The 288,358-nt window shown below is 42.0% G+C and overlaps 1 protein-coding gene and 1 pseudogene across 1 annotated transcript; one reads left to right on the forward strand and one right to left on the reverse strand.

Moving 5' to 3' along the window:
• The first annotated feature begins 14,848 nt into the window (after positions 1–14,848).
• On the forward strand, positions 14,849–189,286 carry LOC124795729 (hematopoietically-expressed homeobox protein hhex). Its single transcript, XM_047259812.1, has 4 exons — positions 14,849–15,299; positions 136,742–136,977; positions 152,124–152,174; positions 188,597–189,286. Exons 1-4 carry the CDS (start codon positions 14,849–14,851, stop codon positions 188,717–188,719), a joined length of 861 nt encoding a protein of 286 aa, XP_047115768.1. The 3' UTR covers positions 188,720–189,286.
• LOC124797028 lies at positions 138,829–138,946 on the reverse strand (annotated as a pseudogene).
• Positions 189,287–288,358: the final 99,072 nt, after the last annotated feature.

The following is a 288,358-nucleotide window of genomic DNA, read 5'->3' on the forward strand; positions in this document are numbered from 1 at the left end:
CGTAAGGAGGCAAATAGGTCATAAACGGTTTTGCTTACTGAGTTAACACAAAAGCAAATACAAACACAGAAGGACGGTACAAGTATTCACAGGTTAAGCTACGAATCTATAGCAGAGTACTTTTTGCAAGAAAAGGAAGTCGTAGCGCCCACGATTAAACAACCTATATTAAAGGTAAATATTGCTGAAATTACGACACAAGCAATTATAGATGGTGGGAGCCAAGTGACTGCCATTTCAGAAAGCCTATTTGAGAGGTGCAATACAGAGAGAGAATTAACGATTTTAAGGCCAAAAAAGATAAGAATTTTTGGAGCCTTAGAAAAAAATGCAATGAGGTGAAGTACGAAGCACGTCTTTCATTCAATTGCCAGGGTTACGAGTTCTAAAACAATTTTGGAATCGTCCCAGAACTAACAGCTGATATGATAATCGGTGTAGATTTCATTAATGAGCGTAAGGTTCACATTTGCGTACCCCAAGGCTTTGTAACACTTTGAGTGACGAAAACAAACAGGGAAAAGTAACACAACTGCATTTAAGTCAGGAAGGGGGTGAAGTAAAAGAGGAGAGACACCCTAAATATAATATCGAGGAAAACTCTGACCCACTCCCACCAGAAATGATGGATGAAATTGATCAAGAGATCAGTAATAAGATAGAGGAAGTAGATGATTTTTCGCTCCAGGAGAGGAAAAAATTGGAAGGTATATTGAGATCACATGTTGAGACATTTGCATCAAAGATGGGTAACATTAAAGATTTTCAATACAAATTTGAGTTCAAGGACCATAAATCCTTTTGTTTTCCACTTTATTCCATACCATATAGTTATCGAGGGCAAGTTTTTCTTGAGATCAGAAAGAAGTTGGATGATGACATAATTGAACCAGCCAAGGCAAAATATAATTCAGCCTTACACATTGTGAGTAAGAAAGATGGGAGCATACGTTTGGTACTCGATTTGAGACAAATAAATACATTTATAATTTCAGAAACAAATAGACCAGAGAAATTGGAGGAGCTGATTCAGAAGTTTCATGGAGTATAGATCGTTTCATCCATAGATTTGCGTTCAAGTTTTTGCCAAATAGAATTGGAGCCCTCATATTGAAAATACACCGCCTTTATTGTCTTTGGTCGTTGCTACCAATTCAAACGTTTACCATTTGGTTTGAAAATTTCATCATCTGCCTTTATTCGCAGTCTGAACTCTATACTGAATCTCGACATACCTCAAAAAATTACTTCCTATGTGGACGGTGTTTTTATAGTGGAAACAACTTGGGCAGAACATAATTATGTACTGGATAATTTTCTACAAATTAAGAAAAAACATGGGGTCACTGTTAACATTATCACATGGCATTTTGGAAAGTCAAAAATTAAATTTTTCGGACATAACATATCTGGTGAAGGTATTACGCCAGACGAGAAAAAGATGGACTCTATTTGCAATATTTCTACTCCCTACAACAAGAAAAGTTTAAGGGGATTTTTGGGGTTAATAAATTTTTACAAAAGGTTTATATGGATAGACACTCTTGCAGCACCTAGACTATGTGCGCTGACAGGAAAAAACACACCTTCGATATGGGATAAACAGGCAGATGAGGAATTTCATAAGTTGAAGGAGGCATCCAGGATTTTGTAACATCCAGATTTAAGTCAGAAGTTCTGTCTAGTTACAGATAGTGCAAAGACCGGACTAGGTGCAGTACTATTTCAACAAATTGGAGTCTTTGCAAGCAGAGTATTATCGAAAGCAGAAAAGAAATATTCTATAACACAGTTAGAAGCCCTAGCCATAGTATGGGCATTTCAAAAATTCCGACATTTTCAATTTGGTAGAAAAACACGAGTATACACAGACCATAAAGCATTAGAGTCTTTAATCTCTTCTAAATTAATGTACAGACATTTGGCAAGATGGATGCAAGTTCTGCAGGAGTATGACTTTTCAATCACATACATACCAGGAGTATGACTTTTCAGTCACATACATACCAGGACCTGAAAATATTCTGGCCGATGCATTGTCTCGTTTACCTCAGGGAAACTCAGACGACCAGAAAATCAACACTGAAGAAGAAGAACGAACTATCCATTATCTAAAAAATGTACCATTTGAAAATTATATCGCAAATGGCTTAAAAAATTTATCTGTCGAGCAAAACAAAGATCAGGCCCTCCTCAAGATTAAACACAAATTTACTGACAGAACAAACACAGAAATTAGAAAAAATTATGTAGTAAAAGACAATATTCTATTTTTAAACGTAATGGTGATACTGCACAGTGGATAGCATGCATCCCAGAAGAACTTGTTAATAAATACATTTGGTATACCCACTTCAGCAATGTACATTTTGGTACCAAGTGAAACAAACACTACACTTCCCAGACATGGGGCTACGTATTCGACACGTTCTTAAAAGTTGTAAAAAATGCATACAGTCAAAACATGTAACATATCAGACCAGATCAGCAATGTATCCAATTATTCCTGATAAATTAAGGCAGATTGCAGGAACCGATATCTATGGTCCATTTCCACATACAAGGAAAGGCTTCACCTATATATTTGTTGTAATTGAACTAGCATCAAAGTACACTACACTTACAACCTTAAAGAAAGCAACTGGATTTACAATTAGTAAAGCATTTGAAAAGTATTTCATATAACAGGTTGCGAGAGTGAAAAGAATCATTTCAGATAATGGACCTCAATATAGATCAGTGTATCAGAAAAACACATTAGACAGATTAAAAATCAAATCTACCTTTATTTCCAAATACAAACGAAGTGGGATTCCTGCTGCACGTACCATGAAAGATTTGGGAAAACTCTGTAGACTATTTTGTAGAAAGAACAATTGTATTTGGGAGACTTTCAAGATGTAATTTATGAGACACCACATAGTACCCAAACATATCCACCAATTACAGTACTAAAAAATATAGATCCACCAGAAAAAATAAAAGAAATCATTAAATTTCCAATGATTCCCCAAAAGGAAAAGCAACACAGACAAATCGTCGCTTCTGCATTACGGAACATTCGCTCAGGAGCAATGAGATGTAAGATCACCCAAGACAAGTCTCCCTCAAAGAAACGCTTCACCTTGGGCCCGAAAGTATTCGTAAAGACGTATTACCTTTGGCACAAGAGCCAAAACAAATGCCATAATTTTTTGCAGTCTATGAAGGACCAATGACAATTTCCAGAATCGCTCACAGAAATGCCGTAGAGCTAACGATCTCAAAAACAGGTAAGTGTATTAGCATCTATCACGTGAGTCATTAAAAAGCATGTGAATGAAAAGAACAGTAAAAAAAAGAACAGACAACAAGGGGCAAAAGATACCTCATATCTTATACTAATCACTAAATAAAACGTAATTAAATAATCAACAAATTAACACAAAAAGAAAGAGAGATAAAAACAGACTAACAATTTTCTTATATCATTGAGCACACTGCAACATACACACAAACTATAAATGATACACAACTAATAAAACAATGAAGGAGTGGTAGGCTATAAAAAATACACACACACACACACACACACACACACATATATATATATATATATATATATATATATATATATATATATATATATATATGCTTTAATTAGATTATCTTTTTGCAGGTTTCAATATGTAGAGTCATAATATGTTGCAAATATCAATAATAAACGCCTGTAAGACCAAGGAAAAAAATATATGCATCAGAGGGACATTGCCAGATGCTTCGAGATAGCGACGGAAAGGGTACAGACATGTTGAGAAAGCACTTAGAGCAACGATAACAACATGAAGACCAACGCAATACTGGAAATGCAGGCAACCAGGTTGGAATTCAGGAGGACAATGCGCAGCCTGGACATTCCATATGACATGAAACTGATACTCAATGAACGAGCATGAGGAGAATTATGACACAACGAGACTACAATGAAGGTTCAAGAAATACTAAGATAACAAACTCATCAAGTAATATTTGGGAAAGGCAGACAAATCCTTCAAATCCTATATCTCTCCTGCATTAAAATTCACATATTCCTATCCCAAGAAGAACAGAAGAATGCAAGAAAGAAGAAAAGACCAGAAAACGCAAGAATAATAAGGGTAGAAGAGAGCAAGATACCTTTCTCTCCTATCCTAAAAATTATTACAAATGTCCTTCCATGAACTTTGAGGCATGGTAACCAATACAGCCATCTCTCAAAATATAAATCTTGCGTAGTCAAAAGAATGTGAACGAACGTCAAACAGCATATTAATCTTGTACCAACGAACATTATCAAGAAATGGATTAAGCTAAATGAATATCATTCTCCATACCACATCACCGAACTGCCATACCGAACCAGGTGTGGAATACCAAGACGTCACTGCACATATAATGGGTGACACTCTTCGGCAATCATAAACTTACTACAATCATCGAATTGCCATACTGCACCAAGTGTGACAGTAAAGGAGTACAAGGAGATCACTGTACGTTCAGTAAACCACAGTCATCAACAACCATTGGTTAGAAGTGCCACTTCATGATGACAACATAAACAAATATGACGTGGCATCGCATGCTATAGTGCTTCTCACATTATTTGTGATGCCCATATAAATGAGTCGACGCCTTCCAGTACTTCTTTGGGGATCGTCGAGCACAGAAATTTACAGAACAACACAAAACGAAAAGACTATTTTGAAAAATAAATAAATAAATAAATAAATTCTCTCTACACTAAAACAAGCGTAGATTAATGAAAATTATATACATTTGAAATACGATATCTTTCTCCCCTTCCTTTGTAAAAGTAATTTTTTATATATCTGTATAGTCCATAATTTATAGATACCTTAAAACCTTTTGTAAAGAAACTTATTTAGTATAGTTATATAATCTCAAGAAATCATGGAAAGTCTATTTATTTCTTTTATATGTAAGATTAGAAAAGGATTTATGCAGGATTTTTCGCCTTCAAGTAACATTCAAAACCGCCTTTTTTGTGTAATAACAATAATAACGAAGATAGAATTAAGAGGAAATGCTTCTTCAATCTTACACAAAAAAAACAATAACACATAAAAGAAGAGATAGTGCCTCAATGAATAATACAAAGTAACACAACAGAGCTTTTGTGAACATTTACGCAAAGCCTAACTAAAGAAAAGAGATAACAACACCAAGACGTAATACACTGTACACTAACGAGTTTAGATAAAGAGAGGATTGTAAAACAACTTTTGAAAATGAAAAAGAAAATCAGAGAGACATAATGACAACAGCACAGAAAACTAATTTTTGTAAAGTCCATTTCTCCCTAGCTACAAAACACAAAATGTATAGTTAGAAACTAGAAACAATAGCTATAAATAAATAATTATAAAAATTGTTAAGAATGGCTGAGAAAGTTAATTGGAAAAACCTGATTTTGTCAATGTTTTCCTCGGCATTGACAAACTCCAGACAGAACTTTTGTCACAAGCGGGGGGAGGGATATTAAGGTGGCATGATCTCCTGACCTTCATTTTTTACCTATTCCGACCCCACCATCGTATTCTGCGTATCAAGACGTTTCGTTCGAGCCCAACCTCGATAGGGTAGAGTCAATTTTACATATTTCCATTTAACCAATACGCAAATGTAATAAATAAATCGCAAGTGTGCACCGAGATTAAAAAGTCAAGGCTGGCTTACACAAACATTCAAGACACGACAGCCACAGGAGTTTTTGTTCGGCAGAGGCAGCCAGCCCACTGGAATGTCCGTAGGAGGATGGGTTAGCACGCAGCGGTGCCAGCCGGCCAACCGCCCATGGACCAAAACAGTTTTTGCCAGAGAAAAGGCATAATGGCCTGCATGTTTGACTTAAAAGCAAAACCGGCTGTATTGTTTGGGAGAGCCCCAACATACGCACTTTTTTGATGGACTTAGTGCACAGTTTCAGAGTACTCACAACTGGACAGTTAATTTCTAATGCAGATGCTATATATTTCCGGATTGGTCGACTTAGCCATTTCCCCCATTACGCTGACAGGTGGACTATTTCTGACGCGGTGAGCCAGAGGAGTAAGGAAAAGGCAGCGGATGATATACCCTTTCACTTTTTGCGTGGAGGGAAGGCGTTCCGGTGACGGTCTTGTAGCAGGAACAAGTAACAGGAGGGAGTGCGCTTGTGCGTGTACATAGAGGAACAAAGTCTCTACACAGTACTGCACTGAGGTTGGTTGGTTGGTTTGTGGGATTAAAGGGACCAGACTGCGATGGTCATCGGTCCCTTTTTCCAAAAAATTAAAACCGCCCAAAGAGAATAAAAACGAACAGCAGGAGAGACGTCAGACGACACAGGACGAGAAAGACTCCGACAGAGATCAGACAAAACACTGCTCTGAGAAAGCACCTCTGTCGCTAGCAAATCGGAGTGATTCTCTATACTGAATTGCTCGTTATTAAGCGTTTGTACACTGTGTTAGCCATAACACTTAATGTGTGGTGTGAACACAGACAGAGTATTAGTTAGCGCCTTTGCGAGAACATTAAATGTCATCGCAGTGGACTGGTTATCTGACCGGTGTACCACGCCAATAGTTAAGACTAGGGGCAGATAGGAGTCCTTGATTTCATTAGTGCATATTGAGAGTTCGACTGGCGAAGGTCAATCCAGATAGAAAGAGAGAGTTTTTTTTATTTTTCAGCAGCGAACGACGCAGGCAGTAGTCGTCGTAGCTGATGGTATCGTGCGCTGCAGCGTAGGCGAGCGCCATCTTTCCTCCATTAGAAATAACATACTTCATTTACGTCACTCCATTACATTTCTCACGCGACAGCCTCGACCGTACTTAGAAAAATTCAATCGGATAGTTATTCGAGTAGGTGCGGCTCTCAGCCAATCTGCCGAGTAAATAACGTTCTTAAAGAAAAGGGATAAAAGAACTTTCCCACACTTTGTATATAAATGTTATTAACAGGATTCCTAACCGTAAGAGGTGACCTCCTATTCTGAAAAGAACCCAGGGATTTGTGTATCAGTTTATAAGTAAGAGTTCCATTTGATTTTTATTAAATTTTGGAATAAATAATATTTTCCGTTCGTTTACTGTTTTTCTTACACTAACTAGCAATACTACAATACCCTAGTATCCCACTAGTTACGTAAGAAAATAGAATATTTTTGTGTCTTTTCCTTACAGTGGGGCTGGCCGCGGTGGCCGTGCGGTTCTAGGCGCTGCAGTCTCGAACCGCAGGACTGCTATGGTCCCAGGTTCGAATCCTGCCTCAGGCATGGATGTGTGTTATGTCCTTAGGTTAGTTAGGTTTAAGTAGTTCTAAGTTCTAGGGCACTGATGACCTAAGATTTTAAGGCCCATAGTGCTCAGAGCCATTTGAACCATTTTCAACCTTACAGCGGACAACTCCAGAAGATATTTAATGCTGAAAGTTTTTCAGGCATTTGGTTTTGGTACGTTAGGAGCGTCTGTCTGACTTCTGTAGCAGTGTGGGGTGGAAATTGCCTCTTGCAGGAGCCAAAGGGTACTTGTCAGATCAATCTGTGGCGCAACTCGTGAACATAAGATCCACACACTGACACCGGTAACCAAACTGCTTCTTGCAGAGAAACCGCGGAAATAAAAATAAGGGGAGATGGTGTTACATACTTACGCTGTACGTTATTTTGAAGCCGTCACCGCCATGACAGACGCTACAAAACATTAGCAGACTACTGTTTACATGGAGATGATCTACGGTTGCTTTTTGTTCGTAATTTCTGTCGTGTGCCTGTGACAGTTATGTTAAATAGTAAATATTACAGTGTTTCGCTGATTAGTTAGTGTCAGGAAGGAATTTCCAAATGTTTTTTTCTGGTGTTAAATGTGTATTTGATGCAATAATATAAAGCACTTTCCCTCGTAAATGTGCTAACTTGCATTTTGTTTATGTATTTCAAGATGAGAAGCATGTGACGTGAAAAGGATGCTTTCGTAGTACATTTAAATCCTCTTTTACTGTATTTGCGTCCATGGATGATGCTAAAACCCCCAAAAAATGCTTGTTTGCTTATGGCACTGATTCGTTTCCGTTAAATTCTCAGTTTTCAAATCGTATGCATAAGTTTAATGCTCACGTTTGCAGAGAAACATATCTACTTTTTCCGTGTTAGCCCATAAATGCGTACAATGACGAAAGAATTGAGTAAGTTATGCCATCATGACTTGTGGATGCCATCAAAGTGATAAATTCTCGAAATATCGAAGGAATAGAACAGCAAGAAGGTATACCTCCATGCAGAACTGAGTTCTTGTGTTCTTAGACTCTCAGCGCAGCAGTGTCATTATGGTTTACACACCTTTTCGCTTTAAAATCATACTTGTGAAGTGTCATTCAATGTGCGGCCAAGTAATAGAAAAAAAGTATAAATTAATTTTTGAATGCATGTTGCAGCAATTTGCAATTCATAAAAGTCATCAGTAGACAGTTCAGATGATATTAATGAGCATTCAAACTATTACTTCCTGTAAATTAGTTAGTGAAAACGGCTACATTGTCAATGAAGGGATAGTCTCAGTAGGCTGGACCCTGTGAATGAATACTTCGCCTCAACAAATATGTAACTCATATTCTAGTAATGCTAAAACAACCTCTGTAACAAGTAAATGCTTCTTAAGTAGGTGTTTCATATATATTTTAATTAACATTTCATTCATAGCATGTAGTTTCACTCTTGGTTTTCACACTAAATTATTGCCTCGTTTTAACAGTAGCCTATCTGCGTCATTTCCCAGAATATTTCTTATGAAGACCTGTCTTTGCCAGTTTTTCAGGAACAACCTGCCTGATTATGCTTCTGAATTTCGCCTTTATAGTTTCAAAATACATAGGCCTTAAGCCTGCATCAGGCTTTGTGATAAACCAATAATGACACTAAAATGCCATGTAATTATTGCTTTTCTTTATTAATTCATCTATCATATAGGAGCTCACATTATCTACAATGTACTTGTCAGGTACAATCATGAACATGTGTGAATAATAAGAAATAGTACGTATATATCAAGCATACATGCGAGTAACGATCAGAATCCATAAAAATTTAACATTTCGTTCAAAATGCCATCTTACAAGAGAAATGGAGGAACTATGATGCGGCAAGATTAGGTTTTTGTAAAAACAACCAAGAAGCTCGAAAATCTGTGCTAAACTCTGATGTACTAGAGACAAACGATCAAAGTCCACTCGATGCTGAGAAAGGGTGATCAAGTGTCTTTTTCTTCTTAGAGCTTTCTTCTTCTCCTTTTATGCTGTAGCTTCATTTACTGGCCTGTTACTCACACATTGTAAACAAAGTCGCAACTGTTAAATTGTTTAGTAATAAAGGAAAGACCGATATAAAAATGCGTCACATTGTGCACCCAAGCTAAGCTGTAAAAGAAGTTTTTCTCTGTAATCTGACCAGAAAACTCTTGTGTTATTGTTAGCGAGATTGTACGGAAAGTTATTACTTAAGTGAAATGAGGGCATCACAGATGTCAGTGCAGATGAACTTTGCAGTCCTGTACAAAACAGAAGTACAAGGAACAGAAAAGTTTCGGGACGTATTTCTGGTTCTTCAGAAAGATTACAGACCATGAGTCACGTTGCAAGTGACGACTGTACTAAGTACTTACGACTGAGATGTTTTCAGAATGTTCCATGTATAGAAAGGAATAGATTAATGAAGGAATTCAATCAGGTGGCTTCCTACGATATATGGAACTCACCTAACTGGAATTACCAGGCTAAAATCTGTGATACGAAGAAGAGCAAAGGACAACTCGAGATGAAGTGCAAATCACGATTTTTCCTATCCATATGATGTGCGTCTTAATAGAGACAAACAAATACAGCATGTTCGGATATCACATGACAACCAACACTTTTGATTTGCATTACATCACCAGCAGACGTCTTATTACTCTTAAAAAATGCATTACCTACTACAGGGAAAGCACATGTCAAGATCAGAGGAAAATATAATACCAGACCAAACGAACTTAAAGGAGAAACCATATCCAAAGTGCATCAACTTAAACGGTCGCTGAGAGGCCGTAAAACACGTTATAGCATTCATGACAGCAGACGGTTATGTTTACCAGAAGAACTTAATATTTGAAAGTTGTACTTATTATAATCAGAGAAAAATCCTCCATTTCCGTATCATAAGAGCAATATCGATTGATTATTGTGATTAACTACAACATTAAGTTCTGGGTACTCCAGAACTGACACATGTTGAGTGTGTGACCAATTTAGACTGGTCTAAATTTGATGTACAGACAAACGACGAGATAAATTCAACTCAGTTACAAACTCTGAACAAGCAAAAACAACATCCAAGGGCTTAAAATGGACTACATAAGAGGAAAGCAGACAAGTTTTACCCGACAAAGCATTCTGTATGGGCTACCAGAAGAATCTTCCGCTTCCTTATATTTCACCAACTAAGTATATTGCCGAGCCATCATTTTATTATCCAATATTCGTTAGCTTTCTCCTACGACATTTGTATTTTACACATACGACGAAACACTTTAGACTACGATCAGAACGAGCACCACACCCGTGAACTACGCAAGCTGGCATTTTTAATCAAACAGCTTCGATGATTCGAAACAGTCAAAACAACTGAATGTAATGTTTTGGGGCAATTAAGATGCCACACGTTGGCTTCAAACTTTTGACGTCGTGATAACTACTCTTATATTTATGTCTGTGGTAGAAATGAAATGAAATCATTAAAATCTCGAATTCTCATTGGTTACCATATATTGTCATCCGATTGGCTCCTAGCAAGGGAAATAGAAACGAAATAAATTGTCAACTTCATAACTCATTCGTAAAATCTAGGTACACCGTAACCGCACCAAGCACTTTGTGTACCCTTATCTGCGTTCGACTTCGCACTCACATCGTGTATGGCCTCCTCTGTTCACTGTCGACTATCAAATAGCTCCCTTGCGTACCATCAGATGTTAGTACCATTCAGATTATATCTTTGGAAGCTATATAGTTCAAAGTCCGTGAAATTACCAGCGTTGCCTACTTTGTAACATTTACTAAACTGCTTTCTGGCAGATTGCTATAATATCATTTCACATTATTTCAGTTAATCAGCCCTTACAAGAAAACATTGACCACATAAATTTATGACCAAGGAATAACATAGAAAAATGCAAAAACAAATACTGTGCTAAGCGTGAATTACAGGGCTGTAACTCATCTCCCATGCTATTCAGTTTATAGGCCCTAGATTGCATAATCGGCAAATAAAACTAACGAAAACAGTGGAAAGAGGTTAAAGTTCAGAGAGAAACAAACAAAAGCTTTAAAATTTGCCAATGACAATCGGTAACATGGTAATTCTGTCAGAGACGGCAGAGAGGTTCGAAACTGAATAAACTTCGGGTAGGACGTCTTGCAGGTAGTTATTTCTACATTGAAACCAGTTTATATGGGCCACGTTGATTAGCGATGTCCATTGTCTTCCCTCTAGATCTGTGCATTATCTTTTTGTTAAAAGCATTTAGATGACTTTTTAAAGAATGATAGGTTTCCTCGGCGTACATCGCTGTCCACAGTGTATGCATACATCGACTGTCATAAATACAAACCAAAAGTTAAACTTGTTTTACCACATTTCTCAACTGTGGTTTAATTATGGTCATTCCTGAGCTACTATTGAGGATAATTTTAAGTGCCAACGAAAATAAAGAAAGTGATTAACAATACTCAATGCAACAGAATTCACAGTAGTAATAATATCAGTATTTGGTTTAGGTTTCTCAGGCTATATAAAAGCTCTATTCGGAATGAACTCTCATATGAAAGTCCTTGTAGGATACTCTTACCATAACCTGGAATTGGGAGTACAAGTGATTCTAGGCGTTTCTTTTTAAGCTCAAGAAAAAATACTTTGCTTGTCTTTCTTTAGTACATGAAGAGACGCTGACGTCCTATTACAGTATGTTTACAGTTGTGTTTCAGTGGAATCATGGTACAGCGTCATCCCAAAGATACGTGAGGAGGAGGGAATAGTTATTTCTCTACCGTTCAGGATTAGCGGTGGAAGAAACTTTCAGAACGCTCCCTTCCGTAGCATGTAACTCGTCAAAGCTGGTCCGCTATTTTTATGATTTGGCAAATTTATTTTCTTTTAGCTTTGTGCCTCGATGTCCTTTCTTTCACCACAGTTGTCAGTAAACTTCAGCAAGCGAATTCGTGTGCACCATTTGATTGCGAATCCTGTAAATGTTCTTCTGGCGTAATGGTGTTTTTGTATCATATTTTCTGAGTCAGACGAAAATTTTGAGAAACTGAGTTAACAAAAAACAGACGAAAGTTCGTATTCGCACTATCTTAGGTTCTGGTGGACCATCATAAATCAGTTCTCCATTTTGCCGTTTTGTGATCAAATTTTCCAGAAAATAATTGTCCGCGTTTTTTATTTCAATGAAGTGGCGGCAGGGTGATGCATGCCGTTGTTTTTGTCGGATGTCAAGGTTTGCGGGACAAATTTTGCACACAATTCCTTCTTCTTGGAAACATTATAGAGAATGTCTTGGACACCTGATCTAGAGATGTTGCTTCGTTGCTATTTGTTACACAACAACAGCCGCACGCCCACTTCTTAACACTGGCTTTTCACAGCTGGTTAGTCGAATACGCATCTGTTGTTTACACATGTTAGTTGAAGCTGTCACATTAGTTACTGCAGTGATGGCACTTATACTTCAGGATTAGAAATGTTTGGACGTCTGGTGTCGTCCGAAGAGTGGTGTGCCAACGCGAGGTTTACACCTCAGGTGTTTTACCGGATTCCTGATAATCACGGTACACTCGTGAAATCGTCGTACGGGAAAATCCCTGCCTCATCACTACCTTGGAGATGCTGTGCCTCATCGCTCGTGCACCGACTATAACACCACGTTCAAACTCACATAAATCTTGATAACCTGCCATTGTAGGAACAGTAACCGATCTAGCAAATGCGCCAGACACTTGTTGTCTTATATAGGCGTTGCCGACCACAGCGCCGTATTCGGCCAGTTTACATATCTCTGTATTTGAATACGCATGCCTGTACCAGTGTCTTTGGCGCTTCAGTGTAGATATGAAGATTTAATTGGAAGGACTGTGTATGACTAAACGACCGTGGAAAACCGACTACAAAGCACGCTCAGGCTACCAACGGTCGTTGATGCACCGCTCGGATTCCACCCGGTTCTGGTTCTGCTAACTGTCATGGATGGTTGCGCAGTGCGCGTTAAGACACTCGTCCCTTCAACGATTTTAATCGTACTTAACACAAATAAAAAACACGTTTCGACAGACTGCTCTCATCACCAGGTTGTGAACCTTCAACACAAATGTTACCGTATTTAGTGCTTTAACCACATATGTTGACCGCTCATAGCCTTACGGTGTGAGCATTGTCTCTCGAAACACGTTGTGGAACTGTATTAAGTATTATTCAAGTCATCGGAAGCTACCAGGATAAAATATAAGAACTGGTGCTTCACAATGACATTCTAAGAGTGGATAACACTCAGAGATAGTCTGAGAGGTAATAAATCATATGTGGACGCTTAAAATTACTTGCATTTTAGACTGATTAAGTTCCATGCTACGTATATTTCGTGACCGTTACTATGGGGCAAGTAAATCAGTGATTACGTACTGGATGGATAATTCATCAGTTTTTTGGAACTGCACTTAATGATAATTGAAGGTCGTCACCTTATCGAGGAGCAGTCATAAAATTATATTTATAACTCTCGAAAAAAGTTACGTAATTAATTTTTTGTTTGAAACTTCCTGGCACATTAAAACTGTGTGCCGGACCGAGATTCGAACTCGGGTCCTTTGCCTTCCGCGGGCAAGTGCTCTACCAACTGAGCTACTCAAGCACGACTCACGGCCCGTCCTCACAGCCTTACTTCTGCCAGTACACGTCTCCTACCTTCCAAACTTAACAGAAGCTCTCCCGCGAACCTTGCAGAACTAGCACTCCTGAAAGAAAGGATATTGCGGAGACATGGGTTAGCCACAGCCTAGGGGATGTTTCCAGAATGAGATTTTCACTCTGCATCGGAGTGTGCGCTGATATAGGCAAAGGACCCGAGTTCGAGTTTCGGCCCGGCACACACAGTTTTAATCTGCCAGGAAGTTTCATATCAGCGCACACTCCGCTGCAGAGTGAAAATCTCATTCTGGAATTTTTTGTTTGTTTACAAATACATTTTGCAGTCTTGTACACATCGGAAGACTCTAGCACACCGCTACCGGAGTCACAGTAAAATGGCCCATTGGTCGACTGTAGGCAGGCTACTCTACTGTTTTGACTTCTCCAACCGTATGTGACAGTTAATTCCTTATGACTACCCCTCGTAGCTGATAACTGCTACGAGAGAGCACAGTTGGCACGTATATTAACATGTAATATTGTACCCCTGTACGTTATGGGATTTCTTTTGGTTTGGAAAAGGCGTATTCCGCCTGTCACTAGCTGGTTAGATCGCTGACGAACACCTGTTGCGTCCGCGTTCCGGCAGCACGGCGGCGGGAGGAGCGAGTAGCGGCAGCTGCGGCTGCGGTACCGGCCGGGCAGCAGCAGCTCGCAGCCGCGGGACTTCCCCCACCACGGCGGCGGGGAGGCGGTCCGCATCTCCGCGAGGAATGCGCTATCAAAAGGCGGCGATGATGTTTTGGCGTATCTTATCGGCCAGCCGGCCGGTCTGCGCCGCGGCGGGGAAACGCCGCACCACGCCACGCCGCGTCCTCATCTCGCAGTGCGACGATGGCGGGCGGCGTGTGCAGCGGCCCGCGGGCCAAGGCCTCCTTCCTCATCGACGACATCCTGCAGACGCGCTCGCCCGCCGCCGACTCCTGCGGCGACGACGACTCCGCGGACGCCGACGGCGAGCGCCTCGACGTCGTCTCCGTCGACTCGGCGGCGTCCGCGTCGGCGTCGGCGTCGCCGTCCTCGTCGCCGTGCGACCTGCGGCAGGCGCCGCCCCCTCCCGTCCCCGCCTCCGCGCTGCAGAGGTACGGCAGCTGCTGGCCGGAAAGGCCGCTGCCGCTCTACCACCATCCCCAGCCGCCGCCGGCCGCCGGGGCGCCGCCCCCGCACGTGTACGCCCCCGTGCACAGCTACTGCCTCCCGTACGCCGCCGCCGCCACCGCCCACCTTTTGGACCCAACGGCTGCCGCTGCCGCAGCTGCTGCAGCGGCCGCTGCTGTCTATAAAGGTATGTTCAACTGCTGTGCGGCCACTCTTCACCAGTACCGCATCGATAACTATTTCACACCCGTATCTCGAAAACACGATCTACACTCAAAGGTAAAGATTGCCCTTACCAGCATCTCTAGTCTGTACGGGGAGGAAGAGTCGCGACAGCTAAAATGGACTTGAGCGTCTGCTTCGGGCGTCTAACGTAGTAGTCAGGGAACCCAATTTAGTATACTTCTCTATGGCAACACTTCACTGTTTCCAGCTCTGTCTACAACTAAAGAGTGGAAATGTCAAATGTTCTAACGAGGAGACCGTACAACCCCCCCCCCCCCCTCCCCCTCGGATTTGATTCATATTGACTGGATCTGCAGGGCACGACTGCAACTTTTACTGGAAGACACAGCTCTCGAGCGTTTCCGGGGAAATACATTTCGAAATATATACAGGGTGAGTCACCTAACATTATTATTTTGTAAGCCACATCAAATACTGACGAATCGATTCCACAGACCGAATGTGAGGAGAGGGGCTAGTGTAATTGGTTAATACAAACCATAAAAAAATTCACGGAAGTATGTTTTTTAACACAAACCTACGTTTTTTTAAATGGAACCCCGTTAGTTTTGTTAGCACATCTGAACATATAAACAAATACGTAATCAGTGCCGTTTGTTGCATTGTAAAAAGTTAATTACATCCGGAGATATTGTAACCTAAGTTGACGCTTGAGTACCACTCCTCCGCTGTTCGATCGTGTGTATCGGAGAGCACCGAATTACGGGATCCAAAGGGAACGGTGATGGACCTTAGGTACAGAAGAGAGTGGAACAGCACATTACGTCCACATGCTAACACCTTTTTATTGGTCTTTTTCACTCACGCACATGTACATTACCATTACGGTTAGGTACACGTACACACGTGGTTTCCGTTTTCAATTACGGAGTGGAATAGAGTGTGTCCCGACATGTCAGGCCAATAGTTGTTCAATGTGGTGGCCATCATTTGCTGCACACAATTGCAATCTCTGGCGTAATGAATGTCGTACACGCCGCAGTACATCTGGTATAATGTCGCCGCAGGCTGCCACAATACGTTGTTTCATATCCTCTGGGATTGTAGGCACATCACGGTACACATTCCCCTTTAACGTACCCCACAGAAAGAAGTCCAGAGGTGTAAGATCAGGAAAACGGGCTGGCCAATTTATGCGTCCTCCACGTCCTATGGTGATGTACATGTGCGTCAGTGAAAAAGACCAATAAAAAGGTGTTAGCATGTGGACGTAATGTGCTGTTCCAGTCTCTTCTGTACCTAAGGTCCATCACCGTTCCCTTTGGATCCCTACGTAATTCGGTGCTTTCCGATACACACGATCGAACAGCGGAGGAGTGGTACTCAAGCGTCAACTTTAGGTTACAATATCTCCGGATGTAATTAACATTTTACAATGCAACAAACGGCACTGATTACGTATTTGTATATATGTTCAGATGTGCTAACAAAACTAACGGGGTTCTATTAAAGAAAACGTAGGTTTGTGTTAAAAAACATTCTTCCGTGCATTTTTGTATGGTTGTATTGAACAATTACACCAGCCCCTCTCCTCACGTTCGGTCTGTGGAATCGGTTCGTCAGTATTTGATGTGGTTTACGAAATATATCCAGCGGTAACATTAGGTGACTCGCCCTGTATATATGGATCACGGGGCCCCACGTTCGATTCCCGGCCGGGGTGGGGATTTTCTCTGCCCAGGGACTCGGTATTGGTGTTGTCCTCATCATTTCATCATCATTCGTTACAGTGGATGGACTAGACTGAGTGCAAATTGGACTGTGTAAAAATTGGGACTTTGTACGGGCGCTGATGGCCGCGCAGTTAAGCGCCCCACAAACCAGACATCATCACAGTCCAGCGTGTTAACGGTTGGCTACAGGAGCGCAACTTTTACGGATCTAATATCCTTGCCTTACAAGCTGTCATTACAGAATGATTTATTTACTATTTTCATAGGCTTTATCCTGAAAAAAGAGAAAACAGTTTTCGTAATGAGACTGCAAAAAAATTATTACACACGTACCTTCAATCAAATCGGAATAGTTATTTTATTTATATCATTTTGTCTACGTATGTGGCAAGTATAATGCGTAACCTATGTAATACTGTACGATGAACGATGATATTGATCATAGAAATATGGGAAGCAATAATTACTGCGACACACAACGCTTGTAATAAACGCCGAACCTATGCAGGTGCATGAATTTTTCAGTGTGTCTATTACAAAACAAACTTGGGTTACATTCATAAGCGACACTCGGTTATCACAAGATTTCGCAGCGTACCACGCACATCTGTTGTTAGAGATACGTGGGAATGAAGTTAAAAAAAATGGTTTTGGAAGCGTGTTTCGAGCCACAGACCTTGCGCTTATGAAACTAAGCACTTACTCGGTTGGCTGCGGAATCCTTGATTAAAGCGAAATACGAAGTATACTAAACACGTGTAAAATGTTCAAATTTTATTTTCCCGAAAACGTTTGAGAGTTGTGTCTTCCTACTTACAAACCTGTCGAAGTCCTAGCAGTGCCCAACGCAGCCTGTCAATACGAATCCGATCGGTGGCGGGAATCTCGTATGGTCCCCTTGTAAGTGCCAAATCTTACCTGAGTTAGGAGAATCAACCTCTCTTTGCACGTAACTTATTTCTATCCACATATTTAGAAGGTGTTCTGATACCACAGTATTCTGTTACTCATCCCATTGCTGCAGAAATGTAACACAAATTAGAAAATAAATAATTTATTAAGAACGTTCTCAGTGCCACTCCAGGAAACTGACTGTTTCTAAGCACCAATTAGCAAGTTTGTCTTTCAAGAGTAATTAATACTGAGGCACTACGTTTCATTTTTGGTAATGCAATTATCCTAATACAGCAGTAACATTTTAAGCAACAGAACTCCAGTCAACAAAAGCCATTACTCATATATTTTTAAACTTTTAAGAGAAAATAACAGAATTAAATTCAAGGGGAAAATCTTTCAATATTGACTTCTGTTCCTCCCACAACTCCATACTTGAGATAAGAAGTAGCAAAATTGTAGAATTCGCTGTAACGTTGAGGCAAAAATGACAGCATCATCAAGGAGTCTTTCTGTTTTGAAACTGATAAACATGACAGCTCTTCAGATTAAGTTAGCCGTTGCATATGTCAGCTATGATTTTTCTTCTTTTTACAATATTTATCTTTTTCCATTTTCCTGAATCTTTAATAGCTATTTGAGATAAATGAGTATGAAACATTTTGATCATATCGTTTTTTACTTTTTTCTGCTTTTGATACCCAAATTATGTCCTTCCATTACAAAGATGTTTTATTTACACAAACAAAAGTTTACATACACTCTGCTTACTACATAAACTGCTCACCATTTAAATGTAGGGGACCTTGACGCATGGCGCTTGGAACTCCAACGGGAAACGTTGCTTAGCACAAACACCACGCGCCATCTACCAATGACGCCGTGAAACATTTTTTGCGTGATACAGCACCTGTAACAGGCGAGGGAGTTACAACAGACTGCCGAATACACAATAGCACTGAAAACTCGTTTTGTCAAACATGGCATTTAATACGTTTGGGGTTATCACTTTTCAGTTGTTTTAAATCAAGCTGTTTCGGTACCGCCAGTAACGTTTTGCTCTGCCACCTGTTGGGCCCCGTTTTCACCGTACGGAGTGTAGAGCCTGATATGTGATTTGTGATGAAAGTGGACTTATCGCCCTAAATAACTGGTAATAGCAAAGTGTTTATATCAGGGTAGACTCAGAAATCGCATTTTGTTTTTCTGGTGTTTTATTCAGTGATAATTTCGCCATCATCAGTGGATTTCTCTTGATTCCAGAGAAAAGACGAGACGTAGTTTATTACACAGCGCAATTCCGTAAATTTTAAATGTTATTGCGATTAGTTGTATCCTTATGTTCCAGTTAGATACCTTTTCTGTTTCCCTTCCTTACGTTTCGGATCGTTATTAGCCTGCTTTTTCTCCTCGTGCAGTATGTCGTGTGCAACACGAGCTCTTATTGTAGGCGTTATTTTATTTTTAACCTAAAATAAAATTTGTGTTATGAAACAGCGAGTTCAAGAGGTAGTCGTAGCATAACGTCGTAAATTCACTCAGTATTATGACATGTAAGATGAAGGAACAGCGAAAGGTATACTACTGAAACATCAGCATACAATTAATCACAACAGCGGATACCCATATTTTATGTACTTACAAGATTAAGAAAAAAAGTCGCTGATGAAAGCGGACTTACCACCATAAGTACCAGTAAAACGAAGTGTTTAGATCAGAGTAGACTCACGAATGCATTTTGTTTTTGTGCTGAGGCATGCTAAAATTGGAAAGTGCTTAAGAAATATACAATGATTATCCAGTGCCCATACAACACGTTTTAGAACAGTACATTCCATCTGATGATGATGAAACAAATTATGTCTAATCTCGACAGATGTTTTGGCAGTAGCTGTAACTAACGTGATTAAAAGATTTAACGCAGATACTTTTGAGTTCGAAGACGTGAGTCACGTATCTCGCAGTGCAAGCAGGAAAGCAATCCCCGGCGAACCGTCTTAGTGAACACGACTGATGGCCCCCTTTTAAAGTCACTGAATTTAGCGACGGAGAAAAGGAAAACAGAGCGTCAGTACCGACGGAGGAAGAAATGGGACTCACTTAAGTCCGTGATTGTACATGCTTGTAGACTTTCGGCGCAGGTTCGAGTCCCCCCTTGGACATGAGTGTGTGTGTTTAGGATAATTTAGGTTAAGTAGTGTGTAAGCTTAGGGACTGATGACCTTAGCAGTTAAGTCCCATAAGATTTCACACACATTTGCACATTTGAAAAAGCTTGTAGATTGTGAAGTTCACCAGTATAAGCTACTCATTGAACAACAACTAATACTGCTACCAGTTTCATCTGTCACAAACTGTGAATGAGTTCCAGCGTGCATAACATGTGACCTGGGCCATTGACTTTTTTTGTTGCCACTGTAATAAAATCGTACATATAATATTTTAAAATTTGAACTCGGTATTTTTGTTGTTATTATCTTCAGTTCTAAGACTGGTTTGATGTAGCTCTTCACTTTAGTCTCTTCTGTGGCAGTATGGGGATGGTTTTCTATCGACTGACATCTGACACCTTACGATTTTCTGTGTGATCGACACTGTTAGTACTTTTTTGCACTCAATTGGCAGCTTATCTTGGTCAATATGGTGACCTAACTTACAAGACTTGATAATTATGAAATAAAGAGGATTGGAATATTTAGCACTAATTATGTAGAAGTAAACTGTCCTCAATCAGTTTTTCGTTGACGATATGTACAAATCTGTTACTAGTTGACAATTAATACTTTACTATGAAGGAAAAAAGGTTCTGCCAAAACTTAATAGCTTTCGTGTTCCCAAGATTCAGACTTCTAGACGGACAAAGCGATTCTCACGAAATTTATTGTGTCTAGGGAACTTCGTCTGGATTATGATGAAAATGACGATGATGAAGGTGATGACGACGATAATGATGTTGATGATGATGACGAAGATGAGTGCTGGTGATGGGTTTTAGACGTTCAACAGTGCGGTTGTCAGTGCTCCCGCTTAATTAATCTAAGAAGGGTGCTGTAAAAATGTTGAAATGGAGTTGTGTCGCTGAGACGCAAGGTGGGGTCTGCGCCGCGAGCAGTGAACCACAGCTGCGGTGTAAGCAGAGAGCGGTAAGCCCACCCGCTATCCACGTTTTACGGCGAACGCCCAATGAAGCGTGCGTCATCCCAGCGAGCAGTCGCTCTGACTCACAGCACAGCTTTCTGCTTCCACGAACATACGAGGAGCCGATTAATCGCATTAAATTCTGAACGCAGTGACGCCTTTTTCTGCAGCGAGCGAATTTGTTTCTGCTGGTTATCCATTATACAACGGTTGTCAGAAAGTCTTTAGCACACCGCATATAAGATTAGTTCTCATTGAGAACAAACATTGTTATCGAAAACACTTTGGTTATTTTTTCTCACAATTACTTCTCATTTGTAAGCAATCCTCACTTTCTGTTTTACTTACAGTGACAAGCAATAAAATTAGACACGAGTATTGACTATCGTGAACCACACCCTGTCGTCCAGATAACAACGATGACGACGCGTCACATGGATTCCAGGAGACACTTGAAACATCGTAGAGCCACTTAACAGGCACAATTCACAGAGTCTCTCCTGAGTCCAAGACGCGCAGGCGTCACTCGATGGCGTACCAGGTAAATTTAGTGAAATGCTAATCCCATCCACTTCCCCGAATAAAATGAGGAAAGTCATAATCTCTCTCAAAAATATAAGCTGATGCGGACTCAGTAGTACTTTGAGCAAAATTCTAAAGAGCTGTTGTCACGTAGGAAGTGTATTCCTATCTGAAAAATGTAGTGTATCACGAGACTTTTTCCTGAGAGATTAAATGAAAGCACTGTATAACAAAGGTGATGAGAGTGATATCAATAATTAATGACGTGTTTCACTGCTGACGTCATGTTCAAAAACTGGGTGTTGGGGTTTTAATGGCCAGAAGAGTACAATGGCACACAATTCATCTGAACAGTATAAAACTGCATCAAAAGCAGCTCCTCCTTATGTGTAAGTGCAACGTCATATCTCATAACGGTAGTGATAGCACGAAAGGCATAGGTGTAAACCAGAGTAGTTGTGACACGGCTCCACTTTGTCATCTTGTTTGAGGTTATCCCTATCAGGTACGTGAATGCCATATCCGGTGTTACCGGTGAGACCAAGATCCGTCAAGCTGTAACATTTTCCCCTACTGCGGTTCCGCAAACGGCGTTTCCTCAGACCGGAATTGTGCTGTTTTCCGCTCTGGCGCAATCAGCAGTATTCAGATCATCTAGTGAAAAAAAAAGAATAATAATACTTCTCACAATCAATAACAATGCTCACATACTACACTCCTGGAAATGGAAAAAAGAACACATTGACACCGGTGTGTCAGACCCACCATACTTGCTCCGGACACTGCGAGAGGGCTGTACAAGCAATGATCACAAGCACGGCACAGCGGACACACCAGGAACCGCGGTGTTGGCCGTCGAATGGCGCTAGCTGTGCAGCATTTGTGCACCGCCGCCGTCAGTGTCAGCCAGTTTGCCGTGGCATACGGAGCTCCATCGCAGTCTTTAACACTGGTAGCATGCCGCGACAGCGTGGACGTGAACTGTATGTGCAGTTGACGTACGTTGAGCGAGGGCGTATAGTGGGCATGCGGGAGGCCGGGTGGACGTACCGCCGAATTACTCAACACGTGGGGCGTGAGGTCTCCACAGTACATCGATGTTGTCGCCAGTGGTCGGCGGAAGGTGCACGTGCCCGTCGACCTGGGACCGGACCGCAGCGACGCACGGATGCACGCCAAGACCGTAGGATCCTACGCAGTGCCGTAGGGGACCGCACCGCCACTTCCCAGCAAATTAGGGACACTGTTGCTCCTGGGGTATCGGCGAGGACCATTCGCAACCGTCTCCATGAAGCTGGGCTACGGTCCCGCACACCGTTAGGCCGTCTTCCGCTCACGCCCCAACATCGTGCAGCCCGCCTCCAGTGGTGTCGCGACAGGCATGAATGGAGGGACGAATGGAGACGTGTCGTCTTCAGCGATGAGAGTCGCTTCTGCCTTGGTGCCAATTATGGTCGTATGCGTGTTTGGCGCCGTGCAGGTGAGCGCCACAATCAGGACTGCATACGACCGAGGCACACAGGGCCAACACCCGGCATCATGGTGTGGGGAGCGATCTCCTACACTGGCCGTACACCACTGGTGATCGTCGAGGGGACACTGAATAGTGCACGGTACATCCAAACCGTCATCGAACCCATCGTTCTACCATTCCTAGACCGGCAAGGGAACTTGCTGTTCCAACAGGACAATGCACGTCCGCATGTATCCCGTGCCACCCAACGTGCTCTAGAAGGTGTAAGTCAACTACCCTGGCCAGCAAGATCTCCGGATCTGTCCCCCATTGAGCATGTTTGGGACTGGATGAAGCGTCGTCTCACGCGGTCTGCACGTCCAGCACGAACGCTGGTCCAACTGAGGCGCCAGGTGGAAATGGCATGGCAAGCCGTTCCACAGGACTACATCCAGCATCTCTACGATCGTCTCCATGGGAGAATAGCAGCCTGCATTGCTGCGAAAGGTGGATATACACTGTACTAGTGCCGACATTGTGCATGCTCTGTTGCCTGTGTCTATGTGCCTGTGGTTCTGTCAGTGTGATCATGTGATGTATCTGACCCCAGGAATGTGTCAATAAAGTTTCCCCTTCCTGGGACAATGAATTCACGGTGTTCTTATTTCAATTTCCAGGAGTGTACTAGCGATGGAAACCTAGCTGAAGCCAGATGTTAATCTCAGTGAAATCACCTTGCTATCCAGGGTGTGCCAACGGGTACCGTAGACGCGGAATGAAGGAAGATTTGTGAGTTGTGTTCAGTGAACGATGACGTCATTGGAGATCTTGCACAACCTCAGAGACAACAAAGATAGGAGTGGTATCAGCCGTGTTCTTTTAAGGAAACTGTACCTATACTTGCATTAATAGATCTACTGAGAAAGGTAACCCAAAAACTGAACATCGGGATGGAGATCTGTATCACGCTCCTCCCAAACGCGAACCCAGTGACTTAATCAGTTCGACAGCTCGCTCGGCTGAACAAACGGCCAATCTTGTTGAATGTATAGGGTCGCCATCAGGGTGAAAAATAGATGTTCAAATGTGTGTGAAATCTTATGGGACTTAACTGCTAAGGTCATCAGTCCCTGAGCTTACACACTACTTAACCTAAATCATCCTAAGGACAAACACACACACCCATGCCCGAGGGAGGATTCGAACCTCCGCCGGGACCAGCCGCAAAGTCCATGACTGCAGCGCCTAGACCGCTCGGCTAATCCCGCGAGGCGTGAAAAATAGAGCAATGACGATGAAGCCGCTACTAGTCCATGGGTGTTGGGCATACCTACCTCGTATTTTCTTTTCTTTGCTGCCACATAAAGTGACAAACCTTATTTAACAAAGTCGGGATCCATTGGATGCCTGTGAACGCAGTGAACGTTAAACATCAAAACTGAAGGAAGGACAGCGGTGAGTCACAAAATGCATAATTTATTGCAATCTAGATTTCGACATGAACATGATCATGTTCGGAGCTAAAATACAAAACAGATAGAATCAAAATGAGGTACAAAATATATATGTTCCACAGTTACAGAAATCCGTAAGAATGGGAACATACCAATAACGTACCATTACCAAAGAGTCATATAGGTCCCAATGTGTCAGACCGTAACACATAATAAAATGACACTAGAGTGATTAGGACATTGTCACACTAGCACATTCTTCTTCAAATATTCTTAAGGAAACAAAAAAGTTATTAAAACGTTTATAATGGTGTCTTTTGTGACAGACAGGAATGTGAGTGGCTATAGTGTATATTTGTCACAATATTTTGGGTTCTCTAGTATGAAGCTCTTCAGATAATCTCCGCGCTTAAGTGCTAACCCAGAGAAGCCACTTCATGACCTCTATGACCCGATTTTAATGCTGTTTTACTTCACCCTACGTTTTTTATGTCTAACAATGTTTTGTTACTTTCGACATACATTAAGTCAAACATGTTGTAAGAAGCCTTTGTAACCGGGTTTTAATCCAAAGGTCTTATTGTTAAATTTTCTGTGCTTTTGTCGCAATATAACCCTGTATGTCCTTTACGACCTTGTATTGTATTGAACTGGGGACCTAGAAACGACGGAGTGGCTTCGTCCGCGCCGTAGCCCCACAACAGGCTACAGCAGTCCACTCACACCACCGCCGCCCCACACCGAACCCAGGGTTATTGTGAGGTTCGGCCCCCAGTGGACCCCCCTCCCCACCCACCTCCGTCGGGAACGTCTCACACCAGACGATGGTACACTAAATGTTGGCGTGGCAGAGTAATTATGGTGTACGCGTGCGTGGAGACAGTGTTTGCGCAGCAATCACCGACATAATGTAACTGAGCCGGAATAAGGGGCAGCCGCCCGCATTCGCCGAGGCAGATGGAAAACCGCCTTAAAAACCATCCACAGACTGGTCGGCACACCGGACCTCAACACTAATCCTCCGGGCGGATTCGTGCCGGGGACCGGGACGCCTTCCCGCCGGGAAAGCAGTGCGTTAGATCGCACGGCTAACCGGGCGGGCCCCACTTTACGACCTTACATACATATAAATTCTGTTACTAGTTTTTATGAAACTACATAGTCTCTGCGTAATTTCCATATCCCAGATACACCGTATTATAACTTCCCTTTACCGATTAACGTACTACTAAAAATATTTTTTTATTGTATACTCCAACAGAGGACACTGTAGGTCTTAGATAACGTATATTCATGCCGTCTGCGCTGTAATTAAGGAACGGCATCAGTTTTGTGTCTGCCATCCAAAGGCTATGCATATGTTATGCTTTCACACGTTGGCACCTATATGACTCTTTCGTAATGGTATGTTATTGCTGTGTTCCCAGTTATATAGATTCCAGTAACTGTGTTATATACATGTTTTGTACCCTGTTCTTGTTTCTACCTGTTTTGTATTTTAGCACCGATGATGACTATGCTACAGCAGAAATATAGATCTGCAGTAAATTCTGGATTTTGCAATTAATTGCTGTTCCTCCTTCAGTTTAAATCTTATTTAGTTCACTTGTCAACTCAGAATACATACGGCTCACGATGTTAGAGATTGACCATATAGACTTCTTGTTACACATGTCCACCAATGTACGTGTGCGTGAGATGGCTGTTGATACCAGAATGAAAACCTGGTCATGCAGAAATGTTGGTGAGGCACATCTATATTCTCCTACCACATGACAATAGCTTAAAAGCCGATAAAGGTCTGTACTCGATGTTAATAATTTTTTTAAGTTTGGCAAACAGTTAATTGTCACTCTGGGACACCTTCAACAAATTCGTAGAGCCTGTGGAATCCAACGTAGAGAAAACTATTCATAATGTCGCAAATGCCATACTAAATGGTAAAGCTCGAAATCTGTCCTTTAAAAAGCAGAAGGAAGTTACTAGAACAACACTAATTGTCTAATCGAAGTAAAAAAATGGTTCAAATTACTCTGAGAACTATGGGACTTAACATCTGTGGTCATCAGTCCCCTAGAAATTAGAACTACTTAAACCTAACTAACCTAAGGACATCACACACATCCATGCCCGAGGCAGGATTCGAACCTGCGACCGTAGCAGTCGTCGAAGTAAAAGGCACGAATTAATACAAACTCCACATATTTTTGCATATAATAAGAAATGAAACAGAGTCAGTCGTGTTACCATGAGATGCTCTATAATGGTTTTGAATTAAAATTATTTCTTCTTCTGAAAAAAATCTGCGTTATTTAGAGTCATATGATACGACACTATTTTCATTTCTCATTTGGACTGTTTTCGTTTTACGTCCTTCGCCATTTTTCTCGTTCAGAGCTCTGTGTTTCGGATATGATTGTCAGTGTTTGCATGTCCTCTACAGCTCTTTGGACAGATTGTTCCTATGTTCTCCATGTCTTCCTTTTAGCCTTTCCATGTATTACCAGTTCCATGTATTAACGATAGTATTTCGTCATTCAAAATTTTAAGATTGCCAAAATGGTCACCCTGTCTATTTCTGTGTCACTTTCAAAAATACCCATCTTTTTCCTCTTCTAAACATGTTGAGTATGTGTTCTAATTTCGCTACTCTGCCAAGTCTTCTTACCACCCCTCTCTCTAAAACTATTTTTTTCCAGTTATCCACGCAAATTTTAGTGTCATACAGCACAACTCCCTTAATTATCATGTGATCTATGCTTATCGTTATCTCTACGTAATTTGCTGTAGCAAACACTCTTTAATAGTTGTGCTGCACTTCGTCCTTGATTAACTCGACGTCTTACATTTTTGTTATACACCTTTCATTTATTAAATATACATCCTAGACTCTTTAATTTCGCAAAGATATTCACTTAAGAAACCATAGTTTTCCCTTCATCTTCTGCAAATAAATGTACTTTGATCTCAAGGCCGAACTTCAGTTTCTTTTCTATTCTTCCACTTTTCTCGCCCCCCAGGGGGCTCATGGTTCTTTCATGAGTTTGTGCGTGGCGCACACGTGGCCCCGATCTATTGCAGCCCCTTCTTTCTTATCTGGCAGCATTTCCTTCACCCTGTCCCCTACTTCCCTCTTCTCGCTCTATCTGTGTTGCCCTCTCCTTTCCCTCGCTTGGTGTTCTGATTTATATTGCTTACAGTGTTGTTCCATCTTCCTATTCTTTTTCATCCTTTTTGGGGTTTAAGTCCCTGTTTGAGGTTTGAACTCCACTTCCAAATTTTCTGTTTTTAGTGTGAGCCATTTGCGGAAGAATTCCCTCACTAGCGTCTAAGGCGTGGATTCCTATCCCCCCTTCCCCCCTTCCTTCCTGTCTTCCTTCCCCACTGTAGCCCCACTCCACCCTACTAGGTCACCAGCACGTGTAGCCATTCCTGTGGTGGGGCTGTTACGTGTCCATCTGGCTGAGCCCCTGACAACACAGGGATCACACTACTGATACCTGAACTGTTCACTCCCTATGTATGCCGAGGATTTGGTTTGTCGTCTTGGTTGGTTGTCTTCCTGGAGAAATGGAACTCCCAGCAACAGCCGCTGTGCCAGGTGGCCCTCACTGTGCCTAGTGGCACCATGGGAAGAGCCCCTGATAGGACTGGGTGGTATCAGGACGAATGCTTGGAGCATGAAGCGTATCAAACAGAAGAAATCTGGCCGTTCTCAGCGATGGGAGGAGGGCCAGGCTCGCCAACTTGGGATGAAACACTTTTCCCACTAGCTCATCTGTAATAGGACGGAAGGGGACACATTCACCGCCACAAATCCGTTTTTGTGGAGAATATCGAGGACAAGTTTGGTGAAGTGAAGTATCTCAGTAAATATGCGGCCAAGCTCCCTGTTGAGCAAAGTTTCTCCTGCCGCCCAATGTGCAGCTCTTTGTTCTTTTGATCGTCTTGGCAATGTCCAAGTGTCTGTTACCCCTCACCAATGAACATGGTCCAGGAAGTAATCTTTCATAGGGGCCTCATGCTGCAAACTGATGAGAAACTCCAGGCTAATCTGGAGCGACGCAGCATTCATTTTTTCGACACGTGCAGAAGGGTCGCAAAGACAACCGCACCAATACTGGCGCCTACATTCTGGCTTTTGAGGAGGATACCATCACAGAGGCCAAGGTTGTGTGCTACAGATGTGACATGAAGCCATACGTCCCACCACCCATGAGGTGCTTTCGATGCTTGCGTTTCGAGCATATGTCTTCTCGTTGTATGGCAGACCTCTGTGTGGTGACTGTGGACCCCACTTCATGAGGGAAGCCCCTGTGTTCTGCCACCTGTTTGTGTCAGTTGTCATGACTGTCACTCCCCTCACTCGTCGGATTGCCCAGCTCACAAGAGAGAAGATCCAAGAGTACAAGTCTCTGGATCGCCTGTCTTATGCTTAGGCTCCCCATAAATATGAGAGACTCCATCTAGTGTTATTTTCTTCAACTTTGGCCTCTGTTACATCCTTCCCCCTCGTACCTCTTTCCTTACTCCTGCCCCATCCCCCCTCCCCTCCCCCTCCCCTTCAACTCCCATGACCTCCTCTCCAAGAGCCGCCCCCCCCTTATTTGGCACTTGCCACCCTGATGGTTCTCCCCTCCCCTCCGACTGGGACCCGTTTCCCTGGCGTCCCCAGACCGGAAGCCTGCTACCACAACTCAGCCACCAGATGCATCATCTGTGCACCTGAGGTCGCCCTCTCTCTTTCGGTTCGAGATCTTGCAGGTGCCTGTACTACAACTGTGCCCTGCCCTCATCCAACTTCAAAAGAGAAGAAGAAGAAACTCAAGTCCCAAGAAAAGGCGACCCTGCAGTGCCCCCAGAGGTGTCATCCCCCCCCCCCCCTCACAATCCTGAGCCTGACATCTTATTTACGGATGTCACCCCATCTTTGTCGCTGACAAGCACTGACTGAGTAACATGACCTCCTCTCAACTCCTTTATGTCTTATCTGGACTCTTGCCACAGGATCATCCAGTGGACTTGCAACGGATACTATCGTCACCTACCGGAAATACGTCCTGTTTCTTTCTATTCCGCGTTCTGCCTTACTCTTCAAGAAACGCACTTGTGTGACGACCACTCTCCAAGGGTTCCGTGGTTATCAGGCGTTCTGTCAGAACCGTGCAAGCAGTGGTGTAGCATCTGGCGGGGTCTGCACTTTGGTTCGCTTCAGTGTCTCGTTAGTAGCTGGATCTCCCTGCGTTCCAACCTGGAAGCAATAGTGGTTAGAGTGCCAAACGAATCTGGCAATGTCTACGTCCCTCCAGGTAGGCCACTTCCTTATGTTGAACTGTCTACCTTAATACAGCAACTCCCGCCTCCGTTTCCCCTCCTCGGAGCCTTCAACGCCCACCACCAACTGTGAGGGGAATGCCATTTCAGCAGGTGGTGCTCTCCAAATTGACCAACTTTTACAGACTTCTATCTGTGTCTCATGAATGACAGTTTCCCTACCCATTTCAGCCCCGCTCATGGCACCTTTACTGCTATCTGTCTCACAGCCCCTTCTCCTGATCTCGTGGCTTCCCTACATTGGTCATCACACGACGATCTTTGCACTTTCCGGTGATTATATCGCTTCCCTGCTGCTGCCAGGCAGACAGGCCCCCAAGTTGAGCATTCTGCAGGACAATTGGCCTTTATATACATCTCCTGTGTACTTCGACACCTCCTCTCCAATTGCACTAATGCGGCCATGCAACTCTACCACTATTCTTCACGCTACTGGCATTGCTGTGTCCCCTATCCACAGGTTCCCTTCGCCGTTGACTGGTACTGTGGTGAAGCAAAGGTGTAGCATTCGATTTTATCCATACTGGATAAAATGTCGTGTTTGGCTATGTGGTGTGTGGTATCAACGAAGACGCACGGGCGGTTTATGACGATAGAGGAGAGAGCCATGTGGTTAGATGTTGAACACCATAGGTGACACCATTTTAGAGTTTTTTTATATTTTGACGACTATGTGGAGATGCACCTTGGAAGACACGGCAGCAACAAGGGAAGTAGCCACGATGTTTTAATTTTATTATCAATTTTATTGTGTCTGGTACATGTTCCATTTTAGCGAGTTTTAACAGGTTCTTTTACTTTTTATTATTCTGATGACGGAAGCTTGACTTCTGAAACGCGTCAATCTTAGTGTTTTACATTATAAACAAGTGGTTGAGGCGATATATTTTTTAACATTAACAAGGATATAGCAGTCGCTATCCAGGACCACCAACAGGCGCTGCAGTGATTTAAACGACACCCTTCACAGACCAACCTCCTAACTTTATAAGCTTCTCCTTGTTAAGGCTCGTTACCATATTAGGTAGAGTAAAAATGAATGCTGGGAGCGCTATGTTTCTCCCTGGGGACGTATGCCTCTCCATCACAGGTTTCTCCCTGCCTCTGTAGCCTTCTGGGCCGCCAGCGACAGTTAACTGTTCAGAGTCTTAACCTCCAAGATGCTCTGTGCACTGATCCATTGGTCCTAGCAGAACACCTCGTGACACACTTTTCGATGGCATCATAGTCCTCTTCCTGTCCCGCAACCTTCCCCCAGCAGAAAAGCTGAGTTGAACAGACCTCCCTTCTGTTTCAACCCACACCACGCTGAATCCTATAATGAACCCTTCACTGAATGGGTATTCTTGCAGGCTCTTACCTCTTCATGTGACACATCCCCAGGCCCAGATTCTATCCACAAGCATATGATCCAACACTTGGACATTACCCAGAGGCAATATCTCCTCAGGGTCTTTACCATATCTGGTTCACAGGTGCTTTCCCGATGCATTGGCGGGACAGTATACTTATCCCTGTCCTTGAGCCTGGGAAGACCCCAACGTCTCTCCACAGCTGCAACCCGATTAGCCTGACGAATGTAATTTGTAAACAGCTCGAGAGGATGGTTTGCTCCAGAGTTACGTTGGGTACTCGAATCTTGGGGCCTTTTGTCCCCATATCGGTGTGGCTTCTGGGAAGGACAACCTCCAATTGACCCTTAACTCAGATTGGAGACAGCAATCTGATAAGGTTTTACTACCTGCCAGCAGCTTATCGTGGTCGTCTTTGACCAATGTAAAGCATATATCACGGCTTGGCGCCATCAAATTTTAGTTACCCTCCATGACCGGGACTTCAGTGGCCCCCTTATGACTTTTATCTGCGAGTTTTTATCTCACCGGCTCTTTTGGGTTGTATTTGCCACTTCACTCAGCGCCCTCAGATCAGGAGAACGGTATCCCACAGTATTCTGCGTTAAGCGTCACACTCTTTCTCATAGCCATCAATGGGCTTGTAAACTCTGTTGTACGTCGACGATTTTTGCATCCAGTGCAGCTACCACTCGATAGCATCTGCTGAGCGCCAACTCCAAGGCGCCATCCATTAGGCCTCTGAGTGGGTCATCTCCCATGGCTTCTAGTTTTCTCCCTCCAAAACGCGGGTTGTTCATCTTTGTCATCGACTCACAGTACAGCGTGATCCAGAACTTTATTTAGGTGACCAGCTCCTCGATGTTGTAGAACAATCCCATTCCTTGGGACTTATTTTTTGTAAAAAGCTGATGTGGCTACCCCATATCCACCACATAAAGACTACATGCATACAGAAGCTTAATACTGTCCGCCTCATGGCCCACACATCTTGGGGTGCACACCATGCCAATCTTCTCTATCTCTGCCGAGCTCTGGTCTTGTCCAGTCTAGATCATGGTAGTCAGGCTTATGGCTCAGTGGCTCCCTGTTCACCGTTCTGGGGTGAATATGGCTATTGGTGCCTGTCCCATTGACCATCTCCTCGTGGGGATTCGCCCTCTACAAATACGGCGGAGCAAACTCCTGGTTTCTTACGCAATCGCCATTCGCCAATTCCCCGATCGTCCCTTGTACCCTGTTATGTGTGAAATGAGGGATGTCTTCATCCTAATAACCGCCCACAGGTGGGATTGCCAGTTGGAATGCATCTCACTTCCTCCTGTTAGGATTTACATTTCCACTCACACTCACTGGAATGCACCCCGTGTATTTCCCCCCCCCCCCCCCCCCCAATTGGATGGAGACTAGGCCATTGATTAGAACCGACCTATTCCATAGTCTTAAGGTCTCTGTCGGTCGCCCCTATGGTTTTTCGGTGTCTTGTACGTGCCATCCTCGCACAGTTCCAGGGTACCGCCATCTTCTACACTGATGTTTCTAAGATGACAGATAAGCCGCGATATGCTTTCATGTCTCCTACTGGCTCAGAACACCATTTATTCCCAGGATCATGTGGTGTGTTCACAGCAGAGCTCCTGTCCATTCACAGAATTCTCTAATTTGTTTCAGAGGCCTCCTTCCACAGTGTTTTAATTTGTACCGACTCAATGAGCAGTCTGCAGGCTATAGACCAGTGCTACTCTCGTCACCATTTGGTCTTTGCTACACACGACCTCTACTCTGCCCTTGGAATTGCCACCTGCTCAGTTATCTTTCTGTAGATCCCAATAATGTGGGTATCCCAGGGAATGTACTGGCTGACCAAGTGACCATGTGGCTAGAGAAACAGATACTTACTCCCATTCCCTTTCATGATTCCAGCTGCAGATATGCGGATATACGCAAAATCTCTCTTTGCCCAAATATAGAATGACATTGGTGTACTGCTGCTTGCAGTAATAAACTCCGCACAATCAAGGAGTCTACTCACGTCTTATGCTGTCTCCGCATTAGTCATACCAGGCTCACTCATTGTTTCCTTTTGAGTAACGAACCATCCCCAGAATGTGGTTGAGGAACCACGCCGATGGTATTCTCTTCTTTTGGTCCTTCGTCCTAAGTATCGTCTTCCAGATCCCTTAAATTTAATATTGACAGATGATGCATGGATGGTTGAACTGGTCCTCAGTTTCCTCCGTGAAAGTGGTTTTTATTTTCAGACATAAGGTTTTGCTTTACTCCTGTAGCCGCGGCAGGGTGGTTGTGGTTGTGGCCTGTCTTCATGTTTTCTCGGTCTGATCACTCCCCCTTTCAAAGGCCATTCTTTCATGCCTCTGTTTACACAATTTTTAGATTTGGACTACCCTTTTATACCTTTTACGGTGTGTGTTTTAAATTCCTCGTTTTATAATTTGACTCCTCTCCACTTTTAGCAGACCCTCTCTCTACCGTGTGTAACTCTGCAATCGCGAGACTGATGACCTCGCCGTTTAGTCCCACACTCCCTCGATCAATAAATCGTTCAATCATGATGGTGTCATTTGCGATTGTGACTACTCAGCTATGCTTTCTTTGGTTTTTTCCTTAAAGAAAAGAAAAATTTTAGAAGTACGAATACAATCGATCAAATTCCATTTAATTGTCAAAACCAGTTTCTAATGGTGGCAAAGATTTTATTTGAAACGAATTGAAGAAACTTCTTTTCATTCGGCAATCTTTCTCAACATTCCTCCTCCATATTTCAGAGGAGACTGTAAGTTGATATAAAACACAAAAAAAGCGACGTACCACAAAGGAATTATCCGACTGGGAGAGAAATCAGTAGATGTGATGAAAATGTACAGACCAGCAAACGATTACAATGTCAGAAAAATTGGAAGATTTATTCAAGAGAAAGAGAGCTTCACACGGTGAGTAAGTCAATAACGAGTTGGTCCGCCTCTGGCCCTTATGCAAGCCGTTATTAGCTTAGCAGTGATAGACAGAGTTGATGGATGTCCTTCCGAGGGAAACGAACTAAGGCCCCCTGCATGGTAGTCAGCCCCGCTGACCACTCAACTACAGAGTCTTGGGGACAGATCCGTGACCTCGTTGGCCAAGGTAATGTTTGGAAAGCACGAAGACGAGCCATAAAAACTTTCACCTTGTGCGGGCAGGCAATATCTTCCTGAAATATACACCCAGGATGGCTCGCCATGAAGTGCAATAAAAACGGGGCATAGAATATCATCAACGTACTGAAGTGCTGCAAGGGTGCCGCGGATGATACCCAAAATGGCCCTGCTATGAAGTGAAACGGCGTCCTGGATCACCATCGTATGATGGGCGACAGTCAGTTTGGTATCCCACCACTGTCCAGGGCGTCTCCACACACGCCTCCGCTAGTCATCAGTGCATGGAATCTCATTGAATGGAGTATAATTGTCTTCAGTGATGAGTCCTGTATCGAACTGATCCTTGATGACCAGCGGAGACACGTCTGGAGACGCCCTGGACAGTGGTGGGATACCAAACTCACTGTCAACCGCCATACGACCCGACAACTAGGAGTTATGGTCTAGGGTGCCTTTCCATTTCACAGCAGGGACCCCTTTGATTGTCACACGCGACACCGTTAGAGTGGTAAGTCGGCGATATTCCATGCACCATTTCGTTGCCCTTCGTAACAACCCGTCCTGGGCTTGCATTTCAGCATAATGGCCGCTCACACACGGCGACAGTTACTACTGCTTGTCTTCGCGCTTGCCAAATCCTGATTTTGCCAGCCAGGTCACCGGATCTCTCCCCAACTGAGAACGTTTGGAGCACTGCGGAAAGTGCCCTCGAACGCACCAACTGCGCATAATTTGGCATTAAATACCTCAGGAGGATATCCAGCAATATCGACCAATGCTTGCATAGGTGCCAGAGGTAGACCAACGCATTATTGACTTGATCCTTCTTTTTTAAGGGAACTTAGAAAAGTCTGAATTAGGTTTCTCAGTCTGGCCAATCACTCGACTCGATCACCAGAACGGACACTTCGCCCCCAATTCCGTGACCGGTTCCTCCTCCATCCGCATCCACTTGCGAGTGGGAGATGGTGCCGTTCACTAAGCTTTTTTTTCCCACACAAGGCGATACTCAGTAATGACCTCACATCTGGCCAGGCTGATTACCGGCAGGTAGCTTGACACACAGCCATTCCTGGCTTCACTGCCTCATCTGCACAATATCAACACAATTCAGCACGTTGACGAGTGGAAAGATGCTTGTATGACACAATGGGGGACAGAGCATGAAAAGTAGGAAGCGAGGAGCTAGGAGCGGAAGTTGGGAGGCCAAAAAGAAACGTCATTCCCCAAAAGAGACCAAATTTTTATTTTCTCGGACCAGCACTGAATTAACCAAATAAGAATAATTAGCAGTTACAAAGAGACATCAAATACTTTTACAACAGGTTGAATAATCCACACAAGACGAGCCGACCCCATTCGTCAGGTACTGGATGTGCACTCTGCCCGACTCCCTGGCTAAGTCCCCACAGAAGATGGACGTACTGTGACATCAGAATAATAAAAAACCTTAAAACCTAGAGGTAATAGTTTAACAAAAAACAAATAGTGCGACCTCCTTCATAACTCTAAAGACAATGAAGTATTTAAAAATTAATGAAACATCAATAAACATAAATGAAAGTGCTTTATCTTAATTAATGTAATCTATAGAGTGATTAACCCACAGGAAATACCCGGCAAAACAAATGAGATTACAGTTTCTGTTTTAGGAAAACACAAATTATGATCAATCGGTTTGTGAAGCTGAAAAACACGCAGCAAAATTAATGAAGTAATAATTTTAAACCCTAGGAAAACACAAGATAAAGTTAATTCGTTTCTCAAGCTTCAAATCATAGAATAGATCTCAATTAACCCAAATTCACAGGCTTGTGCTATAACCACAAGCACGACAGTGCCAGGCACCTAATACAATATCATAAACAGTCATTGTGCCTATTGACGAAGCTTGACATCCTAAACCAGACTGGCGAGGATGTAAACAGGCACAGTTTGAAAAAAGCAGCAACGTCGGAAGTAAATGTTCAGAAACGTGCTCACCAATTTTACCTGCCCTGGTGTCGGCGGTCGAAGCTTGAGTGGCAGCAGAAGGTTCCTCATTCCCTTCAGGCTCTGCAGGTTACTAATCGATGCCCTCGGAGTACCACATATTTTCGTAGAATACAATCCAGCCGGCACGTCCATTTCCTCGGAAATCTGCACAGCGCTGGCGCTCTCTTGCCCGTCCACTCCAGTACGAACGCCAAAAGAAATTGAATCCTAGCCTGCGCGATGAGGTCTGAAGGACACTTGCAGGCGCACAGTTGGCTCCCTCTCATGGGAGGCGGCGATCCCGTTGCTGGGTAATTACCACAGATGGTAGTCGACTACTACTATCAATACGGCTCAAGCGGAAAGAAAGAGCTTTCTAACAAGGTGTCGGGAGAGAAGATAGAGCTGAATATGGGGGTAATCTGGAAGTGCGCGCACCATTTGGCACAAAAGTGGAAACTTCGCTCACAGACATCCAGACAGGTGTAGAAGAGCTACATTTGGATTTACCTAAATTATGAGACGATGGAGGAAGAGAACTCTGGAATTAAGGCTTGTTCCTTGTGCGTTTCAAAATACACTCCTGGAAATGGAAAAAAAGAACACATTGACACCGGTGTGTCAGACCCACCATACTTGCTCCGGACACTGCGAGAGGGCTGTACAAGCAATGATCACAAGCACGGCACAGCGGACACACCAGGAACCGCGGTGTTGGCCGTCGAATGGCGCTAGCTGCGCAGCATTTGTGCACCGCCGCCGTCAGTGTCAGCCAGTTTGCCGTGGCATACGGAGCTCCATCGCAGTCTTTAACACTGGTAGCATGCCGCGACAGCGTGGACGTGAACCGTATGTGCAGTTGACGGACTTTGAGCGAGGGCGTATAGTGGGCATGCGGGAGGCCGGGTGGACGTACCGCCGAATTGCTCAACACGTGGGGCGTGAGGTCTCCACAGTACATCGATGTTGTCGCCAGTGGTCGGCGGAAGGTGCACGTGCCCGTCGACCTGGGACCGGACCGCAGCGACGCACGAATGCACGCCAAGACCGTAGGATCCTACGCAGTGCCGTAGGGGACCGCACCGCCACTTCCCAGCAAATTAGGGACACTGTTGCTCCTGGGGTATCGGCGAGGACCATTCGCAACCATCTCCATGAAGCTGGGCTACGGTCCCGCACACCGTTAGGCCGTCTTCCGCTCACGCCCCAACATCGTGCAGCCCGCCTCAAGTGGTGTCGCGACAGCGCCGAATGGAGGGACGAATGGAGACGTGTCGTCTTCAGCGATGAGAGTCGCTTCTGCCTTGGTGCAAATGATGGTCGTATGCGTGTTTGGCGCCGTGCAGGTGAGCGCCACAATCAGGACTGCATACGACCGAGGCACACAGGGCCAACACCCGGCATCATGGTGTGGGGAGCGATCTCCTACACTGGCCGTACACCACTGGTGATCGTCGAGGGGATACTGAATAGTGCACGGTACATCCAAACCGTCATCGAACCCTTCGTTCTACCATTCCTAGACCGGCAAGGGAACTTGCTGTTCAAACAGGACAATGCACGTCCGCATGTATCCCGTGCCACCCAACGTGCTCTAGAAGGTGTAAGTCAACTACCCTGGCCAGCAAGATCTCCGGATCTGTCCCCCATTGAGCATGTTTGGGACTGGATGAAGCGTCGTCTCACGCGGTCTGCACGTCCAGCACGAACGCTGGTCCAACTGAGGCGCCAGGTGGAAATGGCATGGCAAGCCGTTCCACAGGACTACATCCAGCATCTCTACGATCGTCTCCATGGGAGAATAGCAGCCTGCATTGCTGCGAAAGGTGGATATACACTGTACTAGTGCCGACATTGTGCATGCTCTGTTGCCTGCGTCTATGTGCCTGTGGTTCTGTCAGTGTGATCATGTGATGTATCTGACCCCAGGAATGTGTCAATAAAGTTTCCCCTTCCTGGGACAATGAATTCACGGTGTTCTTATTTCAATTTCCAGGAGTGTATATACAACAGACATAGGTTTTTCTTTTTCATTTGAGTCCTCACTCTTCTGACTGATTTGATGCGGCCTGCCACGAATTCCACACCTGTGCCAATCTCTTCATCTCAGAGCAGCACTTGCAACCCACGTCCTCAGTTGTTTGCTGGATGTATTCCAGTCTCTGTCTTCCTCTATAGGTTGTACCCGCTACAGTTCCCTTGGGTACCATGGAAGTCATTCCCTCATGTCTTAACAGATGTCTTATCGTCTTGTCAGTTCTTCTTATCAGTGTTTTCCATATATTATTTTCCTCGCCGATTCTCTGAAGAACCTGCTCATTCCTTATCTTACCAGTCCACCTAATTTTCAACGTTCTTCTCCAGTGCCACATCTCAAATGCTTCGATTCTCTTCTGTCCCACTTCGCTCACAGTCCATGTACCACTACCATAGAATGCTGTACTCCAAACGAATATTCACAGAAATTACTTCATCTAACTAAGTTTATATAGACTTCTGTTGGTCAGGAATTCCCTCTTTGCCAGTGCTAGTCTGCTTTTCATGTCCTCCTTACACCGTCCGTCATTGGTTATTTTGCTCCATAGCTAGCAGAATCCCCCAACTACATCTACTTCGTGATCACCAATCCTAATGTTAAATTTCTCATTTTTCTCATTTCTGCTATTTCTCATTACTTTGTTCTTTCTTCAGTTTATTCTCAATCCATACCATGTACTCGATAGACAGTTCATTCCATTCAGCAGATCCTGTAATTCTTCTTCACCTTCACTGAGGATAGCAATGTCATCACTGAAAATTATCACTGATATCCTTTCACCCTGAGTTTTAATTCCACTAATGATCCCTTCCTTTTATATCCGCCGTTGGTTTTCTCGATGTATAAACTGAACTAAGGGGCAAAGGATAACATTCTTGTCTTACACCCTGTTAATCCAAACACTTCGTTCTTAGTCTTCCTCTTTTATCGTTCCTTCTTGGTTCTTGTACATATTGTATATTACTAGTCTTTTTACGTTAGGTTAGGTTAGCTTTGGTTATGTTTGCTTGCGTCCACTTTTCTCAGAATTCCGAACATCTTGCACCATATGACATGGTCGAACGCATTTTCCAGATCGAAAAATCCTATGAAGGGCCTTAATTTTTCTTTAGTCTTGCTTCCATTATCAACCGCAATGTCAGAACTGTCTCTCTGGTGCTTTAGCCTTTCCTAAAGCCAAACTGAACGTCATCCGACACACTCTCAATTTTCTTTTCAATTCATCTGCATATTATTCTTGTCAGAACTTAGAATACGGAGCTGTTAAGCTGATCGTGCACTTCTAGCACTTGTCGGCTCATGCAGTCTTCGGAACTGTGTCGGTAACGTTTTTCCGGTAGGAAAATGGTACATCGCCGGACTCATATATTCTACAGACAAACCTAAATAGTCTTGGTTTTTTTTCTTTTCTTTCTTTTCCACTTCCCCTAATGATTTTATAAAATATGGAGTGTTATTTATACCTTCTGCCTTATGTGATCTTAAACCCCCCAAAGCTTTCTTGAGTTCTGATTCTAATACTGGTTCTCCAATCTCTTCTAAATCGAGTCCTCTTTCTTCTTCTATGGCATCAGACAAATCTTCCCCCTCATAGAGGCCTTCAATGTACTCATTCCAGCTATCGGCTCTTTCCTCTGCATTTAACTGTGGAATTCCTGTTGCACTCTTAATGTTACCTTCTTTTAATTTTACCGAAGGCTGTTTTGACTTTTCTATGTGCTGAGTCAGTCCTTCCGACAATCATTTCTTTTTCGATTCCTTCACATTGTTCATGCAACCATTTCGCCTTAGCTTCCCAGTACTTCCTACTTATTTCATGCTTAAGTGACTTGTATTTCTGTATTCCATGAATTTCCCTGAATATTTTTGTACTTCCTTCATTTATCGATCAACTGAAGTATTTCTTCTCTTACCCGCAGTTTCTCCGCAGTTACCTTCTTTGTAACTATGTTTTTCTTTCCAACTTCTGCGACTGCCCTTTTCAGAAATGTCCATAACTCTTCAATTGAACTGCTATTCCTTATCGTAGTATCTATAGCTTCAGAGAACTTCAAGCACATCTCTTCATTCCTTAACTCTTCCATATCTCATTTCTTTGGACATTGATTCTTTCTGATTAGTCTGTTAAACTTCAACCTACTCCTTATCATTGTTAAATTGTGACCAGAGTTTATATCTGCTGCTGGGTACGCCTTACAATCCAGAATCTGATTCCGGAATCTCTGCCTGACCACGATGTAACATAACTCAATCTTCCCATATCTCTCGGCCGTCTCCAATATACCTTCACCTCCTGTGATTCATGAACAGTGTATTCGCTATTACTTGCTTAAATTTACTGTAAAACTCAATTAGTCTTTCTCCCTTTTCATTTATATTACCCAGCCCTTATTGTCCCGTTACCATTTCTTCTATTGCTTCCCATAGAGCCGCAGTTCCAGTCTGCCATGATTATTAGATTTTCATCTTCCCTCATGTACTGAGTTACCCATTCAATATCTTCATATATTTTCTCTATGTCTTCATCTTGCTGTCGATTCTGACAAGAACAACCTTATCACTGAACTATTCACTGTAACACATTCTCTGCCTTACCTTCCCATTCATAATAAATCCTACACTCGTTATAACATTTTCTGCTGCTGTTGATGTTACCCTATACTCATCTTACCACAAATCCTTGTCTTTCAAAATGGTTCAAATGGCTCTGAGCACTATGGGACTTAACTTCTGAGGTCATCAGCCCCCTAGAACTTAGAACTACTTAAACGTAACTAACCTAAAGACATCACACACATCCATGTCAGAGGCAGGATTCGAACCTGCGACCGTAGCGGTCGCGCGGTTCCAGACTGCAGCGCCTAGAACCGCTCGGCCACTTCGGCCGGCCCTTGTCTTTCCATTTAACATCACTGACACCTACTGTTTCTAGATTGAGTCTTTGTATTTCCCTTTTCAGAGTTTCTAGCTTCCTACCACATTCAAGCTTCTGAATTTCCACGCCCCGACTCGTAGAACATTATGCTCTTGGTGATTATTCAATCATTTTCTCACGTTCACCTCCCCCTTGGGAGTTCCTTCCCGGAGATCCGAATGGGGGACTATTCCGGAATCTTTTGCCAATGGAGAAATTATCATGACACTTTTTCAGTTACAGGCCACATGTCTTGTAAATACATGTTCTGTGTCCTTAATGCAGTGGTTTCCATTGCCTTCTGCATCCTCGTCCTGTTGATCATTGCTGATTATTCTTTCCTTAGGGGGCAGTTTCCCACCCCAAGGACAAGAGAGAATCATGAACTTCTGTCTGCTCCTCCGTCCTCTTTGACAATGGCGTTGACAAAATGATGGTGACTTCTTATGCCGGATGTCTTCGGTCGGCTTTACTGATGATTTTTATTGAAAATTTAAGGGGTGGCGCTGTTCGAACCCGGAACCGAGGACGTTTTTATTACTAATCAAAGGTACTATCCCTACACCACGTGTGCACGAGAGTCCGTTACGAAAGGACTATGTGGAAAACACTGCAAGAAGAAGGGCTGGCGAGAGAGACGTGTTAAGAAATCATGAAATAGCTTCCATGGTACTGGAGGGAGCTGTAGAAGCTACAAACCGTAGGGGAACACAGAGATTCGAATGTCTCCAAGAAACCATTAAGGACGTTTGGCCTAACTACTATTCTGAGCTGAAGGGAGGGGAAATCAAGGTGGGCCGCGTAAACCAGTCAGAAAACTGTTCTTCCCAACAAAATAAGTTCTCAGTTACACAAAAAAGCGAATATGTACATTGTCCCATAGACAGACCTTGACTAATAAAAGCACTATCAATAAAGGATGTCATTCTCCTCCTTCACAATCCTGTCAATCAATCCAAATTCGACTTCTATAACGTTCATGATAACTAATGTAGGGACTGTATGAAATATCACCGCTGAAGTGTCACTGCTAACCTGATAAATGTCACGTCACTTGTAAATAGATAACCGTTGGCCTGTACAGGAAACCGAGCGAGGTGGCGCAGTGGCTAGCACACTGGACTCGCATTCGGGAGGACGAAGGTCCAATCCCGCGTCCGGCCATCCTGATTTAGGTTTTCCGTGATTTCCCTAAATCGCTCCAGGCACATGCCGGGATGGTTCCTTTGAAAGGGCACGGCCGACTTCCTTCCCCGTCCTTCCCTAATCCGATGAGACCGATGACCTCGCTGTCTGGTCTTCCCCAAACAACCCCCCCCCCCCCCCCCCCCCCCTGTACAGGATGAGTCACTTAAGACAGGACACCTCGTATGTATCAATAATATAAAAATACTGTGATGCGATTCTCGCGAAATTCAGCGGACAATATAAAGAATATTCTGACGTTCTCAAGTAATTTTTACCGTTTCTAGTCTCTGAATGACGTCACCGACTTTGTTTCTTCCTGCTAGAACTATATACTTTTTCCTATGGCATCTGAAATAAATTTTTAAGAGAACTTTAACTATGTAATATGTATGAGACTTGATCAAATAGTGTCAAGATAACAGCGCCGCAAAACACGAGCCCACCGTTAGCCACATGTAAGCAAACACTTTACTCGGGTGTGGCACTTGTGTTTACCTGAGCACTTATCGTCTATCAGTCAGTGTTCTGCTTTTGTAATCACATTACTTGCTCGTGAAGCTATTTAAACTTTCATCATGTATACGACAGTCGAAAAAGTGAATATCGTGTATGGCGAACGTCTCCAAACTGTTAGAGCAGCGGTGTAGTTCTATATTGAAGAGTATCCATATCGCGCCAAGCACTCACAATCTGTCTTCGCAAACACCAAAATAAAAAAAAAAGTTCTACACCCTGGAAGTGTAGAGAATAAAATACGCCAAGGACAAACGAGAAAAACTGATGAAAGAAGTGAAACTAACATCTTAGGAGCAGTAGCATACAATGTAGGTGTCATTAACTGTAAGATTCATCTCGGAAGCATTACAGCGATCAACCAAACAAGTGTTCTGCGAACACTACAATCTATCGCATTTCAACCTCTTCACGTTTCGCTGCATCTATAGCTTCACGGCAATGACTTCCAAATTGGTTACAGTTCTCCGAATGTTGTCTACGAAAAGTGCAAAGTGACTCGGCGTACCTCTGCAAAAAAATTTTAAGGAAGAAGCATCGTTTATATAACTATGGGGAAGTCAACCTTCGCAATACGCACTAATCGCCAACTGAAAATCCGCGCTGACTCAAAGAAGTGCATAAAAACAACGCTCTTGGGCTATCAACGTTTGGTGCGTGGTTTTGAAGACCCGGATCATTGGTCTCTGTTTTATTGATGAGAACCTGAATACACTCAAATATCTCGAATTCCCAAGACGCTGCCGCAGTTATTGGAAGACCTCACTGGATATAAGGCAGTCAGTGTGGTACCAACAAGAAGGATATTCCTGCCACTCCGCATAAATAATGCCAGATTTTCTTAAGAGAATATTTGGAGAGCATCGGAACGGTCGTATAGAAAATGCAAAACGGTCTGCCGATTCGCTAAACTTGAGACTTCTGTCCTTTCACCTGTGTCGAAAATTAAAACAAGAAGGCTGATAGGAAACACTGGCGACTCCCGAAGGCATTAAATGTCTTTTAAGACGAGTCTGTGTTGCCGTTAGCTCAATATGAAATTCGACATGAGGTATTGCATCTCCAGAATCACTTTATAGCGTGTAGCAATGCTCAAGGTCAACATTTTGGGCGCGTTGTATGACAGCCGTGATAATAAACACGCAAACCGCACCTGAGTTTCATGTCTTCTTGCGTTTGGTATAATAGGACGGACGCTTGTGTATCCTCTTCTCCTGACGGCGGGACAGTGGTTTGCTGGGCTGTTATTTTCATACTATTTGATCAAGTCCCGTGCCTGTTATGTCACTGAAGTTCCCTTAGAAGCTTTTATCAAATCCCACAGAAATAATATATAATTCCTCTACAAAAAAAAATGAAGTCGGTGTCGTAACTCGCCGACTATAAAGGATAAAAGTTACCTGGGAAAGACAGGAAATACGCCACATTGTCCGCTGTAACTTGGCGAAAACCGCACCTCGGTATGCTTATTCATGCTGGATATATTTGGGGTGGTCTTTCTTGGGCGCTTCAACCTGTAGAAAAACATGACGACGCGATCACATATACTGAAAGTTTTAATGGTTCTGAGCACGCCAGCAGAAGCTTGCACTTGCAAAAGATTACCTCTTTTACGGTCGCTTGTTTGCAAGACATTTAGTAGTCTGGATGTATATGAAATAATGAAATACTTCCTCTTGTCATATTTTTAGTCAACCTTCAGGACACGAAGCACTTAAGTTGATGGGGCCTGGACTACAATGGCCCATCACTGAAAACACAGGTTTCGTGAAATTATCAGTTTTTATCAAAACTTTATATTGATCTGAAATGTCAGTCTTTTAATTGATTGATTTATCATTGTTCGCAAATAAAACTAGTTGGTCGCTCATGGCTTATTTCATCACGCAGCCCAGAAAATAAAGTTAATGCTGTACACAAATCGATAAAGGTACGAAGCCACTGACAGCCACTCTCTTTGTTTAAAAATCATTTTTTTTCTGCAGCAGTGACAAAGATTCTGTGAAAAACTCTGTGGATCACACAGCGCAGTATCGCAAGGAGCTCTAAATCTGACTTACGAGATAGTTGTGTTTTATGACTATTGAATCACACTGGTTGTTAGCAACTAGTGATGAGATAGAACTGGTATTGTTAAATCAAACGAACATATGCCAGAGAAAAACCTGGCAAAGTAATTTATTGTGTACTTCAACAAGAGGTTAAACAAAAATGGACGTGCTCCGGTCTTTGTATACTCAATCCAGTACTCAAAAGAGGTCAAATGAATTAGTAAACTTAGTTAAATATCCACAGATAATTTGCAATATTTTTTTAGGTGAGGTTCGCTGTCGAATAGACGTCATAGCCGCACCTGAAGTAAAAAATTACATATTTTTAAAATTCAGTACCGCAATTTCGGGCTTTAGCCACTTCCAAGAAGAACACAACGAAAATATCATGCTTTAGGAAATGTTAAAGTTTGAAGATATCAGGTACGCACATGTGTCAACATCAGATGGCTATCTCTGTTGGCTGAGTGTGTATCTTTTCGGCATAATTTTTTATATAAAAAGAAATTAAACTCTTGCTCGCGTGCCGCTCTTCTTTGCAACTGATGTATTTAATCTATTGTTAGTTTCCTGTAAGGGTCCCAGACTGACAAGCAATACTCAAGAATCGGTCAAACGAGGGCTTTCTAAGCTGCTCCTACTTCCAATGAATTCCAGTTTGGCATTTACTCCACATGTAACTAGTTTTAATTGATAATCCCATTTTTAGGTACCTTCATATGCACATTCCTAGAAAGCCTGCGGTTGCTTATGTTTCCAGTAACTGATTGGAATTGTGTAGTTGAACAGTAATGGGTATCTCCGCAAATTTATTCGTAAAATGATACTCTTCTTTATATTGAGAGTCAACTGCAACCGAGTGAAGAAGCGTCCATCGTGTACAGCTCTTTCTGCATTCGTCTCTAACTTACTGCCGTTGCAAGTTGTCTACATACACGAATGAATCTGTATTGAAGACCTAATAACATTTTTATCCATTACTGCATATATCCTACAACTTCCTTATTAAAAATTCGTTTGCACAGTAAGACGAGTTTGCAAGGGACAAATACATTCATTATAGATTAAACGACAGTTCTACAACTTTTTAAATAATTTTCATCGCGCTGAAAGGTTTCTAAATCTTATCAAACTTGCTTTTTCATCCAGTCAGTACTACGTTGAACATTAATCACCCGATCCCTGCCGACCTATTACAGCCGGCCGCGGTGGTCTCGCGGTTGAGGCGCTCAGTCCGGAACCGCGCGACTGCTACGGTCGCAGGTTCGAATCCTGCCTCGGGCATGGATGTGTGTGATGTCCTTAGGTTAGTTAGGTTTAAGTAGTTCTAAGTTCTAGGGGACTGATGACCTCAGATGTTAAGTCCCATAGTGCTCAGAGCCATTTGAACCATTTGAAACTATTACAATACCGCACAGATCAACAGCTCAGCGATAGCCAACCGAGGATTAGGAAAGCTACCTCCGACGTGGGAAGGTACTGTATAATCGCAGAAGACACACGTCTTGAATGCCATTCCCTGTTATCGCGAGTATTAATTGGAAGCACGTAGAATTAATGGGACAGTGATAAAACTACAGATTACTTCTATCTTTTCCTGCAAACAGCTCGGGAAACGGCTTCTACCATTTCATCCTCCAATCTTTCGATGTTTTTTGAATATGTAATGCAAGCACAATGCATAAATTTTTTTTAATTCCTCTGTCCTAGCCAGACAATAACATTAACATTTTCCTGATTGTGAAATAACCAAATTAAAAGGAGCGAGAGAGAAACCATCAAAAATGACATCGACGCCAGCGATGTATTTTCTGTAGTTCTGTTCAATCACTTCTTGTTAACTGCAATGAACTGCTTCTCTTCACAGTTACATGGTATCCTCCCATACTACAGAGAGCTTTTGTACAACGCTAACTTGTAAGACAGTCTAATGAATATAAGAGCTGATAGATGCACCGTGAGGATTGTTGGATTTGCCGTTGTCGAATGACTTGAAAGGAATTTAAACTCTTCATACACTCATACACTATCCACCCTGTTTATTATTATCGTTTCTGTAACAAAATTAACAGTTGTGAATTCTCCTACAGTTTTATTCAGCGATAGATTTCAGAATTTCAACCCACATTTGCTTTCTTTGCTTCTGTACTGTTAATAAATTGTTGCACAGATTATTTCAAATAAAGTAAATGATTTTATGTAAGATTTGGACTTGATTGTCCTTTTTGAAGATTCAGTACATAAAACGTTGCCCATCATCCACTTTCCGTTTCGTTTCTCAAAGGCAAAATGCGTCACACCTACAGTCACTGTCACCTGTCAAAAGTCTGTATATCCTTTTGAAGCGCGGACGCTCAGGAAGAGAATCAGTGATGTTCTCGAAGGTATCGACAGGGATTTCGAGCCATGCTGACTCAGCGTCATGGCCAGGTGCGCTAGGTTTCTCGGTTGGGGATCCATGACGCGGGATACCTCGATCGAAGTGGTCCCACAGATTCTCGATTGGTTTAGTTTCAGGGGGACTGGTGGCCAGGGGAGTACGCTAAATGCATCCTTCTGCTCTTCGAACCACGCAAGGAAACTGCGTTGCATTTTCCTGCTGGTAGATGCCACAGTGCCCAGGAAAATAAACTGCATACAGGGGGGGACAGACTGCCCCAAAATAGATGCATGCTTGTCTTGATCAATTGTATCACTGAGGATGAGATCACCCAGGAGATGCCAAGGAAACATTTCCCACACCATTACGCTCCCTATTTCGGTATGGACTCTTCAGACGGTTGTTGCAGGACTGAACACGCCAAAGCATTTTACCATACACCTTGTACTTTAAACTCTGCGGCACGCGAGCAGTCTACAAACTTAGCCGTTTCGAAAATGCTTCCACCCACGGCCCGAAAGTTGATGATGATGTCCTTTTCGACGTCAGATAAATCGTCGTACATTCATATTTAAATTGGATGATGGTTGGACATCAGCTGGTATAATTTTTATTAAAACTAGTAGCCAAATAAATATGAAATCTTAAATACAGCTGGAGGAGTTTCATTTTTAATAAAAATCAGATAAATCGCTCCGTTTCCATATTACGACAACTACTGAACTGTTTTTCGTATCCGCCGACGCTGTGTACGTACCTTCCACCAGTACTGCTGCCACCTGCCGTCTGTGAGTGGTTACTGCTCGTCGACGTAGAACATAGGCGGTGGTGACGTTAACGAGACTGGACCATGTAGGTGTTCTTCGTACAATGTGAAATACAAACCTCAGCTGCGTAGAACTTCCTGTACCGAACAACCCTCATTATTTTTCATAAAAATGGCGACAAAGTGTCCTGGGAGATAAAAAATGACAATCTGCTCTCCAGTAGATGAGTTTTGGTGGAGGATTCTAAATTTTCGTGTTTTACAGTCCCCTCGGAAATCTCATGGGTGAGGTGACGCTCCTATCATGATGCCATTCCTGCCTGAGGAATTTCGCCAGATATTAACTACAGAAGCTGTTTGCGACAACAGCCAACTTTTCTGTAGATTAACCTAATGGATTTACCCATACATCCGCTCAAAGTACCTATCAGTCGTATAGGTGTTTAATTTTCTCCCGAGGAGGTGCTCGCAGATGGACGAGTTTTCGCGACAGTGCAGCGTGATACCGACAGTGATCATCGGACAGTTGATACCAGCAGATGAATACGTACGAACTTCTGTCAGTTTGTCGTTGTTAGTTAAAATCACAAATTAATAAGGAGGGAAGAACAAGGTATACCGTCATCGACGATTGGAGCAGAAAAGTATGGGAGAAGAACGGGAAAAGAAATCAGACGTAATGCTCCGAAGGAATCATCCTAGCATTCCGCATAATCGATTGAGGCTAAAGATATAAAACTTAAATCTGGATTTCCGGACGAGGGTTTGAACCACATTCCTCCCGAAAATGTGCCAGACATCGCATACCGTACTGTGATGACAGTGTTACGTAATGTTCAAGTATGGAAATATTGATTGGACTGGCAGCCACTTCCGACGAAAAGGGGGAGAAATTTTAAAAAGGAAAAAGAAATAGTAAAGCGAAGATAATATCATCGTCTCGGTTTCAACGGTTTGTTCCACAACGATTATAGTAGTATGCGAATTACCGCTGCCAAACAATGCAGAGAGATGGTTGTGGTCCGTTTCTCGAAACATTCACATGCAGAACCCACTGCAGCGCGGAAATTAATCAAAACATCGCATCAAAACAAAGCTGCCGTTAACTTTGTTTACCGAAAGCTCCACTAGACTCATTGTCTGTCTGAAATTCAATTCCGCGATCGTCCCTCTGGCACTTGCGCAATATTAACTAGCCTGTTCCATTATTGCTGCGAGCAGACAGGAAAAAGGAAAGAAAAATAGGAAACAGTCATCTGATCTCCAACAAAATAAACACTGTGTAAAGGAGCTTAGAGAGGAATGAATAAACTATCGGCTGGCGGATGCCGACCAAACGACGAGCACAATGCAATTTTAAGCATCCATAGTTTATTATCGCACCTCATAGTGTTTCTGTTTTCGTAGCTCGCCTGTTGAATCAATTTACGAAGAATACTGTACTTGTAAAATACACTATATGATAAGAAATGTGAATCACCCAGAAGGTGCAGAGAGAACCAAATGAAATTTTACTGGCTGAGAGGGTACGTAATGTTATTTCAGTCATTACAAAATCGAGTAAAATTTACAAACATCTTGGCAGTATGCACCTCTGGCCTGGATGGCTGCACTGATTTGGTTGGGAAGGGTGTCATAAAGACCTTTGATCCCTGTTCCACAGCTCATCAGACTGGTCCTTGATATCTTGGACACTGACACTAGGGCGAAGTTGACGTCTGAGCTGGCCGCAGACTTGTTCTGTCTGGGTCATATACGTGGATCCCTTTGGCCACGAGAATACCTCAATATCACACAGCCAGTTCGTAGAGACATAATCATTGTCCTGTTGTAAAATTGCACCATGATGCTGTCGCAAGTGAGGTAATGCACGAGGAGGCGAAACATCTGTGACGTACCAGTCTGGCTTTAGATTTCTTTGAGTCAGTACAAAGTCTGACCTGAAGTCATACCCATTGGTTCCCCACACCATGATACTAGAAGTAACAGCGCCAAGCCTCTGTAAAACATCGGAAGAGTGGGACCTCTCCCCAGGTCGCAGCCCTACTCGCCGACGATGATAATCCAGGATGGTGTAGAGCCGTGATGCATCACTGAACTCAGTGTGACGTCATTCGTCAACAGTCCGTGCATCCTGGTCACGGCACCACTTCAAATGCAGCCGTCTGTGTTGCGGTGTTGACGGCAACCTACTCATGGGGCCCCCTAGTCCGTCTTCTCTTAGTCTGCGACCAGTGGTGTGGGACAGCACAGAATGTTCCAGGGAGTCAGTTACCTGTTCCCGGATGGCAGCTGCCGATACGAAGGGACTACAGTGGTCTTGGTGCGTACTGCGGCGATCATCACGTATGGTGGCAAGACGTGTTCACCCAGAACCTTCGTGGTTCAAGTTCCTCTGGAGTCTAGAATCGGACCTCAGTCATATCCAAATGCCCCACAAATCTGGATATTGCACCAGTCAATCAGCTGGCCAAATGGGGACTCACAATGAGGTCCTTTTAAAATACTGTCGCGTGCAGATAACGCTGTCTGACACGAGTAGATGGCAGTCTTTCACTCAACATCCCACGCTTTTCACGTCCCTTATATACCCTACCAGGCCTGGTCACAACTTTAAACGCGAACAACACTAATGAACTCAGGTGGCCATTCTACCATTCACAGATAATTGCATCTCTACTCGTATACGTATCTATTGATGGTGTGTACATAATCGAACTCACATTGATATCCATCCATGTCTTCTGAGTGTTTCACATTTTTGTAAGACAGTGTATGTATTTGAGAAATAAATCATCTGCACCTACGTGGATCAAGCGAACCAACCAACGAACACTGATAGTAATGCTTACAACCTTCCCTTTTCAGCCTCATTGGAAGCTTTGTTTGTAAAGCGCTATTTAGTTAGAAAGTACACCGTTACTTCTAAAGGAAGCCTGTCGACATCCACGTCTCTGGGGATAAACCATTAATTCTACGGCACATGTCATCATAACATTAGTAGCAGGTGCCATATGACATTCTTTCTTCTATAAAGGCCTCATCGAGACTCTTCTTTGAATTTGTTTCTCAGCTATCCGATTCTTAATTCCCCTGAAGGTTTTCCAATGACGTCTACATTCCATTAGGTCATCTTCTGAATTTTATCTCTCAGAATCCAGCAAAGAACTTCCGAGGCTCATCTATCATCGATTCGCCTGGCTACACGACTCAGCCACTTCCATTTTTTCCATTAAATTCGCAGGTACGTCTTCCAACCCAGTCTGGTACTTTATTCATTTGTTTGTTTCCCTGTCTCTCGCCGTACTTCCCAACTTGTATCTCTCCATTACACGCTGGCAAAACCTCATTTATGAACAATTTTCGCGTTTCAAATTTGTGTCTGCCGTAAGTCAAACTTGATCATAACCGAGCGAGGTGGCGCAGTGGTTGCCACACTGGACTTCCATTGGGGAATTAGACGGTTCAAACTCGCGTCCGGTTATCCTGATTTAGGTCTCCGTGATTTTCCTAAATCGCTTCAGGTAAATATCGGAATGGTTCCTTTGAAAGGGCTCAGCCGACTTCCTTCTTCTTCCTTCCCTAATTCGATGGGACCGATGATCTCGCTGGTTGGTCCCCTACCCCAAATCAACCAACCAACACTGATTATAATGGTTTCAACCTTCCCTTTTCAGCCTCATTGGAAGCTTTGTTTGCAAAACGCTATTTAGTGTACCGAAAGCACTGTAGCTCATTAGGACTCTTGTTAATCTCTTCTTCTGTTAACCCAGTCGTTGTCTTCAACTGCAATTAATACAGAAACTCATCAAGAAGCTCTGTCACTCCGTTTTTAATTTAATACTATTTTCTTGTCGCTGTCTTCCCTGTACAGAGTGAAACCGAACTCCACTGATACAGTTTGCTAAGAATTTTTGTATAAGCTCCTCAGTCCCCATATACAGTATGTCATTCCATATGTCATCGCAGCTAACGTATGGCATAACCGTAATAGCAGTAAATACATTCGAAAGCTCGTACCAAACATTACCAAAATCAACCGACAGATTGTGACCGCATGCATTGATGGCTCGTTAACAGCGCCTGGAACATTCAGTATGAGGTTGGATGTGCCACAAGATGGATCCTTCTCCGTCCATGTACTCACAAGACCTAGTCTATGTGACTTCGACCTCATTCCACAACTGAGGAAATCGCTGCGTGGGTGGCGCTTTGCAAACAGGGCGAAGGTCCTTACAGCGTTTCGATGACAGGTGGCACACGTTGATGGTAGTGCCTTCCCAAACGTTGGCAACGCTATGTGTATGCACTGGGGGACTATTCTGAAGCATAGTAGTTGAGTCTGACTCATTTCTGTTCCATATTTACTCGTGCACAATAACTTTACACGGAGCTGCAACGCTAGTGATTCATTTCAACCTTTCCCGTACCATCCTATTATGGACCTCTACTTTATGTTGGCAGTCAGATACAAACTGCCGTGCTGTTCAATGCGGATCGTGGTATTCTCATGCTGTCGCGTTATAGCAAGATATAGCATAGTTTCCATGACTTATGGAATGACCCTCGTAGTATGCAAGGTGCAATGGCTATACGAGCAGATATTTTTATATGTGGTACCGTAATACGTACACAGATCAATGTGTTGGCCGTTTTCTCCGTGCCTCTAACAGTCTTCCCACAAACACGTTACAAATTTTTAGACCTAATGTTTTCTCTACGGTCGTAACTGTACCTCTGAGGGGACTACGCCTGTCAATATAGACTAACCGTTTGCGTCCATGTGTCCTTACTTCAAGATCTGACCTGCTGCCCAGGAGAAAATGAAGTAATAACGGCTTACTCTTGCGACGTACTTGGAGCTACTCTCCAACCTAAAAACTAACGATTTGTAATAGCTAAAAATGACGTAAATGCTGATGTAATATTGTTCAGTACACTGCCCTCAGTCACAAATAAAAATATCAGTTCTTATACCCCAAACATCCAGTGTGTGGCCGGTGAACTTCAAATACACTCCGCTATCGGATAAGTGATTGTTCATTTCATCGAAACAATAAGCAACGTATTTGTTTCGATGTAGCACTTGGTCTGCTGTCCCGCAATTTTCACATTCCAGTGGCATTGTATCCATAATTTTTAAGTGTTCGACGTCGAGTTTTCTGAGCATTGCACATTTGAGAACTGAGAGCGACAGGGAACTGTTGGCATCCGGTGGCTCGTTACAGAGAAATTGCGTTTCGTTTGATATCTTACCCCCATTCATTTTTGTGTCTGTATTGCACTGAAAATATTGAAACATCAGTGCAAATGTTGCCGGTATGTTGTGTGTTTTGTTTGTAAGAAACATCTTGCATTATATTACAGAACCTGCGCTCAGTACTGCTCAGTTCTCTCAAGGGCCTGTTTTTCCGACAGTGTCGATTGTTCGTTGACAATGACTGATTAAGAATTTGGCCGATATGAACATTGTGTCTCGCTTTACTGAAAACACCAAAAAGGCGCTACAACGACGCAATGTGGTGCTGCTGCCACAGCGACACCAACTACATCACATCACATTGTTCTTGCATACTAGGGCTGCTACATTATTATATGTTTTATGTCGTAGGCTCTCTCACTCCTTCCACGGTATTTTCGCAGAATCAAAAGTGACCGGGATAGCAAACCGAATAAATCGTAATTATATTATTACTAATGAAGGAGCCGCCGTATACCACAGGTCCCTTATTCCAAAACACTCAGAAACGACCCGTGAAGAACCTCCAAAATTTGCTGTTAGGTTTCTGGGTCATACTGTGCGTTATTTTAGTCTTACTGTAATTGATTTTCAAGCATACTTTCGATCTATCCCTAAGGTGCTCCACTGGTTGTTGAGCCCGCATCTCGTGGTCGTGCGGTAGCGTTCTCGCTTCCCACGTCCGGGTTCCCGGGTTCGATTCCCGGCGGGGTCAGGGATTTTCTCTGCCTCGTGATGGCTGGGTGTTGTGTGATGTCCTTAGGTTAGTTAGGTTTAAGTAGTTCTAAGTTCTAGCGGACTGATGACCATAGATGTTAGTGCTCAGAGCCATCTGAACTGGTTGTTGAAATGTCTCTGCAGTAGAGGCAAACAGTACAGTTCTACCAGAAAACGGGATGCGTCTTAGTTATGTGTCACTAATATGTAGTTCTTCTGAGATTTTCCAGTGCAAAGGTCCTCTAGAAATGCTGAGAATAGATTTCTCACATTAAATCTCCCTGATTCCTCTTTTAATTCTAAGTTTCTAACTTACTGATGAGCAATGGAAGCTGCAGCTTTAACTCATATACTCTTCTGCACATTAACGTAATTCGCTGTAATGTTACTTTCATCACACTGGAGGGCACAGTGGTCAAAACTGGCTTTGGTTGCAGCCTCGTTCTTTTCAGTCTTTGCTATCATCATCTGGTAATAAATAAAACATAAAAAATACAGAAAAGATAGGCACCCTCAGCAGATGTAATAACACAATTATAATAAATTAACATAATCGACCATCAGCGTACTGTCAGGGTGACCTTACACTACGGATCGATTATATTTGCTATAGTTACATTACGTCATTACACCTATTGAGTGAGCCTATCTTCGTTATAAGATTTTTATGTTTCATATACTGGTTTAGAACGACAGACATATCTGATATGTATCTAAAATGTTAATACAAAACGGTTTCAACCTAGTGGTAATTCATACTCATTGCTCCGTTCTGAGCGTTCCTTCGAAACTTGCACGGATCCTTTGAATTATATCCGCTTCTAAAGGCAGGCCCTTCCATCGACGAAAATACAGTGTTCCTTCCCTGTATACCTGCAAGTAGGGAGACCGGACTGTGAATTTACTGAAGAAACCATCCATGTCATTGCCTCAAGTATTTTCGAGTGACAATGAAAATCCATGCGTACTTCTTTGTGGAACGTTTACACAACAACTTGCACTACATACAATTCACTGTTTCTCCCGTGGCTCGGTGTGGACTGTTATTATTCGTGTACACAATATTCGTTGTGAAATTCGGGAGAATTCTCTGATCTTCATTATTATAAACTGTAATCCACTCAACATCGAATGTCAAATATGCATGACAAATCTGAAGCAAAGTTAAGTGAAAAAAAATTTATTGGACCGATTACAGAAAACACAACGTAAATAGGGATAATTCTCTACGTTAATACCCGGATTGAATATAGGATCACAAAGTTTGTAATAATACGGCGATGAGTGTATATGCTACCCTTTTAAATCTATAAATTCGTGAAGAGGATTACATGGTAAGAGAAAGCTAGACACGCTCCGATACTCGCAGAGCTGCGTCGCACGTTCCGCTACACCCCATTTGTGCTCGAGGACCAAAGAGTGACCTCGTCACAAGCGGACGACCGTATTGTGCATCAAAAGCTCCGCCGATCCTTTGTTTCCGTGGCTCGCCTCTCAAAACGCGTTGATGCAACGGCAGCTCTAATGAATAGGAGAATGGTGACAGAGATCGATTCAAAGCCTGACTTAAGCTCACAACTGGCATTTCCTCGTACAGCAGAATTATTCAGATTATGACAAGTGACACCATCCGAGGCTTCCAGAAATATAGATGAAGTGGAAACGTGTACCGTCTTATCATCACCTGATCTCATCGATGTCTTCGGACCAAAGAAGCGTTAGTCATGAGAGAATAACAATTGGCCAAGTGTTTCTTAGAAGTATGTCACACTGGCGACATCTACAGTAGTGGATGGAGATAAATGGCACGTCTCTCTCGCCTTTATAAAACACACATTATCCCTCAACACCCACCACCTATGAAAAATATTTACGAGCCGCACATTAATTATTTCTAATGATACGTTGGAATCACCCAGTTCTGAATGGTGTAAGAAAGATTACCGTTTAACATTCCGTCGACAAAGAGATCATCATGGACAAAGCCAAACTCGGACTAGGGAACAATAGCGAAGGAAATCGGGCGTGTCTTTGTCAAAGCAATCATCCCAGATCACCTCAGCATTTACCTCAAGCGATTTAGGGAAGCCACGGAAACCCTAACGCTGGATGACCAGATGGAGATACGATCTGCTGTCTTCGCGAATCAGCGTCCAGACTCGTACAAATGCATTGTCTTGTACTGTAAGGACAGTCCGTCCACATGTTACCTAAAATGATAATAAAGCAGCTTTGATCTCTTAAGCACGCATCAGCAGGGAGTTGTAAATCCATAGCATAGCCTAACTGCTATACAAATAAAATAACTATACAGTTAGTACATAATCCCTTCACAACACTTTAAAAAAATCCATTTGGCTATGGCCAGCTTCATATTATACGACTATCCCGACTTCTATGCGCAGTAGCTCCATATGTAATTATTTGTTTCGGCGTAGTTCACATCACAATTATTAGTTTTAAACGTTGCGCTATGATGTTCCGTGCAGCTTTGGTTAAATGGTGATCTGTCTAAGCCAGAAACTGTCCTACAATCAAGAAAAAGAAATACTCCAAAGCCAGAATATAACATAACTCGAAACTTCTGTTATGGATAATTTTGACAGGAAAAGCTACCTACAAGTCCTCTGTTGTTCATACTCACACGAAATCACACCAAACGGTAGCTAATACGAGAAAAGCTAAAGTTTCCCAAGTACTGTGACTGATTTGGAGCAGCCTTTTGTATATTTTTCCATTTCATTTAACATTAAGACATTTAATACGCAGATTGTTTACAGCGAGTATTCCACTAAAGTTATGAAATACCTTTATTAGCCACTGTAATTGCGTAGAAATCCAATAGAGATCACATATTACTCATCTACAATCTAGAAGATATCGTACGCAGAGCAAAACCGCCTACACAGTGTCCTAAACTAGAGAGTAAGATAGGCATTGCAAATAGGGCCATTGTATCAGTGTACGGTTAAGTTGCAAATCCCTGGACTGCCAAAAATCAAAAATAAGGACGGTGAGGGACTGTAGGCTAAGCTGTACAACAATCGTAACAGAAAACGTCTACGGCATATAAATCGGATAATAGGCGAAGACCGTACTTGTCCGGATCAAAGTTAATGTAGATGGTGGGGGGGGGGGGGGGAGGGTGGGAAGAGGCGGCTGAAGCTAGTTTCGTGAAAGGAAAAGAAATGGAGGAAACATCCGGAAAACTGTGCTAAACCGCCATTTTATAACAGGTATGTAAAATATATTTAACACAGAGAGTATAATTTGTATGAGATTTATATATTTTCATGTCAGTCATGGGAATACTACACTCGCACATAGTTTTTGGCATCGATATATACTACCAAGAAAAAAAAAGAACCATTACGAGTTGAAGATACAACTTTACTTGAAGCTTTTAGGTCCTAGAATCACCTGGGATTTTCAGTTGAAAGAAGACTAGCACCTAAAGACGACATTCGCAACAAATGGCTCTAAAAAACGCCAGAACATATAACCGATATCGACTAGTAGTGTTTCCAAACAGATAGTGAACTGTGCTGTCTGCCGGTTTGTGAAGATCCTAATTTATCTCCTGGGATGGGAGGGGGAGGGGGGGGGGGCAGAAGGAAAGATCGCCTCCTCTACCATTTCTTGGGTACACCCTTGAAATAAACTAATTCGTGCATGAAGAAGGAAGAAGGCTGCAAGGAATTCTCAGCCGCTACTGAAAGCAAAGCAAAAACTTACAGTTTACAAGATCAGAAAAACAGAAATGGCAAGTCCAAGAAAGTAAGGACGAATCAGGGTGCCTTATCTCAGGTAATGAGTTTTATACATTTTACCCGCCTGCTGTTCCTCGCCGAGTTGTGGCTTTATATCACTCAAAGAGAAGAGTTAATTATACAGATAAAGGTCCTATGACGCGAACATTTTCAACAAAAAGGAAATATATAAGAAAATCTAACAGCAGAAAATTTCACTCGTGCTCAATCTCAGAACAGTTAATAGAGTATTTACAACCAAGTTCTGAGAGATCACGAATACAACAGGGATATCCTCATAACTAGTATTCTGAAGGCTCTGTTACATCAGTCAGTCATGTAATGAAAAGCAAATACGAACAGAAACTATTTTGGAATGCATTAACGTGGGCATAGGGTAAATATGTCCTACATTATCAGTTTTGCTATGTTGTTCGTTTTACAGTCATAACAACGACAGCAATTTTCGGCTGGACCATTCCTGTAACGAGGTTTTTCTCAAATAGACAAGAAAATCGACTAATAAAATTTCGAGATTTCGCTGAAGGAAATGCAATCCATGGAATACAGCTGCTGGTCTCCAATTAGATCAAAGTTGCTCGTGATCAGTTAATGCATTAAACAGCTTAAAATATTTGGCCCCTTGATTGCTCACCTAGCACTCAGAAAATTACTATTAAACATCTAAACAAAGAAAGAAATTATAAAAACATACAGTATAGTAAGTAGAGTTCAAAGAAATATATAAGGAACATAAAGTATTCTGAACCTGCAGCACTGAGATAACGAAGTACTGAGAAATGATTCTGTGCGTTTAACTCACCCGTGGCTGTGGAGACTGCAATAGTGAATGTAACAGCAAATTCTTCAGTTTAAGAGCCGAGTGGACATCTCTAAAAAAATCCTTTCATACAAGTTGGACAGACCAATATAGGTACAAAGAAGATAGCGGGGAAAAAAATTGGATAAAAATATTTCAGATAATCGGGAAACGAAGAAAACACAAAACTTTTCAGGAAAAGAAAGCAATATAGCAATACAAGTCAAAGTAATGACGTCAGTGGGAAGCGCAAGCAAGTCAAAACGAAATGGCTGCAGGAAAAGTGTGAACGGTCGTCAGAAGAACAGATTCAGCACACAGGAAACGAAAATTACTTTCTATGAAATTAAAAGCGAAAGCAATTCCTTTGTTAAATGCAAATGAGAGAATGGGTAGGTGGAAAAAGTACTTGAAGGCCTCTACGAGGGGGAGGAACTCTCTAATAACGTGAGAGAAGAAAAATTAAGAGTTTTTATGGAAGACGTAGAGGATCCAATACTAAGAGATTAACAGAGCTTTGGAAGACTTGCAGTCAAATGTGGCAGAATGGAAAGACAACATTTCTTCGGAAGTTCTAACATCACTGAGGAAAATATCAAACTAAAGATGATACAGGTAAATGTTTAAGATCTATGACACTGCATACAACACTGTCGGAACCGGAAGAACACCATTCACAAAATCCCAATTACAGGAAAGGCATGAAGAACTACCCAACAATTAGCTCATGCATCCAAGTTGGTGACAAGAAAAATCCGACAGATGAATGGAAAAGAATAACTGAGGATCTACTAGATGACAATTTTATTTTAGGAAACGCATTTCTGAAGTTGTGCTTGATAATTGAGGCAAATCTCAAGAAAAATCAATACAGCTTCATAGGATTGGGTAATCTAAATTTGATAAAGCAATACTGTTCAAGACATTCTAAATTATCGTAAAAATTAGTATCAGCTGTAGGGAAAGATGAATATTATATAACATGCATAGTAGTCAAGTGAGATCACTAAGAATGGATAGCAGTAGATAGGTGCTTGGATAGAACAGAATGTAAGACAGTCTTCCTCCACTACCGAGCGACCTGTATATCGAAAACGACATGTGGGAAATATAAGAAACGCTCAGAAGTCTACTATAGGGAGCCGTCCACGACAGAAACGGGAATACTTCCTACATGTAACTGAGGACATTGTGTGTGCTACTCCGAAATGAAGAGGCTGGCACCGCAGAGGAAGTTGCGGCGGGCTGCGTAAGTGGAAAAGGTACTGTGGCATTAGAATGAGGCATAAATGGGTTTTAATCATCGATGCTTTTGCGTAAGGAATAAAGTAGGATGTATCTGTAGTTCTCGGAAACACTGTTTCGTCGGTCAGCTTTAAATACGACTAAGGGGGACGTAAGTGGAAACGAAGATCCTTGTGTAGAGGCCTGTGCATGACGTCCCATCAGTGGGAAGGAAAGTTAAGGCAAAATGCACCGTCGACGACAAGGTCATTACAGACGGAAATCGAAGTTAGACAATACAAGTAGGGGGGGAAAAATTTCTGTTCCCAGTTTCAGCGGAAATGAGGCAGCTGTTTCCTTAAGCGCTTCAGCAAAATCGTGGAAAAATTAAATATGAATGACTGCAGGAACGTTTGAACACTTATTCTTCTTAATGCTACCAGCAGCAGGTTAGCTGTAGGTAAGTTCGTAAAGGGTTGAACATTGAACGATGTAGATGGTGACGATAATGGTGGTGACGATAATTTCATAGCTGTGATCATCGCAGCTCCAGAGCTCCACGGTAGTAGGTGATGACACTTATTAGTCGGAGTGCCATTTTTGTTAATTCGGTTATTTACCGTAAGCGCGTTATAGTTTTCAAATGGTTCAAATGTCTCTGAGCACTATGAGACTTAACTTCTGAGGTCATCAATCCCATAGAACTTAGAACTACTTATACCTAACTTACCTAAGGACATCACACACATCCATGCCCGAGGCAGGATTCGAACCTGCGACCGTAGCGGTAGCGCGGTTCCAGACTGTAGCGCCTAGAACCCCTCGGTCACCCCGGCCGGCTATAGTTTTCAACTTCTATGCTATATCCAACTGCACCTTTTGTACATGCCGTACATGGTCTACACCTTCTTAAAAACTAGTGATGCTCTACAGGCAGTGCGTGTTTTTGGATAACAACTGTGTAAAATGTATTTTGCTGTACGCCGAGATGTACAGGCCTTGCACATGCCAATAATTTTTTTCCACTTAAGGAGTTATTGTATATTTCATTACTTAATTTTCATAATCTGCAGTGGCATTCTTGAGGAAACGATGCCAAAGTTACTCAAGAAGTGTCTGAATTGAATGGAACGCTTCTACATGTACATAAGCACTCGGTAATTAACACGTAAGCGCCTGGCAGAAGCTTCATCCGCCTACTTTCACTCTATTTTTCTACCGTTCCACTCTCGAACAGCGTGCGGGAAAAATGAACACTTAAATCTTCCGATGGTCTGTTCTGCCTATGTAGGTGGTCCCCAAAAAAATATTTTCACTTTCTCTGGAGAAATTTGTACAACGAAATTTAGTGAATGTATCTCGCCACGGCGAAAAATGCCTTTGTTTTAACGATCGCACACCAGTTCACTTATCCGTAACGCTGTCTGCCCTACTTCGCGATAACACGAAACGAGCCGAACTACTTTGAACTTATCAATTGATTTACCAGGGGATGGACAAGCACAATGTAGGCAGTCTCTTTAATGGATTTGTTGCATTTTCAACGTGTCCAGCCATAAAACTCAGTTTTTGGTTCGCCTTCCCTCACAACATTTTCTGTGTAATAGTTCCAATTAAAGTTGTTCATAATCGTTATCCCTAGGTACTTAGTTGTTTTGAAAGCATTTATATTTGTGTGATTCATTGTGTAACCCAAATTTGGCGCACTCCTTGTAGTACTGAGGTGGATTACCTCAAACTTTTCATAATTTATGTTCAATCACCACTTTTCACACACTACAGATATTTTGTCTAAATCATTTTGCAATTTCCTCTGATCTTGTGATGACTTTACTAGATTGTAAATGACAGCATCTTCATCATCTAAAATGGCTGATCAGCTTGTCTCTAAATCGTTTACATAGATTAGAAACAGCAGAGGGCTTATAACATTTTTGTCGGGGAACGTCTCCGGCCGGGGTGGCCGAGCGGTTCTAGGCGCTACAGCCTGGAACGGTCGCAGGTTCGAATCCTGCCGCGGGCATGGATGTGTGTGATGTCCTTAGGTTAGTTAGGTTTAAGTAGTTCTAAGTTCTAGAGGGGTGATGACCTCAGCAGTTAAGTCCCATAGTGCTCAGAGCCATTTTATTGGGGGAACGTCAGATAAGACATCTCTTTTACTCAATGACTTCCTGTCAGTTATTATGAACTGTAATATTTCTGACAGGACATCTCGAATCCAGTTGCATAACTGAGACGATACTCCACAGGCACGGAATTTTATTAGATGCCGCTTGTGATGAGTGGTATCAAAATCCGTCTCGAAATCTAGAAATATGGAATCAGTTTGAGATCTCCTGTCGATAGCACTCGTTACTTCATGAGAGTGAAGATTCAGTTGTGTTGCACAAGAATGATATTTTCTGAATCCGAGCTATGTTCAATAGATCGAGTTCACCCAAGTACCTCATAATGGACAATACGTGTTCCAAACTACTTCTGCCAGTCTGCTTCAGTTACATGGGCTAATTCAGCGGATTACTCCGATTTCTTTTCTTGAGTATTAGTGTAACCTGTGCAGCTTTCCAGTCTTCAGGTACGGATCTTTCGTCTAGCGAACGGGATTGTATAAGATCTGTGGAGCTATTATTTCAGCATAGTCCGAAAGGAATCTAATTGGTATAATTATTTATATGAATTCCATGTATATGAAGATGTAGCTGAGTTAAAGTCTAATTTGATGCCTGCTGCATCTCATACTGTTGTTTTTCGTGATGTAAGAACGTATGAATATACACTATTGGCCATTAACATTGCTACAACGAGAAGAAATGCAGATGATAAACGGGTATTCATCGGACAAATATATTATACTAGAACTGACATGTGATTACATTTTCACGCAATTTAGGTGCATAAATCCTGAGAAGTCAGTACCGAGAACAACCGCCTCTGGCCGTAATAACGGCCTTGATATGCCTGGGCATTGAGTCAAACAGAGCTTGGATGACGTGTACAGGTACAGCTGCCTATGCAGCTTCAACACGATACCACAGTTCATCAAGAGTAGTGACTGGCGTATTGTGACGAGCCAGTTGCTCGGCCACCATTCACCAGACGTTTTCAATTGATGAGAGATCTGGAGAATGTGCTGGCCAGGGCAGCAGTCGAACGTTTTCTGTATCCAGAAAGGCCCGTACAGGACCTGCAACATGTGGTCGTGCATTATCCTGCTGAAATGTAGGGCTTCACAGGGATCGAATGAAGGGTAGAGCCAATGGTCGTAACACATCTGAAATGTAATGTCCACAGCTCAAAGTGCCGTCAATGCGAACAAGAGGTGACCGAGACGTGTAACCAGTGACACCCCATACCATCACGCCAGGTGATACGCCAGTATGGGGATGACGAAGACACGCTTCCAATGTGCGTTCACCGCGATGTCGCCAAACACGGATGCGACCATCATGATGCTGTAAACAGAACCTGGATTTACCCGAAAAAATGACGTTTTGCCATTCGTGCACCCTGGTTCGTCGTTGAGTACACCAGTGCAGGCGCTCCTGTCTGTGATGCAGTGTCAAAGGTAACCGCAGCCGTGGTCTCCGAGCTGATAGTCCATGCTGCTGCAAACGTCGTCGAACTGTTCGTGCAGATGGTTGGTGTCTTGCAAACGTCCCCATCTGTTGACTCAGGGATCGAGACGTGGCTGCACGATCCGTTACAGCCACGCGGATGCCTGCCATCTCGACTGCTAGTGATACGAGGCCGTTGGGATCCAGCACGAAGTTCCATGTTACCCTCTTGAACCCACCGATTCCATATTCTGCTAACAGTCATTGGATCTCGACCAACGCCAGCAGCAATGTCGCGATACGATAAATCGCAATCGCATTAGGCTACAATCTGACATTTATCAAAGTCGGAAACGTGATGGTACGCATTTCTCCTCCTTACACGAGGCATCAAAACAATGTTTCACCAGGCAACGCCGGTCAACTGCTGTTTGTGTATGAGAAATCGGTTTGAAACTTTCCTCATGTCAGCGCACTGTAGGTGTCGCCACCGGCGCTAACCTTGTGTGAATGCTCTGAAAAGCTAATCATTTGCATTTCATAGCATCTTCTTCCTGTCGGTTAAATTTCGCGTCTGTAGCACGTCATCTTCATGGTGTAGCAATTTTAATGGCCAGTAGTGTAATTAAATGCACTAAGTGACAACATATCAGTATAAATTTCCCGATTGAACTGTCAGTGTTCTAATCATGTGGTACAGTAGAACTGTCACATTTCTTTCCACTAAATGCGCTGTAGTAGAGTCGTGTGGATGGAGGCGCGGAAAGTATTTTCTCCAGCATTTTATTTTCTTGCGTAACTGCAGTTCGCTGCAGCTAAGTACGACAGTTTTTGGCAGCACACTCTGGCACGTGCAGCTCGACATCGAGTTTAGGTGTAGACGACAGGTTCGTGTGTAACAGGAGGTGACGCATTAACCTTTCGGCATGCTGAAACTGAGTTTTCGAACCAGGTTGTTGTCTACGTAATCCTTGATCGCAACAGACACATTCATACTTGTCCCGGCCATAGAGAGCTTTGTGTTCACCCACATAAACCTTCTCAACGTCGGACGAGAGAATGGCGAACGAGCTCTTTTCAGCGGAGGCCGTGAAATAACAGACAAGTAACAAGGGTCGCCTGTGCTCTGCTGCTCCTACTTCACTTTCTTAAGCAAAGCGGAGAGCGCCCTCTGCCAGCCACGGAGATCGCTCTTTATAACGGTCATTAAGTTGAGAACAAGCACGCCAATCGGCTGTTGGGCCGGCTTTACGGCGGCAGTAAAGCGTTGCTCGGGACAGAGCAGCATGGCCAATTCCTGCCCCAACTGCGGCGCGCGATCTGCACTCTTCATGTCCCCACGTATCTAAGGAGAGCAGTTCTCTGGCCGCACGGCGACAGCACCTGCGCTTCCAAGTGCTCTTCACGACATACTTGGCGGTATAGTGCCACGGGTGTGACATTAACAGACAGAGCGGTAACCCAGGGCTGTATGATACCACCACAGTCTTCGCTCGGCATTCACTGGAAACTCCTCTGTGTGTGTGTGTGTGTGTGTGTGTGTCTGTGTGTGTGTGTGTGTCGGCTCGTGGTCTCGCGGGAGCGTTCTCGCTTCCAGAGCACGGGGTCCCGGGTTCGATTCCCGGCGGGGTCAGGGATTTTCACTTGCCTCGAGATGACTGGGTGTTGTTGTGTCGTCTTCATCACCATCGTTCATCCCCCATTGCGGTCGGTGGAAGGCAATGGCAAACTATCTCCGCTGGGACCTTGCCTAGTACAGTGGTGCATGTCTCCCGCATCGTTCAAAAAATGGTTCAAATGGCTCTGAGCACTATGGGACTTAACTCCTGAGGTCATCAGTCCCCTAGAACTTAGAACTACTTAATCCTAACTGTGGACATCACGCACATCCATGTCCGAGGCAGGATTCGAACCTGCGACCGTAGCGGTCGCGCGGTTCCAGACTGTAGTGCCTAGAACCGCACGGCCACTCCGGCCGGCTCCCGCATCGTTGCCCTACGCTCTGTCAAGGAGTATGGGACTTCATCATCACCCTGCGTGTGTGTGTGTGTGTGTGTGATCTGGTAAGACGAGTGAGTGCAATTCTCGCTATAAAACAAATATCTTTGATCACACAAGACAAGCGAGTGGAATGCTCGATCTTTTCCATGAGTTTTTAATATCACTGACCGTTGAGTTCGGCCAGTAAACACAACGAAAAAACTACCACAATGAGAAAAATAACTTGGGTGTACAACAGGTTATATTTGTTATTTGTATGTCGCCTAACCACGGAAAAGCTGTTGGGTAGCGAGTGCTCTAGAAATCTAAGTCAAGACTGATACTAACAGATATTTTTGCACTTAAAGATTGACAAAATTGACGATGTTTTCGAAAGCCTCAAATGAAATTACGAAATGACGCTAAAACTGTGAAGAGGTACCAAACTGTACGTAAGACTACATGGAGAAAACACAACAAGATCTCACCTGGGCAGCTCGCGAATTCACAGAAAACGTCTCAAGAAGAGGCCACCAATCGTAACTGATTAAGCAACACAAGTTGTGTGGTAAAGCAAGGGGAACTAACGAGCTGCTCAAGGTACGGATCGCGCTACAGCAATTTGCGACGCTTACGTTTCCCCAAATCATCTAGTGTGCGCCAATCAGCACCAGACAGCTGCTCGGAGATGAATCACCCTGAACCTGTGTCCACAGCTCTCAACCATCCACTATACATGGATAGGACGAATCAATGTCCTCGTTGTTCTGCTGAATGATAATATCGCTTATTTCACGAAAAAAAATAGGGGAACACAGCAGAAACACCGCACTCTTGGGTACAAAACACGCATTAACAAACGCAAGGTTCAAATGGCTCTGAGCAGTATGGGACTTAACTTCTGAGGTCATCATTCCCCTAGAACTTAGAACTACTTAAACCTATCTAACCTAAGGACATCACACACACCCATGCCCGAGGCAGGATTCGAACCGGCGACCGTAGCGGTTGTGCGGTTCCAGACTGTAGCGCCTAGAACCGCTCGGGCACCCCGGCCGGCCAAACGCAAGGTTGGCACCGTCCTTGAGCAGTGTCTCTTCCTGTGATTGGGATCTCTGAGTCAAGCGTAGTGGTGGGTTCGCTTATTTAGATGGAATAACCGAAGTCTTCCAACAAACGCAACCGTTTCCAGGATTAGATTTTCACTCTGTAGCGGAGTGTGCGCTGATATGAAACTTCCTGGCGGATTAAAACTGTGTGCTGGGCCGATACTCGAACTCGGGGCCTTTGCCTTTCGCGGGCAAGTGCTTGGGTAGCTCAGTTGACAGAGAGCTTGCCCGCCTAAGGCAAAGGTCCCGAGTTCGAGTCTCGGCCCGGCACACAGTTTTAATCTGCCAAGAAGTTTCAAACGCAACCGTCTTTCTTATGCTGGCCGGATAGTGCCCTGGCACCTCGGGCTTTGATATTTATTCAGAAATGACAAGCACTCAGTTATTCTGTAAGGGTGGCAGTGGTGGCTAGTCGCCCCCTACCCTCAGCTAGCCAGGCGCCTGTGCCGTCATAACAAGCACGAAAGAAGCAGCAGTTTCACTTCCACGAAAACTGCCTGCGCCCATGGGAAGACTTGCTTTTCCTGATGAGATTTACTGACTGCCTGACCCTGAGAACACACTGGAAGTGCACATTCCAGGTCGAAAACTACTTTTCTCCCGAGCAAAATGGCTCTGAGCACTATGGGACTTAACATCTGTGGTCATCAGTCCCCTAGAACTTAGAATCTCCCGAGCACAGATCAAGTTCTCACAGTAGGTATAATAACTACGCAGTAGTGGGAGAAAATGAAATCGCTCACTGACTGTGATCCGTTTGGAGCAGAGAATTGGTAATTGGTGTAAATCTATGTAAAACAGATAATTTACACCTACATCTATACTGTGCAAACCATTTTATTTTACGTCCCACTATCAAATGTCTCCTTTAATTTTTCATTCATGACTGGTGAGGGGGGAGAACAGACGTCCATATGAATTTAAATTTCTCTGATTTTATAACCACACTCATTTCGCGAGATGTATGTGGGGAAAAATATATGGTCCTTGAGTATTCTTGGAATTTTAGAAGTAAACCACTCCGTGATATCCAGCGCCTCTCTCGAAACACCAGGCAGAAGAGTTCGATGATCAACTCCATGATCATCTTCTCTAGTCCCTCTCTTAATCAATACTGTAAACTAGCTAAAGTTTAACAGTAGTATCAATTCACTTCTTTTGTGTCCATATTACACTGATGTCCATCATAATTACAAATCCAGGAAGGATAGTAAATAACGTAATCTTACTTATTGTGCAGCTGTAGTATAATGGGAAGAGAACATGGTTAAACTTGTGGGTGTTTTGGGTGTGTACAGTATGCGAAACTTACTACACAAAGCTGCCACTTCCTGCAAAAAACTTGGCTCTAACTCGGGTGAATATCGAGCCGAATGAACCTTCAGTAACAGGTGCGCGTACATCATTCTATGGTGCTTCAATTCTGTGAGAGAGTTAATGACTCGTAGCAGCTGGCAAGTCGTAGCGTGCTATTCTCTCAGTAAGCCATAACCAGCTGCTTTCACTGTGTGTGACATCTGGAGGACACTCCAGCCAGAGCCATAGCTGGACACGCTCTTTGTAGAGGAAGGACAGGACGCTACGGGCAACAAGCGGTCTTGCGTTATTTTGTTGAAGTATGCTGACACAGAAACGTCAAAGATACGACACAGCCACTGAAATTTACACGTTAGCAACGTAACGCATGCTGTAAAAATTGCCAGCTATGAGCTCCAGAGAGTAAAGAGTTGTGTACCCAATGACACCCCATACGATAACGCCCGTTGCTAAGTCCGTATGACGATGACGAGTGCAGTACGACAACATTCGTCCGCCTCGACGTCTACACAGGCGAATCTTCCATTGTGATGGTGTTCGCAGAACCGGAAATCTTCTTAAAATACGACGCGCCCATGTTTACAGCGTCGTGGAGAGCACCACAGTCGGTGCGCCTGACTCTACTGCATAGTCGCGAATTGGCGCTCTAGACGCAGTCGCAATGTCCGCGTGGATACTTATCTCTCTACAAACAAGCTCGTTTACTGATTAGAGGCCATGCGATCCTGCGTGGCAGAAGGAATAAAATGTCTGTCCTCTAGGTCGCTAATTGTAGGGAGCCAATCAGATCCTGCAAGTCAGTGTATACGGCCCTCCTGAACCCATCGATTCCATATTCACATGGCGGCCGTGGAATCCCGACCAATGCTAACAGCAGTACTGCGGGGCAATAGATTGCATTATTTACGTATTTCCAATACGAAGTCAGTACTGGACCACCAACTTGGGTAACATAAGTTATAGTAATTCCGTTATAGTTGCGTTTCATTGTGCTGGCGACTAGTTTCGAGCTACAGAATTCATTTCCAAGCAAGGTCTATTAAAGCTGCACTAATACTGCTTGATAAGGTGGCAATCAATACACAAATAGTTAATATACACTTAATAGACGGTCGCATGGAAAGTCAGACCAATTTCGTAATGTACATGTATTCATGTAGTGCAGTTAAACTAGGTGTATTTCAACGTCTGTGGGGTCACTCTTCTTATTTGTCTAGGGAGCTTCTGTCATGCATTACGTAAGTGACTAAGGGTATTGCATGTTACTGGCTCAAAAGTTTTTAGTATTTTGTTGGAGCTATCATCCATTTCATTTGCTCTTTTACTTTTTAGAGTCACGGTAACGTTTGTTATTTCACATAGATATGTGAGATTAGTTATTACCTCACTAAATACCTTCTGCAATGCTTCTTTGGTATAACGTTTCGCTCTCTCTTCTGAACTAATTGCACCAATTTTCCTCCCTTTTTTTAAACCGCAAATATTAAAAATATCTGCTACAAATGAACCGTCTTTTTATGCCTTCGTTCTCTATAACAAAATGGCTTCTTTCCCTGTCTCTGTTTTAACGACGTCCCATTTTGATTTTATTTTATTGTCTGAGGTGTAAATTTCAGAGAAGATGTGCATATTCTTGCATTTTTTTAAATATGTTTTAGTAAGTTTGTAATATGCAATATGTGTGGATTATTACTTGCTGTAGTTTTTACATGCCATTTTCCTTTCTGAAGAATGTCTGAGACCAGTAGTTAGATTTCTTTAATTCCTTTCCATTTAATTAACTTTTTTGGAGAATTATTTTCGAAAATGGATACAAATTCATAAATCATTAGGCTCATTTTAAATTTCACACCACTCATCACTTTTCAGCTTCCTTTAAAATCTTCAGCAGTATTGTCATTAACAAGCCTCACTGTTTCTTAGAATGTTTCTGAAAGGTAAGTGGAGCTATATTAATTAATGTGATGAACCGTTCATGCTTCTCTCCATCTTCCGCTATTTGTATGAATACATAATCTATAACGGAAATTTATGATATACTAGATTATACGTGGCTAACAGTACCTATTGATCACTTTTCCTGTCAAATTCCTCTAAGAAATTTGCACTGAAATCGCCACAAATTAATAATGTCTCCCATTTCTCTGTCTGATAACACAAACAGCAAACAAAATTTTTCATGAAAATTTCGCAATTACATTGTTGAGACCTGTGCACTGTAACAATCATAAATATTAATTTCCCAATACTAACTTACAAGCACATCATTTGTATTTTGATCTATACAGAATTTATTTACCTCTATATTTTTGTACGCTAAGGAAAAGAACGCAATACTAAAAAATAATGTAGAGTAATGAAATTTCGGGAATACATTTGTCTAAGTAACAAACTGACCAACATTACAAGATCACAGGTTAATCCAAGCGCGAGATAAACCATTTTAAATGTGGTTCAAAAATGGCTCTGAGCACTATGGGACTTAACTGCTGAGGTCATCTGTCCCATAGAACTTAGAACTACTTAAACATAACTAACCTAAGGACATCACACACATCCATGCCCGAGGCAGGATTCGAACCTGCAACCGTAGCGGTCGCGCGGTTCCAGGCAGAAGCGCCTAGAACCGCTCGGCCACACCGGCCGGCTTTAAATGTGGAATGTGGGTACATTAAAAACCAGTGTGACCGTCGAAATGTTCAACGCAAGCATGTAAACGTGCATGCATTGTGTTGCACAGGTGCCAGGTATCAGTTTGCGGGGTGGAGTTTCATGCCTGTTGCACTTGGTCGGTCAATACAGGGACTGTTAATGTCGTATGTGTAAGAAACTGGAGTTGTCGTCCGATTATGTCCCATATGAGCTCGACTGAAGACAGATCTGGTGATACAGCAGGCCAAGGCAAAATGCCGACACTCTGCAGAGCATGTTGGCTTACAACAGCGATATGTAGGCGAAAGTTGCGCAGTTGGAAAACACCCCTGGAATGCCGTTCATGAATATCAGCTCAACAGCTCGAATCACCTGACTGCCTTATTACTTCGTTGTCATGGTGCGTGGAATAACCACGAGTTGTTGTTGTTGTGGTCTTCAGTCATAAGACTGGTTTGGTGCAGCTCTCCATGCTACTCTATCCTGTGCAAGCTTCGTCATTTCCCAGTACGTGCTGCAATCTACATCCTTCTGAATCTGTTTAGTGTATTCATCTCTTGGTCTCCCTCTACAATTTTTACACTCCACGCTGCCCTCCAACACTAAATTGGTGACCCCTTGATGTCTCAGAACTTGTGCCACCAACCGATCCCTTCTTCTAGTCAAGTTGTGCCTCAAATTTCTCTTCTCACCAATTCTATTCAGTACCTCCTCATTAGTTATGTGATCTACCCATCCAAACTTCAGCATTCTTCTGTAGCACCACATTTCGAAAGCTTCTATTCTCTTCTTGTCCAAACTATTTATCGTCCATGTTTCACTTCCATACACGGCTACACTCCATACAAATACTCTCAGAAACGACTTCCTGACACTTATATCTATACTCGAAGTTAACAAATTTCTCTTCTTCAGTAATGCTTTCCTTGCCATTGCCAGTCTACATTTTATATCCTCTCTACTTCGACCATCATCTGTTATTTTGCTCCCCAAATAGCAAACCACCTTTACTACTTTAAGTGTCTCATTTCCTAATCTAATTCCCTCAGCATCACCCGACTTAATTCGACTACATTCCATTATCCTCGTTTTGCTTTTGTTGATGTTCATCTTATATCCTCCGTTCAAGACACTGGCCATTCCGTTCAACTGCTCTTCTAAGTCCTTGGATTTCTCTGACAGAATTACAATGTCGTCTGTGAAACTCAAAGTTTTTATTTCTTTTCCATGGATTTTAATACCTACTCTGAATTATTCTTCTGTTTCCTTTACTGCTTGCTCAATATACAGATTGAATAACATCGGAGAGAGGCTACGACTCTGTCTCACTACCTTCCCAAACACTGCTTCCTTTTCATGTCCCTCTACTCTTATAACTGCCATCTAGTTTCTGTACAAATTGTAAATAGCCTTTAGCTCCGTGTATTTTACCCCTGCCACCTTTAGAATTTGAAAGAGGGTATTGCAGTCAACGTTGTCAAAAGCTTTCTCTAAGTCTACAAATGCTAGAAAAGTAGGTTTGCCTTTCCTTAATCTTTCTTCTAAGATAAGTCGTAGGGTCAGTATTGGCTCACGTGTTCCAGTATTTCTACGGAATCTAAACTGATCTTCCTCGAGGTGGGCTTCTACCAGTTTTTCCATTCGTCTGTATAGAATTCGCGTTAGTATTTTGCAGCTATGGCTTATTAAACTGATAGCTCGATAATTTTCACATCTGTCAACACCTGCTTTCTTTGTGATTGGAATTATTATATTGTTCTTGAACGAGAGTGCTCCTTGACTCCAGGCGTACGTCCAGTGCGTCCAGCACACAAACTGATCGAGTCTGCAATCAACTGGCCTCCTTCTAACCAATACACACCCATCACTGGCACGAAGCACAACCAGCTTTCACCATAAAACACAACAGACCACCACTTGACTTCCAGTGAGCTCTCGCTTCACCACTGAATTGGCTCATGAAGATGCTTTGAGATCAGCGGAATGCACGTTATATGATGTCTGCCTCGGAACTGTCCTCAGAGTAACAGATTTGTAACAGTTCGTTGAGTCACTGTGGTCCCAAATGCTGCTCTAGCTACTGTTGCAGGAGCAGTACGATGCGCCTGAGCCATTCCCCGAACACGACGGTCTTCCCTCTTGGGGCCGCCGCATGGCTGTCCCGAGCCCGGTCTTCTTGCGACCTTACATTCCCGTGCCCTACGCTGCCTCTTGTATACGGACTATATTCCTGCCAAGTCTTTCCCGAAATATCGTATATGGAACATTCAGCTTATTGTACTCCTGTTACACGACCTTGTTCAAATCAAATGACTCTGAGCACTGTGGGACTTAACATCTGAGGTCATCAGTCCCCTAGTCTTAGAACTACTTAGGGGAACCCGGAACCTAAAAATGATGGAATTTTGGGTTTTCAGTTTATTGTGAAATAAAATACTACAGATCTTCCTCTTTAAAATGACATATTAATCTTACCTGTAGCTCAACTCCAAGTATTGAAAACATTATTCTCAATAATGTGCTGTAGAGGGCATGTCGCGACATTGAATTTCCATGGATACATGTTCATTGAAAACATCGTTTTTCAAAACTTCCGGCCTTTCCAAAGACTTTATATTATGTTGGCAACACGATTTGATAGGCAATTGTTTTGTCTGCGTATTGTAGTCTTTGGATACTGTTATTTACATTGAGCATTTGGTGGTTATTGCACAATTTGTGTTGTATTTCTATTGCGTAACTGGAACTTATCAGTTATGCCTCGCATTAGTAACAGAGTTTACAAGAGGAAGAAGCCTCCTCCGAGGTACGCTAATGGAACTGTGACAATTTCTCCGACCTTGGAAAATGATTCTGAAAATAGTGAGGTTATTCATTTAGTGAAATCTACTCCTGTCTCTAGGACAAGCAAGAAGTTGCATGGATCAACTGAAAAATACTGCAGTTTATTGGAGAAGTGTAGTGAGGATAATGTGAACGAAATAATTAACATTTCATTGCTCTCAAAGGTGACTGAGAGTTCAGTACTGCGTAAGGAATGTTGCAAATTGAGTAAGTCAGTAAATATCATGTGACACATAGGACTTGCTTCAGGAATCTGTCTTCATTGTACTAGTTGACATTACAGTGTTTCATTTTGGAACGCAGAATATGTAGAAATAGGCCAAGGTGAAACTGATAGTGAGAAAAGCAAGTACTATGGTGTAAATATTAGATGTGTTTATGCTCTAAGGTCAATCGGTAAGGAATACTCTTCTGGTCAAATGTTTTGTGGTGCAATGAATCTACAACCACCACCAACGAAATCCTCAAAATATAACTCGGTTGTTGGATCCTGTGTTGAAGATATTGCCAAGAATCCATGAAAGAAGCAGTGGAGGAGGCTGTGGCGGTGAATGAAGAAATTCCAGATGTTCAGAATCCTCGGGACCTGACTGTCGCATTAGATGGTACGTGGCAGAAGAGCGGGCACACTTCACATAATGGGGTATTAACGGCAACAAGTGCTGATACTACAAAAGTTATAGATGTTGTAATTAAATCCAAGCACTGTAGGTGTCCTAAAAGAGTGAAGGATGAGCATGCAGAAAACTGTCGAAGGAATTACAATGGGTCTAGTAGGGCCATGGAAGTTTCCGGTGTGAAAGACATTTTCAGTAACTCTCTTCTGTGGTACAAGGTCAGATACCTACAGTTCCTGGGTGATGGTGATTCGAAGTCTTTTGCTGCTGTATCTGAGCTTAAACCTTATGGAGATGATGTTACCATTACGAAACAGGAGTGCATAGGTCACGTTCAGAAACGGATGGGAACAAGGCTGAGTCGACTGAAGACCACAATGAAAGGCCAAGTACTCAGTGATGGAAAACCTTTGGGTGGAGCTAAAAGATTGACAGACGAGGTAATCAACAGATTGCAGAGGGACTATGGACTGGCAATAAGACAAAATACGCACAGTGTTGATGCAATGGAAAAGGCTGTAATGGCACTTTACTACCACACCTTATCGACTGACGAAGAACCACTACATGGACTATGCCCATAGGGACCCAATTCCTGGTGCAAGTACAACAAATATCAGGGATCTCAACCTGTATACAAGCATCATCACAGTCTACCCGAAACTGTCATGAAGGCTATAAAACCAATTTTCAGAGATCTTTCTGCAACTGAACGTTTGGAGAAATGTCTCCATGGACGTACACAAAATCAAAATGAGAGTGTGAATAATGTAATTTGGACCAGAATCCCAAAAAATGTGTTTGTGGAAATTCATACTCTTCATTTTGGAGTATATGATGCCATTGCTACATACAACAAAGGTAACATTATAAAGTGCATAAAGTGCAATGTGCTGCAGAAGTTGGATGTGATGTCCGGAAAGTACATGGTCAGTGCAATGATGCCGATAGACAATGAGAGGAAACTGGATGCTGAAAGAAAAGAAAAGGAGTGTGAGAGGCAAGTCAGACAAAGAATGAAAGGTGTAAAAAGAAGGCTAGATGGGGAGATGTCTAGTGACAGTGAAAACCCCTCTTATGGTGCTGGACTCCACTAAAATGTTAGTGAAACTTTGAAACTCGTTTTCCACAAGTTCACTTTTTTGCCATATAAGGAACATTTTCTGCTAAAATATTAGAGATAAAGACTTAAAAGTTTCAAGGAATGTAAAAAGTGCCAATATACACCTTGTATCATAGCCTATTTGTGATACATAATTGATAACAGATTTTATTTCAAAGAGACTATGCCAAAAAATGTGTCAATTATTTTCAGTAACAAAAAATTAATATCTTCCAAAAAAACACCAATAAATTAAAATCAATATGGCACATGGTATAAAATATATGTAATATTATACTGTGAAAATTTCATAATTCTGGTGTTAATAGTTCATAAGAAAATGTTCCTTACATTTAACATTGGAGGTATAGGACGTTCCGGGTCCCCTTGAACCTAACTAACCTAAGGACATCACACACATCCATGCCCGAGGCAGGATTCGAACCTGCGACCGTAGCAGCAGCTCCGTTCCGGACTGATGCGCCTAGAACCGCTCTGCCACAGCGCCCAGACGACCTCGTCCAAACTGAGTTATTGATAATGGTGTCCTTGCCGCTTTAAAGGCATTATTGACTAACATCAAGTCACCACGTCCAACAAAAGGTAACGAACGCTCACGACCGTTACAGGATGTATTTAAAGCAAACCTGATTTCCTCCTTCACAGTGGCGCTACTAGTGCCACTCATAAGCGACTGGCGCGAAATTTGAATATACATCATCTTTTAGACGCTAGAACACGCCTACGAACTTTCGTTTACGTCGCACAACTCCTCCTTGGTGCTGCGATTTTTTTTGTTACTGTATTTATATATCTTTCTTATGAATGTGACAACTCCTTATTTGTCCATATTGGATCTACAGGAATATGCATGTAATTTATTATCAATTACTTTAAAATTTTCTATCCCTTGATTACATCAACAACTCGAATTTCTTTCTATCTCCTAAGATCTGAGAGACTACAACTCACGTAATTTATTTATAGCCCCTCAACTATTCTGAGTTTAGCATCCGTTGTTCCTACATTTAGTTTCATGTGGTTAGTCCACCGTTCTGGACGCCTTTCCTGAAACAGGCTGACGTTAGGGATATAGACTTATCGTTATATGCCTCTGTCCGACAGTTCTGTTTGAGACTTATCATGTTAACGCAGAACGAGATACAGAATTCTGGCTGAAACCAGAAGCGAATGTTGACGAGATCTTAGATACCGATTGTAATACGTATGTCGAAAGACTAGGAAATTCGATAATACCTAGCGAGCATGTTACATGATGATGTTTTAGTTTTTCACAATCCAATCTACCCTCTGTCACGAATGATGATGATCAAATGATGAGAACATCACAAACATCCAGTCACTAGGCAGAGAAAGTCCCCAACCTGGCCGGGTATTGAACCCGGGAGCATGTTACAGATTCTGAATGTAAAAATAGTCCGGATGAAATGGAAAGTCGAAGGTGTGTCGGTAATCGAACGCTTATATAGGCTACGTACGTCAGGGGTTGAGGTGACAGAATGCATCAGAAAATTTGGAAATTTGTGGTAAGTTCCTATGGTACCAAACTGCTGAGGTCATCGGTGCCTAGGCTTACAAACTACTTAATCTAACTTTAACTAACTTACGTTAAGGACAACACACCTACCCATGCCCGAGGGAGGACTCGAACCTCCGACGGGGAGAGCCGCACGAACCGTGGCAAGACAAGACCGTGCGGCTATCCCGCGCGGCAATGCTTCAGAAAAATTGTACATTTCTGTTAAATTTCCTTGTTGTGCTCCAAATTTCACTTCGACGACTATAAACTAAAATTGTATTTAGTAACAAGTGCAGAGGACAGGGCCTTCTGTAGAGGTGAGCGTTTTTTCTTGAAATTACCTCGAACAGTTGGACAATGGACTAGAGTACCACTGCTTTTGCGAGAACTCTAGTTTCTCTTATGCTGTCCTTTATCCAGTACATATGTTTGCCATTCTTCTGGCCGCTTTGGTCTGAGATTTTGTTTCATGTGTACCACAAAGCCAAATTTCTTCTCTACCTTCAGACAAAAAAAAAAAAAAAATGGATCTAAGCACTATGGGACTTAACATCTGAGGTCATAAGTTCCCTAGACTTAGAACTAATTAAACCTAACCAACCTAAAGACATCACACACATATATGCCCGAGGCAGGATTCGAACCTGCGACCGTAGCAACAGCAAGGTTCCGGACTGAAGCGCCTAGAACCGCTCGGGCACAGCGGCCGGCTGCCTTCAGAAAGAACCTGTATTTATGCTACGGTCACAGATTTGATGTCTTTCCCCTTTAGAACTATACTTAAGTTACACTCTAAAGAAGCTCTCTGCTTGATTTTTCGATGCAAAAATCAAACAGCAGTGGCTATAAACTACAAATATATCATTCTTACAATTTAACTCGACCTTGTCTTCCTTGTCTTTTTTATCTTCAGTAATTCTTCTGAATTGTGCTACATACTGAGGGCTATTAGTTTACATGTCTGTCTGAAAAAATTTTCAGATGTGTGTGACATCTTATGGGACTTAGCTGCTAAGGTCTTCAGTCCATAAGCTTACACACTACTTAACCTAAATTATCCTAAGGACAAACACACACACCCATGCCCGAGGGAGGACTCGAACCTCCGCCGGGACCAGCTGCACAGTCCATGACTGCAGCGCCTTAGACCGCTCGCCTAATCCCACGCGGCTGTCTGTCTGATTCCTGCTCATTTCAAGCTTTCGTACATGTTACATCAAATTTCGTTATTGACAGTTAGTTTCGGACCTTCCATTTATTAGTAAACACATGCTTCGAAATGTTTCTCCTGTTTCTTTATCTTCTTTGAAGCTGAAATTATCATCGTCCGGTAGTCCTCCAAATTTTCCTTATACGACATGTACCATGACTTCTGAGACTGGGTCGAATAAATAATGGGTTAATAGTTTTTGGTGAAAATATTGCTGATGACGACGATGACAAATAATTTCTGTTTGCAAAGGGAATAGTTCTGCTTGTCATACTTGTGAACGTTCCAGTTAATTGAAAAGAGAACAGAATACATTTCGGGCGTATGGGTAAGCATCCTCTTTGAATGAAAATTACAAGGCAGACGGACGAGTGTGCAGCGGCGACTAACTGCGCCCGTGTTGTGCCATCAAACCGTCACTCACGCACAATCGTAAATGTTTATCTCGTTTATATCTAGCTATTACTGTAGCGCGCGGGTTGAACGAACTGCAGGTACAAACCTCGTATCGTGGCGAGTATCAGACACGGCTGTAGGCGCAGGCTAAACACAATTACCGCCGCGCACTACGGAAGTTAAACATTCCGGTTCTCTTCTGGCGCCACAAGATGCGCTGAAATTAAGGACGCAATCAACGGAGCTTTGCATAGAGGCACTGCGGCCATCCAGCTTCGTACGCTCACTGTGCACTCCCCAGACAGAAATGAACATACTTTATTGTACCGATAATTTTAATGACATCGATAGCGAGACGTAGGACTGGTTTAAGATTCTGAAGTGATATAACGCTTTCTCTGTGTCCAAACTCGCTTAGTCACATGGTGACCCAGAGGCCATCGATGCGGAAGATTTTTATGGTGATCTTTGAATGATGACTGAAAGAAGAAATGCCTACATAGAATTTCTGATCCCCACTCTACACACAAATAACCTGGGTTAAACACGAACCTCTCAGCAATGGACAAAATCCCAGCTTACCCAGAATCGGACCCTATTATGACAGGATTCAGGACGTCACTTGGGGCAGAACTCAACACGTTGTTCTCTACGGGACGAAATCGACACATATAAAGGTAATACAAAGTGAATCAGAATACCGAAAAACTTTCGGAATCGGTAGCGTGGACCAAAACAAGAAAAAAACATCGAGTAAACATGGGCTCTAGAGTGCATACCTTAAGAGGTAGGAGCACTTGTTCATTTTCGCTACTGTGAAACGTATCTCCTACTGCATAAGTGTTCATGATTCTCAAGGTATGCATTTCGTAGTCCATGTTTGCTGCACATTTTTTTTCTTGTTTAGCTCCATGTTACCTCTTACGAAAGCACCGAAAGTGAAGAGCTTGCAGGTAGCTCCATGTTACCTCCTACGAAAGCACCGAAAGTGAAGAGCTTGCAGATAAACAAGTACTCATAGTTCTTAAGGTATGCGTTTTAGAGCCCATAGTTTTTAGATTTTTTCCTTGTAATTTATTCATCAAAGCTTGCATCCCAGTTGCATTAAATTTTGAACATGTTCACTCATACTCGAACCAGTACGTACATTAGAAGGTACAATGTTATAACAAAACGGGAAATAGAAAATTTTCAAATATATTGTGTGCACAAATTACGGCAGTGCAATGAATTTTTTATAATACACCTGCATTTGTAATGTATGAAAGAACATAACAGATTTGTTTTTACATCATTTTTTTTCTTGCCTCGGTCAGCACTACCCTCTCTAAAAGCTATCCGGTGAATTTCTGGTACACCCTGTTTATACAAATGGTCTAGTACGTAATGTCGGTATCTCAGTGATGCGTTCGTTGAAGATGCTGTTACGTATAGGAAGGTTGCCAGGCCATAAAGCTTTAAAGAAACGTTCGAAAACCTACAGGTGATCGACATATGATAGAGACGCTTAAAATTGACCCTGATCTTAAATAAATGTAAGGTACTGCGTGTAAACAGGATAAGGGATCCATTACTGTTCAATTATGCCAGTGGCAAAAAATTGTTGGAAATAGTCGTAAAATACTTAACAGTAATTTCCGGATCGGTCTGTAATTGAATGACCACACAAAACTAACTACAGGAAAAGCACCTGCAAGGCTGAAAGTCTTTCGAAGAATGTTAAGAAAATTTAATTCATCCACGAATTAAGTGTTTTAAAAAAAAACCTCGTTCGTCCGATTCTTGAATAATGCTGTGAATCGGAACATCGATCCATAGTCATCATCATCAACCACTCGACGTCCACTACTGGATGAAGATGTCTTCTAGACAGTCCCAGTCGTTACAGTTCTCCGCTACGCGTATTCTTATTGCTCCTGTATGTTTACTAATGTCCCCTACCGACATTTCATTAGGTCATCGTGTCGGTGTTTTCTTATCTTTTGAAAACCAGCAGAGAGCTAACTTCGTCCATGTAGCATCCATTTACCTTGTTATATGGCCATTTCATTTTCATTATAGTCGTAACTACGTCTTCCACTCGCGTCTGCTGCCTGGACCACTTACTTTTTTTCCCGTCTCCCCCAGCAATTGCTTGAATACATTTTTCCACTGATTGATGAGCATTCCTCAGTTTTCGATTGGGTTACCCATTAAAATTTCTTATTGCACTGCCACAGGTCGAAACTGGCCACTTTTCATTTCAGTCACGTCAAACACGTTTTGGAAACAATGTAGATTTGACTAACGAATAGACCTGCTATTTAATATTTGAACGTTATGTTAAAGCCAAAGAAATAGTGAGTATAGAATCTTCCCGTTATTTTGGACCGTTAGGCAATTGCCCTTGCATCCTCTAAATAGCAGATTTCTGCAGTGTTATGATAACGACTGGTTCAGCCCGGAACCGCGCGACCGCTACTGTCGCAGGTTCGAATCCTGCCTGGGGCATGGATGTGTGTGATGTACTTAGGTTAGTTAGGTTTAAGTAGTTCTAAGTACTAGGGAACTGATGACCTCAGATGTTAAGTCCCATAGTGCTCAGAGCCATTTGAACGATTTTTGATACTGACTGGTGCGAAAATACATATTATTCAGCTGTCACTTTCATGTGATTTGGGTGCCTCTAGTAGAAAATCTTTGTAATTGTTAAGACTTCAGGTACCGGGCAACTGAAGTCTGGCGGGTAAAAGCGGTCATGATATCCTTAGATCATATCTTTATAACAAAATATTTTATGACGAAATATTCTCTTGGTGTGAACAAAAGGAAATCGTCAGACGATGCAACGCTCGAAAAATTGCTGTCTTCTCAGATTGATCCGTATATTACAACCACTTGGAACCTGTACCATACAAAAGGAATTTGGTAACTGGAAATTGGTTTGTCTATTAAGCAGGTCATGTGATAACTTCAGAGCCTAGGTTACAGACAGCTGCGTATTCTTTTTGCAGGTATGTTCTCAAATCTTTCTACAGATGAAAGTCAGCAAGAAAGTCGCTAATAACTATCTTTCTGATCGCGTGCCTCGCAAAACTCAGATCTTTCTATACTAAATACCAAAAGATATGTTAAGGAAAGCTTCCCTTCAGGTTACGCAATCTCGTAAACTTATTGCCCATCAACATAAAACTGTTGGCGGACGTTAACGAAATTTTGCTGTTTCTTAGTCATTTACGCTCTTTTTCGGACTTTTCACAGTGGTAGAGCTGAATTATCAACCTTTTCATTTTTTATGTTCAAATAAGCACATATTAAATGTGCGGTTTTGAACATAATGGTGGGATAACTCTTCAGATGATAGGTTTTCAAAGATAATTCACTTATTATTGCACTATTAGCTGCCAATTAATCATCTTAAAAAGTAGTATAGAGCCTAAACTGGCAACTTTAACCTTCGCGTTTCCTGCGGATGGTCTCTGACAGATAGGCAAACCTAAAGCTAGACGACTGCATTTTACGCTCACTGAGTGCTACTGACAAGATGAATTTTTATATGTACTATTATTTATACACATTAGGACGTGCTTTTACAAAGCAGATCTGAAGATAGTCATTACAGACCGAAACCGGTAGTCTGATGACAAAAAATTTGTGACCATAGAAGTGAAGTAAAGGAAATTTATTCTGCATTCGGACCACTGTTCAATTCGCGACCATGTCGAAGATTGTGTTTCTTTTGGCATTATGCTCTTAGGTCAGTTTGGGTATGACTTGTGTTATAAAATAGAGCAGAACATTAAGCGTAATTTCACGCGATTTCACCTATATGTCAAAGTGTAATGGCAGAATACCGAACGTAGATGTACCTGCTTTCGAACATACGTCTCATGATCGAATTTGTGTTCTGAAATCGATCATGCATGTACTATGAATAATCAGCATCAATGAAGTTCAGGTTAAGGAAGTGTGTAATCGTTTACATAACAAAATACTTTCTTCCGCATTACTCCGAGAACCCATCATAAACTGCTATGGAGCTACTGAAGTGAATCAAGTGCCTTTTGATTGGTGGTAAACTTCTCTTACGTGGCTGGGAAACCTGGATTCCGCCTTTTCCATGAGGAAACGTTTGCCATTCCTGGAGGTCTTCCTCAACAGTTAACTGCTTGTATTAAGACACCTGGAAATATTTGAGTCGAAAACGGTTGTGTTAATAAAACTGCATCATAACTGGTGACTGGTGCGTCAATTTCAGTAAACACGTAAATTTCGTTCCTCTTTGCATGACACCATCATGTAATTTAGCCGGATGTTACTTACAAAACACCAGCACGGCGTCAGCGACGCCAATCCTCTCCTGAATACGACGTCGGAAGGAGCTCTCTAACACTTGAGACACCATTTAAACCTATCGCGCCAAGAAAACGCCGAGAATTTTGTTGAGGAATTTCGCCGCGAAAAGCTACAATCCTGCATTCCTCTACGCTAGGAGAGGCGTTGAGATTCGAGACGAATGCGTTGGAAAATGAAGTATGTCGTGACTCACTTGGCAAATTAAACTCGTCAGAAACATTTCATGAACCTTGTATCTTTATTCCTGAAATAGCTCGCTTGCATCAGTCGCACCGCTAGATATCGGCTGCTGCTCCACGTACAAATGATATCGAACTTTAACGGTTGTCAAACCACTTCAAAAGACACAGAGTGAAGTCATTATGATTTGATTGAAACATTGATATCTCTTATCGAAATATTGTTTTAATTTCTTGATTGCAACGTACATATTAGTCTCCTTTTAAATACCGTATTAATCTGTACAAAACTGTATACAAATCTTGCTTCCCACTTAGTAAGTCGTGAAGTATCTCTTAAGAGGCACGTGCATACCCAGCTCAAACAAGCAAGAAAAGAAACAAGGTAAAAATGATATACAATAAACCCCTTCTGTCGCAATCTTGAGCCGAAATGATGTAACATGTAGAGAAAGCTACTAAGCAGACGGGAAATCTCTTTATAAGTGTGTTATTTAGGAGTGTTAGCATAAAAAAATAAAAAGTAAAAAAAATACTTTACTGATGCCAGAGATCGACCATCAGGCAGAAACTAAATGAAACTCCGTGTGCGATATAGGAGGCATCAAATGCACACAGTAACTGAGTTAACCAAACAGCCTCGTTCTACTTACTTTGTGCTTAGAAATCTATGTCATTAGAAATCTATGTCATTATGTTGGCCCGCAAGTGGCATTCGTGACAAATTACTTATGCTTGTGCCCAATACCGTCCCAGAAGCCAGGACATAAGATTCGGGGACAATGCAGTTTAGAACAGATAGGTAAGCTCAACGGACGAAATATTATTCAGGCCATTTAAAACAGCACAGTTGTTGCCCTGCGGCGCTGTACGTCTACATCATACTCCACAAGCCACCTAACAGTGTGTGGCGCACGATTTTATGGCACCATTACTGATTCTCTCCCCCCGCCCCTCCTCTGTCCCACTCGCGAATAGCGCGTGGGAAGAATAACTGTCGGTTAGCCTCTGTGTTAGCTCTAATTTCTCTGATTCTCTCGTCTTGGTCTTTTCGCGAGATGTATGTGAAAGGAAGTAATATGTTCTTTGACTCTCCCCATTAAGCGTTCTCCCGAAATTTCAGCAGTAAAGCCCTCCGTGATGCACAACGACCCTCTTGGAACTCCTGCCACTAGAGGGTGTGTGTTTTGTTTGTGTGTGTTTGTGTGTGTGTGTGTGTGTGTGTGTGTGTGTGTGTGGGCGTGTGTGTGTGTGACCACCCTTCGTTAGATGTTCTCTATCTCTTCTATCAGTCCTGACTGATCAGGATCAAAGCTGATGAATAGCACTCATGAACGGTCTAACAGGCCCCTTGTAAGCCACTTCCTTCGTGAATGACTTCCATTTCGTTAGATTTTACCTACGAATCTTTCTCTCATCTGCTTTTCCTACATTTATGTGGTCAGTCCACTTAAGGTCGCTCTGGATATACACTCCTAGAAGTTTAAAGGTAGTTACGTGAGCCGTGCTGGCTTCGGCTTATGCGTTGGTTTAAAACTTGACTGTTACTCTGCGTTTGGTTTCCCGCTGCTATTGCGGTAATGCCGTCGTTCTTCCTCTTTATACGTGTGGCAGCAGCGTTGTGTATCGATATTCGCACCTTGTGCTATCTTTGGTGTGGTGCTTATTGTTCCCGGCTAGCCGGTGTGCGACAGTCGGTCGGTTGGTGTCGATCAGCCAGGAAATCTCCGCGCGGCGCAGTGGGCTGGGCCCGCTGGCGCTCTCTACGCATTGTCGGAGTTTGTAGGAGCTGTTCCGATTTCGACGAGGTCAGTGGCTCACCGACCCAGAACATCAAAGTTGAGTGGTGATTTAATTACCGAAGCCAGTCTGTTCACATTGTGCTGTTGGTTTTCATGGTTGGCTGTTGGGGGTATTACCGTAAGCAATAGCGAGTGTTCGAGTTGGCGAAAGTTTGGCTACCATACGGTGAAGTTTAACTGTGTTTTGGTTATTTGAAGTCCAAGTGCACCAGCGGAATTTTCTGCCTTCTGGCCGTTAGCGTTCCGGTTACCTGCCCTAGCCGCTGACGTAAAATTCAGGCAGTGTCCTTTCCTCACCATGTTGTCGCTGTCCCACACGTGTGTGTAGTTTTGACAGCTTATGCATACTTGGTTGTGGGCGGCTACGACTTTTACGTTTTGGCTTTAGAGTTCCTTGTGTACTGGTCGGGTGGAAAGCAAGTCGTCTTATCGGTGGGTCTGTTGACTGTCTCTTGGTTGGGTTGCCGGCGGATCGGACATTAGTGGGGCCGGCTACGTGTCTGCCCTAAGCGAACGTTAATATTTCAAGTGCAGACCGACCCCCGGAAACTTCTGAGCGCCGCTGGCTGTACTGCCTTTTCTTATTGGTGTTTGATTGTGTATTTTAATGGCACATAGCCGATGGTTTGAATTTGTATGCCTTTAGTTGGGTTTTAAATAATGGGCCTTCAGCAGCTTTAAAACTGAAAGTTCCGTACTTGTCAAGTCTTGCACTGTTTGCTTTTGAAAATTTATTGTAGTTGTGTTTTTCAATCATGGACCTTTAGCCGTCTAAAAATTTAAATTCCTTACTTGTTACATCTTAGATTGTTGGGCTTTCAGCCTCATTTAATAAATATATTTAAGGATAAAGCCTTGGGCATTCTGCCTTGTAAAAACTTACTGTAGTTGAGTTTTGAATCATGGACCTTCAGCTGTTTTAAAGTAAAATTCCTTATTGTTAAGTCTTAGACTGCTTGGACCTTCAGCCTCCTTTTTAAAATTATTTAAGGATAAAGCTTTGGGCCTTCTACCATTGAAAATTTCCTGTAGTTGTGTTTTTTTAAGTTATGGGCCTTCAACCGTTTAGAAATTAAAATTGCTTACTTGTCAAGTCTTGGATTGTTTGGGCCTTCAGCCTCATTTGACATATTATTTAAGGATAAAACCTCGCGTTTTCTGCCTTTTGAAAATTTATTGTAGTTGTGTTTTAAATCATAGACCTTCAGCTGTTTTAAAAATTAAAGAGGTTGTGCCATTAAGCCATAAGATTGTGTGACATATTCAGTCGATAATGAAGCTCGGAAATTTGCGCTGTAATGTTTGAGCAACTAAATAAAGTTATATGTGTTCGAAGGTAACTGACAGCCGCTCATTTTTGGCCCCTTTCCACAATTCCAACTACCTGTTCTGTCCTGCGGATTTAACCAGGCGTTTCATTACGTTTTCCAGCAATTTGTCACCAATAGCGTGAGTCAAATGCCCGAGCCTGCACCATTCATCAGTTCTCTGTAGCTCATTATGCAAAACGATACTGTCTTCTGGCATTGCTATTTTCTTATTCACAACCGCATCATTTGCAAACAGCCTTACACTGCTTCTGACACTTTCTACCAGATCATTATTTATAGGCACTGTAAACAGTAACGGTCCTACCACACTTCCTTGGGGTGTTCCCCATTTTACATTTACATCTGTCGATTTTGTTCCGTTAAGAGCGACAGAAGATGTGGAACTGCTGTCGGGCGGTTACATGACATAAGTCACGGTTGTGTATGTGCCAGTTGGTTATACTAAATCTGAATCAGAAGATGGGTCCATGTGGAGAAAATGGTTCAAATGGCTCTAAGTACTAATGGACTTAACATCTGAGGTCATCAGTCCCCTAGCTTTAGAACTACTTAAACCTAATGCAGGAGTAGGTTTAATAATGAATAAAAAATAGGAATGCGGGTAAGCTGCTACAAACAGCATAGTGAACGCATTATTGTGGCGAAGATAGACACAAAGCCCACGCCTACCACAGTAGTACAAGTTTATATGCCAACTAGCTTCGCAGACGACGAAGAGATTGAAGAAATGTATGATGAGATAAAAGAAATTATTCAGACAGTGAAGAGAGACGAAAATTTCATAGTTATACGGGACTGGAATAGGAAGAGAAGGAAAAGTTGTAGGTGAATACTGAATGGGGGTAAGGAATGAAAGAGGAAGGCGCCTGGTGGAAGTTTGCACAGAGCGTAACTTAATCATAGCTAACACTTGGTTTAAAAATCATGAAAGAAGGTTGTATACGTGGAAGAGGCCTGGAGATACAGACAGGTTTCAGATAGATTATGTAATGGTAAGACAGAGATTTAGGAACCAGGTTTTAAATTGTAAGACATTTCCAGGGGCAGATGTGGACTCTGACCACAATCTATTGGTTATGAAAATGTGGTGCCACAGAAGAATGCTGAAGATTAGATGGGTAGATCACATAACTAATGAGGAGGTATTGAATAGAACTGGGGATAAGAGAAATTTGTGGCACAACTTGACTGGAAGAATAGATCGGTTGGTAGGACATATTCTGAGGTATCGAGGGATCACCAATTTAGTATTGGAGGGCAGCGCGGGGGGTAAAAATTGAAGAGGGAGACCAAGAGATGAGTACACTAAACACATTTAGAAGGATTTAGGTTGCAGTAGGTACTGGGAGATGAGGAGGCTTGCACAGGATATAGTAGCATGGAGAGCTGCATCAAACCAGTCTTCGGACTGAAGCCCACAACAACAACAAACCTGACTAGCCTAAGGACATCACACACATCCATGCCCGAGGCAGGATTCGAATCTGCGTCCGTAGCAGCAGCGCGGATCCGGACTGAAGCACCTGGAATCGCTCGGCCACAGCGGCCAGTCATGTGGTGACTTATCAAAAAATGGGTCAAATGGCTCTGATCACTATGGGACTCAACTGCTGAGGTCATTAGTCCCCCAGAACTTAGAACTAGTTAAACCTAACTAACCTAAGGACATCACAAACATCCATGCCCGAGGCAGGATTCGAACCTGCGACCGTAGCGGTCTTGCGGTTCCAGACTGCAGCGCCTTTAACCGCACGGCCACTTCGGCCGGCGGAGACTTATCAGAAAGGGAGAAAGGAGACACCGCTTCTGGGTGTTCCAATGACCACACCATGAATGAAGATGCATAATTTTTGGTGTATCTACACGACTGTCCAATTTCTGTAGAGTGCGCTCAGAATAACGTGGCCGGTAGATGCGCAATCAACGGGACACGAGTGGGGAGAGCAGTAATGGTATAGGTTGCAGGCAGGTGCTGTAGGGGAAATGCCGAGCACTGGAGCGGAAGTACCGGTCTGAAGCCGTCATTCACATTTTCTGTAAATATTAAGTGGAGCCCCTCCAAGGCCAAGTGCCATGGTGACCATTCAAAATGATCTGCTGTCAGCTCTGCTTTAGTTAGTAACTAGGAAGAATTCCAATGTAAATGCAAGAAAATACTGTATGTGATTTATTTTTGCCTGGCTTTTTAATCATTTGTAAGTTTCAAAGAAGCGTCATAATTGGCGAATTTTGAGTAAAACCTACGTTTCCCTTGTTGCTATGTTAAAATTTGCTTCTTTTGGCAAAACACAATGTTGTTTACACAACGTCAAAAATGGCTCTGAGCACTATGGGACTCAACTGCTGTGGTCATAAGTCCCCTAGAACTACTTAAACCTAACTAACCTAAGGACAGCACACAACACCCAGCCATCACGAGGCAGAGAAAATCCCTGACCCCGCCGGGAATCGAACCCGGGAACCCGGGCGTGGGAAGCGAGAACGCTACCGCACGACCACGAGATGCGGGCTCACAACGTCACTTCACCAACATTTTGTGCAGACGCAGTTGTGAGAGGATTTTGAAACGGTGTTTTGTTAAGTTTATTAAGTGAGGAACTGAGGAAAGGCAAGGTCAATAGTTTAAAGAAAACACGTCCTCGGTACAAAAATAAACGTGTAATGTTTTAACTTATGCTGTTCCAAACCCCAAGCATTTCTCGTTTCATCACCTATCGACGGCCCTTAAAAATTACATTCTTTCATCGAAAAAGCCTGTAGTTACTAGAATAAACGGTAGATAATAAAGTTTTGCATGCCATACTGCAAAATACTCGTGCTGTCATTTGCCAAAATCTCATTTCAGTATTTCAAACCGTTTATGAAATATGAGGAATGTTGTGGGTATTTAATTCTGGCTTTATAGCTGACGAGCGCGGTCGCAAATGAGTCTGTTACATCAGAGCAATTTTCTCGAGGTGGGCAACAGATCGAGAACTCCACCGAAATCTAAAGAAAAATTCACTACCTTAGCCAAATTCTAAACGTAGTGTAATATTATGTAATATCCACCAAAGGCAAAATCATAGCGAAACCTATTTTTCGAATTTCGCTCAGTGCCTTACGTAAATGCCACTATCGCAATAACTACGACTATTGTCGACATAATAGGCTTGTCATTCATCAGGACGCTGCAATATAAACCTATGAGTAATGCAAAATGAAAAGTTTTACCCAGTAATTTCTGTAAAACCCTTTGAGAAATACTGCAAGCCATGCACCTCGTTTCTGTCATCGCAGCGAGTCGCCGACCGGTCGAAAGGGAGCAGACAATGTCGGCCACCTCTTCTCTACAAACGAATGAACTCGCCCAACACTTTGCACGAAAATTGATCACTGCGTATCGGCCAACGTATCCTGCGTGGCCTCTACAGGACGTTGCGTACCACTCATAGCGTTACAGCACGGCGTAAGAACAATGGTCTGAAAAATACCATAACCGACAGATACGGAAGACGAGTCTCACGCCTTGCCGGCGACAGTCTGTTTAAATCCGACAAGAATTGTTTCTCGGCGTAAGATCGTAATACTGTCCCTCGTTTCAATCATCACACAAACTTGAAAACGGGACATACTGAGATAACCGACCGCCGGACAGAAAAGCAACTACAAGTCGCTTAGTAGTGGAAAGGCAACAGGATCGGATGAAATACCCACAACATTCTACGAAGATTGTACGAAAGAACGTTCTTCCCTTATAGCAACAGTTTATAGCAGACCGCTGGAGCGAAGAAGTGTACCTAGCGAGTGGGAAAAGCACAGGTCCTCCCTGTTCTCAAGAAGGGTCGTCGAACAGATGCAGATAATTATATAGCCCTTTATCATTGACATCACTCTGTTGTATAATCATGAAAGATGTTTTATGCTCAAGAATTATACGTCTTTAAGTAACGAAAACCTCTTCTATGTGAATCAACATGGATTCGAAAACAGAGAGCTTGCAAAACTCAGCCCTTTCTGTTCCTCCATGGGATCTACAGCGCTGTAGACAACGCCGCTCAAGTTGATCCTCGACTTCAGGAAAGAGTCTGACACCTTCCCGCTCTGCCGTTTAGTGAGAAAAATGAGAGCTTATCGAGCATCGTAATCAGATTCGCGGCTGGATTCAAGACTTCTTTGCAGATAGAGCTCAACAACTCGTTTTTAACGGAATTAAACCGACAGATGTAAAGGTAATTTAGGGAGTATCCCAAGGGACTGTGATAGACCGTTACTGTTGACAATAATACACATGATCAGTAGGAAGTGTCGGAAACTCTTTAACGCTGTTCGCAGACGATGCGGTTGTCTAAAAGAAAGTAGCAATACCAGAAGACAGTACCGATGTACGGAACGACGTGCAGAGGACTCATGAATGGTGCAGGCTGTGGCAGTTGAACCTGAGCGTAAATAAATGTAACACTGCGCATACGTAGCAAAACAAATCCACTACTATACAACTGCGCTACTGATGACAAATTGCTGGAAACAGCATCTATCGTAAAATATGTAGACGTAACTATCCCGGGTGACCATAGGTGGAATAACCAAGTAAACCAAACAGAAGGAAAAGCAGATGCCAGACAGATTCATAGAAAGAATCTTAAGAAAATGTGTCTCATCCACGAGGGAAGTGGCTTAGAATGCGCTTGTTTGATCGCTTCTTGAATATTGTCCGTCAATCTGGGGCCCTTACCACGTGGGACTGATAGAACAAATAGAAAAGATCCAACGAAGAGCGACGCGACTCGTCACAGGACCATTTAGTCGGTGAGAGAGCATTACAAACTCCAGCGGCAAACGTTATAAGAGAAGCGTTGTGCATCACGGAGAGGTTTACTATAGAAATTTCGAGAAAGCACTTTCCGGGAAGCCTCTACAACGTATTACTTCCTGCCACATAGACCTCGCGAAAGGACCACGGTGAGAAAAATTCGAGAAACTAGAGCTTATACCGAGCTATACCGACAGTAATTCAATGAAAGTTCCCACGCGCCACCCACTGGTGAGGTAGAAAGGGGTAACAGTTAGTCCCAGCAGATGTACCGTTCGCTATATACCGTTAAGGGGAGTACGATGTAGATATAGAATTAATGCTGTCAACGAAGGTAGGCTAAGCTCAAACAGTTTCCAAGCGAACAGTGCAAAGGGTACAGCATGCGTGGGAACATTTATAGCCATGTATCTCTAAAAACGCCATTACTCCCAGCGGAACACAAAGCAGCTCGTCTTAAAAGGCAAAATAGCACAGGAATCGGACAGCAGTCGACTAGATGACTAGAGCAATGTAGTTGTGGCAAGAGAGTCGCGATTTTGCCACTTTTCAAGTGATTCAAGACGTCGGGTGCAGCGATGGCCCAATGACGCATTTAAGCGAGGACTTCATGAAATTGACCGAAACTTTCAATTTTTAGTTTATTTATTTATTTTGTTAGTTGAATTCATGGACAATAAGTTTCCAAAGTTTCAATGATTAAATCGCATGGCAAGTGCTTGAAAAATAATTAAATGTATGACGCCACCTCCCTGCCACGCCCACTTCTTGAAGAAACAATTCAGTACTATCTCGCTGAAGGGCGGTTCATTGGAATACTTTCAAGCAATCTTGAACGTGATACATCTAGAAGGTTGTTACATAAGCTTCTTGGTTTTGTAAATCATTTGCGACTATATTCCGTATCTTAGAAACAGTAACAAAGCAGCTATTTTGATTACGAAGCAGCAGTTCTTGTTTTGCATTGAGCTAGAACTATAACTGTGCACTTAGTGGAGAAAGCGAAGAAGAGGTAAAAAAAACCGTAACTGCAGTAAAACATTTTCTGGTTCTAGTGGCGGAATGGAGTGAGCTGATATGCAAATTATTTTTAAGATATCTGTCAGGAAAAGCGAGTCCCAGGGATTGAAACTGTCAATGAGAGCAAACCTCATGGAGAACATCAGTTGAGAAACTTGAATGCATTGGACACATCCAGAAGAGAATGTGCTATAGACTGAGGAAACTTGTCAGTGACATAAAGGGCAAAATGTTGGAAGATGGATAGGGCATTGGCTAACAAGACAAACTCCAAAAAGATGGTAACACATACTCTTCAAGTGTATTATGGCAAGACTGTCAGATAGAAACCACCCAGTGTAAGTGAAACGAAAAGTGCAGCATGAGCTACATATTTTTGCGTAGTATCAACAAATGAATATCCATTTTATCATCTGTACCATCTGTAGCTGGTGTAAATATCTACTGGTTCTGAGGGATAACAACCCCTAAATTCACAAGAAGTAGTTTTCAAATTGTATCCTGGATGTCGTCAAGCCCACTTACAGGTTTGTGGTCGATCCTGATCGTCTAAAATCATGTGTTCGTGGCAAAACCTTACATTTCAAATGCGTCTGAATTCACTCATATGGGAACGATGTCATAAAACATTTCCACCTGCTACAGTTGTCAGAATTGCAACTGATAATGCAATTCTTGCTTTTAATGATGGGAACGTAGGGAGAATGAAGGTATTACAGAGAACAGACTTTAAGATAGGAAATTTCACTTCGGACATCTTGAGAAAAATAGATTTATAGCGTCCCTCTGCAGTTGAAAAATCAACTGAAGACCTCGTAAAGGCAAGAAGGCAAAAAACAAAGAACTAGAAGATAGTCTTTGAAGTGGAAGAGGTCCCTGAATATAAATCTGGGGGCTTCTGAAAAGGTGGCTTAAGAACAAACGTTAGGTTGAAGTTTAAATTGCATTTACTGATAATTACATTTTTTCTTTTTTTAAGTTTATCTAACTTTTTCTTAGAATCTATGAAGGCTAGTATTATAAAATTGTGTACTCTTATTTCTATAATCCCAATAGATATTGTCTCAAAATAAATTTTGAAATTCTAATTGCAGGCTGACATATGGGGCAAAGTGCTTGGAACTTTTCATTACTTTTGTATACTCGTATTTGATATATTCAAAGAACTTCATGAGAGGAGCTTACTACCTGCAAAGGGAATGAATAGAATTTTTTGTAAAAGTCTCTTGAATAGTTTCTGAAAAAAAGATACATATATTATTTTTTTAATAAAAATTTTCAATTGCATAAAGAAGTTATATATATATATATAATACAGAACTCAATAGTAAGTGTGTTAACTCCATGTAAAGCATGGTACAAACTTTCATTGCCATGTCTTCAAAATTGTGGATTTTTGCATATTTTAAATAGTGTGCGTCTTTCATAAACGTCCCCCCTTAATACGCGTGGCGTTGACTGTAATGTTTTGAGGTTGTTTTGTACAAGAATCTGGGACCAATTACTCAGCGTAACGTAAACGTGAACCAGGATGTTTATTTCAACATTCTCAGCAAGCAGGTTTCGCCCTTTCTTGTACACTCTCATGATGAGTATGCTGTGGACGCACCCGTCTTCCAGGATGACAGCGCTGCGCGCAGCGCCGTACGCATACGGTCCAGGTTTGACAAAAACAATTCCACACCCTACCGCTGCTCGATTGATCCGCTGAATTACTGGATGTTAATCCTACGGAAAACGTCCAGGACTGGTTGGAGTAGCGGATGAAACGTAGCAGTCAACATTCCTGTAATCTGGTAGCTCCACTGAAGTGGCTTCAGATGGATATGACGTACCTGAAGATGCTTGTGGACCAGACGTTGCCGAATTTAGGTGATTATCAAGAATAGAGGCGGTATTAGAAGCTTTTAGTGTGACATCTCCTGGAGATGAATATTGTCCGCTGTGCGTAGTATCCCGTCCCTAACTGAGCGCACGCTGTTTTGCTTACCAAAAGTTTGAGCTTTACTAAGGGCCCTCCCATCTGATGCGCAAATATCACAAAATTCCGTTTGAGTAAGAGAAGATAACTGTACAGAATGACACACGGTAAATAAAAAAGCTGTAATCGTGACTGATGGCGGTATCTTATTGTGTTTTATGGCCGTGTTATATTGCAACAGCTATACTCTGTTATCACAACTCTGTCACTTAACAGATGTCTGAACAACGAAGCTATCTTTTCCCGAGTACTACGAAAGATAATGCAATCTTCTTGGAGCTGCTTATTTTTTCTGCCCTTTTAGCGCTGTCTACTTGTCTTGTGTCTTACATCTCGAAATTCACGTGAAAAAGAAAAGGGAGAAAGACATCGCCGTTATTACAGAGAGCACAAAACCCTGGACAGTAAGAGAGGGGCAAAATGAAGTAATCCGGGGATGGTCTTTACAAAGCCTCAATCCCCCTCGCCCCTTCTCCCATCCTCCAGCATCCCGGAATTTGGAAGATACTATTTTAGAGATTCGTAGTAAAACTAAACGTAGACGGCAACACTGAAATTTGAGCGTTTTCTTAGAGAAAGTCGTCCACTGTCCTAACCACAGTGCCACCTTGATCGTTTCATATGAAAAGATTTATTGTCGGGAGGATAAAACAAAACTGCAAGAAAAAGGCTCCCTGTGACGAGAATGTACGAGTGGCGTCGTATTTTTCTTATAGTTGTTATTTCGTCATTTGAATTTAATAAGGCTGCTGGAAGGGAGGAGCAGGAGGAGCAATGGTGATACATGTGGCATTTCTGATACCATAATTGATTCGTGACATGATATCGCCAAATGATCAGTGAATTTATTTGTATCTACAGGTGAAGCCTTGCAAGTCTTCTGATAAGATCGGCGTATCGAGTAGCGACACTTGTAATTCTAAAACTGAGGCAGATCACCGTTATCGATGTCGTACTGCTATCGCTGACTGTTTTACGCATCGTCGATTTCCACAGTGTCACTGACGACAATCGAGGCAGGATAACCTCCGATTACTTCCTTGAGACTCTCGTTTCGACCATCGCGTGATGTGATGTCGATTTCGGCCGTCGGGTGAAGTGATGCCGCCCATCTCTCTCGTCACATTGCATGGACGAATTACTGTCATGACTCATTCTCAAAAAGTAAACAGTTCGTTCAGGATTAAATGCTTGGTGCAGAAAAAGAGCTGAAACGAGATCTCTTCACCTCGTATGATCATTACGTCATGTATGTCACTGACACGTGTTAAAAAACTCTCTCACACACACACACACACACACAAAGATGTTCACGCACATTCGTTTTTATCTGGGATGATAATATCGTTCCGGAAACAAATGAAAAGTAGTTCCATTACTAGTCCTAACGAAGGTTTTCGAGAGGATTTTCTTGCTATTAGTCAAGTTCCAAAACTGTTTCTCCCTTCCCCAACGGGAAGCTCTCTTCTTCACTACCAGTTCGCCTAATAATTGACTGAAAACAACCGAGCAAGTACTGGGTACGGGAAGTCAAATCGAGCAAAAGTTTCCGAACAGCCACAGGTCGGAGGCTCACCGTTATGGAGATACTGTCATAAATCGACAACCAATCCGATAAAATCGAGCGGAAGTTTCTCTGCTAAGCGAACGTGTTTGAGTGAGACCAGTAATGTCGGTTTGTCTGACTAAGCTGCTGTTGTGTTACGCTGTGATTGTTGTCCTCTGCTGCATTACGCTACTTTTACCGTACTTTTTATTTTGCGTACTGTGATTTGCCGAAATCTTTGTTCTGATTTAGTGTACCATAAATGAAATAACGACGATGTTATAGTGAAGTGCCGCAGTCTCTGTATTTAAAAATAAAGATAGTGAGGATCGTTTAAGACTCAGTGTCATGTCGACGATAAGCTCATTAGTGATAGATCTTGAACTGTGATTGGGTGGAGATGGGGAAGACTGGGTGGTGTCTTTTTCAAAGGAAGAATCCTGGCGTTCATTTAGAGCGACTTCGGACGGCCACGAAAAAACTGGATTTGAATGGCCTGGCAGGGTCTTGCACTACGCTCCTACCGAATGTATGTCAACGTCGCAAACTTTGCATCACTTGGCACAACTTCGTATTTTAGTTTTGAAAATATCAGATGATTCTATAAAATAATAAATTTAAGGTCAAGTTTTTATGCAATTAAAGCGTAATTTTATCAACACCACAAAACTCACATAAAAGCCGGCATGAGTAAGCGCGTCCTAGTAATAGTTGTTTTACATTGTTTGTGCAATGAGGAAGTTGACTATGCTTTCAGGTATGTATAAGTTCTAGATCAGCCAAAATTTCAACCAGTTATTTTCATATTTACTTGTCAAAGAGGAATTTCAAGCTACTGGTGCCCTTACACAGGCGTCAGCATGGTGGAAAGAAATCCTATCGACTAAAGCAACAAGAACTTGTTTCCCTTTTGTTGGTAGGAAGATCTTGTTTGCAATCGTGAGAAATACGTCTTCCTGAAACATTTACGTTTCTTTGCAGTTGTCGCGGATTTAGTGGTCCGAATCTCTTGACTACCAAGAACTACAAAATAGGAATAGTATAACCGACTTCACTTTAATTTAGCCAATGGTTTTCTTTCTAGTATAAATAGCAAGATAGTGTTTTCCGTACTTCTCTAGGTGCGATCCGTTCCTAACTACTTCTGCTCTTCTTCAGAACTAGAGAAGTACGGAAAACACATCCTACCGTTTATGTATCGTGTTCGCAGAATAAAAGGTATACACTGGTGTTTGGATTGAAGAGTTCCTAGATAACAGAACGCAGCATGTCATTCTCAATGGAGAGAAGTCTTCCGAACTAAGAGTGAGTTCAGGTGTGCCGCAGGGGAGTGTCGTAGGACCGTTGCTATTCACAATATACATAAATGACCTTGTGGATAACATCGGAAGTTCACTGAGGCGTTTTGCGGATGATGCTGTGGTATATCGAGAGGTTGTAACAATGGAAAATTGCACTGAAATGCAGGAGGATCTGCAGCGAATTGACGCATGGTGCAGGGAATGGCAATTGAATCTCAATGTAGACAAGTGTAATGTGCTGCGAATACATAGAAAGAAAGATCCCTTATCATTTAGCTACAATGTAGCAGGTCAGCAACTGAAAGCAGTTAATTCCGTAATTTATCTGGGAGTACGCATTAGGAGTGATTTAAAATGGAATAATCATATAAAGTTGATCGTCGGTAAAGCAGATGCCAGACTGAGATTCATTGGAAGAATCCTAAGGAAATGCAATCCGAAAACAAATGAAGTAGGATACAGTACGCTTGTTCGCCCACTGCTTGATTATTGCTCAGCAGTGTGGGATCCGTACCAGATAGGGTTGATAGAAGAGATAGAGAAGATCCAACGGAGAGCAGCGCGCTCCGTTAAAGGATCATTTAGTAATCGCGAAAGCGCTACGGAGATAATAGATAAACTCCAGTGGAAGACTCTGCAGGAGAGACGCTCAGTAACTCGGTACAGCCTTTTGTTGAAGTTTCGAGAACATACCTTCACCAAAGAGTCAAGCAGTATATTGCTCCCTCCTACGTATATATCGCGAAGAGACCACGAGGATAAAATCAGAGAGGTTAGAGCCCACACAGAGGCACACCGACAATCCTTCATTCCACGAACAATACGAGACTGGAATAGAAAGGAGAACCGGTAGAGGTACTCAAGGTACCCCCCGCCACACACCGTCAGGTGACTTGCGGAGTATGGATGTAGATGTAGATGTTTAAGAGAAACAGCTATAACGTGGGTCACCTCTAACACTCCTAAACATTTCTTTGTAGCTTCTGTTTTACCTCACACAGTGTGTCTCATCCATTATTCAAGTGTTGTTTGATAACAACCTGCAGATATTCTTTCTAAATTCTTTCTTTCCTAAGTGCCTCAACGACGCAGATGCGGCATGTACAACGTGGACAAAATAAAACTGGACAGGAAAATGTTTACAGTAAGACTGAACTCATTTTTCTGGTGTGCTGTAAGAATGCCGCGGATGACAACCAAAAGGGTCCTGCTGTGAAAAGAAATTAGACGCCATAACATCACTCCCAATTGTCAGGGCGTATGGCGGACGACAGTCAGAGTGGTATCCCACCGCTGGGCAGAGCTTTTCCAGACACATCTTCGCTGGTCATCAGTATTCAGTTCGAAGCGAGACTCATCAGTGAAGACAGTTCCACTACAGTCAGTGGGCTTCCAGGCCGAAGACGAGCCTGGAGGTGCCCCATGCAGGAGTGGGATACCAACTTGACCATTGCCCGCTACACGGCCCAACGGCCGGGAGTGATGGTCTGAGGTACGATTTCTTTTCATTGCAAGACAGCTTTGGCTATGATCCGTGGCACCCTTACACTACAGCGACACGTCGGTGATATTCTACGTCCCATTTTGTTGATCGTGGTGACAATCCATCCTGGGCTTACATTTCAGCAAGATAATTTCCTCACGCACGTGGCGAGAGTTTCTACTGCTTGTCTTCGTGCTTGACAAACCCCACCTTCTCCAGAAAGGTTGCCAAATCTCTTCCCAACTGAGAACGTTTGGAACTTATGGGCATGGCCTTTCAACCAGCTCGGAATTTCGACGATGTAATTAGCCAGTTGAAGATAATTTGGCACGCCATCCCTCAGGAGGATATCAACTACCCTTGTAAGTAGGCTGTTTAGGATTTATGTTGGTAACGCCACGTAGCACTCTGTATGAAAATCACTGACTGCTGTGTGCAATAGAGTTGTGGCGATTCGTGAATGAGTCGTTCATTTGAACGACTCTAAATAAAGAATCGTAAGAATCGAATCGTGATACGGACGAATCGTCGTTCAAAATAATCGTAAGAACGATTGTGTGTTTCCGAGTCGTGACGATTCCAAGTTCCAACGATTCATCGATTCTTAGTACGCTATGCTTCGAAGGCAACTTCCGAATCATGCCGACTCGTGCCGAATGATTACGACCGCCAGATGGCAGTCAAGTGGAGGATGCGTGTGAACAAAGGAAGATCGCAACGAACAAACGAAAAATATTACTCGTGAAAACCAAGCTGACACATGGCGGTGTCGTCTTCTCACGTAAATAGCAGTGACAGCAGCAAGTTCTCAGACAAATTAAAAGCAAAATACCTATGCTTTCTATTTAGAAGAAATGAAAGTTAAGCTAAATTTGCCTTGTGGGAGGGCTGTCAGCTGCATTAAGAATTACAAGGGTGATGTGGACTTGGAAAGACATCTTAGCACAGAAAAACATAGGATGATATGAGCCAAACCACGTCTGCCTCACTGCTAGATTTTGTTACTATAAAACAGACGTCTGTAATTAGATACGTTCAAGCCACACAACCAAACTGGCATACCACGTAATTTTGCACCACCTTTCGCACAAATCGACTCCTCTTTCCTGGCATACTGAAATAAAACAATAGATGCAATCACATCAAACGTGACCTTTCATCAATTAAGGCATGACACGTATAAATCGAGAATCACACTTGTAACGTGATATGCATGTTTACTCATAAATAAACTATTTATGGCATATCTTACCATGACACAGTTCGATTCTAACCCCATTGACAATTTCAGACATGTCCTGCCATCTGTGAGTAAGATGTAGAACTTTTTGCATTCCGTAAGAATCGTGCCATCAAAGATTAGAATGAATCGTAAAAGAATCGTGAACGAATCGTAGGAATCGATTCGCAATGTGAGATTGAATCGTAGGAATCGATCGGGAGAAAGAATAGTGTTGCCCAACTCTAGTGTGCAATATGTGGCTGGTTTGCATTTTTGGAATATTTGCTATTGTAGTGTTGGGCAGTTGGCTGTTAACAGCGCGTAGCGTTGGGCAGTTGGAGGTGAGCCGCCAGCAGTGGTGGATGTGGGGAGTGAGATGGCGGAGTTTTGAGAGCGGATGATCTAGACGGGTGTCCATCAGAGACAGTAAATTTGTAAGACTGGATGTCATGAACTTTGAACATTGTTAAGCTGGCGGTACTGGCGCTCGCTGTATTGCAGTAGTTCGAGTATCGAAGATTTTTGTGAGGTAGGTGATTCATGAAAGTTGTCAGGGCCATTCTTTTGTAGGGACTTTTGAAAGTCAGATTGCGCTAAAAATATTGTGTGTCAGCTTAGTGTTGATCAGAACAAGTCAAGAGTACTGAGTACGTTCAGTTTTGCTCAGCTGTTTGAAAAACAAATGACGTAACAGGTTTTGCAGCACAGTAATTCATAAATTTTTTTAAGGGGACGTTTCATACCCTATCAATAAATGCCAAGTCGAATAACTGTTTGCCTAAGGGCCAGAGGAGGACCAACGCGTTATTGACTTGCTCAGTTTGTGCAGTCCTTTCCCTTGAATAAATCGTCCAATTTTTATGAAATTATAATAATTTGTTTGCTTGTGCATCACATGTACCGATTTGTGTCCCATTCGGATAATTTTTTCATGGTGAGTCGCCCCCCCCCCCCCCCACCCCTTAAGTTTATTTGTGCTTTATCACGCCGGAGGAAACGTTTCGCTACTGGCTGTGGGCACCACGAACAGCAGGGGAGCTGCGAGGGTTGCCTAAGCGGCGGGCGCCGTGCGTAGGTGTGTCTCCAGTCCCACGTCTCAGCGCGCGACCTCAAAGGAATCTCACGTATCAAACGCCTGAGCCCGCGTTATTAACTCGCCAACGATCAATCAAGTCTCGCATCGGCTCTTTGAGAGGTAAATAGATTACGGGCGGTTTAATTGCGGCCGATAGCGTGTGTTGTATAGATAAGATCTGTGTGCGGGAAGCCGTGTTCTAATCCGGGATCTACTGGCGGCGACGGCACAGCACAGTGCGGTGTACTTGAGTTGCAGCGCGGCCCGGCTGGCAGAAGGCGCCTCTCTAAAGACTTACAAGGAGAGGTCCCCGGCAGTGGGAACAATCTGTACGGTGATCTACGATAAGGTTCCAGGAATCACGCCCTGCAGCCATTCACCCTGGTGGGCCCTCTTTCGCGATAATCGACGAAAAAAAAAATTACGATTTTCACTTGACCCTTAATCGTCTTAAATGAAAACTACAGTGTAGGTTGCTTGCTTAGCGTAATAGCTAGGGTAATGACCCTAGATTCAGACGGTTGTGGGTTCGAAACTCACCCTATACATTACATTTCAATTCAATTAATTGAATTAAATGTAATTATTTATTTGTGTTCCTTTGTCACATCATTTCAATTATTGTGTCAACTTCTTTATTTTCTCTCATGTTTCTTCCTGTGTTTCTTATTCCAATTGGAATTTCTGTGAATGTGAATATAATTATATTTATTTATCTATTATGAAATTAAAACATATGAAAATGCCGAGATAAAGGTTAAAAAACAAAAGACGAAATAATCTACTTATATTGACTGTTTTTTCAATGGCGTCAAATATGTATTTTTCGTTATAGGATGTGCATTTTTTTGGATGGTAATCCTCAAATAAACATTTAAATCATAATTTACTGTTCCACTATGGACAAAATAATGCAGATGGAAAATTTAAACGAAAGAAAGGATTATAAGTAAAACGCAATTCGTGCAGAACGAGGAATAAAAATAATGAATTCAACAACATGGACGAAAATGTATGATGAAAAACGAAACAAATTAAATCGAAAGTAATACATAAAAGCAATTAAAATCACTTGAACTAAGCTTCCAAGTGGAAAAAGAACGATACGAAAAAATGATAAATAAAATCTTACATTTTGACCAATTAATTGGGCAATAATAATGAGCAAAGTACTTTCGACAAAGACTAAAAATTTTAAAAAATTCGAAGCACCCGTCGACGATCGTACCCACAATTTTCTGTATGTAATGCTTTTCCTTTTATCCTATCCATTACGCTATGCAACCGGCCAATTCTATACTCTTTCTCCAAGCTATTAATCGACACGCAAAATTTCAAACTTTTTTTTTTTAGAGTACTGGCAATCGAGGGTCAACCAAACTGAATGACTGCGGGGTGACATAAATGGAACTTGGTTACCGTATAAATGGTTTCAAAATGTCGATCCCAAAAAATGGTTCAAATGGCTCTGAGCACTATGGGACTTAACTGCTGAGGTCATCTGTCCCCTAGAACTTAGAACTACTTAAACATAACTAACCTAAGGACATCACACACATCCATGCCCGAGGCAGGATTCGAACCTGCGACCATAGCGGTCGCGCGGTTCCAAACTGTAGCGCCTAGAACCGCTCGGCCACTCTGGCCGGTGGTCGATCCTACCGCTGGTTACATCTCTTTTAACAAACGACTTTGATGGGAACGACTGCTTCGCTTCTGTAATTGAGGCGCACGTAGGCTACTTATAGTAGCTGTCACACATTCATCCACCTCAGACAGCATTATCCAGTGTCAAACGCTGTTTCTAGTATAAGAGTTAAATGAGTCAGTTACGAAACGAAGTGTTCTGTCCGACTGTTGTGAGACTGGGTTAGTACGAATCGAAGTCACTCTGGTTTCACTGAACTGTACTACCAAATTTTACTACATCCCAGGGAACATGTAAAAGTTTCAGTTTCCCAGTAGCTTTTGGGCTATATTAGCAGAGAACCGTGCCATCCCTGGCAGAAATAGCCATCGAAAGCTCGAGCTTCAAAACCGAAAAAAATTTATTCAGACACGCCGCCACGAAAGACTGCGAGGGCACAATACAATACTAATACTTCTTTACTTATTCGTACACTCTGTTTGGTGCTTGAAACCGAGCCATAATACTTCGTCTTACAGGGACCGCACTACGGAAATGTACAACACAACAGAGAAGCTCAAACTACTTCCCTGGTTTACCGATTCTTCGATTGTCCCAGCAGAAAATAAGCTTGTCATGTACACGGTGACGGTTATTTAACTATATGAAATAAAATCGTCATAACTTCTGGACGGTTTCAGTTAGAACGTTCAAACTGCATGGTTGGCAGCGAGGCGTGAGAAATTCGTATGCGCGTGCATCGTTTGATTTACCGATGAAGCCCATTTTCGTTTACGTGGGTTCAGCAATAAGCAAAATTGGCGCATTTGGGGGACAGGGAATCGCATTTCGCAGTCGAGAAATCTCTTCATCTTCAACGGGTTACTGTGTGATGTGCAATGTCCAGTCACGAAATAATCGGTGCGACGTTCCTTGACGATTCGGTGACTACCGAACGGTACGTGAAGATTTTGGAAGATGATTTGATTCACATTACTCAAAGTGACCCTGATTTCGATAAGATGTGGCTCAAGCAAGACGAAGTTCGACGCCATCGAAGCAGGAGTGTGTTTGATGTCCTGGAGGAGCACACTGGGGACCGTATTCTGGCTCTGGGGTACCCAGAGGTCACTGGCATGGACCTCGATTGGCCGCCATATTCTCAGAATCTGAACACATGCGACTCCTTTTTGTGGAGCTAAATTAAAGACAGGGTGTACAGAAATAACCTCAAAACCATTGCTGAGCTGAAAACAGCCATTCAGGAGGTCATCGACAGCATCGATGTTCCGATGTTCTGACACTTCGCTATTCGTCTGCGCCACATCACCGCCAATGATGGCAGGCATATCGAACATAACATAACCTAAACCTGAATATCTGTAGTGGCGTTTAAATGTTGAATAAAGTGTGAGCACGACGTAGCTTGTAACTAATTTACGTGTTTTTCCTTCTAGTTCAATAATTGTCGTCCTGTATCTGCTTTCATATAAGTTGAATCGTAGCAGGGACATTTCTCGTAAGGGAGGGTGCCTTGAATATTTTCTATTATCTTAAATATATAAGAATTAATGCAGGAACAGAAGAAAAAGTTTAGAATATGTCTAAAGATGAAAGACAATTACATAGCAACCAAGGGCAAAGAAGATCTGTTAACTGCTGATTAGTACAGAATTGTGTTTGAGGTTAAAAAGAAGACAAGATTAAGTGAACTAACATAAAGCAGAATAACATGCATCAAAATTGAAAAAGTAAAAGTAGAAAGAGTGGAAGATTTTTTTTTTACTTTATTGTATGAAACATTGTCTTTCAGCTGTACAACTTATCATATTTTTCACTGTAGAGCTGCAAATGTATCTAACTGGAGATAAATGACCCAATCATCAGGTATCTGTCACAGACGACTACTTCATAAATCTATGCAAAATCTCGACTTCCACCTCCGAAAGCATATACCAATAAGCCAGTAGTCTAACCTTAAAACTTCGGCTCACCTGGTAGTCTCGAATGGATTGAACAGTGATAGTTTGATGGGGCTTCGTCGAGGACAATTTCGCAATAGGGTGACTATGAATGAGGTCATATAACTCGTATATCGACTGAATTACCAAATGAACAGCAGAAAAGAAAAATCTTATTTATACAGTGAAGTCACTGTCAGATGACGCTGCTCCATCCACCAAGTAATGTACCGAGTTGATAGCTTTCTTAGCTTAGGGAACCATCACACAAGATCAGTGAACTGAGAAAAATGGCACCAGCATTTTGAAGGAAGCATTCTTCAACAGATATTGTTGTGTTAAATATTGCCGTAGCGTTATGGACGGAGTTTCTAAACTGATAATGGCTTCTGTTTCTTGGCAGCTGAATACATCCTCGCCATATGGACCACGAAACAAATTGATATAATCTTTAATGCAATATGCCGCATAATGATAGTGACTGGCTGCATGGAAGAAATACGTTTGGACAAGCTATCTACTGCTCCAATAATATGACGAGCAGCGCATGGACACAGAGAGAATATTTCTTTGGCAAAAGGAGTGTCTTGTATAGTGTTTTTCTTTTTTTTCGGGTCGTGCATATTCAGTCATCTCAGTAATGGAAAAACGATGCCATAACGCACTGGAGACGAGTTTCTTATCAATTACGATGTCACGAATGTAAGGACAGCAAAACACCCAGTCCTCGAGCGGAGAAAATCTCCGACTAGGCGGGAATCATACTCGGACCCCTCCGATTAGTAAACCGTCGCGCCGATCGTGCAGCTACCGGGGTGGACGTGGAGTGGATTCGGTGTACCATGACTACTAAAATCAAAGGGTACACTCATGAGTCAGCTTCGGGTGGACCCTCGAAGCTCATACGCACTTCTAGAGGGTCAGCCTATTAGCACTGAACTTACGTGTATCACGTGAAGAATTATCAGTCGGCTATGAACAGGTGTTATGCCGGTAAAGGGTACAGTGCAGCAAAGCAAGATGGTCTGTGACGGATGACGACACGAAAAGGAAAGAAAAGAAAGGAAATAGTTTGTAACCTAGCAATATGTACAATTGAAACTGGGATAAAGACAAAGCAGAGGAAACAAATTGCAGTATTTGAAGTACAATGTTACATGGGTATTAAGATTAGGGACACAAATTAAGAATGAGATGAACACGTGTACGGGAAAAAGAGAAGAAGTGAAAGACTGGTGAGATGTGTTCTAAGACAATGGACACAAAGATAATTTGTAAATAGGGGAACAATTTCTGGGTAGAGCAAATAATTAGTTCGTCGGTTTCAGTAAATATGTAGAGATGAAAGGGTCAGTACGCTAGGGAACAGACTAAACAGAAGGACAGGACCAGACGAATCAGGAGGTGTTCTCTTTGTTCTTGGTCTGAAAGCGTCGCGATTAAGAAGAATTTTACTGTCTGTTACAGCTACTGATACTCAGTTTACAGTTTACCGCGATTTCTTGTTCAGGAGGACAGTTGAAATTTTAATGTTTCAGTTAACGAGAGTCTTAAACATTTCGGTAGCACAGAAACGTGTGTACGCGGTATTTCCACTTCCCTCAAAGTACCGCAGAACGGCGAACCTCATCCGCCAGTGTTGGCCGCATCCTGCAGGAAGTAGTCCGCGAAAATAGCCCATCACGACTTCCCGCGTCCGAGCTGTGTACTTAGCACATCTACTAGATTCCGACCACGGGTTCCGTTAAGCAATTACTCAATATTTCTCTCAGAGTTAACAACTGTTGGATAATTTTCCTGTCGTTTGGTGAGTTAGGAATGGCTGGGGTTAGTAACGACCATACAAGACGTCCTGGACGACGGTGACTACAGTCCTAGCAGTAAAGTGTCATCGAGAAGTAATTTTGGTCTTATGGTTATTACGCAGAACCTGCATAATTTTAAACCTCTGTTCCTTTTCCACACGTTTCATCTTTTATCGTGACTTCACATTACGTACGTGTCAATTCAGGCTTACCTTTTACACCGCTGTCCATTAAATTAGCAACAACGTGAAGACAGGATTCGGCAAACGCCAAATTGACATGCGGAGTATTTCATGTAATTCTTGAATAAGTAATACCATCTCTCCGGCGGGGGTGGCCGAGCGGTTCTAGGCGCTACACTCTGGAGCCGCGCGACCGCTACGGTCGCAGGTTCGAATCCTGCCTCGGGCATGGATGTGTGTGATGTCCTTAGGTTAGTTAGGTTTAAGTAGTTCTAAGTTCTAGGGGACTGATGACCTCAGATGTTAAGTCCCATAGTGCTCAGAGCCATTAGAACCATTTAATACCATCTCGAATGCACACCTGAAAGATGATGGAATAGGTGTACTATATACTTGGATATGCGGATGCTTAGCGTTCAACTCAACGACACAAAATCGAGCAAAGCCATCTCACGCATGCTTGTACACATATCAGCCATAGACTATGAACACTTACCTAATGCACTTGGCACAGGATAACAGCAGCAATGAGTCGTGGCATGGAAGCAATGAGGCCTTGGTAGGTCGCTGGAGGCAGTTGGCACCACATCTGTACACACAAGCCACCCAATTCCCGCAAATTCCGTAGAGGGTGGCGATGACCTTTGACGCAACGTTTAATCACATCTCAGATGTGTGCGATGGGGTTCAGATGTGGCCAGCTGTAAATCGCCACTGTGTTCCTCGAACAACTCCATCAAACTCTTGGCTTTGTGACATGGCGCACTGTCTCGTTGAAAAATGCCACTGCCGTCGGAAAACATGATCGTCTCAGGCGTGTACGATACTCCTTGGCCGTCATGCTGCATTGTAAGAGCTCCATTGGGTACCGAATGCACACGTGAATGTTGCCCAGAGCATAATGAAGCCGCCACTGATTGTCTCCGTCCAACAGTACAGGTGCCAGGGAGCTGTTTCCCTGGAAGAAAACGGATTCGCGACCTCCAGTCGGAATGATTAAGGTATCGGATTTAATCAGACCGTGCAACGTTCTGCCACTACACCAACATCCAGTGCCGATGGTCACGTGTCCATTTCAGTCTTAGTTGCCGGTGTCGTGGTGTTAACATTGGCGAGTGCTTGGTTCGTCGGCTGCGGAGGTCCATCGTTAGGAGTGTTCGGTGCACCGTGTGTTCAGACATACTTGTACTCCACCCAGCATTAAAGTCTGATGTTAGTTAGGCGCAGCTCGCCACCTGTCCTGGCTTAATAATCTACCCAGGCTACGATGTCCGAATTTTGTAATGGACGTGGTTTCATCTTGGTTTGGCCACGTGTTGCAGACGCTCACCACAACACTCCTCGAGCACCCGACATTCCGTGCAGTTTTCAAAATGCTCGTGCCGAGCCTCTGGGGCATAACGATCTACTCTCAGTCAAACTCAGAGAGACCGCGGCTTTCCTCATTCTACACACGGACAGCACCTTCACTGATCCTATACGTATCGTGCGTGTGTCTGACTAGCAGTCAGTCCACAGCAGTCAGGTGACGGTGCTATCGCCTGGACGGGCTCAGATCAATCGTAGGTCGATGGTTATAATGTTCTGGCTGATCAATGTCTGTATGTCTATATGTATGCAGCTATTTTTCAATCTCCTCCAAACCCACAGGACCAATTTCAACCAAACTTGGTATACATATATCCTACCGTCTGGTAAGAATCACTGTGAAGGCGAGAATCACCTATCGAAAACCCATGTCTTATCCACCCTGTATATGAGAATGAGAGCACTTAGTGACTTGCAATAAACTTTACTCGTAATTTCAAGCTTTTGCGAAAAATCTCGCTGACAACGCCCACAAAATGATAAAAGGAAAACGTTTATCGCTTTCTACATTTTCGCTGATCATGCATTAAAACAACTGCATAAAGCATGACGTTTTAATTTATTACTTCTTTACTTCTAACTGAGTTCGTAACACTTTTTAAGACGGTATAGTCAAGTGCCACTGAACGTACCAGCAAAATTATATCACAATACGACACAAAGTTCAGGAGGTATGACTTCATACACACTGAGCTGCGTAAAAAACTGACGCTTAATTTTTGGCGTTTAAACTTGTCAGGTCTTTGCTTCTCGCTGTATTGGCGTCATATTTCGTAGACATTATCATATATGCCGCTGAAAGTACCCACAAAAATATATCATTGTATGAGAAAAATTCAGAGATATGACGTCATAAACAGTAAGATGAGTGAGAAACTACCGCATCATGCATGTCGAATCTAGATGCAGGAATGGCACCATGTCGTCTTCTCAGACGAGCCTCCATACTGGTAGAGCATCACGGTGGATGTACTCGAATACGTGTGTGGAGGCTCTGAGAAGAACGAACGTTACGCCACGTCAGCCCGATCAGCACCTAGTATGATGATATGGGTTGCCTTTGGGAACACAACGAAACGTTCACCTCCGATTCGCATAACCAGTATTTTGAGCATCATTTGCTACATCTCTGGCACGCTACGGTCGGTGGCTTTGTTCTGTCTTTGAGGTCTCAGTGGCGTTACCTTTCAACAACACAGTGCAAACCCGCACGTTGCCCTTGCCGTCCTGACCTACTTCAATACAGAGGATGTTAGACAGCTGCCGATGCCCAAAACACTATCTAGATCTACTACTGAAAACATCTGGTTATGAATTTCCGAGGGAATGGCACGCCAACATTTTCCTGCCACTACGACTCATGAACTTAGCCACAGAGTTGAAGCTGGAAAAAATGACATAACCGAATTTGTCGTCGAATCCCAGCAATGCTACAGCTATTGTTGATGTCAGAGGTGGTAGCGCCATGTACTAAATTTCGTATCTTGTGTACTCAAGACTCACGTAGAATTTAACCCTGCACTCTTCGTCCTAATCTTTTGTACACAACAAAATTCATTATTTGATGACCTACCTGATGTCGTAGTTTTAATAGCGAACAGTATAATTTAGGTTTTACGGATAATACAGAACCATTTTACAGTCACTGAGTAGGAAAATCAGAGAAAACAGGTCAATACTGATTACGTAGCAAAGCACAAGGCGACTTAGTTATGATAAGTGTTTAATAGTGGTTATTGCTCTTTGAGAGTACGACTTGGGTTTAACTAATGGTTCTAACTATTATAACTACTATCTTACGTACTTTCTCTGAAAGGGATCGGACAAAGGTGGATTGCTGCCAAGCTCTAACAATGTCTCGTTGTAAACGTCACTTCTTTAGCTATGTACAGGTTACGCTTGGAAGCTGTTTACAAGTTTACAGACGAAAGGAATAACACACATTGTGCAGGAATGGCACTCTCTGTGACTAACGGATCGCAGCTGTCGTACTGTATGTTAAAGATAATCTGAAAATTTTCCCAAACAAGGCTGGCTTCAAAGTGCAAGATCGTTCCACGAGCCCACTTTCCACTGATTTCTTCGATCCACAAACCGCCGACAATACGACTGAACACAGAATCATAGAGAATACTATGTCTAAATTACATTTTAACGTATTTGAGTTTTATCCTCATAGATCGGAAACACTTTACTGTACTCTGAGTAAAACATCAATACTCAATCTTATCCAAACCTCACACAAGAGCTTCACAATTAGAATATTGTTCTAATGACGTCTCTTAACAATACAAGTCATTTATCCAGGCCCCTCTCCAAACAGAATCTCCAAGAAGAGCCTTTTTGGCATTGCTCGTCACAGTCCATGGAACATCTATAACATTGTTTCTCACCGCCGACGGCCGCTAAATACAAAGCATGACTCGCAACTTGGGGTCACTCGCAAATTATTCAAACTGTGCATAATCTTTGCAATATTAGATATTAGACGTTATTTCCGCTTCTTCAAGCTCCAGTTTCTTATCGTGACGTTCACACTAGACAGATGTCAACTCAGTCCTACCTTCTATTTTGACTCACAGTCACGTAGATACACTTCGACAAAATGAACGTTGATGCTGACTCTTTACTATGGCACTATTCTGCCATCGTATTAGTGTTTACTGCAACGGTAATTTCGCTGTCGTGAGAGGGGTATGCCGCAGTGGGAAAGTAATCGACGCTACAAATCTGTGTCCTTAACAAAGACATTCAATTAGTGCGATGGCCTTCACAGTAAGACTCGTTTGTCTCCACAAACATCTGCATCCATCCCTGTAGCAGGCAGAAGACTGATTCATGTCGCTTTCCTTTGAACTGCGCTGTGGCTGCAAATTGTCTATCAGCAATTCCAAAACGGTGTTTCAAAATGAATATAAAGATTTTAAGGTTTTGTAGCGTTTACTACATTCAACTTACAATTACAAATAATACATAAAATGAACAGCTCAAACAGTTTTTGTTTACATATCTGTGCGGTAAGGGAAGAGCATGGAATGACCAAGAGTGACTGAAGGACGTATAGCCCCAAGAAATTATTCTCGAAGGCTGGTTTTGAATTGGCAATTCCTGTGACGTCTGTGTGGAGACTTTTAGAAAAAGGCTTACAGCTAAGTCGTAAAGCCTTTGATTACGTGTCAGATATGCAAACTAAATGTTGCTTCATGGCAATGAAGATTTTTCTGGATCGTATCGTTTTCAGTGATGAATCGACATTTCACATAAATGTAAATCCGAACACACACAATTTCCGCATCTGGGGGTCAGCAAATCCCCTCAGCATGGGGCAGCTGCAGTGAGACTCCCCTAAATTGAATGTTTTTTTGCCATATCCCACCGGAAAGTTTACGGGCCTTTTTTGGCGAGGCAACTGTAACTGGTGTTTCTTATCTCGATGCGCTAGAACTGTGGCTCTGTTCTGAATCGGAAGAAGCTGAACCACAGAACTTTTTTTGGCAGTAAACGGATGCGCCACCTCACTGGCATAATTCAGGATTCTATAGGTTAAACTACGATGTTTCCGACCGGTGTACTGGCCCAAGGGGCCAAATAACAAAGCTTGTTTTGGATAATCTCCACGTTAACTTTGGATATTTATAAAGGACCATGTACATGCACCTCCGTTACCAGCTGATCTACCCGACTCTAGAAACAATATTGTTGCAACAATTACTTCACAAATACTGATCAACGTTTGGGAAGACCTCAAAGTGGGCAAGCCTCCGACCACCACATTTTGTGAGGCAGCGTGGGCGTGCATCACATTGTCGCCCACTTGTGGTTTCACCGCCCATCCGCCACTTTTCAAAGATGGTGAGGAGAGCACAGGTGGACAGCAGACCAAGTCTCAGCATTTCGGGGACGTTCGTTCGCAGGCACCAAACCATAGCAATCTAACCTTTGTCAACGTCACATATGTCACTGGATTTTCCCATTAGTATCCCGTATTGTCGCTAGATTGATTCTCCATTCGTCTACGTCAAAAAGAAAAGAAAAAGAGAGAGGGATCCAATTCAAGGTCGTAAAACAGCCACACTATCAGTATTCTCGACAAATTGTTTCTGAGTAATAGGAGCAGCCTCTTTTGTTTTGTATCGAGAGATTAAATTCATCTTACTGACTTCCTTCCTTCTCTGCTTGCATCCTTAACCATAATACCGACACCCACATGTTTCCTTTACCAGTAAAATCACAATATCGTCTTCCTATGCCCTTCCTCTTTAACTTCGGTAAACACGGCACTGTATTTAATATATCTTCCATGATCATCTTATTCTTTGCACACTCTCGCCAACGCCAAGACAAGAATATTCCAATTTTATCCACATTTGCCATCCAGCAGCATCAGAAATGACGTACTTTTGTACCTCTTCGCCAAGTCCAACTGCAGCAGCACCATCGTCACTTGCGGCGCAACGAGAAACCACATGTCAACTAGATTTATTACTTACAAAACCAAAGCCAGTGAATATCTAAATTTGCGTCACACATCAACAACTTTCCTTCGTTTACAGCATACAACTAAATCTCTTTCGTTTGCGGGTAATGGATATATAACGTTTACAGACGAAATGTAAATGTCGTGCGACGAGGGTCTCCCGTAGGCTAGACCGTTCGCCGGGTGCAAGTCTTTCGATTTGATTCCACTTGGGCAACTTGCACTTCGATGGGGGTGAAATGATGACGATTAGAACAACACAACACCCAGTCTCTGAGCGGAGAAAATCTCCGACCCAGCCGGGAATCGAACCCATGCACTTAGGATTGACATTCTGTCGTGATGACCACTCGGCTACCGCGGGCGGACGTTCACAGACGGAGATCAAGAAATAATAATGTAGCAGAATGTGTCCTGCAGAGAAGCAACTCTTGATTGACATCTAATAAAGTGATTCTTGATTGCAGTGAATGACAGCACATCCATTTTCTGACTCTCGATCATTCCGATCTCATTGACATTCAACATTGGCACAATGGCCACGCGGTTACACAAGACAGAACGCATCACATTTGTGGGTGAGTATAGATAGTGACCTCTCGTAGATGGCACATATTCACAAACTCCTTGAGATGTACAGTACAACAGTGCCTGTATTTTCTAGTGTCTGGATTCAACACTGTCTCTACTTTATACAGTGTCTGTACTGTTCGATTCAATGTTGCTTCGGACACGCATGCGATTTTTCATATGTTACTAGCAAATTGTATAGCCGCTGTACACTCGCATTCGCAATTCGTGAATACATTTCATAACCCTTCAGAAAAGCTAAGGAATTGCCTTGATGATTAGCAAATTGTTCACAGTATATAACAATGATACCCTGAAATTTGTTCACTTCTTATGGTATACTTTATTTCCTTTATGTCACATGGGACACTATTTTGTGCGGCTCGATTTAGGAGGAAAAGGAGGAGGGAGGGAGGGAGGGAGGGAGGGAGGGGGGGAGGAGGGAGAAGAGATTAATGTTAATATTCCATCGACAACAACGTTCTTAGAGACGGAGAACAAGCTTGGATTAGGGAAGGATGGTGAAGGAAATCAGCCATGCCCTTTCAAAGGGACCATCGTGTCATTTGCCGTAAGCGATTTAGGGAAATCACGGAGGGCCGGAAACGGGTTTCAATCGTCGTCTTCCCGAGTGCCAGCCCAGTGTGCTAACCATTCCGCCGCCTCGCTTGGTCGGCTCAGTTCAGTCACAAAGAATGCTTTTAGCTCAGTAGCGATGTAACCGAAATATACGTGGCTGTATTCAATAAAGTTGAGTTTTCTACATCGGCACCGCAGTACAGTCACTCTCTTACGAGATCGTCCTCCGGAACATGAGTCCATTTTCTCCCACCTGCGACATCTCGATTCGTCAGATTGCTGAAAAGAACCACAGAAAGATTGTACTTTTTACTGCACTTGCCAGATCGTTATACAGGGTGTTCCAGAAATGTTGTTATAAACTTTGAGGAGTTGTAGAGGGTGTCCTGAGAAACAAACCGAGAATAAGAATCCGTGTCCGGAAACGCCATCCAACAGAGCATCACATTCATAGGGGACAGACCCTTTCTTTGTAACAACTAGCTCCATCACCTCCACTAGCGATCGTGACACTCAGTCGCAATCACTGAATAACAGTCAACATAGCCAGACATTCCACCTACGGTCCATCAGCGGGCGTAGTCTTTTCTACTGCCGAAGGGGTGACGTAGTGGCAGGCACCGACGCCAATAACTTCGGCGTTCTGTAGCGTCATTGGATGGCGTTTTCGGATAGGGGTTCCTTTCCTCGATTTGTTCCTCAAGACACCCTCTACCACCCCTCGAACTTCGTCGCAACAGTTCTAGAACGCCTGCAACCAGCTCCGCATACTGGCACTAACAGCCCAATTAGCACTGGCCGCCTGCATTGTCGTCCTCTGCCAACGGCGTCGTTGGAATTTGTCAAGGTGCCTCTCTCGTGGCAATGTCAGTTTCCCCGACCTTGCAGCCTCAACGTCTCACTCGCGTAGCTCCTCAGCTGACGTTGAGGCCGCGTGCACTCCGTTCTAGTCTTCCCACGAAGTTAAAATCCCTGGCAGTACTAATAATCGAACTCGCTCTTCCACACAGCTGTCAGACACGCCGGAGGAGGACTACATATCTATCAACAGCTCTAAATTTGTAATTTATAGTGATCACGTCAGATGCGATTGCCAGAAATTACGCTAAGATAGGGAAAGACATGTTTGCGAGCAATTACATCGAAATGTGGAAATACCACACTGTCCTGTCTATTACCCAGAAGATATGAGATGCTGAGGGTATTAGATTAGGAAATGAGACGCTTAAAGTAGTAAATTAGTTTTGATATTTGGGGAGCAAAATAACTAATGATGGTCGAAGTAGAGAGGATATAAAATGTAGACTCGCAACGGCAAGGAAAACGTTTCTGAAGAAGAGAAATTTGTTAACATCGAATATAGATTTAAGTGTCGGGAAGTCTTTTCTGAAAGTATTTGTATGGAGTGTAGCCATGTATGAAAGAGAAACGTGGACGATAAATAGCTTAGACAAAAAGAGAATAGAAGCTTTTGAAATGTGGTGCTACAGAAGGATGCTGAAGATTAGATGGGTAGATTACATAACTAATGAGGAGGTACTGAATAGAATTGGGGAGAAGAGAAATTTGTGGCACAACTTGACTAGAAGAAAGGATCGATTGGTAGGACATATTCTGAGGCGTCAAAGGATCACCAATTTAGTATTGGAGGGCAGCGCGGAGGGTAAAAATCGTAGAGGGAGACCAAGAGATGAATACACTAAACAGATTCAGAAAGATGTAGGTTGCAGTAGGTACTGGGAGATGAAGAAGCTTGCACAGGATAGAGTAGCATGGAGAGTTGCATCAACCCAGTCTCTGGGCTGAAGACCACAACAACAACAGTGAGATAATTGGACCACAGACAGTGTACAATTGAGACTCTTGAGTGCGGTGTAACGCATGAGTCACTTCGCCATCTCAAATTATGGAAACTTCCAAATTCGTACCCAAACGAAACGATTTCTATTTATCTTTTACAAATATTAAGTTATCAATACATGTGACTTTTAATATGTCCCTCTTTGTTAATCACACACTATAAACAAATACTGTAGGAATAAAAGTACAGCTCAATTATCAACTGTGAAATAGAGACAACGCAATATTCTAGGTGTGTCTCATAAGAGTCATCAGCAACATTTTGTCTCGTGTTTCGGCAGGAATCTGAAATTTTTATGAAAAAATGCAGTCAGAGTTGCGAATAAAATAGATGTCTATTCAGTAGCTGATCGGTTTTGGGTTAACAGCCATTTTCGAATCAACCAAGGCTTGTAAAATTAAAAGTACGTCCAAAACAACATTAGGTTACGCCGTTGCCTGTATTTCCAGTTCCAAGATTATTTAATTTTATCTCGGACGTACATTTAACTTTCCTGGCCTTGGTTGGTTCGAAAATAGGTATTAACCAGAACCCGGTCACCTACTGAATAAACATCTGTTTTATTACCAACTCTGAATGTGTCTACATATAAAGCTACGACAAGCGCTGGAGGACAAATTATTGAATCGAATATCGACTACACCTCCTATCGGAAGGGCACATAGAATTCGACTGTGAAAAGGAAACATTTTGTTTTTAACGAGAAACAAACCGACGTCTGTTGTTGACACTATAGGTCGCATGCAATTCATGATGACCAGCAGGAGGCAGTGTTGTATCTTGGTACACTTTTGAAACTTACGCCCGCAGCCAGCCTTGTAATAGAAGTTTGATTTATTTTCTTATTCGATTTTTAAATGATGGCATTCACTTTTTGTGTGGTGCAGGCTTTTTCAGGAATTATAAAAATTACGTCGGGAAACAGATTTTTTGCAAACATGAAAACATGTTCCAAGGTACAAAACGGTCACGAACCTAAAAAGTAATATTCGACTGAAATCTAAAGACGCTGCAATCGATAAAATCTTGGCATTATTTTATTCAACACTCCATTTGATACATTATACCTCTGCTCCACAACAATAATCGGGAAGTGAAATCAAATTAAACAGAAATACTATAATAAACCAATTATATGTTAAGTACTTTTTGAAGTAAACATTTCTGGAAGCTAACACAATTTTCTATTTTCGACACTGGTAAAATTGTTGAGCCATTAAAAAAACTCAGTTCATTTGAAAGTATTAGATGTTCCATGGTCAAAGACGTTCTTCTGTTGCAAGGCGCAAGGTGGCGCAAGACCGACGATGTATGGCTTAACTGTTCGCACCTTACATAAATAGTTTAAAAAAGTACAGCATTTTACTCACTATAAAGTACTGTACCCCAAGAGTTAAAACATATTACAAATAGCTTGATTATATTATACATCACCTAAATGTGTAGAAAGCCAAAGATTTACACATTCTGTGTAAGAAACAACCTCATGCCTAACAACAATAAAACTATAGATTATGGCATTAGACATTATGCCGGTCTTTAGCGTGCATTTCTTCCTGTGATCTTAAGAGCAGTCACTAGACTGAACTACCGACCAGAGGATATCGTGTGTTCCTAGCTACACTGTCCTTTAGGTGTAATACTCTCACCTAATTATAGGGGCTGACTACATCTACATACCCTAAAAAGTAAACTGCAAATACCTGCCGAAACACCACTTTCCTCTTGACCTCTATACTCAGTCACCTGAGGCACAGTTTCTTCAATAAAGGCGAGAATGGATTCTTACTTCTATTGGGACCCGATATTATAAGTACTTACATTCGTAATAAAAATTCTTCCTTCTACCTCTCCCACTCCTCACCGATGCACACGAGAGCACTTAAGGGTCGAAAACTCACCTTCACAGAACACCAATAATTCCTCCAGAATCCTGTTGTGAGTCTGCTACAGTCAAAATGTCCCCCCACCCCCACCCCACCCCAATACCTCTCGTGCCAAGTGTTAAAAAAACTCAACAGTCCAGTCTATTGTAAGTCCCATTAACACCTCCGAAGGCAACTGAATGTACTAAAATCTCAGTTTCCTAGCTACTGATAAATATCAACTGCAGAAACCGTAAACACCAATGACTGTGATACATTTGCTGTATTATCTACAATGCGCTTGTGTATACAGGGTGTTCCGAAACTATTCGGTCAAATTAATACAGGCGGTAGAGAACTTCAAAATAAATACATTTATTTAAGGGACATATGGTCTCTGACGGCAGTTTCTGCTGCTAGGGACGATTTACACAGAAAGTAGTTTTACATGCTAATTACAGCAATAGCATTCACAGGAACTGCTCGAATGCGCAACCTTTGGCCTGTAACTTATGCATGCACTACATCGTCGATTGAATGTTGTGTCCGTTCGAATATTTCTGGATGTCCGCAATGGTACAACCAACAGAGATGGCAGTTATAACGAAGAATCTTCTTCTGTTTCCACAACGGCTTCAGACACCAGTTTCATATGGGCCCAGAGGAAGAAACCCAGACACGAGAGGTCTGGTGATCGGGGTGGCCACGACATAGGGCCACCTCGGCCTATCCATCGATTCCAGAAGGCGGCTCTCAGATGATTCCTCACATCAATTCTGAAATGGACTGGGGCCCCATCGATCTGGAAGTACATGTTGTGTCCGGCATTTCGAGGTATCTCCACCCAGTACAGCCAGTAATCCATACACAGAGTAGTTTTGAATGTCAGGTACACATTCCCAGTCAGCGACACCGACGCATCAGCTTACGTCAGCACCACCAACAAAATGTTCCCTAACATTATAAACTGACTTCAGAGACCGTATGTTCCTTGTCTAAATATATTTATTTTGATGTTCTATACCTCCTGTATTAACTTGAACGAATAGTTTCGGAACACCTTGTATACGTACTCTGGGTGTACACGAGACTAATGCTTTGACACAGAAAATCTGTGGACTTTTGCAGAAGATACTAGTGGCATAATAAATCCCACTAGAGATAAGGTACTAGATGAGACGGTAGGTGATATTTTCCAAAGAATTATAAAATGATTCTCAGGAAATAGACTCTCCCCAAATTTTGAAGAAAAAAAAACACACTATATTCAGTTCTGTACAATAAACAGTCATACTAACTATTGATGTAGCACATGAGCACGTTTCAGTAAATGGGAATGCTCTAAAATTTTAGGTGTACATATTGATGAAAAGTTGAATAGGAAGTAGCACATCACTGAGCTTCTCAAGCCAATGCGTTCACATAATTTTGCTCTTCGTATAACTGCTGATCTTCGAAACTCGACTCAACTTCGTGGCATATTTCCATTCAATAAAATCTTCTGGAATAATTTTCTGGATAACTCATCACTTAAAAAGGAAGTACTGGCTGCACAAAAGCAAATAGTACGAGTAATATGTGGTGTTCGCCCACGGGAGTTATATCTCTTCGAGGCAGTATATACAGTATGTGAACAAATTTTGTGGTAACGAATGGTAGGTGATGCTAAGGAACATTCCTGATTGCATTTCTTATTTCAGCTGTCATTATTATTCCCCCGCCCCATTCCATACCGTTGAGAGGAAAACCGCAGACAACCAGATAGCGGTTGTAGAAGGTCTTACAAGATAAAATTTGACACATAATTATACGTTAGCAAAGATTCGTTTTCTCGTTACAAGGAAAACCGTATCGAGACACATCTTTATCTCTCATGCCAATGCTCATGAACCTCACCTAGTTTTCCTGTATGACGGGCTGTCTACACTGAAAGCTAGCTTGATACGATCACCTGATGCCACGTAATGTCCCCTCGCTTTGCACACGACGCCGTGCCTGATCGCTTTGCAATTTCCCTCCGGAAACACCTTGACGTCACTTTCGGGGCAATTGGATAGGTCGAGACACAACGCATGTTTGGCTGCCAAGGATTCTGTAGTTCACTCCTTAAGATTTCACGATGGAAATACATTTGATGCATGTGAGACGATAGTCAAATAACAACCAAAGGTATGCTCATCGAGACTATCTTCTCAAAGATGCGGTTGGCTTGATGGATTTTTGATATATGATTCACTTCGTAATTCTTTTGTGTGAAATTGTCTCGCTCAGTTTCAGTCGGAACCCAGTGCGTTATACTGGACGGCGGTTGTTCAACAGGAACCAAGTAGCATCAGGTTTGCCACAAAGAAGCGAACGTGATTTTCAGTATGGTCAATATACATGAACTATTTATTATACATATTGTCAGAAGCATCATGAGATAGCTCGTTGGCGATGCGGTTGCCTACAAGATTGTATCATCTTCGGACAATAGTAGAGAAATGCAGAAACAGGGGGAAGAAATTTCCACGTTGTGCAATGAGTGGCAGCTCTCTTTAAATGTGGATAAGGCAAAAAAAGTACGTAACAAATAGAAAGAATACAGAAGCATTCGATTACCAGATACTTCAAATCCTTACTTGTGGTTAATACTAAGAGACCATATGGAAGTGGACAGTAATAACAAATCAGTGTTGGGTAAGGCGAATTGAAGACAAATTTCTTGGAAGGCTTCTGCGAAGGTGAAGTGCTACTTTTAGCAAACTGCACGAAAGGCAGTAGTGCGACCAACTATTCAGCACTGTTCCAGCGTTTGGAGTCCAAATGAAGTAGGCAGGCCGGCCGGAGTGGCCGAGCGGTTCTAGGCGCTACAGTCTGGAACCGCGCGACCGCTACGGTCGCAGGTTCGAATCCTGCCTCGCTCATGGATGTGTGTGATGTCCTTAGGTTAGTTAGGTTTAAGTAGTTCTAAGTTCTAGGGGACTGATGACCTCAGATGTTAAGTCCCATAGTGCTCAGAGCCATTTGAACCATTTTTTTTAAGTAGGCAACAGAGACAGCATTCAGAGACGTGCCGCTAGTGAAACGTCCCCTTAGAAAAATTGTACATGACTGTGCTTAAACTGACACACAATATTTTTAGCACAACGGAATCTGACTTTCAACAATCCCTACAAAAGAATGGCGATGACTAACATTAAACTATACCTTTCACAAATCACTTACCTCACAAAAATCTTCGTTACTCAAACTACTGCAATACAGCGAGCGCCACTACTGCCAGCTAAATAAAAGATTCAAGCTACTGAAGGCACTAACTACTGATAGGCATAGTTAGCAAATGAAAGATTTTGATAGAGAAAAAACAATGTATTTACCTTAATATTGTTCAAAAGTCATATTATATATATCAGTTCATGACATCCAGTCTTACAGAGTTACTGTCTCTGTCCAGATCATCCGCTCTCACAACTCCGCCATCTCTCCCCACATACACCACTGCTGGCGGCTCACTTCCAACTGGGCAACGCTACGCGCTGTTAACAGCCAACTGCCCAATACTACAATGGCAGACAACAATGCAAACTAGCCACAGACTGCACACAGCACAGCCAGTGATTTTCATACAGAGCGCTACGTGCCGTTACCAATAAGAAAACCTAAACAGCCTACTTACACTAGGATTACTGTAGCAACACGGTGGAGCCTTCTGAAACTATAACAGTAATGCCTCGCAAACTTGAATGGGAATCTTTGGAGGAAAGAGACGTTGTTCTCGTCGGAAAATTCTGTTAGATAGATGAACTGGTATTCGGGGAATGTGAGATTGTTTCCCTGTCGTCGTCGTATGCCTCGCTTAGTGAGTTTGGGGATGTTAGTGGACGAACTGAGATCGTCATTTTTTTTCTGTCGCCCAGTATGCAAACACAGTGAAACAAAAATGGCTACATCGAGTCCCTCCGCAATTCCCTGATTAGTAACTGGTGAGCCAAAACATTAAGAACAGTCTCCACCACTGCACTTAAAGTCTCCTGCTGGCGTTGTGAGAACGTGTCACGATAAAGAAAGAGTACTGGCTGCAACGGATGTAAGTGCAGATATTTTTATATGTGGTACCTCAATATGTACACTTCTCAGTTGTTGTTTTTTTTTCGTCGAACAGTCTTCCTACGAGCAAGTCATGTAATTTACTCCTGAAGTTTTCTGCACGGTCGTAATTGCACCACTAGGTGGACTGCCTCTGCCAGTGTAGACTAATCGTTTTGCGTCCACATTTTACCACCTGATTTGCTGCCCAGGGGAAAATAAGCGTTAATGACTTGCTCTGGCTACATGTCCTTGGAGGCAGTTACGAACCTAAAAACGCACTACTCCTAAAAGATGTAGTTATTAGTCTGAAATAAGGTAAATACTGATGTAATGTTGTTTAGTACACCGTCCTCCGTTAACAACAGAAATATCCTCACCTATACCTGTTACACCATGTATAAGTGGAGGAGAGACCAATGAGGAAGTTCTAGCGATAATAAGGGTCGAAATGGAGGAATACATACACTATCGCAACCAATTTTGACAAAGGGCAAATTGTTACGGTAGGCGTCTGCGAACGACCATCTCCGAAACAGCGAAGGTCGTCTGTTGTTATCGTGCTACTGTCGAGAGCATCTATGGAATAAAAAGAATTTCTGCGCTCTTGGCTACCAGTTTATTGTTTTACAAGAAAAAGAAACACGAGTGTCTTTGTGGCCAATGGACAAAGTTAAAGATTTTTCATAAATATTACGTTATTCATTATCCATCAGAGTCACAGAGGGAATGAACTTAAACAGTTGTATCTACAAAAAGACAGAACGCTCACCTCAAATATTTTTTTCTCTTTCTTTTTCTTGCGTTAATCTTAATTATTCAGCGATTTCTCCATTTCAGAGTTGCTGTTCACTCCCTAAACAACCGCAGATCAGACTGATAGACGGTGTGTGGCTTTATGATTTTTACACTTGCAGTTGTCGTTTCTAAAACGTAATTTCAACTACGAACACCCTTAGTGATCGTGTGCGCCATACGTTAGCGGTAATTAAAATGTGCTTATGAACAGATGAATAGTTGTCGAAATAATAAAGGCTAGAAAGAAGTATATGGTTGTCGGAATAAAACAATCAGCAAGCATACGGGCCAAAGTACTGCAGTTTTATTGCATTGCTTGTGTAATTATTTCTGCACTTACAATTTAGTAGTTCACCAGAATACGGCAGCCTCCGTTCTGGCCAAGATTTGGGGTGGAAAAGTGTCCCAGAGTCTTAATAATCATCTATTGTCTTCTGCAATAATCATCTGTTGCCTTCAGTATGAAAATATAAAACATAACACAGCACATTTCAGGTAAATGTCAATTTCATAATCTTGTTCCTCGGAATACGTTACAGGGTTAAGCTGGTCCTACATCCACATGTTTTCTACTAGTGACGTTAAATTTTGTAAATACAAATTACCGTACTTACTTACAGACATTAAACGACCTGGGAGTGAAAAATTGGTTAAAATCAGGGTCAAATTAAATAAGGGGAAAAGATGTCTTTCGCTACACCACCGCAGTAATATTATGAAGGTAACTTTCATGTACAGAATGAAGTGATATGATCAGTACAGTAATCGTAAAATTCGCCTGAAAATAAGAGACAAATCAACGCCAAGCAAAAATGAGCAGATGTGTATGTCAAAACATGCGGATGTAGACCAAATAACTGTAGTGATAAATTTCAGTATATTGGTAACTAGTCAATGCCGTTGCATTAGTCGTAACCACACTAAAATACGATGTAGAATAGCACCAAATGGGGAGGTTGGTGTGAGGTGAACTAAGGCATCCCGCCCTAGGTCATGCGGTTAAACAGAGAGGCAAATTGTTTGAGAACTGTTAACGACAGAAATATGAAAGTCCCGAAGGAAACTGTTGTGAAATTAACAAAAGAAGTATGCATATAAAATGACACTTTCAAAATTAATTTGTAAAATCAGAAATACCCGGAGGAAAAGAGTAAGGATAAACGTGAGTCCAGAAGTCCTGTGTCAGCCTTCATTATCCGCAAATAGGCTGAATACAACGTGCTAAATATAGATCGAGTGCTTGCTCTGTGTGTACGTGACTTCTGCGCGCACGAAGCTCGTCCATCATGCGGATTTTGACGGAATGCAAGCAGATGCTTCATTTTATCGGGATTACACCGCTCAATCAATCTTGCACCGAGAGGGTAGGAATGCGCCTTATCACCACAGTATGTTTGACGCATACTTTCCGAAGAAAAGGTTATCCAGTTTTAAACCCTGCACTTGATGCCAGACTGATTTGTTTGTCGTTTCGATAGTGTATCTGCGACGAATCAAGTCCATGGCGGAAGCACCTGTGTTGACGCAGCAGACGTTAGCTACGGAACTACGCCACTTACAAGCTCTCTCGAGAGAATAAACCTACTTCTAATAACCAGACCAGAGACATAATCCATTTCATAGCTGATCCTGGTGCGTGATAAGAGAGAAACACGTTCGTAGGTCGAGCAGTCGATCTGCATTTTTAAATATTTCTCATTTTTGTCAACCACGTTATCATGTTTTATATATTACTGTCCACCGAATAACCGTTAATTTTCAAATGTAAACAATGGGTTCACGAAATAGCTAAAATGAAAAGCTCAGTCAAATAACACCAGTGCAGAATAGGATATACAGGGTGAGTCACTAACTATTGCCACCTAGAATAACTCCGAAAGTATGATAGTAGCTGAAAAGCTTGTGGGACAAATGTTGCATGGGACAACGGGGGCCATAATATGTCGTTGGTTTTCCGTTGCTGGGTGGGGTAGCGTCAGAGATATGAAGGTCAGTTTTTTTTTCTTTAGTGGGATGCTATAGTTTGGTACTTATTTTCTGATAGCGGCTATCGAGACGAATCTCATGATGGCCCTTAAGGCCCTTTGATGGTCAACGAAGGTCAAAAAGGTGGCATAAACGTCGATTTACAAAGGATGTTCTAAGTGATGATCACTGGTATCAATGCAGTGCTGCAATCTTCTTATCGTGTTGCGGCCCCCGATGTCCCATGCAACATTTGTCCCACAAACTTTTCAACTACTATCATAGTTTCGGAGTTATTCTAGGTGGCAATAGTTAGCGACTCACCCTGTAGAGGTAATAATGAATACATCAGCAACAGAACTTGTGAGTCAGCAGAAAGAAAGGTATTACTGCCGTATGTGCGCAACAGTGTTACAAACATATCTTGTAAATCTGTAATCTACCACTGATTAACCGTTCTTTCAACTAAGATAGACATCGTTATGTAAAGTCATCATCTTATCTAATTTTGGTTTAAGCATCTTTGCCTGTTCCAATTTTAGGTAGACTGCAGCTCATCTTTACACCTCTTCTTAGAAGCTCAACATTTCTTTGCCTTGGCTTGTATATCCTCAAGGTAATTTAGGTATTCTTGCATCTGACCTCCTTTGAATGTGTACATGCCATTTCTTTCTGTAGTCATCTAGTTTCTGAAGTATGTTATTGACGTCCAGTTCATTTATAATTTCACTGTTCTTTATCTGATTTAAGACACTGTAATCAGCGAATGGTCTTGTGAGTCTCCTCTCCACTGTTTCAATCCTTCTTCGTCGACTAGTGGTTAGAGTCTAAGTATCTGACTCATACGTTAGAACTGCTACTGCCATTACATAAAATCTTACTACTGTCTCTTTCCTAACTTTGAAGATAAAGTAATATACCCTGCCTACAAAATGTTAATTTTTTGCAATTTTTATTCTTAATCATTCAGTCTAGTATTACATCCCAGGTATTTAGAAGTATTCAATTCTTCCAACGATTTATCGTCAGTTATGATCTTTGCTCTTAAAGCCTTCTTCCCATGCAATGCCATTCGTAGGTCTATCGTTAGATAGTGTAACATTATAATTATATGCTACCTTTGCAAGGACGAAATTGCACTCTGTAATTTATCTTCAGAGTTCGCTAAGATTATTTGATAATCTGCAGACAAGAGTGTATTTATAACTTTATTCTTAAGCTATGATGGACTTCTTTTTCTGCCAAGTATTTGCGACGTCGTTTTTGCACATAGTACATAATGTAGGTGATTAAAAATACCTGTACCTCACTCCCTGAGGGGTGGTTCTCGCATACTGACTTCCTTGTTGTAGTAGGATTTTGTTGTTCCTGTATATTTTGAAATACACTTCATGGATACTGAGGTATACCATACTTTTCTAAAATTTCCCATAATTCAATTCTGTTAACTTTGTCAAAAGCTTTCTTATAGCAAATAAAGACTGTGTATGTGGGAGGATTGTATTCTCTGTGTTTTTAAATTATTTTATGGACTGAAAAAAACACTAAACTAAGCAAGATCTTCCCATCCAAAAACCATTCTGTTCTTCTGTAAGAAATATTTCTGAAAGTATCTTTAGTCTGTTTGTTATTACAAAGGATTAATATTTTGATAATTGTCACACATTCTGCGGTTCCCTTTAACAATTAATGGGATAAGAACTGTAGTTTGCCAATCTTCTGGCGTGGTACTGTATTTCTAAGGAGTATTCACAAAATTTAATAGGTTTAAGATTAATGAGCCCAAAGCATATTTAAATAATTCCACTGTGAGACTGTCTTTCCCTGTGCGTATTCTATTTCGAATGTCTTCAACACAACTTTTAAATCTTCCATTAATATAAGACCAACATTCTCATCACTAACTGCAGTTTCCAGATTTCAATCATCATCTTCAAATAAACATCGGAAATAATCTAACCAATCATTTTCATCTTTATTAAGTTGTTTGAACAAGTTGTAGGCTTTAGTTTGTTGCCCTTGTACATCATGCTCCATTATACTCAGAAGTTCCTCAGCTTGGTCTCTCCTCTGAGCGCTGCTGTGTGCCGCTTATATTCGCTGTAGTCTTATTGTTAGCTTGACTGCAGATGTTTCAGATATGTTTTTTTTCTTATATTTTATTTTTATATTTCATTATTTTCCTTAAAGGTACATCAGCGGCTTTTTGTATTATTCTTTTATTACATTCCACTCTCCATTAATGTTCTGTTTTAGTTGCACGTCTTTCAGTATTTCATCTAAAAGTTTCCTGTATAATCACCTAACGCTTGTATCTTGTAGCAGGTTTGTTCAATAAACTTCTACTTATGTTTGCTTTTTATTGTTTTTATTGATATACAGTGGGATTCTTGTTTTTCATGTAGACTCTGGTTTCCTCTGTAGACTCTGGTTTCTTCTATTAATGGAATGGCTTTCCCATTTGTAATAAAGTAATCGGCTATAGATCTAGTATCCCTAGTACTCCCTGTAAATTTATGATTATCTTTATGGGAAAAAAACGAATTTTTATTCGTAACAACTATTTCCCAGCACAGCCTACCTTGCAACACCCTTGCAAGATTTTCAGACTGTTTCTGACCACCCTGTAGACCCACTGCTGTTCGCATTCTACACAAATGATCCAGTGAACGTCCCAAGCTCTATTGGGCAATTCATGGATGATTCTGTTGTCATTTCTAAAATATCGTTGGACTCTGAAAGCAAATAAACAGAAAATAAGCGATTGTAGATAAGTTGCAAGACTAGAAAATTGTAATTAAAAGTAGAGTTTTACGTAAATATTAGGAATGTTAGTAATGCTGTGTCTTTTTTCTAATAGTCGGCATGCCCGTTTTATAGCTCAGAATTTATCTGTTTGTGGTATCGTACATGAAATATCAAGCAATAACAGTTGGAAGGGCGTTAGCTTGTATCCCATTGGCCGACTTCAGTAGAAATCTCGTCTTTTGCAGCTGATATTACCGTAATATTGGGTGGTCCTGAGTTTGATTTTAACACTAACATACTACGTGATTTACTTCAAGAAACTGATAGAGACACAGGCAATGGAGAATTGAATGAAGAGGGAAATTTTCATGTTGCGTCCAGAGATAGCAGTAATATCAACGAGTACGTTGAAGCAGCAAATGAAAAAAATTGTTCAAATGGCTCTGAGCACTATGGAACTTAACATCTGCGGTCATCAGTCCCCTAGAACTTAGAACTTAGAACTACTTAAACATAACTAACCTAAGGACATCACAACATCCATGCCCCATGCAGGATTCGAACCTGAGACCGTAGCGGTCGCGCGGTTCCAGACTAAAGAGCGTAGAACCACTCGGCCACACTGGCCGGCCTGCAGCAAATGAATCTGATCAACAATCTGAGGGTGATCGTGAAGAGAAGCAGAAAACTCTCCACTGATTTTTTGCGTGAAGTACTCTCGGAGTCACAATAATTATAATAATTTGTAACTGTTGCATAGCATAAATTATGAGTTGTTTTCCCACCGAATTTTAAGCTGTAAAATTGTCATTACAGGGAATAAAACAGGACATTTTATACTTATTTTATATGTAACGTACCGCTCAAATTCTAATAATAATTGTATTTTACTCGTGCGCAACCTATAAATTATGACTTCCTTTGATTAAACTTTTGAGTAGTGAAATTTACAATGGTTTGGATATCACATAACTCCCCCCCCCCTTTAGTGTTCTAGGGTCAATTTTAGTGAATCCATACTTGAGGTGAATATCAGCCAACTCATCACCAATAACCTAAAAAAAATGTTCAAATGTGTGTAAATTCCTAAGGGACCAAGCTGCTGAGGTCGTCGGTCCCTAGACTTACACAATACTTCAACTAACTTACTCTAAGAACAACACAGACACCCATGCCCGAGGGAGGACTCGACTCTCCGGCTGGACGGACAGCGCAATCCGTGACATGGCGTCTTAAACCATGCGGCCACTCCGCGCGGTCATATCCTTACTTCTGTGTATCATTGTTTATCATTGTTAATGTATAACTAACACTGCCGGAAAAACAAATCCAAGACAGAACCGTGGAGAACTGAATACCTGAACAAGGGTCAAGAATAAATTCTCCATTACTGTTTTCAGCAGCAAGCAGCATCCGTTGAAAGGAACAAGCCTGTTTCCAAATAAGACGCACGGCGCATACCGTCGACATTTGCCATGTTGCACTACTTCCGTCAGTGCAGTACAGATACAGTGAGAAAAAGAGGGTAAGAAATCAAACGAAATGCAGTTCCATTGTAACGAAGCACCGAAGACCACGGGTTCCTTTTATCATACTATTAGGAAAGTATCCCTGAACAATGTCCGAAATTTTATGGGTGGACTTTGGATTCTCACTGCTCACATGTAGATGCAAACTGTGCCATTCGCAGTCCTGTCACCGCTCACTCGCCTCCCATCCCCAGCCCGACAGCAGACTTGCGCAAACGGTGGCCGGCGGCCAGGAGCGGCGGACGCAGGAAGCAATTGCGGCGGCGCGAGCCTGCCGCTCTCGCTCACAAGCCGTGGACGCGTTTCCTGCCGGCCAGCTCTGCGCGCGCCCGTGTTTAAGCACACTCTCTCGAGACGCGCTCGCCTGTACGCGGCTACCAGCCTAGGGACCACCGCACGCACTGGCTTTGGGAGCCATTTACACGTGACATAGCACCTAATGACTAAGACAGGTTTCACTTTCACAATAATGAATTGCACTGTAAGGTGTCAGGCAAGTCCAACACCTTCCATGAAAACCCTGACATGATAGCAAATCCGACAGTATGTCACATAGCTCCGAATAAATCCTGACATTAAATTAACCAAAGTAATATGATCAACGAGTGAGCAAATGGAATACCACAGACTAAGACAAGAACGCCTAAATGCGTGTCATACCTTCCCGCCGTGAAACAGACGCAGTTCCGAGGGGAGAAACGAGAACAGAAGCCGAGAGCACAATTGTGTAGGCTAGGAGGCCCTACGATAAGGGACAGACAACCACGTCGCCAGCTGACCGCCAGAAAGATAGAGCCCTCTAGAAGAGCAGTATAGATCTTACGATAACACTAAAAGGGCCACACCAGCTGCAAGTTTTAGCGTGAGACTTTTTCGCGTCTCTGTTACGTTGCAAACGTTAAAAACATTGCCCCACCACGAAAAGTATAACGTTTCTCATTGGATAGACAGAATTTTTTAGGCGGAGCTTAAGGTTAACATTGAGACCCTGATTGGTCAGTTGAAAACACACCCAGATAGCTTTTTTTTAAACCAACTTCGGTAAATTGTAGTAAGGAGAAGTTAGGAAAGAGTTGCTTCCGAGACGGCGAGGTGAGCGGAGCAGTGCTGCCCGCCGTCCCCTGACGCTGCCTAACCAACGACAAGGTAATGAACGCACGCGATGCCGCATAACAGCGCATAAAGCTTCACTCAGAACTGCAGAAGTCTCATCTGTTACACCGCCGTTTTGCGTAATACTAGTGTCGATCGTCAATTAAAGCTCCTGGTATTCACATTTGCTACGTGAGGTTAAAATCTGAAACGCGATGATTTTTCTGTTATATAATTATTGAGAAGCCACATCAGCCACTGTAATTTACGACAAGTTAAATAAGTAATTAAAGATAATTGAGGGTCACTGTAGACCATTTTGATAGTTTTCTCTTTTTATGAAACTTAACTTAAACCTGGATTATAGATGTGATATGGCATAGGTCATCCTTCGATCCATTGTAGAACTTGGAAACCCATTCAGGGAATATTCGTTCACATTTTTGTTGAACGCTGTTGGTTTTTATCATCCTGTATTAAAATATTTCCTTTCATCAATAGTGCAATTTATAAACAATGTTTTGTGAGTAGAACAAAAATTCCAATGGTAAACTTAACTGCTTTTTCGACGTTATTTTACCAGCTAACTAAAAATAGGAAAGCCTTGAACCCCTTTCACTAAATTTAGTTAGTACTAAGATTCTTTTACACGGAGTGCAGTGGAGCTGACGCTGAAATCATTAAGTATTTGATTATATCATCACTAGTCTCACTGGACTCTTCTGAACTCTACATGTCATGTGTGGTCTGGCGTCTCCTTACCAGCAACAGGTCCCAGGTTCAAACTAGTCAATTCCCTAAAAAACACACTCAGAGCGTCGTTGCGCGAAAGTGGTAGGGAGACACGACTTAGAACAAACAGACACCACGCAGAATGTTAGAGCCCATAAAATTAAGCTTACTTGGTTTCACAATATTGTAACGAAGTCTTAACCAAGTTGACAGCTTTAAATGCAAAGAAACTCAAAAACAGTTAACTAACGGCTAAAATTAAAAAAATTATGTGTTAATAAGACCAGAAAATAGGGAGGTATAGCTTGCACATGACGCGGTGGTCGAAAAGCGACGACCAGTTTTCGTCCAAAGCGTTGGGCGAGTTCATTCGTTTGTTCGGAAGGGGAGGCCAAAATGCGTTTTCCACCTTGCGGCCGGACAGTGAGGACAGAATTGAGGCGCGCACTCTGCAATCTTTTTCAAACCGTTATACAATAACTATTCGGCAAAAAATTTCATTTTTGCTTTACTTATAGCTATATATGTCAGGTTCATGATGATGTGCCCATCATTTCATTAATTGTCATAGTTATTTACGTCAAAGTAAGACAATGAAAAATAGAGGTCGCTATGATTTTGCGTTTGGTGCATATTACATAATACACTACTGGCCATCAAAATTGCTACCCCAAGAAGAAATGCAGAAGATAAACGGGTATTCATTGGACAAATATATTAAACTACAACTGACATGTGATTACATTTTCACGCAATTTGGGTGCATTTATCCTGAGAAATCAGGACCCAGAACAACCACCTCTGGCCATAATAACGGCCTTGATACGCCTGGGCATTGAGTCAAACAGAGCTTGGATGCGTGTACAGGTACAGCTGCTCATGCAGCTTCAACACGATACCACAGTTCATCAAGAGTAGTGATTGGCGTATTGTGACGAGCCAGTTGCTCGGCCACCATTGACCAGACGTTTTCAGTTGGTGAGAAATCTGGAGAATGGGCTGGCCAGGGCAGCAGTCGAACATTTCCTGTATCCAGAAAGGCCCATACAGGACCTGCAACTTGCAGTCGTGCATTATCCTGCTGAAATGTAGGGTTTCGCAGGGATAGAATGGAGGGTGGAGCCACGGGTCATAACACATCTGAAATGTAACATCCAATGTTCAAAGTGCCGTCAATGCGAACAAGAGGTGACCGAGACGTGTAACCAATGGCACCCCATACCATCAAGCCGGGTGATGACGAATACATGCATCCAATGTGCGTTCAGCACGGTGTCGCCAAACACGGATGCGACCATCATGATGCTGTAAACAGAACGTGGAGTCATCCGAAAAAATGACGTTTTGCCATTTGTGCACCCAGCTTCGTCGTTGAGTACACCATCGCTGGCACTTCTGTCTGTTATGCAGCGTCAAGAGTAACCGCAGCCATGGTCTTCGAGCTGATAGTCCATGCTGCTGCAAACGTCGTCGAACTGTTCGTGCAGATGGTTGTTGTCTTGCAAACGTCCCCATCTGTTGACTCGTGGATCTAAACGTGGCTGCACGACCCGTTACAGCCATGCGGATAAGATGCCTGTCATCCCGACTGCTAGTGATACGAGGCCATTGGGATCCAGCACGGCGTTCCGTATTACCCTCCTGAACCCACCGATTCCATATTCTGCTAACAGTCATTGGATCTCGACCAAAGCGAGCAGCAATGTCGCGATACGACAAACCACAATCGCGATAGGCTAAAATCCGACCTTTATCAAAGTCGGAAACGTGATTGTACGCATTTCTCCTCCATACACGAGCCATCACAACAACGTTTCACCTGGCAACGCCGGTCAACTGTTGTTTGTGTATGAGAAATCGGTTGGAAACTTTCCTCAAGTCAGCAAGTTGTAGGTGTCGCCCCGGCGCCAACCTTGTGTGAATGCTCTGAAAAGCTAATCATTTGCGTATCACAGCAATTTCTTCCTGTCTGTCAAATTTCGCGTCTGTAGCACGTCATCTTCGTGGTGTAGCAATTTTAATGGCCAGTAGTGTATGTTGTCGTGTATGAAGTGTAGCTAACATATTGAATTTTTCTTTAGACTTGGGTAGAGTTATCTATCTTTCACCAATCTCGAGAAAATTGATCTGATATAGTACATTCATTTGCGATCACGTCGCTCCATCGATAAAGCCAGAGTAAAATACGTACGACATTCTTCATATTTCATAAACAGTTTCTGATATCGAAATGAGATTTTGGCAAATGATAGCACGCAAAGAGGAGAGTGTTTTACCATATCGTTATTATGTAAAACTTCTTTATCTACCGTGTTATTCCAATAACTACAAACTTTTTCGGCGAAAGAATGTAGTTTTTAAGGACCATCAATAGCTGGGGAAAGGAGAAATGCTATGGGTTTTGGAACAACAAACAAGTTTTTTGGCACCAAGTATGTGCTGTTTCATAAGCTACTGACTTCATATTTCCTCGGTTTCTCACTTAATAAACTTAATAAACCACTGTTTCAGAATTCTCCCGCAGCTGTGTCTGCACAACAATTAGTGAAGTGCAACAGTGTAAACTCCGCTGTATTTTGACAAAAGAAGCAAATTTTGACAAGGTAAACAGAGAAATGAGTAGGTTTTACTCAAAATTCGCCACTCATGATGCTTCTCTGACAGTTACAAATGGTTAACAGAGCAGGCGAAAATAAAAAACTGCATTTCTTGTTCGAATTCTTTTTTGGATACTAACGAAAGTAGATGTGACAGTAGGTCTTTTTGAATGGTCATCATGCAAGTATGGGCGTGGAGGGGTCCCATTTAATCTTTACAAAAAATATGAGCGTAGGCTTCAATTTAGAACGGCACTTTCCACTTCAGCGCCCGACGTTTCCCCTACAGCGCTCTGAGCGATCCCCCAACCACTGCCGCTCTGCCCACACTTCCTCAACCGACTGCGCACCCAGCAGCCACGGCATTCTGCGCGCACTGTGGGAACGGTTTCAGGCCCCCACCGATGTTGCCCAGGAGGGAGTATCTCGAAAGACATCAAATCCTCTTACTACTGGGCACCCACCGCCCCATCTTCTATATATATACACTGCTCTGCAAAACTTAGAGGACGGGCCAGATAAAATAACATAACACGTTAACTACTTAGTGGAAATAATGAAAGTGCCGGAGCACGTTGCCAGAGGTCTCCCAGTCCCGCATAGAGAGTTGGACGTCACGCCGAGTGACATCAGCGTGACTAGTGACAAATGGGACTGGCAACACGACTCGATGCGGTTGAAGGAACGGAAAAAAGACAGTGTGTGTCAGTCAGCGAGCAGTTACAGTGATCTGTGGAGGTGTTCTTCATCGCAACAAGATCCGCAGGCAACATGTGGATGACTTCACCTAAATCTGGATGGCGCAACGGGGTCTTGAGATCTGCTCCCTCCAATTGCATGTCCAGTGGCTGAAACACTGCGTCATCTTCCCTTCTAAAACTATTACAAGAGTGAAGAGCAGAAAATCACAATTTCTCTAAGAAATTTGTTAACATAGAATATGATATACATCTATCCATCCTCTGGGTGGGAGCGATACATTTTTGCCCCCAGTTGATGTTGAAGTTAAGGTGACTAGCCAAACCAGTCCTACTCTTCAAAACATCATTGGGATGTTCATTTTTTCATGGTTTGCAAAAAAAAAAAAATCATTTTGTAAAATCTTCACTTATTACCGTAGTTGCCGATATCATTAGCTTAATGATAGGTCGTCTACTCAGCATTGCCCCCAACCTGCACCTCCGGTAACCAGTGCCCCAGTACTGTGCACCACTTGCATCTCCGGGTAGTGATAACTAATTACACATTGTTGCTAGGCAGTGAGGATTTGTTTCCTTGCTGCTAATAGAAACTCACGAGGCAATGAGTTGGTTAACAGCCCTCGTCAGTTGTAGGAAGCTGGTCTTCTTGCATCTCGGGTGGAGACAGTGTCTCCAAGTGTGCTTTAGAAGTCGGTATTCAGTCATAGTTATTGATCAACCAAATCGGAATTCTGATCGAGGCTGTTCCGATTTTCTGGGCGAGTGGGGCGCTTTAGTGAGTGTGCACGACGGCCTTAGGCAGATAGAGGCCTTTTATCAGGTCATGCATCCAACAGCTAGCTGGAGATAGGTTCAAGCAACCAAGTGAACTTAGTGACGGACTAGAATTGCTTCAGTGGGAATTTGAGTGTGGTGTTTTTGTGTGTGACTATTTTCCTGTTTACGATGAACTGTTATCCTGCTTTTCTTTTCCGAAGGTTATTGGCAACTATCACTTTCTAATTTGATGTAAATTTCTTCCGAGCAGGCCAAAGTTTAAAACTAGGGAACAGTAAGAAGTCACTTGGTGAGTAGGGTGAACCAGGAACCAATTCAAAGCTTAATTCATGCAGTTCCGCCATTGTTGTCGCTGATGTGCGGCATGGTGCATTATCCTGGAGGAAGAGCACTTTTTTTCATGCCAACTTTGGCGTTTTTTCAGCCATCGCAAGTTTCAAATGATCCAACAATGAAGCATAGTAGGGTCTAGTTATGGTTCCGCGTTTTTCCAGATAATCTATGAGAAATTTCTGGGGCAATCCGAAGAAACAGTGGCCACCACCTTATTAGCTGACAAAATGATCGTTGCCTTCTCGGTGTATCTCACCAGCCTTTACCCATAGTTCTGAGTGCTCTTTGGACTCTGACGTGTAATGATGGATACAGTTTTCATCAACAGTCACAAATCGCCGCAGAAAGTCATGGGCTGCGATTAAACACGGCAGACATTGTATTGAAATGTTGTGCTGAGTGTGCTTTTGATCGACTGTAAGCAGTCTCGGCACACAGCTTATTCATAGGCTACTCTGCATGCAGGATGTTATGCACTCATTCAGCTGAGATGCCTACAGTCTCATCACTTCACGAATTTTTATTCGTCGATCTTGCATTACCGTATCATGGATATAGTCAGTAGTTTTCTTTGTGGTGACCACTGGCACAGGCGGAGCGCGCTTCGTCATCGGTACTTGCCCGACCATCTAAATCTACATCTACATGGATAATCTGTAAATCACATTTAAGAGCCTGGCAGAGGGTTCATCGCACCACCTTCACAATTATCTATTATTCCAATCTCGTATAGCACGCGGAAAGAATGAACACTTATATATCTTTCTGTACGAGCTCTGATTTCCCTTATTTTATCGTGGTGATCGTTCCGCCCTACGTAGGTCGGTGTCAACAAAATATTTTCGCATTCGGAGGAGAAAGTTGGTGATTGGAATTTCGTGAGAACATGCTGCCGCAACGAAAAACGCCTTTCTTTTAATGATTTCCAGCCCAAATCCTGTATCATTTCTGTGACACTCTCTCCCATACTTTGCGATAATACAAAACGTGCTGCCTTTCTTTGAACTTTCTCGATGTACTCCATCATTCCCATCTGGTAAGGATCGCACACCACGCAGCAGTATTCTAAAAGAGGACGGACAAGCGTAGTGTAGGCAGTCTCCTTTGTAGGTCTGTTACATTTTCTAAGTGCCCTGGCAATAAAACGCAGCCTTTCGTTAGCCTTCCCCACAACATTTTCTGTGTGTTCTTTCCAATTTAAGTTGTTCGTAACTGTAATACCTAAGTATTTAGTTGAATTTACGGATTTTAGATTAGACTGATTTATCGTGTAACCGAAGTTTAACGAGTTCCTTTTCGCACTCATTTGGATGACCTCACACTTTTTGTTATATAGGGTGAACTGCCACTTTTCGCACCATTCATATAGTTTTTTCTAAATCATTTAGCAGTTTGTTTTGATCCTCTGATGACTTTATTAGTCGATAAACTACAGCGTCATCTGCAAACAACCGAAGACGGCTGCTTAGATTGTCTCCCAAATCGTTTATTTAGATAAGGAACGGCAAAGGCCCTATAACACTACCTCGGGAAACGCCTGAAATCACTTCTGTTTTACTCGATGACTTTCCGTCAATTACTACGAACTGTGACCTCTCTGACAGGAAGTCGCAAATCCAGTAACATTTCTGAGACGATATTCCATAAGCACGCTATTTCAATACAAGCTGCTTGTGAGGTACACTGTCAAATGCCTTCCGGAAATCCAGGAATACGGAGTCGATCTGAAATCCCTTGTCAGTAGCACTCAGCAGTTCATGTGAATAAAGAGCTAGTTGTGTTTTACAGGAACGATGTTTTCTAAACCCATGTTGACTGTGTGTCAATAGACCGTTTCCTTCGAGGTAATTCATAATGTTCGAAAACAATATATGTTCTAAAATCCTGCTGCTTGTCGACGTTAACGATATGGGCCTGTAATTTAGTGGATTACTCCTACTACCTTTCTTGAATATTGGTGAGACCTGTCCAACTTTCCAGTGTTTGGGTACGGGTCTTTCGTCGAGCGAACGGTTTTATATGATTGTTAAGTATGGAGCTAATGCATCAGCATACTCGGAAAGGAACCTAATTGGTATACAGTCTGGAGCAGAAGAGTTACTTTTATTAAGTAATTTAAGTTGCTTCACTACTCCGAGGATATTTACTTCTACGTTACTCATGTTGGCAGCTGTTCTCGATTCGAATTCTGGAATATTTATTTCGTCTTCTTCTGTGAAGGCATTTCGGAAGGCTGTGTTTAGTAAATCTGCCTTGGCATCACAGTCTTCGATAGTATCTCCATTGTTATTGCGCAGAGAAGGCATTGATTGTTTCTTGCCGGTAACATACTTCACATTCGACTAGAATCTCTTTGGATTTTCTGCCAGGTTTCGAGACAAAGTTTCGTTGTGGAAACTGTTATAGACGTCTCGCATTGAACTCCGCGCTAAATTTCGAGCTTCTGTAAAGAAAATTTATTAATCCGGAAGTAAATGGTCTTCAGTGATAGTGCAGAGTCCGTGTGAACTTCATACAGTTGTGTTTGGATTTGGGTGGCAGGCCACCTCTACAAATAAAAATGTTTCACAACAGTAGGAAGCTCTGTTTTCTTAATTTGCAGTCGCAGTTGACACACAAATTCAGACGGCTGTCAACAACGAACTGCACGCAGTACATTGTTGAAATTCTTTATAGGAACAAGGCTACCAGCCATGAAGGTGGAACAAAAATTTTGCACTCTTTGGTGGAAATTATCAGACTTACCAAACCACCTTCGTAACTGTAGACGTAGTGATGCAGTGTAGTGCCTGAGTGTGGACGCCTGTTGCAGACGCCGGCGGCCGCTTCTGGAGCCCAGTGGGTGCCAGCTGCCACCTGGGCGGGCTGCTGTCCAGGCACCACCACCACCACCACCACCAGCACGTGCATGCCAAGCGCAAGGGCGGCCAGGTGCGCTTCACCACGGAGCAGACGGCGGCGCTGGAGCGCAGGTTCTGCGGACACAAGTACCTCAGCCCCGAGGAGCGGCGGGTGCTCGCGGCGCAGCTCAGCCTCTCCGACAGGCAGGTCAGCTCACCTGCACAGCTAGCAGCACCAGCAAGCAAGGGTGGCAGAGAAATTTTATTTATTGTGCGGATACGTTACAGTGGGAAACACTCAGTTAAATTTGTAAGTTATCTGGAGATATATAAGGGCAGAGTCGAACTGAGCTTGGATGATAGACACCGCTAAGCGATTCCATGCTACTGGGTGGTTATAATTAAAGTGCAGATACTCGCAGATGTCCAATGCGGGATGTACGAGGGCAGTTCAATAAGTAATGCAACACATTTTTTTTCTGAAACAGGGGTTGTTTTATTCAGCATTGAAATACACCAGGTTATTCCCCCATTCTTTTAGCTACACAACACTATTTTTCAACGTAATCTCCATTCAATGCTACGGCCTTACGCCACCTTGATGAAATGAGGGCCTGTATGCCTGCACGGTATCATTCCACTGGTCGATGTCGGAGCCAACGTCGTACTGCATCAATAACTTCTTCATCATCCGCCTAGTGCCTCCCACGGATTGCGTCCTTCATTGGGCCAAACATATGCAAATCCGACGGTGCGAGATCGGGGCTGTAGGGTGCATGAGGAAGAATAGTCCACTGAAGTTTTGTGAGCTCCTCTCGGGTGCGAAGACTTGTGTGAGGTCTTGCGTTGTCATGAAGAAGGAGAAGTTCGTTCAGATTTTTGTGCCTACAAACCCGCTGAAGTCGTTTCTTCAATTTCTGAAGAGTAGCATAATACACTTCAGAGTTGATCGTTTGACCATGGGGAAGGAAATCGAACAGAATAACCCCTTCAGAGTCCCAGAAGACTGTAACCATGACTTTATCGGCTGAGGGTATGGCTTTAAACTTTTTCTTGGTAGGGGAGTGGGTGTGGCGCCACTCCATTGATTGCCGTTTTGTTTCAGGTTCGAAGTGATGAACCCATGTTTCATCGCCTGTAACAATCTTTGACAAGAAATTGTCAGCCTCAGCCACATGACGAGCAAGCAATTCCGCACAGATGGTTCTCCTTTGCTCTTTATGGTGTTCGGTTAGACAACGAGGGACCCAGCGGGAACAAACCTTTGAATATCCCAACTGGTGAACAATTGTGACAGCACTACCAACAGAGATGTCAAGTTGATCACTGAGTTGTTTGATGGTGATCCGTCGAGCATCTCGAACGAGTGTGTTCGCGCGCTCCGCCATTGCAGGAGTCACAGCTGTGCACGGCCGGCCCGCACGCGGGAGATCAGACAGTCTTGCTTGACCTTGCGGCGATGATGACACACGCTTTGCCCAACGACTCACCGTGCTTTTGTCCACTGCCAGATCACCGTAGACATTCTGCAAGCGCCTATGAATATCTGAGATGCCCTGGTTTTCCGCCAAAAGAAACTCGATCACTGCCCGTTGTTTGCAACGCACATCCGTTACAGACGCCATTTTAACAGCTCCGTACAGCGCTGCCACCTGTCGGAAGTCAATGAAACTATACGAGACGAAGCGGGAATGTTTAAAAATATTCCACAAGAAATTTCCGGTTTTTTCAACCAAAATTGGCCGAGAAAAAAAATGTCTTGCATTACTTATTGAACTGCCCTCGTAGTTATATGGCGTCAAAAACAGGTAGTTACTCTAATGCGTTAATGCGGAACCGATTTCCTCTGGAAAAACCACAACTACGTTTACAGGCCACAAGTGGCCCATCGGGACCATCCGACCGCCGTGTCATCCTCCGAGGAAGATGCGGATAGGAGGGGTATGGGGTCAGCACACCGCTCTCCCGGTCGTTAAGATGGTATTCTGGACCCAAGCCGCTACTATTCGGTCGAGTAGCTCCTCGATTGGCATCACGAGACTGAGTGCACCCCGAAAAATGGCAACAGCTCATGGCGGCCTGGATGGTCACCCATCCAAGTGCCGACCACGCCCGACAGCGCTTAACTTCGGTGGTCTCACGGGAACCGGTGTAGCCACTGGGGCAAGGCCGTTGCCTACTTTTGAAAATAATTAGTTCCAATTTTGGTCACCACGAACAAATCTGGCGCTGTGAATGCAAGAAAGACGTATAGAAATATTTCCATATGTAATGGAAGAGGAACAGGACGTGAGCAGAAAAGCTCAAACAAGTGCGAAAGGCATATTGTTGATTTTATTATAAACCGCCGCTTACTATGAACACCGGAGGCCTCGACTAGATGCTGCATCCGTGAAAAGACGTGATCAACAGTTGCTCGCAGCAGCTCTGGTGGAGTCTGAGCGACATACTCCTGTGTAGTGGCCTTCAGATCTGGTAGAGAGAGACAGACTGTGTTCTTGGTAAACGCGTTCTTCTAGATATCCCCAGAACCAAAACTAACGGATTCAAATAAATTGATCCGACGAGGGTTGCCCAGAAGTTAATGCACCGCATTTTTTTCCGTCGAAAACAATGCTACGAATGCGAAACGTTGCGTATGTGTGATTTGAAGTCTCCTGAGCGAACGTGCCAAATTTCCGCCACTTTCGACAGATAGCGCAGCTGCAGGACAGTTTCAAAATGGCGTCTGTAGGTGATGTACGTTACAAGCAACGTGCCGTCATTGAATTTCTCACTGCAGAGAAAGAAACTGTGGAGAGTATTCACAATCGCTTATGTAAAGTCTACGGAGGAGCTCCACGGTTTGCAGCGGCCAGGGAGACTATCCACGGCTGTCACACTTTACATGTTGCAGCGAACTGAGGACAGACGCATTACGACTTGGCAATGGGTGCTGCAGCTATCAATCAGCAAAAAAAAATTCACACAGTGAATCACTGGCCACCAGGAAAGGGTTGGTACAGACAGAGTGTACACAGCCTGGCTTCACTCTGCAGGAAGGCCAAAGAACGGGATGGAGATTAAGTGGAAAAAAATGGTTCAAATGGCTCTGAGCACTATGGGACTGAACTACAGTGGTCATCAGTCCCCTAGAACTTAGAACTACTTAAACCTAACTAACCTTAGGACATCACACACATCCATGCCCGAGGCAGGATTCGAACCTGCGACCGTAGCAGTCGCGCGGTTCCGGACTGCGCGCCTAGAACCGCCAGACCACCGCGGCCGGCCCGATTAAGTGGCAAAATAGAGGGTGTAGATAAAATACCATTCTTTCGTGTGTGTAATTATCATTATGTTAAGTAAACAATTGTTAAAGAAAAAATTGCTTTCGGGGCAACTCTCGCACAAGCCATGCATCTAGAAAACCTCTGGAGGTAATGCGTCAGTGGAAGGTTGCATTGAGCAGATCTATCATTGGGCGAGAGACGTCAGGTATTTCCCCATTTTTTATGAAAACAGTGGTTTCCACACAGTTACGTTCTAATAGCAGGAATCCCATGCTGTACAGCGAGGTCTCGATAACGTGCAGACGTCATGGGTCACCTGTCAGGCCCTCTCGGTGTATTCTCTTCAAAGACGAACGAACAGAGAATAAAGGTGCTTGTGAATCCACGCCACACACTCACATACAGCGAGTGCATTGGCTCTTCGTGCACAGCACGCGATTCAGCACAACCCCAAATTCGGCAGTTCTGTGTATTCAGTGAACCCTGTAGCGTAAAATGTGTCTCATCACTCTATAGAATATTGACCAGACACATGTCGTCAAGATCGATCCACCGCAGACACCAAAGACCAAATATAGAACGTTGTTGCAGATTATGAGGTTTCAGTTGCTGCAGCTTTGGATCTTATAGAGGTACCAGTGTAAAATAGTCCGCAAAACTTCCCTTCGTGTTGACACTGGATGAGCACTAGCACTCCCCGGGGTACATGCTGTGTGGTCACTTACAACAACAGCAACCTCGTCAATAACTTTCATTGGGACAGGACGCCTTCCTCTTCCTGGTGCCACAACACGCTTACCTGTGTTTTCCAATTTCATAACCATCTTCTTTAAGCCATTTAATGATATCAGGTCTCGCCACAGACTTTCCAGTTAGCAATACTCTCTCAATGCAGAGCTGTAATTGCTGCTGTTCGCATAAAACAGTTTCACTGTAAGCACACGGTCTGTCTTCTGGATAGCCATAGTGTTCACTCACGCTACGGTTTGCCAGATGACACCGTGGATGTCACACCGTCATACAAAGGGTGCTCAGCGCCAGATTTGGACCTGGTGGCCATAATTGGTACTAATTCTTGTTTCAGTGTAAATCAGTTCAACGTTAACGCATTACAATATGTACCAAGTTTCGCTGTCATAAGATAATTACAGCCCACACTGGACCTCTATGAGTAACTGCATTTTCATTATAACCACCCGACACTTCACTTCTATGCCAGAGTTAATTAATTCTGGTGGCTGGCGAATGGTGGCAGCTAAAGTCTCGGAAAGCCATGACCAGATGTTTTCAAAACGTGAAACATCTAGAGAATGCTCTCGGCAGTCGAACACTCTCAGTATCGAGGTTCATAAGGGCAACAAGGGCAACACGTGTCCTTCCATTACTTATTGTTAGTTGAAACATAACATTGAGGGGACCTTGAAGGTAGCGTGCAACCACCGGCCTTAATCCATCATAAATGACGGGTGTACGAATCGTTGATGATTGTGTTGTGTGTCCGATACCACTCCTTATTATTACACCAGATGCTATGCCCATTGTGACGATGAAGACTGTAGTCTGGCAGCGTTCGTTCTCTTCGAAGCCTCCGCGCACTGCGATGATCGACTCGTCTCAAAAAACGACGTATTGCCACTCTTGTATCCAGTGTTGTTGTTTGGGCTCTCCATTGTAACGACGTATCTCTTTGCTGCCACGGTACTGGAATCCACACCAGTAATCGCCGATCCTAAAGCTCGTAGTAATCCAGACGCATTAGCCGTGTGCGGCCGCTGGAATCCTGCCTTCAGTTCAGTGTGGCCGACCTGAACTTGCCGATTCCATATTTGCATGGCAACCCAACCAACGCGAGCAACGATAAATCACAGTCTCTACACCCGACGATGTCGAATTCAGACACATGGGGGTAGGCGTTTCTCCTTCTTACTCTCAGCGTATTGTGATCTCCACAAAAAACAATGTAGATGGAGTTCCTCCAAGTCCTAAAGGTAACGGATGGCCAAATGAAAACCGAAAACCCGCTTCAACGGGACAATGGAATAAGTGAGCTGTGACACACCAAAAGTTAAAACACCCAGGAATGCCGTCCGACAGAATCATCCTCTTACACGATAATACCCACCTGCACACGGCCAACTGGATGAACGGTACGCTTCAGCGATTTGGCTGGGAAATATTGCAACACCCTCCGTACAGCCCGGGTCCTCCTCTGTGTGATTTTCACATTTTTGGTGACCTTTTCAATCGGACTAGGAAGTGCAAGCACGGATGCGGTTGTGAATCTCAGCAACCGATAGCGTTCTACGAAACAAGGAACTGATTGTCTCGTCTCCTAGTGGGATAAATACCGTAATGAGCGCGGTGATTACTTTTATTAGAACCGTTCCATGGTCCCGTTGTGGCGGGTGTTCAGCTTTCATTTGGCTGCCCCTCATATTTTGTGCTGTTCCGTCGAACTGCTAATGATTTGCATATCCAAACAGGTAGTACGCTTCATACGAATATGACGCTTACTTCATGCAGTTTTTATGGTTCTGCAATTCTAAAGGCTAGCAATGAATTATGTCCACATGGTTCTAACATCTGGCAGCAAACTGAAGAAAAATATGAAGCCATGAACAAGCATTACAGAAAACGTACTTCTAACATGCACAGGACTGCTTAGGTTAGTTGTTTATGAGATTCGTTTTCGAGAATACAACACTTGACAGTTAGCAGATGTACAGACACGTAAATGCAAATTGCCCTAGTATGCAGGAACGCGACTGGTACCTTAACTCTGCGAATTTTGTTCAACAAAACTTTTTTTACGTTACGAGAAGAATTTAAACTGTTTCTGGAAGATAATTCCCTCTCGAATAAAGGTATAATTTCAGAATTTCTGTACCTGACGTAGGTTTCATTGAATGACGATTTTCGTAAATGCTTACGCCAGCCTACGAATTACATGTATCTGGCAAAATGACATGCTCTTGAAACAGCCGGCAAAAAAAAAAAAAAAAAAAAAAAAAAAAAAAAAAAAAAAAAAAGCTATCAGGGTGTGCAAGAATCAAAGAAGTGAGTAACATAAGAGTAAATAAACATTTCCTTTGCGATTTCCTGCGATATTTTGATTCAGGAATGTCACTTTGTGAGGACCAACTACAGTCGGACAAGACTGCGGTACGCCTTTTCGTTTCATAACTCTCCTCAATTTCACAAATAACCAGAGGGAGTGATTGTCTTTGTTCGTCACTAACGGTGCCAGGGTTATGATGGAACAAGTCGAAGTGATCGTTCAAGAAATGTAGTTTAAGTGATATTTTGTCTCGCGTAAGGCGGTATGACGTCAGTAATTCTTGTCCTATAGCGTGATAGTTGCTTAAAATGCTCTTGAAGACAGTAATGAAAGTTAGTCATACAGTTCTTGCGACGTCGCTCAGCAAATCATTTCCATCACACATTAATTCCGTAATTTGCGGAGCTAAAACTACCCCTCGGTTTTAGTTCACTGATCGTTGGAAATTTCTGTCGCAAGTGCATGAATTATGACTTTCACAAAGTTTTTGACGAGAACCCAGTTTGATGTGCAGCGGAGATCGATACACATTTGTGTGCTCAGTAGACGTGGCGTTCCCCACAATATTCTGTCCAGGCTGTGGCGTTTTCTTCCGTCCCCACTGTTTTACTCTCACAGAAAGTAGGAGTGTTTCGTGTACCCGAGCTGCGTACCAGAAAAGCTGCAAGTACTCTGAGATTTCAACATCTACGCCATTTGTATTTTTCGTATTGTGTAAGTGTAAATAGCAATTTGAAATTCTTGTTGGCTTCCTTCAGATTAACTACGTTATCAAACAGAACAGAAGGAAATTTCTTCCAATTGCAGAGAAGTACTGCCCTCAGACTACTTTTGCTCGAACCTGTGAATACTGAAATAAAGGTCAAGAGTCTACATAATAGACTCGATTTCAGGACAAAAATACATGTCGCCCGCGTTGGAGAAATATTCAGAAAAAAATACCATGGTGGTCACGATGAACGGTCACTTTCGTGTCTCTTAGAAGAACTGTTTCATTCATTTAACTGCGAAGGCTTAAGTTCAGGCTGTTGTTTCGAGAAATTCGAATCACGAACCGAGTTGGTTGAGATCCACTAAAGACCAAAAGTATGGCTCATTTGATTCAGAATGTCAACGAAATGTTAGGACGGCATGAGTACCTGCTTCACTTGCTTTTCTGTGTTCGTCACTCCATTCGTTTTCACACATTGTCACAATCTCAAGAGGCACTGCCATGCGTAATTCTTCACTGTGACACGCAGGGCTTATAGGAGATGGTAAGGTTTACTCGTTTTCGACGTGATTTCAGTTATGTTTCTCAGACGAAAATAACTGTCTATTGACTGGTCCGGGATCACGGGAACGGGGAAGGTCATGAGACTTGATCCTTTTAACCGGTCCTTTTAGGAGTGTAGCACGGGACTTACAACATCTCTTGGGAGATAATTCTTCTCCTGTTCGCCAACTTACATCCAAAACAGTCCGTAGAGCTTCTTTACAACTATTTTTTCTTTTTTTAACGCTGATATGCAAGTGATACAACCACAACATTATTCTACGCATTCAAACAATGAGACGAGGTAGAGCAGTCAAACAACCTTCATTTCCTCGAGGTAGGTTTCTAAACTGCACACGATTCGATTATTTTCAACAATTAAATTTGCAGAATATTTAAGTTAAACCACATGAGAATCCATACAAATAGTGAAAATGGATTTATGTAGGTGTGTATGTTCCACATCTCCTGCTAAATCGGGCCGGCCGCGGTGGTCTAGCGGTTCTAGGCGCGCAGTCCGGAACCGCGCGACTGCTACGGTCGCAGGTTCGAATCCTGCCTCGGGCATGGATGTGTGTGATGTCCTTAGGTTAGTTAGGTTTAAGTAGTTCTAAGTTCTAGGGGACTGATGACCACAGTAGTTAAGTCCCGTAGTACTCAGAGTCAGTCCTGCTAAATCACTGGAAAGATTTCTACCAAGCGCAGCACACATCTCACTCTCAGACAACAATCGCTGAGGGGTAAGAACCATCTGTCTATCATAGTTCAGAAGATATGGGGTCAAAACCAACGAGATGCGTGAAGAACTAGGGCATTATGGATGGCATCAAAATTTATTACTTTCCTGCTACTAACTCTATTTGAAATAAATTTCTCAGACAATATCCATATATTCCGCTAAATGCAAACACGAAGACCACAACAACAACATCACATATAATTCAGGAGATATGACGCCATAAACACTGACATCCGTGAAAAACTTTCGCCTTGTGCATGACGTTTAAATTTATTACTTCTTTGTTACTAATTCCGTTCGCAACATATTTTGCACCCAGTATCCACATACGCCGCTGAATGTATCTACGAATTTATACCATTTTATGACATATATCGGAATATGACGTCATAAATACTGAGATGCATGTAAATCTGTCACATCATGTATGGCGTTTGAATTTATTACCGTCTTCAAAATATGTTGCGAATAGAGTTAGTAGCAAACAAGTAATAAATATAAATGCTATGCATGATGTGACAGATTTTCATGCATCTGAATATGCTTATATCATTGTACGACATTCATTTCAAAAGATATGACGTCATAAACAGTGAGGCGCGTGAAAAAATTCCTCATCGTGCATGAAGTTTTAATACATTTATTCTTTACTACTAAGACACTCCTACAGTCGCTACAGAGATGCTTGCAAAATCGTGTTGTAGACACGTGAAGCAGCTACGCCCTGCATACAGAAATAATCATTACAGAGAATTTGTATTTTGCATGCTGTGTTTCTTAATTTGGATACTGCACATTACGCCTATTTCTTGGTACGACTGTTTCATAAGTTCAGAGGTATTTTCACGAAGACGTGGAAATGAATTTTTTTCGATATTAAACTATATTCAAACGCAGTTCAGTTTTTGTTTTCGTTTCTAATAGAAAAATGGCAAAATGGATACCGGGGCTATGTCGTGTTTGTCGGCTAGTAAGCTGCGTGCAGCGTTCTCAAGGATTCTAATAGAGGCTAACGTGTTACAAAAACTGGTTTCATTTCAGAAATAAGCACCCATGACCTAGTAAAGAACAGCATTACATTCTTTGTAACAAAGATGTTCTAGGTCAGTATAATAAGAAATCAGGCTAGTAAGTGCCAAATGTTCGGAGAATCAAGAAAAACATTAATCGGGCATGGTCCATCCGTCATCGTTAGAGATATAATATTTTACTTTCTTCCTTTAATCACCAGCTGTTCCATCTACACCCACACCATCAACTCAGCAGTGTATGGTGCAGCATTGACTATTGCTTGAAGTATCGAATACGTGCAATAACCCAGTCATATTGCATCATACCTCCTCATACTTTGACATACAGTGTTTCCTGGTGAAGTATTTCAATATCACGTACACGTCAGATCACAAAAGTTGCGTATCGTGAGTATTGTCCGTACAATCGTTGACACTGCCATCCTTCCCGTTACTACGCGTTCTGAGAATCAGCTGTGTAGTCCGAATCACGCGACCGCAACACTCGCTGCGGCGGCGCCGCCGCTGAGACACCCTTCAGACCAGGGATTATGTTGACAAGCGCAATTAAGGCGATCTCTCTGGCTCTTTCGTCGTTGTGTTATTGCGGCGATGGCCGAGCAGATAACGTTGATCGGCAGCCTTTGTGAAGCCCCGGCCGTAAATCTTGGCGTCATTGTCAGAGACGTTATTCCCTCGTTCCGACCGTACCACGGATTAAGATAAACAGCCAGCGTGAAGCAATCAGGTTTTTTGGGCACGGCTTCCAAGCAGCGCCCGTCGATAAGACGCGTAGAAGGGGCACAGGGGCCTAAACAACCTTCACATACTCAGCTGATTCACAGGAATTAAACAACTGCCACCTTAAGTAATCCCGTTTAATGCGGTAGCTTAACAGCCGAACAAGTCATCTTCAGGCTCACTTGTGAAATACTTAAAAATTTGACTCGACAATATTCTCTTTGTACTGATGAGTAGGTAACCCAGCACTGGCTTTTTTAACATTCTGGACTTCCCTGAGGGTCATGATGCATCTGGGAGAGCCAGTTAATGAAGAGGACAGGTCACACATCCAGTACAATTTTGGCAATTTCAAAACATTCCTCATACCATGTAATTTATTCAAGTAATTGTGGCCTATGTCCCGAGGTAACCATTTGTTCCTCGAATTGCTGACAAAGAACCTATCGATCAAGTATTAGGTAAGCATAGCCCTTAGGAGAAGTAGGGGAGGAGTCTCGAGCGGCTTGCTTGTATGACGATGATGATATTTGGTTTTTGGGGCGCTCAACTGCGATGTTACCGGCGCCCCTACAGATTCCCAATCTTTTCACTGTCCCGTATTACCATCGTCCCAGATTATGATGAAATGATGAGGACAACACAAGCACCCAGTCACCGAGCAGAGAAAATCCCCGACCCGACCGGGAATCGAACACAGGACTTCGTGATCCAGAGGCAGCAACGCTAGCCACTAGACCCCTAGCTGCGGGCGGCTTGCTTGGAGATCCATACTTTTAGTTTACGTCCTTAAAATCTGTGCTATGGATTATTTCTATTTGTCGGTTATGTAACAGATCTACCACGTTACCTGTATTGACGAAATCTTAGAATTTCTGTGCTTAATGCACCAGACATAAAGTACAGCTACTCACGGAGGTCCAATATGGGTTGTTACTATCGTATGACATCGAAAATTGATAGTTACCCTAATGGATTAATGTGGGAACAATTTACACTGGAAAAAAATTGTTCCAATTTTGGCCACCTCGTGTAAATCTGGCATTGAGAATGAAGGAGGAACGTTTAGAAATGTTTCCATGTACAATGGATTAGGAGCGGGACGTGGACAGAAAAGGTCAGACAAGTGAGAAAGGCTTAATGTTGATTTTATTATTAACTGCCGCTCACACAAGTTGTTCAGCATCACCACCTGTGGCGCCGACGAGATGCTGCATCCATGTATGGATGTAACAGCTCTGGTGGAATCCGTGCAAGGCGTTCCTCTATACTGGCCTTCAGATCAGATAGAGACCGAACGTGTCCGTGGTGGATACGTTATTTAAGATATCCCAAAGAGCCAAAAGTCACGTGGATTCTGCTTAGGTGATCTTGCAGTCCACGCATTTAGAAAAATTACGGAGATAATACGTTCTTGGAAGGTAGCATTAAGCAGATCTTTCACTGGGCAGGTGACAAGACGTGTTGCCCATCTTAAATTTAAAAAATGGCTTCTACACTATTTCGCTCATCCAAAGCAGGAATCACATGGTGTACAAGGAGGTCGTGTCGATAGTACGCAGATGCCATGGTACACCTGACAGCACCCCTGTGTGCACTCTCTTCAAAGAGGAATGGACCGACAGTAAAGGTGCTTGTGAACCCACATCACAAAATCAGACTTGGCGAATACCCTCTTCGTGCACAACACACAGTTTAACAGTACCCTAGCCGGCCGCGGTGGTCTAGCGGTTCAGGCGCTCAGTCCGAAACCGCGCGACCGCTACGGTCGCAGGTTCGAATCCTGCGTCGGGCATGGATGTGTGTGATGTCGTTAGGTTTAAGTAGTTCTAAGTTCTAGGGGACTGATGACCACAGATGTTAAGTCCCACAGTGCTCAGAACCATTTGAACCATTTGAACAGTACCCTAAATTCGGTAGTTACGTGTATTCAGTGCACCCTGTAGCGAAAACTAACCTCGTCACTCCCCCATAAAGTACTGCCCGGCCACATTTCACCAATTTCGATACGAAGAGCAAATTTAGAACGCTTCTGGGGATCATAATATTTCTGTTGCTGCACCGCCTTTATCTTGTACAGACTGCAAAATTTTCCGTACTATTGACATGGGATGGACCATTCTCGTGACACTGCGCGAGCACCAGCACTGCCTGGAGTAGATGCATCATGGTCAGTTACAGCAACAGCAATCTCGTCAATAACATCCACCGGGCTAGGACGCCCCCCAAGTGCCACACCAAGCTCTCCCGTGTTTTCTAATTCCGGTATCATGTTTTTGAAACCATTTAATGACACTGGCCTTCTCATCCGACCTTCCAGTCGGCGATGTTCTCTCAATCCAGTACTGTAACTGTAACTGTTGCCGTTCACATAAAACAGTTTCACTAACAGCACATAGTCTCCCTTCTCGACAGCCATACTGTTTATTGACCTTATGGGTTGCCCCATGACAACGTGTATGTCATGATTTCATACGTATAGTGTACAACGCCAGATTTGCACCTCGTAGCCGAAATTGAAACTAATTTTTTCCAGCGTAAATCGGTTTCGCATTAACGCATTAGAATATCTACCATGTTTCGCTGTCATACGATGCTTACAGCCCACATTTGACCTCCGTGAATTACTGAACTTTAATTGTAACCAACCGTTACTTAGGTGTCCTTAATCCTGAGGAGGCTTTGCTGTGGCCTCGGGAACGTATGTACCACTTCGTTTGTTATCTCTCACAGATGTAGTGCTTATTGGGTGAAAACAGCTTTATTTGCATGTGGGGAACGAGATGAATATTATGGTGTAGTGCAGTACTTTTGAACAATAAGAAGGAATCTGTTAACTCATATATGTATATCGAGGCAGTCAAACCTGTTGTCATCTTGAATGCAATTCGTACAAACTCTCTTGTCTTCGCCTACTTCTAGATCTACACCTACATGGATACTCTGCAAATCACATTTAAGTGCTTGGCAGAGGGTTCATCGAACCACATTCACAATAATTCTCTGTTATTTCAATCTCGGAACAGTGCGCGAGAAACCCGCATGGGAGCTTTTATTTCCCTCATGTTATTATGATGTTCGTTTCTGCTTATCCCTGGGTGTTGCGTGATGTCCTTAGGTTAGTTAGGTTTAAGTAGTTCTAAGTTCTGGGGAACTGATGACCATAGATATTAAGTCCCATAGTGCTCAGAGCCAAGCCAATCTGCTTATCCAGATCGACGACAGAAAAATAATTTCATATTCGGAGGAGAAAGTTTGTGATTGAAATTTCGTGAGGAGATCCCGCCGCAACGAAAAACGCCTTTGTTTTATTGATTTCCACCCCGTTTCCTGTACCATGTATGTGAAACTCTCTCCCCTATTTCTCGATAGTACAAAACGTGCTGCAATTCTTTGAACTTTGTCGATGTACTCCGCTAACCCAATCTGGTAAGGATCCCATGCGGAACAGCAGTACTCCAAAAGGAGAAGGACCAGCGTAGTGAAGACAGTCTCTTTAGTAGACTTGTTGTATCTTATAAGTGTTCTGACAATAAAAAGCAGTTTTTGGTTCGCCTTCCCCACAACATTTGTCACTGGTTCAACGTGGAAAGCTCTTCATTTCAGAGCAGCAGTTATACCCAATGTTCTCAGTTACATCTTGGATGAATAGGGTGAAAAAAAGTATAAAAATTTGACTGTATTCAGAAGAGGAGTAGAGACATTGTTAAGGTGACAGATATGTGACAGGTGCACGGTTTCTCAGCTCCATGAAGGTCTCGACGCGATGTTCAGAGACGGTGTTTAAACTACGATGCGACGGATATTGTATTAGAGATGCTGCTGAACTCCAGTGGATTTCTTATGAAGGTGAACGTTTGTATACGAGATACCGAAGAACAGGTTGCCATTCTGGGTGAAGTTGCAGTCATTGTTGGTGAAACAGCTAGTTGTTCTGAGCGTCTTAGACAATAGCTAGCACGCAGATACTAGTTGTGCATTAATCCAAACACAGTTCCCACAGAATCTCTAAAGCAATATTCGTCAGAGGGCTGTTTGAACACCGCCTCTGAACATCATTAGCGCCACAATTTTCTTGAAACCTTAGCGGAGAAAGGGTGCTCCTCTGACATTTTTGTTACATAAAAATTGTTTCGTCTCATGTCCTATAAACATTCTACGATTTTAATTATACTTCGAATATCATGCAAAATATTCCTTGATAAGACACACAGTATTAGCCTGTCCAGTTTTCTTATCAATGTTATGCAAATGAGCCTCCCTCTCCTCACCAGTTCTGCGGAGAACCTCTTCATTTCTTACCACACCAGTTTACCTCATATTCTGCATCTCTCTGTAGCACCATATCCCAAACGCTTCGATTCCTTTCTTTCAATGTTTGCTACAGTCCATGGTACACTTCCATACATTGATGTGCTGCAAACGTACATTTTCAAAAATTCGTACCTCAGATTAAGGCCAATGTTTGATAGCAGTAGAATCCTTTTGGTCAGAAATTCTCTCTTCGCCTATACTAGTCTTCTTTTTATGTCGTTCTTGCTTCGTCCACCAAGTGTTATATTGTTTCCAAGATAGTAGAGTACCTATTCAGTTTGTCTAATTTTCGTCTACTATTTCGCCGTCTCCGTGGTTTAATATCGTTATCCAATTTTCTGTTCTGGCAGTCAAACAGAGAACACGTTCCACCAACCCGTTACTGGCTCCCAGCGATCATCTCATGCGGGATCACCGTACCCCATACCACGTTACTCCGCTACGATAGCATCTGTCTTTCTGTGTGAACGGCCACTTGCTGCGCCTCTCGGCTGCTCGTATCCGCTACACCTAAAGATTTCGCAACTTGCGTCTAAATTTAATATTTCTTATAATAAAAGCACTGAAAAACGTAGAATGCCTGACGCGTAGTGACGAGAACTGTCACACTAACAATCACGTCTTTCATCTTTTATTTCCTGGTTCTCTGTTCAATTTGCTGTTTTCGACCGCTGTGTTTAAATCTAGATCAATGAAGCAGCAACGACTGAGACTTCTTTATCCACAACTTTCCACGACACGGAAAAGAACATAACTATTGATCATAATCGAAGAAAAAAGCAAAGAATGGAGACTAAAATGTTTCACAAGTGATAAGGAGCCATATTCTGTTTCACACAGAAAAAGGATACAATTCATTTCTACATTGAGAGTAGCAAAATCGTATTGATATACTTGGGAAATCATAAGCTACTTCTGTCCGACAAGATCAATTCCATAGATTAACTGTGGTTATTTCGTTTCAGGTGAAGACCTGGTTCCAGAATAGGAGGGCGAAATGGAGGAGAGCAAGCCAAGTAAGTAAAGTCATTAGTCCAACATTTGCAACTACACAAATTGAGAAGCAAGGTACCCTAGTATTATTAACATTTAAAATTCCATTTTACTGCAACGTAAAATTAGAAATCACTGGAACGGATATACCAGCCTAATTTCTTGATTTTCTTTGAGTTATTGCTGATTTATAAAGGGACCCGTCAGGATAGCCGAGAGCGCTAACGCGCTGCTTCCTGGACTCAGGTAGGCGCGCCGGCCCCAGATCGAATCCGCCCGGCGGATTAACGACGACGGCCGGCGTCCCGACCAGCCTGGATGTCGTTTTTAGGCGGTTTTACACATCCTACTAGGTGAATAGCGGGCTGGTCCCAACGTCCCGACTCAGTTACACGACTCGCAGACATTTGAACCGCATTCACACTATTTCACGATTTACACTAGACGCAGACAGCTAGGGTACACTCCTTCTGTTCAAAAATGTTCAAATGTGTGTGAAATCTTATGGGACTTAACTGCTAAGGTCATCAGTCCCTAAGCTTACACACTACTTAACCTAAAGTATCCTAAGGACAAACACACACCCATGCCCGAGGGAGGACTCGAACCTCCGCCGGGACCAGCCGCACAGTCTATGACTGCAGCACCTTAGACCGCTCGGCTAATGCCACGCGGCCACTCCTTCCGTCCCGGGGGAGTATGGGGTGTCGGCAGAAAGGGCATCCGGCCACCCTGCGCAAAATGTGGGATAACGGTGGTAGCAAAATAAGAAGAAGAAAGATTGCTGATTTATAAATGACACTCACAACAAGACCATGAAACGGTTCCGGTTATAATCCCCACAGGTTGTACGACATTCAGCCCACTGTGAGACGAGACGATCAATACCTGTTGAGACCCACTCTTGCATTTCCTCGTCCTACTGAAACCAACGTCTGCGATGTCTTTCTTCAGGTCGTCAGAGGTGTGAAAATCACATGATGAAAGATCAGGGCTCTAAGGAGGATGTGTTTCGCAACCAAATGACTGAAGCAGTGATGGCACTGTGGAAGTGGATGTTACCGTGCAACAGGATGATTCTGTCCGACAGCACTCCTGAATCTTTTGACTTTATGGTGCGATGGAGTTTCTGCAACTTTTCTTTATAGCACTACACAATGATTGTTGTTCCACCCTCTAGGAACTTGACGAGAGAGGGTCCCTGCACTTTAAGGTGGTCATGACCTTGTCGGAACTTGTGTGAACAGTCTAACATTGCATCATCCGTAGTAATGCCTGGATCTTTCACCGTGTGATTATCACATCTTTGGCGACCTGCATAAGAACATGCATAGACATCGTATTCTGCTGGACGAGGAAATGCAAGAATGAGTTCGTCAGCGACCGAGCGCTTTCTGCGAAACGGGAATTGATCTGTCGTCTTCCAGTGGGATAAATATCCTAACCAATTTGATGATTACTTCTGAATGAACCATTCCATCGCTCCGTTGTGGCGGCTGTTCGATTTTCATGTGAATGCCCCTCATAGCTGACACATACCGTGCTGAAACTTCCTGGCAGATGCGAACGGTGTGCCCGATCGTGATACGAACCTGGAACCTTGCCGATCGGCTCGAGGTTGATCTCCCGGTTTGGCAAGAAGTTTTAATCCGACAGGAAGTCGCAAAACTGCGTGCACTCCGCTGCAGAGAGAAAAATTTGTTCGGGGAACAGCGGATTACTCCACAGCAAACCCGTGAATAGGTGGAACATGTACTAAGTTATTCCTCTAGGCTCTCTCTCATTTCTAAATATCAAGGTCACGAATCACACATATAGACAATAGCTTCCACCTTTCACACTGTGTTTTAGTATTAATACAGTCAGAGCAGTCATGTCAGAAAATCTTTCGACGGCCAGGTATTCATACAACTCCCATGTGTTGAAGAAGTGCCTAAGAAATTTTCTCAGGGAATTTTTCAGTCCCTCTCTGTCTTCCCTAGTGTTTTCCCGTCGAACGGGGCCCAATGTTAAGGTAATCTGGCGAATTTATTATTTTTATTTTGACTGTTGCCGGATGTATATCCTGCCATCACAGTAGCCATTCAAGTATGGCATATCGTGTGCTCCATCTGCCTGTGAATCGTATAAATTTTGTTGTGTTTGCTATAATATTGTAGGTGCATAGAGGTTTAGGATCAGCTTAAACGGACATGGATAACCCCCTAAACATCGCACTCAGGCTGGCCTTTGTATGAGGCAAATGGTAGTGAATTTGCCGCACTGATTCTATCTAGATCTAGTTCACCTTCCTGTCTCGCATGCTAGCACGCTGCAAGTTACCCAGTTACGCAGTTACGCAGATTGTTAGAACTAAACAAATTTCGATCCCGGATTGGTTTTAAGTATTTTTCTAACTAGTAATACGACGCTCGCCTGTGACAGTACTTACACACTTGACAAAGCATAGATACTCAATGATCTATATTATATACTACACTGTCAATACATTGCAAGTGTTGAAAGAGTCACATACACCGTCAAACGATTATTACTGTATGCTGGGTAGGTTGGCTTGTTTAGTGTTGTGCATTCCTGGGAGTATTTTCGGTGGGTTACGTGTTCTTCTTAAACAGGGCACTGTAGAATGCTTTCTGCAACGCGTAATAACGCTTCGGCCGTACGTGGTGTTACTTGCCATAGGCTGTCGTGGAACATCGTTTATCGTGTATGTGGGAGCAACGAAATGCATCGACCGACATATTTGTGAAATATTGTATTGAGTCATACTTTGGAATGAAGATTAATGCCTGAGTGTCCAGAAATGTAAATGATAGGAGCTATGAATGAAGGAAAGTAGTATGCCTGATAAACCGCACGTGTGAGCAGAACTAGCACATTTAATTCTTGGCCTAGGTTACAGACGATAAATAGTTATGTGTTAAGAGTCATGAGAGGGGGACTAGAACCTGACTTATAATTTGGAAATTATTATATAGTGGCGTGGCTTATACCAGAATGAAAGGAGAACTGTGATAAAAAATTAAACAGAGTGTTATAAACAACTGCTGTTGCAGAAAGGAAAAATGATTAAGATTTAATGTCCCATCAACGTTCAGGTCATTAGAGACGGTATTGCTATTGACTTTAACTGTGAATCCAATACATTCAGTATTCGTACAGACTGTTTTCACTTCGAGAAACATTTGTTAATCTGATCTGTCATCAGAAATATGCAGGATCCCGAGTATGACAATGATAATTATCTGATATACAATCAGTTAAGAACTGTCATCTAATAGTCCAATGCCAATATTGCGATACTACAGGATGTGTCAAATAAAGGTGGTCCGGACAGGTGGATACGATTGGACGTGAATGTATGCATATAACCACACCCCGTGACCCGCACACCATGTGTACGCCTGCCTTGTGATCCACACCTGTTCATTGCAGCACATTTGCAAAGTCTTCACGTCTGACAGAATTTTTAGTAGTCAGTCTGATCACGGCCCTGCTGGCCACCCAGGTCACTTGATCTGTCTGTTACTTTCTGTGGGCAGTCCTCAAGTCTAAAGTGTATCGCAAAAACCCTCACAGTCTGCAAGACCTGCAGCAGAACATTTCTGATGAGACTGCAGTAATTCCAGCAGTTATCCCCTCTCCACCTTCAATTTACATATAATTCCATCAGTCCAGCTTCGATCCACCTTCAGCAACTCACTGAACTGGACCCAAAAATGCCAAGAGATGAATGGTAGTCACTTTCAACATTTGCTACAGTCTGGTTAGAGCTACATTTCCTTCCCTCTTCTGTTTCTTTGTATCCCAGAACTCTGTTTTCAGGGTTACTTTTACACTACTGGCCGTTAAAATTGCTACACCACGAAGATGACGTGCTACAGACGCGAAATTTAAACGACAGGAAGACGACGCTGTGATATGCAAATGATTAGATTTTCAGAGCATTCACACAAGGTTGGCGCCGGTGGCGACACCTACAACGTGCTGACATGAGGAAAGTTTCCAACCGATTTCGCATACACAAACAGCAGTTGACCGGCGTTGCCTGGTGAAACGTTGTTGTGATGCCTCGTGTAAGGAGGAGAAATGCGTATCATCACGTTTCCGACTTTGATAAAGGTCGGATTGTAGCCTGTCGCGATTGCGGTTTATCGTATCACGACATTGCTGCTCGCGTTGGTCGATATCCAATGACTGTTAGCAGAATATGGAATCGGTGGGTTCAGGAGGGTTATACGGAACGCAGTGCTGGATCCCAAAGGCCTCGTATCACTAGCAGTCGAGATGACAGGCATCTTATCCGCATGGCTGTAACGGATCGTGCAGCCACGTCTCGATCCCTGAGTCAACAGATGGGGACGTTTGCAAGACAACAACCATCTGCACGAACAGTTCGACGACGTTTGCAGCAGCATGGACTATCAGCTCGGAGACCATGGCTGCGGTTACCCTTGACACAGCATCACAGACACGAGCACCCACGATGGTGTACTCAACGACGAACCTGGGTGCACGAATGGCAAAACGTCATTTTTTCGGGTGAATCCAGGTTCCCTTTACAGCATCATGATGGCCGCATCCGTGTTTGGCGAATCGCGGTGAACGCACATTGGAAGCGTGTATTCGTCATCGCCATACTGGCGTATCACCCGGCGTGATGATATGGGGTGCCATTGGTTACACGTCTCGGTCACCTCTTGTTCTCATTGACGGCACTTTGAACAGTGGACGTTACATTTCAGATGTGTTACGACCCGTGGCTCTACCCTTCTTTCGATCCCTGATAAACCCTACATTTCAGCAGGATAATACACGACCGCATGTTGCAGGTCCTGTTCGGGCCTGGCCAGCACATTCTCCAGATCTCTCACCAACTGAAAACGTCTGGTCAATGGTGGCCGAGCAACTGGCTCGTCACAATACGCCAGTCACTACTCTTGATGAACTGTGGTATCGTGTTGAAGCCGCATGGGCAGCTGTACCTGTACATGCCATCCAAGCTCTGTTTGACTCAATGCCCAGGCGTATCAAGGCCGTTATTAAGGCCAGAGGTGGTTGTTCTGGGTACTGATTTCTCAGGATCTATGCACCCAAACTGCGTGAAATTGTAACCACATGTCGGTTGTAGTATAATACATTTGTCCAGTGAATACCCGTTTATGATCTGCATTTCTTCTCGGTGTAGCAATTTTAATGGCCAGTAGTGTATTTACCCCACCTTGTACAATAAGTAAACCTTGTAGTAGGCTTATAGTCTCCAGTATCAGAGTGTTCAAAATAACTTCAGGTTGATCGATGATTTACATGTAAAGTGAAATAAGCTCGATAACGAATATTGTTAGGTTTGACAATACATCTGATCGCCATTCGGTGCACTTCACATGTCTGAATCTGTTAATTTGCTCGATCAGTTCTTCCGAGATGACATTTCGCTACTACATGCTAAGACTGTTTTTCTTATATTCAACTCCACATCCGCCAAACACAGATTAAAAGAAAATTTGGTTCCGCAGACGCTGTGTTACATGAAGGCGTGCTGAAAAGTAATGCCTGTGATTCTTTAAAGTGAAAAGTATTAAAATAAAACAAACCTTATTAACATTCTGCTTCCTTATTCTTCATTTCTATGTATTTCTATGTATTTCCCGCTGGAAGGGTCCGAATAGCAGTGTGTAACATGACAGTGTGTAAGGGAACTAGTCGCTGCGTGAGAAACAGTGTGCATATATCGAGTTTCGAATTCAAAGAGTTCACTGTCATGGATCAACCTCCATACATCCGATTTTCATTCCCGATTTGGCCCCATCTGATTTTCACCTACTTCGAAAACTTAAATGATACCTTCGAGAAATTCCCTTGGATAACGATGAAGCGATGCAAGCAGGTATGTTGCAGCTCCGTCAACAATGCGAAACATTCTGCAGTGACGGTATGAACAAACTGATCTCTCGTTAGGAGAAATGTGTTCATCACCAGAGTGAGCAAGTTGAGAAAAAATATGCAGACATTGAGATTAAAAATGTAGAATGTTAATAACGTATGTTTTATTTAAAAAGCTAAAGGATACCTTACATAAAAATTCGGAGGCATTACTTTTCAGCAGGCCTTCGTATTTTAATGAAATATTTTATTCATCACTATTACTCAATTTCAACCACTTGGTAAAGGTGATGAGATTAAAATTGCCAATTTGTAACGAAAAAAGTGTTTCACTCAAATGGAGCACAACGTCTGAGGACCCATGTCTTCTTTTTTATGCGTTAAGAGTTTAATTTATGCTCTCTAAAAACAAATACGCTCGCACTATTAACAATAACCTCCTAAACTTGGCCACACCTATATTTACGACAACTTAATCATAAACGAATACTACTGCTTATTATTTGTAGCTAGGAAACTACCTGCTAGAAGAGAATTAGATTACAGTAATTTAGTTTTCTTTCACCTATCTTTACGGAGGGTACTCATGAAGTTTTAATTATCAACTCAAAAAAATCGTATTGGCACCCGATAATGTTGTAATGTAGTGATGGTGTTAGCTCTCCCCTCATTTTCATTCTTCAGTACGACACATTTTCCCAATGGTGCATGATTTTTGACTACCTCAGCTGCAGAAGTCGTCTGCTCAGGAAATGTTCAACCGCAGAAACCACCTCGTCGTCAGTCCAAAAATGTGTGCCACGTAATGATATTTTCACCAGATAAAAAGGAAGACCAAACACCCTGTATTTAGGGCTCCAAGCGCTGGAGTATTCCGTGTTGAATAAAAAGGATCGCTGAGACTTAGAAATCTTTAGTCAAAGACACGACCGGTTTTTTAAACTATATTTGCACATATATTTGCCGTTTATCCGTATACAAATGTATAAACAAGCTTTTCAGAATTCTGGCAATGGTAGGTAATGCAATGTAAAGGCGATTAGGTTTGTGTCTTCTTACATTCATTTCATAGAAGCCCGGGGCCCTCCAGGGAGAAGTTGAGGCATTTCTTTCGTGATGCCGGCACCTGATAGCTTCCGGAACCACTTTGCCCACCATCATCACTATACCCGGCCCTCGGCTACCAGAATTACAGACGTGTACCTGCAAACAAAAAGAAAATATTTACGTAACTGAAATTTTTTGTTGTGACTATTTAATCCTTGTGACTGTCGCTCGTATGTTAGACTTTTTTAAGGTTTTATTGTTGTAGACGTCGTTTATAGTTAGTTAAGTCTTAGGAATTCCTTTCCACATTTCTCACCAATTTCCTGTAATGCGATGTTTCAGTAAAAAGAGAGAGGGAGAAACGAGAAGATGGGAGGGTTCAGGTCGCGCTTCGGAAATAGTTGGCGATTTTTAATGTGCTGTTATTGTGTGCGTCTCGTAAAAGTTTTAGAATGTACTAATATGCCAAATTCGTAATCTTTATTGTAGTATACGCTACGATAAACGTTTGTGAATAGTTTAAACCTCGTAATGGACCAGAATTCTCATCCCGTTCCATGATACGACGGATACTGTGCTATCAGCCACGCTGTCGCAGTACGCCTCATTGGCTGACTCAGAACTTCAGCTAGTCACTTCCTTCTTCCATGTGACTTTTTATTGCTATCAAAATTAGGTTAACCTTCGACACGATGCACTAACGACACTACTGATGACTTTATGGACAATTAGACACAGTCAATGAAGGGCTTTACTGTATGGTTAAATGATAAGGGCGTCCTCTTGGGTAAAATATTCTGGAGGTAAAATAGTCCCCCATTCGGATCTCCGGGCGGGGACTACGCAAGAGGACGCCGTTATCAGGAGAAAGAAAACTGGCATTCTACGGATCGGAGAGTGGAATGTCAGATCCCTTAATCGGGCAGGTAGGTTAAAAAATTTAAAACGGGAAACGGATAGGTTAAATTTAGATATAGTGGGAATTAGTGAAGTTCGGTGGTAGGAGGAACAAGACTTCTGGTCAGATGAATACAGGGTTATAAATACAAAATCAAATAGGGGTAATGCAGTAGTAGGTTTAATAATGAATAAAAAAGTAGGAGTGCGGGTAAGCTACTACAAACAGCATAGTGAACGCATTATAGTGGCCAAGATAGACACGAAGCCCATGCCTACTACAGTAGTACAAGTTGAGAGGCACCCACATGCCTTGCTCATACTGTGGCATCAAGCAGTCAGGCCTGCAAGATGAGTGGTCTGCCAAGCGAGTGGATTCATTTTTATTTATCAAGTAACATGAACTCTAGTACTCACACTTAAGTTACAAGTTATCCTCCTATATGATTATTACGCAACGGAAACACGCATCTGACTATCAGTAATTTACAGAACTCTGACTGTACACTACGCACTGGCAATACCACATTTCCTTTTTGTCTTTTATTTAACGGCTTTTGTCAACACCTGGCCACCGCACTGAATATGAATGGCGCACACATTATAAATTCGGGACATTATGACTACATACAATTCGAAGGAAAAGTCCACCAATCTTTTTCTTTTCACTATCTTATTTATTCCGATAAATTCTCTAACCTAAACACACAAATTCTGTAACCTACAACAATAACACATGAGAAATTCCGCCCAGTGGGCATGGCTTTACAATGGTGAACCTCTATATTATGGTCTCGTAATTATTTTCAACGCTAAAGTGCACTTTCTGGATAGGCTGGTGGATCTTTTATTATACCTCACACTTCGACTCTCACAATCATCATCACTAAACTTTCCTCCAGACCGAGCGGTACCGAAGGAACAAGCATAACCCACTAATCTTTTGAAACTACCTCGCTACTCTCCCATGCAAACCACACATACCCAAATTACATGACATACACCACACTACAACATGAAATACTACACAGAGAATAGTCACAACATTATCACTTTCGGCTTTCCCACTTCAATTAATATTTACCCCAATTTTACACGACACTGCCCCACTTCATAATTCCACTTTCCTACTCTGAACTCTGGAGATATATGCACGTCTTCCTGTGCAATGCAAGCCAAGTGGCGTTGCTGGATAGACGGCCGACTCACCTTGCTTCTCTCTCAGAGTTTGAATCTAGCGTCACACGGAATCATATCACGCAAAGTAATATCAAGAACGTATTCATCACACACGCGAGTCCTCAACTGATACCATGGACGAGTACTTCTCTTTATCTTTTGTCTCATACACAGTTTGAGACTCACACAGTACTCACCACGTGGAAGTACTCGTCTCTAATTTCAAGTCCTGCACACGCCATTTCTTAAATATTTCAACTTATGGTACACACGCTATTTCTTAAATATTTCAACTTATTGTACACACGCTAGTAATTCAGCTTAACTTAAGCACACGGAAGTATTTCAACTCATTGCTACACGTGGTTTCATTGTGACCGTTGGTCACTTCCGAAGATTACTACAATCCCATTAATATTACCTTCCTGACATTTAATTCTCCCCACAAAAGTTCCTGAAATAGAGAAATTAATATTTCAAACTACTCTTAAATATTCCACATGCATACCATGTCTCCACTCTTTCGTCATTACGGAGCACAACTAAAACAGGTCTTAACAGCACAAGATCCAGGGGCAGAGTGTTGAAACATGGCCGTTCTCTAGGTCATCTCGCACCTCTGTCGAGGTGGGGGAAGACCATGCTACCGTATTGGTCAGCCACATTTCAGGCGCTCAAAGCTCAGGTAAATTTCATCTCTTTGGTCCCACCAAAGGTGGCCAAAGGATCGACTCAAAGATGATCATATATTCACACTCACTATCTGCGGTTAGCAGACGACCATACATTCATTCATTTCACAGATCTCACCGAACTGGATGTAGGGATTTACTTTGTGGGAGTGCACATGTGATCAATTAAATAAACAGTCATTCTTTCCCACACTGGTATCCGGCTTCGTTGTATTAATTGAAATTGAGTTATTTTACAAAAAAAATGTGTTGTTCTGACAAAAATAATGAAGTATGTTGTACCTATTTTCAATGTCGGGCGGTACTGTACCGTTTCACCACCGGCTACCCATGCAGAAAAAAATGGCACGGTACTATCCTTGCAATGCGAGGGTAGTTGCGAACATGTTTTTTTTTAAGAAAACTGTATTAGAACAAACGTAGCAAGTCATCAAAATATCCAGGAGGAGACCTTAGCGCGTGGTGACCTCAAATAGACGACCAAATGCTATTACTTTACCAAATTATTGACACAGTTGTTGCATTATTGTACTCTCCACAATCCGGAGTAACGTACACATACATATTTACAACAATCCAAATGACAAATAAAACATCACATCATACAAATAAAAGATAACGGTGAGATAAAAATTGGCTTAGGTACCGCGATCTCCGTTATTTTTAGGAGTAATCCAGTCTTCAATAATTCTAAAACAAATAAAAAAATACTAATTGTACTGATGAAATTTTAAATAGCTCACCGTCCAAACACAGAACAAGTAATCTGACATTCATAAAATGCGTTGTAATAATCTTTACACTGCAATGTCTAAATACAAAACGATATCAACAAAAGAAAAAAAATTTCGTACACTAGTTACACGTAGAAGTCAGGCTCCATATCAATACACGCAATAAATAGTTAGCAATAAGTCCTTGAATCCACCAGTAGCTCTTGTGTCTTACTCTACTGCTCATTTCTTTGTTGTTACACATTTGGACGACAAGATCTTGCATTTCGACTAGCCTTCGTTACACTTTAATGTGAAATATCACCACTGTGATAATGAAAATAAGTGGCTTCAGTCAACACACCAACAAGATCATTACTGTCCATGACATCAAAATGCATCAGTTAATTCCGATATTTGTTGTGCAAGGCAAATCCTTGTCACCTGTGACAACCTTACTGATCAATGCTACAAGAGCCGCTACGTTAGTATTACGCCACTGGCTAATAATTAAAGCATCATTGTACCAAATATTCTAATAAACATGCTACGTGAACATGATAACCCAGAACAAACAAAAAACAAACACTAACTATTCTAAACACAAATGTTAATGAAATCCAATTACACTTGCTGTCCTTTCAGGAATGAAACATATAAAAAAATTTACACAATTACAAGTACAAATACATTATTCCCTATCTTGTGAGTCACACGGAATCATTTCATTCTGTGATTTTCTTGGGGTCTAAAAAGTTGCTGACAGGTTCCCTAGAAACACTGTCTCGGTGTCAAAGCTCTCCCATGGTTACCCGGACGAAAGTCTTTAAGTCACTCAAATCGGCATTTTGAACACGCACTGAACAGTAAACTGTATCTCACATTAAACACAAATGTCATAGTCACTCTCAGCGTACCATCCAGACGAATCTGGTCGTCCAGAAATGGCCCTACAACTACTATTACCCACGGTTCTGTCCTTTCAGTTCATGGTGTAATTAAAAGTCGTAAGTTCCAACAAACAGCACTTATTCCCGCACCAATTCAAGAAATGTATCCTACTACAGACGCAAATGTCAATGTCCCACTCTAGTTTCTTGCGTTCATACAATAATTAGTCACCAAACGACAACTGTCCTATTCAAGAATACCAAGCGTCCCACATGCAATTCACAAAGCACACTTAACAAGTCACTGCCAACGGTTTATGGATCCCACCATTCAGTGGTCAAGACAAAACAAAACAACAAAATCTTTTCCACCACTCACAACGTGGGAACACCAGTCTTTCACTTTCCACCTTATGGAGACATACGAGCAGTCATCTTGCTTCACGGCTCCACAGTCCAGTACTAGTTAATAGTTGCTGGTAACAAATGCCCGCCGGACTCTGCGTCGTGTCGTTCATTCTGCCGTGGCGCCGCCATGCGATCCGTTGAACAGAAGAAACCACCCGCTGTTGCCTCCGCGGGATACTTTCCCTAGTCGTAAGGGTGGCGGAACTTATGAATGGCCAGTGGAACGTGCGTGTCACCCCAGGTCGTTGATCTGCTGTAGCGGGCGCGTGGAGAGTACCCCGACCGGCAGTGGAGTGGGGAGCGCACCGGCTCTGTTGCTGACATCTGCTCAGCTTATGTGGTACGGGCGAGTTCGGTGTAGCCCTCAGCGCTACGACACCCCATCAGTCAGACCCTTCCGTGGATCTCGCAACATTACAGATAAAAGGATATTCTTACAGTATTTAAATACTCATAGATTACATGTATGATCTATTAGATACATTGTTAATAAAAGAATCTTTGTTCTAATAACATAAAATCATACCCCCTAGTTTTCTACACATACAATATCGTCATTTATCCCTTTTCTATATACAGGCCACACTTGTGCTATTCATTGTACCTGTCGTCCCTCATACAAAACATGAAAGTGTAAAAAAAACAAAAGGAGTAATAAGCAATCTATACTGCTAATAATTACAATATCAAATAGTAGGCTACTCTAACATCTTATCACAGTGAACATATTAGAAACTGTTGATTCTAAAACTACAATATAAAATGAATTTTTGTGCTCGTGACCGACTGAAATTAATACCCCTTTGAAAGTGTTCTAACAAAAAAATGAGAAATAATCTACACAGCTCACTATTACCTACCACATGTTATTAAATAGTAAACTACTTTAACATCCTAACACAATAAACATTTTAGAAACTGGTGACTCTACATCTACAACATACAATGCACCTTTGTGCCTGTGACAGGCTGAAATTAGTATATCTTTATACATTTTACATTTTATTATATATAACAACATTTCTAGGACACGTATGTACCATCCACATGTCAGATCCTGACCTGACATCGAGGTTCATCCCAACAAACAATAAAACACAATAATGTTTTAGTTATGGATCGGTAGCATCCCCTTTACAGGAGTGTGCGCATTGATCACACTACTCTACGACTCTCACTCACCAGACATCACATTTTCCTTCTCATTCAACCCATTAATACACTAACAGAATAGGTCTAGAAGTCAGCTAACCCTAACACCACCACACTCACGACAACATACCATACCTTTGCTCCCTTATACTCAACCACATAACACATGAAGCTGTTTCGGAGATAGCTTTCTAGTCTCCGAATTCGTCCTTTCACTCTGGCACCTCTCTCCATTGGCTTACCTCTGCATTCGCTTTACCGATTATTCATCCTGCTAAATATCAACTTAGAAATGCGACATTTCATCTAAGAACAAAAAATACACAAATTATTCATCCTGCAAAATAACTGTACACATTCTTGGTACCGTTTTGATTAGTTATACTGGTACCAGGCTTCAACAACAACAACAACAAAAATTATTTTTTTCACATAGCAACAGTTATGGTAAGAATTATATTACATCTTACGTCAGTATTCCACAACGTTCACCACCTGGATCTCATACTCCCTTTATGTCCTTTCACATTGTGCAGTTGTCCTCATCTCTTCATTCGTATTTCGGCTCTCCGTCCATCCATTACTCCATCATTTCCTGGTCTTCCTTCACCATTGGCATCAATCTCTATTGCAGCATACACAGGTCTCTCTGTAACATACATCTAAGACATCTCCACATTATTAATTCTACTCACCTTTATTTACCACTGTTTCATCACGTCGAATCTCTCTTTATTAATCACACTACTTCACGTCGCTTCTCTCCTTAAATATCACCTTTATCCACTACTATTTATCACGTCGCTTCTCTATCTACCATCTTTATCCACTCATTAATCATCAAGTCGTTTCTGCTTGATCCTTATTCATATGACAAAAAATACGTACATACACCACTCTGTCGACTCCTGTTCATGACTCATTCGACCAGTCTATTCCGTCATACATCCTGACATCCCGCCTGAAAATTGTTATGTTCGATTTGACCCTGCGCAACGTTACACACCACAAATAAATACACTGACTATCTACCATAAATTGCCTACTTTCGATCTATCCTTAACTTTTCCATAATTTGATGTTAGAAATGTGATGAAGCCCACGCGATTGTTTTCCCTTGATCGTCTCAATCAGTACAGCATTTTCATGGACAATCCGCCTCACTCTGAATGGTCCACTGTACACAGTAAAGGATTTGTTAGTTAGGAATATGTGCTTACATGAAAATTAAATGTGCGCAGAGAATATACAAGCTGGGAGAAATGGGCAGTCCAAGTGTTAGAAACTTAGGTGCTAGTGGCCTCTTTCCCTAACACCAGATTCTGAACAACCATACACAGCACTTCATTATAACTGTCACCACGACAATGATATCAGATGGCATCTAATTTAAAAAACTTCGATCACATTACAGATGTTACAGGTAACAGCAGTATAAACGTACCCTATTCCATACAGATCACAATGTTTACTTTTTTTTACATTACGTGTTAAGTACCTGCAATAGTCAAATCACACTAATTAAACTGGACTCATTGGCATTATTACATAACATTTTAGCAACTTGTTTCTTTGAGGAAACAGTCCTTTTACTTTACTGTTCGAAATAAAAATTTGCAAATTTTGCTCTGAGAGACCAGCCTAACAGATTCCATTACTGGTGTTTTATTCTCTTATCAGAAATATGGTACCTTATTTGCATTCCTACATGTCAGTAGAGTATGTCTGTTACATAGACAATTTTCAGTGCGAGCTGCATATGTTTTAAGGCAAGATACTAAGGGCTGATATGTTGGATTAGTTTCTCCTATCCATCAATCTATTACGACAAGAAAGAAATGCCAGGATTCCATGCTCTCCTGTCATTCTCATAGTTTCTGCCGTTCCTATCCTCGACACTGTCTGGCCTATGAGTCGTGCCTCCGTTCACAATGTTGCTCTCATTACCCAGTTCCTGAGACAATTGTTCAAATGACGCAGAATCGTCTCCGCCTCTGCCTGCTATTGCTATATCTCTGCGCAATCTCACTGGCAACTTCGTTATACAGATCCTAATGAGCTCCCCAGGTTGGTATGGCACATCCAAATACCTATTTCGTCTCAGCATTTCCTGACAGCATGCCACTGGATCTCTTATACTACCTTCGTTACAATTTGGCATCATCAATATGCTTTGCTTAACCTGGTCCTGCTTACTTTTCGGCAAGAAGTCATTTAAAAACTTGTCACAAAATATCTTGTAGCTACTACAGTCTTTAATAACTTCCTGCATTTTCGCTCTAGCCTCGTCCCTCAAATGGTTACACACAAACTTCATTTTGTGGAGCGGTCCCCACAATGAAGGTAATGAATCTTGAAATTGAGACAGCCTTGGACTATACCTAGTTGGGTTTGCCCCCTGTTTTATCCGACACAACCGTTCTTCTGACTCTGTGAGTTCGTCTTCCTCTTTCTGCCTATTTTCGTTTTTTGAATTTATCTCACTCTCCCTCTGCAGTCTACCTGGTGGTGTTTCACCTTCACTTCTGCACGCAAATTGCAACTGTGCAAATTCTTCCCTATGTTTCCTACTTATTTCTAATTGCGCCTCTTTAAGTTGTAATAGTGACTGTATCTCCCCCTGGTTGGCATGAAACTCTTGCTGCGTACTGTCAGAGCCTGTCTCGCCTCTTATACTGAGCTTTTCTACATCTGCACTAATCGTATTCATTCTGACCACTACCTCTTTGATTTGCTCATCCGGCAACACGTCCCTACGCTCAGTAGTATCACTCTCTATTGCAAATACTTGTACCTCCAAATTATTAGCTTTTTCTTTCACGGCGTCACATACTTCCTTCAGCGCACCCAGATTCTTCTCCCCCTCATCTAACCGATTATTAACTGCGGGCAGACACACATCGATAACCGTGTGTAGCTTCCTCATTGCCTCTTTATTTCCCTTATCCAATGCCTCCATACTTTCCTCACTATCTTTATCCATCGCTTCCCATCTTTCCTTATTACCTTTATCCATGGCTTCCAATCCTTCCTTATATGCTTCCCATCTTTCCTTATTATCTTTATCAATCGCTTCCAATCTTTCCTCATACTCCCTATCTCTTTCCTTATTATCTCTATCCATCCTCTGTAAAAACTGCAATAGCACATTGTAATCTGCTACTTTCGGTGTGCTCACATTGTTCGCCTGTGAAACGGTAGCTTCTCTAAGGATAGCTTCACTTTCACTGCATACCTGACCTAGTCCCGGCTCGCCCGCATCGTCGGGAAAAGCCCCCATTTGTGGACAAAGCCCGCCGCATAAAGGATCACCTAGCCGCGGTGCGCTGAACAATTCAGCCCCTTCCGAGTGTTTGTCGTCCTCGCTCATTAACCCATGGTCAACAGCTACTTCCTGCTGCACTGCTACTTTCACGCCAGAATCGCTATTCTCCATGGTGACTACACTTTTCGACTGCAACCTAGTTACTACGGACATTACGCAAAAAAAATTATACAACGATCTTCCAGCCTTGGACGATATAGCAATTAACTACATAAAAAACAATAAAAGATCCTCACCAATCCAGAAAGAAATTGCAAACAAAATAAAATTTTACTTCTTAGCGCTATCACAATATCTTCCATCAAAATAAAAAAAAATCTTAACAGCAAACCCTAACAGCAAAATATCCTGGCAGGGTCGAAATTATGAGAGGCACCCACATGCCTTGCTCATACTGTGGCATCAAGCAGTCAGGCCTGCAAGATGAGTGGTCTGCCAAGCGAGTGGATTCATTTTTATTTATCAAGTAACATGAACTCTAGTACTCACACTTAAGTTACAAGTTATCCTCCTATATGATTATTACGCAACAGAAACACGCATCTGACTATCAGTAATTTACAGAACTCTGACTGTACACTACGCACTGGCAATACCACATTTCCTTTTTGTCTTTTATTTAACGGCTTTTGTCAACACCTGGCCACCGCACTGAATATGAATGGCGCACACATTATAAATTCGGGACATTATGACTACATACAATTCGAAGGAAAAGTCCACCAATCTTTTTCTTTTCACTATCTTATTTATTCCGATAAATTCTCTAACCTAAACACACAAATTCTATAACCTACAACAATAATACATGAGAAATTCTGCCCAGTGGGCAAGGCTTTACAATGGTGAATCTTTATATTATGGTCTCGTAATTATTTTCAACGCTACAGTGCACTTTCTGCATAGGATGATGGATCTTTTATTATACCTCACACTTCGACTCTCACAATCATCATCACTAAACTTTCCTCCAGACCGAGCGGTACTGAAGGAACAAGCATAGCCCACTAATCATTTGAAACTACCTCGCTACTCTCCCATGCAAACCACACATACCCAAATTACATGACATACACCACACTACAACATGAAATACTACACAGAGAATAGTCACAACATTATCACTTTCAGCTTTCCCACTTCAATTAATATTTATCCCAGTTTTACACGACACTGCCCCACTTCATAATTCCACTTTCCTACTCTGAACTCTGGAGATATATGCACGTCTTTCTGTGCAATGCAAGCCAAGTGGCGTTGCTGGATAGACGGCCGACTCACCTTGCTTCTCTCTCAGAGTTTGAATCTAGCGTCACACGGAATCATATCACGCAAAGTAATATTAAGAACGTATTCATCACACATGCGAGTCCTCAACTGATACCATGGAAGAGTACTTCTCTTTATCTTTTGTCTCATAAACAGTTTGAGACTCACACAGTACTCACCACGTGGAAGTACTCGTCTCTAATTTCAAGTCCTGCACACGCCATTTCTTAAATATTTCAACTTATGGTACACACGCTATTTCTTAAATATTTCAACTTATTGTACACATGCTAGTAATTCAGCTTAACTTAAGCACACGGAAGTATTTCAACTCATTGCTACACGTGGTTTCATTGTGACCGTTGGTCACTTCCGAAGATTACTACAATCCCATTAATATTACCTTCCTGACATTTAATTCTCCCCACAAAAGTTCCTGAAATAGAGAAATTAATATTTCAAACTACTCTTAAATATTCCACATGCATACCATGTCTCCACTCTTTCGTCATTACGGAGCACAACTAAAACAGGTCTTAACAGCACAAGATCCAGGGGCAGAGTGTTGAAACATGGCCGTTCTCTAGGTCATCTCGCACCTCTGTCGAGGTGGGGGAAGACCATGCTACCGTATTGGTCAGCCACATTTCAGGCGCTCAAAGCTCAGGTAAATTTCATCTCTTTGGTCCCACCAAAGGTGGCCAAAGGATCGACTCAAAGATGATCATATATTCACATTCACTATCTGCGGTTAGCAGACGACCATACATTCATTCATTTCACAGATCTCACCAAACTGGATGTAGGGATTCACTTTGTGGGAGTGCACATGTGATCAATTAAATAAATAAATTGTCATTCTTTCCCACACTGGTATCCGGCTTCAGTGTATTAATTGAAATTGAGTTATTTTACAAAAAAAAAGTGTTGTTCTGACAATAATAATGAGGTATGTTGTACCTATTTTCAATGTCGGGCGGTACTGTACCCTTTCAAAGTTTATATGCCAACTAGCTCTGCAGATGACGAAGAAATTGAAGAAATGTATGGTGAGATAAAAGAAATTATCCAGGTAGTGAAGGGAGACGAAAATTTAATAGTCATTGGTGACTGGAATTCGACAGTAGGAAAAGGGACAGCAGGAAACATAGTAGGTGAATATGGCTTGGGGCCAAGAAATGAAAGAGGAAGCCGTCTGGTAGAATTTTGCACAGGCCATAACTTAATCATAGCTAACACTTGGTTCAAGATTCATAAAAGAAGGTTGTATACACGAAAGAATCCTGGAGACACTATAAGTTATGAGATAGATTATATAATGGTAAGACAGAGATTTAGGAACCAGGTATTAAATTGTAGGACATTTCAGGGGCAGATGTGGACTCTGACCACAATCTATTGGTTATGAATTGTAGATTAAAACTGAAGAAATTGCAAAAAGGTGGGAATTTAAGGAGATGGGACCTGGTTGAACTGACTAAACCAGAGGTTGTACAGAGTTTCAGGGACAGCATAAGGGAACAATTTACAGGAATGGGGGAAAGAAATACAGTAGAAGGTGAATTGGTAGCTCTGAGGGATGAAGTAGTGAAGGCAGCAGAGGGTCAAGTAGGTAAAAAGACTAGGGCTAGTAGAAATCCTTGGGTAATAGAACAAATATTGAATTTAATTGATGAAAGGAGAAAATATAAAAATGCAGTAAACGAAGCAGGCAAAAAGGAATACAAACGTCTCAAAAATGAGATCGACAGGAAGTGCAAAATGGCTAAGCAGGCATGGCTAGAGGACAAATGTAAGGATGTAGAGGCTTATCTCACTAGGGGTAAGATAGATACAGCCTACAGGAAAATTAAAGAGACCTTTGGAGAAAGGAGAACCACTTGCATGAACATCAAGAGCTCAGATGGAAACCCAGATCTAAGCAACGAGGGGTAAGCGGAAAGGTGGAAGGAGTATATAGAGGGTCTATACAAGGGCGATGTACTTGAGGACAATATTATGGAAATGGAAGAGGATGTAGATGAAGATGAATTGGGAGATACGATACTTCGTGAAGAGTTTGACAGAGCACTGAAAGACCTGAGTCGAAACAAGGCCCCGGGAGTAGACAACATTCCATTGGAACTACTGACGGCCTTGGGAGAGCCAGTTCTGACAAAACTCTACCATCTGGTGAGCAAGATGTATGAGAGAGGTGAAATACCCTCAGACTTCAAGAAGAATATAATAATTCAAATCCCAAAGAAATCAGGTGTTGACAGATGTGAAAATTACCGAGCTGTCAGTTTAATAAGCCACAGCTGCAAAATACTAACGCGAATTATTTCAGACGAATGGAAAAACTGGTGAAAGCCGACCTCGGGGAAGATCAGTTTGGATTCCGCAGAAATGTTGGAACACGTGAGGCAATACTGACCTTACGACTTATCTTAGAAGAAAGATTAAGGGAAGGCAAACCTACGTTGCTAGCATTTGTAGACTTAGAGAAAGCTTTTGAGAATGTTGACATTTGGAGTAGGTATTAAAATCCATGGAGAAGAAATAAAAACTTTGAGGTTCACCGATGACATTGTAATTCTGTAAGAGACAGCAAAGGACTTGGAAGAGCAGTTGAACGGAATGGACAGTGTGTTGAAAGGAGGATATAAGATTAACATCAACAAAAGTAAAACGAGGATAATGGAATGTAGTCGAATTAAGTCGGGTGATGCTGAGGGTATTAGATTAGGAAATGAGACACTTAAAGTAGTAAAGGAGTTTTGCTATTTGGGGAGCAAAATAACTGATGATGGACGAAGTAGAGAGGATATAAAATGTATACTGGCAATGACAAGGAAAGCGTTTCTGAAGAAGAGAAATTTGTTAACATTGAGTATAGATTTAAGTGTCAGGAAGTCGTTTCTGAAAGTATTTGTATGGAGTGTAGCCATGTATGGAAGTGAAATATGGACAATAAATAGTTTGGACAAGAAGAGAATAGAAGCTTTCGAAATGTGGTGCTGCAGAAGAATGTTGAAGATTAGGTGGGTAGATCACGTAACTAATGAGGTGTTGAATAGGATTAGGGAGAAGAGAAGTTTGTGGCACAACTTGACTAGAAGAAGAGATCGGTTGGTAGGACATGTCCAGAGGCATCAAGGGATCACAAATTTAGCGTAGAAGGGCAGCGTGGAGGGTAAAAACCGTAGAGGGAGACCAAGAGATGAATACACTAAACAGATTCAGAAGGATGTAGGTTGCAGTAGGTACTGGGAGATGAAGGAGCTTGCACAGGATAGATTAGCATGGAGAGCTGCATCAAACCAGTCTCAGGACTGAAGACCACAACAACAAACAAGGAAGGGAATTCAAAATTAAGCTTTCCGTGGCGGCATGACGGGGTGCAAATAGAGCTAGGACAAAAGGACAGACAGACTGTCGAAGTACTTTGAAAAAGACCAGATCCAAACACCTGAAAATTTACAAAAAATTATTTTAAATTTTTTGGGTGGAGCTTGAATTTCAGAGTCTAGGACAGTGCTTCGTATTCACTACCCAAATTGTTCGTCGTCTTGTAAAAGGCAGAGGAAGTAATAGGAGGAACTGCGCAGGAAGGCCGGTGCTTGCGACACGGCTGCAATTGACGGCTAAAGATCTTAGCGGGCAGTTATCGCAGCGAGCTCGGCTTCGTTTTCCGATGCCCCGTTTCGTAATCTCGAGGCCAGGAAGCCGCTGTATCCTCCGCCTGCTTGCCTGCCCACATCCTTGCACACCCATTGGCTAACGCGCCCGATCTCATTCACACTGCCATACCTATGCAATCTCAAAGCTTCCGAGAATATGAACCAGGCAGCCTGATAGCAGTGTGCTGGCTAAGTATGTATGGCCAAGAATGTGTATTTTCCCCGTACTAAAATTTGTTGTTCGTATGAATTCCTGTGCTACTGGGCCTGTCTTAAGTTAATTCGTAAGTAAATTTGTAACTAAGTTCAAAAATGGTTCAAATGTCTCTGAGCACTATGGGACTTAACATCTGAGGTCATCAGTCCCCTAGAACTTAGAACTACTTAAACCTAACTAACCTAAGGACATCACACATCCATGGCCGAGGCAAGATTCGAACCTGCGTCAGTAGCGGTCTCGCGGTTCCAGACTGAAGCGCCTAGAACCGCTCGGTCACACCGGCCGGCTGTAACTAACTCTGTCATGTGACGCTTCAGTGGTGCTACAACCCCTGTCGGCTGTTACTCGCCTATGGGAGCCACTTTAGTATTCCCCGGAGCAATGTTTGATCCATCCGCCGTGAGGTGTGACGGGAAAGCAACATACTGCTTTGGTAGGTGGTTTTAAGTTGTTTTTTTTAAGTTTCTGTATTTTCATGAATGAGTAGCAAACAAACAACGCGTTCCGTAGCACTTACTAAAATACAGACACTGCACACGGTGAAGTCATCTGTGGCGCATGACATCACGATACTCAGGGCAAATTCTCAAATTCTTCTTCTTGGCAGTATAAACGCAATTACTCCTCACTGATACTACGCGTCGCAAATGTCCTGTCTATTTACGTATGAAATTTACATACCGCCGCGAAAGATCTACCGAAATCAAACTTCTTAAAAATGTTATTTCTGTGCAACTGATGTTATGTTTTCACTTTATTTACCTGACGAACTGATTGATGAGACCATGTGACGACACAGAGTTGACGTGAGAGCTTATTTTTATCTCAGATTTTACACTGTTTATTTAACCAGTCGCGGCGATGGAATGGAAGAAATTTGATCTTATTTTTATATATTTCACCAGATGTTTAGTGACCATTCAAGCAATAAAGCAGTTTCACGTAACCGCATTTGGACGCTGCTAATTACATTTGATCGAAACACATGTCTCTCTGTGCTTAATGGGTGATGGGGTGGAACTGGAGATGTCATAAGGCGACAAAAGTTTTCAGCAATTGCTTCCTTTATCCATCACTATAAATACTAAATCAATCTACGTACAAAAATAGGAAACAAGTTTAGTCATTGCTACGCTTCACTTAATAGGTAAAATTGCGTTAACAGTTCACAGACAATAATTTTCTGGAAAGAATGTCATTGTAGAATCTGTAACATAACCTGCAACACATTTTCTTTTTGTATTTACATTTTTTTTACATTGCAACACACAACTATTTACAAAACATGCGAAACACTGGTAAATTTAGTGAGCTTGTGTGACTGATCTTATATTATAAATGATTGAAAAAACTGAATAAACTTAGTGCCCTGTCGCCTTTCAGTAATGGTTTATCTACTCCTGGTAGAGTCCTTTGCAAAATGATGGATACAAATGACATTACATTTCAACAGAGCCAAGTGTTCACTGCGGACAGTCTATTCATTTCTTGAGAAATTCTGGCGCCGCGACCTAGGAAATCTATAAATATTGTTCATTTATTTGTGTTTTCCGTCAATAACACAGCATGTACAAGTAAATTGTGCAACCGAACGCCGCTTCCTTCATCTATTCATTACTGCATCCGTTTGATACACCACCCTTGACCATTCGGTTTCAAGTACATGAGAAAGTGTCACTAGAAAGTCAGAAGCACTGCTGAAATCTCAGAAATACCCCTAACCGTCAGTTTTCCCGGCAGAGATACCTGTGAGCAATTCTTCCAGCTTAATATCGATCTTTTCATAAAATGCATTTTAACCGTCAGCTGTTTATTTGTACCATTACTCATGTACCGGTTTCGGTTATTAACCATTATCCAGGATGTGGGGTACAACAGATTAGTTAAAAGCATCGCACATTCTTTTCAATCTGACCAATCTCGAAAGTAATATGGGATGCTCTTAACTTTTCTGTTGAACCCCATGTCCTGGATGATGGCTGCTAACCTAAATCAGTAGATAACTAATGGGACAAATAAATAGCTGACTGTTAAAACGATTTCTACAAAACACTTTACGGCTTTTGAACCTCACCTTACGGAAACGTTAATATTGATCTCACTGAACTAAACACAGGTCATAGCCTAAACATAACATCGTGATGTACAACGATACGAGGAATCCGCTGTCAGCAATCTGCAAAATCTACTGCAGAACTGTTATTCACGGTCACTATGAGGACTGAAATTAAGTTACGAGTGACCTCGTGTGTCCCGTGCTGATTATAGGCCCGCAATATGCTTAATAGAGGTAATCCAAATTATGTCCTCGAAATTATCGTCTTTCACTCCTAATAAAAAGAACTAAATCGTTACCGCTATGCGGCTATGTCTGCTCGCTCCACCAGCACTTTATCGCCTGAAAGGTATTTGAAACTGAGATTCTTCAGAACGAGTCGCAATGGGCATACACTGCCCTAAAATAGTTTGGGTTCACACATAGTTGGTAGCGAAACAGATACGCAGTATGTTGTGTTGGCTACTGTGGGAGTCAGCACCGACACAAACAAGGAAGAAGGGAAGTTGCGATGGCCGGTGGCAGGAACTCAAAATGATCTCTACATTAAACTTTCTAATTAACAGGTCACTTTATTTCTGAAAAGAAAATGAATATAGCTTTGCTTGCTTCCACTATTACTACTCGCAGTGTGGTCTTCCTATTAACAATACTGATGCTCTCGAAGTGGACCGACCAACGATGGGCGGCTGGTTAATCAGCGTTAACAGGGGACGCTGAACTCTGTCTTCCTGGAAGTGTGTCGCCGCCATCTCTTTCCTTTGGCGAGCGGGTCGGTGCCTTCTTGGTGTTGTTTCGCTGCGCTGCGCGAGGCGGTGCACAGTCGATGCTTTAGGACTGCACGTAATACATAACCTCTCCCTCTCTTGGCTCGCCCCCCCCCCGCCCCCCCACCCCCCCACCACCACCACCACCACCACCACCACCACCACCACCCCGCGCACCAAGCAAAAGAAAAGAAAATAACCTTGGCAATTCAAACTCAAATTACGCCAAACACGTAGACGTCATCAATTCATTATCAGTTTGAAGAAAGCCAGAACACGTATTGAGGGCTAACTGGAGGAAATACACTGAGAATCACTTGTGATGTAATCTGAAAGCTCAGCATCGCATAATTACGTCAGCTGCTCCCCTCCTCATCCCCAAATCACACGCTGCGAACTGACCCTTTCTGCATCCACATACATACTCCGCAATCCACCATACGGTGCGTGGCGGAGGGTACCTCGTACCACAACTAGCATCTTCTCTCCCTGTTCCACTCCCAAACAGAACGAGGGAAAAATGACTACCTATATGCCTCTGTACGAGCCCTAATCTCTCTTATCTTTGTGGTCTTTCCGTGAAATGTTAGTTGGCGGCAGTAAAATTGTACTGCAGTCAGCCTCAAATGCTGGTTCTCTAAATTTCCTCAGTAGCGATTCACGAAAAGAACGCCTCCTTTCCTCTAGAATCTAGAGACTCCCACCCGAGTTCCCGAAGCATTCCCGTAACACTCGCGTGATAGTCAAACCTACCTGTAACAAATCTAGCAGCCCGCCTCTGAATTGCTTCTATGTCCTCCTTCAATCCGACCTGATAGGGATCCCAAACGCTCGAGCAGTACTCAAGAATAGGTCGTATTAGTGTTTTATAAATGGTCTCCTTTACAGATGAACCACATCTTCGCAAAATTCTACCAATGAACCGAAGACGACTATCCGCCTTCCCCACAACTGCCATTACATGCTTGTCCCACTTCATATCGCTCTGCAATGTTACGCCCAAATATTTAATCGACGAGACTGTGTCAAGCGCTACACTACTAATGGAGTATTCAAACATTACGGGATTCTTTTTCCTATTCATCTGCATTAATTTAAATTTATCTATGTTTATAGTTAGCTGCCCTTCTTTACACCAATTAAAAAGCCTGTCCAAGTCATCTTGTATCCTCCTACAGCCACTCAACGACGAGACCTTCCCGTACACCACAGCATCATCAGCAAACAGTCGCACATTGCTATCCACCCTATCCAAAAGATCATTTATGTAGATAAAAAACAACAGCTGACCTACCACACTTCCCTAGGGCACTCCAGATGATACCCTCACCTCCGATGAACACTCACCACCGAGGACAACGTACTGGGTTCTATTACTTAAGAAGTCTTCGAGCCACTCACATACTTGGGAACCAATCCCATATGCTCGTACCTTAGTTAGGAGTCTGCAGTGGGGCACTGAGTCAAACGCATTCCGGAAGTCATGGAATATGGCATCCACCTGATACCCTTCATCCATGTTTTGCAAGATATCATGTGAAAAAAGGTCGAGTTGCGTTTCGCAGGAGCGATGCTTTCTAAAGCCTTGCTGATGCATGGACAGCAACTTCTCTGTCTCAAGGAAATTCATTATATTCGAACTGAGAATATGTTCAAGATTGCTGCAACAAACCGATGTTCAGGATATTGGTCTGTAATTTTGAGGATCCGTCCTTCTACCCTTCTTATATACAGGCGTCATCTGCGCTTTTTTCCAGTAGCTCGGGACTTTACGTATGGCAAGAGATTCGCGATAAATGCAAGCTAAGTAAGGAGCCAATGCAGTAGAGTACTCTCTGTAAAACCGAATTGGAATCCCATCAAGACCTGGCGATTTATTTATTTTCAACCCATTCAGCTGCTTCACAACCACAGGGATGTCTATCACTATGTCCTCCATACGGGAATCCGTACGAGACTCAAACGGCGGTATGTTTGTACGATTCTCCTGCATGAAGGATTTCTCAAATGCTAAATTTAAAATTTCAGCTTTCGTTTTGCTGTCTTCCGTTGCCAGGCCTTTATCGTACCGTTGAGTGCTCAGACTGAAGGAAATCAGTTGCACGGCGCGAATTAAGCAACAGTGCTTACTACTGTACACGAAAGAAAAAAAAATTCTATTAACCACAGCACATCTGTTGGGTTTCGGCTCTAAGTTTTGTTTTAGTTTATTGGACAATCATCATCAATGATCCCACAGCAACATAATTTTACATTTCACATTTTCATTCATCTATTTTGGGCCAAGACGCTTTGTATTCTACCCACACAGTAGTAATTAATTCATATCTCCCTAACACCTTCCCTTACTTCATTGGTGTTTGTTACAATACAAGCTTCAAGAGAGATTTGTTCGATCAGTTGTTTTGTGCCGAAATCCAGATGTTCCTCGTCCTGCTTGGCACAAAGTTTTACCTTATATGTCATGTGAAAAGTGCCGTCTAAAAAAGATACTGTAAGCCATTACTCATACTGATATTGCTGTGTGCGTATGTGTGGGTGGGGAGTGGGGGCGGGGAATTGGGGGGGGGGACGGGGTTGGGGTGGGGGGGGGGGGGACTGGGAGCTCAGCATTGCATAATAAATGCCCTCTCTTAGTGTCTGAGAAAAAGTTGCCAACTTTAGGTAACATATTGTCGAAAACAGTCAAATGGTAGTCTATACTTCATAACAGATAGAGCACGCAACTCACGGGTCATCATTTGTTATATGTCGACAGAAATCAAGTTACATGACTGCCTTCCCTGTCAACCATTGTAAATAGACTGATGCATTTTTCAACACGCTAAAAAAATTCTTACAGTAGCATCACAATGCATTTCGTTTTACAGTCGATATACAGTCGTATCCTCTTTAAATAAAATGAATGGATGTATTTATGTGCTGCACAGACAACTCACATGCGACTGCTGATTTAAAATATTATGTTCAATTTTAGTCCACATATAATTCTGGCACTATTTGCCTTAGCCCTACAAGTGCATATATAAAGCACCCAACAGATTGAAAAAGCTGTGAAAAACGTCGGTGAGTATATTGGATAGCTAAAAAAAAAGGTAGTCGATGGAACTGAGGAGAAACGAAAGCGATGGGTCCCGCTGATTAATAAAGGTGATTTGATGACAGGACACACCCTGAGGCATCAGAAAATCGAGAATTTGGCAATTACTTGTAACTAACACCGAATGTGTCTATATAACGTGGTTAACAAGAAGAACAAGTGGAAGAAATAATTCAAAACAAATTCACGAATGTATACCGTAGGACAACCAAGACTGCTCTTTACAACCGTTTAAACAAAATTTAGTTCCCTCGAGGACTTTCAGTTACAGTGTTACTCTGAGGTAACCAATAGTGCTCTTTACAGTTGTCGTAAATAAGTTGCCGGCCGGTGTGGCCGTGCGGTCTAGGCGCTTCAGTCTGGAACCGCGTGACCGCTCCGGTCGCAGGTTCGAATCCTGCCTCGGGCATGGATGTGTGTGATGTCCTTAGGTTGGTTAGGTTTAAGTAGTTCTAAGTTCTAGGGGACTGATGACCACAGATGTTAAGTCCCATAGTGCTCAGAGCCAAGCCAATCGTAAATAAGTAGTTCTCTGGATTACTTCCAGTTTCAGCGATGGTAACTATAGTGTAAATCCCCAACAGACATCCCTCATGATAATTCAGAATTTATCGAAATTAATACGTCTTGAACTGAGGACAAGGAAAATCTGCTCATAATATTCTGGTTTGTGTTAGTGATTGTGCATTTCAGTTGCCTCAACTATTCGTGGAATGTTTACTGTTTCCTCTGGTCAAACGCGTAGCTCTGCGAACATGTTCGTATCGTCTCCACGCAAAAACATATTTTCCACGACATGTGAGGTAGGAAACAAGTCATTCGACTCTCTGCAGGAAAGATAAAACGTCCTTTTGCCACAAGAGATAAGATAGTTGCCCTGTCTGCTGCTTTGCAGTTGTCGAAAGCTATTACCTCCTATTAGAGAATACCACGCCCTTTCTATCAGTGGGCAGTCTCTTCCTTCCTCGCAGATGGCGCTGTGCACTTCATCTCGAATGAAATTTCCAAGTTAAAACCCCGAAATGTACAGACGACTTCTGTTGCCTACAATACACTTTCTAAGTTACGTAACACAAATGCTATCGGTATACCTTCTAAAACAGAACACAATGCCACATGTAACAATGAGTAGGAAAGGTTTCTAGCTGTTTTGAGCACTTCAGTACCTTAAAAAAATACATTTCACTGAGAAGGACGATAAAGTTGACCTAAGACAACAATGATAATACGTCTGAATTAGTATCTTTATTTTTGTTTCCGTTTTAGGTTTATTGAGTGTTACTGCGAAAATTTGGTAGAAATATAGAAACTCTGAGTTCAGCGTACAGTACGTGACGCAGATAGGCTCGCAAAGGAGCCTGCGACTATTGGTAGGTGCCACAGATTTTCCAAACCTCATACGTACACGACATCCATACCTTATTAATTCACATAAATTTACCTGATGATGGAGGTATAATCCTCAGAAATTGGTGTTGGAAAGAGTAATGTAATAAACGTGATTCGTTACAGTACTTTCAGATGATACTCTAACGGAAGTGTTGACATTTCAAGTGGAGAGCTGCACAAAACCAGTCTTCGGACTGAAGACAACAACAGCAATCTCATTTTCTAATTTCCTCAACTCTACCAACAAGTCGTTATATTGTATTGGAGATTTTGTTCTCTAGAGGCTACTACCATGAATTCATCTGAGGAAGTCAGTGTGTCAACTGAATGGGTTTCATGTGTTAATATCTTTGCCGCTACCTGTCTTTGTCGGATAAGTAGGGGACTGAAATTACGTGGAGTCAAACACATTGCCTTGTAACGAATGTACCAGTGCTTCGATGTTCTGTTTTCATGTAGTACCGGCAGCTTATACACATATACAGGGTGTTACAAAAAGGTACGGCCAAACTTTCAGGAAACATTCCTCACACACAAATAAAGAAAAGATGTTATGTGGACATGTGTCCGGAAACGCTTAATTTCCATGTTAGAGCTCATTTTAGTTTTGTCAGTATGTACTGTACTTCCTCGATTCACCGCCAGTTGGCCCAATTGAAGGAAGGTAATGTTGACTTCGGTGCTTGTGTTGACATGCGACTCATTGCTCTACAGTACTAGCATCAAGCACATCAGTACGTAGGATCAACAGGTTAGTGTTCATCACGAACGTGGTTTTGCAGTTAGTGCAATGTTTACAAATACGGAGTTGGCAGATGCCCATTTGATGTATGGATTAGCACGGGGCAATAGCCGTGGCGCGGTACGTTTGTATCGAGACAGATTTCCAGAACGAAGGTGTCCCAACAGGAAGACGTTCGAAGCAATTGATCGGGGTCTTAGGGAGCACGGAACATTCCAGCCTATGACTCGCGACTGGGGAATACCTAGAACGACGAGGACACCTGCAATGGACGAGGTAATTCTTCGTGCATTTGACGATAACCCTAATGTCAGCGTCAGAGAAGTTGCTGCTCTACAAGGTAACGTTGACCACGTCACTGTATGGAGAGTGCTACGGGAGAACCAGTTGTTTCCGTACCATGTACAGCGTGTGCAGGCACTATCAGGAGCTGATTGGCCTCCACGGGTACACTTCTGCAACTGGTCCATCCAACAATGTGTCAATCCTCATTTCAGTGCAAATGTTCTCTTTACGGATGAGGCTTCATTCCAACGTGATCAAATGAAGTGAAGTGTTCGTACGCTTCTCAACAACAGATTCGGTGACCGATGGATTGGTAGAGGTGGACCTATTCCATGGCCTCCAAGCTCCCTGACCTCAACCCTCTTGACTTTCATTTATGGGGGCATTTGAAAGCTCTTGTGTACGCAACCCCGGTACAAATGTAGAGACTCTTCGTGCTCGTATTGTGGACGGCCGTGATACAATACGCCATTCTCCAGGGCTGCATCAGCGCATCAGGGATTCCATGCGACGGAGGGTGGATGCATGTATCCTCGCTAACGGAGGACATTTTGAACATTTCCTGTAACAAATGTACGTTCTGCTGCTGTGTGTTTCCATTCCATGATTAATGTGATTTGAAGAGAAGTAATAAAATGAGCTCTAACATAGAAAGTAAGCATTTCCGGACTCATGTCCACATAACATATTTTCTTTCTTTGTGTGTGAGGAATGTTTCCTGAAAGTTTGGCCGTACCTTTTTGTAACACCCTGTATAAATGTTCCTCTATATGGTCCTAGTGTTCAGCTCTTCACGTCAAGTACCTGATTCACGGCCAAATATACAGCCTTATTTTTTTCCAGAAAGTACCATCGTATGGGGATATGAAAAAAAATTTCTGGCTAAATTAAGCATTTGTTGCTAGGCAGGAGGCAGCATGTTATCTCAGATGGAGAGTCAGTTACAGATGTAAAAGTAGCCTCAGGCGTACCTTAGGGAAGTGTGATGAGATTCTTACTGTTCACGTGTTACAGTACTGACCTCGAGGTATATCGTAACCTAAGGATTTTCACAGATAATATATTTATCTGTAAATAAGAGCTGTCTGAAAGAAAACTGCAGTGATATTCAGTCACCCATACATCCCCCCTCCCCCCCAACCTGATATTCAGTCAGATCTAGATAAGATGTAAATGTGTTGCAAAGGCCGACGCCTTGTTTTACATTAGGAGAGAAAGTAAAATTTTGCACTTCACAAAATAAGCTTACTTGTAGGTAAGGAAGGTCACAGATTTCGGTTTATTGGCAAGCTAGTGGTGATATTTAATCAGTTTTAAAAAAGGAGAGAGCTTACGAAACCCTCATGCTACTAATCCTAGAATACTGCTGTAGTTTATGAGAGCTATACCAGATGCAGCTAACAGTACATTGAATGTATACAGTGAGGACATCACAAATGGTCACAGGGCTTTTTGACCCACAGAAGGGCATCACGGAAATGCCTGAACTGGCAGACATTTCAAGATAGGTTCCATATGGGGTAAATGGCACCCCCTGTATTTATCCCACTTAATGGGATAAATGACACCTCCTTAAAAACTTTCCCATAGGTACCCAAAGACAAGATCAGATTAATTACAGCTGACACAGGCATTTTTGCTGTCATTCCTTCTATGGTACCTGTGCTGTCAGAACAGGAAGGAATCCTAACATGCGGAACAATGCTACAAACCCTCTGCCACGCATTTCACAATGGTTGCAGTGTACAAATGTAGAGCTTGTTAACTGATTCTAACATAGCCCATTGGCAGGGAACTGCAATTATAAATTAAAAGCATAATATTGTGTATATTCCAACGAATTAATTTATTTTGTTAACTGGTTTTAAAGCCATTCTAATTTCATATGAAGTAGTTTCTGCAACAGAATATAAAGAACTTAATAAAAAACAGTCTGAATTTAGTCACCAACCAGAAATTATTACAGTTTAAACACCAAATTTAGAAAACCATAGGAAGTAGAAACATAACATAAGAACACATACAAGTCAAGTAAGGAAAAATTATCCAAACAGCTAAAGAAATTATCGAGTAAAAAACAGGAGAAGCAAATAATTTGATAAAATGGGAATAGGTTGCTCCTTAGAAACTAATTCAACTGCATCATTAAAGTTTGAGGAATGCCAACAAAACCTTTGCTATTAGGAACCTTACAATTTGAATTTAACTTATGAGCTTTGATGCTAACAAATTTTAACTTATGAGCTTTGACACTAACAAATTTTAAAAAATTACAGTAGTTAAAATACAACTACGAAAATGTTAAATAAATGTAAGTAATGACAAAGAATCAATACAAGCTGCATAAAAATCTACATAAATTAATTCTAAATTCAAAATATTGCTCTGTCAGAATACTAATCACTTAATTCTAGTCAACAATGTAAAAATTATTTTATCAATGATGCTTTCCTACTGATGTCAGTGCATACAACGTAGGACAGAAACTGACTTCGCTCACTCTAGGCTGAACTCAGATCATGTAAGAATTTAAAAATCGAAAACAGTTACTGGACACTGGTGCCCAACATTTTTTAATTTAATATCGAAGTCACTGTCTGCTTTGTCAATATTTCGGAAAAATATTGAAGCTGTTATGCTTAGGATAACATACTTTTATGATCATAATTTATGGCTCATGATGAACAAAAAATCAATCATTCATTAATGGAGTTCATGTATTATTCATGCCACCCAACAAAACATTATCATTTATATACAGAAAGACTACCAAAAAACATAAAAATTAAATTTAAAGCTCTAACCATACTTTTAGTTAGCTTTGTGTCACATGGATTATTGGCATGATAAATTGTACTGATGTGGAATGAGTCTTTTATGTTCATATCACTTATGTAAATATGGCTACATGCTGAGCATTACAAATGTATTTTTTTAATATATGGATGTGAGTTATTAATTCATAGCTTTTACACAGTACAATAATAGAAATTGTTCTGGAGAATAGGAGATATCGAGGAGTAACTTTGTCACTTTGATTTCAAATTTACCTTTGCTGACTGCCACACATCTTACAGCACTGTGTAAGTGATCAAACGTTTTAGCTGCAACATTGTGCACCGCTTTTCATGCTAAAGACACCCTTAATGTGAAGTAATGAATCTCATTTTTTTCTTCCAGTATTGTAATCATGTACATCATTGTTCCCTTTGAATTTCAATAAATTATTTACTTCAAATTTCATGAGCGGATAAATATAATGAGAAGCAGTAATCAAAATGCCTAACTCCTTAAACAGATGTTTACAGGGTAACTGTTACTGAGCACCACATATTATGCTTATAGCATGTTTTTGAGCAATGAAGATTTTCATTTTTAAAGATGATTTATGCCAGAAAATTATTCCACATGACATTAATGAACATATTCAAAGCATTTCAACTTACTAATTACTCTTCCAAGATCTGAAGGGATTCTAACTGCAAAAGTGGCTAAAGTAAATTGTTTGGAAGTTCCAAAACATGATTTTCCCAGTTTAGATTCTCATTAATATGGTCACCTAAAATTTTTGAAGTTTCCACCCAATTCATTATTCCCCCACCATGTGTTGCACCTGTCACTGGTGATACAGATGTACAGAAGTGGATATGTTGTATCTTTTTGAAACTGAAAGTGAGGCCATTCACAGAAAACCTGTCAATGATTCAAGAACATTGTTATCATTTCTTCTGTAGCTGTATGTATGCTTAGACTAATTACTGTACTAGTGTTTCCAACAAAAGGAACTAATTCTGCATGTTGTACATTAGACAGAAAATAGTTACATTTATGAGAATACAAAACATACCTAAGATTGAGCCTCAGTGAGCCCATATGTCATTTCTCTCCAGTCAGAAGAATCTCCAGTGGTTACATTGGTTGACTCACTAAGTACAACTATCTGCATTCTTTTGGTTCGATATGACACTATACATTGTTGTCTATAACATCAATTCCATAAAAACAGCATTTTGTCTAGAAGAATCTTGTGATGTCGTTATTGAATACTTGTAAAATTTGTTGAGTGAACATGTAACTGGCATTCTGAATAGAGCAGCTGGTCAGAAATCGAAACTGTGATTTCTTAGGATACTGAGGACCCCTATTCTAGGGGACTGATGACCTCAGATCTTAAGTCCCATAGTGCTCAGAGCCATTTGATACTATTCTAGAATACACCACCTTATCAAAAATTTTCGAAAGTAATGTCAGTAGTGAAATAGGCTGGATATTATAGAGATCTTTCATATCACTTTTATTATAGTGGGATATCAGTCTCTCTGGAGAAATCCCATGAGTTAGAGATACGTTACATCTTTCAGATAAGACAAGACTTGTTACATGAGAAGAAATCTATGGAAAATACTATGAAATCCAGATAAGCTTCTATTTTTGAGAGAATAGATCATTTTCTTAATATCAGAGTGAGTGGTTGGTGAAACATTCATAAGCTACAATTTTATTAGAGTTTCTTTTTGAACATATTGTTGTGTTTTTATCTTAAAATTTTTTCCCTATATTTCCCTTCAATATTTAAATAATGATTACCAAACACCTTTGCTACCTATGGCTTATCATTTACACCCCTTCCATTCAATTCAATTGTGATGTTATCTTGTTCTTTGGCCAGCTGTCCTGTCATTTATTTCACTAAATTCCTTATAACCTTAAATCTTCCATTAGGATTACCAATTTCTAATTTAATAAGCATTTCCCTTGATATTATAATAGCTAATCATAGTAATTTTGAGTAGTTTTTGAGGTGTGCAGCTACTGCAGGATCTCTATTTCTTCTTGCCAACAGATACATTTCCCTCTCCCTTTCACAAAATACTTGAATTAGTCTAGACATCTGTGGTTTTTTTTTTTTACATGGCTAATTGATGACTTTTCTGATTAGCTAATTCAGAAAGATATTTTCAAGCAATGAAAAGATTTTGGTATGGAATAGATTAAATTTTATGTCAGCATTTGGTTCATTATAAATATTATCCTAGATAATACACTATTCTTGAAAACATTTGTTCTGGCATCATGAATTATTCTAAATGGTTTCCACTGAGGGGTATCAGTACTATAAGGCACTATCTTATTTATCCTAGCTAGCTGTGCATCATTATCAGAGAGCTCGTTTATTATTGAGTATGTAGTCATTTCCTTTCTTTAAGCTTCATCAAAGAAAACAATTAGGGTACACTGTCTTTATCCATTCATGTTGGAAAGTTAATTACTGAGATTAAATTGAAGGGTCCAAATAAGTTTTCCAGATCATTTTTCCTATCAGAATTATTTAGAAAATCTGCAATGAAATCACCACAGACTGTTTGCTGCTGTTTGGCATAATAAGGCATAGTAAGGAACTGAAATAAACACATCAAAATTTTTCATTGGGAATTTATATTACAAGTTAAATATTTTTCAGTATTAATTCACAAGCATGCACTTCTGTTTACTGATCACTTCTTTAGTATTGTCTCAATGTTTTTGAACTCGTTTTCTCTCTTAGCGTATGTAACAACTCCTTTTTTCATACTACTTCTAGAGAGTAAGATGGTACAGTTTTATCTTTTATATTTAACTTATCTAACCCTATAGTAATATGGTGCTCAGAATGGAACAAAATGTCCTTTTCAGAGCTTCTAAATTTTCCAAACAGACAAGAGGATCTTCTACCTTACTACTGAACCCTCTAATGTTCTGATGAAATAAGTTAACACTACTTCTCATGCATACTGTGGGGCTCTTAATTTAACAATAGGATTTATTGTCAATTTAACAATAGGATTTCCACCTCCTATAGAAAAATTTAAGCCTACTGATTCAAAAGTAAAACACTAGAATTTATGAATGGATAGCGGATTCGTCATTAAGTCATTCATTCCAGTCCATATTTAGTAGACTAATGATGATATCTTTTGGCATGCAAATTATTGTGACTCTTTAAAAGTCAGGGAATAGGCCAGACCTCATAAATTATGAAGAGGACATAGTTTTGACAAACAAGTGGAAATCAGATTTGCCTAATGCCTTGTAATGAGTCAAAACAAGTTAATAAACTAAATTAATTCTGCAGGACATACACGATATCGTGGTTTTCATTTATAAGTAGATGTAAAAAATAGAATAATAAACAAAATTGTAACAAAGTATTTTATTTGTGTACAGATACTGATATGCTATTTTTAATGTAAAATTATAAAGACTTTAGCAACCAGTCACAGAAACATAATTTATCTTGTTGCAAATCGATTTCGACTGATATCAGTCATCATCGGTGCATTTTTCTGACCAAAACATGCCATAAGTAGAAGTACTGTCCTTGGAAGATTTCTATCATCTGACTTCATGATACAAATCTGCCAAGCAGAATTTCGACATCACAGCTTTTCAGCTGCCAGTAACAACAGTTCACTTATTGTTAACACTTAATCTATTTACTCATTCTAGGACCGATGTTAAAACTGAAACTACTGGATACTGTACTCTGTATCAAGTTCATTTATCTGATATTCTAATGCCCAAAACACATAAACAAATAAAGTTTCAATAATAAGTGCACTGTTGTTATAGTGGCCATAGAGTGGCGATGAAGATGAGCTCAGTATTGTTAGAGTCGTTACGTTTTCCTAGACGACTTTGTGGCGCAAATTAAACTACTTTTCGTCACTGGTCCTGAACTTTCCGAAAGCTCATTTTGCATTATACTAAAGTCAGTTTTCTCTGGTTGCAGGCCTCTGACTGCAATGGAGCAGCAACAAGTGGAGCAAAGAGCAATACGTCACCTGGACTTCTAGAAGACTCAAAGCCGGCAACTGTGCCTGCTGGCAGCACCATGGCCAGCATCAGGACGTGAGTTCTCCTTCCAGCCTTGGTGATGAATGACTCCTCAATTTGGGTGTTCAGCTGGGGGCACAGCCATCTGCTTGTGGATGTGTTTGCAGCCACATGCTGTGTCTGTTATCCCACCCTGACTGAAGACTTCTAGGAGACCACACCAACTCGTCAGCTGAGATAAAGAAATTGCACGTGGACAGTGGATAATCTGTGCACAGACTTCCTCTGAATCGTTTGATGGAATACCATGACATTATTAAGTTCTTTTCCGTCCATGGAGTTAACCCTCCTAAATGTACATACACATACATCATACTACATTGAATTTTTGAGGATCCTCATGTGCCTTTGTGTGTGTTTGCTTTTTGTGTTTTGTATACCATGGAGACTACTGTTGCTGTCTTTCAGAAACTACTGTATTCTCCTAAACATAGATATTTCACAAAGTGAGAACTTGTCTTATATGATCTGGGACAGAGTAGTAGCATGCAAATTGTGTGCTGTTAAAGCCCCATGATCTGTTTATTATGTGCATTGTGGGAATACACTCATCAAATAAAATAAGATTGTTGTTTTCAAAGTGACATTAGAAAGACTGAAACTACTCGAACAATGTAAGTGAAAAATAAAATACAGTAATAAATGTTGTGTTATATGTTATTAATATTTTTGGTACTTCACTACAGATTGTTGGTTTATAACAGTTTATGTGTTATGATTAAGTTCCATGTAAGCCTCACATTTATATCTTCACCATTAGCAGTATGTTACCACCACATTGCTCTTATAACTACAGCATCTATAGGTTCACTACTAATTAAGACCAACTGAGCATACAATATGTATACATATGAGAGCTTAAATTTCAGTGTCTCATTCATTTGTAAATATAAAAAGTTTTAAGATAGTGTTTGTGAGTTGTTTATTTATTCTTCATTGGTTGCATGATTAAAGCTCTGTGATACCCCATCAGTGTCACTGGTGAGAACTAAATGGATATAGGTCAGATACTGAAAAAATAATGTGAGTAATAATCACTTAAACTTCTCTCTGTTTTAGTAAATTTTTAAATAAAGAATAAATGAACTATATATTGAATTTCAAACAATGTTGTACTATCACAAAGTAGCCAGAAAGTAACTGGCCTTCAATGAAAATTAATTGCTACTTTTTTACTTATACTTAACACCTCAACCTTGTGAAACAAGAAAAAATTATTTATTGAAAACATAAGAATTTATGCGACACTATTCTAATTATGAGTGACAGACTATGATTTAGCTGTAGCCTTGTACACCCTTCCTGAGCTAAGTAGTAGATTTATATGCCAGAGGAGTTGGGTACAGTACCTGTAACTTAACTATCTGAGCCATAAATGGAACACATGAAGCAAGTAATTTTGTGCAGTGAGTAATTTGTCTTCATATTACAGCTACATATTTCTATTAAACTGAAACCTACATGAATGCACTATGATAATTTCAGAATAAGGATATGACTCTCTATTCTTGCTCAGGAATGGAGCTCCCTACGAAAAACAATTTTAATTCGCACCAATATTCAGTTACATTGTGTTCTTGAGACGTTTTTCACTGAAACTTACATTCACTAGCTGACAGTGTAGATCATATTTCCTATTAGTGACATTACTGTTTCTTACATGACCTCTAACAACCAAGATATTCAACCATCTACATAATTATTTGATGTGTTTACAAACTACACAATTACTTTATATGTTTCCAATGCATTTTAAATACTTTGATCAACATAGAAGCTGAAGTAATGAATTAAAATTTATGCAAAGGCTTGGACTTGAACCCAGGTCTCCTGGTAACCAGGCAGATGTGCTGTCATCTACAACACCCTGGCACTGTGACTAACATAGCTGCATGGAACACTCTACTTCAATGTCCTCCCTAACATAAAATTTAGTTCACATCTCAACACATCTTTATTTTCTCCATCTTAAATAGTCAGTATTAGTGTCGCTCCCTGATGTTGGAGTAGCACCCTAGCTTCATACAAAAAGGGTAAATCTTGTCTGTACCATAGGCATAGTAAGCAGGAGACCTGGGTTCAAGTCCTGGCCTCTGTAAGTTTTAATTCATTGCTTCAGCTTCTCTATCTTCACTTAAGGCAAAATTGAGACTCAGTATGTCTCCAGAAAAATATAATTACACAATATGAATTTCAATAGTTCACTCTCAGTGACCTTACTGTTATACAATCTTTTTGTTATTTTTACAAGTGGAAACAACTGTCTTAAGCTGAGAATATATCTTCACTGACAATAAAATAGAACTCATGGCAAGTTATGTGTCATTCGGTAAAGGAGCTCTTGGTTTGAGGGTTAACAACTTGGGTCTTCTGACTTGCATATTGTATAATATGAGCAACTGATGATTTAGATCAATCAATTTTGAAGGATAATGTTCTCAACATAGTGAGCATTTCGAATATTATTAATAATATTGTCTATTAAATTGTCTATTAAATTTGAATTTTGATCTAGTACTATATTCGTAGAATTGACTACTATTCACAAACTGGAATGGACTGATGACAATAATTTTCATCAAATAATAAATTTATTCTGAGACTGATAACGTTGGCAACCATTGCAAGACTGACAAAACCTATGTATGCAAGCTCGAAAATAAAATTTCTATATTCTTTTTCAATAATATTTTCTTAAGTGAAGAATTTAACCCATACATGAGACTCAAAATCACTTAATGGAAATGAAGGCTAGAGCATTGCTTTTATGTATCTACATAGCTGTCAGTAATTCATCTGACAGCAATAGCCAATCCGAAACGTTTAGGCAGAACAAGAGCTATGCTCTGAACGTCAATAGTAATACTGTGCGACATGTTTGCGCAAGTAGGAACATTAAGGGATTACAGAAATGTTCAACAATGGTTCTCTTCACTTATGGAAAGTAGGAAACAGAGGATTGTCCTCCAGTGTCAACAAATATGAAAACATTGGAATTTTGAGGGGGTCATATGAAGTAGCGTTTGTAACAGGGTTCTGTTTCGGATCTATTTGTTCTGCTGATGTCTATCAATGGTATGCCAGCAAACGTTACAGATGAGTACAAAAATTTTCTGCTAACAGGCCATACAAGTGTTATTGTGTACATGCGTTATTTTGGTACTGTGAACTAGTTAATAGCATCAGCAAGTGGATAATGGATAACGTATTAGTGGACGTCCGGTAATCTACTACCAAATGGAGGTTTGAGTATGTAAACGTAGACGATAAGCTAATAACAATGAGGGATTCAAAACTAATAGCGAGGGAAAGAAAAGAGGAAAGAGTTACGGGAGAATATGGGCATAGTTGCAGGAATGAGAGAGGAAAAAGACTCATTGAGTTCTGCAATAAATTTCAACTATTAATAGCGAATATATTGTTCGAAAATCAGTATATGAGGAGGTACACTTGGAGAAGGAGTTCACAATTTAGTAATGAAGAAGAGCTGACTGAAGTTTAAGAAAATGATTCCGAAGAATCAAATTGCAAACAATGGAGGGTACTGAAGTACTGAGGAATGATGAGATGCGTTTGAAGCTATAAATATTGCAATAGTGATTACCGCAGTAGGCAGTTTAGTTGAAGAGAAATGGACATCTCTAAAAAGGGCTGTCACAGAAGCTGGACAGTCAAACATAGGTACAGGGAACTGCGAACAAACCGTGTGTAACAAAAGAAATGCTTCACGTGATCGACGAAAGAAAGAAGTAAAAAATTCCGGTATATTGATAATTTTTACTTTTGAACCATGTAACTACAACTGAATGAAACACAATAAACAACCATGACAAATACCTTACACAAATGCAAGAAAGCTTCCACATCCAGAAAACCATCTCTGAAAACAAGCATGTGAAAAATGAGCTAACACACGTTAGTACATATTCCCCACTACACTTAATAAAAGACACGATAAAATAATCATCCCTCTCTCACATGCAACCACAAAACAAAAATAAATAAGTACATACACATATTTCTCTCTCTATCTACCCCCCCCCCCCTCTCTCTCTCTCTCTCTCTCTCTCTCTCTTTGCCTTCTGGTCAAACACACACACACACACATACATAAACAGATCAAAGATATCTCAAAAAACGATCTTTGACGATAACATCTGACAGTCGGCAACACAAACCAAAACATTGCATCAGAACAAGTGTTCAGTTCCTAGTGCTGTGATATGTGGAAAACAAAACCGCAAGTAGCAAATATAAAAGAGTAACAGAACCAAAAATGGAACAGAAACATAACATGGGAGAATATCGTCCACGCAACCTTTAAGCAGAATTTAAAATATTACTACGTCATAGGAAAAAACGAACCACCAGAACTATTTATAACCTATAGGTAAATTGCCGCAAAATGTAAAATAAATAGTAAAATTATACATATTCCGGGCCACTGAACATTCCTTGCAGCGAATAAAGGCGAAACGCGTATCGCACGAAACTTTTGCTCCATTCTTTGTAATTAGACGGCCCAAAAGTAAAAATTATCAAATTACTGTAACATTACAAGCAACTGAGGAAGAAAAGACTACAAAAGTTGAATAAATGAAAGAGTTCAAGAAAATTCAGGACTACAGAACTGTCACTTAGGAACGATACCCGTCTTGTTGACTCGAAACAACTTGTTAGAGTACTGTCGCAGAACTCTGATATGTTGTTCTGAGTAGAAAAAAAGACAGGTTGCTGATGCAGTTACTCAGAACGGAAAATGATCCGGAGTGATCAAAACATTTAATCGAATTAAAAAAGTGTGCAGCTGAGGTGGAACAATAAATGAGAACTATCTTACATATCTATTCGTATACAAGACGCTTATTTCGACTATAGTGAGAATTCATTTAGTTTAAGAATACGAAAAGACCTATAACCGCAGAGCCTAGATCTTATTACCTGAAATACCTGGAAAATTGCCACTAAAATAACTTGAAAATATCGATAGAAAATTGTATGGAACATATATAAACTGAGTTAGGAATGAAGTAGTCTAGTGAAATATTTAATAGGAAGTTGGTACTGAGATTACCTAAACGATAGTTAACTGAAAAGAATTGTTTTTCTTTAAGTAATCTCATTCTTTGAAGACGTACGAAAATTATCTTATAAGCGTCTGTGAGCTACTGCAGTGTATCGGTCAGCATGCAGATGTTCTCGAAAATGAAAGTACGTCTGTTGTCAGGCAAATCGTGTTTATAATTACAAAATCTTTCTGCATTCCCTGAAAGAGTAGGGAGTGCACTTTGATATTTTCCTTTAGTTTCAAAAACTAATCTAAGAAATCAACGCAAGTATATCGATATTTCACAAATGGACATAATGTTTGATAAAACATCGATACAAAATATCGATACTTTTGGTTCAGTACAATTATAGGTAGAACACTGCAAGCTGAATGCACTGTGGCTAATGCGAGCGACCTTAAAGCATCTCCCATTTACTATCACTCCCACCAACCAACACACCGCGTGTCAGCTTGGAATGCGCGAATAATGTCAGGTAAGCGTTAGGAGTAGTAAATGACATGACAATTACAATAAGCAGATGAACTATCAAGTTATTTTTAGCATGGACGAACGCATTCTTGAGCAACGTTGTTGCATCTATTGTTCGTTCTTACCAACACTGAAAAAAAACGACTTGTTACCATGAGAGGTTTGAAGGTATGTTTCAGAAACACGGCCAGAGAATTTTGCATACCGTATCCACAAAATTAATTCCAATACACATGACCTCACTGATGATTATAATGCTACAAGGCCGAATTACAAGAAACTGAACAGAAACTGCGCTTGATGTGTTTGTACGGCGTTCGCCGCCAGAAATGTCACAAGGGTTTCGTGTGGCTTTACTAAAGGCTCTGAATGAAGCAGTTGACACAGAGGCAGCACTAGCTGTAATTGGTGTGGTCTCCGAGCCATGGAAAAAGAAATCGTTGTTTAATACAGATATTAAATGTGTTAGAGAGGACTGTATAGGTCATATGAAGCGTAATTGTAGGGAAGAACAGTATCAGATGTGAACGCTTAGAACGTTCTGAGCGGAGCTGTAAGAACAAAAATTCGCAGGCAGGGAAGGTGGTCACAGAATGGATCTCGAAAGCTGGCGGTGTACCTGTGATAGTGGAATTGGAAGTCTCAGGGAAAATATACCATCACTGGTGATAGTGCACCTTCACTGGCCCATTTAGTGATAGTGGGTTGCCGATTCCAGTTCTGTCAAACAATACACATTGACTAAGGATAGTAAACATCACTAGTGAATGTATACGTTCATGGCCAAGAGGTAAGGAATGTGAACCATGGCTGAAATAACGAAACAGTCGTACATCAAAAGATGCATTTATCACCTGTAGTTTGGAAACATAGTCATATTATAAGAAAGTCATTTACTGCAGCAAGCACTTGCACCATGCCACTTCGAGCTACACAACACATTTTTGTTTTTGCAAAAGCGCCTCAGAGTCTGACATTTTTGCTGGCAGTTGCGTTTGAAGAATCCCTGGCCGCTTCCCTTCGACTGTAACTTCCTCTCTGAGATTATTTCTTAGAGGGCAAGTACCGAACTGGGACCTGAAACAAAATGTTGCAGTTGTAGCCGCAGTGGCATATCGTATCGTCCCTTCCATAATTATTTAAAAACAAACAATTTATTACCGTGGATATAATTGGCTCAGCACACCATCTCTCGTCCTGATTCGGTAGAAGCCACCGGCCGTTGTCTCGTGGACGACACCCAAGATCGACCTAGTATCTCCTCTTTCTCTTTCGAAGTCGGGAACTGGAACTCTCACAGTACAGCCCCTTTCCACTGTTGGAAAGCAGCGATCTAAACTCTGACGAATTCTTTGCGCTTGTTCTTCTAAGCACTTGTACGCTTCAGTTCTGTGATTTTTAAAAGCACGAGTTGACTCGTTTAGATCAGTCAGGCAGTAGTCATTATTGTCAGGAATACTTTCTTTCTCTCTGGTCTTAACCTCTATTCCTGTTGGTATGTTATCCACTAGCAACGGATATTTACCGCAATCATTATATGCAACGTTTCAGTCCCTGTCTCACTGCCAACACTCACTTGATTAATTATATTTTCAAGGTCATCCTCAGAGTGGACGTTCATCAATGCTTCAGGAGGTAAACTTGTTAAAGACAAATCATGTTTAGGAGGGCAGCCAAACAGCGCTTCGTACGGAGATCATTTAATTCCAAAATGTACAGTGCTATTCTTCATTAACTGAACAGATCTTAATGCACGGCTCCACTCTAGGGTGTTGTGCTCCTGCATCCATGTAGTTAGCGTATATTCTGTGTCTGGATTTGCTCGCTCTACGCTGACTGGCTCTGACTGTGTCTAGCTTTATCGTGGACTATCTTAAAATTAGACCATAGTTCAGTTAAGCTTCTCATTGTTTTGCTAACGAACTCTCTACCATTGTCAGACTGCAAAACTTATGGAGCGCCTAACTACGTAAAAACGTCAATAACGCCGTCACATACCTCTTCAGCGGTTTTGAACTTCAGAGGCCTGAGAACAACGAATTTACTGAGGTGGTCCTGATAAACTATTACGAATTTACAATCTCCATCTGATTGTGATTGGAAGTCGATGAGATCAGCTTGACATCTGGAATTTACCTCCTTGAACAGCATTGGCTTCATTGCTATTCCTTTTTTCTGACGTTTTTCTTTTGTAAACAAGGCTCACACAAGCTAAGATAAATCTGGACATCTCTGTATGTTATATTACAGAGCTATGGCTTCAAGCATTTCATCATTCGGTGGCGTCCACCGTGGCCAGTCGTTACATGAGCATCATGCAGAATATCATACATTTCTTCATCATAAACATAGCATTTAATCTCTCACTGCGCATTTTAATGATGGTGTACATCAACTAAGGAAGGTTTACCTTCCATAATCCTCCACTTCCACTGTAACATATCCAATGTACAATGCTCACAGCGAAGGCTGAAATCTGACAGCTCTAAGTGAAATCAATGGTAGACTCAAGTATCTATAGCAAACAGAAATAAACTGTGTAAACTAGAAATGGATCTGCCATTCTGTAGATTAAGTGGCGTAGGTGGAGCTCATGTTGATTCATTCGGTTCAGCAGTGATAGGATTCTGAGTGGGGGAAGTAGTTTACGTGTTAGTGCGGAAGATCTCTCTATGCTTGGCAGTGGCTATAAACTCATACTCGGCTTAGATATGAATATTTATTGCTCCGTATGGACCATTTTCTTACAGCAAATAATTCGATGACAAGTGCGGGAATTGGTCAAAGCCTCCGCTTTCCATCTTCTGAAGCAGATAGCAGTCACTGCAACGCGCAGTCAATGCAACACGCTACACTAATTTCCGACTGCATCGTCCTGTGGTAAGCAACACGACTCCCAAGCGCATTGTGACATCAGGAGGGACTGGTTCAAGGAGCTGAAGGCAGTGGTGTGCATTTGACAGCTGGTAGAGTCGCAGCCCAGAAAGGTAAGAAAGCTAGGCAGGGCTGGCCAGAGCGAGGTGCGAAGATGAGCGAGGTCAGTGGTCATAAGCGGCGGATTCGTAGAAATTTCCCAGACGGCAGGAAAGAGTCTCTTCTCTCCTCCAGGACACAAGTGAGTAACATACCATGCAAACATGCCAAGAAAAAAACTAAATACAGCAGAGAAATCGCTGCGATGAGAGATAAAATGTTTTGAAAATTATAATTGTTTGAATTATAGTAGTTATTAAAATTTAAAACAAATGATACAATGAAGCATGCGCGTATGATGCATCGTGTGAAAGCTGACGACGTCAGTAATCAAAACAACGCCATACTCTTAGAATCAGACATTTATTAATAATTTGGTAAATTAATATGCAAACTATACAGGTACTACAAGTTCTTCACTTACATACGTAACATGAAAGCAGCATGAGTGTCTCAGATCATCATCTAATATTCAGTGCGGCTGAGCAGTCATAATATTGTTATTCGTGACGTAGTTGTATTTTTAAGTTGACTTTGCAGAAGACGTTTCAGTGCATGATGTAGTCATGTATTAATGAACTTTATTCATAATGTATTTAATACTAACAAGGGGACCACATGGCAATAGAATTTTTGTGATTGTTTATATTTATGGTACGTGACGTTCAGAACTCAAATATATCTCTCATAAAGAGGTTGATGCAACTCTCAAAAATTCTTGAGAAAATCGACTTTTAAGCTCAACATGTTTAGTATGCTAAAGTAAGCTTCATATTTCTCGACGAGCAGTGTGGCTCTGTGGTACAGTGCTCGCTTGCAGTGTGGAGCGCGTTGGTCCCATTGCATTAGGAATCAAATTTTTAAACTAAGATGCATGTTCCACAAGCATTTCCGTCTGGCGTAGAAGAGATAAAGTGCTAATTGCTGGATTGAGTCTAATTCGATTATTTTTTCGTTTTCCGTCTATTTCGAATATTTAGGTCATTTAAATATAAAATACATCAAATATATGGAGTTAACACATCTAATAATCATTTTTATGAAAAATGTGCGTCTTCTAATTTATAATTACGCATTTCATAAAAAGTCCGTTTTTCATTGTGTAATGAAATTGTTAACAAACGATCTTTTACATAGTATTGTTAATCAAGATTGCCTAGTTCTAAAAATTTACAAAATAATTTTTTTCTATCTTTCGTGTTTTGCGCTTCACGTAAATGCTTGTAAGACATGCCCCTTGTTTAAAACTTTGATTCCTCCAGAATTCGAACCCAGGCTCCCCGACTGTACACTCTATCACATGGTCACGCTACGTGTCGTAAAACAACGCCTTAGTTTAGCATATTAAAAATGGTCGGAAAACTTCAAAGTCAGTTTTCTCGAGTATTTTTGGAAGCTGCATCTAAGTGCTTTGGGAGAGGTGTATTTGAGTTATGAACTTCTCATACCACAAACATAAAAAGTTACAGCAGTCGGATCGCCGGGTTGTCCCCTTGTGAGTTAACATTTTAATAAGAGGCCGCATACTGTCCATAAAATTTTTCTTTGCGTTCCAGTGTATTGTGTTATGTGTACTTAACTGTAATAGTCAATGGTGAAGATTGTTTAAACACTGAACTTTGATAGGTGGATGGACTGTGCGGCCAAGTTGCGTCTTGGCTTAGATTAACGTTCGTTGGAGTTTCACGAGTGTGCAAGCTGAAAATTTTAAAATTTCACGGAACTTGGAATAATTTAGTGAGCGGTGGTTCCAGACATTCTTATGGAACTTATAATTTTTTGTGTGTGTTTCAGAGATTTTTTTGCATGGCGACTTGAGCTGTAAGTTGGTTTACGGGATTTGAGGCAGCTGTAAACCGTGATACTTCCCTGCAGTTTCGTTTAAATTCGTGTGTGAAGAACCTGTTGGATATTTTTGCTGTAGCTACTGAGATTAACGCACTTTAGATAGCGACTGTAAGATGGTAACAGTATTATTTCGAGATCTAATTTGCTGCTATATGAACTTTATTTGCGCCTGTTACAGTGTTCAACACTCTGGTCGCACTGCATAACTACATAATTTACACTGCATAATTTATTATTGTTTAAATGTTTTATTTTCATTTGAAATAGCAAATCAACCGCAGGACACCAACCCACATTTGTTCAAACTCTATTGAATAAACATTCCTTGTTTTGAGCTACAGTTGTCTAGTTTACTCTAAGGGATTTTACCCCCGCAAAAAAAAAAAAAAAAAAAAAAAAACAAAAAAACAAAAAAAAAAACCTAATACCAAGAAGGAGCTGTGCGATATAAACGAAAATTGGTACGTGTGTTTCTACATCTCAAAGATGATCTCTGGTCAAGCCACTCTAAGGATGAAAATCAGGTTTGCTTTGAATACACGCTGTAACGGACGTCAGTGTTGGTTACCTTTGAGATCGGACGTGGTGAGATGATGTTGATCAAGAATACTTTTAAGGCGACAAAGACGCCATTATCAACACATCCCTGAGTTTGAACGAGGTCGTGTAATAGGGCTACGAGAAGCTGGATGTTCCTTCTGCGATATCGCGGAAATACTTGGGAGGAATGTAGCCACTGTACGTGATTGCTGGCAGCGGTGATCACGAGAACGTACGCGCGCGAGAAGAGCGGGCTCTGGACAGCCACTTTGGCATTACCGAGAAGAAAGACCATAGCGTTTGGCGTATGACTGCATCTGGAACAGCAATCTGAGCAGCAGTTGGCACCGTAGTGGGACAACAAACTGTTAAAAATGGATTACTTTGAAACGGTACAGTAGTTTCCGCTCTATAAGCAGCAGGTTTCGCTGCTCGCTCGCACTGGGAAATACAAACAGAGGAGGCTCCGCCGCCAATTTTATTGCACGACACGGCCGGCACCGGGTGCAACAGAACCCATGTGGACAGGTTGGAAGAAATGTGTCAGGCTTCGTAATACATATTTATATTTGTCGTGTATTACGCATTTCTTGTACGTGAATGTGAATCTGCACATGAACTTTCCATAAAGCGTGGCCAAATCTTAGTTGGGAAGTAGTTCTGTAGTATAGTAGTGCCAACCTCACACCTGGGTAGGGGACCAGAGAGACAGCACAGGCAGGTAAAAGTCAAAGACGTTCCAGTGTCACAAGATTTGGGGTGGAGAGGTTGGTCACGGCAAAGTGGTTCGACCATCCCCTCCACCGGGGCCCAGGAAGATCTCTGGGTGCCCACCATATTTTGAATATTTGTACTAATTCTTTTATTTCCAGCTTTGGAATGTGTAAGGAAATGAATGGTCTCGTTGAATTTCGGAAATTTTACCCCCTGTGTTAATGTATCTGGTCCCCAGTTTGCCCGTTATCCTCCTCACATAGTGGATGTCCCATATAAAATATTGGGAGACTTTGGTGGTATACATTTGGCCAACGCAATTCCGTCTTGCCCGTAGAAATGTGCATGCAGATTCTGTAAAGTCGAGTGATAATGTTTAAATAATTAGGTAATCAATTGTCACTACTCTTTAACATACCTTAAAAATCACAAAGAAGTCAAGTTAAAGGAATTCATTTAAAATAAAAGATATAGAATGCACGGACCCACACATCAGCGTGTGAGTCCTCCAGCCCCTTGCCTAGTATCATACAGAAGGGGACGCTCTCTAGGTAGCGCTCTCAAGCTCCCCTCCCCAGGTATCCGTTGCGCAATTTTCATTCAGGGCTTGACGACATCAACTTTCATCTGGCGTCCCTAGACAAGGAGGTCTGACGGTAATCTTTCAACCTCGAGCCAGACGCACTATAGCGTGCATTCCACTGACCCCAGACCACCGCCATTTGCGACTTCAGTGGTGTCAAAGGGGAGCTCATTGGAGAGCAGGGTGGAGATGTGTTGTGTTTTCTGATGAACGTTGGATCTACGTCGGCGCCAGTGATGGCCGTGTGTTGGTTAGAAGGAAGCCAGTTGAGGGCCTGCAACCAGCCCACCAGTGTGCTAGACGCACTGGACCTATACGTGGAGTTATGGTCTGGGGTGTGATTTCGTATGACAGCAGGAGCACCCTCGTGGTTCTCCCACACACCCTGATTGCAAATTTATACGTCAATCTAGTGATTCGACCAGTTGTACAGTCATTTTTGAACAGCGTTCCAGGGTGTGTTTTCCAACAGGATAACGCTCGCCCACGTACCAGTACTATAAGCCAACATGCTCTACAGAGTGTCGATATGCTGCCTTGGCCTGCTCGATCACCAGATCAGTCTTCAGTCGACCACATACGGGATATCATTGGACGACAATTCCAGCGTCATCCACGAACAGAACTAACCGTCCCTGTATTGACGGACCAAGTGCAACAGGCACGGAACTCCATCCCACGAACTGACATCCGGCACCTATACAACACAGTGCATCCACGTCTCCATACTTGCATCTAACATTCTGGCGTTTACACCGATTATTAATGTAACAGCATTTCACATTTGCAATGGCTTATCTCGTACGTACATTAACCTGTGATCTTGCAATGTTGATCACTTAAATATGTTACCTAAGCAAATGTATTTCCGAAATTTCATTTCTCTGTACTAATTATTTTTTAGTGTTGTGACTTTTTGTCCGTCAGGCACCATATATATATATATATATATATATATATATATATTTTTGTCAGAGGGGTCGGTCCTGTATTGTCACTTTTGAGCCCAAGAATATTACAGAAATATTTCTCAACAACTTAAATAGTAGATACAAAAATTAATGAAAACTGAATATATATATATATATATATATATATATATATATATATATATATATATTCAGTTTTCATTAATTTTTGTATCTACTATTTAAGTTGTTGAGAAATATTTCTGTAATATTCTTGGGCTCAAAAGTGACAATACAGGACCGACCCCTCTGACAAAAAAGTGAGCCAAGCTAACAAAATTTAGATGGTGCATTGCGACACCGCCTGCGCATCTATGAAGCTGCTTGTGCGCTCGAAGCATCCCTCACAGATATGACACTCTGAGAGATTATTCTGCGGCCGACCCCGATTCGTAAAGTTATCGAGAAACACTCACCGCTATTCCACTTAATCTAGTCTCGTAAAACGAACCTTGACGGCAGACTAATAAAAAGCTTCCGCAAGCGTTGAGGAACGAGCGCGTACCTAGTCGCAGTATCTAGGAGATAGGAGGAGAGCGCGCAAGTATTGCAGCGGGGCAACACAAAGGGTGCAGGGAGAGGCCGACCTCTGCAGAGGTCGCTAAACTCATATCAGCAGAGACACTCGCCGGAGCCATCATGCGCGAGCTCCTCCGAGTACCGTGCTTCCCAGAAGTCAACAGCCGCCGCGGCGAGCGCTGAATGGCTTGCAGAACTGGCCGACAGGAAGCTCCTAAGACAATTGCCTTTCTTTGTGCACCCGATTAATTGTTTTCAGGGACGCAGGCCTCTTATGGAGCCGCTTTCAGACAGACGAGGGCGGTATTAAAGCTATTGTGTCTGCCCGACTATTCGGCAGGTGCCTCTGCTTATTAAAAAGCGGCGTCCTTTTTAAAGTCTGCTAAATCGGCGAATGGTCGCCTGTAGGGTCGAATCTACAAAACCTGTTTCGGCTACCCAGAAGTTCCCGAAATGTATTAATTAAAATTATTGCGTCTTACACAGGTCTTGTTCTGCACCATAACCATCAAAGTAGTCCCGTTGGGAGCGAATACATCGGTCCTGACCATTCTACCGCTTTTGAAATGCATCCACGAAGTCCTTCTTTGTTAGGATGCATAATCTCCTCCTCTTATAACGCGACCGTCAGGATTAACTATTTAATTATTCTGCTTTCTTAAGAAAAGTGACCGTGAATGCATAGGACTACCTAACGCAGCGTTATAACAAAAATTTAAGTAGGCACGGTAATAAAATATGACTTTTACGTCAAACTTACTGACAACTTGAAATTAGAAAGAAAGAAAACATTGACTATAGTTGGGAGCTTGACGTAGGTCTAATGATGTAATACACTGCAGCACTAAATCATATAATATTATGACATAATGATAATAATAGTAGTAGTAACAATGAAAAAAATCACTCATACCCATCATGTAACTACACTACTAATCCTACACCAAACACCACTGAAATTAATCCAAGTGATACTGTGGATGTTTCTGAAGCGATTTTACATTTTCATAAAAAGTTTCAAAAATGGTTGAAATGGCTCTGAGCACTATGGGACTTAACATCTATGGTCATCAGTCCCCTAGAACTTAGAACTACTTAAACCTAACTAACCTAAGGACAGCACACAACACCCAGTCATCACGAGGCAGAGAAAATCCCTGACCCCGCCGGGAATCGAACCCGGGAACCCGGACGTGGGAAGCGAGAATAAAAAGTTTCAACTGACGACCAGTGATGATGTGTTGTAACGTAGTCAATAACAGATGCAAGTCCTTTACACTGAATTTAGTTTACAAGTTCCAAAACACGAAGAAAAAAAGTCATCGAGAAGCTGCATTTTACAAAATAATGTCGCACTTAGCTAATGTGTTGCCGTGTCGATGCGGACGTTGCGTATTTTAATGGCATTTCCGTGACCTATTTACATATCGTCATGTAGGACAACAAATTTCTTCCTGCCTCTTTAATAAATCTCCTCTGTAATCCTAACAATCCATACTTTTCTTCCAGATAAAACGTTTTCATTCCACTGCACTTCAAGCAATGTACAGGATGCCCCAAAATGGACGCTACAACTTCAGTGTCACAAAATCAACTTGTAATTAACTCAGAGAAAAATGCAAAGTTTGTCCGATACATCAACTCAATTTTTTTGTATAAGATAGTGAGTAAATGTTTTGCGTTTCCAGGTGACAAAAGCAATGTAACTGAAATTTTTTTTTCTTCGTTGTTGCACGTTGCCCTGAGTACTATAAATGAATCGTAAAATGTAGTCTGCCCAGGAAAAGGCACAGTGTATGGCTTGGTTTATTAAAACCAAGTCATACAGTCAAGTTCAGAGAAACAGATGAAGACTCTCAGTACCCGGTGCTGTTGTACGAGGGATTCGTAGTGCTTTTGTCGACTTACGATCAGACTTTTGTGGTGAACGCTGGCAAACCTGCAGAATACTCTGCGTATTGTTGTTGCATGCCAACCTTGTATAGGTCAGTAAAACGGGTAAAATTTTCAAAGTGCCAGAGTGAAGCTAACTCTCTACCTTATGACAATGTCGACGCAAGGCGGCCGTAATGCAAACATTTCGCCACCGAGACTGGGTCAGGGCAAAAAACAACTTTGGCGCTTCTGGCGAACCAGGCAGCAGACTTCAGCAGAATGTAGTAGGTCAGATTAGCTAAACAGGGTCACGTCACCTCCGTTATGTGACGAAAAAAAGGCTAAGGCGAATGCAATAAACTGTACCAAGAGCTCTTACGAACCAGTTCTATGCTTCGTTAAGCAAGCGAAACAGGCGAGAAACCACTGACACCTTCGTAGTAGCAAGCTCTATGCATTCATGATGAATGACGTAAACATTAACCACTACTTCGCTCCATCAAAACCCTAGCAGTTTTGCTAGTAAGGCAGTCGGTCAGACGGATCGATGCTGTACATGAAGTTCGCACTCTATTCTCTGATTGCAGCGAAGTAACGTGTCGCTCTTGTAGATCACCTGCCCGCAACGGACAACAACGGCCGCTACTGGGAGGGATGGCTACCTCGCCATACTTGCCAGTAGCAGAGTTCAACACCAGTCTATCTGTCGCTGATGGGAGGATATGGAAGTCATTCCTTCCCACCATGATCAGGACACCAGCGTTCCTGGCATTCCGGCGGACCGAATAGGGGCTACCTGGACGGCAGGCCAATATCGTCGCACTGCACGGCTACACGGCAACCGTCATCGCAGTACGACGGATGACGAAGAACGGTGGTGAGCAGGAGGGAAGAGGGGGCAGAGAACCTGACAAGTCGATATGTGTTAAGTTCATCACGTGCACCGTCGTCACTCACTGCCGCAGCGTCGCGGTACAACAAGAGCTGGGCCACCGCAAGTGGCGAACGGCCAGTGCAGCGGGAGGCCCGAACGACCTGTGCGGTGTCACCTTCCTCGAGCGGGCTGAAGGTCACTTACGACGCGATTCCTTAGCATTGACAGACGATGCCATACACGAGTCAAGACGCCAACTTTTTTTATGGAAATAAAGAACTAATTCTGAATCGTGTTTCACTGGGCGTACCGGTGGGCACAGGTCACTGCCATCCTTCCGAGGAAAAATGGCAAGGAGCAAACGTGGAGAGTGCCTCCTGACACAGAACCAACTCTACCTACACCTTCCCAATAGTCGTCTTCCCAATAGTGGCCTCACTAAACCCAAATAAACTTTCATCAGATGTTACGAATGAAAAAAAGCACAAATTCTTATCTACGTTTTGACGTATGCTTCTACAAAGGACGATGCAGAAGTTCTAAACCAACTCAATACACGCATCACTACGTGAAGCAGATATCAGTGTTTACATCGTCTCTCTCTCTCTCTCTCTCTCTCTCTCTCTCTTCTTTGATATTTGTTTTGATTTTAATCTAAGATGTAGTCGGGATTGTTTGGAAAAAGTTAAGGCTATTTAGTATACTCTTTGCGTCGCGTATATCCGCCAGCTCATAAATACGGCTTCCATATAAGTTGCTACGCAGGCAAAAATATTAGTAAAAATGGGTACAGTTTTGTTTGCAATGGATTAATGGCGTTATCCAAACTCGCGGCTAGCTCAAAGATAATCAGAATGCCATGGAACTATTATTGTTATTGCCCAGTAAATTAATTGTTGCGTTGCGAAGAGAGAGGCGAGATAATTACCGACGCAGGGTAAGGATTTTTACTCACGATAAATAATTTCATTTATATTACTGACTTCAGTTTTGTTAAGGTTTACATAACAGAAATAAATTTAATTGCAAATTCAAAGATATCGCGAAGCAAGCCTCATTGCCTTGTTGTCCACTGCCTACTGCAATGCCGTAAAAATTCTGATAAAATGAACTTAGCGCCGGCCGAAGTGGCCGTGCGGTTAAAGGCGCTGCAGTCTGGAACCGCAAGACCGCTACGGTCGTAGGTTCGAATCCTGCCTCGGGCATGGATGTTTGTGATGTCCTTAGGTTAGTTAGGTTTAACTAGTTCTAAGTTCTAGGGGACTAATGACCTCAGCAGTTGAGTCCCATAGTGCTCAGAGCCATTTTTTTGAACTTAGCAGATGTTAATGCTTGAAAATTATTATCAGTATTCAAAGTATTTATTACGTTAACTTGAGGGTGAGGTCCAGTAATTAATATTTTAATTAAATTCCACGTATTGGCCACCTGTGCGGTATTACGACAAAAGAAAGCCAGATGGTCAATGTTCTAGTTCACTGGGCATATCCTACCGTCGTTGTAGCGTAACATGTTTACAGAGTTTGTAGAGGCGCCTTCACGTTTCTCCTTGACCATTGCCGGAAGGCATGGAGTGTTCGACTTTAGTTCCAAGGCTTGGACGATCCTGGTGGGCTTTCGTCCACAACCTCTCCTGTCATAACTCGATGCTGCTGCATCATACGGCTGTTTTGTTCCTGCACATTACTGTGTTCGGAATTACTTCTGTACTGAATGATTCCGTCAAGTGGCCCTCAATTCTGCGTCGGTTGAGCCGCCGATTTGTCAGTCCACCTGTCGGAATTAGATCGACTAGTTTTAGGTTGTTGGGACTAATGTGTCCCATAACCACTCTTACTATTATTTCCTTGCGGATTATTGACGTACCCGCTCCAATTTAAGTTCGTGTCCGCCGCTTTCTGTTATAGCTCCTTTTTCTGTTTCCGTTACCATTGCCATCTTTAGTACTGTTATTTCCGCCGTTCTGCGGAGAGGAGGTATCGTTACTCGAGCTAACCTTTCTTCTATCTTCGTGGATCAAATGTAGTGAATCCACGAGGGCTAGAAATATTTCCAAGTTATCTTCAGAGTCGTTAACTAACTGCTCTCTGACTGGAATAGTTATTTCGGTTTTAATATTGTTAACACCTCTCTCGTTGTCATGGGTTCGTACCAGTAATGACTATGTATTTTCTCATTCTGCCTAACTTCAGGAGGTAAGTGGTAGAATTGTACACCTCTTGTCTCTGACGTTCTTGGATACAAGTGCTCCAGTATTTTGCTAAGAAAGTTGTCTCGAATTCTTCGAGCGTTTGACAGCTATCCGCTGGCTCTATTGCTCATAGTGTGGTGTCACCTGTAATATGTGAAGTCACAAACTAAATTTTTTGTTGCTACGTCCTAACCTTGGGCAGAACTTTTAATGAAAATGACGAGATGCATGGTCTTCTTCTCTGCAGAAAATTTTTGGAAGTGCCTGTGTTTTATGAGGCTTTCTTGCAGTTTAATCTCAGCGTAGCTCGGCTTTAGTACGTCAGCCACCGCTGCTATCCTCTCTGGAGCAAGACTGTAAACATTTCCTTCAGGGAAAGTTGTTGAGCGATAACAACTTTCATTTCCGTGACGCCTACGATCTTGAATCAGATTCCACTCGGTATCTTGCACACTAGACTCACTAAGTTCTAGCAGTGCAATTATATCGTGCATTACTCTTTGCCGCTGTGGAAGTTCCCCCGCCAAGGTTTGTTGAATCTGGCTTAGTTCGTTTCGCAATTCATTTGCGGGATCGCCACTACCGAATGCGGCTTCGTTTGTTACTTTTTGTACCAAATTTTGTAGCTCAGTGGTCACATATTTCTTAATCTCTACATCCTTTTGCTCCACCCACTGATTTATTTCGGTTTCAGTATGTTACGATTGCGTCTTCAAGTGCTCTTCGACCTTCTCATTTAATTCTAATGAAAGCAGGTCTGTTATTTTTGTCATTTCTGTTACTTTGGTGTCCAGGGCGTTTTATGTATTCTGGCACTTCTTAAAACATTTATAATCTTAGATACTGCTTCAGATAAGCCACTACACGCTTCCTTCATAACAGGGATTCCGGCATTAACAGAAAGCACTGAACCTCAAATAGTTATAGGTACAGAACGCTGGCTAAGCCGGAAATAAGTTCATCCGAAATGTTTCCAAACGATCTAACAGTGTTCAGAAAGGATAGATTAAATACAGTTGGTGGTGGAGTATTTAGTGCTTTCATAAGTAGTTTACCTTGTAGTGAAATCGAAGTAGATAGTTCCTTCGAAATAGTATGGGGGAGGTTACACTTGACAATCGGACTAAACTATTAATTGGATCGTTTTACCGACCCCCCCCCCCCCCCACTCAGAAGATACAGTTGCTGAACAGTTCAAAGAAAACTTACGTCTCATTTCAGATAGGTACCTCATTCATGCAATTACAGTTGGTGGTGACTTCAATCTACCCTCGATATGCTGGAAAAATTATGCGTTTAAAACCGGCGGCAGGCTAAAACGTCATCCGAAATTGTACTGAATGATTTCTCAGAAAATTATCTTGAACAATTAGTTCATGAGACCACTCGAAGCGTAAATGGTTGCGAAAGCATACTTGACCTCTTAGCAACAAATGATGCAGGACAAATAGCGAATATCGTGACCAAAACAGGGATTAGCGACCACAAGGCAGTTGCTGCTGGTCTGAATACCGTAACACCTACAACCATCAAAAAGAAACGCAAAGTAAATCTATTTAAAAAAGCCGATAAAAACGTTCTTAACGCCTTCTTAAGAGACAGTGTTCACTTCTTCCGAACCGATCATGTGAGCGTAGAAAAGATGTGGAATGATTTCAAAGAGATAGTATCGACGGCAGTTGAGACATATATACCACATATATTAATATGTGATCGTACTGATCCCCCATGGTACACAGCATGGGTCAGATCGTTGTTGCAGAAGCAACGAAAAAAGCATGCCAAATTTAAAAGAACCCAAAATCCCCAAGACTGGCAAAATTTTGCAGAAGTTCGAAATATAACGCATACTTCAGTGCGAGATGCTTTTAATAATTTCGACAACGAAACTCTGTCTCGGAATCTGGCAGAAAACCCAAAGAAATTCTGGTCATACATCAAGCAGACCAGTGGCAGGACGCAATCAGTATCTTCACTGTGCGATAACAACGGTGAAGTCACTGATGACAGTGCCACTAAAGAAGAGTTATTAAACACTGTTTACAGAAACTCCTTCACCAAAGAAGACGAGGTAAATATTCCTGAATTCCAATCAAGAACAACTGCCAAGATGAGAAACATAGAAGTAGATATCCTCGGTGTAACTAAGCAGCTTAAATGACTTAATAAAGGCAAGGCTTCCGGTCCAGATTATATACCAGTCAGGTTCTTTTCAGAGTATATTGATGCAATAGCCCCATATTTTGCAAGTATATGTAACCGCTCGCTCACAGAAAGATTCGTACCTAAAGACTGGAAAATTGCTCAAGTCACACCAATACCCAAAAAGGGAAGTAGGTGTAATCCGCTGAATTATAGGCTCATACCACTAACGTCGATTTTCCGCAGGGTTTTGGAACATATACTGTGTTTGAACATTATGAATTACCTCGCAGAAAACGATTTATTGACGCACAGTCAGCATGGATTCAGAAAATATCGTTCTTGTGAAACACAACTAGCTCTTTATACTCACAAAGTAATGAGTGCCATCGGTAGGGGGTGTCAAATTGATTCCATATATTTAGGTTTCCAGAAGGCTTTCGACACCGTTGCTCACAAGCGTCTTCTAACCAAACTGCGTGCCTATGGAATATCGCCTCAGTGGTGCGACTGGATTCGTGATTTCCTGTCACAAAGGTCACAGTTCGTAGTAATAGATGGAAAATCATCGCGTAAAACAGAAGTAATATCCGGCGTTCCCCAAGTAAATGTTATAGGTCCTTTATTGTTACTGACCTGTTTGAACGACGTAGGAGACAATCTGAGTAGCCGTCTTAGACTTTTGCAGATGATGCTGTCATTTACCGTTTTGTAAAGTCATCAGATGAACAAAACGAATCGCAAAACGATTTGGATAAGATATCTGTATGGTACGAAAAGTGGTAATTGACCCTAAATAAAGGAAAGTGTGAAGTTATTCACATAAGTACTAAAAGAAATCAACTAAATTTCGATTACGCAAATCTGAAGGCTGCAAATCCAATTACATACTTAGGGATTACAATTACAAATAACCTAAATTGGAACCATCACATAGATAATGTTGGGGTTACAGCAAACCCAAGATTATGATTCGTTGGCAGAACACCTAGAAGGTGCAACATGTCTACTAAAGAGACTGCTTACACCATGCTTGTCCGCCCTGTTCTGGAGTATTGCTGTGCGGTGTGGGATCCGCGTCAGGTGGGACTGACGGATGACACCGAAAAAGTTCAATGAAGGGCAGCTCGTTTTGTATTATCGCTAAATAGGGGAGATAGTGCCACAGACATGATACGTGAATTGTAGTGGCAATCATTAAAACAAAGGCTTTTTTTCGTTGCCATGGGATCTTCTCATGAAATTTCAATCACCAGTTTTCTCCTCCGGTCGCGAAAACATTGTTGGCAATCACCTACATAGGAGAAATGATCATCACGATAAAATAAGACAAATCAGAGCTCGCACAAAAAAAATTAAGTGCTCGTTTTTCCCGAGAGCCGTTCGAGAGTGGAACGGTAGAGAGACAGCTTGAAGGTGGTTCATTGAACCCTCTGCCAGACGCTTTATTGCGAATAGCAGAGTAATCACATAGATGTAGATGTAGATAGTTTCTAGCTGCTCGTCTAGGTTTGTTAACAGAACTTCGTCACGCTTTGTAAGAATTTCATTTAATTGACGGGTGATGTTCTCATCCCGTTCTTTCTCTCAGGCGTCTTAATTCTCTTCATGTTCTTTTTCTTTGGAGGTACTCACTCCACCCATTGTTTTCTCTTTGAGACCTAACTGTTCGCGTTCTTTTTATTTACGGGCTAACTGTTTTTCGTGCTCTTTTTCTTAGGTCTCAAGTAGTTCACTAAACTGTTCGAGCATAGCTTTATCTCATTCTCTCTCTTTTTCTTATAACTGCTGAAAGAACATTAAAAAGAAATGATTACCGGGATTTCCTGTCGGTGATGGTTTCATTACTGTTAAGTTTGACCTTGCCTCTGCAGAGGTCGATACTGCTCATTTATTATCGTCAGCCAAAATATTCATATCGGATTCAGTGGGTATCAGTTGGTCCGATTCTGATCCTGTCATAGTTTCTTGTGACAGGGGTTCAGTTAACTGATTACTTGCACCGTGTGGTTCTTTATATTAATCAAGAGAATTGGAATGTGATTCCTTTCTCGATTGATGTCTACTTAGTTGTGGCACGATGCATAGTACAAATAACTGCAGTCCTTTTCGTAGCCGGCAGTGGTGGCCGACCGGTTGTAGGCGCTTCAGTCCAGAACCGCGCAATTGCTACGGTCACAGGTTCGAATCCTGTCTCGGCCATGGATGTGTGTGATGTCCTTAGGTTAGTTAGGTTTAAGTAGTTCTAAGTTCTAGAGGACTGATGACCGCAGATGTTATGTCCCATAGTGCTCAGAGCCATTTGAACCGTTTGCACACACATTAAGAAAATGTACCAAATGTACCATGGGGTATCAAAGAGCTTTCCTGACCTATCAGCACAGGAAAAAAAAATAATACATACATTAGAGTCCATACATTAGTTACATTCAGCGATAGATCCAGGTTGTATGTTATGTATCCTAGTTCAGGTGTATATTTCCTTGTCGTTATAATTTCCTCTCAGTGCAAGGAAGGTTTTGTGGTTTTAATTATTCAATGAAGCACAAGTGGTGAACATGCGGAAAGAAACATTCATCAGGTAATTACACATACAAGAAAAATACAATACAATTCAATAAAATAAAGGTTTCTATTAAACTTTGTATTTTGCTTAGAGTCGAGCCCACACTGGGCGCCACTTATAAATCATCTCTCTCTCTGTCTCTCTCTCTCTCTCTCTCTCTCTCTCTCTCTCTCTCTCCCATTATCTCTATCAATTCTTTGATATTACAGTGTTTTGATTTTAGTGTAAAATGTAGTCGTGATTGTTTGGAAAAAAGTTAAGGTTTTTTAGTATACTGTTGGCGTCGCGTATATCCTGCATGCTCGTAAATGCGGCTTACATTCAAGCTGGCAGTAATTAAAGTTGCTACGCATGCAAAAATATTAGTAAAAACGGGTACAGGTTTGCTTGCAATGTGTTAATGACGTTATCCGAACTCGCGGCTAGCTCAAAGATAATCAGAAGTAGCACGAAACTATTATTGTTATTGCCTGGTAAATTAATTGAAAAAATGGCTCTGAGTACTATGGGACTTAACTTCTGAGGTCATCAGTCCCCTAGAACTTTGAACTACTTAAACGTAACCAACCTAAGGACATCACACACACCCATGCCCGAGGCAGGATTCGAACCTGCGACCGTAGCGGTCGCGCGGTTCCAGACTGGAGCGCCTACAACCGCTCGGCCACCCCGGCCGGATGTAAATTAATTGTTACGTTGCGAAGAGCGAGGCGATATAACCAACTAAAGGTTTTGTATTCACGATAAATAATTTCATTTATATCACTGGCTTCAGTTTGATTAAGACTTACTTGACAGAAATAAATTTAATTGCAAACTCAAAGATATCGCAAAGCAAACCTAAGCCTCATTGCCTACTGCCTACTTCAATTCCGTAAAAATTCTGATAAAATTAATTTTGCAAATATCAATGCTTGAAAATTATTATCGACATTCAATATATATTTATTACGTTAACTTGACGGTGAAGCACAGTATTTAAACATTATAATTAACCTCCACGTAATTGCCACCTGTGCGCCATAACGACAAAAAAAAAACCAGGTGGGCAGTCCTCTATAAAACTCACTTTCAATATTTATTTTCACCTAAATATATTCACAGGGAAGCAGAGATTTTGAATAAGAGGAGGAGAAATTCACTTTTTTCCATATATTGTAAAATAAAATACATACATCAAATACTTAGTGCTGAAGAACAGCTAAGCGACATAATTATTAAAATGCATAGACAAAAGTAGTATTAGATCTTTGAATCAAGTGTTTTTAACGTTAATGAGATTGGATTTCCATGGTTACAAGGAATGTTTTTACATTGTATAGTTATTCTTTGATACTAAAATACATATTTTATTAACACTTTTAACACAAAAATTTCTTATTAACTAGTTGTAGGGTTTGTAATTATCTGTCGTATTAGCTATGGTTTTCATCGACAGAAATAAACTCAGTTCTGTACTTTCTTTACACGTCACACTTACACGTCTGGTATAGGTTTTGTTTCATTTTCATAATGGTTTGCTAGAAACGTCACATGTTGTATTGACAAACACAATCACACTGCTGTGCAGTTGACCTGTTTATTTTCACCTATAAGTATGCAGCTCTTCTTGACAGTTTGTAATACCCCGTGATGCTATCTTCCTACTTACGCTTGACTGACGTATTTTTGTCAATGAATGTGTCAATAGCTCCATTCCTATGTTTCCATTTTCGTAAAATGGTTCAAATGGCTCTGAGCACTTTGGGATTTAACTTCTGAGGCCACCGGTCCCCTAGAAATTAGAACTACTTAAACCTAACTAACCTAAGGACATCACACATATCCATGCCCGAGGCGGGATTCGAACCTGCGAGCGTAGCCGTCGCGCGGTTCCAGACTGTAGAGCCTAGATCTGCTCGGCCACCCCGGCCGGCCATTTTCGTAATACGTAGGGGTTTTTGTCCGAGTTTCGTAACAGATGATGGTTTGCACCGAACACGGTAGTACAATAAAAGAAATATACCTTTCTGTTATGAATTTTGGGCTGTTAACAACTCCCTCAAAAAAATTTCGAGATTCAATCACGTCAGATGTTACAGAGATTTTGCATCTGATTTCGCCCCCCCCCCCCCCCCCTTTGGAACCACAATATACATCAAATCACTGAGACAAAGACTGTTACAAGTGATAATGGGAGCACATTACACATCCATTTACAAGAAGGATACCTAATAGAACTGATCCACAAAATATCACTGCCGTATGATTAGATTATTGTGTGAATCTTTACAGCAAACGTCTTTGGCATGTGCTAAGAAATCATTATATTTGTCGCTGATGACGGGCTTGTGCTCCCTATACTAATCCAACAACAAATAAAATGCGCACGGTAATAAGCATCTTTGTGTCCCTCCGAAGACCATTCAGCCACATTTCCACTTGTGTATCTGGCAGATATTTACAATTTCGTTTTCGCAGTGTGTAGATGGAGTTATCAGAAACAAATATTGCTCCTCACATGTTTCATGCGACACACATTGTCAACGGAAAGCTTCGGTTTGTTTTCCATTGCAAACGAAGCGGAATTTTACGTTCGCATTCGACAGAGCGGTCCCAGTTTAGTCTAGTGCGGTATTCCTTTCACAGATTGTACTACCACGGACAGCAAGTTGCACTAGACTATCCCGGAACCACTCTATAGAATGGACACAGATTTCGCTTAGGAAATCTAACGGGGGACAAACCGACGCTTTCCGTTGGTACTGGGGGTCGTATGAAAGACCTGATAAGCTTTTGGCTGACTCCAGTCAAACATCACGAAAACGAAACTGATAATAACCACAGATAAAGTAATACACATGACGACTCTTAGGAGAGACACCCGCTATGTATATTTGGTGTTAAAAAAGTATTCCATATTTTGAAAGCTACTGTGAAATACATCTCTTTTACTGCAAGCTCTTTGCTGTAATGAACTACTTACAGATTGCAGTAAATAAATGACTGAACAAATAAGAAGATATTGTTCTGTTATTATGAACAGCAGAGCGTCTAATATAATCCGCTTGTTATTCCATACGACCTGCACTTGTGAGCTACTGCTAAAGAAGATGCACAATATGATGTCCATTCACAACGAGAGAGGTTTCTCTCCGACGTGTTAGTGTATCATGCGCACTCTGATGAACTCCAGGTTGGTCACAGATGACTCGGCAAGGACAGAAGATGCGTTGCTCTAGAGGGTGAACGAGTTGACCAAACCATTACCCATTAAATGTCTGTGTGAGGTGTTCTCGGACATTCAGAGAATGTGAGCTGCTGCACCACGCTGCACGAACCACATCTCCAGCCGTTGTCGGGACGGTACCTCCTCTAGCCGGACAGGCAAGCCGTTGGGCAGAAACTGTCGGTACCTTGCACCAGTCAACCTGTTTGGTAGTATGCAGGGTCCTGTTAGTCAATCGTCAATAATCCTTGCTCATACGTTAACTGAAAATCATCGGTTATGCCTTGCTAGTTCCACAAGCTGCGACATTGTTCGCGAATGAAACAGTGACGCGTGTATAGAATAAATTTCCTTTACTTTAGTGTCTATGGTAACAAATTTTTTTGTCATCAGACTACCGGTTTCGGTCTATAATGAACAACTTCAGATCTGTTTTATAAAAACACGTCGTAATGTACTGCAGCCATAGTGCCACTATGGCTCCAGCATACCAGGCCATATTTTTATAAAATAGATCTGAAGATGGTCATTACAGACCAAAACCGGTTGTCTGATGACAAAAAATTTGCGACCACAGAGGTAAAGTAAAGGAAATTTACCTTTGCTAGTCCAACTGGTGGATTTTCATAAGCCCATCTCGAGTGCAACCAACCTCACCTCGTTGTCAAAAGAGGATCTTCACCCCACCTTTGCAACAGGCATTGGCAGAATTGCATTCTGGCAGGATGATCTTGCGACCAAAGGGCTTTAACGCGCTGTATATGGTAGGGTATTGCAACTCTCCATGCACGATTGCTCATATTCGACGTTGGCTATCCTCAATAGATGCTAAAATTCTATGTACACTTCTTCGAGGGCCGTCTTCCATTCGTTGGAAACCCACTCCTCCACAACAAGAGAATGAATGGTGCAATGCTTGCTGCGATCTGCCTTTGATGGAACTAAAGAGCAACATTCTGTTAGTCCTGGAAAAGGCGGCTAAATAATTGTGCATTTGCTACCCTGCGTTCTGGTTGCAACCATTTCCCAGATCACAGCAAAAGATTTTGCTCGTCATTTTCCATTTGGACTAATAGGCTTCCCTTTCTGCTGATAAGTGCAAAGATAAAACTGCGATGTAAAAGCACTTCAAAAAACTTGTGATAACGCACACTAATTCCATTAGAACAAATAATTGCGCTGTCCTTGGGCAGAATTGTGAATACAGTTTAAAAAACTAGCACATTTTAACTGCATGCTGTGTCTGAGCAGTGCAGGCTCTCATATGGATACCTGTGCTTTCGGAATCTCTTTGGTTTCGTTGCTTAGCTGCGGTTTCTATGTCACATCGTCAGGTGACGCCTTGTGGCGCCTCGAGCAGGATTTAAGCGCGCGTGCATCTCACACTGGTCTGCCTGCTAGGGGCTGAGCAACTCGGGAGGAGCCTTGTTGGATCACAGGCGCTCCGTGTTAGCCGTAGAGGTTCACTTGTTGGATTTGCTTCGCGCTTTGTTTACCTTCGATAGCTTGTCTGCGTCTACGGGAGAGTTGCCGCATCCCTTAGTCTGCGCGGAACTGAAGTTCGATTAGCCCTGTTCCCTACTGCCTTGGTTGGTGAACGTGGCCACATTCATCGTCCTTTATTCTCCTGGTCCCGACTCAGGAACAACAGTGAGCACCATGCAGTTATATGTCTACCACGGTTCGTGAAACATCCTTAGCTTTGCTACTGAATTTCGTTTGATATTCTTGCCGTCTGCTGATTTGACTTGCACTGCCGGCCTTGTTTGGTCGACCCTTCAAGGCCTTTCTTTTAAGGGACCGAAGGCGTGATCATCGCATGGGGAGATATCAGGACTATAGGGCGGGTGGTCGAGTGGCTCCCACTTCAGCTGGCGTAAATTCTGCATTACGAAATTCGCGACATGGGGGTGTGCGTTATCACGAAGCATCAGCACTCCTTGTGGTAGTTTTCTCGGACTTTCCCCTTAACTGCACACATTCAGCATTCTCCGATTGATGTCCACCGTTGTTTGTGCCTCGGCAGCCAAGAAAAGAATAACAACACGCTGGTCGTGTTTGGACGCATTTGGTAGTAATACCCCCGTATTTCACGTTTCCGCCTTTACCGCAAGCAGGTCGGAATGACAAATGCCTCACTAATCCATTGCCTATATGTCAATGCTTATATTCCTGCATCGGTGTTGCGCTACTCTGCGTATACGCTTCTGCGACGTTCTCAACCGGAAACTTTTTGATCGTCCCTTATTTATTGTGCTCTGTTAACGACATGTACATGTGGGTAAAAGGACACAGCTGTCTGCCCTCATTTCCTTGGTGATGTTTGGGGCCCGTGTGATATTTGCCATACAAGTAATGTAAATTTAATGTATTTTTCTGTGCGTATGTTTTAGAACCTGTACTGAATCGAGCATCTGTCTGGGGCGCCAGCACAGCTCGAGCCAGTTACCGTGTTTTGCCTAACTCATGTGCTTCAGTCCCTTTACTTGCCTTGAATCTTGTTGCTCCTATAAGTAATTGGTAATTCCCGATGAATTGTCAATGTCCCGTTTCGTAATTTTAGAAATTATAAATTATATTATTTTCGGTCTCTTGTAAAACAGGTGCTTGATTCGGTAAATGTGTCTGGGGCAGTTTCACAATGTTCATAAAGTTTAAAGAATTTGTTTGGGTTTGATTTAAAAAAGGAATTCTGCTCTGTTATACAAACTGTCATGTAAACTTTTGCTAACTTATTTGGGGCATTCTCCTGAGTTTAGTGGTTCGTACTTGCCGTAGGGTTCTCGCTTCCGGCGCACGGGGTCCCGGGTTCGATTCCTCACGGAGTCAGAGATTTTCCTTGTCTCGAGATGACTGGGTGTTATTGTGTCGTCTTCATCATCATCATTATTCATCCCCATTACGGAAGAAGGCAATAGCAAACCACCTCCGGCAGGACCTTGCCTAGTACGGCGGTGCGGCTTTCCCGGATCGTCCCCTACGCTCCTCGAAGTATAGGACCTCATCATCATCATCACCTATTTCCTTTAACTTGACCTGTCTGGCGGATAAGTATTGCTTTTCGTTGTAATTTAAAGTTCGGCATCTGGTCAATAAATAAATAAATATGTTTAAAGATTCTATACTTTATGCTCTGCACCTTACCACTCCCATATCTTAGCTGCCTACCGTTTCAATATCCATGATCAGTATAAGAGGAAAGTTTCCTAATTTGTTTACTGCATTCTGTAGGTCGTTCGTAGTAGCAAAGAGCTTCCAGTAGAAGAGATGTCTTTCATTAACACAGATATGAAGAAGTGATCGTAGCTCTTAAGGTATGTATTTTAGAACCCATATATAATGGACATTTTTGTCTTTTTTGGTCCTCATTACTACCTCTTAAAAATGGTATACATTTTTTTTAACATCCTATGTTATAAGAGGGTTGCTTTTTAAAAACAGGAAAGGTTCGACTGGCCGCGTAATTAAAATCAGAATGAAAATTGGATCAGGGTTTGTGCAGATGTGCTGTGCACCGCCTTTAGTACGCAAGTCGATCGCGTCACGTCGCACTTTCCAGTTTGAGAGCTCATAGTTACTACGTTGAGATGACAAGAACAAAGTCTCACACCAAATACGAAGTCCTGCTGAAGGGTTCCACCTGATTTCGTGCTGCGCACATACCGTAATTGTCATGCGTTTCCTTCTTGATGACAATTCTCGGCTGCTCGGCTGAGCACTGCAGGGGCAACGACGACGGTTTTGCATCGTTTCCGACGGGAAGCGTTTGACTACCCACCATACAGCACGGACTTGGCTCCCTCTGTTTTTCATCTCTTTGGTCACATGAGGACAGCGTTTTGGCACAGATACTGAGCTGCAGACCAGCATAGGGAATTGGCGAAAATGCACAGGCGGCCGTCTTCTGTGAGGAGACTATCGTAAAGTTGGCACAACGCTACGACAAATGTCAAAGTGGAGCTGTGACTGAATAGAGAAGTAGCTGACATCTAGGTAAATGTTGCAAATATAACATTTTTGATTTTCACAGTGGTTTACGTCTGGACTTCGAAATTAATAGCCGTCTTATACACAGGGCGTAAAAGATGACTGTTTACAACGTACCACAGTGGTTTAGGGGTAATCGAGACAAACAGTTAAATTTAAGATACCTGTGATCATTCAAGCAAGGAAACAGCTTCAAACTCGTCTAAAAAGCCACGTAATATAAAACGCAAGCACGCCGTTCGATATTTTTGATGTTCTATCTCCTCCTTACGCAACCCGCTTGTTCGTTGACACAGAAATGCTAAAACTGATTTCTGTGAAATTTTACCTCACAGTTTTTTTATATTTAATAGCTTAAAATTAACTAATAAATCGTTTTATTTCTCTGGCCTTCTTACTACGAAACAAGTGTGCTTGTTAGGATTAAGTTTAGATCGAATTGAAAACGTAACAGGGTTTTGCGTAAGTTGTCCAATGTCTTTACACTCACAGGAAAGGTTAAATATAATGTTAACGAAAGTTGATGGTATAAGCTGATCCTTTACCTGTGATGTATCTTTCCTTAAAGTTTGTCATGGAGATCATGAAACGCTCCTTACCGAGTGAGGTGGCACAGTTGTTGGCACACTGGCCTCGTATTCGGAAGGAAGACTGTTCAGTTCGAATCACCATCGAGCCATTCAGATATAGGTTATTTGTGATTTCCGTAAATCACTTTAGGTAAATTCCGGGATGGTTCCTGTGACTCTGTTTTTCTCTAGTTCCAGCTTAGGCTCCGTCTTTGATGACCTCACGATCGACGGGACGATAAACACTGCTCTTCCTTCTTTCCTTTTCTTTCAAAACCACTCTATAAAGGCAGGCTACTGAAAGAATGATTGAAATATAATTTTAAAACTAATAAATCAGTGTGTCGAATTATTGTCTGTTTTGTGTTGCCCCTGTATGGCATGAGGAAGCAATTAACATTTTTCTGACACATACTAAGCTAAAATGGGAACAATAAAATGTCCATTGCATTAATAATTACCTTAGGGTCATTTTCCTGGGCATTAGTTATTACTCTAAACAGCCGGAACATTTGCAAGTAGTTTTCCATTGACCATGTTAAGTTGATGGCGCATTTGTGAAAGTAAGCCACTGACCAGTAAAAAGGAGAAAACAGAACGGATTGAAAACAAAATTTTTCTTAAACGGTACAACAATAAAAACACATTATTACAGTTCTAGGATGTCTGTGGGTGTGAAATTTGGTAGATGAAGCTGCGACTTCTTACAGCACTAATGACCTCAACTGGGCTTTAATGACATATACATAAATGCCATTATATGCGCCTTCAGTTCTGCCAGGTTTCATCAGTCGTAGTGGATGGTGCCAATCTCTCAGTAACCTACGATCAGGTCTTTTCAATCAGTGAGTGAGGAGAACATTCTGGTGAGGATACCACTTGAACACCAGCTGTATTGAAGTAGATCGTGACAAGAAAGGCCACACGCAGTCTTATCTTGTAAAATAACGTCACTGAAATCTCAAAGATAGGTCACAGCCACTGACCTTAATCAATCAGAAGTGCAATGCCTGCGTCCAAATTACAGGCTTCGCAAACCAGAGATGAGAGTGTCGTGTACCGAATCGTATCCTGTACCATTACGCCGGATCGGGACTCTTTACGACAAAGTCAAGTGCAACCTGTCAACGTTTGTTCTCCCCGGAGCCTCCAAAGCACAGTAAACGACCATCGTAAGGCTGTGCAGAGGGCTCGGACTCTTCTGAAAAGTCACCGTGGTGACACTTCCATGTCCATTGTTGGTTGGGCGCACCACTGTGACTGCCTCTCTATGGTGCCGCTTCAACGCAGCAGGGTGGCTGCGACAGTGGTTGCCACGCTGACAGTCTGTCTCTGTGGTGCTCCAGACCTCATTGCTCTGTCCGAGGGGCTCTCACCCCTGTGTGGCACACCTCATGACTGTAAGATACTAGCCTCTAGAGAAACCAGGGGACACACACTGTGTCACCGAGCAGATCCCTAGAAGGCTGATAGGGAAGGCCTTCCATAACAGGAACTGGTTGCCGAATAAAACTGAACAGACTCTTCCAGCCAACGAGGCCCCTTGTTATACAGAGCTGCTAGTTAATGTCCTGAGTAAGCGGGTTCGCCGTCCTTTTCAGGAGTCCCTCCGTAATAGTGTCGTCAAACCGACTGATTCCGTGCTAAGTGCCCCCACAATCGTGGGGCTGAGAAAATATATAGAATAAACATCGTGGCCTGGTACTTAGGTCCCCTTCTGATAGCGGGATGCTACTGAATGAGCAGACGCTACGTAAATATGTTCAAAAATCAGCTGATCGATGAAAGAATGGAAAGGAGGAAAAACAGCAATATAAATCACTTAGGAATGAAATAAATAGCATGTACAGAGCAGCCAAGGTGACAGTGTTGCAGGAAAGAAGTGGAGAAATCAAAAAGAAATGAAAGAAATGATCATTAGGAAAACTGACTCAGCATATAAAAAAGTCAAAACAACGTTGATGAACCTGAAAGCAGGGGTGGTACCATTAAGAGTGCGCTGGGAATGCAACTGTTAAACGCAGAAGAGAGAGCGGGTAGTTGGAAACAGTACTTTGAAGGCCTCTATGAGGGAGGGGATTTGTTTGGGATCTGATTGAGGAAGAAATTAGAGTCAGTAGGAATGATATAGGGGGTCCAGCATTAGTCATAATTTGGAGAAGGTCTTGAAGATTTGAGATCAAACAGGGCAGAAGGGATAGACACCATTCCATTGGAATTTCTAAAATCTTTGGGGGAAGTTGCAACCAAGCGAGTTTTCAAGTTGATGTGTCAAAACTAAGAGACTGGTGATGTGCCATCAGACTTTTGCAAAAATATCGTGCAAACATTTACGAAGATAGCAAGGCAGATAAGTGCCAAAATTGTCGTACAATCAGCAGAATAGCTCATGCATTCAACCTGCGGACAAGACTACTATATAGAAGAATGGAAAAGAAAACGGGGGGTCTGCTCGATGATGATCAGTTTAGTAATTTTGGAGAACATTTCTAGTGGAGAAACAGCGGCATGGTTAAAAGTGCTTTAAAAGTGAATAACAAACAGTCTCGATCGCAAAAACACTTATTTCGACGGTAACCGGTTTCGGTCGATATTTTACCATCTTTAGACCCTCGTACCATGGTGACAGGCGGTGGCGGAAAATGGAGAGTCTGCTGTGACTCCACTTAAGCAAGTGACATTCGTCGAGACAACACTCGCTCCATTCACATCCATCGTCTACTATCATCGTATGAGGGTCTGAGAATGGTTGCGAAAGAATCATTGGTGGTTAAAAGCACTGCTAAAAATCTAGCAAACACGAGTTGTATTACGACGCGACACAATACGAAAAGGAGGTGATATTGGGACAGTCTTTTGAGGCTCTAGATCTTACGATGGCTTAGAATCATTAATATCTATGACCGTTTTGGTCATCATGACGAATCCCTCGGTAGGTTTCATGTTGTTTACCCAGAAAACTGTCGAAAACTACCCGATCTCAGAGGTTTGGAGAAAAGTCATTCCCCGATACATAGCAAGAGGTGTGGTAAAGGCATGTGGAAGTATCCCTGACAGTGACCAGTAAAGGTGAAGAAACGAATCTTGCCAACGCGAAACCCTCCTCCTTGGAAAGGAAATATGGTACAGCTGCTGCCAAAGTCGTCCGAGGTGTTGCACCAAGCTTGGAAATAACTATTATTTGAGTTCTCTTTGAGGGATGAGATGTAGCAGCTCGGCAGACTACATGGTGATTACCCATAAAAGAGCCTGAAACTTCCCCATCACTAGTGTTTAGGGTAGCACGTGTTCTCAGAGAGTGTGAGATGAGTGTCAGAGGTTGCGGCTAAGCATCCTAGATGGTCAGTCTTCAAACATGGTGACTCCAAACACACTGACACAAGTAGTACGCATTTGAAGTATAGATAATCTAGGACTTAGTAAGTGGCTAAGAACCACGTGGTTAACTCAGGTGTAGATGGGCAAACTCTGGTGCGCATCGTGGGGCGGCGAGTGAGTTTGTAAAAATAAAATGATTGCTGTATAAATGCTTGCATGTTGAATCAGTTTCTGGCTTTTAGAATGTTGTCAATGCTGTCTTTCGCCGTTCTCAACACCGGCTCTCTATTTACTTTTTAGCACCCAGAAAGTGATTTAACAAAACGTGGAGCCAGTAATTAGAGATCCTAGTGCCCACTTCATCTGAGAATATCATTATAGCTGCAGCTTATAGCTCTGAGGAATTAGGAGATTGTCCGGGATTTCTAATCAAAAACCGGTTTTCCAAAATAGTTGAGTATATTCTGAAATTCACTGATAAAAAAACACAAGTATCCCTACAACCTAATTAACAGAGCAGTTCAGAGTCTAATGCGCTGATGCAACTATAAATGTCCGAATTAAAAGTTACAAAGAATGCTCGCCATAATTTGATGAAAATATTTCATCAAACGCCACGCTAAATATTTGGTAGAATGTCTGTCCCGCGACGGCACGTGAAAATACGACAATACGCAAACTGAAGCTAGTTAATGAAAATCATCCCAGAATTAACACTTCACTTGAAATGATTTCATGGTTCCGCGTATCTCTAGTAACTTAATACGGCACATGAGGCAGTTTGTAGCAGTGATACCGATGCAACGCGACTCCCGACACAGATGGCGTGTTATTCAGCGTCTGGAGAGAACTGGGGCCTTGTCTCCTCGCGCAGCGTTCTTATATATAAAGCCGCGGTGCGGACAGCTAAGGGAACGCCTGATCAAATCGGATCTCTCGACTAGCCGCTGGGCTAGTAACGCACCACTTCAATTTACATAATAAATTATAGCTTCTTTTGCTGATGGCCGATGAAGCTCTTAATTTAAATGTGCATTCAGCACGCCGGTAAGTATTGATAATAAAATTTTGACGTGGCTAAGTTAAATATTTTGGGCGAGAGAATTAATTTAATTACACTGCACGCAGTAGATGAGCTCTGAACTGGCCCTTTTGAGATCCGCTATCGCTATAATTTTATAGGTATTCAAAAGAAACTTTTCACATCTTCATAGTCATAGCGGACCTCCAACCTATTTAAATCTAAACATCCTAGCCTTATTTATTAGCCTACTTAATCTATCTTGCTTCCTTCAGTTTTGAGACGAAAACCAGAAAATCATGAATTTCCACTAAAATCTTAATTTGTGAAATCCAAAGTACTGTTTTTATTAACACATTATGAAAGATGAATCTAAATATAAATTTTGAAGTCTAGCTCTTTTCTGTTGCGCCAATGATTTTTATCAGAAAAACGTCCAAATTTCGAAAATGGCTGAAGTTATCGAACTGATATTTAACACATATTAATTTAGTATTACTTCTGACATGCTAGAAAAGTTTTAGGTCATTTGCTTGATTTTTAAGGTATTGCGCAACATTTATGACGTCAGAGCTAGTTACAGCAGACTGGCTGGTACACAATGGAAACTGATGTGAATTTACTATAGCGTGAGTAGGCTGCTTCCCTACATCACCCTCTACTTAAATTTTTTGTTTATGAATGTTAATGAATGAAAAAAATTTAATTACAAAAATGGAAGCAAGAGTACAGTTTAACTCCCTATGAAAAATCAAAATTGAAATATAAACATGTAGAAACATTAAAGAAAACTGATTACCTACATTAATTATTTAAATTGTGGGCATGTTCACTGCCTTTTAAACAATGTCATTACTCAAAATTTTAAGCAAAGTCAATGAAATATTTTGGCATACATATTGCCTTAGACAAACAAACACATACAAATTGAAAAATTATGAAAATCTTAGATCCACTAAATACATTTTTACATACACAAATGCAAAGAAAATAACATGATACATAAACAGATGATTATCTCTTAGCAGTCTTTTCTAAACCTGAAAGAAAAGTTCACAAATAATTTTTACACACGTGGTTGTAGCCGCTTTGGCTGGCGTCCTACACTTCCATTCACAAGGGTAGAGGAGGGGAAGTTGCTATGGTGTGCGTCCTTCACGTTCTCTCTAAATTACATGGGGGAAAGGGGAGGGGTCACTGTGAGTTGTGTCCAAGTCACTCCACGCTTTCACGCAGCTACCAGGCTGCCATTATCTGGTTTGTCCTGTAGAACAAACAAAAAGAGTGCCTCAGACTCTGTTCACTTAACATTTAAGGGTGGGTCACAATGAAATGGGGATATATACATTTTATCCTCCAATATTTTGCTGGAACAAAGTTAACAGAACTTTTTCAATTTTACTCTCGTGGTTACTTAATTGTCATAAAATCGGTAAACAAATGGCTCAAAACGCCTTTAGTCATGTACTAGAGAAAATTTATGCTCCTAAGGCATACAATCATAAATCATATTTAATCTGAATTTATTATTTCTGGGCCGGAACACTGAATCAATGCTCGGTACATTCCTGATACATTTGTATTTTATTTACATAGCTGACTCATCTTTGATTACCTTATTCTTAGATATAGTATGAGTATGATTAGTGGTTGTTTTCTCAGCTTCTTTGTACATGTGAGTAACGTTTGGTAATAGTACAGTTGTGAGTGTTCAAAACACACTACATTTAGTTGACTACTAAATCCACTTATTGGTCCTCTGCTGTTGTGTCATTTCCACATCTGCAATTATGTACTTACTTACTTTGAAGTGTATTTATGCTGAGCTAAAATAATGTTTCACGTCTGTCAGTATGTGATTTATTTATTTTGCTAGTGTATGTACTTATTTAACACTCACTCTATTAACATTTAAAGCATAGGATAGCACATTTATTTCATATTCATAGTGTATTGCAGCTGATTAGTTTGCTCACGTGGCAATCCATTTCCACTCGATCGGACGCTGAAACCTCAGGTAGTCTCTCTCAGACCTACCACTAAAATGCATCAAGTAATTATGGACGAGCGTAATGCTAAATTCCTTAAACCTATAGGACACCATGAGCTGCTCTGTCTCATCTAACATAAGGGTACCTATGGTCGCATTCACGCCTCCAACTCATAACCTCAATACGTGTAGGTGTATCCTGTCACACACTACACTAAAATAATGGCCAGCTCCAACCTTATAAATACTTCAGGGACGTGTCCTTCACGTCTCAACCACAAACACTGCTCAATTCTATTACACTGCCTTTCCTTGCTACACCAGGTGAGTTTAATCTTACAACTTATCTGCATATTTTTCCATAACACTAAGCAATCTCTTTTACTATTTCTTAGTTAGCTCTAATGCATACACTAGGTTTCACTACCACTTCAGATCCTGCTTGTACATGAATTCATATATCTTTTTAAATTACTGTTGGTGGACCATTTCCAATAAAACAACACTTTGTACTTATAATATTACCAGAGTTCTATACATACTTGTTACTCAAATACATTTGTATCTTAATTACGTCATACTTCTCTATTGTTTGTCACTATTAGGTTTGTCACATTAGGTATTTTTCTTCACTAATCGGTAGATAGAATGGTTACATAACTCATGGCTTGATAGCCATGACAGAAAATTTTCATCTCTGGAAAGAAGAGGTCGAAATTTTTGTGGAAAGGAAAGACGAAGAATGAGTGAGACCTGAAATGGAAAGAAGATCTCACACAGCTGGGACTGCACAGCTGCCACACTGTGTAGAGGTTACAGAACAACCTCTTCCCTACAGCATTCATTAGCTTAATGCTGGCTTGATAGTCATAACGGAAAATTTTAGTATTTGGAAAGAAAAAGTCGAAATTTTTGAGGACAGGAAAGAGGAAGAATGAGTGAGACCTGAAAGGGAAAGAAGATCTCACACAGCTGGGACTGCACAGCTGCCACACTGTGTAGAGGTTACAGAACAACCTCCTCCCTACAGCATTCATTCACTACCTATGAATTTCTTTAGGTCGATCACGTTCCTGAGACCTAATAGCTTCTTACTTTTAGGGTACTCCAGCCTATATGCATTGGCATGTGGTTTTCCTATTATCCTGAAAGGTCCTTGGTATACGAACATGAATTTCTTTGTTTCTGCATTTACTTTCTTTGATTTTTCTTTGGTTTTGACAAGGACTAATTGACCTATTTCAAAGCTAGTAGGTACAGCTTTTGCGTCATGACGCTTCTTCCTTTCCAACGCTCTTTTTCTCATATTAGCCCTAGCCTTTAGTTTCTTCTCGTCTGTGGATATTTGCGTTAGAATAGGGAATTCTACCATATCTGCAATCCCATTGTGCGGTTCTTGGCCAAACATCAATTCGAAAGGTGCAAAACCAGTTGCATCATGTCTTAAGTTGTTAATTACATTCTCAAAATACTTAATGTGCTCTGCCAAACTTGAGTGTTTCCGAGCACAATAAGTTCTGCAAAGCCTATTCAATTCCCTCATAATACGTTCACTCATATTTCCTTGGGGGAAATACGCAGATATTTTCAGATATTTGACGCCGGCCTTATCTAGACATTCCTTAAATCTATCAGAAGTAAATTGAGGCCCATTGTCTGACAGCAAATTCTTCGGAACGCCAACGTTCACGAAGAAATCCTTTTCCAACTTTTCAACCAATGTTTTTGCATTTGCTCTTTTAATTGGGTATAGCTTAACATATTTACTGAATCCATCCACAACAACAAAAACATGGGTACAACCACCTCTCGAAACAGGAAGAGGGCCAAACAAATCACAAGCCAGTAATTCTAGCGTTTCAGTTGGCTCTACTGCATGCATATCCCCTTGTATTCTGGTGTTAGCAGCACAGACTTTCTGACACACTACACAAGATGCTAGACGCTTGGCCACACGGCGGTACATGTTGTCAAACACAACCTTCTCTTTTAATTTTGCAATGCACTTATTTGCACCGTAGTGCCCATACCTCAGGTGTACATAGTCGATTAGTAAGTCTACATGTTGTGAGGGAAAGCACAGCTTCCACTCAGAAACATCTATCTTTTTCCTCCTAAACAGAATACCTTTATGCAAACAATAGTATTGCGAAACCTTAGGATAGTTCGCATTTCCTAAATAGCTCTTCACTATTTTCAGTTGGTCATCTGCATTCTGCTCACGTCTCAAGATCTTAATCACTCTCTTTAATGCACTTTCTTCCTTTACTTCGTGCAATGCAAACATTCGAACTTCATTTAGGTCAGTTGCTGTAATTCCCGCGTCATCACAGAGCTCCGCACTTCTAGATAACCCATCAGCTACCAGATTGTCTTTCCCTTGAATATATCTAACCTCAAGGTCAAACTGCTGTAGATACAATGACCATCTTACTAAACGAGGATTCCTCAACTTACAGGTCTTTAAAAAGGTCAACGCCTTATGGTCACTGTAAACAATTATCTTGTGACCTAATGAATACTGCTCAAACTTCTGTACCCCAAATACAATTGCTAATGCTTCCAGTTCTGAGATGCCATAATTTCTCTCAGCTGCCTGTAAAGATCGACTTGCGAAAGCTATAGTCTTGTGCACTTCTTGTTCGTTCTCTATTTCTACTAGGAATATCTCCACAGCTATACCATAGCCACTAGCATCAACAGACATGCAGAATGGTTTTTCAAAATCAGGATGATGTAAAATAGGACTATTAATTAAAGATTGTTTAAGCACCTCAAACGCCAGTTGACATTCTGCTGTCCAAACCCAAGGGGTATTCTTTTTCAGCAGCAGGTGAAGACAGGGAGCATTAAAAGCCTGATCACTAACAAAACGCCTATAGAAGCCGAAAAGACCGAACATCGATCTCAACTGCTTCTTGTTTCTGGGAGCCTCAAATTTTTCAATGACTGCTAGCTTGCCTGGGTCAGGCAGAATACCTTTTCCACTTATCCTATATCCCAAGAAACCTATTTCCTCTTTAACGCACTCTGTCTTTTCAATCTTTAGTTTCATGCCACCTCTCTCAATAGCTTCTAACACTTCCTCTAATAAAGCTATGTGTTCTTCCCAGGTAGGAGTTGCTATTAAAGATCATCGACGTAGACTGTTATTTTATTACTTAAAGCTGGTCCTAAGACATGGCACATCACACGTACGAAGGCACAAACAGAGATATTAAGTCCGAACGGTACCACACGGTATTGGTAACAAACTCCTTCGTACAAGAAAGCTGTGTACTTCCTTGAACTTTCCGCCAGTGGCAAATTCCAATATCCACACGTGATGTCCATAGAAGTTAAGAATTTTACTCCCCGGAATTTTTGCAATAACTCGTCCATGTTCTGCGGTCTATCACTTTCCCTAACTACTATTTCATTCAACCAACGAGCGTCCAAGACCAATCTGACACTCCCGTCTCTTTTTGGTACAACTACAAGAGGACTATTGTACTCACTGACCGCTTTTTCAATCACACCCCACTCCAGCATTCTCTGTATCTCCTTTCGAACCGCCTCCTTCCTAGCTACATGTATTTGGTATGGCTTCCTGAAAAACACTTGGCCGGGTTTCACCTTTAATTGACATTCATAACCTTTGACTATGCCAGGTCGATCTGAAAATACCTTATGATGCCTTTTTAGAACCTGTCTCAGTTCTTCCTTTTGATTGTCTGAAATCTTCTCGATTTCTTGCAATTTAGCTTCTATTTTGTCTAAAATAATTGCTTTTTCTTCTTCTTCTGTGTTTAGCTTACTGTTACTAAGATTAACACCTTCGTCCCAATACCTCCTATTTTTCAGAACTCGTATAGGCAGCTCCCAAGTTTCATGATCAGTCACTACATATTTATCACTAAAAGGTACTATAATTACTCCGGTTATTGGCGAGACCATTTTCAACTGGCTTCTTTCAAAGTCAACAACACTCTGATATTTTGACAAGAAATCTATGCCAATTAAAACCTCAATACTGAGATTGTTTACAATTAAACATGGATGATCAATTAAATTACCAATAATGTTAAAGGGTAGTAAAGCTTCTTGCTTTACCGTTTTTGAAGCCTTGTCAGTAGCACCAATTATTCTTAGTCCTGATACCCTCATTACTGTAAGCTTGTCTTTACCAGGTAATGCATCAAAGAAGGACTGAGATATTGCACTCACCTCACTTCCACTGTCTAAGAGACAACGTACATTGATACCCAACATATTCACTATTATTGTAGGGTGGCTTATTCTAGGTTGTACAGGTGGTTCCTCAAATTCATCTAATAGTTCCTTTTGGATTTGTCTCCAACTAAAGTGATCAACATCTGTCTTCATTACATTTAGGTCACAGTGTGTAGGGGTTTCCTGAATTACATTTTCAGCTGCCTTTTCCAGTCGGTCTATTAATTTTAAATCGAAACACCGCACGACTTCATTACATTTAGTTTGCTGAACATGACCCAAATTACTGTAGTCTGGGCGATTCTGCGCCTCCAGACCGGGCATAACATTAGTTACAGCTAAACCACTTTCACCATTATCGTCGGTTTCCTTCTCAAGTGACAACTGGTCACAGCTACTGGGTTCATCGACCCCCAACAGCCTACCCTCTACATTCTCACTTATCTCCTGCCCTAAATCTATTAGTACATTATCATCATCCTGCACAGGCACTTTAGATAAGAGCACATCATCCTCATCGTAAATATAAGCATGAATTTCTTCTGCTTCTTCACCTGACAATTCAATATTTTGTAGCTCTTCCCTACTGTTACACTGCTGCGCCTTCTCTTTCTCTTCCCACTTAGAAAGCGTCTCTAACACGGTATCTATCAAATACTGTGAGTGATCTAATATTTCTGTTGTATCCTTAGGTGCTACCGACTCTTCATCCACATGTTCAGTTTGAGTATTCTGATCTGTCTTACCAATTCCCGTAACTACTGGCTTAGGAAAAGTGACCGCCTGGTGAGCGCCAGTGTCCTCATAGACGGGAACTAGTTTTCCTGCCTCGGCCTACTACTGTTTCCTTTAGTTTCATTATAGTTAGCTGGCATAGCATTGCTTTCCGCGCTGTTGTTTACCTGCATAATTCTGTTTGGAACAACATTACTGTCATTTGGATGCCATTGTTGGTTCTGATAATTATTTCCCCAATTCCTACCTCTCTCATAATGGCGAACACCTACTGTTCTGATGTTTACATTGCCATTTTGCTCGTTCCTAAAATTACTATTATTGTTATTAGAATTTCTGTTATTACGTGCTAGCTCCTCATTGACAGCAACACGTTCTACACGTTCCAGATATTCAATGAAACGATCCAGATTGTCTCTAGGAGCAGATATAATTCTAGTTTGCCAATACCATGGCAGTTTGGCTTCAAGACCTAGTATAATCATTTCTGGTTTTAGCTTTTCCGCCAAATGTGACAACCGTGAGATCCATGACCTAGCAAACTCTTTAATTGATTCCTTGCCTGCATTGAAGCGTTTCCCACTCCAAAATTCTCTCAACACTTCATTTTGCTTATTGCTAGACCAATACTCATTAATAAAAGCTGTTTTAAATTCCGCTAATGTTTTACACTTTAACATAACATCAGCTGACCAACGCATGGCGTCACCTGCTAAATGGCTTTTAATAAATGAGATTTTCTCTCGTTCAGACCAAGTTGGTGGAATCACATCTTCAAAATCGTTCCAGAAATCTAGCGGGTGGATATTTTTATCTGGATCGAACCGCAAGAACTGCCGACACCCGATAAAAGCGGCGTTTGCAGCTACCACTTGTTGTATATTACCATTACCAGAAGTTACTGAAGCTACTTTACTCTCAATGTTAGCAATGTTAGTACTAATATATTCTACTTTCATTTCAACATTATCTACTCTTTGCACAATATGAGTAGTATCACTTTTGATTGCATCTACGTCTGCTTGACATATGTTTACTTTTATATTAACATCTTTAAATCTATCTGAGCACAGTTCAGATTCCGCCTCGATCTTTTCTGTTAACTTGTGCTCCAGCTTCGCATCTTCCATTTGGAAGTCCTTGCGAACCTCAGCAACTTCGGATTTTACTGTTTTATACATTTCAGAAAATTGTTGAGCAACCTTTTTCTTAATATCCTCATGGTTGTAATCAATTTTATAATTCAAACTGTCTAGATCCTCTTTCAACTTATTGCAACCAGCCTTGAAGGTATCGTTCATTACCTCCAATCGTTTATTAAAATTTGTTTGGCTGGCCACAATCTCAGACTTTAATTCAGCATTACTGTTTTTGACCTGTTCACTTATTTCAGACTTTAATTCAGCATTACTGCTTTTGACCTCAGTTATTTCAGACTTTAATTCAGCATTATTGGATTCTAATTTATTGTCTATTGCCTCAAACCGCATATTAAAATTTGTTTGACTGGCAGCTATTGCTTGTAATATAACATTCAGATCAACAGCCCCAGCATCTTTGGGTTGCTCACTGGCTGGCTTTTTATCACACTCAGGTGACAAAAAACTAGCTCCAATACCAGAATCATCAAAATTAAATGAAACTTCTGATTGATTAGTCATATCTAACTTCTCCTTCTTAAACTCTACCATCTCTGATGACTGTTTCATTTTTAATTCATCAGAGAAACTATCATCCAATAAATTTACAATTTCTACCTTCCGCTTTACTACAGGGGTCTCTATTATTGAATCATTGCCCCTTCGCACACTACTGTCAGGGGATAATACTTCATATTTCACTTTAACATTACTACTTTCATGCCTATTTACACTTGAAACGTTGTCTGGATTTACAGTTCCCTCAACAGACATAGGTTCTGATTTAAGTTTAACCTCAGTTTCTTTTGGCGGTTCCATCGCCGACAGTCTTTTAGTGCAGGTTAGTAACATTTTTAACAGCTTTCGCTTAACTTAGTTCCTTCTGCACGACGTATGGCGTTGCCGGCGCGGCGTACCAGGATTCCTGATGCGACGTGGCACGTTGAACTGCAGATGGCTCTCCGACGGCTGTTGTGTGTTTGCGTGGCCCGCGATAGCAGACGCTGCGCCGGCTGCTCCAGCGGACGACTGCGGTGCGGCGAGACTGGCTTCTCGCGATGCCGGCAGCACCGCTAGACTCAGTGCCAGCTCCGTCAATCCAGATGTGTTGTTAATCCAATTGCGTCGTCCACATGCACACGTAACACTTTCACTGTTCTATTACTCAGCTGCGTGTCGCATTCCACTCGCGAATCCGAATAGTTAAAAATCACTTTCACTTAGTTGATTTTCCCGGCCGATGCACCATATGTGGGGCGGCGAGTGAGTTTGTAAAAATAAAATGATTGCTGTATAAATGCTTGCATGTTGAATCAGTTTCTAGCTTTAAGAATGTTGTCAATGCTGTCTTTCGCCGTTCTCAACACTGGCTCTCTATTTACTTCTTAGCACCCAGAAAGTAATTTAACAAAACGTGGGGCCAGTAATTAGGGATCCTAGTGCCCACTTCATCTGAGAATATCATTATAGCTGCAGCTTATAGCTCTGAGGAATTAGGAGAATGTCCGGGATTTCTAATCAAAAACCGGTTTTCCAAAATAGTTGAGTATATTCTGAAATTCACTGATAATAAAACACAAGTATCCCTACAACCTAACTAACATAGCAGTTCAGAGTCTAATGCGCTGATGCAACTATAAATGTCCGAATTAAAAGTTACAAAGAATGCTCGCCATAATTTGATGAAAATATTTCATCAAACGCCACGCTAAATATTTGGTAGAATGTCTGTCCCGCGACGGCACGTGAAAATACGACAATACGCAAACTGAAGCTAGTTAATGAAAATCATCCCTGAATTAACACTTCACTTGAAATGATTTCATGGTTCCGCGTATCTCTAGTAACTTAATACGGCACATGAGGCAGTTTGTAGCAGTGATACCGATGCGACGCGACTCCCCACACAGATGGCGTGTTATTCAGCGTCTGGAGAGAACTGGGGCCTTGTCTCCTCGCGCAGCGTTCTTATACACACTCCTGGAAATTGAAATAAGAACACCGTGAATTCATTGTCCCAGGAAGGGGAAACTTTATTGACACATTCCTGGGGTCAGATACTGACAGAACCACAGGCACATAGACACAGGCAACAGAGCATGCACAATGTCGGCACTAGTACAGTGTATATCCACCTTTCGCAGCAATGCAGGCTGCTATTCTCCCATGGAGACGATCGTAGAGATGCTGGATGTAGTCCTGTGGAACGGCTTGCCATGCCATTTCCACCTGGCGCCTCAATTGGACCAGCGTTCGTGCTGGACGTGCAGACTGCGTGAGACGACGCTTCATCCAGTCCCAAACATGCTCAATGGGGGACAGATCCGGAGATCTTGCTGGCCAGGGTAGTTGACTTACACCTTCTAGTGCACGTTGGGTGGCACGGGATACATGCGGACGTGCATTGTCCTGTTGGAACAGCAAGTTCCCTTGCCGGTCTAGGAATGGCAGAACGATGGGTTCCATGACGGTTTGGAGGTACCGTGCACTATTCAGTGTCCCCTCGACGATCACCAGTGGTGTACGGCCAGTGTAGGAGATCGCTCCCCACACCATGATGCCGGGTGTTGGCCCTGTGTGCCTCGGTCGTATGCAGTCCTGATTGTGGCGCTCACCTGCACGGCGCCAAACACGCATACGACCATCATTGGCACCAAGGCAGAAGCGACTCTCATCGCTGAAGACGACACGTCTCCATTCGTCCCTCCATTCACGCCTGTCGCGACACCACTGGAGGCGGGCTGCACGATGTTGGGGCGTGAGCGGAAGACGGCCTAACGGTGTGCGGGACCGTAGCCCAGCTTCATGGAGACGGTTGCGAATGGTCCTCGCCGATACCCCAGGAGCAACAGTGTCCCTAATTTGCTGGGAAGTGGCGGTGCGGTCCCCTACGGCACTGCGTAGGATCCTACGGTCTTGGCGTGCATCCGTGCGTCGCTGCGGTCCGGTCCCAGGTCGACGGGCACGTGCACCTTCCGCCGACCACTGGCGACAACATCGATGTACTGTGGAGACCTCACGCCCCACGTGTTGAGCAATTCGGCTGTACGTCCACCTGGCCTCCCGCATGCCCACTATACGCCCTCGCTCAAAGTCCGTCAACTGCACATACGGTTCACGTCCACGCTGTCGCGGCATGCTACCAGTGTTAAAGACTGCGATGGAGCTCCGTATGCCACGGCAAACTGGCTGACACTGACGGCGGCGGTGCACAAATGCTGCGCAGCTAGCGCCATTCGACGGCCAACACCGCGGTTCCTGGTGTGTCCGCTGTGCCGTGCGTGTGATCATTGCTTGTACAGCCCTCTCGCAGTGTCCGGAGCAAGTATGGTGGGTCTGACACACCAGTGTCAATGTGTTCTTTTTTCCATTTCCAGGAGTGTATAAAGCCGCGGTGCGGACAGCTAAGGGAACGCCTGATCAAATCGGATCTCTCGACTAGCCGCTGTGCTAGTAACGCACCACTTCAAGTTACGTAATAAATTATAGCTTCTTTTGCTGATGGCCGATGAAGCTCTTAATTTAAATGTGCATTCAGCACGCAGGTAAGTATTGATAATAAAATTTTGACGTGGCTAAGTTAAATATTTTGGGCGAGAGAATTAATTTAATTACACTGCACGCAGTAGATGAGCTCTGAACTGGCCCTTTTGAGATCCGCTATCGCTATAATTTTATAGGTATTCAAAAGAAACTTTTCACGTCTTCATAGTCATAGCGGACCTCCAACCTATTTAAATCTAAACATCCTTGCCTTATTTATTAGCCTACTTAATCTATCTTGCTTCCTTCAGTTTTGAGACGAAAACCAGAAAATCATGAATTTCCACTAAAATCTTAATTTGTGAAATCCAAAGTACTGTTTTTATTAAATCATTATGAAAGATGAATCTAAATATAAATTTTGAAGTCTCTAGCTCTTTTCTGTTGCGCCAATGATTTTTTCAGAAAAACGTCCAAATTTCGAAAATGGCTGAAGTTATCGAACTGATATTTAACATATATTAATTTAGTATTACTTCTGACATGCTAGAAAAGTTTTAGGTCATTTGCTTGATTTTTAAGGTATTGCGCAACATTTATGACGTCAGAGCTAGTTACAGCAGACTGGCTGGCACACAATGGAAACTGATGTGAATTTACTATAGCGTGAGTAGGCTGCTTCCCTACAGCCTGAAAGTACCTGGGTTCGACAGCAGAGGCGCACCGTGCCACTGTGCGGACTCCACCCTGCACAGATAGGGGAGGCGCTTCCGTAATAGAGGTGGCTGTCTAATACATTGCAGCTGTCTATGGGATCGCAATATCGTTGCCCACTGCACAGACGATGGAGCTAAATGATTCGGCTGAGGAGCACAACCGCTACGAGGGACCCCATGGACACTGGGTACAACTTCAACCAGTGACAGTGTGTGCTTTTCCTTCGAAGGTCTCCTCCCCCATCCCTCCCAGCCCTCTGTAGGGGGGAGTTTACCGGAGCCCTGACCTATAACCGATGGTGGAGCTGGATAGTTGAAGCTTGTCCCTCGCAGTGCTCTAATGAGTCAAACCAAAATGATAACCACTAAAGATTTGTAAGTTCACAGCTGAGTAGCAGCCATGATGTAACCGTGGCAGACTGCTCCGCCAGTAACTACATGATTGTCATCTACTACCCAGTCCCTAGGAACATATGGTAACGGGTGTCTTTGGTAGCACAAATACGGTCATTCCTCAGGCAGTAGGCACTCAGCAGTAGTGATTCCTATGTTAAAAAATATGACCCGCTCTTCTGAAGATGGTCCTCACCAATTTAATCCAGCTAAATTGTTCCATAATTCCACTAATTTGTATGTTATGTGTACTTATTTAGCAACATCCCCACCCCTACTAAGGGAGGGGGGGGGGACACATATCGTAGAGTACCGTGCTTATTTAGTTTATCCATGCAGCTGTCCTATTAGGAGTCTTTGGCAAAGAACCAGTTTAGAACTACCTATTCAATATATCCTGCGTCTTCGCACCATCCGTGTAGGTCTTGCCCTGTGTGGCTTGCTTTGTGACTAGAACCCTAGACTCCGAAGCAACCTATGAGTTGGGGCCAGGGGAGGCTCACCGAGTGGATTCCCAGGTTGCGCAGCCCGTCCGTAACAGGGATGGCTGTCTAATATATTCAACTGGCTGCCCATTAGACCCCCGTAATAGGGGGCTGCCGCTGAAAATCCTGAACAGGCAAGGATTCTTACGTGACCCTCCACTGCATTACCTTCCACAAGGAAGGAATGATCTATGAAAAATGATCTACGAAAGGTCTCTGTGTGCAAACGAAGTTGTGAGGTCAATGTCGCAGCTTCGTTGTCTGCGTACCACTGAACAATTAATTGCCAAAGTGGCTACTTCTCTTGCAATAAAAAACCTGTTTCCTGATTCAAAGTATGGTACATGACGTGGCAGCAAGGTGCTGCGTGACCAAGCTAACGATATGACTGTCCTCTCGGTCACATAGTGTCATTGAAATCCTGCACAGCGTTGAGTATGACATTCCTAAATACGTCGCTTTCATATGTGCATGATTGTCGTACGATCCCGAGCAACACGATCAATAATATCACGGAACAATAACCCACAATCTCGATAAACCACAATTCTGCCTTTGTCCAATTCCAACGCTTATGAGTAGACGTTTCTGCCTCTTACACGAAGCATAGCATAGTATTCTCAGAGTCGACGAACCATAAAATGCAATATCTGAACGAGAAACCTGCTGCTTAATGTGTTTTTACATACAGATCGAAGATGGTGATGTTCCCACTTTCAGTGTGTGGTTGCGCTGCTATGCTAATTATTTACCCGTAAAAGCATGCAGGACACTTCATGCGGGTTAGACGTTTCTTGCATGTCGTATTCGCAGTCCTGCAGCATCAATAGCCAGCAGTATACGCACGTGGAGCCCTGGGCTAGTGCAGCCCTCTCTCTGGGAATCCCCGGGCGGGCTGTCGCGCTGCGGTCTAGGCCAGAGCGGAGGCGGGCCACCCTAGGGAGGAATTAGCGTTATCGCGGCCGGCCGCCCTATTAGGCGTCCTGGCTGATTGATCGCCGCATATCGGCCGCCATCTGCAGCTGCCCTCCGACCGCCCCAGCTGCACCGGCCTGCACACTCAGATACCGCGCACTGACCGGGTAGCAACCTGATCTCATGGCGCGCCTTCCCCACTTCTTTCAGTTTCCCCACAAAAGTAATAAACAGCGTCTACAGTACTGCCGGCCACTAAAATTCGAGGGCCATGCAGACAGCATGTAAAAACATCTAATTGGTCTCGAGTCTGCCACATGCTTGGATATGCAAATGATTGGCTTTCAGCACAACCCTACAAAGTAGGCAGCAGTAACGCCATCTACATTCTGTGTATAAGGAAAGATAAGCCGTGGGTTTCCCATTCAGAAAACGCATTTGAGTATTGATCGTTTGAGGAAAGATTGTATTATGTCTCACGTAAGATGGAGAAACGACGTGCAGCACGTGTCCGAGTTTGACAGCAGCAAGATCTTAACTTATCGACACAAGTTTATCATTCAGCGATATAGCTGTTTGGACTGGTAGGGGGTTTCCACAACTGTAATGTAAGTATGGAATCGATCTGTTCAAGAGGGCTATACTCAAAAACATACAGGATCTCAGTCACCCCGCACGAATAGCACGTGAGAGGACACGTGTTGTTCCCTTGGTTGAGAAGGATTGCATATCCTCGTCCCCTACCTTGTGTCTGGAAATGGGTTTGTTAGAAGCAAGACTACATTGGAATAAACATATTTTATTTTGTTCCAGCACCCCTTGAAGCCACAGAGAACCTTTCTCCCTGAGAAGCTCTGGTTGATTTAATTTGGACCTTCTCAACAAAGGTGAATTTAATTTTTCGTCACAGAGACTGTAGTAGCACTCGGTGTTTATAACCAGATAGTTGAGTTTGTTGCACAGACTCGTGAAATTCCTGAAATTTTGTTGCTGGGCTGCAGACTCTCAACGGAAGTAAATAAGTTTCTGCAGATTTATTGATAACATTTTGATTTACTAAAAAAGTAAAAAAGACATGAAAGGCAATGCTATATTGACTTAGGCCAGGGCTTAACAACTGGCCGGTTTTGAGCGCGAGTACTCGCGTCTGCTCAGGCACGTGCCCGCGAGCAGGTGCAAGGTCGCGGAGTAGGGAGGAAGGGGAGGGAGGGGAAATGCGCGCGCACGTTTGAATAGGGCCGCAGCTTGCCTATTGAAATCGCGACGACTGTGTAACGTTTAAAGTACTACGATCAGCTCTAACAGTCACTTCGCTGGTTAAGAATCATGTCAAGTCGCCGTTGTGTAACCCCAACCATGCTTTCGCAGTTGGGAGGAATTATATCTGCTTACAGAAAAAGATGGTGTTGCAAAATGTTTAGTATGTCACAAAACGCTGAATTCTTTTAGGAAATTTAATTTGCAGCGACATTATATGTCGTACCACGCGAAAGACTACGGAAGTGGAAAAGGTGTTGGACCAGATCGTGCACAGGAAGTTATTAAACTTAAAAGAAAGCTATCCGAAGAAGATCTGGACGACGAAGAAAAACTGCAGCTCTCAGAGTGAGTTACAAAATTGCTTTACTTTTAGCAAAATCCCTGCGCCCCTTCACTGATGGCGATTTAATAAAAGAATGTTTGGTAGTTGCAGCGGAACATTTGTGTCCATCTCAAGTTGAACAGTTTCGGATTGTGCCATTATTTAACATGACCATTATGTGTCGCATACAGAACATGGCAGACGACGTCCAGAGCAAGCTTGCAAATATCTGTAAAGATTTTATGGCTTATTCTATAGCTCTGGACGAAGGTGTTGATATCACTGGAACAGCGCAGCTTGCCATATTTATTTGAGGTGTTAAAAGAGATCTTCAGGTGAGGGAGGAGCTCCTCGATGTAGTAGCCATGAAGAACACTACAACCGGAGGTGATATTTTAAGTAGTATTGAAGAAAGTGTTGAAAAAATAGGATTGTCGTGGAATTCTTTAGTTTCGGTGTCTACAGACGGTGCACCAGCGATGACAGGGAAATAATCAGGTTTCGTTGCGCTGGTGAAGGAGAAAATGCAAAAACTGACCGTGCCGAATGAAATATGGGGCGTTTACTGTGTGATCCACCAGGAAAACGTATGTGCAAAGAGTATCACTCTAAAAAATGTAATGAGTGTTGTTGTCCGTACAACCAATTATATAAGGAAGCATGGGCTACAACACAGGCAATTTAAAAGCTTTCTTGAGGACGTAGAAAGCCAGTGTGGCAGCCTGCCTTATTAGAGCGAGGTCCGCTGGCTTACTCGTGGCGAATTATTAAATCGATTTTTTTGCCTTTTAGATGAGGTAAATATGTTCATGGAAATAAATAACATGTGTGTTCCTGAATTGAAAGAGCCTTCATGGAAATGTGATCTCGCATTCTTAGCAGATTTAACTAGCCATCTGAATGCTTTGAACATTCCACTACAAGGTAAAGATCTGCTAATTACTCATTTCATAGATCGAATACGAGCTTTTAAAATGAAATTGACACTTTGGGTGAGTCAGCTGGAAACAAAAAATCTAGCTCATTTTCCTAAACTATCATCCATGCAAGAGGTTCATAAAGACTGTGAACGTTATTCCCATAGTTTAGTTGCCCTTAAGGAGGAATTTGATCAACGCTTTCAAGATCTGAGAGCACTAGATAGTGATTTTGATCTGTTCTCCTCTCCATATTCAGCGAATATTGAAGAGATTCGTCCTGAGCTGCAACTAGAAATTATTGACCTGCAGTGTGACAGAGAATACAGAGACAAATTTCAGAACAAGAAAAACATTTTGGAATTCTACAGACACTTCCCTCAGGATAGATTTCCTCGTTTGCACAATCTGGCGGCTAGAATAATATCAATGTTCGGTTCCACGTATGTTTGTGAACAACTGTTCTCTGCAATGAAATGTAACAAGACGCGCCTGAGAAATGCATTGTCTGGTCGAAATTTAAACTGCACGCTGCGCCTACAATGCACAAGAACAATTACTCCGAACATAGACGCATTTGTAAAGGGCAGAAAGTACAAGATAACCGAGAATTCCACGCTTCAGTGACACCTTTTATTGTGTAACAGTTCAGAAATTAATACGAATGTGGAGGCACACACTAAGCTGATAAAATTATGTGGCACATGTACATTCTCCTCTATTTGTTTCATTTTTCGCAGTAATAATTCGTGATATCCCTGCAGGTGGCCGCGGATTTACATTGACTGGCGGCAGCTGTTGTGTGCCCCACGTGACTCTCCCCACTCTCAGCTCAGGTCCGGTAGTGGGGGTAGCGTGCTCGCGCTGCTCCGTGCTCGCGCCTTGGTGCTCATAGCTTGCTCCGCGAGCACGTATGTTGTGAAGCCCTCACTTAGGCTATGCGAAAATCTTTCGAATTATATTTGCCCACTTTAAACGAAATAAACAACGACGTTATGCACAATAGCTTGACAGTTTTCCCAATGAAATCCTTCTCAACAAAGAAGTAATTCCCTTGAAAACGAAGCAGAGCAGTCACTTTATTATGCTTCAAAGTTGCTCCACTGTTTGAGGATATTACAAGTGATTTTTTAAAACCAAATGCTGACCAATCATATCATATATTTTTGATGCCCCCTCCATAACAAAAACATTTGCTCGCTGGTGTTTCGTTTCAAGTGATGCACGATCTGTTTGCACCCATTGTTTGACCTGCACAGTTCTTTCAAGATAAATGTAATATGTTAGTCTAGAGCAATTCTTCCAGGGCAACTCTCACACTGATGCAGTACTGCAAACAATCAAGCCCGTCAAAAGTTTACAGTCCTAGTCAGTGATGCTTCTGGCAAGCATCAGTTTGACATTCTGGTGAATGGTGCACACACTCACTGAGTATGCTCCTGAGGAACCAACAGTGACACACCATTTCGGCTTGAGTTCACAGAATTTAGAAAAGCTAATTTCTCGGTAATGCTTGTTTAGATAACAAGTGAATATTTCTTTCAAGTTTCTTGGGAATAGATATTTTTTCTGAACTTTTGTTCCATTTATTCCGAAGGGAAAACAAGTTACACGAGGGGCACCGTCACTGGGAAAGAGAATGATCCAAAAATAAGTATAATTATACACCTGAGAAAACAAGTAACGCGTAGATATTATGCAACAATTTGTAGTTAATGAGGCGCTTCAGTCTGGAACCGCGTGACCGCTACAGTCGCAGGTTCGAATCCTGCCTCGGGCATGGATGTGTTTGATGTCCTTAGGTTAGTTAGGTTTAAGTAGTTCTAAGTTCTATGGGACTGATGACCATAGATGTTAAGTCCCATAGTGCTCAGAGCCATTTGAACCATTTTGTAGTTAATGATTATTGCACCAGCTTCCTCCTCAAGAGCATGGCATGTTGGAGATAATTCTATGATTTTTGGTGAATTCTGTAGAGTATGTTTACAATATATTTTCACAAAAATTCCTGTTTCTGTGTGAACTGATAACAAAATAACAAAATGTAGAACGTGAGCGGCTGTTTGATGTGAGAGAGGACCGAATTTGGAAAAAAATAATTTTTAATCTTTATGTTTATTTTTCTCTGAAATGACTCAATATTAGTCCTTTGCTTGAGAAACTTAACTGGTTTACTATAGACCTTCAATGCAAAAAGCGTTGGTGGAAATTAGGTATTTTGTAGAGCAAAAGTTTCTTTTTTTGAGGGCAGTTAACGCAGTTGTAGATCAGGTGTCCCTTATGATGAATTGGTTCTTTGTGTTGTTCTCTTAATCATTTCTTTCCATCTTCATCGACGCAAAGGTCGCCGAAGTGGCGTCAAATACAATGACCTGCACCAGGCGACTGGTCATTTTTTTGTGAGATACAAGCATTCAAAAATCATGTCCTTTGGTGCAAATTTCTTTTCGCACAACTTCACTCCAGTCTGCCTCAGAAACAGTGGACCCAAAAATGATAATCTTACAAGATTTACAAATAAGTTACTCCTTAATAAGGTCACATAATGAAAGCGTTTCTTTTTATCCATCTGCGTGTGAAGATCAAGCTATTTCAATTTAGGAAAAATTTTGTCGCGAGAAAATTTGTAGAGAGCTTTGAGTGCACTAGGAGCAAAATTAGCAAGCCAAATGACAAAACTACAGAATGTGCACAGTGAAAAATGTTCAACTATCTTATCGAGTGTTAGAACTTTATTGCAATTATGCATTGAATTACACCACTTCTAACAGAGCTAAGACTATTTAAAGGTCGTCGTGACATTTCCATGCCCTTCACTTAAGAGGTCCCAGCTCACATTGTGTTAAAATCTTGGAATTACAAATCTGTAAATTTCCCTATGGTCGTGTAGCAGATCTGAATATCAAATTTGAACAAAACCTCAGATGAGCGATTAGAAACCCCGATCACCTAGCATAGAATGACCCAGCTAAATAAACATGAATTAAAATATAATGATCGATGCATAACTGTACCAGTACTTCGTTATTTTTCCAAGTCCTTACTAATGTTCTCCCGCCCCTCGTCTTTACTTCGCTGTCAAAATGGCAATTGCACACATAAAGCTCATGCGCACACACAATTTTGTCGCCTTTATACTTTCCAAAATTTGATATGTTCTACTAACTGAAACTGTAATAGTGCTTACTTTTAATTAGTTTAGTAGTGGTTCAAACGGTTGAAATGGCTCTGAGCACTATGGGACTCGACTTCTGAGGACATTAGTCCCCTAGAACTTAGAACTAGTTAAACCTAACTAACCTGAGGACATCACACACATCCATGCCCGAGGCAGGATTCGAACCTGCGACCGTAGCGGTCTCGCGGTTCCAAACTGCAGCGCCCAGAACCGCACGGCCACTTCGGCCGGCAGTTTAGTAGTGGCTCTAAAAGCTTTTACATACCGCTAGCTACTAAGTTTCACACATGCTACGAAACATATTTGTTAGTTTTTAAATACCAACACTCCAGCATAGCCCAATAAATATATCTATTGAGTGTTTGCTTCTAAATAAATAATTTTATTTTCCTACACAAGAGAAGAAGGAAGTTTTTAATCTGCGTTTTAGCCCCTGTTACGTAGGCTGCACGCGACTTCACTCTGCTTACTTCCGTTGTCAATGTTTTTCGATGCCAGAAGACGCAAGCCAAAAAGTTTCTGTTACATCGTCACGGATGAAGACGACTAGCGACGCTCCAATCTCTGCGTTCGCTGATTTCATTGAGATGACATGGCAATTTTCTTAATTTAACACTAATGTATACCAAAATAGTTACTGACTGTTGGGTGACAAACTGGCTTGAATCAAACGGATTTTCCTAAGAGTACGAATAAACTCGGCGCAGTGTATGAAGGAATGTCCAGGTGGGACTAATATTTTCAGTCTACTCACAGTCGCCGAATTTCACTCGTGTTTCATCGTAAGACCGATATATAAGCGTAAAGGCGCTAACTTTTATGAAACAGAAAGGGTCCGCAGCTCGTGGTCGTGCGGTAGCGTTCTCGCTTCCCACGCCCGGGTTCCCGGGTTCGATTCCCGGTGGGGTCAGGGATTTTCTCTGCCTCGTGATGACTGGGTGTTGTGTGATGTCCTTAGGTTAGTTAGGTTTAAGTAGTTCTAAGTTCTAGGGGACTAATGACCATAGATGTTAAGTCCCATAGTGCTCAGAGCCATTTGAACCATTTGAAACAGAAAAAACACATGAAGCAATTAGAAGTGCAAAGCCTTCACGAAAGCATTCTTAAGTAATCAATCATATTTTACTGTAATTCAGTAAATGGCCACAACATTCTTTCGTCATTTATAGCTCACGCGTCAGCTCATAAATCGCTCGCTGATCTCAACAACTTTAATCACTTGAAATTACACGTTCTTTAATCCATCTTTATATACCTCTCCCGTTAACTGTTAGTACTTAAATCCTTCAAATCCTCACTTTTTCGCCTAAGTGTCTAAAAAAAAACTCAAGCAATTTCTCTCTCTCTCTCTCTCTCTCTCTCTCTCTCTCTCTCTCTCTCTCTCTCTCTCTTCCTCTAAGCGCTTCTCTATCCTCTGATTGTTGTCAGATATTAATCTCTCTGGGCATAGCACTCATAAAACAGAAAATATTCATGTTCAAGTATAACATTTACACACGCAAATTTAAATATTTTATGTAATATAGATGATATCAATTAAATAAAAAGAAAGAAAATACATAAATAATCATGACGTGAAAATTCTGGCTGCCTCCGACTTCGTTAATAATCAAACAACTCAAATTCTGAAAAATTCCGAAAACATAAGGGATAAAGCTTAGAAGAACAAGAACTCAACCGAAATTTATATTAACACCTTCAGTTTACTCTCATCCAAACAGCAACTCTCCAGCTCCCAAATTTATTTTCGCTCTTCAGTGCCCGTCCCTTTGACAGCTGGCCGGCCGCGGTGGTCTCGCGGTTCTAGGCGCGCAGTCCGGAACCGCGCGACTGCTACGGTCGCAGGTTCGAATCCTGCCTCGGCCGTGGAAGTGTGTGATGTCCTTAGGTTAGTTAGGTTTAAGTAGTTCTAAGTTCTAGGGGACTGATGTCCACAGCTGTTAAGTCCCATAGTGCTCAGAGCCATTTGAACCATTTGAACCTTTGAGAGCTCTCAGCCGACCTCTGTTAATGTTGACTGCTTTTGTTTTCATGAGTCGCTTATCTTCGTACGCTTACTGCGTTGCTCGCAGCCAAACAGCCATGCTCCTCTGGCGGCCATATCAACAAGCACTACTTCACGCTGTCTCGTGCTCTCCCCGCAGTTATTATCGATGTTTTCCACCAGGATCTCTATTAAAGGCTGACATCCGACGTGAATCGGTTCTTCCCTCTCATCTTCTCTCTGTAAGCTGTCTTCCACCTCCCGATAGCTGACACTGTCTACCTGCTGTTTTCACCTGAGTGATGCGTTGGCTTCTTGAGTCTTTGTATCGGCTGGGGTTATAGATGTTTGCTTTGATGGAGGGTTGGTTGGTTTTTGGGGGAAGAGACCAGACAGCGAGGTCATAGGTCTCATCGGATTAGGGGCGGATGGGGAAGGAAATCGGCCGTGCCCTTTGAAAGGAACCATCCCGGCATTTGCCTGGAGCGATTTAGGGAAATCACGGAAAACCTAAATCAGGATGGCCGGACGTGGGATTGAACCGTCGTCCTCCCGAATGCGAGTCCAGTGTGCTAACCACTGCGCCACCTCGCTCGGTTTTGATGGAGGGTACCTTCTGCGAAGCTCATGTGTCATTTTCAAGGAAACCACGGTAATTTCAAAGAGGGCAGTGGAGACACTGCATTATTCGGGAATATGTGACATTAGCGGCATTAATTAAAAAACTATAGATGTAGGAATTTTTCATGTCAGCAGAAGCAGACCGGAAAAGTATGAGTCACGATCAAAAAAACTGAGTCTCCTGTGTAGACTTTTTTTTTAAATTACCGCTACCAGTCACAAACTTTGTCAACTATTGTATTATTTATTTATTTAGCGACTTGTTTCGAGGGTTAAACCTTATCTTCAGGCTAAATGGCATTACAAAAGGAACTTTACAATAAGGTCATACTGATGTTACAGAGTCTTTGTTTTGTAATGCCATTTAGCCTGAAGATGAGGTTTAACCCTCGAAACAAGTCGCTAAATAAATAAGTAACACACTAGTTGAGAAATTTTGTGACTGGTAGCGGTAATTTAAAAAAAAGTCCACATATTTCTTGAGACAGTCACGGTCGAAAAATAGTCAAAATCGCTACAAATTGAGTCTTCTGTGACTTCATTTTTGAAGGCATGGAATTTCGACTGATGACAGATACCTTTAGTATCTGTCTACATGAAAAATATTACGGCTTGCTACATTCCTAAAAGTGGAAGCCATTAATTGTTTCCTTCAGGAAGCCGATAACATTTAAATATTGCCGAACAGAAATCGTTCACAAGTGGACAGGCCTGTGAATGGCCTACTTAACTAGTCAGTTCTGTACAGTAAATAGGAGTCAGAAGAGCTTTCTTGGCGCGCATCACAAAACAATCTGTGGGTAGAGTTTGACGTGAACAGTTTGATGGTGGAATTCGAAGAGAATTTTGTTTCAGCATGATGAGGGTTAAATTATGTGTGGTTAAGAAGCGCCTAGCCATAGGTGACTGACTTTTCGTTTGTCGATGATTTAGCTTCTCTGACATGTCAGCAGCTTGTTTTAGAGCAGAAAAGTACAGCTGAACTTTTCAGCCATTCTGGAACTGTACTTAACGTGTTAGCGGAGTGGACAGATCAGTGAGGAGCTTACGTTGCAATCTTAACTTAAACTTTCGCTTGTAAAGAAAGTTATTCTGCTTGCTGAGTGAAAATTCCTCTTGTCACAAAAGTAATACTGTTGTGTACGGCTTCTTTTTCTAATGCTGTGAGGATATCGAAGTTTGTCGCCATAACTTATAATGAAATCTGACAAGATTTCATAAACATAATAAAGAGCAGAGAATTCTTACGTTGCTGAAAGGAAAGAAATGGTGCACAAATAAAAATTTGAGTGAAATTTAAGATCACTATTACTTCTAGAAATTGCAGGATCTGTTTGTCATCGTGCGACTGATTTTCCTTGTAGATAGGTAAAGTGCGTGAGCACGCGTAGCTCAGCCTGATAGCCTAACACATGTCCACATAAAACCTGAAATACAAATGTATGTAACGACCGCCTCAGACATGATCTGATAAGCAGCAAGCAGTCTCGGAGTCACCGCAGTACCACTTGCCTTCTAAGGACTGAAGTATGCAAAAAATATGAATAGGTTTCTGTTGATATCAGTGTTTTGAACACGTTTCTGCTGATTGCAGTTTTGCTTTGCATTGTTCAACGTTCCTGCTGAAGGCAGAATACATAGTAAAGTTCGTGGTCGAAATTAAGAGCAGTTTGGAAAACCAATACCAAGGGACGTGCGCGACAGCATTTTGGACATGAATTTCCTTGAGTGACACGGGAGTGATAATAAAATCGTAGGTGCTTTAATTAAATTTATGATTATTAGGATGCGTTACAAAAGCTGTAATACATCAGACTTTACACTTTTCCCGTCTTGGACCACGCGGCTTGCTAGGGCCATCATACATCAAAAAACTGGGCAAAGAAAGATTGTAGATACATCAGAAGAATTCAAAACACATTTAAATTAACGAGAGTGTGATGTGGTCAGTACGCCAGTACGTCCCACCTGTATAGGCAGTTATCTAACTCTCTGAGTTTAAGTTTGAATACGAGTAAAAACAAATTTAAACAGGACCTGGAAACATCGCGGACAAATTTATGCTAACTGCAAAATGCCTGCCGCTACATCACCATTCTTCTTGCATGAAAATGACAACTAAAACGTAATCTCAAAGTAAGTTACCTTAGCAGTCGTCCGTAGCGAAAAGGTGGAAGAAATGGTCAAAAACACCATTTACTACCTTCAGAGCACATCCTAGCAGACATACCTTCACTCGCCTAGTCAAAGACAATCAAAGACTAATACCCAAGTAATCAGTCACCTGGTATAGAACGTCATTGCAACATGCTTGCCATTCAGAACTCGAGGAAGAATGAATAATCTGGAGATTTGCAGTGTAACGAACAACTTTCAACCGAACAAGATTGTTTATCAGGTTTGATAGTAAGCTATATTTCTTGGGAGAGGATCACTCTCAACAAAAGAAACTTCACTGATGAAGAAGTCGTGCATGGGTGGAAAAATAACGTTTTGTGATTCGCTCATAGATAGCTACATTACTTAATAAACAATAACTAGTGTGCAAGACTATCTCACAATAGTACTTTATGACAAATATTAAATAACAATGGACGTATACGAATCCACTTCTGTATTTCAGTTTCGTCGATAGACTAACCTATAAAGTTTCCAGCGATATCTTTGGAGAATGTAAGAAATTCATGTACAGCTAACAGTGCTGTAGAGGCAGGACTGACAGGCGAAAAAGGTACACCTTTATGTATGTTTTTAGGCTTCCGTGGGCGTTGTCATTCATGGTCAAACCTGAGTCGTAAATGCCGGCCGCTGTGGCCGAGCGGTTCTAGGCGCTTCAGTCTGGAACCGCGAATCCTGTCTCGGGCATGGATGTGTGTCATGTCCTTAGGTTAGTTAGGTTTAAGTAGTTCTAAGTTCTAGGGTGATGTTGAGGGTATTATATTAGGAAATGAGACACTTAAAGTAGTAAAGGAGTTTTGCTATTTGGGGAGCAAAATAACCGATGATGGTCGAAGTAGAGAGGATATAAAATGTAGACTGGCAATGGCAAGGAAAGCGTTTCTGAAGAAGAGAAATTTGTTAACATCGAGTATGGATTTAAGTGTCAGGAAGTCATTTCTGAAAATATTTGTATGGAGTGTAGCCATGTATGGAAGTGAAACATGGACGATAAATAGTTTGGACAAGAAGAGAATAGAACCTTTCGAAATGTGGTGCTACAGAAGAATGCTTAAGATTAGATGGGTAGATCACATAACTAATGAGGAAGTATTGAATAGGACTGGGGAGAAGAGAAGTTTGTGGCAAAAATTGACCAGAAGAAGGGATCGGTTGGTAGGGCATGTTCTGAGGCATCAAGGGATCACCAATTTAGTATTGGAGGGCAGCGTGGAGGGTAAAAATCGTAGGGGGAGACCAAGAGATGAATACACTAAGCAGACTCAGAAGGATGTAGGTTGCAGTAGGTACTGGGAGATGAAGAAGCTTGCACAGAATGGAGTAGCATGGAGAGCTACATCAAACCAGTCTCAGGACTGAAGACCACAACAACAACAACAAGTTCTAGGGGACTGATGACGTCAGATGTTAAGTCCCATAGTGCTCAGAGCCATTTGAACTTTTTTTTGAGTCGTCAATCCGCGGCCCATTCCCCTTTAAACTTCTTCATTGCTCAGCGTTTCAATCCTTCTGGTGGGATATCCTTCAGGATTCCACCACTGGTGTCCCTGGATGTCTGAACATTGTCGGAAGTCGGTTCGCCTTCACTTATAAAAGGCTGCGTAAAATCGTCCGGCGTTATTGGCGGATTGTCGCCACTGGGTAAATACTGAAAGCAGATACTGAGAAAGAAGGGGGATCAAAGTTACTACTGTTGTTATGTCGCCTCTGTTATTCTCTGGTAACTGTTTATATTTCTCATCCGCCGTGGCTAGGTGTTTACTTCCATAATGACTGGTAGCCACGGAAGCGGAGCCCTGCGGCTGTCATCTCTGTTTAGCTGTACTCCTTATTCGTTATTTCGACTGCTTCAAGAATTTTATTTTTATAAACATTACTCTGGCGGACACGTACATGTTTTTTAAAATCTGTAACCAGGTCACTTTCTTCTTGGTGCTCCACTACCACTGATCTTATCTTTCGCTTTTGCATGCTTGCGGAGTTCGTGTTCTAACGCGTCTCATCGATATACATGGCCAGTTACATAAGACGTAACACCCCTTTTATTCCGTCAACTGTTCCAGATATCAAAAGAAGGTTCTCGTCTAACGATTGTAGGCTAAGGGGCATTTATTTGGTTATGTGACAAAGAGTCTTAACTCTTACATCGATCCAGATATTTAAGCAAGTATTATTTTTTAATTAGAATATCAAGCCTCTTTTAAAAGCTTCCGGGAGAATTTGAAAAGTCGAGAACGGTGATATAATGCTTGACAACGTTGAATCTGAAATTCTTCACAAAAGAATCCGAGAAATATTCTACAATTGAAAGGCAGTCGGCCAGAATCGGCTACTGCGTTGTAGACATAATCAACCAACCTATATCGTTGTATCAAGTCTCTGGACTGTCCGCCTCGATAGCTGCGGGATCAGCGCGGCAGTTTGCTGACCAAAGGGGCGCGGGTTCGATTCCCAGAGGAGTCAAAGATTTTCACCGCTCGGGCACTGGGTGTTGTGTTGTCCTTGCGTTCGTATCGTAACTGGCAAGAAAAACGACTCCATTACTCTGTCGTATCGTCTTTCCATTGATACGACAGAGGGCACGAACCGACAGCCAATAAGCAGAAGAAAAAGCCTTTCGACTCTTTACCTGTCTGCACTGCAGCTCATTTCTGCTTCAAAATTCCTTGTATGCAGACGTGTACACCAATGATGTGAAGTTTAACATGCTGCCTTGAAACGACGAATGGTGGCACAAGACGTATAGCCTAGGCCTGTGGGATCAGTCAGAGGAGTGTCATTCGCATCTCGCATCGACATAAAATCCGCCCTTATCTACGACTATATCAGGTACTCTGAGGACGTGATTTCTAAAGCCGTATAGAATTCTGTTGCTTTGCTCTGCGTTGTTCTGGAGACGACACTACGTTTGTTCAGACGAAACAAAGTTTACGAACCATGGTAATGTAAATTTGCCTAGCATGCACTACTGGGCACCTAAATATCCGCGTTCTCTTCGTCAGACACAACAACAATGACCGTGAAGCGGAAACCTATGGTGCAGCATCACAGGAAATTCCACTGGGGGATCTTTCTCCATCCCATGGATATAAAATGCAAATATGTACGCATGCTTTCTTACGAACATTCTATCAGTTCCTCTAGAAGAGATATCACTAGATAAGCAATAGAGTATGTGGTTCCAACATGAGGAGCGCCCAGGTGGTTCTTCCCGTGTTGCAACGCAAATACTGAATAAAAAGTTTCCTGACCTCAGGATAGAACGGAATGCTCGACTCAACAACACGTCACTTCATACACTCTCGCTGCGCAGAGACGGTCAGGTACGTCCGATGTAGATAGGAATGAATCCCTCTACCTTGTGGTGAATAAAAAATTTAGTGCTCAAACCATTCTTCCCGAGGGTTCCGCCTATGCGGTCGACTACGTTGGACACAAACTGTAACCTCGCAGAATGTACATGAAGTTCTTCGATTCTTGTTTGCATTAGGATTGTTACCGATTCGCTTGATGGCCCTAAATATGCAAATCTCATAATCGTTGACCATTATCGTTTCCCTAAAGAAATCTAATTCTGATCGAAAGCTCTATCACTGACGCTGCATGCATGCAAAGACAATATGTTCGTAGCACCTTGCTTCAGGACTGGATAGTGGTGTGAGACGGCATCTAGACGCCTGTATGTGTAGGTAGGACTGCTACAAGCTCTGTATCGCAGAGCATTGTCAGTTCTTCTGTAGATCAATACATCTAAAAACGAGAGGCCCATCTCATTTTCCAGCTCCATGGCGAAGCTGGTTTTAGGACGAATGTTGTTCACACAATTGTGGAATTTATATAGCTGTTTCTTGTCGTATGCTATGCAACAAACATGTCTTCCACATAGCAGAGCCGGCAAGATGGTTTTAGTTTTGCATTACTTAGTGCCTTTTGCTCTAAATGTTCGATAAATGTGTTACCAGGCTTAGGCGATAAGACGAGCCTTTAGCAACACCGTCAGATTGTTCACAAAACTCTTTACTATATTGAAAATGACCGCTAGCATTATTCGACCTGGTCACATATACCACAACAGTCTACAGAAATCACCAGATTTATTCAAGAAGAAAGACGAATGGACGTTTTATACAAGAATTATTCCGAAGTGAAATGAGAGAAATTAATGAATTATCAGATGTGAAACAGAAAAGCTAGTGGGACTGTGGGTGTTTGCGAGCAGTCTGCATGGTTGCAAGGTTCCCCCCCCCCCCTGCTTTTTCCCCTTTCCCTATCACCATGCAACATCGTCATAACTCACTTCTCTACCCCTCGACATCATAGTCCGTATTCCCCATGTATACAGTAGCAGGAAATTGAACACACTCGAGGGAAATTCAAAATATTCCAACTGTGCTAAAGGGCTTTCCCCACCCCTCTCATGGGACACAAGAAGTGGGCCATTTGATCTAAGTATAAACTCACTGCGAATTTAAAAACTCAAGATGGGTGTTGGCCCATTGGAATGGAATTTAAAGCCGGCCGAGGTGGTTCTAGGCGCTACAGTCTGGAACCGCGCGACCGCTACCGTCGCAGGTTCGAATCCTGCATCGGGCATGGATGTGTGTGATGTCCTTAGGTTAGTTAGGTTTAAGTAGTTCTAAGTTCCAGGGGACTGATGACCTCAGCAGTTAAGTCTCGTAGTGCTCAGAGCCATTTGTAATTTAAAAAATCCAACATGGCGGACCTGTCAACATGGGTGTAGCCGTGTGACTTCAAATTCCAAGATGGTGATGACGGATGGCATAACTCGGAATACAGACACAGCTCTATGCTGTCAGGTTCCGAGATGGCGATGCAAGATGGCGGGAGTACAAGCACAGCCATAGTGTAACCTTCCCGTATAAATTAAAAATACATAATGATGTGTAACCTTCCCGAACAGAAAATAAACATAAATGTAACTAAATTGAATAATTAAATTCTGACGTATGAAAACTGATAAATCTTAACTTATGAAAAACTGATAAATTTTGACGAAAGCAGCGCTACGCCATGGTCCTGTGAAATTAAAATGAATCTGTCCGTGAGAAATAAACAGAAAAATTCTTACCTCGTGATGGTGTCACGAATAACGCTGTCTTTATATCTGCTCGTAAATGGCACAGCTCAGTGCAATGCTGGCCTGTCTATTAATACTGGATAACATTTTTCTGAGATCTGAATTACTAGAAAAACTGACTTTAGTTAGTGACACAGCTGCACAGCTGGTCGTGTACAGATCACATGACTATGATCTGACAAAATTTCTGGAATATGAGTGGACCGGGACTGACAATGACTTAAGGAGATATTATAAATTTATAGTTGACTGGTAAAAAGAATTATATTTTGAAAATTTTTTACATTATTGATAAAGATCTATAATCCATTACAATGGAAAATTGAATATATTACAAATCTGGGTCAACTGGTGCTGATGAATCACAAAAGAAAACAGTGAAACAAATTCATATTAACATCTCAGACAAGTGACTTAACTACGCGCATGCCAATAAAAAGAATAAAATTTACCTTACAATAGATGGTTGACTTAATTACACTTGATTTTTCATTATATTAACAATTATTCATTTGTTCATCATCATCATCTCATTCCATGGTATCATTTAGCTCTGCGGCTGCTCACAATTATTATTCAGTTCCATATAATAAAATTTTATAATTTGTTCTGCAGTGTGACTTTAACAACTACTAACTATAGCGGCGCGGGATTAGCCGAGCGGTCTTAGGCGCTGCAGTATTTGACTGTGACTGTGCGGCTGATCCCGGCGGAGGTTCGAGTCCTCCCTCAAGCATGGGTGTGTGTGTGTGTGTTTGTCCTTAGGATAATTTAGGTTAAGTAGTGTGTAAACTTAGGGACTGATGACGTTAGCAGTTAAGTCCCATAAGATTTCACACACACACACACACACACACACACACACACACACACACACACTACTAACTATAAACTGCGCTGTACCAGTGACACTGTAGCAGCGAACGACTGCAACTGCGGCAGTGACTGCTCTGACCTGCGACCCTATTGCAGCTCTCTTTTAACAGGGACGAAGATATTTTATGTCTCAGACAGAGCCTGTGAATTGTCGTTCTATCAAGTGAGCAATATATCGAGATTACATTTGCTCCAGCAGGATATGAACCCCTTACAATATGATGTCAGAGTCTAAGGTGGCGATCCGAGATGGAAACCCTGAAGATATAAGCGCAGCCTCCCTGATTGTCAGATTTCCTGGGCTGTGCAGTTGGCAGATACCTTGCATCCTAAGACTAGAATCCTTACAATGATGGGAAATACAAAAACCTACATGTCCCAAATTTGAATCCATGTTGCATGGTCATATTTAATGTACAGACAATTTGTAAGGTGTCAGGCAAATCCAACACCTTCCATGAAAACCCTGACATGATAAGCAAATCCAGTAGTATGTCACATAGCTCCGAATAAATCGTGACATTAAATTAACCAAAGTAATACGAGTAACGAGTGAGCAAATGGAATACCACAGACTAATACAAGAATGCCTAAATGCATGTCATACCTTCCCGCCGTGAGACAGACGCAGTTCTGAGGGGAGAAACGAGAACAGAAGCCGAGAGCAGAACTGTGTTAAGCGAGAAGGCCCTGCGATAAGGGACGGACACCCACGTCGCCAGCTAACCGCTAGGACCACCCCAGTCGCAAGTTTTAGCGTGAGACCTTTTCGCGTCTCTGTTACGTCAGGACCACCACCCCCCACCCCCCACTCCCAGCCCATGTTAAAAGCTAGAGCCATCCAGAAGAACAGTATAGATCTTACGATAACACAAAAAGGGCCACCCCTGCCGTAAGTTTGAGCATGAGACTTTTTCGCGTCTCTGTTACGTTGCAAACTTTAAAAACATTGCCCCACCACGAAAAGTATAACGTTCCTCATTGGATGCACAGAATTTTTGTGGGCTGAGCTTAAGGTTAACATTAAGACCCTAATTGGTCAGATGAAAACACAGCCAGATAGTTTTTTTTAAACCAACATCGGTAAATTGTAGTAAGGAGAAGTTAGGAGAGAGTTGCTTCCGAGACGGCGAGGTGAGCGGAGCTGTGCTGTCCGCCGCCCCCTGACGAACACCGACAAGGTAATGAACGCACGCGATGCTGCATAACAGCGCATAAAGCTTCACTCAGAACTGCAGAAGTCTCATCTGTTACACCCCCTTTTTGCGTAATACTAGTGTCGATCGTCTATTAAAGCTCATGGTGTTCACATTTGCCACTTGAAGTAAAAATCTGAAACGTGATGATTTTTCTGGTATATACTCATTGAGAAGCCACATCATCCACTGTAATTTACGACAAGTTAGATAAGTAATTAAAGATAATTGAGGGTCACTATAGACCATTTTGATAGTTTTCTCTCTCGTGAAACTTAATTTAAACCTAGATTATAGATGTGATATGGCATAGGTCATCTTTCGATCCATTGTAGAAATTGGAAACCCATTCAGGGAATATCCGTTCACATTTTTGTTGAACGCAGTTGGTTTTTACCATCCTGTATTAAAACATTTCCTTTTATCAATAGTGCAATTTATAAACAATGTTTTGTGAGTAGAATAAAATTGCCAATGGTAAACTTAACTGCTTTTTCGACGTTATTTTACCAGCTAACTAAAATAGGAAAGCCTTGAGCCCCTTCCACTATATTTAGTTAGTATTAAGATTCTTTTACACGGAGTGCAGTGGAGCTGACGCTGAAATCATTAAGTATTTGGTTATATCATCGCTAGTCTCACTGAACTCTTCTGAACTCTACATGTCATGTGTGGTCTGGCGTCTCCTTACCAGCAACAGATCCCAGGTTCAAACTAGTCAATTCCCTAAAAAACATGCTCAGACCGTCGCTGCGCGAAAGTGATGGGGAGACACGATATAGAACAAACAGACACCACGCAGAATGTTAGAAATTACAGCTGTGTGTGTAGAAGACTAAAATGCTAGCATTTATAACTTTATTTAAAAGAAAGTGGGGAGGCCCTTTCCACTCTCGAAAGGTCTGTGAGTGTCATGCTGTACAAAGCCAATGGCCTTGCTGCAGTGGTAATACCGGTTTCCGTCAGATCACCGAAATTAAGTACTGCCAGGCTTGGTTAGCAATTCGATGTGTCACCGTCCGGGACTGTCAGTTGTTGGCAAGCAGGATGCACTCAACCCTTATGAGACCAGTTGACGAGCTACTTGTCGTGAAGTTGCGGCACTGGTCACGAAATTTGAAACGGGGGGGTGGGGGGGGGAGGGGTGTGCTATCGACATGCCCCTCCATATCCGCATCCGGTGACGCCAAATGGCTGAAGATGACATGGCGGCTGGTCGGTACCGTTGGGCCTTTACAGCCAGTTTGAACAGCGTTTGTTTGTTTGTTTGTTTGTTTGTGCTGCAAAAATCTGTGCAGGCTGCTGTGCTGCCTCTGAAGTGCTGGGTCCTGTGCAATCAGCTGCCACTGCTGCACCACACCAAGACGTCACACACACTGAAAGCTCAGCACATTGTGTGATGCAAATGACGATGGCCAGTCGCCCACAACACCGCAAAGCACACCTGCCCTAAGTTAAAAATTGTAGAAAATTTATACCATTAGCATGTTTCTGGTAGCACTGGAGTCATTCCCACAAACCCTAGGACATCACAGCTCATGTGATCTAAGTTAAAAATGGCTGAGAAATTTAGAAAACTGAAGAAGCGCATTATGGTTTCATCCATACTGAAAACTGATGGAAAATTCAAAACTGTCCTAAATTTATAATCACATTAGTTGTACAATAGCCAGCATATTCATTCTATTTGGAAGTTCAAAAATCGCAAAATGTGAGAATGTGCACTATGGAATGTTCAGTTACTATGTCCTTAAAAGTCACCGCCAAAATATTAATATGTGGTATGGGTGACAGCTATTAAACAAGGGAGCTTGTTCATAGTCAAGACTAAGTCATGTCAAAAATGTGTTAATGCTGTATGCATACCATGCATACCAATCAGGATATCATTCATTGTCTGATAGCACTACTTTCATGTACTTACGTACAAGAACCAAACGGGAATAAAAGAATGAAGGCCAAATCCAATTTAAAACGAGCTTAAAACATTTATTGATGGCCAACTCCCTTCTTTCTGATCCACTTATGAGTTTCCTTGTAGAACCAGCTTACGTGTATTTGTTACTAGTAATATCAAACAATCCGAGTATTAGTACAATCTAATCTCAGTACAAATTCATTGCGATCATTGCAAATAAGTGATATAAAAAGATTTCTTATTTGATGATGCATCGCTACAATAGCCTAAGAACTATCATATACCCCTGAGAGTACTGAAAATTCACATGTTTTGTGACTACATTTTTACTATCTTTTAAATAAAAATATGTTTAAGATTTTTTCTTTTTCCACATCTATGACGACCATTTCGCTTGGGATCTGTGGAAGGAACGTTAGCATGTTTGTTTTTCTTTGTAAATATGAAACGTTTACATCCAGGAGGATTTCCTCGTTATGGATATATTAGAATGAAAAGTAAATCTAATCTAATCTTTTCTAATCTGATCACGAGAAAAGTACTCTGATTTTAAAAGGACATAAGACTGGAAGAAAAAATCTTGGTTCTCTGCTGTCCGTCCTGGAAAAGAAAAAATAGAAACTTCTTGGTGAAAGGATATCAGTGTTTCACTGATGTTATTCTCTGTGAAGGCAAATATGTACTGCCGGACCTGTTCAATTGATTCAACGGACTACTAAGCACAGAATATTTGTTGAGTGTAAACCAAAGGTAGCCGAATATGTCGAGGAGGAGTGGAAAATAAGATTAGCGTCAAACGTAACATCAAAAATGGAGACTATATTTGACGGTTTGAAATCATTTTAGTACGTTGGAAGCAAAATAACGCAAGACTGGCGAATCACGGTGAATATAAGAAGCATATTAGCGCACGAGAAGAGAGAATTCATCACCAAAACAAATTTACTCATATCAACCAAATGCCTTAACATGAGAAAGAAATTTCTAATAATTTTCGTCTGGAGCACAGAATTGTGTGAATGGCAGACCGTAGAAAAAGCGGGAAAGAAGGATAAAGACATTTGAGCTGTGGTGTTACCAAAGTATATAGAAAATTGAGTGGACTGATAAGGAATAAGGATGCTTCCCCCAGAATGAGTGAGGAATAGAATATGTGGATAAAACTCATTAGCGGATTGAATGATAAAACATGTGTGAAGATACCAGGGAATGGCTCTGTGGACATAGAACAGCAGAAGATAAAATTCGTAGTTGCAGACAGAGATTGGAATGTTTACAACAAATAACTGAAGACATTTGTTGTAAATGCTACCGTGTGACAAAGAGATTGGTTTACGACAAGAAAACGTGGTGACCCGTATCAAAACAATCAGAAAAGTTTTGAACAAGGAAAATGATAAAATTAAATTTAGGGAATCCACTTTCAGAGAGCAAGCCATTAGATTACGTCTATTGTTCTATAATAGAGTTTGAGAACGACAGTGGAGTAGCCCGCTTCTTCGTTAAGTCTCACTTCATCCATCCCTCCCCTTGCCTTTGATATTTCGCTACATCTGACTGCATCAAAAAACGGTATCGCAATTTACGTGTTTTTTACTAGTTGGGTATTTTAAAAAATGGCTCTGAGCACTATGGGACTTAACATCTGTGGTCATCAGTCCCCTAGAACTTAGAACTACTTAAACCTAACTAACCTAAGGACATCACACACATCCATGCCCGAGGCAAGGATTCGAACCTGCGACCGTAACGGTCACGCGGTTCCAGACTCAAGTGCCTAGAACCGCACGGCCATACCGGCCGACTTGGGTATTTTAGTCAAGATTAATTAAGTCTGGAACTGTTTGGTTGCGTGTTTCAATCAGATGTCACCAAACTTCCAATTCTGAGCTCCAAATCAACCAAACCGTCTAAACTTGTAAGTAGTTAGGAAAAAGAAAGAGCTGCCACTTAAATAATTGGAAATAATGAAGGAAAAGATACCCATTTCAATTACTCTTTTTTGATTTTACAGTTCAGAACATGGAACAACATACAGTCCAAAGTATCATTGCTTAGAACAAACCTTGATTCCCTTTCAATTGATTAATTGCCAAGCAATGTAAAGCCATGATAAAACAACAAACGCAAAATATACTCTTCACAGTTCAGTTAAACTGGCTCACTTGGCATAACGAAAGTGGCTGCAGCTAGTAGGCGGTCAAAAGGATCAAGCGTCTCTGTATCAAGAAAAGTAGGTAGGTCTTATGGAGCTGTTGCTCAAAACATTGGAGTCCTAAGCTACTCGTGTCGTCCTATTATATATCTCCGCCTCTCATTTTAGTGCCTGCCAGTCCTTTCCCTTCTAATTTTTTTTTCCTTCTTCTTCCGTCTTTCCCCTTTTCATTTGCTCTTGGTTACTTTGTCACCCATTATAAAACTGCGCACCCACAGAAACGGACCCCAGGGTAAGCGCCCCTGATACCACTGGTGATAGTTACGTGTTCGATTGATCAACAGCACGGAAAAATCGTTATGATGTGGAACGTGTCAAATGCACAAGAAATGCGCACACGAAGCAAGTTTTTTTATTTTTTTTTTTTACATTATAGTGTTATACCTAAATATTTCTATTATCTATACCAGTCCCTTAAATGACACAAAATGCATATATCATATCTCCAGTTTCATTAACTCATATTCAAGAATTCATCTATGTTATAGAAGGAGTTGTCAAGGAGGTATGATTTCAATTTGAATTTGAAACTATTACTTCTGTCTGTCAGACATTTTATTTCATCTAGTAATTTATCAAAAAGTGCCAAAGATAGGTTGAGTAAAGGATAGTGTAGGTCTTTCTTTTTTCTGGTATTGTAATCATGAATGTCGCTGTTGATTTTAAACTGGTCCATGTTGTTGAGAAAAAATTTCATTACTGAGTACATGTACTGTGAAGAAGTTGTAAGAATTCCTAACCTTTTAAACAGATGCCTACAAGATGTGCGACTATGAACCCAACACATTATTCTACACTCCTGGAAATGGAAAAAAGAACACATTGACACCGGTGTGTCAGACCCACCATACTTGCTCCGGACACTGCGAGAGGGCTGTACAAGCAATGATCACACGCACGGCACAGCGGACACACCAGGAACCGCGGTGTTGGCCGTCGAATGGCGCTAGCTGCGCAGCATTTGTGCACCGCCGCCGTCAGTGTCAGCCAGTTTGCCGTGGCATACGGAGCTCCTTCGCAGTCTTTAACACTGGTAGCATGCCGTGACAGCGTGGACGTGAACCGTATGTGCAGTTGACGGACTTTGAGCGAGGGCGTATAGTGGGCATGCGGGAGGCCGGGTGGACGTACCGCCGAATTGCTCAACACGTGGGGCGTGAGGTCTCCACAGTACATCGATGTTGTCGCCAGTGGTCGGCGGAAGGTGCACGTGCCCGTCGACCTGGGACCGGACCGCAGCGACGCACGGATGCACGCCAAGACCGTAGGATCCTACGCAGTGCCGTAGGGGACCGCACCGCCACTTCCCAGCAAATTAGGGACACTGTTGCTCCTGGGGTATCGGCGAGGACCATTCGCAACCGTCTCCATGAAGCTGAGCTACGGTCCCGCACACCGTTAGGCCGTCTTCCGCTCACGCCCCAACATCGTGCAGCCCGCCTCCAGTGGTGTCGCGACAGGCGTGAATGGAGGGACGAATGGAGACGTGTCGTCTTCAGCGATGAGAGTCGCTTCTGCCTTGGTGCCAATGATGGTCGTATGCGTGTTTGGCGCCGTGCAGGTGAGCGCCACAATCAGGACTGCATACGACCGAGGCACACAGGGCCAACACCCGGCATCATGGTGTGAGGAGCGATCTCCTACACTGGCCGCACACCACTGGTGATCGTCGAGGGGACACTGAATAGTGCACGGTACATCCAAACCGTCATCGAACCCATCGTTCTACCATTCCTAGACCGGCAAGGGAACTTGCTGTTCCAACAGGACAATGCACGTCCGCATGTATCCCGTGCCACCCAACGTGCTCTAGAAGGTGTAAGTCAACTACCCTGGCCAGCAAGATCTCCGGATCTGTCCCCCATTGAGCATGTTTGGGACTTGATGAAGCGGCGTCTCACGCGGTCTGCACGTCCAGCACGAACGCTGGTCCAACTGAGGCGCCAGGTGGAAATGGCATGGCAAGCCGTTCCACAGGACTACATCCAGCATCTCTACGATCGTCTCCATGGGAGAATAGCAGCCTGCATTGCTGCGAAAGGTGGATATACACTGTACTAGTGCCGACATTGTGCATGCTCTGTTGCCTGTGTCTATGTGCCTGTGGTTCTGTCAGTGTGATCATGTGATGTATCTGACCCCAGGAATGTGTCAATAAAATTTCCCCTTCCTGGGACAATGAATTCACGGTGTTCTTATTTCAATTTCCAGGAGTGTATCTACTTTCTTTTGAACAGTGAATACCTTTTGCCTAAGTGTTGAGTTGCCCCAGAATATTATTCCATGTGACATCAGAGAGTGGAAGTATGCAAAGTATGTTAGCTTACTAATTTCTAGATCCTCAAAATTGGCAATTATTCTGATTGCAAAAGTTGATGAACGTAGTCGCTTTAAGAGATCCAAAATATGAATTTTCCAAATAAGATCCTCATCTATATGTGCACCCAAAAACTTAGTATCCTCTACCCTGGCTACTGACTTCTTTCGATGTGTTACGTTTATTGAAGGAATTTTACTTTTTACAGCAGAAAATTGGATGCATTGTGTTTTTTCAAAGTTTAGAGCAAGCCCATTCGCAGAAACCCAATTAATAACTTTTCCAAAGACCTTCTTTGTATAATTTTCTATCGGACTTTCTTTTACTGGATTAATAATTATGCTTGTATCATCAGCAAACAGTGTCAGTTCAGCATCTTGTTTCACATAGGAAGGGAGGTCATTCGCATATATCAAGAACAAGATGGGACCCATGATCGAACTTGGTGGAACACCTAATGTAATTTCACCCCAGTTAGATGAAGTGGCAAACTCCTTTGAATCACTTGAAGCATATAAAGAGACTTTTTGCTTCCTGTTCTGTAGATATGACTTAAACCACTCATATGCTGTTCCATTTATACCACACAATTGTAATTTCTCTAACAATGTAATGGTTCACACAATTAGATGCTTTGGATAAGGCACAGAATATTCCTACTGGTGACATTTTACTATTTAAAGACTATTATGTGGACAGTGAAATTGTATTTTGCTATCTCAGTGGAACAATATTTCTGAAATCCAAACTGTGATTTACGAAGTATCCCATTACTGCTGAGATGGCTAAGCACTCTTGAGTACATTACTTTCTCAAAGATTTTTGAAAATGCTGTAAGGATGCTGGCCGGTAATTATTTACATCTGTGGTTTCCCTTCTTTTGTAGAGAGGCCTGACAATGGCATATTTCAACCTGTCTGGAAAAATACCCTGAGTCAGTGATGCATTACATATGTGACTCAAAACATCAGCTGTAATTGCTTCACATAGTTTTAATAACTTGTTAGAGATGTCATCTACTCCAACAGAACATTTATTTTTCAAAGATTTAATAATTTTCCGTATTTCACAAGAGGTTGTTAGATGAAAACTGAGTAAAATTTTTCAAAACTGACTCTTCCATGTACTGCCTGGCTTTTTCTTTTGAACTATTCTCACCAATTTTTTCTCCTACACTTAAGAAGTGCTTGTTAAATACATTGGTTACCTGTGTACTGTTGATTAAGATGGTCTCATTCTCTTTAATAGTAATACTACCTACCCCAGTGGTTACTTTTCCTGTCTCCCTTCTAACAACATTCCATATTGATTTGATTTTATTGCTGGAGTTGTTAATTTCTTCTCTTACATACATATTTCCTGATTTCCTTACAATTTTTCTCAGTATGTTACAATAATTTCTATAGTGAAAAACTACTTTTGGATCTTTACTAGTTCTTGCTGTCTCATACAGTTTTCTTTTTCTTTCTGAAGACACTTTAATACCTGTAGTAATCCAAGGTTTCTTTGAAAAGTTGGTGGTGTTACATTTAATAATTTTCTTTGGAAAACAGTGTTCAAAAAGGGATATAAAAATATGAATATAAAGACTGCAGACGGAAAACTGATACCTCACAGCTAGGATTGGATAACTTTAAGGAAAAGACATGGAAAGTTGGACCCACATATTTCGTCATTTGTTGTTTCACAGAATACACTTTACTGATTAACAACAATAAAATTATAACTTAAAAAACCTTGTTGAAAGAGTCACAAACCTCACAATCTTAAAAAAATCAAACAGGCTCAATTCATTAAAAACAAATTTTAACAAGTTGTATCGCTAAGAGCAGGGCTTGAAACCCAACGTATACAGTTCCCTAAAACGAGAAAGAAGCCACAGGAACTAGGCGTGGCTGCAAGCAGTTTCAACAAAATATATTATCAGCGAAATGAAGTTCTGTGTCAGCCCTAAAAGTACCAACAATTTCCAAACTTGGGTAACACGTCACCCATGTAGATAACGCCCATCCAAACTACAGAAAGGATCACAAGTCACGCCACTGTTTGTGGCCATAAGCCTTAATAAAAATTTGTTAAATAACAAATTACACATTCCTCCACAACAGACAAAACTGGGAAGGTGTACAATTTAAATGTAAATCCCAACTCATACACCCCAACAAAACATTGATAATGACCCTTAAATAGATATATAATTGGCCAAAATACAAGATAAGCTGAGAGGACATGCAATTTAAATTTGACTCCCAACTGGAACACACCACCAGAAACTTTGACAACGACCATTAATAAGAAATACAATTGCCCAAACTACAAAAAGAGTTGGGAGGACATGCAATTTAAATGTGCCTGCCAACTGGCACACAGCAGCAGAAAAGTTGACAATGACCGTTAATAAAAAAAAATACAATTGCCCAAGTTCAAGGTAAGCTGAGGATACAGCAGATGGCTATCACAGCCGAAATGGAACAAGCAGGTAAGATTCACAATGAGTAGAGTCAGCTAATGACTGCGCATCAAGGTATCGGTTCAACAGTTTATATTGATATGTAGAAGGCCTTAAACTTAACCTGCTCAGAAGTAGTAATAAAGGAGCAAGGTTTAAACGAGTAGTGAAAAAGGAGGTATAACAAGTAACTTCGGGCTTGCAAAATAGGCTTTAAACCTCATGAGATTATTAAATTTACCAGACAGAGCGGACTACTGGATCCCGATTAATCTGCGACACCCCGCCGTGGCACGCATCAGGCGATCAACTCAACTTGAGCCACCACGACGCGGCTGGTAGGAGCACCAGGTGGCAGGCCAACCCAGAGGCCATGCGACGGCGGAACTGCCGCCACGGCAGAAAGTAAACACTTCTCTGCTCCGGGACGAGGGAAAAGGAACGCGTCGTCTGCTGCCAAAGCTACCCTGCCAACACATATCAAAAGGGAACTGTAATCTCCACAAATTAAGGCTACAGGCGAGTATGCCTAAGATGTAGAAAATCTGAACTAATCGCGCAACCGACTACCGACACAAGTTACAAGCTTAACACTCCTTAAAATTACTTATTTTTTAGAAGCGGAAATATCAGCGCCTGATGATGCAATGACGCAAGCATACTCAGCGACAAAGGGTGCTTTGCCTCCGACACAGACTTTGTTTCAAATTTAATTCCGTCCATTGAACTTAAAACGGAGAATACTTGTACGCTTTCATGGAATATGGCATGGAACAAAAATTGCGATCAGTAACACTGACTGATGATCATGCACAAAATCACTTGGAGAGTTAATATAACCAATCCAGTACTACATAACACAGACATAGCCTTGCAATATCAACTACCCAAAAAATAAGGAAACAACACTTCCACCCAGGTGATTTACAGGATTCCAGCCGAGTTGCTGTTGCCTCCAATTCGTACAGGCGGTCTTCGAGGTGCCGTAAAATTTAAGCTTACAGTGTAGGTCGTGAACCTACCGACCAGGTTGCGCGCGACGTCCGCTGCTCTTTCCGCAAAATGCCGCTACCAACTCGTAGCGAGCCGGCAAGGCTTGCTTCCTACCGACGTAACCACTCGCGACTTCTCGAGGCCCATACCAACAGCCGGAGTTCGCCAAGAGCCACCTGCCCTCCGTCTAACTGCCTGTCTCAGGATTCGCCAGACCAACAACACACGCCTCGACCAAAGATCCTAGCCGCCGACATAGATCAGATCGATATCGGCAATGCAAGTCATTCCGCCAAAATTAAAGCCGCCAAATCTCAAACAAAAATGTTAAATTCCGCACATAAAACTATATTCGCGCGTGATAATTCTACAGTATCAACGTTTGACCGATACATAGTCTCACAATTGAGGGATTTAGATATGAGCACCACCAGAAGGGTAGAGTGTTGTACCTGCAGGTTGGTGTACTTACAAGGGAACCTCCCCATCGCACCCCCCTCAGATTTAGTTATAAGTTGGCACAGTGGATAGGCCTTGAAAAACTGAACACAGATCAATCGACAAAACAGGAAGAAGTTGTGCGGAACTATGAAAAAATAAGCAAAATATACAAACTGAGTAGTCCATGCGGAAGATAGGCAACATCAAGGATAATGTGAGCACAGGAGCGCCGTGGTCCCGTGGTTAGCGTGAGCAGCTGCGGAACGAGAGGTCCTTGGTTCAACCCTTCCCTCGAGAGAAAAGTTTACATTCTTTATTTTCGCATAGTTATGATCTGTCCGTTCGTACATTGACGTCTCTATTCACTGCAATAAGTTTAGTGTCTGTGTTTTGCGACTGCATCGCAAAACCGTGCCATTAGTAGACGAAAGGACGTGCCTCTCCAATGGGAACCGAAAACATTTGATCGCAAGGTCATAGGTCAACCGATTCCTCCACAGGAAAACGCGTCTGATATATTCTATACGACACTGGTGACGGCATGTGCGTCACATGACAGGAATATGTTGTCGACCCACCTAACTTGTACACTTGGCGAATGGCTGTAAAGATTCTTCTACCTTGCCCGATTTAGATTTTCTTGTGGATGTGATAATCTCTCCCAAAAAAGTGATGAAAACATAAGAGTTTGTCACATAAACCGCAACAAATTAATGCAACAGTTTCACAGTCGCACAGTTTTCCCTGTGCTCTCTCAAAACATATGTTTTTAACGTTTTCAAATTTTTACCTGTGTAGACCGTCAAATCCTACATATGTCCAAGCAAATCTAAACATGTCCTTGAATTTTGGAGAGCGAAGTTGATTATGTGTGAGTGCCTGAACTTTGATAATTGATACACGATCACGTTAACAATACTGCTCTGTGTACCTGTGCAGCTTCGCAAAATAACTGTCTGAAAATAAAAATTTTAACTCGAGAAAAGATTTCAACCAAGGACCTTTCGTTCCGCAGCCGCTCACGCTAACCACGTGACCACGGCACTCCTGTGCTGACATTATCCTTGATGTTGCCTATCTTGCACATGGACTACTCAGTTTGTATATTTTGCTTATTTTTACCATAGTTCCACATCACTTCTTCCTGTTTTCTCGATTGATCTGTGTTCAGTTTTTCAAGGCCTATCCACTGTGCCAACTTATAACTAAATCTGATTGGGGTGCGATGGGGAGGTTCCCTTGTTAGTATCAGGTAATGTTTCCTGGTCGGTGTTGTGATCTAGTGAATGTCTTCGCCTGAAGGACTGCGGAGTAGACTAATACGAGCAGTTTCCGTCTTTTTCTGCAGTTTTTGTTGTTGTGAGACATGAGGTTGCGTTTGGTGCAATATTTGTAAATATTACGGGTTCTGCATATTTAAGTGCTGTATAGATATTACAGCTACTTTGAGGATATTGTTAATTTCTCAGTTACGAAGTTACTTCTCAAACTAGTTACCTAAGTTGGTGAAGCCACACTTCGTCAACCACGCACCATCTTGTACCCGAAAACAGAAGGTCTATTTACCACGGACCTCGTGATATTTGCACGTGAACGGAGTTTCTTTAATATATCATCAGTCTTCCCTGCCACGAAAATACAAATTTGTATTATTTGCAAATAACTCCTGTTTCAATACTTTTTTAACGTGTAACAGGATTTTGATACTACTTCTTATGTATTTGATATCACTTGTTACTTTTGTCTGGCAGAGGAATAACGTAACAGACTATTAAATACAATGTTGTTGTGGTCTTCAGTGATGAGACTGGTTTGAATGGCTCTGAGCACTATGGGACTTAACTGCTGAGGTCATCAGTCCCCTAGAACTTAGAACTACTTAAACCAAACTAATCTAAGGACATCCTGCCCGAGGCAGGATTCGAACCTGCGACCGTAGCGGACTGTAGCGCCTAGAACCGCTCGGCCACTCTGGCCGGCGAGACTGGTTTGATGCAGCTCTCCATGCTACTATATCCAGTGAAAGCTTCTTCATCTCCCAGTACCTACTGCAACCTACATCCTTCTGAATCTGCTTAGTGTATTCATCTCTTGGTCTCCCTCTACGATTTTTACCCTCCACGCTGCCCTCCAATACTAAATTGGTGATCCCTTGATGCCTCAGAACGTGTCCTACCAACCGATCTCTTCTTCTAGCCAAGTTGTGCCACAAACTCCTCTTCTCCCCAATCCTATTCAATACCTCCTCATTAGTTATGTAATCTACCCATCTAATCTTCAGCATTCTTCTGTAGCACCACATTTCGAAAGCTTCTATTCTCTTCTTGTCCAAACTATTTATCGTCCATGTTCACTTCCATACATGACTACACTCCATACAAATACTTTCAGAAACGACTTCCTGACACTTAAATCTATACTCGATGTCAACAAATTTCTCTTCTTCAAAAACGCTTTCCTTTCCATTGCCAGTCTACATTTTATATCTTCCCTACTTCGACCATCATCAGTTATTTTGCTCTCCAAATAGCAAAACTCCTTCACCACTTTAAGTGTCTCATTTCCTAATCTAAATCCCTCAGCATCACCCGGCTTAATTCGACTACATTCCATTACCTTCGTTTTCCATTTGTTGATGTTCATCTTATATCCTCCTTTCAACACACTATACATTCCGTTCAACTGCTCTTCCAAGTCCTTTGCTGTCTCTGACAGAATTACAATATCATCGGTGAACCTCAAAGTTTTTATTTCTACTCCATGGATTTTAGTACCTACTCCAGATTTTTCTTTTGTTTCCTATACTGCTTGCTCAATATACAGATTGAATAACATCGGGGAGAGGCTACAACCCTGTCTCACTCCCTTCCCAACCACTGCTTCCCTTTCATGCCCCTCGACTCTTATAACTGCCATCTGGTTTCTGTACAAATTGTAAATAGCCTTTCGCTCCCTGTATTTTACCCCTACCACCTGCGGAATTTGAAAGAGAGTATTCCACTCAACACTGTCAAAAGCTTTCTCTAAGTCTATAAATGCTAGAACCGTAGGTTTGCCTTTCCTTAATCTAGCTTCTAAGATAAGCCAGGAGGTCAGTATTGCCTCACGTGTTCCGATATTTCTATGGAATCGAAACTGATCTTCCCCGAGGTTGGTTTCTACTAGTTTTTCCATTCGTCTGTAAAGAATTCATATTAGTATTTTGCAGCCGTGAATTATTAAAATGATAGTTCGGTAATTTTCACATCTATCAACACCTGCTTTATTTGGGAGTGGAAGTATTATATTCTTTTTGAAGTCTGAGGGTATTTCGCCTGTCTCATACATCTTGCTCACCAGATGGTCGAGTTTTGTCAGGACTGGCTCTCCCAACGCTGTCAGCAGTTCTAATGGAATGTTGTCTACTCCCGGGGCCTTGTTTCGACTCGGGTCTTTCATTGCTTTGTCAAACTCTTCACGCAGTATCATATCTCCCATTTCATCTTCATCTATATCCTCTTCCATTTCCATAATATTGTCCTCAAGTACATTACCCTTTGTATAGATCCTCTATATACTCCTTCCACCTTCCTACTTTCCCTTCTTTGGTTAGAACTGGGTTTCCATCTGAGCTCTTGATATTCATACAAGTGGTTCTCTTTTCTCTAAGGGTCTCTTTAATTTTCCTGTAGGCAGTATCTATCTTACCCCTAGGGAGATAAGCCTCTACATCCTTACATTTGTCCTCTAGCCATCCCTGATTAGCCATTTTGCACTTCCTGTCGATCTCATTTTTGAGACGTTTGTATTCTTTTTTGCATGCTTCATTTACTGCATTTTTATATTTTCTCCTTTCATCAATTAAGTTCAATATTTCTTCTGTTACCCAACGATTTCTACTAGCCCTCGTCTTTTTACCTACTTGATCCTCTGCTGCCTTCACTACTTAATACCTCAAAGCTACCCATTCTTCTTCTACTGTATTTCTTCCCCCCATTCCTGTCAATTGTTCCCTTATGCTGTCCCTGAAGCTCTGTACAACCTCTGGTTTAGTCAGTTTATCCAGGTCCCATCTCCTTAAATTCCCACCTTTTTGCAGTTTCTTCAGTTTTAATCTACAGTTCATAACCAATAGATTGTGGTCAGAGTCCACATCTGCCCCTGGAAATGTCTTAGAATTTAAAACCTGGTTTCTAAATCTTTGTCTTACCATTATATAATCTTTCTGGAACCTGTCAGAATCGGTAAAAAATTCTCGACTGCAAAGCTTGTAACGCTGATTTAAATAACAAAGACATCTCCAGTTAGTACATTTAATTGTTTCATGTTTTGATTAACGGGAGGGTCGCAACACATGAAATAATTAAATGTATTAACTTGTTATTTAAATCAAGCGCACTTTCCTAGCAAAGGACATACAGTTGTAGTACAGTAAAATGTCTGAGAAAGACGGTCGCACAATAAAAACTTTATTTCTCTTCTGTTTCTTGTTGCTGCTTGATGAAAACGTGGTACTCCGAAAGAATAATTTGTGTCTAAATAATATGATCCAGGTATTGATTTGCAAATGAGAACACCGTGTGGTTAAAATGCATTCATCCTTGGATTTATTGCCTTCATTTTCACCTTTCCACATCGTCTTCAAATTTATATGTATATTTTTTCATTGTAGTCAGTCAATGGCTGTACAAATTAAAAATACTTTCTCTTCCAAAGAGATCTCACGTCTCTTTTCTTTTCTCGGTAGAAACATGACGACGTTAGTACAGACTCATTTCTTCTTAGGAATTAAGCGTTCTTCCCAGCTCCGGCATCGCGCTGAAAGGAGATTGGAACTAAATGCACCTCAGCCGGTGGTAACGATTTGAATCATTCCTCTTGGCAGCTGCGACCACTATTGACAACAAAGGAAATGCCTCCTTCCAGTTCGTAGCACATGTATAAAAGAAAACGAAAAAAAAGGAACAAAAACAGAACATTTTAGCTAGTGCATCTATCGAACTTGACAGCTTAACCATATCTTTTCCGAACGAGTATCTTTTGGCTGATAGTGTGTGTTGACTGAGAATGACAGACTGTAATTTAAGAGGATTACGACGAAAAATAAGGGTACGACAGCTGCCAAAGTCACTGTAGAACTGAATGTCGCACTCGCGAACCCTGTCAGTATCGAACCAACACGAAGAGAGCACCATAAGCCTGGCATTACAAGGCGATCTGGAGTTCCAGAAGTAATCAACACTGATGAAAATGTCTGTAACAGGAAAACACTGTGCCGAAGCCGTGAAACCCGGACTATGGGGGGATGGAAGAAAGTCTTTGTGTCGAATAAGTCTTCTTACCAAGCTTACGTCCCAAGAGTGAAACATGGCAGAGGTTCTGTGATCTTTGTAGCCAAATCGTGATATTCCATGCGCCCCATGCTTACTCTGCAAGATCGCATTACTAACATGTACTATGTGAGCATTTTGGATAATCAAGTCCACCTCATGATACAAAGTTTGTTCCATGATTGTGGTGCTGTATTCCAAGATGAAAGGGCCACTTATCATAAGTTCGTATCGTCCAGGACTAGTTCTGTGAGCACGAGGATGAACTGTCGCATCTTCCCTGGCCGCCACAGTCATCAATCTCGGTATTAATCAGCCTTTGTAGTCTACTTTGGAGAGAAGGGTGCGTGTTTGCTATCGATCACCGTCATCGCTTCCTGAACTGGCCCCTGTTTCGCAGAAAGAATGGTATAAGATCCCCTTGAAAACCATACCGGGCCTGTACTTATCCATTCCAGGGCCAGAAACTGTTTTAGGTGACAATGGGTTGCCCACACCGTATTAGGCGTTTTATTATGTTGTGTTTTTGGTGTTACCGTACTTATGTCCAATGGCTGTAGAAACGAATTCAGAGACGCGTAATAGGCAGGTGCAGCTGATACGAAAACGTAACAGAAATGGCCAGCGAATTTAAATGTGTATCGTTGGAAGAAAGACAAAGCAGTTCTCGGGAAACCCCGTCGGATACATTTACGGAACATGCATCCGAAGAAGGGCAACGGCCTTGCCGCAGTGGATACACCGGTTCCCGTGCAATCACCGCAGTTCAGCGCTGTCGTGCGTTGTTGGCACTTGGATGGGTGACCACCCAAGCCGCCATGCGCTATTGACATTTTTCGGGGTGCACTGAGCCTCGTGATGCCAGTTGAGGAGCTACTCGACCGAAGAGTAGCGGCTTCGGTCAAGAATACCATCATAACGGCCGGGAGAGCGGTGTGCTGACCCTACGCCCCTCCTATCCGCATCCTCCATTGAGGATGACACGGCGGTCGGGTGGTCCTGGTAGGCAACTCGTGGCCTGAAGACGGAGTGAGTGTGTATTCGAAGAAGACTGAGGAAATGTTACGTAGCAACGCCAGAAGATAGTAAGAATTTGCAGAACGACCTGTAGAGAATTGATGAATGCTGCAGGCTCTGAGAGTTGACCCTGAACGTAAATAAATGTAACATATTGCGCGTACGTAGGAAACGAAACCCACTACTGTACAGCTACACTATTGATGACAAGCAGCTGGAGACAGCGTCTACCGTAACCAGGCGTAACTATCCAGAGTGACCTTAAGTGGAATGACCACATAAAACAGACAGTGGGAAAAGCAGACACCAGACTCAGAATCACCGGAAGAATCTACAGGAAGTGTAAGTCATCCACGAAAGAATTGACTTATAAGGCGCTTGTTCGTCCGAGTCTTGTGTATTGTTCATCTATCTGGGATCCCTATCAGATAGGACTGAAAGACGTGATAGAGAAGATCAAATGAAGAGCAGCGCGTTTCGTCACGGGATTATCCTGCTGGCGAGAGAGCGTTGCGGAGATGCTGGAGTGAGACAGGGTTGTAGCCTGTCTCCGATGTTATTCAATCTGTATATTGAGCAAGCAGTAAAGGAAACAAAAGAAAAATTCGGAGTAGGTATTAAAATTCATGGAGAAGAAGTAAAAACTTTGAGGTTCGCCGATGACATTGTAATTCTGTCAGAGACAGCAAAGGACTTGGAAGAGCAGTTGAATGGAATGGACAGTGTCTTGAAAGGAGGATATAAGATGAACATCAACAAAAGCAAAACAAGGATAATGGAATGTAGTCAAATTAAATCGGGTGATGCTGAGGGAATTAGATTAGGAAATGAGACACTTAAAGTAGTAAAGGAATTTTGCTATTTGGGGAGTAAAATAACTGATGATGGTCGAAGTAGAGAGGATATAAAATGTAGACTGGCAATGGCAAGAATATCGTTTCTGAAGAAGAGAAATTTGTTAACATCGAGTATAGATTTAAGTGTCAGGAAGTCGTTTCTGAAAATATTTGTATGGAGTGTAGCCATGTATGTAAGTGAAACATGGACGATAACTAGTTTGAACAAGAAGAGAATAGAAGCTTTCGAAATGTGGTGCTACAGAAGAATGCTGAAGATAAGGTGGGTAGATCACGTAACTAATGAGGAGGTATTGAATAGGATTGGGGAGAAGAGAAGTTTGTGGCACAACTTGACTAGAAGAAGGGATCGGTTGGTAGGACATGTTTTGAGGCATCAAGGGATCACAAATTTAGCAATGGAGGGCAGCGTGGAGGGTAAAAATCGTAGAGGGTGACCAAGAGATGAATACACTAAGCAGATTCAGAAGGATGTAGGTTGCAGTAGGTACTGGGAGATGAAGAAGCTTGCACAGGATAGAGTAGCATGGAGAGCTGCATCAAACCAGTCTCAGGACTGAAGACCACAACAACAATAAACAAACTCCACTGGCAGACGTTACAAGAGAGACGTTGTGCATCACCGAGAGATTTACTATTGAAATTTCGGGACAGCATTTTTCAGGAGGAGTCGGACAACCTATTGCTTCCCCTCACATACATCTCGCGTATTGACTACGAGACGAAAATTCGAGAAATTAGAGCCAATACACAAGCTTACCGACAATCATTCTTCCCATGCACTATTCGCGAGTGGAACAGGGTTGGAGGGATCAGATTGCAGTACCGAAAGTACCCTCCGCCACACATTAATAGGTGGCTTGTGGGGCATGCTTTAGATGTAGATGCTATCACCATTGTACATCTTTCGTAGACACCAGGGGAGTAAGATAAGTGACATTAGAGCATGTACCGTCGAATACGTTCTGTAATTTTCCCTCGCTCAGTATACGAATGGAATAGAACAGAAAACTGATGAGACTGGAAGATTCGCTATGCACTGTGAAGTGGCTTGCGGACTAAAAATGTATGCGTAACCTCCGGGTTTTGCCCTGTACGAGTCCCCATCTGAACACATTTTCTACCTCTCCACTTGTGGCGTAGTGACTACAAAACAAAAGCTGTAATGCTGCTGAACGATGTTCGCGGGAGACATATCGGAAACATCGGATGGCGATACGGCTGGGAAGTGGGGGGCGGGCAGAGGCGGGGAGCACTTTGCACGGCGCGCCGCCTGAGTGGCAGCGTCCATTTAGCGCCACCGCGGCTGACAGCGGCCACATGGCCAGACGGCCACACTCCGCCGCCATCTATTACCCCTGCTGGCAGCGGGGATGGACACCGCCCGCGCGCATCCGCTGTCGTCAGCCTGTCGCTACAACTGCTGCTTGCAACAGATGGCGGCTGTGCCACTCTGATAGCGACGCACATGCGAGTACACTGGTTAATATACGAGGCCTCTTCAAAGAGTAAAGTGACTTTTCAAATTGCGCGGGAAACATCATTCGACTATCGATCTTTTTTTGTTGTGATGATACACATGTCCCAAACATATGTTCACAATTTAAAGCGTACAGCTTACTTCGTTTGTATCTGACAGACAGAAAGATTAGACGTGTTTTAGTGTGCTCGGGGATTTTCGATTATTATTTTTATAATAAAAAATTTGCATCAAATTTTGTGTGAAAAATGGAATCAAGTGCTCTAAAACACATGAACTATTGACAGTGCCATGGCTCTGAGCACTATGGGACTTAACATCTGTGGTCATCAGTCCTCTAGAACTTAGAACTACTTAAACCTAACTAACCTAAAGACATCACACACATCCATGCCCGAGGCAGGATGCGAACCTGCGACCGTAGCAGTCCCGCGGTTCCGGACTGCGCCTAGAACCACTAGACCACCGCGGCCGGCGACAGTGCCATACGGTGAGTCTGCTCTAAGTAAAAAAAAAAATGTTTACAAGTGGTACAAGCTCTTCCAAGATGGCCGAGAAGATGTCAATGACAAATCTCACTCTGGACACCCCAGCACATCAACAACAGACGATAATGTCGAAGTTGTGAAGAAAATTGTTTTGGAAAATCGTTGAATTACAGTAAGAGAAGTTGTTGAGGATGGTGGCATATCGATCGGTTCGTGTCATTCAATTTTTTCGGATGTTTTGGGCATGAGACGTGTGTCAGCGAAGTTTGTTCCAAAACTTCTCAATTCTGATTAGAAGAACCATCGCATGAGCATTGTTCAGAAGCTCTTGAATGACGTCAATTGTAATTTTTCCTCCTATCTATGTAATTATGTAGTTATGTAGTTCTCAATTCGTTCGAGCAATCAATCATTCATAATAGGAAACACAGTCATAGCTCAGTCACTCAAAATGATTTAGAAATTTTACTCGTTAGAATGAAATCAGGCGATGATTCTTCTTCTCTGCAGGCTCGTGCTTTGCGGCAGTCTGCTAATCTGTACAAATAAAATGCCTCGTAATTTTGGGAGCGTTGTATAATCAGTCGGGAAACCTCAGATCAAGCGGATATTTGGCTTTGATGAAGTTTAACCTTCCGAAGAAGTAATGGAGCTCTTGGATTATTAAATGCAGGTTCGTATCCAGTCTTTCGGAAGTTCCCTTCTGATTAACAACTACGCAATATATCGATGAATATCATTAATTCTCAAATGTCAAATAATGTAAATTGTTACACACCTTTTGTATGAAGGAGTAAAACAAACACACACACACACACACACACACACACACACACACACACACACACCTTTTAATCGTACAATTTCGTATCAGTTATCTTTTGTCATAAATCTCAATATTCAGATTACAATTCTTCAAACAATGCTTAGGCTAATCGGCACGAAGACAATCTCGGAAGCTTTTTTCTAACAACCACCAGAGAGAGTACTACAAAAAAATGGTTCAAATGGCTCTGAGCACTATGGGACTTAACATCTGTGGTCATCAGTCCCCTAGAACTTAGAACTACTTAAACCTAACTAACGTAAGGACCTCACACACATCCATGCCCGAGGCAGGATTCGAACCTGCGACCGTAGCAGTCGCGCGGTTCCGGACTGAGCGCCTAGAACCGCTAGACCACTAAGTACTACAAAGAATAATTATGTGCTCATGGCATAGCTATTGTATGAAACTACTTTGCGCATGGATTCAGCGAGTATGAAGATAGAAAATTAGTAAACGTCATTGTATCAGAATAATTCATCGAATATAAAGAGATGTTACACAATGATGATCCTGATTTGCTCAAAAAGGTCATAACTGGTGACGAAACATGGGTTTACGGTTATGTCGTCCCAATGGAAGCATCCCAGAGAGCCAAGACCGAAAAAAGCACTGCAAGTTCAATTAAATGTCAAAGTTTTTCTCACTTTTTTTTTCAATTACCGTGGCGTAGTGCATCATGAATTTTTGCGTAAAGTTCGTACGGTCAATAAGGAGTATTACCTTGACATTATGCGCCGTTCGCGAAAAGCAGTACGCAAAAAACGTCCGGAATTGTGGAAGAACAATTCATGGTTTTTGCATCACGACAATACACCTGCTCATTTAGCGTTGCTTGTGAGAGATTTTTTGGCCAAAAACAACACGACAATCATGCCTCGGCCACTATATACACCGGATTTGGCCCCCTGCGACTTTTTGCTGTTCCCAAAACTGAAGAGACCTACGAAAGGACGCAGATTTTCAACGATTGAAGAAATACTCAAGGCTGTACCAAAAGTGCTTCGAGGATTGGAAGAAGCGTTGGCACAAGTGTATTGTATCTGAGGGGAATTGATGAATAAATAAATATTTTTTCATAAAAATATAAAGTGACCCTACTTTTTGAACACACCTCATATATTGGTGGAGAATTACCAACAAGCAGAGGAGTGAAACGAGCTAGGGCTACCGACGAATATCGTAAGTAAGCGTAGACGACGATAGTTTTCCTAATAGCTTTGGTCAGTTAAGATCGTAACCGCATTACCTGTATGTTAGGTGTGTTGCATATCTATCGGGCATTACATCATTTCGATCGCTTTGTTTGCCTACGCTATTAAAGAATTAGTTGACAATGAAATAACAAACAATTACAACGGTTGACAGACGGGATTCATTGTTCTGTACATCAAGAAGCACTCTATGGTAAAATTGCAGGCGTGCAGCAAGTGGAGGAATTGGTGGTATGAATAGTAAAATTTCTGAGGTTGCATGCTTTATTCCACTGTCAGTTGCAACAGTTTTCGATGGAATCGAACGAAGAGTACGTATATTGTATATATTACTGCAAAGTACGTTGGTTACGTCAAGTGGCATGCCTGGAACGATTTCTAGATTTAATACTCGCTATTGTTGAATTTATGAATGAAAAAGAGCACAGGAACGAAACTGAAACACCCGAATTGAAGACCTTGCATTTTAAGTGCACTTGACTGCACACTGCACACTGTAAGACTCTGCAAGTTGAGAAACAACTTCTTTCTGATATGACGAGGATGCATTTAAAAATAAAATCGTGCTACGGAAGGGACGCATTCTAGCAAACACAGTGCAGTTGCCTAAGCTCAGTGCCGTTAACGAAAAAGCGAGATTTCAAGAATTCATTATGGCCTAATTAACAAGGATAATCTCCTAAATGTTTTTAGGACACTGCCAATCTTATATCAGGTTTCGATGTGTTTCCAAGACCGTTTGCCATTTCAGTGGAAAGCTCCCCTGCCCATGTGCATGTGCATGCTCATGTGCGTGTGTGATTGATCTGCAAGTTTATTCCATATCAATGACAAAGCCTTTTACATTAACTGTCTAGCACGTCTACGTTGCTTTTACCAGGCATAATTTCTAAATATCCATAATAATGTTGCAAAAGTGATATTATATTTCTATAAGAAAATTTGTGTGAAGGACTAAGCTGGAGAAAACAAGGTTAACGGGAATTCATGGAAGGGCGAGGCACCAGGTTATGTCAACATTCATTATTTGTCAAGAGAGCCAGACTTTTTTAAAAACCAAAATCAGTAAAACACATTAAATAATCTTTCATAAAACAGCAGCTCATAAATAGTGAGTGGAATGCTTTAAATACAAAGGAGCACAGTGGCTTAACCAATTTTGAAACAAATATAAGCACCCTACAAACATAGTTTAAGTAGATTTTAAATAACAATTTTTAATTACTCATCCGAGTTGAAATCTTGGTTCTGTTAATATTGTAATGGTCAGATACCAGTACAAGGCGGCCCGCAGACCCGATCAGGCTCCAAGAAACAGGTAAGGAATCTCATTTTACAACACCCAAGAATGCCAACACAGACAATTCCACATCTCTCCGACACCGCGCCTGGTATACTGATAGATCTGGCCAGATCAGAATCTAAAACATAATTAAAAGAGCACATTAATCACAAATGATCGTGACAGCACCAGTAGCATCTGCGACCGCCGTAAAATTCCCACATCTTGGCTCAAATGGCTCTCAGCACTATGGGACTTAACTTCTGAGGTCATCAGTCCCCTAGAACTAAGAACTACGTAAACCTAACTAACCTAAGGACATCACACACATCCATGCCTGAGGCAGGATTCGAACCTGCGACCGTAGCGGTCACGCGGTTCCTGACCGTAGCACCTAGAACCGCTCAGCCACTCCGGCCGGCCCCACATCTTGGATAGGCGGTGACATTAATAATGTCAGGCATCAACTGGCAAGGATAAATACTATTAGGGGAGAAGATCCCCCACGGAGAAAATAACTCCACTACCGGAGGCATCTTAAAACCTAACAGTAAAAATCTATCGCAACAATTGTCACACCCGGGAATCACGACTAAGTTATTTTTCAGGAAAGTAATACAGCGCGCTCAGCGAACACTGAGGTTAGCAGGCTCAGATAGTTTGTATAAGCGATATAGACCACTCTGACGGCGGATCCAAACTTCCCGGAAAGCGCAAATTCACAACTCACGGAAGAATCAGATAGGATAGCGCCGTAACAACACAGTCCGCTAACGCTGGCAAACTGCAAAACACAACACCGCTCGACAACAGGAAAGAGAAGCCCTTTCAGCGCGCGTAGTCAGCTAATCATAATCAAAGTCGTTCCCGTTGCGACGGTTTCCTCAGAGGGAGTCGATCAAGGCACCGACTTCTGGCGCATTACAACACCGACTTCCTTCCTCCTCGCCCACTGGTGACTGTCCATTCCACAGTCGCTCACCTCGCAAACATTTCAAACCCTCATGAGCGCCGCCAGGCTACCAGAGGCAAAATGATCCAGAGACACGATCTATAGATCGCAATCTATTCTAGCCGACACGGCGAGGATATCTATGAAATTGTCGCATCTGTCAGAATGTTTTTGCTTGTGATCTACATTGCTGCGAAGTGTGAAATATAAAACCAGGTTGATATAGTGCGACCGCACTCCCATTTAAATGCGGCGCGTTCACAGTTATTTTTTTTTTTTCCTCTCCCCCCTCTGCGCATTCAGACAGGGTGGCATGGCGGTGCGGTAAGCCTGCACCGAGGCTGAGCGCTGTAGCACTTGGCCAGAACATGGCTCGCGATCCCAGTTTAATGTCTATTGCCATACCTACTTGACGAGAACAAAGGCCGTAATAATGCTGCACATCTGTTTGACTAGCAACTTGTATGCAGTCTCCTCTACAGAGACACTGCACTTTTCCAGAAGTCTTCCAACAAATCTAAGTCTACCATTCACCTTCACATTTCCTTGCACATTTCAGGTGCCTCAGGTGATAAAGCTTTAGGTTCTCCAGGTGTCACTCTGTAATTAAGAACGTCAGTGTTGATGTAAGTCATTCTCGAGGAGACATCACATTTCTCAGCACCGTACACTTTTGTCTCTTCAGCAACCATTCTTTACAACACATCCGACGTTTTCCCCCTTTTCACACTTATTGGTTCAAATGGCTCTGAGCACTATGGGACTTAACATCTATGGTCATCAGTCCCCTAGAACTTAGAACTACTTAAACCTAACTAATCTAAGGACATCACACAACACCCAGTCATCACGAGGCAGAGAAAATCCCTGACCCCGCCGGGTATCGAACCCGGGAACCCGGGCGTGGGAAGAGAGAACGCTACCGCACGACCACGAGCTGCGGACTCACCCTTATTCTCTGATAACATAATTCAGAAAGAATTGCAAGCCCATCTTTATCGCTGGGGGACGCGATGACATTCGATCTCGCCTGCTTCCCGGCCTAGTTACACCTGAAGGTGTATTCAGCATTCCGTCCATTACGGCTACCGGTACTCAGATGAACTGTTCAAATATAACTGACAGGCCTACTGGAGCGGGGCCTTTAGATGTAACAAATGCAACTCTTCTCAAGAGTTTTAGATGCGTAATGGTTCACCGTTTCATGGGTATGTTGCCGAGAGTGCCGGCCGTTGCACAAGAGCGAATGGGGATGAATTTGCGTACAACCCAGTGGATTTTTACCCATGTGGCACATGGAGTTCATACTACGGACCCAGCGCTGTCATTGGCCTGGCACTGCAACGGCCATTCATTCTGGAGGGGGGGAGGGGTAGGGAGGGGGGGAGGGAGGTGGGGAATTACCTGTTAGCAATTACAAATTGAAAATAATAATTTACACTCAAAGTTTCGTCCGTCAAGATTGCACTTTCTTTCTTCTAATTACGGTTTTCAACAAAGTGGATCGCCATATCAACAATTTAAAGAATCAGTGCAACGTATGACTTCATAGAGTATAGGATATTACCGGTTATAAGAGCATAAATACGAGTACGCCCATATCCTTGGTATAATCATGTTCTATTTGACACAAAGTCATTTGTCATGAAAACTCAAAACTATATGACCATTCACTGCGGAACTACCATGAGTCCCCTCCCCTCTATCTGCATCTCAGTGCACAGCTTCTTAAGGAGTGTTTAATTCCACGACAATATTTTCTAAAATTCCTTTAGAACTAATGAAACTTCTTTCTTTTCAGTAATCTGTCGCTATGATAAAATTGATCTGAGCGACGTCACAATACCAGTGACAATAAAAGTGAAAGAACTCGGAGAAGTTATTCATAAATTTACCAGATGCCAAAAAAGAGATGCCGAGAAATAAGCTGCAGCCAAACCCGCAACCGTATAGGAAGGCATAAAATCACGACCAGAAGACTATGGACACAACAAGAAACATGTGATCGCGGAGCATCCATTCTGCAGTTCACACGCATCAGGAATTATCAACAAGGAGTCAATGATAACATAGGACAACAGTAAAAGTCATAGTCTACATCTACATGGATACTCTGCAAATCACATTTAAGTGCCTGGCAGAGGGTTCATCGAACCACCTTCACAATTCTCTATCATTCCAATCTCATATAGCGCGCGGAAAGAATGAACACCTGTATCTTTCCGTACGAGCTCTGATTTCCTTTATTTTATCTTGGTGGTCGTTGCTTCCTATGTAAGTCGGTGTCAACAAAATATTTTCGCATTCGGAGGAGAAAGTTGGTGATTGGAATTTCGTGAGAAGATTCCGTCGCAATGGAAAACGCATTTCTTTTAATGATGTCCAGCCCAAATCCTGTATAATTTCTGTGACACTCTCTCCCATATTTCGCGATAATACAAAACGTGCTGCCTTTCTTTGAACTTTTTCGATGTAGTCCGTCAGTCCTATCTCGTAAGGATCCCACACAGCGCAGCAGTATTCTAAAAGATGACGGACAAGCGTAGTGTGGGCAGTCTCCTTTGTAGGTCTGTTACATTTTAAAAGTGTCCTGCCAATAAAATGCAGTCTTTGGTTAGCCTTCCCCAAAACATTTTCTATGTGTTCCTTCCAATTTATGTTGTTCGTTATTGTAATACCTAGGTATTTAGTTGAATTTACGGCTTTTAGATTAGACTGATTTATCGTGTAACCGAAGTTCAACGAGTTCCTTTTAGCACTCATGTGGATGACCTCACACTTTTCGTTATTTAGGGTCAACTGCCACTTTTCACGCCATTCAGATATCTTTTATTAATCGTTTTGCAGTTTGTTTTGATCTTCTGATGACTTTATTGGTCGATAAATGACAGCGTCATCTGCAAACAACCGAAGACGGCGGCTCAGATTGTCTCCAAAATCGTTAATATAGATAAGGAACAGCAAAGGATCTATAACACTACCTTGGGGAACGCCAGCAATCACTTCTGTTTTACTCGATGACTTTCTGTCAGTTACTACGAACTGTGACCTTTCTGACATTAAATCACAAATCCAGTCACATAACCGAGACGATATTCCATAAGCACGCAATTTCACTACGAGCCGCTTGTGTGGTACAGTGTCAAAAGCCTTCCGGAAATCCAGAAATACGGAATCTATCTGAAATCCCTTGTCAACAGCACTCAACACTTCATGTGAATAAAGAGATAGTTGTGTTTCACAGGAACGATGTTTTCTACACCCATGTTGACTGTGTGGCAATAGACCGTTTTCTTTGAGGTAATTCATAATGTTCGAACACAATATATGTTCTAAAATCCTGCTGCATATCAAAGTTAACTAGCGACTCGCCCCAGCTTAGCATAGGTAGCGCTAAGTATCTAAAGCCCGAGGAATTGTCTGGCGTAGCGGTGATTTTGTTATAGGGCACTGCGTAGAGATGCCGTAATTGGTCACTCATTATTCAGGGGAGGGAGGGTGGGGGGTCGCACCAGTCCGCCGCGAGTACCATAATCCCTACCATAGTTCCTGAGAGTACCTTTCACGTGCAGACATAATTCACCATAGTTCAGCCAATTTGCACAAAATATTTAACATTTATAAATTATATACACGAAGCTCCCTTGTGAATCAGTGTAGGCTATCTATTACTGAAAACGTTATCAAGATACCTAAAGCAATTCCTGAGATTAGCTTTCATATATAGGCCGAAAACGGTGGCGGGGGACTTTACTTAATAACTCGTGTAGAAAGAGAGTGAATGTATGTATGTATAGATTCCGTAATGCACTGCGCAACAAAATTCAACGATTACTTTTTCGAAACCTCGTAATGGTCTTCCATTTCGATGCAGGAGTTTGCAATTTGGCCCAAAGACACGTACAACCTTCTTCTGTAATAATGCAAAAGCATGGTACCCTGCGACGTCACCCTCGAGTTCGGCCACGTTTCAAACAGCATGATGTCGACACTTGCGAAAGAAGGGCAACGGCTCGGAAGTTCAAGTGAGCTATAATGTGGTTAATGTCACACTGCCACAAAATTTCACCATAATTCTGCCGAACACCACTATGCATGTTTCACATAATTGGAAGGTCGTTGCACCATCTCTTACCCACACTTCACCCCATCTGCCGACGCCTCTGCCATGAAACTCACGTAGTTTTCTTGCGGGGAACGAGAAAAAAATTTCAGAGACACCGCCGCTCAGAATCGATTTGAAAAGACCTCAGTAGTTGGCATAAAGAGCACCAATGACATCACCACTTTCATTGGGGCGTTGATTACCACACACTCTGCGGTCGAGAACGATTGTTTCGCAATGCTTTAAGTAACAAGACGACATTGTTATCAAGGCCTCTCAAACGCCATTAAACCGCATTAATCTCTCTTTCTAAGAAATCTTATTTACTTCTATGGCTCACTAGGGGACCGCACCTACTCATCACCACCAATTTCGTCCAAATTTGTAGAAAATGCAAGTTTTAGCCAGAAATGAAAGTGACAGAAGTTGGAGCTGCGGATAGCCAAGCGTTTAGAAAGAATTGCAGTTTCGGCACGTGAGCGGGATGCTGTGTCTTTTATCTTATTGTAGCTTACAGGCGACAACTGGCGTGCTACGGAACGGTAATTCAAGGGTCGTGGTCTCCATTCTTGCTGGGGAAAATTTTTTTAATCTTTTTTTAATTTTCAGTGTTGATGTTACTTACACTGCAAATAAACTAATGTCCAGTACATTGTGTTTATTAATATTTTCATGAAAGACAAAGAAAAATTTGGTGTCTTTAGAGGGAGACCAAGAGACGAATACACTAAACAGATTCAGAAGGATGTAGGTTGCAATAGGTACTGGGAGATGAAGAAGTTTGCACAAGACAGAGTAGCATGGAGAGGTGCATCAAACCAGTCTCTGGACTGAAGACTACAACAACAACAACAACAACAAACTTCATCGAAATCTGGGAAACCTACAACAACCTTAAACAGAGCTTTGTTACTGATGTGATGAGGCCTTTTAATTGACTCGTGGGGAGGACAAACAAATCCACAAAGAGATTTTTCAAAATAAACGATTGACACCGCGCAGTACTAAAGTAATGCGCCCTTCACATGCACTCGCTACTGCAACTCTGCGGTGACTATTTTTATTGTCAGGTAAATAATTTGATCAAAAAGCTTCGAAACTGCTCTTAGCTTATCGAAAGAGAAGTGTGCGAGAGAAAATAAAGAAGCTCAAATTGTGGAAGAGAATACGTGTTACAACACCTAAGAAGAGCTATTGACCGCATAACTCCAGTATAATATTAGCGTCAGATCAGTACAGGCACTCATATCTTGGTGTGACATAGAAACTGATACAGGGTTCAGTGATCAAAATCAAAGGTCAGGTCTCGCTTTTGAGGGAGAATCATGTGTAAGTAAAAGATTCGTAGTCCGTTCTGAAGCACCAGAATTTCGTCTGCTATCCCTACAACGTCGTATGTTGAAAAATAATTTATTTAATCTTCTCAGCACGATTGCTCCACGAATATTCTCGGCAGACTTAAATGGCAGGTTCAAATACGAGAGCGTCGTACTATGCCTGAAGCATTACTTTTAATATCCCGTTAAATATGTTGCATCATTCCCGAATTTCTAAGAAATATCTTCACCGGTAATTATAAGAGCAAATTACATTTCGCTATGTATTCTACATCAATACTCCGCAAACCATCTGACGGTTCGTGGCGGAGAGCACTAATGATACCAGCAATTGATCTCCCCGTCCCTGTTCCATTCACGTATGGCGCTTGGGAAGAATGATTGTCGGTAAGCCTCTGAATTTGCCCTAATTTCTCGTTGTTTTCGTTTCTGGAGACGTATGTAGGAGGAAGTAATATGTTGCCGACTCCTCCCGGAAAGTATTCTCCCGAGATTTCAACAGTAAACCTCTCTGTGATGTACAACGCCTCTCTTGTAGCGTCTGAAATGGAATTTGTTGAGCTCGTCGGTAACACTCTCGCCCCGACCAGACAATCCCGTGACGTAACGCGTCACTCTTCGGCGGATTTCCTCTACCTCTTCTATCAGCCTTACCTGGTAATGAGCCCAGACTGATGAACAGTACTCAAGAATCGGTCGAAAAAACGCCTTGTAAGCCACTTCCTCAGTAGACTAATTTCATTTCCTCAAGATTCTTCCGATGAATCTCAGTCCGACATCTGCTTCTCCTACTATTTGTTTTATGTGGTCGCTGCACTTAAGGCTGTTCCGGCTTGATACCTGTAGATACTTTACTGATGTTACTATTTCTAGCAATATGTCTTCAACATTGTATTTATAAGTAGTGGATTTCTTTTCCTATGTATACGCAATATGTTACATTTACATATGTCCAGGGTCAATTGCACCATTCATCAATCTTCCGTACGTCCTTCTGCAAATCTTCATTGTCTTCCGGTGCTGCTACCGACTTATAGACAACCGAACCATCTGCAAACAGCCTTAAAGAGCTTCCAACGCATTCTACTAGATCATTTATGCACTGTAAACGGTAACGGTCCTGTCACACACCCTTGGGGTACTCCCGAAATTGCCTTTAAATCTTTCGATTTTGTTCCGTTACGAGCGACGTGTTGACTTCTGTTTGCATATGAATTATTTATGGGATGTTTTTCAGATATGGAAAATTAGCATTTTAATATGTGAACGACTTATGATAATCGTAGGTGGAAACTTTCGCTGGTATTACATGCTCTTAAAGCAACAAAAGCAATTTGTTCACTGATAACAAATGTTTTACCGTGTCGCATGGTACAACCATCATAGCAACACATCAATGGATGTGCAGCTTCGTTATTCTGACATAGGCATGAAGGTAATCCGAACTTTCTTTCATTATTTTCTAGATGAAAATGCCTAGTGGCGAAGCTCTGTTTTAACTTTAATTTTCTTGTATTAAATTCCATTATCAGCAGTTGTCTTTCAAAGCGACTACGATGAATTCTGAACTGGCAATCTCCGGTACAGTGAGCCCAAATTGTAGTGGACACTTGTTGCAACCACCTAAGAACTATTACTCCACAACGTTAGTGTAATATTAGCGTCAGGTCAGTACAGACAGTCATATCACAGTTGACCGATCAAAACCAAAGCTCAGGCTGTGCTTCCGAGGAAGAATTATGTATAAGGAAAAAATTCGTGGCCCATTACTTCATCTGGAATCCGTACAATATCGTTATGAGTAAAGTATACTGAAAAAATTTTTTTAAACTATTCAACACGATTGTTCCACGAAGATTCTCGGCAGATTAAAATGAAGGGTTCAAACTGGAGAGCATCATACTCCAAATGAAGAATTACTTATAATATTCCGTAAAATGTGAGGCTTCGTTCTTGACTTTCTACGAACTGTCTTCACTTGTAATTCGAGCAAGCAACATTTTCCTGTACGCATAACGTTCAACGAGAACTGATAAAAGAAGAGTGATTAGGTAACGCAAAAGAACATAGCGGAAGTCATTCCTGTAGCTGTATACAGCGTACGTCAGTGTAGAAGGAAGCAGAGAGAATAGTATTAACTTCGGCTTTTATTCACTGTAGTGATACAAAGTACCACTACAAAAACGCAGAATACGGGAAACCTGCGAAAACAATCGGCGAACAACGAAAAAGCGCAAGATACTGGTCTGTAGAAGTTATCATCTGTCATCGCTACCTTGAACATTTGACTCCTTTTTGAGCAATAAAGCTTATACTAGTATAACAGTGTCTCACTGAAAGAACTGAATCACACCGAGACAGACATCAAACTCCAGATAGTGACATATCTTTCGCCATTCTTTCAAGAAGCCAACGGCCTTGCCGCAGTGGTATTACCGGTTCCCGTCAGGCTTGGGCTGACACTTGGCTGGGTCACCATCCGGGTCTGCCGAGTGCTGTAGGCAAGTGGGGCGCACTCTGTCCTTGTGAGGAGCTACTTGACTGAGAAGTAGCGGCGCTGATCACGAAACATGCCAAGAGCGTTTACTGATCACGTGCCCATCAGCATCCAGAGAGCCTAAGAGCTGAGGACGACACGACGGCCGGTCGGTGCCGTTGGGCCTTTACGGCCTGTTCGGACGGTGTTTGTTTGTTTTATTCTCTCAATAAATTGTTATGATACTTCCTGGCATATTGAAACTGTGTGCCGGACCGAGACTCGAACGCGAGAACTTTGCATTTCGCGGGCATGTACTCTTTTGGTAGGGAATTTGCCCGCTTAAGGCAAAGGCCCAAGTTCGAGTCACGGTCCAGCACACAGCGTTAACCTAGTAGGAAGTTTCATATCGGCGTACTCTCCGCTGCTGAGTGAAAAATTCATTCTGGAAACTGTAATGAAATCACGCATTAGCTGAATAACATCTTCTAAGAATATTCTTATGATGTGTATTTCACAAAATATGACAAGACTTAATTCTGCACAGGATTCCTTGAAGGAAGCATTCATTCCCTGTTATTCTGTTACTAAGACTGAAATCTAGTGACGTTATTTGTGATTTGAAGGAAACTAGTCTACATCACATGAAAATAGTAAGCACTTGCACAAGCAAGGCCACAACAACATAAGTAAATTTTTGGTGATAGTTTCGTTTTCATTCTTTATGAAATCCGAAGTTTGTGGTCCCTTTGGAATGGACTGGTCTTTCCTGTGTTTCTTTTCTTGGTGTAACATAAAATGCGTGCTCTGAGTACACGAGTCTAAAACAAGTAGCTTGTTAGCAATGA

This window comes from Schistocerca piceifrons, chromosome 4 (genome assembly GCF_021461385.2).
Source record: "Schistocerca piceifrons isolate TAMUIC-IGC-003096 chromosome 4, iqSchPice1.1, whole genome shotgun sequence".
Taxonomy (NCBI): domain Eukaryota; kingdom Metazoa; phylum Arthropoda; class Insecta; order Orthoptera; family Acrididae; genus Schistocerca; species Schistocerca piceifrons.

What these genes read in the sequence shown, in the direction of transcription:
- LOC124795729 (XM_047259812.1), top strand. Translation starts at nt 14,849, where the DNA reads ATGGCGGGCGGCGTGTGCAGCGGCCCGCGGGCCAAGGCCTCCTTCCTC. An exon ending in GGCCGCTGCTGTCTATAAAG is followed by an intron (nt 15,300 to 136,741) that starts GTATGTTCAACT and finishes CGCCTGTTGCAG; the next exon opens with ACGCCGGCGGCCGCTTCTGG. An exon ending in AATGGAGGAGAGCAAGCCAA is followed by an intron (nt 152,175 to 188,596) that starts GTAAGTAAAGTC and finishes CTCTGGTTGCAG; the next exon opens with GCCTCTGACTGCAATGGAGC.